This window comes from Ips typographus, linkage group LG6, assembly GCF_016097725.1.
Source record: "Ips typographus isolate SLU linkage group LG6, UJ_Ityp_2.0, whole genome shotgun sequence".
Lineage (NCBI taxonomy): Eukaryota > Metazoa > Arthropoda > Insecta > Coleoptera > Curculionidae > Ips > Ips typographus.
The window spans coordinates 3,075,259-3,360,119 of NC_138427.1; the positions used below are offsets into that span (position 1 = coordinate 3,075,259).

At 34.1% G+C, this 284,861-nt stretch overlaps 24 protein-coding genes, 2 long non-coding RNA genes and 1 pseudogene across 37 annotated transcripts; 11 read left to right on the forward strand and 16 right to left on the reverse strand.

Annotated features, from left to right (window-relative positions):
• Positions 1 to 3,287: 3,287 nt before the first annotated feature.
• LOC145730127 (cytochrome P450 4C1-like) lies at positions 3,288 to 5,634 on the reverse strand. Its single transcript, XM_081981145.1, has 10 exons — positions 5,251 to 5,634; positions 4,999 to 5,199; positions 4,769 to 4,948; positions 4,617 to 4,689; positions 4,340 to 4,503; positions 4,163 to 4,275; positions 4,042 to 4,110; positions 3,826 to 3,988; positions 3,593 to 3,772; positions 3,288 to 3,545 (listed from the first exon to the last, which is right to left on the reverse strand). The coding sequence occupies exons 1-10, from the start codon at positions 5,483 to 5,485 to the stop codon at positions 3,376 to 3,378; spliced, it is 1,548 nt and encodes a 515-aa protein (XP_081837271.1). The 5' UTR covers positions 5,486 to 5,634; the 3' UTR covers positions 3,288 to 3,375.
• Positions 5,635 to 6,124: 490 nt separating this feature from the next.
• Positions 6,125 to 8,966, reverse strand: LOC145730131 (putative cytochrome P450 4p3). The gene is given in 8 exon segments (XM_081981149.1): positions 6,125 to 6,863; positions 6,914 to 7,079; positions 7,081 to 7,263; positions 7,435 to 7,547; positions 7,601 to 7,764; positions 7,833 to 7,905; positions 7,954 to 8,136; positions 8,189 to 8,966. Coding segments are annotated over 8 exon segments (1,326 nt in total). The 5' UTR covers positions 8,463 to 8,966; the 3' UTR covers positions 6,125 to 6,693.
• Positions 8,967 to 9,100: 134 nt separating this feature from the next.
• Positions 9,101 to 11,306, reverse strand: LOC145730129 (putative cytochrome P450 4ac1). The gene is made up of 10 exons (XM_081981147.1): positions 11,062 to 11,306; positions 10,810 to 11,010; positions 10,580 to 10,759; positions 10,428 to 10,500; positions 10,153 to 10,316; positions 9,976 to 10,088; positions 9,855 to 9,923; positions 9,639 to 9,801; positions 9,406 to 9,585; positions 9,101 to 9,358 (listed from the first exon to the last, which is right to left on the reverse strand). Exons 1-10 carry the CDS (start codon positions 11,240 to 11,242, stop codon positions 9,189 to 9,191), a joined length of 1,494 nt encoding a protein of 497 aa, XP_081837273.1. The 5' UTR covers positions 11,243 to 11,306; the 3' UTR covers positions 9,101 to 9,188.
• Positions 11,307 to 19,473: 8,167 nt separating this feature from the next.
• On the forward strand, positions 19,474 to 20,054 carry LOC145730135 (uncharacterized). Its single transcript, XM_081981153.1, has 2 exons — positions 19,474 to 19,801; positions 19,871 to 20,054. The coding sequence occupies exons 1-2, from the start codon at positions 19,640 to 19,642 to the stop codon at positions 20,042 to 20,044; spliced, it is 336 nt and encodes a 111-aa protein (XP_081837279.1). The 5' UTR covers positions 19,474 to 19,639; the 3' UTR covers positions 20,045 to 20,054.
• LOC145730134 (putative cytochrome P450 4d20) lies at positions 20,019 to 21,033 on the reverse strand (annotated as a pseudogene). Its single transcript, XR_014178548.1, has 5 exons — positions 20,780 to 21,033; positions 20,611 to 20,726; positions 20,491 to 20,559; positions 20,276 to 20,438; positions 20,019 to 20,227 (listed from the first exon to the last, which is right to left on the reverse strand). The product of XR_014178548.1 is annotated as a putative cytochrome P450 4d20 (transcript).
• A 3,874-nt stretch (positions 21,034 to 24,907) lies between these two features.
• LOC145730133 (uncharacterized) lies at positions 24,908 to 27,738 on the reverse strand. Its single transcript, XM_081981152.1, has 3 exons — positions 27,147 to 27,738; positions 26,923 to 27,094; positions 24,908 to 26,874 (listed from the first exon to the last, which is right to left on the reverse strand). The coding sequence occupies exon 3, from the start codon at positions 26,018 to 26,020 to the stop codon at positions 24,929 to 24,931; it is 1,092 nt and encodes a 363-aa protein (XP_081837278.1). The 5' UTR covers positions 26,021 to 26,874; positions 26,923 to 27,094; positions 27,147 to 27,738; the 3' UTR covers positions 24,908 to 24,928.
• Positions 27,739 to 27,921: 183 nt separating this feature from the next.
• On the reverse strand, positions 27,922 to 30,436 carry LOC145730130 (cytochrome P450 4C1-like). The gene is made up of 10 exons (XM_081981148.1): positions 29,868 to 30,436; positions 29,616 to 29,816; positions 29,386 to 29,565; positions 29,234 to 29,306; positions 28,976 to 29,139; positions 28,799 to 28,911; positions 28,678 to 28,746; positions 28,462 to 28,624; positions 28,229 to 28,408; positions 27,922 to 28,179 (listed from the first exon to the last, which is right to left on the reverse strand). The coding sequence occupies exons 1-10, from the start codon at positions 30,046 to 30,048 to the stop codon at positions 28,010 to 28,012; spliced, it is 1,494 nt and encodes a 497-aa protein (XP_081837274.1). The 5' UTR covers positions 30,049 to 30,436; the 3' UTR covers positions 27,922 to 28,009.
• A 2,435-nt stretch (positions 30,437 to 32,871) lies between these two features.
• On the reverse strand, positions 32,872 to 35,049 carry LOC145730132 (cytochrome P450 4C1-like). Its single transcript, XM_081981151.1, has 10 exons — positions 34,762 to 35,049; positions 34,431 to 34,631; positions 34,199 to 34,378; positions 34,078 to 34,150; positions 33,846 to 34,009; positions 33,680 to 33,792; positions 33,560 to 33,628; positions 33,345 to 33,507; positions 33,117 to 33,296; positions 32,872 to 33,066 (listed from the first exon to the last, which is right to left on the reverse strand). The coding sequence occupies exons 2-10, from the start codon at positions 34,624 to 34,626 to the stop codon at positions 32,897 to 32,899; spliced, it is 1,308 nt and encodes a 435-aa protein (XP_081837277.1). The 5' UTR covers positions 34,627 to 34,631; positions 34,762 to 35,049; the 3' UTR covers positions 32,872 to 32,896.
• A 124-nt stretch (positions 35,050 to 35,173) lies between these two features.
• Positions 35,174 to 38,366, reverse strand: LOC145730128 (putative cytochrome P450 4d14). The gene is made up of 10 exons (XM_081981146.1): positions 38,153 to 38,366; positions 36,925 to 37,125; positions 36,698 to 36,877; positions 36,572 to 36,644; positions 36,348 to 36,511; positions 36,184 to 36,296; positions 36,064 to 36,132; positions 35,846 to 36,008; positions 35,613 to 35,792; positions 35,174 to 35,564 (listed from the first exon to the last, which is right to left on the reverse strand). Exons 1-10 carry the CDS (start codon positions 38,337 to 38,339, stop codon positions 35,395 to 35,397), a joined length of 1,500 nt encoding a protein of 499 aa, XP_081837272.1. The 5' UTR covers positions 38,340 to 38,366; the 3' UTR covers positions 35,174 to 35,394.
• A 2,908-nt stretch (positions 38,367 to 41,274) lies between these two features.
• LOC145730155 (UDP-glycosyltransferase UGT5-like) lies at positions 41,275 to 45,472 on the forward strand. Of its 2 annotated transcripts, none has more exons than XM_081981196.1 (7): positions 41,275 to 41,470; positions 42,837 to 43,109; positions 43,162 to 43,305; positions 43,355 to 43,566; positions 43,740 to 43,962; positions 44,889 to 45,105; positions 45,159 to 45,472. In XM_081981196.1, exons 1-7 carry the CDS (start codon positions 41,290 to 41,292, stop codon positions 45,433 to 45,435), a joined length of 1,527 nt encoding a protein of 508 aa, XP_081837322.1. In that variant the 5' UTR covers positions 41,275 to 41,289; the 3' UTR covers positions 45,436 to 45,472. The 2 variants fall into 2 exon arrangements, with proteins under 2 accessions (XP_081837322.1, XP_081837321.1); XM_081981195.1 differs by lacking the exon at positions 41,275 to 41,470 and adding an exon at positions 42,363 to 42,591.
• Positions 45,473 to 47,625: 2,153 nt separating this feature from the next.
• LOC145730154 (protein O-mannosyl-transferase tmtc2-like) lies at positions 47,626 to 141,643 on the reverse strand. The gene is made up of 12 exons (XM_081981194.1): positions 141,136 to 141,643; positions 126,910 to 127,247; positions 126,429 to 126,847; positions 107,721 to 108,090; positions 107,191 to 107,634; positions 104,957 to 105,071; positions 76,344 to 76,429; positions 66,353 to 66,597; positions 62,060 to 62,200; positions 58,988 to 59,072; positions 49,301 to 49,479; positions 47,626 to 48,858 (listed from the first exon to the last, which is right to left on the reverse strand). Exons 1-12 carry the CDS (start codon positions 141,258 to 141,260, stop codon positions 48,706 to 48,708), a joined length of 2,700 nt encoding a protein of 899 aa, XP_081837320.1. The 5' UTR covers positions 141,261 to 141,643; the 3' UTR covers positions 47,626 to 48,705.
• A 34,407-nt stretch (positions 141,644 to 176,050) lies between these two features.
• LOC145730491 (15-hydroxyprostaglandin dehydrogenase [NAD(+)]-like) lies at positions 176,051 to 178,155 on the forward strand. Its single transcript, XM_081981707.1, has 5 exons — positions 176,051 to 176,230; positions 176,730 to 176,853; positions 177,035 to 177,141; positions 177,413 to 177,747; positions 177,799 to 178,155. Exons 1-5 carry the CDS (start codon positions 176,126 to 176,128, stop codon positions 177,929 to 177,931), a joined length of 804 nt encoding a protein of 267 aa, XP_081837833.1. The 5' UTR covers positions 176,051 to 176,125; the 3' UTR covers positions 177,932 to 178,155.
• A 1,997-nt stretch (positions 178,156 to 180,152) lies between these two features.
• ec (ubiquitin specific peptidase echinus) lies at positions 180,153 to 200,592 on the forward strand. Of its 3 annotated transcripts, XM_081982883.1 has the most exons (7): positions 180,153 to 180,391; positions 181,903 to 182,071; positions 188,449 to 188,541; positions 195,145 to 195,268; positions 195,324 to 195,499; positions 195,709 to 195,840; positions 195,894 to 200,592. In XM_081982883.1, the coding sequence occupies exons 2-7, from the start codon at positions 181,937 to 181,939 to the stop codon at positions 200,199 to 200,201; spliced, it is 4,968 nt and encodes a 1,655-aa protein (XP_081839009.1). In that variant the 5' UTR covers positions 180,153 to 180,391; positions 181,903 to 181,936; the 3' UTR covers positions 200,202 to 200,592. The 3 variants fall into 3 exon arrangements, with proteins under 3 accessions (XP_081839009.1, XP_081839011.1, XP_081839010.1); XM_081982885.1 differs by lacking the exons at positions 180,153 to 180,391; positions 181,903 to 182,071 and adding an exon at positions 187,329 to 187,469; XM_081982884.1 differs by lacking the exons at positions 180,153 to 180,391; positions 181,903 to 182,071; positions 188,449 to 188,541 and adding an exon at positions 193,873 to 194,055.
• On the reverse strand, positions 182,174 to 203,870 carry LOC145731219 (uncharacterized). 6 transcript variants are annotated; one of them, XR_014178763.1, is made up of 6 exons: positions 203,730 to 203,870; positions 193,842 to 194,038; positions 193,469 to 193,786; positions 193,334 to 193,413; positions 190,667 to 191,170; positions 182,174 to 187,670 (listed from the first exon to the last, which is right to left on the reverse strand). It is a non-coding gene; the product is annotated as an uncharacterized LOC145731219 (long non-coding RNA). The 6 variants fall into 6 exon arrangements; XR_014178767.1 differs by having other exon boundaries at positions 193,469 to 193,574; positions 193,637 to 194,038; XR_014178765.1 differs by having other exon boundaries at positions 193,469 to 193,584; positions 193,637 to 194,038.
• Positions 201,406 to 204,442, forward strand: LOC145731217 (nose resistant to fluoxetine protein 6-like). 2 transcript variants are annotated; one of them, XM_081982888.1, is made up of 13 exons: positions 201,406 to 201,659; positions 201,725 to 201,900; positions 201,959 to 202,161; positions 202,218 to 202,420; positions 202,478 to 202,799; positions 202,852 to 203,015; positions 203,065 to 203,233; positions 203,283 to 203,476; positions 203,528 to 203,653; positions 203,712 to 203,917; positions 203,971 to 204,113; positions 204,164 to 204,275; positions 204,335 to 204,442. In XM_081982888.1, exons 1-13 carry the CDS (start codon positions 201,547 to 201,549, stop codon positions 204,400 to 204,402), a joined length of 2,199 nt encoding a protein of 732 aa, XP_081839014.1. In that variant the 5' UTR covers positions 201,406 to 201,546; the 3' UTR covers positions 204,403 to 204,442. The 2 variants fall into 2 exon arrangements, with proteins under 2 accessions (XP_081839014.1, XP_081839013.1); XM_081982887.1 differs by having other exon boundaries at positions 201,407 to 201,655; positions 201,712 to 201,900.
• On the reverse strand, positions 204,432 to 206,380 carry LOC145731218 ((3R)-3-hydroxyacyl-CoA dehydrogenase). Its single transcript, XM_081982889.1, has 5 exons — positions 206,169 to 206,380; positions 205,040 to 205,353; positions 204,834 to 204,972; positions 204,614 to 204,784; positions 204,432 to 204,564 (listed from the first exon to the last, which is right to left on the reverse strand). The coding sequence occupies exons 1-5, from the start codon at positions 206,200 to 206,202 to the stop codon at positions 204,479 to 204,481; spliced, it is 744 nt and encodes a 247-aa protein (XP_081839015.1). The 5' UTR covers positions 206,203 to 206,380; the 3' UTR covers positions 204,432 to 204,478.
• A 2,604-nt stretch (positions 206,381 to 208,984) lies between these two features.
• LOC145731216 (uncharacterized) lies at positions 208,985 to 217,410 on the forward strand. The gene is made up of 2 exons (XM_081982886.1): positions 208,985 to 209,354; positions 214,586 to 217,410. The coding sequence occupies exons 1-2, from the start codon at positions 209,262 to 209,264 to the stop codon at positions 217,097 to 217,099; spliced, it is 2,607 nt and encodes an 868-aa protein (XP_081839012.1). The 5' UTR covers positions 208,985 to 209,261; the 3' UTR covers positions 217,100 to 217,410.
• A 1,646-nt stretch (positions 217,411 to 219,056) lies between these two features.
• san (Probable N-acetyltransferase san) lies at positions 219,057 to 220,011 on the reverse strand. The gene is made up of 3 exons (XM_081982893.1): positions 219,840 to 220,011; positions 219,439 to 219,762; positions 219,057 to 219,386 (listed from the first exon to the last, which is right to left on the reverse strand). The coding sequence occupies exons 1-3, from the start codon at positions 219,845 to 219,847 to the stop codon at positions 219,221 to 219,223; spliced, it is 498 nt and encodes a 165-aa protein (XP_081839019.1). The 5' UTR covers positions 219,848 to 220,011; the 3' UTR covers positions 219,057 to 219,220.
• Positions 220,012 to 220,194: 183 nt separating this feature from the next.
• SrpRalpha (signal recognition particle receptor alpha) lies at positions 220,195 to 226,800 on the forward strand. The gene is made up of 12 exons (XM_081982891.1): positions 220,195 to 220,380; positions 220,447 to 220,846; positions 222,212 to 222,341; positions 222,548 to 222,704; positions 223,299 to 223,449; positions 223,514 to 223,654; positions 223,711 to 223,859; positions 223,920 to 224,017; positions 224,666 to 224,769; positions 224,823 to 224,923; positions 224,979 to 225,188; positions 226,051 to 226,800. Exons 1-12 carry the CDS (start codon positions 220,264 to 220,266, stop codon positions 226,174 to 226,176), a joined length of 1,884 nt encoding a protein of 627 aa, XP_081839017.1. The 5' UTR covers positions 220,195 to 220,263; the 3' UTR covers positions 226,177 to 226,800.
• Positions 226,801 to 227,572: 772 nt separating this feature from the next.
• On the reverse strand, positions 227,573 to 242,267 carry LOC145731220 (uncharacterized). Its single transcript, XM_081982890.1, has 16 exons — positions 242,146 to 242,267; positions 241,904 to 242,086; positions 240,684 to 240,856; positions 239,340 to 240,526; positions 238,806 to 238,910; positions 238,503 to 238,750; positions 238,309 to 238,450; positions 238,065 to 238,261; positions 236,690 to 236,830; positions 230,912 to 236,635; positions 230,051 to 230,376; positions 229,752 to 229,995; positions 229,473 to 229,698; positions 228,975 to 229,101; positions 228,755 to 228,921; positions 227,573 to 228,264 (listed from the first exon to the last, which is right to left on the reverse strand). The coding sequence occupies exons 2-16, from the start codon at positions 242,072 to 242,074 to the stop codon at positions 228,185 to 228,187; spliced, it is 9,258 nt and encodes a 3,085-aa protein (XP_081839016.1). The 5' UTR covers positions 242,075 to 242,086; positions 242,146 to 242,267; the 3' UTR covers positions 227,573 to 228,184.
• A 398-nt stretch (positions 242,268 to 242,665) lies between these two features.
• On the forward strand, positions 242,666 to 244,090 carry LOC145731222 (mitochondrial ornithine transporter 1). The gene is made up of 4 exons (XM_081982892.1): positions 242,666 to 243,051; positions 243,108 to 243,344; positions 243,394 to 243,690; positions 243,748 to 244,090. Exons 1-4 carry the CDS (start codon positions 242,955 to 242,957, stop codon positions 244,068 to 244,070), a joined length of 954 nt encoding a protein of 317 aa, XP_081839018.1. The 5' UTR covers positions 242,666 to 242,954; the 3' UTR covers positions 244,071 to 244,090.
• A 1,470-nt stretch (positions 244,091 to 245,560) lies between these two features.
• LOC145730336 (uncharacterized) lies at positions 245,561 to 248,920 on the reverse strand. Its single transcript, XM_081981509.1, has 3 exons — positions 248,314 to 248,920; positions 247,999 to 248,252; positions 245,561 to 245,905 (listed from the first exon to the last, which is right to left on the reverse strand). The coding sequence occupies exons 1-3, from the start codon at positions 248,655 to 248,657 to the stop codon at positions 245,772 to 245,774; spliced, it is 732 nt and encodes a 243-aa protein (XP_081837635.1). The 5' UTR covers positions 248,658 to 248,920; the 3' UTR covers positions 245,561 to 245,771.
• A 484-nt stretch (positions 248,921 to 249,404) lies between these two features.
• Positions 249,405 to 251,032, reverse strand: RpL10Ab (ribosomal protein L10Ab). The gene is made up of 4 exons (XM_081981510.1): positions 250,872 to 251,032; positions 250,563 to 250,718; positions 249,864 to 250,185; positions 249,405 to 249,625 (listed from the first exon to the last, which is right to left on the reverse strand). The coding sequence occupies exons 1-4, from the start codon at positions 250,874 to 250,876 to the stop codon at positions 249,455 to 249,457; spliced, it is 654 nt and encodes a 217-aa protein (XP_081837636.1). The 5' UTR covers positions 250,877 to 251,032; the 3' UTR covers positions 249,405 to 249,454.
• Positions 251,033 to 251,687: 655 nt separating this feature from the next.
• SMC2 (structural maintenance of chromosomes 2) lies at positions 251,688 to 260,813 on the forward strand. Of its 2 annotated transcripts, none has more exons than XM_081981057.1 (16): positions 251,688 to 251,825; positions 251,893 to 252,064; positions 252,122 to 252,433; positions 252,494 to 252,604; positions 254,247 to 254,525; positions 254,574 to 254,765; positions 254,822 to 254,991; positions 255,864 to 256,017; positions 256,075 to 256,332; positions 256,410 to 256,556; positions 256,608 to 256,797; positions 256,851 to 256,924; positions 256,987 to 257,526; positions 257,894 to 258,487; positions 260,364 to 260,573; positions 260,635 to 260,813. In XM_081981057.1, exons 2-16 carry the CDS (start codon positions 251,897 to 251,899, stop codon positions 260,746 to 260,748), a joined length of 3,513 nt encoding a protein of 1,170 aa, XP_081837183.1. In that variant the 5' UTR covers positions 251,688 to 251,825; positions 251,893 to 251,896; the 3' UTR covers positions 260,749 to 260,813. The 2 variants fall into 2 exon arrangements, with proteins under 2 accessions (XP_081837183.1, XP_081837184.1); XM_081981058.1 differs by having other exon boundaries at positions 251,697 to 251,803.
• Positions 260,745 to 265,904, reverse strand: LOC145730071 (uncharacterized). Its single transcript, XM_081981059.1, has 4 exons — positions 265,692 to 265,904; positions 261,453 to 261,839; positions 261,212 to 261,399; positions 260,745 to 261,158 (listed from the first exon to the last, which is right to left on the reverse strand). Exons 1-4 carry the CDS (start codon positions 265,833 to 265,835, stop codon positions 260,843 to 260,845), a joined length of 1,035 nt encoding a protein of 344 aa, XP_081837185.1. The 5' UTR covers positions 265,836 to 265,904; the 3' UTR covers positions 260,745 to 260,842.
• A 301-nt stretch (positions 265,905 to 266,205) lies between these two features.
• On the forward strand, positions 266,206 to 268,735 carry LOC145730072 (uncharacterized). Its single transcript, XM_081981062.1, has one exon. It carries the CDS (start codon positions 266,715 to 266,717, stop codon positions 267,120 to 267,122), a length of 408 nt encoding a protein of 135 aa, XP_081837188.1. The 5' UTR covers positions 266,206 to 266,714; the 3' UTR covers positions 267,123 to 268,735.
• Positions 268,736 to 271,892: 3,157 nt separating this feature from the next.
• LOC145730073 (uncharacterized) lies at positions 271,893 to 272,803 on the forward strand. The gene is made up of 2 exons (XR_014178533.1): positions 271,893 to 272,056; positions 272,133 to 272,803. It is a non-coding gene; the product is annotated as an uncharacterized LOC145730073 (long non-coding RNA).
• Positions 272,804 to 284,861: the final 12,058 nt, after the last annotated feature.

Genomic DNA, 284,861 nt, shown 5'->3' on the forward strand with positions numbered 1-284,861 from the left:
AAGGCAGATATAGGTTTTCGGCCTTTTCCTGCGATCTACATAACAAAAAGCCCGTTTGTCTTTTATGCTTTACATTACTCACTAAGAAAGGGGTTTTTGACGTTTCGACTCCATGATGATTTATGTGTTTACTCGAAATTAGGTTGTATTTACAAGTCTCAAAAGCACCGAAATGTTTGTCAAGTTGTTACGTGAGCAACTAAGGTTTTATCGGAATTAGTTTGGATTTAAAATTTAGAGCTTTCCACATTTATTTAGTTGTTTACTGGCAGACATCGGAACTTGTAAAGGCCCCATATGGTTGCCCTCTACTAATGTAATTGGATTTCTCATTACGTGTACACTGAAGAAGCAGTTGACAAAGAGCAGTAAAATATGGTCCAGACGGGCTAGAAAAATGACTCTAATGCGGAATTACTACGTTTTAGCGTTACGTAGGCATGACGTCGAGTTATTTAGTTAAAAGCTTCTGCTAGGTTCTACCTACTTGGCAGAGTTCTGTCATAATGTACCAGTAAATACGGGATAATACAAATTTAACTGCTGTTTTCGCAGCGAGCCCTTTGTCGAGTTCCAGAGAAAACACTGGAGCTTGGTCCTATTAATCTAAAAGCTTTCCATTGTAAACCGGAAAATGCATTTTATTACCATGGAGAAATGTCACATTTTTTGTAAATTCAAATTTTATAACATTAGATTAGGTCATGACTGTTAAGTATATTACCAGTCGTTTGTAAGGAAAGTAATATTACTGTAACTGAAATTACTTTTATTTCAGTAGAAAATCGAAAAACTAAAAATATGAGTTATTTAAATATTACTTTGGATCTCTCAACGCTTTCAACAAGAATAGATGCCTTGATCTGACAACACCGAGACTTTTGTCAAATCAATCTTAATCTTCAATAACTTTACATGACAAGTCGTTTGACTATAAAAATTACATTTTAATTTGCAAATGTTAATTTAGTGGCCCAAATTTACTAGAACATCTTTCCTGACAATATTCAAGAAGTTTTCCATTAAAATTTTGGCCTTAAAAAACTTGTTTCAGTGTTCTACCGATTTCAGAAATGTCATTCTAGTCGCTTAAGTTTATTGGAATATGGAATTTTTTTTATAATTTTTCTGAGAACGGTCCAGTATTCTACAGCTAATTCAGTGTTTTTGTTGTTAATTACAGGTCCGTAACTGTCAAATTTTTTACATAATTTGAATACAAGTTTACACAGTACTTTTTTGTGTTATTTTGTCAAAATTTAGGTAGTTTTACTCAGTAGCATCTTTAAGGATTTTTTGATAATTTTTCTGAGTATGGCCCTGTATTTTACAGCAAATTTGTGAAACAGTGTTTTTGTTGTTAATTACAGGTCCGTCAATTTTAATAGTTATTTACGTAACAAGTAGGATATGAATGTTATTAATGCACGCATGTGAAAATTTGCACGACGAGGCCGCAGGCCAAGTCATGTAATCACAGTGCGTTAATAACATATCCTACGTGTTATGTACAACATTTTATCTACAACGATTATTATTTTAATAATTAATTGAAAAAAAAAAAATAAAAAATATAAAAAAAAAAAAATAAAATAAAAATATTTCCAGCAACTTGTTAGGCATGACAACATCTGGCATTACTTTATCCAATTGCAAAGAGTTTACCATTAATATTTATCCTAATAATAATTGAATTTTCATGTAATTGTATGTCATGTTTTTTAATTAAAAAATATCTAACTAAAAGTTACTTTTAATATTAATATTAACAAGAAGCAAGATAGTGGAGGCAACAGAACTCCAGATGTACAAACAAATTGTTCACCGATTATTAACGCACTAGTGCGGTAATAAAGGTCATTATGACACTGAAAATAGTGCGAAATTACGATATTATGTAACTGTTGTAGATAAAAAGTTTTTATAGCATTTTTAGAAAATTTTCAGGAAGGTTATTCTAGTGAATTTAGGTTATTAAAATGACATTTGTTACATAATAGACTATTATATTTTTATTTTCATCTACAACAGAATTTTACAACTCTATACAATCATACATCAAATAAATTTGTAAGTAAAAACTTTGGGATAAGATAATTTACTTTTTTAGCAAGAAGCACCGTCAGTGTTTTAGCGACAAAAGCTTTATTTCCACTTCGGCGGAAAGTTGTAATTAAAAAAGTTTTTCGACAGTGACAATGGCGGTAACTTTTCCACCGGCTAAATGTTAGAACATCAGCTTATGAGAAAACTAATTTTTAAAGCCATTTGTTCTAATAGCTTCGCTCTACTAAGTGAAAAATGGGACCTTTATTAAACTGTAATTTTCAATGAGGGAATTTGTACGCACTCGATAGAATATTAAACTAGCCTTTGTATTAGATAAAAAAATCAGCACAATAGCAACTTGACATGGATATGGTTGTGCCTTTGTGGTTTCCTGACCTAACGTGATTTTATGTTCGTGACTTGACTGCCGTATTGCGTAGGGAATTCAGATAAAACTTTAGAGCAAATTGCAAAACATTTGTAGACGTGCCTAACATTTAGGTTCGTAATCTTTTGAGCGGCCTTTAAATAATAGACAAACTTGTTAAAAGTTTTGACTTTGTTTACCAGATTTCCAGCTTCTTTTGTTAAAATGGAAGACATTAAAGGGTCACCCTTACATCAGCCATAAATGACAACAGGCGGGCAAACCTAGCAAGGAAAAATTAAAAAGTTATGAGAATTTAATATATTTCCTCAGAAAAGTCATATTGTGTTACAGCATCGTAAAGGAATAATAAATTAAAGTGGAGAATTTATATTCTGTGTCAAAAATTTATAATTTTTGTGGCTGAATTTGATGTAATTTTTTTTGATGTATTTAAGAGTAATCGAGTTGATTTTAGACAGCCAGTAACTTTTTCACTACGGGAGTTCATTTGATTTGATCCCGAATGGCAAAGTGCTCAGCAAGGCTGTCAATTTTTCACGGTTGAGCCCGCAAAGTTGGAAAAGCACTTTTATTTCCCCGCGGAAAACTAGAGAGTTCTTTAAGAACACGACGACCTATGTGTCTCTGTCACATTAGATAAACTGTAATTTAGTTTTCACATTTTCTACTACCGACTACTGTTATTGACTAAACTGTTGTTCAGACTTTTGTCGATTGGAACAATTCACACTTGTTGCAGTGTGATTTCGGAGTCAAATTCACTGGAAATTTCTGTAACTGCTTCATTTAAAAAAAAAAACTATTATACTGGTTTAGTGGGAATTATTGATTTGTGTTTGCTAGCAGAAAAATTTCAGCTTCGGTTTATTTTACTTATACAACTTCAATGTCTTAGAGAAGGCTTATGAATTAAAATCACAGTAGCAACAGTTAAGTCAACTGTATTTTCTTGCCTCAAAGTGCAAATCTAGGTGGTTTCTCGTTTTCATTGATATAGAGGATGTCAGCTTGAATTCTTTTACTGACTTATGACTGGAAAAAATGCGGAAGTTTCTCACCACATTAGCCACCGTTATCTTCATTAAAACTTGCGCTATTCTCTGACCTGAAAATTTTACTGTAAAATGAATATCTTCAACCACAGTTACTCACCTATGCAATTTCTAGGTCCGCTAGAAAATGGTAAATACGATCCTGGAACAATTTTGTGCAGATTTTCAGGTAGGAACCTATCAGGATCAAATTTCAAAGGATCTTCCCAAAAGTCCGGATTGCGATGGATGTGAAAGATGCTTATAAATATGTTAGCACCTTTCGGTAAGACCTTATCACCTACAATTTATGTTTAAAACTAACTTTATTGAAAGTATCACAATTTTATTTACCCAGATTAATATCTTCACTGCAATATCTTCCAATGTGAGGTACTGATGGTAGAATTCTCATGGCTTCGGAAACTACTGCCTCAGTGTAAATCAGTTTTGGTAAATCCAGACTGTCAATTTCTTTGTCTCCTAATACTGACATTACTTCGTCATAAAGTTTTTGCTGTAAATTTGGTAGCATAATGGAAATTTCAATGAGCAATACAAAGCACTAACTTGAACCTCTGGGTGCATTCCGATCAATGTGAAAGTAAATGCAAGTGAGTGTCCTGTGGTATCTGTCGCCTAGAAAGATGTTTCAAAACCGATTTTGATATCAACCGGTGGAAAAACTTACAGCACCAGCAAATAATGTAAACTCTTCGTATACATTAGACTCTCCTCTAGCATCGTACTCGTCATTTAAAAGCAACTCAACCAAAGGAAGATCATTTTTCTGATCAACAAACTCTGAAATAATGAGAGTGACTTTAAAAGCATTTTCCTGGAGAATTTCAGATTGTTGGTGACTTACCAACAAGTTTGTCCATTTGTGCTTTCTTCTTAATTAAAATGTTTTTCAAAATTCTCTTCATCTCCCTATTGTAGAGTCGCAATTTTGCCCCGAGTGGAGTTCGAATCCACAAGTAAACTGGTACAGCTGGATTGGCAAGCAATTTTATAAATTCATCTTGAACTCTAAAATACACAAAAAAAGATTAGTCGACAACAATATGATTTCATTAACAGTAGAAATACTTCAAAAGGTTCTTATTCGAGAAGAATAAGTTAGTAAACTAAAATAAACTTACTTATCTACTAGATGTGCAAATTCAATCACTTCCGAGTACTGGATACCCTCTTCTACCCAACCAATTGATGTCACTACCAATAATCCGCATATATTTGATTGGTAGTTACTGCCAGTTATCCTCAAATGAGTGAAATGTAAAAATATACTTACAAAAAAAACTCATAAAAGTGTGAGTGTTGAAGAACCTAAAGTGATCGTCTTCTGCTCGTTTTGTTTTGATTCTTTCTAGTAGAAAACAACTTTGTTGATACAAACTTGGAATAAACTGGTTAATCATCCCAGTACTGTAAGCACTACGTAGATAACGACGACGAACTTTCCATTGCTCGGCTGCAGAAATTAAATATATTTCCATTCATCCAAATTGAATGACAACTCACCTGGTATGAGAAGAATAGAGTTTTGAAAAAGATATTGTATATCATCATAAGCTTGGGCTTTATTCAGACATTTGGAATGATTGAACACAATCTTAGCATCTTCTGCTCTATTACTCACGTAGTTGTATTTGTATCCAAGCCAGAAGCTAAATGGAAATCCAAAGAACCTTTCAGCAAGCAATGACGTGCTCAATAGATTTACTAAAAAATGTCTAAGCTCAGAATTGAAGTAAAATACTTATAAATACTTACCTCTTAGTCCAGTCAAAATAGAAATGTAAGCATTTCCAACAAACGGTATTAACGGTATAAATCCTCCATTTTGGACACACGCAAACTTGAAAACACGATAATTCTTCAAAATTAACCACAAGTAGTACGCTACGGTACTAAGCACGTATACAATCAAAATTTTCAAAGCTAATCTGAACATAGTCACTGCTTTGTTTAATAAGAATTTTGATGGACGTTTCCTTAAATAAGTCATATTTGACTCGATCCCACTCTCTGTGATTAATTAGTTAACCCTTCCTAATTTTAGTATAATTGTTGAGGAAATTACTAGAATTATTTTGATGGACATATTTAAGTAAATTACAGTAATGTTTAACGCACTTATTTTCGATATGAGTAAGTATCTGTTATAAAAACGTTTGTTGTTGAAAACATTTAATTAGTACTAGTCTACTGGAGAAAGTAATTAATTTTATTTTTAACCAGGTATGTAATAACGTTATTTCCTATGTGTAGACCAGGTGGAAAGATGAAAATTACCTGCTTTTACTTTCCACCCCGGGTGGAAAGTGAGTACTTTCCACCTGGTACTGGGTAAATGACACTTTCCACCAGCGTGAATGTCAATATGCGTTTTGTCATATCTGGGCTTACTTTTTATAGTTTAGAGAACTGTACCGCCACTTCTGCAACAGCTCGCAGCTCAAGTGATGATGAGTAACATCTGCGTCTTCAGAAATTTCCATGTTAAAAGCACTTTAAGAAAAGTTTCAGCTCAAAATATTAAAGACACAATAGCACAATAATGACGTTGTCAAGATTGTAAACAAAAGACCAGTCGTTTATTATGGTTGAAGTCATAACTACTCGTACTGTTAGAGACTACTTTATTGTTAGAGACTATTAGCAATCAATATTTCAACTGACTGATTTATTAAAAGTTCGATGAGATTTTGATAAATGGTTGAAAATAAAATAGTATACAAACCACGGTAGAAAGGTTAATTTCTGTCTCGAGATAAAGTTACTACTAATCTCTAGACAGAAATCAAACACTTTCCACCTGAGTATGTAATATACTATAACATTGGTCTTAAAGATTTGTTTTAATTTTTAAAACAGTTGTTTAAAATTTTTAGTTATTTTATGTAACTATTAATAAAACGTACTAACAAACTAAACTAACGATTATTTAAGCAGTAAATAATTGGGCGGGTATACACAGAGGTAACTAATATATTCCAGTATTAACAAAATTCCTTTGTTTATACTGTTATTACTGTACTACTGTAGCCATGTACAGCAATTACTGTAATGGGAAATGTAATACATTAGGCAACATTTTTTTTTCCAATTCTGTACTAACAATTTGAGCTGACACAAGCTCTTTAACTACTACGTGGGTAAAACAACGTAAAATATGAAACACAACTATATTTAATAAATTAATATATTCTTTCATTAGCTGACCATTCTTGGCACAAAATGTAGGTATAGGTGATTTGTAGTTTTCATTGAAAAACTTAAAGTCAACTTGAACTCCTCTACTGATTTATGTTTGGAAAAAATTCGAAAATTCCTCATTACATTAGCTACAGTGATTTTTATTAAAACTATTGTCATTCTTTGCCCTAAAAACTATTTTGTTAAAAGTTTTCTAAGCCGAAAACTTGTGACTCACCAATGCAGTTCCTGGCTCCGTCAGAGAATGGTAAATACGATCCTGGAACAATTTTGTGTAAATTTTCAGGTAGAAATCTGTTGGGATCGAATTTCAACGGATCTTTCCAGTAATCTGGATGTCGATGGATGTGGAAGATGCTTATGATAACGTTAGCACCTATTTATTATGAATAAAGTTAAATTACCAAAATCAATATCACCATCGCAGTATCTTCCAACTCCTGGAATCGCTGGTAAGATTCGCATTGTTTTGGAAATTACAGTGTCAGTGTAAATCAATTTTGGTAAGTGTAAGCTGTCTATGTCATGGTCTCCAATTACAGCCATTACCTCGTCAAATACCTTTTGCTATAAGTTTACAAAATGTAACTTTAAGTTGTAATGTCAATAAGGGAATTACTTCAATCTCTGGATACATGCCGAGTAAGATAAAACAGAATGAGAGAGTATGACCTGTTGGGTCTGTAGCTTATTGAAAGATTGACAATTAAGAGTTATGATGAAGTATTGAAAACTTACTGCAGCTGCAAATAACGTAAATTCTTCAAATATGTCTGATCCTCTTATAGCATTATATTTGTCATTTAATAAAAGCTCCACTAATGTGAGGTCAGTTTTCTGATCGACAAACTCTGCAACATACATTTTTAGAACACTTCCAACTTAATTTTGATTAATAACTAACCGGGTGGATTGGCCATTTGGTGTTTCTTCTTTATCAAAATGGTCCTTAAAATTCGCTTTATTTCTTTGGTATATTGTCTCAGTTTGGCACCTGGTAGTGATCGAATCCATACTGAAACTGGTATAATTGGGTTGGCCAACAGCTTGACAAACTCATCTTGCATTCTAGAAATAAATTATTTCTTTAATTATTATTCAGAATGTAATGTTTCACTGCAAAAGTGTTTCCTTACTTGTCTTCTAATTGTGCAAACTCACTCAATTCTGGTTTCTGTATATCTTCTTTCATCCATCCAATTGATGTCACTGTAATTCTGTAATATTTTCACTGATTTCACTGTTAAAAATACTTACAAAAAAAGCTCATAAAAGCAGGAACGTTGAAAAACTTAAAGTGATCATCTTCTGGTCGTTTAGTCGTCAATCGTTGTAGCAATAAGCAACTTTGTTGATACATTGTAGGAACAAACTGGTTGATCATTACAGTATTGAAAGCTGAACGAAGATAACGTCGTCGACCTCCAATCCATTGATCTCCTACCAATTTAATTTTATTTCACTAAACTAAATTCCACAACAAGGAACTTACCTGGTATAAGAAGAATGGAGTTTCGAAAAATGTAATGAATATCACCATAAATTTGTGCTTTATCCAGACATTTTGGGTGATTTAACACAATTTTAGCTTCGGATTGCGTAGGGAATTCAGATAAAATTTTAGAGCAAATTGCAAAACATTTGTAGACGTGCCTAACATTTAGGTTCGTAATCTTTTGAGCGGCCTTTAAATAATAGACAAACTTGTTAAAAGTTTTGACTTTGTTTACCAGTTTTCCAGCTTGTTTCATTAAACTGAAAGGCATTAAAAGGTCACCCTCACATCAGCCATAAATGACAACCGGCGGGCAAACCTAGCAAGGAAAAATTAAAAAGTTATGGGAATTTAATATCTTTCCTCAGAAAAGTCATATTGTGTTACAGCATCGTAAAGGAATAATAAATTAAAGTGGAGAATTTATATTCTGTGTCAAAAATTTATAATTTTTGTGGCTGAATTTGATGTAATTTTTTTTGATGTACCTATTTAAGAGTAATCGAGTTGATTTTAGACAGCCAGTAACTTTTTCACTACGGGAGTTCATTTGATTTGATCCCGAATGGCAAAGTGCTCAGCAAGGCTGTCAATTTTTCACGGTTGAGCCCGCAAAGTTGGAAAAGCACTTTTATTTCCCCGCGGAAAACCAGAGAGTTCTTTAAGAACACGACGACCTATGTGTCTCTGTCACATTAGATAAACTGTAATTTAGTTTTCACATTTTCTACTACCGACTACTGTTATTGACTAAACTGTTGTTCAGACTTTTGTCGATTGGAACAATTCACACTTGTTGCAGTGTGATTTCGGAGTCAAATTCACTGGAAATTTCTGTAACTGCATCATTTAAAAAAAAAACTATTATACTGGTTTAGTGGGAATTATTGATTTGTGTTTGCTAGCAGACAAGTTTCAGCTTCGGTTTATTTTACTTATACAACTTCAATGTCTTAGAGAAGGCTTATGAATTAAAATCACAGTAGCAACAGTTAAGTCAACTGGATTTTCTTGCCTCAAAGTGCAAATCTAGGTGGTTTCTAGTTTTCATTGATATAGAGGATGTCAGCTTGAATTCTTTTACTGACTTATGACTGGAAAAAATGCGGAAGTTTCTCACCACATTAGCCACCGTAATCTTCATTAAGACTTGCGCTATTCTCTGACCTGAAAATTTTACTGTAAAATGAATATCTTCAACCACAGTTACTCACCTATGCAATTTCTAGGTCCGCTAGAAAATGGTAAATACGATCCTGGAACAATTTTGTGCAGATTTTCAGGTAGGAACCTATCAGGATCAAACTTCAAAGGATCTTCCCAAAAGTCCGGATTGCGATGGATGTGAAAGATGCTTATAAATATGTTAGCACCTTTCGGTAAGACCTTCTCACCTACAATTTTTGTTTAAAACTAACTTTATTGAAAGTATCACAATTTTATTTACCCAAATTAATATCTTCACTGCAATATCTTCCAATGTGAGGTACTGATGGTAGAATTCTCATGGCTTCGGAAACTACTGCCTCAGTGTAAATCAGTTTTGGTAAATCCAGACTGTCAATTTCTTTGTCTCCTAATACTGACATTACTTCGTCATAAAGTTTTTGCTGTAAATTTGGTAGCATAATGGAAATTTCAATGAGCAATATAAAGCACTAACTTGAACCTCTGGGTGCATTCCGATCAATGTGAAAGTAAATGCAAGTGAGTGTCCTGTGGTATCTGTCGCCTAGAAAGATGTTTCAAAACAGATTTTTATATCAACTGGTGGAAAAACTTACAGCACCAGCAAAAAATGTAAACTCTTCGTATACATTAGACTCTCCTCTAGCATCGTACTGGTCATTTAATAGCAACTCAACCAAAGGAAGATCATTTTTCTGATCAACAAACTCTGAAATAATGAGAGTGACTTTAAAAGCATTTTCCTGGAGAATTTCAGATTGTTGGTGACTTACCAACAAGTTTGTCCATTTGTGCTTTCTTCTTAATTAAAATGTTTTTCAAAATTCTCTTCATCTCCCTATTGTAGAGTCGCAATTTTGCCCCGAATGGAGTTCGAATCCACAAGTAAACTGGTACAGCTGGATTGGCAAGCAATTTTATAAATTCATCTTGAAGTCTAAAATACACAAAAAAAGATTAGTCGACAACAATATGATTTCATTAACAGTAAATACTTCAAAAGGTTCTTATTCGAGAAGAATAAGTTAGTAAACTAAAATAAACTTACTTATCTACCAGATGTGCAAATTCAATCACTTCCGAGTCCTGGATATCCTCTTCTACCCAACCAATTGATGTCACTACCAATAATCCGCATATATTTGATTGGTAGTTACTGCCAGTTATCCACAAATGAGTGAAATATAAAAATATACTTACAAAAAAAACTCATAAAAGCATGAGTGTTGAAGAACCTAAAGTGATCGTCTTCTGCTCGTTTTGTTTTGATTCTTTCTAGTAGAAAACAACTTTGTTGATACAAATTTGGAATAAACTGGTTAATCATCCCAGTACTGTAAGCACTACGTAGATAACGACGACGAACTTTCCATTGCTCGGCTGCAGAAATTAAATATATTTCCATTCATGCAAATTGAATGACAACTCACCTGGCATGAGAACAATAGAGTTTCGAAAAAGATATTGCATATCAACATAAGCTTCGGCTTTATTCAGACATTTGGAATGATTGAACACAATCTTAGCATCTTCTGCACTGTTACTCACGTAGTTGTATTTGTATCCATACCAGAAGCTAAATGGAAATCCAAAGAACTTTTCAGCAAGCAATGACGTGCTCAATAGATTTACTAAAAAATGTCTAAGCTTAGAATTGAAGTAAAATACTTATAAATACTTACCTCTTAGTCCAGTCAAAATAGAAATGTAAGCATTTCCCACAAACGGTATTAACGGTATAAACCCTCCATTTTGGGCACAAGCAAACTTGAAAACACGATAATTCTTCAAAATTAACCACAAGTAGTACGCTACGGTACTAAGCACGTACACAATCAAAATTTTCAAAGCTAATCTGATCATAGTCACTGCTTTGTTTTAATAAGAATTTTGATGGACGTTTCCTTAAATAAGTCGTATTTGACTACATCCCACTCTCTGTGAATAATTAGTTAACCTATCCTAATTTTAGTATAATTGTTTAGGAAATTACTAAAATTATTTTGATGGAAATTTTTAAGTAAATTACAGTAATGTTTAATGCACTTATTTTCGATCTGTTATAAAAACGTTTGTTGTTGAAAACATTTTAGTAGTTTTCCTATTCAGTGTGCAAAGTTATGTTTTCCCACACGCGAAAGCAGTTAGACGAACGACGCTAAGCGGAGTTCGGATAAGCTTCAAGAGCGGGAAAACTTGTAGTGAAGTCGAAGTTGACAGATAACGAGGTTAAGTGTCAGTGTCAGTTTATTGTTTGTAAACAATATACAGTGTTGTTCAAGAAGTGTGTTATTAAGGAGTACGACGGTACATTTGGTGTCAGAAGTGGGATTGGAGAATCGAAGAAGAGTTCCAGAGGAAGACAGAATAAACCGACAAAAGCAGAAGGTGTGTTGAATGCCTGTGAGTACACGACAACAAAGCGCCAAAATGGATGAAGGAATGAAACAACTTATGGAGATGATTCAAGCAATAAAAGCAAGTCAGGACCAAAAGTTCGAAGAAATGAAAGCAAGCCAAATAAGTCAAGAGCAGTTCCAAGCAAGCCAAGACCAAATTAAAGACCAGTTTCAACGACAAGATGAAAAATTAGACCGAGTAATAAATGAAATAAAAGGAGAAATGGACAACAAGATGGAAATTTTGGAAGAAAAGGTAAATGAGAGGATAAGCGGTATGGAGGAGACCGTTCAGACCTTGCGAGAGGAATTTGACAAACTACAGGAAGAGTCTTCAAAGCCAACCGTAGTCGCCAGTTCTAGTGTCTGCTCAAATATTAAGCCACCAGTTTTCGACGGTAAGACCTCATGGCAGGTTTACAAAAAACAGTTTGAGGCTGCCGCAGAGGCCAACAATTGGACATCAAGTGACAAAGCCACTGCCTTGGTTTTGTCACTTCGAGAAGAAGCACTGGAGGTTTTGCAGACTTTGGACGAGAGCCAGTACAAAAACTACGCCGACTTAATCCAACATTTAGAGATGAGATTTGGAAATAAGCACCTAGAACAAGTATACGAAGCTCAGTTGTCTAGTAGGACCCAAAGAAGCACGGAAACACTTCAACAGTATGAAGCCGACATTGCTCGATTAGTTTGTTTGGCCTATCCAACGGACTCTCGTCAGAAGCCTTACACCGGAACCGAGAAACCGATCTTCCAATTCAGATCACACAATCACTCAGTCAGACTTGAATCGTCAGCTGGAGACATTTCGAAAAGAACTAATGGGAGCGTTAAATAGAAGAAGTCAGAACAACCGAAACGCTCAAACCACCACGTTTACTCGGTCATTGGAATGCTGGAACTGTGGAGAAAAGGGGCACATTCAATCGCAGTGCCGCAAACCTAGAAAAATGCAGAACCAGGAAAACGAAGAGTAGCCAGTTTTCCGGGTCACAAACTGGCTACGCAACATTGTCAAGCCCCACCAACCATAATTAAAGTAGCCCGTCTTCAGCACGAAAACACCAGCTTAATAGTGACCGGTAAGATTTGCGGCCGGGATTGCCAAATGGTTGTTGATACCGGTTCTTGCCATACTATCGTAAGGCCGGACATAGTGAAACACTGCAGGATTAGCGACACTGGTACAAAGTTTATATTGGAAACTGCCGCTGGTGAGTCAATGCCTGTTCTGGGAATCCATGAAGCTGAAGTGAAGCTTGGGCGACATGTCTTCAACCATACCGTTTTTGTGGCCAACATAACTGATGACGTCTTAATGGGCTTAGATCTTATGGAGCAACACAAGTTCCAGCTGGATTTGGAGAATAGACTGATCAAGACTGGACAAGACGAGATTGTTATGATGACACCCGAACAAGATATGCGTGTGAGGAAAGTCACGTTGCAAGAAGATGTCAACTTACCTGCAAGATCAGAGACCATCGTTAAAGTTAATTTGGATAGAAAACGGAATTGAGCAAACTTCAGCTGATAGAACCGAGTTATGAAGAGGAAGATGACGCTGTGAAGAAGGGAGTTCTTGTAGCCCGCACCCTAGTCCTGCAGGAAAACGGCCAAGCATACGTAAAAGTCGCCAATTTGAAAGAATGTGGTCAAAGATTAAAAAAAGGCGATATAATAGCCAAATCCGAACCAGTACTTATGGTGACTAAGGAGTCGCACGAAACAAAACCAAACCCCGACAGTGACCTTCCTGAGTGTTTGGTGCACTTAATGAAAAAGACGAGCTCAATTTTGACTGATCAAGAAAAACATCCACCAGCCCTTGGAGTTCTCCTGTGGTACTTGTTACTAAGAAAGATGGGTCGACAAGATTCTGCGTGGACTATAGAAGACTAAATGAAGTTACTAAGAAAGACAGTTATCCCTTGCCCAGAATAGATGACACCATAGACACTCTGGCTAACGCAAAGTGGTTTTCCACCTTGGATCTAAAAAGTGGATTCTGGCAAGTAGAGATGGATCAACGGGACAAAGAGAAAACTGCCTTCTCAACTGGAAATGGCTTGTGGCATTTTAACGTCATGCCTTTTGGACTTTGCAATGCTCCGGCAACCTTCGAAAGATTAATGGAAACTGTTCTACAAGGATTGACTTGGAAAACCTGTCTTGTTTATTTAGACGACATCATTATTATGGGCAAAACATTTGAAGAACACCTGCAAAACGTTGAAGAAATCTTCAAGAAGTTCAGAGGGGCAAACCTGAAATTAAATCCGAAGAAGTGCAGCTTTTTCCAAGAAGAAGTCGAATACTTGGGACACGTTAGATCGTCAAAGGAGTAAAAACCGACCCGAAGAAAACTGAAGCTGTAAAAAATTGGCCTGTTCCGAAAGACAAGCACGAATTAAGAAGTTTTCTGGGATTGTGTTCCTATTACAGAAGGTTTGTTCGTGGATTTGCTGATATAGCCAGACCCCTACACAAATTGACGGAGAATAACCAGCCCTTCGAATGGACTACAACATGTCAGGAAGCCATGGAAGAACTGAAAGTAACCCTTTGTTCTCCACCAGTTTTGGCTTTTCCACGACCTGGGGAAGAGTTTATTGTGGACGCAGATGCTAGTAATATTGGTTTAGGCGGAGTTTTATCTCAAATCCAAGATGGTGAAGAACGAGTGATCGCCTATTTCAGCAAATCACTATCAAAGCCAGAGAGAAATTATTGCGTAACCAGGAAGGAGCTGTTAGCCGTAGTGAAAACAGTCGAGCAGTTTCACAAATACCTGTACGGACAACGATTCAGACTAAGGACGGACCATGCCTCTCTGAAATGGCTATTTCAATTCAAAAATCCAGAAGGACAAATAGCTCGATGGTTGCAAGGACTTCAAGAATATGACTTCCAGATTGAGCACAGAAAGGGACGTTTGCACGGAAACGCGGACGCAGTGTCGCGAAGACCTTGTGTGGAAGGTTGCAATCACTGTAAACGCCTGGAGATAGCTGAATTTGGAAAGCCTTGTCGAAGGATCGCTCTGAAAAATGACATCGCATGGGATCGGGAAAACTTGGCTGCCGATCAACGAGAAGACCCCGATTTAGGACAGATAATTAACTGGAAAGAGCGTGGAGAAAGACCAAATTGGGAGGAGATTTCCGCTAAGTCTCCAACATTAAAGGGATATTGGGCATTATGGGAGTCCCTTATTATTGATGGAGATTTACTAAAAAGAAAATGGGAAAGTCCGGATGGGAAAGAAGAACGACTACAGGTAGTTCTGCCAAGAAACCGAGTTAGTGACGTACTGAAAGAAGCCCATAGTGGAATTGGTGGAGGGCACTTTGGCATCAACAAAACGTTAAATAAAGTTAGGGAAAGGTTCTATTGGCTACAAAGCCGCCCAGATGTAGAAGATTGGTGTCGGCGTTGCGCAGACTGTTTCAGTAGCAAGGGTCCCAAAACTCGGAGCCGAGGATGTATGAAGCAGTATAATGTCGGAGCTCCGTTTGAGAGGATTGCCGTTGATGTAGCTGGACCTTTTCCCAAAACTAATTCCGGAAATCGCTATGTCTTGGTCGCAATGGACTACTTCAGTAAATGGCCAGAAGTGTACGCAATACCAAACCAGGAAGCCGCTACTGTAGCAGAAGTTCTGGTTGGCAACTTCTTCTGCAGATTTGGAGTACCGAGGGAGCTGCATTCGGATCAAGGGCGTAATTTCGAATCGGCAGTATTCACGGAAGTGTGTGACCGATTGGGAATTAAGAAAACCAGGACTACTCCATTACACCCACAGTCAGACGGAATGGTGGAACGTTTCAACCGGACACTAGACAACTACCTAAGGACAGTCGTTGATAACAATCAGACAGATTGGGATCAGCACATTCCGTTGTTCCTGATGGCTTATCGATCGGCAGTACATGATTCCACTGGCAAAACACCAGCTAGTGTTGTCTTTGGAAGGGAGCTTCGTTTGCCAATGGATCTTCTTTTTGGACGACCGGAAGAACCCCCAGCCTCTTGTGATAGCTATTCAGAAAAATTGGCGCAACGCTTGCACGTGATCCATGAGGAAGTCCGGCAGAAGTTGAAATTTGCAAGCGACCGACTAAAGACAAGATATGACAAAAGGGCCAACAGCAGCGGATTCCAAGCCGGTGATCAGGTCTGGTTATACAATCCTGCTCGAAAGAAAGGGAAGTCGCCGAAGCTACAGAGGTCATGGGAGGGACCCTACGACGTTATAAAGCGTCTGAACGACGTCGTAGACAGAATACAGCGAGGACATCGGGCGAAAATGAAAATAGTTCACCTGGATCGACTTGCACCTTACCGACCACCCAAAGCTGGTGAAGTTGATGATCGGGACGATCAGCTCTAGGAGGGGGGCAGTGTTGCGAAGCGAACTTTTGGTAATTAGTTAGGATTTCTTTAGTTATTTGTTGTTACCCCTGTAGGTTACGTTGCTTTGTTTACGTTCTACATTCTTTTGTCGGTGTTCTAGAAAATCCTGGCTCCGTTGCTTATATAGAGAGAGATTTATGTTATAGGTTAATGAGTGTGAGAGAGAAAGTCAATTTCATGAATACTTGGGAACTTTCTAGAAACCATGGAAGCCTATATAAGCAGATGAACCAGGCCTAGTTAGTTAGTTGTTGAGTTGATGGTTGTAGTGAAGTCGAAGTTGACAGATAACGAGGTTAAGTGTCAGTGTCAGTTTATTGTTTGTAAACAATATACAGTGTTGTTCAAGAAGTGTGTTATTAAGGAGTACGACGGTACAATATTAAAAACAACAACTTATAACTATTTATTGTTATTAACAACATTAATGTTAAATGTACAGTTGGTCGCGTTTTTTAAATTGATCGCAGATTGAGCAACTGAAGGTAAAATACTGGTACTTGGAACTGCTTCACTTTCTTTAGGATTGAAGGTCAGAATTTTGTTACTTAATCCTTTTTTATAACTTGTGGATTCATCAATGTATTCTTCAGCTACCGTAGTCGATTTCCAACCCCCCAAGCGTTTTATGTCAGTGATTCCTTCTCCAGAATCGGCCAGGAACGTTGCCGATGATCGACGATAACTGTGCCCTGTGTAGAGTTCTGGATTTGGCAACTTCAAAAAAATAGCTATTTCAGAAGGCATTTTTCCAAAACTGTTTACTCCAATACTTTGCGAAAAACATTTACCCTTTCTGTAAACTAGGAAAAAACGATTGTTTGACTTTTTTGGACGTAGGCCGGTGTATCTTCTGTACAGTTGCAGGTAGGTTCCGTTATGAACTTCTTCTGATATTATAAAGTTTCTTGCTGTATGATTTTTGGAATCCCTAATTTTAACAATTATGACGTTTCCTTTGTCTTCAATATCTGTAGTGGTTAAATTGGCTAGCTCTTCCCTTCGACATGCACCAGCAAGTCCGAATATAGTGGCAACTTTAATTAACAGGTAAATTTTTAACTTAAATAAGTAAGAATAAACACTGCTGTAGACTTTAAATTGCATATAAATGCGTTGTTTGACAATGAGCTTTGGTTTCTAAGGAAACAAGCCTCATTTTCAAAGACAGAGACTAGGTGGTTTATTTACCTAAACTGTACGGAAGAATAATGTGAAAAAAGTCGTGTTTTTTATATGAAACCCCTGAATATTATTACATTTTTGAATTCTACGCAAAATTCTAAGCAGATTTTATGTATAATAGTCTATATAAAACTACTGTTGCAAGGTATAATCAGCATTTTAAAAAGTGTGCGGGAAAAAAAATTTCCCGCATAGTGTGCGGGAAAGTGCCACTTTGCACACACTTTTACGTATGCAAAGTAGCTTATTTGCAAACATTCGTAGAAAAAATTAGTACTAGTCTACTAGATAAAGTAATTAATTTTATTTTCAACCAGGTATATATGTAATAACGTTATTTCCTATGTGTAAACCAGGTGGAAAGATGAAAATGACCTGCTTTTATTTCCACCCCAAGTGAATGTCAATATGCGTTTTGTCATATCTGGGCTTACTTTTTATAGTTTAGAGAACTGTACCGCCACTTCTGCAACAGCTCGCAGCTCAGATGATGATGAGTAACATCTGCGTCTTCAGAAATCTCCATGTTAAAAGCACTTTAAGAAAAGTCTCAGCTCAAAATATTAAAGACACAATAGCACAATAATGACGTTGTCAAGATTGTAAACAAATCACCAGTCGTTTATTATGGTTGGTCATAACTACTCGTACCTATACTACCTTATTGTTAGAGACTATTAGCAATCAATATTTCAACAATGATTTATTAAAAGTTCGATGAGATTTTGATAAATGGTTGAAAATAAAATAGTATACAAACCACGGTAGAAAGTTTTTCTGTCTCGAGATAAATATCTAACCTAATCTCTCGACAGAAATCAAACACTTTCCACCTGAGTATGTAATATACTATAACATTGGTCTTAAAGATTTGTTTTAATTTTTAAAACAGTTGTTTAAAATTTTTAGTTATTTTATGTAACTATTAATAAAACGTACTAACAAACTAAACTAACGATTATTTAAGCAGTAAATAATTGGGCGGGTATACACAGAGGTAACTAAAATATTCCAGTATTAACAAAATTCCTTTGTTTATACTGTTATTACTCTACTACTGTAGCCATGTACAGCAATTACTGTAATGGGAAATGTAATACATTAGGCAACATTTTTTTTTCCAATTCTGTACTAACAATGTGAGCTGACACAAGCTCTTTAACTACTACGTGGGTAAAACAACGTAAAATATGAAACACAACTATATTTAATAAATTAATATATTCTTTCATTAGCTGACCATTCTTGGCACAAAATGTAGGTCTAGGTGATTTGTAGTTTTCATTGAAAGACTTGAAGTCAACTTGAACTCCTCTACTGATTTATGGTTGGAAAAAATTCGAAAATTCCTCACTACATTAGCTACAGTGATTTTCATTAAAACTATTGTCATTCTTTGCCCTAAAAACTATTTTGTTAAAAGTTTTCTAAGCCAAAAACTTGTGACTCACCAATGCAGTTTCTGGCTCCGTCAGAAAATGGTAAATACGATCCTGGAACAATTTTGTGTAAGAAAGGAAGGAAATGACAAACAGTCTTCTCCACAATACTTTATTATGACCTTAGATGGTAAGGTCTGCTCAACAAGTTTTGGTCACATAAATGACCATCTTCAGGAGCTACAAGAATAACCTACTTTACTTGGTGTACCAGAAGTTAAATGTTAAAAAACGAGATGTTAAAAAACGAGAAAACGTACCTCAAATCAGTCGACCAATGTGACTACTGTCTTTTTACAAGGGGAGAGACAGAGAGACCCATGTTATGACGAAATAGTGAAATTAACAAAGTTAAATAGGTGAACAAAGCTGTAAAATTTAACACATGTAACTATGAATTAAAAAGATTATGTGAAATTTAATAGTTACCTCATTATGGAGAAAAAATAACTATAGCACATTAAATCAAAAAATTAATTAAAATTAAACATAAAACTTAAACTAGACCCATTTAGGGCTGGGTGAGACCCTAGGGGGGAAAAAAGAGCTTAACACTTGTGCACCATCCACAGAAGAGGCGATGAAACAGGAAACAAAATGGAGGTGCAAACATTTTTAAAAAATTTCACATTGATAAGCCGTTAATTCGAAGGCAGAAGAGGAACCGTTAAGAGGGGGGTTACAATAAAATAAAATCAATAACTTAGCTGACAACAAGTAGATAGTTCTGCAACCCACAAAGCAATTGAGGATTAACAATAGAACGGTTAAAAACCCGCAACCATTCATACCGCAGGTAGTGAAGTTGAAAGTAAACAATGCACCAAACCAGCAAACAGGTGGACAACGTGTTAAGCCAGACGGGGGTGGCTAATAGGGGTTCATACAGGGTGGTAAAACTCGAAGAAGTGCCGACACCGACACAAACCACGGTGAGGGAGGGGATGGTGAAAGAGGAGGTGTTAGGGTTGTGTAAAAGGGTATGTGATGAATTAAAAGGTTAAGGACCTAAAAAAGGAGGTTGATGTATGGTTAAGCTGATCATTCAGGCAGGTGCACCCACCACAACCAGAAGCCTTGTTAATCTCAAGCACCTCAAGGTGGTTAAGGAGGCTGCCCTTACCACACACATGAAGAATCTTGAAACCCTGTTCGGTGTTGAAGGTATGATCATTCTGACGAAGATGTCGAGAGAAATTAGACTTCATGTAAGTGGTATTTAGGTTGGGGTTGTTGGTGAACTTCTACTTCTTGATGGACTACTACTTCTTTCTGAATTTTGTGTAAATTTTCAGGTAGAAATCTGTTGGGATCGAATTTCAACGAATCTTTCCAGTAATCTGCATGTCGATGGATGTGGAAGATGCTTATGATAACATTAGCACCTTTAGGTAGGACCTTATCTCCTAAAATATTGCATTACAAGAAGCTAGTTATGAATAAAGTTAAATTACCAAAATCAATATCACCATCGCAGTATCTCCCAACTCCTGGAATCGCTGGTAAGATTCGCATTGTTTTGGAAATTACAGTGTCAGTGTAAATCAATTTTGGTAAGTGTAAGCTGTCTATGTCATGGTCTCCAATTACAGCCATTACCTCGTCAAATACCTTTTGCTATAAGTTTACAAAATGTAACTTTAAGTTGTAATGTCAATAAGGGAATTACTTCAATCTCTGGATACATGCCGAGTAAGGTAAAACAGAATGAAAGAGTATGACCTGTTGTGTCCGTAGCCTATTAAAAGACTGACAATTAAGAGTTAATGATGAAGTATTAAAAACTTACTGCAGCTGCAAATAACGTAAATTCTTCAAATATATCTGATTCTCTTATAGCATTATATTATTTGTCATTTAATAAAAGCTCCACTAAAGTGAGGTCAGTTTGCTGATCAACAAACTCTGCAACATACATTTTTAGAACACTTCCAACTTAATTTTGATTAATAACTAACCGGGAAGATTGGCCATTTGGTGTTTCTTCTTTATCAAAATGGTCCTTAAAATTCGCTTTATTTCTTTGGTATATTGTCTCAGTTTGGCACCGGGTGGTGATCGAATCCATACTGAAACTGGTATAATTGGGTTGGCCAACAGCTTGACAAACTCATCTAGCATTCAAGAAATAAATTATTTCTTTAATTATTGTTACGATTTTCCCGTGGGTTCACACAAAGTCAGTTTAACTCAACAATTAATAAATTTATTACACTTCAAAACACTCCGTACAATAATTAACACAGCTACTAAAAACACTACTACAATTCCACAATTATTCCACTATTTAAACTTAACCGCGTTCCCAAATTCACTACTACTGCGGTCGAGACCGCGTCTTTTATATTCGCAAACCACGTTCTAGAATGACCGCGAAACGCTTCGCGGGTTGCCTTGATCATTCAAGAATCTTCCAGGTAGCGTTTCCTAACTGTGGCCTACTTTAATACGCGCCCGGCCAGATATTGCGGCGCATCGGTTTCATCCCGAGGCGAGCGCTCGTTAAGAAGTATCGAGCATAGTAGGCCCAGACCGTAACACTGCCCCCCTCTTAAAGCTGATCGTCCCGATCCGCTTCATCCAATCCCTGGTATTTCTTGAGTCTGTCCAGATGGACAATTTTCATCTTGCCTTTGGGGCTGCGTTGGACTCTGTACACGACGTCGTTTAACCTTTTTACCACATTGTAAGGTCCCTCCCAAACAGGTGTTAATTTCGGTGATTTGCCTTTCTTCCTCTGAGGGTTAAACAACCAAACTTTATCATCCTTCTGGAACCCTCCCGAATTGGCCCTCAGATCATAACGAGCTTTCATCTTGTCGCTAGTTAGATTCAAACTTTCCCTGACCAGATCATGGATGTTCAGTAATCTGTCTTGCAACTCGTCAACGTAGTTCTCAATGTTCGTGCTTTGGCCTGTTGGAGATCCGAACACCACATCGCATGGAAGTCGCAGTTCTCGACCAAACAGAACTTTAGATGGTGACTGTCCCGTTGAGTTGTGGACTGCTGCTCTATAAGCCATCAAGAAGAGCGGAATATGCTGGTCCCAATCTTTCTGATGCTGATCAACAACCTTTGAGAGATGTTGCTCTATGGTCTTATTAAATCTCTCGACCATGCCATCCGACTGAGGGTGAAGCGGCGTTGTTCGGGTCTTCCTAATGCCTAGCAGGTCACAGAGCCTCTGAAAGAGCTTGGACTCAAAGTTTCGTCCCTGATCAGAGTGTAACTCCAACGGCACACCAAATCTACTGAAGACATTTTCGACGAGAATATCAGCGACTGTGCTGGCTTCTTGATTTGGAATCGCAAACACCTCAGGCCATTTGCTAAAGTAATCCATGGCAACAAGAATGTACTTGTTGCCTCTGTTGGTCTCAAGAAAAGGCCCAGCGACGTCTATGGCTAAACGTTCGAACGGCAATCCTACGTTGTACTGCTTCATAGGTCCCCGGGATCTCGTCTGTGGTCCGTGACTAGCTGCACAAATGGAACATTGTCGACACCATGATTTCACGTCTTGGCAGTAGTTCACCCAGTAAAGGCGTTGCCGGATTTTGTCCAAAGTCTTATTTACTCCCAAATGAGCACCAGTCTTTCCATTGTGCATTTCCTCCAGTACGTGGTCGACCCTTCCTCTGGGAACTACCAGCTGCTTCCTTATCTCTTTTCCATCGGCACTCTCCCAAGCTCTTTTTAGCAAGCCGAGCCCAAAGTGCTTTGAACGTCAGGCCTTTGCTAGAGATTTCTTGCCATGTTGGTCTTGGCTCGCTTTGTTCCTTTCTCAACAACAATGGGCCTATGTCGCTGTCTTCTAGTTGATCCTTCCTAATCTCATCGGGACTCCATTCATCATCAGTCTTCAGCTGAACCATTCTGATGGACACAACTCCTTCACGTTGTTCCGCTTTCTGGCAATGTTTGCATTCTTCGGCGCAAGGTCTTCTTGATAGAGCATCTGCGTTATTATGCAGCTTTCCGGGTCGATGCTTGATGTTGAAATTATACTGCTGGAGTTTTTCAAGCCATCTTGCTACTTGTCCTTCCGGTTGTTTCATTCCGAGGAGCCACTTGAGTGCCGCATGGTCAGTCCTTATCAAAAATTCCTGTCCGTACAAGTACTTGTGAAAGTGATCGACTGATTTTACTATTGCCAGTAGCTCTTTTCTCGTTACACAGTAGTTCCGTTCTGCTTTGGTAAGTTTCCTACTGAAGTATTCTATGACATGTTCTTCTCCGTTTTGGACTTGAGACAATACAGCTCCAATACCAGAATTACTGGCATCTGTGTCTAAAATGAACTTTCCTTTTGGTTGTGGATAACTGAGGATGGGACTGGAGCAAAGTGATGCCTTTAATCTTCTGAACGCCTGATCACATTGGGTATTCCAACAGTAGGGTGTTTTGTCCTCAGTAAGTTGATGTAGCGGAGCTGCGATGTTGGCAAATCCTTCCACAAACCGTCTGTAGTAGGTGGCAAGTCCTAGAAAGCTTCTGAGTTCGTGTTTATCCTTTGGTACTGGCCATTCTCTAATTGCTTGGATCTTCTTGTCGTCCGTCTGGATTCCGTCGACCGTCACCACATGCCCAAGGAATTCGACTTGCTTTTGGAAGAACCAACACTTTTTGGCGTTCAATCGAAGATGGGCACCACCTATTCTAGCAAATACTTCTTGCAAGTTGTCCAGATGTTCTTCAAAAGTTTTTCCCATCACCATGATATCGTCCAGATAAACCAAGCAAGTCTTCCAGTTAAGGCCACGAAGCACAATTTCCATTAGTCTTTCAAACGTAGCAGGAGCATTACAAAGTCCGAAGGGCATCACATTGAATTGGTACAGCCCATTTCCAGCAGAAAAAAGCAGTCTTCTCCTTATCTTGCTCCTCAATGCCAACTTGCCAGTACCCACTCTTCAAATCTAAAGTAGAAAACCAACAGGATCCTGCCAAAGTCGTCAGTGTGTCGTCGATACGGGGAAGTGGATAGCTGTCCTTTTTGGTCACGTCATTCAGTTTTCGGTAATCTACACAAAATCTGCTTGATCCATCTTTCTTAGTGACCAGAACAACAGGTGATGACCAAGGGCTGCAGGATTCTTCTATAACTCCGTCGTCAAGCATCCTGTCCACTAATTCCTGCACTTCCTGTTGTTTGGCTATTGGTAGTCTCCTAGGTGGTTGTCGAATCGGTTGTGCATTGCCGGTGTTAATTCGGTGTTTTACAATGGTAGTTTTTCCCATATTGTTCGGTGTTCCAAATATGCTACCATGGTCCAAAATCAGTTTCCGAGCCTTCTTCAGTTGTGGTGTTGACAGATGTTTCCAGGTCTTTTCAAGTTCATTTAAGAGCTTGTTTTCCCCCAACTGCTCCTCCTGTTCTGGTAAACCATCGCAATTGGTTATTTTGACTACAGGCTCGAATACCGCAATAATTTCGCCTTTGTTGATTTTTACGTCGTCTGAAAAAATGTTTGCAACTCTTATTGGGACTTCACTTCCTCCATTTACAAGTGATTTCCCAATGAGGCATCTTCCTGGTCGGTCCGGGTTTCGTACAAGTCCAACACAGCTCCCAGAATTCTGCTCCAAATGTCCAATGATTATTTGCTCGGAATTGCCGCTTATTTTTACTGTCTGAGATGCCAAAACATTAATGGGTGACTCATAGCGGTGATTGGTTGACAGGATGAACTCTTCACTTCCAAACCTTAGGATATTTTGCTCGGGATTAAAAGAAAATCCATGTTGACGAATCAGGTCCATTCCCAGAATAAATTCATCTTCAATATCTGCTACTAGCACAGTGTGGTAAAACGTAATCCTTCCAAGGCAAATCTTGACTGTTATTTCTCCTAAAACTTTAGCCGATTCTCCAGTCACAGTGCGCAGGAGAATACTTCTTCGTAAAGGCTTAACTTGACTTTTATCCACAAGGTTTGACCGGATCAAAGATACTGCCGCACCGGTATCCAAAGTAAAAGTAACGTTCATCGCATCCACCTTTCCATCTACGTTCAGGCTTCCCATTGATCTACCCAGGCTTCTGATGGAGATAATTCTGAGGGCTTTGTCTTCGCTAGTCAACATTCGCCCCGTAATGTTGACTAGTGGGAGTTTTCCTGGTCCCTTCTGGATGGTTGTACGTCCCTCGTTGGAGAGCGGGACGGTATCCTTACTCGACAATCTCGTTTGATGTGTCCCGTACGTCCGCATCGATAACACTCCACTCTAGTGATCGGGCGTGACCGTTCTAACTGTGTGGACTGGCCATTTGCTAATGCTGCCATTTGTTGCACTATTTGGCCGAACATTGATTCAATTTTATTCATTGGTGTAGCAGCATGATCGGCTGGCGGTTCTCTCTCCTCTTGAATAGTCACGGCCCTGATCCTTGGCTTTAAGTCATTGCACGCAGCTTCAACTTCCAGCGCTCGAACTAGTAATTCGCTGCTGTTGCTTCCTTTGAACATCTTCAGCATTTTCTTTACTTCCAGATCTCGAATCCCATCTACAAAACACTGTGCCACAAGTTCTTCTTGGATTTCATCCGGGACGGCTGGGTAAGCCAGATGCACAAGGCGACGAATTTCGGCTTCAAACTCTTGTAAATTTTCACCAGTTTTCTGCAGTCTTGCCTTTAATTGTGTTTGGTACACTCCTTTCCTATGCTGATCCCCATAACGTCGTTCTAATGCAGCTACTAATGCGTCATAGTTGCTTTGTTGGGCGATAGGCAGAGTCTGTAACAGCTCCAATGCAGGTCCTCGTAATGCCACCACCAGTGCTACAGCCTTTTCCTCGTTACTCCATCTATTTGCATTTGAAGCGGCCTCAAATTGGAGTTGGTACGTTGCCCATGAAGTTTGACCGTCGTATGTGGGAGGCTTGAACTTGTTGAGCCCGTTTCCGGTGATCACTGTAGAGCTGGCTCCTCTGCTGTCAATTTTCTGCTCTAAGTCACGTAACTTTATCTCGACATCATTCTGGATTTTATTAATGTCGTCCCGAACATCATTAATGTCTTCCCGAACATCCTTTAATTTTTCCTCAACATCACACTCCATCTTTTTAAGACTATCGGATACATACTCTTGGATTTCTGTCTTGTTCCGTGCTAGAACGTTCAATATTTCTACGTTACGTTTTTCTTGCCGCTCTCTATCTTCTTGACGCATTTCTATATCTTGTTGTAGCATTCTTTCTTGTTGTTGTCGAATCCTTTCTTGTTCTTCCTTCTCTTGTTGTCGAATCTTTTCTGTTTATTGTCGAATCCTTTCTTGTTCTTCTTTGTCTTGTTGTCGAATCCTTTCTTGTTCTTCTTTGTCTTGCTGTCGAATCTCTTCTTGTTTTCCAAGCATTGCCATAATAGCTGCAAGTTGGGCCTCCATGTTTGCACTTTGACGTCTTGTTATTGGCATAAAATAAATTTAACACACCACTGTTCCGAAAATCTCTAGTCCGGTTCTGAACACAAGTCTTTAACCCGAAGTTTAGTTCAAATTCACGTCGCACTAAAGTCTGATCGCACTTCTGACACCAATTGTTACGATTTTCCCGTGGGTTCACACAAAGTCAGTTTAACTCAACAATTAATAAATTTATTACACTTCAAAACACTCCGTACAATAATTAACACAGCTACTAAAAACACTACTACAATTCCACAATTATTCCACTATTTCAACTTAACCGCGTTCCCAAATTCACTACTACTGCGGTCGAGACCGCGTCTTTTATATTCGCAAACCACGTTCTAGAATGACCGCGAAACGCTTCGCGGGTTGCCTTGATCATTCAAGAATCTTCCAGGTAGCGTTTCCTAACTGTGGCCTACTTTAATACGCGCCCGGCCAGATATTGCGGCGCATCGGTTTCATCCCGAGGCGAGCGCTCGTTAAGAAGTATCGAGCATAGTAGGCCCAGACCGTAACATTATTATTCAGAATGTAATGTTTCACTGCAAAAGTTTTTCCTTACTTGTCTTCTAATTGTGCAAACTCACTCAATTCTGATTCCTGTATATCTTCTTTCATCCATCCAATTGATGTCACTGTAATTCTGTAATATTTTCACTAATTTCACTGTTAAAAATACTTACAAAAAAAGCTCATAAAAGCAGGAACGTTAAAAAACTTAAAGTGATCATCTTCTGGTCGTCAATCGTTGTAGCAATAAGCAACTTTGTTGATACATTGTAGGACCAAACTGGTTGATCATTACAGTATTGAAAGCTGAACGAAGATAACGTCGTCGACCTTTCCATTGATCTCCTACCAATTTAGTTTTATTTCACTAAACTAAATTCCACAACAAAGAACTCACCTGGTATAAGAAGAATGGAGTTTCGAAAAATGTAATGAATATCACCATAAATATGTGCTTTATCCAGACATTTTGGGTGATTTAACACAATTTTAGCTTCGTATTGCGTAGGAAATTCAGATAAAATTTTAGAGCAAATTGCAAAACATTTGTAGACGTGCCTAACATTTAGGTTCGTAATCTTTTGAGCGGCCTTTAAATAATAGACAAACTTGTTAAAAGTTTTGACTTTGTTTACCAGATTTCCAGCTTCTTTTATTAAAATGGAAGGCATTAAAGGGTCACCCTTACATCAGCCATAAAGGACAACAGGCGGGCAAACCTAGCAAGGAAAAATTAAAAAGTGATGAGAATTTAATATCTTTCCTCAGGAAAGCCATATTGTGTTACAGCATCGTAACGGAATAATAAATTAAAGTGGAGAATTTATATTCTGTGTCAAAAATGTATAATTTTTGTGGCTGAATTTGATGTAATTTTTGTTTATGTATTTAAGAGTAATCGAGTTGATTTTAGATAGCCAGTAACTTTCTCAATACGGGAGTTCATTTGATTTGATCCCGAATGGCAAAACTGTAATTTAGTTTTCACATTTTCTACCGACTACTGTTATTGACTAAACTGTTGTTCAGACTTTTGTCGATTGGAACAATTCACACTTGTTGCAGTGTGATTTCGGAGTCAAATTCACTGGAAATTTCTGTAACTGCATCATTAAAAAAAAAAACTATTATACTGGTTTAGTGGGAATTATTGATTTGTGTTTGCAAGCAGAAAAATTTCATCTTCGGTTTATTTTACTTATACAACTTCAATGTCTTAGAGAAGGCTTATGAATTAAAATCACAGTAGCAACAGTTAAGTTAACTGGATTTTCTTGCCTCAAAGTGCAAATCTAGGTGGTTTCTCGTTTTCATTGATATAGAGGATGTCAGCTTGAATTCTTTTACTGACTTATGACTGGAAAAAATGCGGAAGTTTCTCACCACATTAGCCACCGTTATCTTCATTAAAATTTGCGCTATTCTTTGACCTGAAAATTTTACTGTAAAATGAATATCTTCAACCACAGTTGCAATCACCTATGCAATTTCTAGGTCCGCTAGAAAATGGTAAATACGATCCTGGAACAATTTTGTGCAGATTTTCAGGTAGGAACCTATCAGGATCAAATTTCAAAGGATCTTCCCAAAAGTCCGGATTGCGATGGATGTGAAAGATGCTTATAAATATGTTAGCACCTTTCGGTAAGACCTTATCACCTACAATTTTTGTTTAAAACTAACTTTATTGAAAGTGTCACAATTTTATTTACCCAAATTAATATCTTCACTGCAATATCTTCCAATGTGAGGTACTGATGGTAGAATTCTCATGGTTTCGGATACTACTGCATCAGTGTAAATCAGTTTTGGTAAATCCAAACTGTCAATTTCTTTGTCTCCTAATACTGACATTACTTCGTCATTAAGTTTTTGCTGTAAATTTGGTAGCATAATGGAAATTTCAATGAGCAATATAAAGCACTAACTTGAACCTCTGGGTGCATTCCGATCAATGTGAAAGTAAATGCAAGTGAGTGTCCTGTGGTATCTGTCGCCTAGCAAGATGTTTCAATACAGATTTTTATATCAACTGGTCGAAAAACTTACAGCACCAGCAAATAATGTATACTCTTCGTATACATCAGACTCTCCTCTAGCATCGTACTCGTCATTTAATAGCAACTCAACCAAAGTAAGTTCATTTTTCTGATCAACAAACTCTGAAATAATGAGAGTGCCTTTAAAAGCATTTTCCTGGAGAATTTCAGATTGTTGGTGACTTACCAACAAGTTTGTCCATTTGTGCTTTCTTCTTAATTAAAATGTTTTTCAAAATTCTCTTCATCTCCTTATTGTAGAGTCGCAATTTTGCCCCGAATGGAGTTCGAATCCACAAGTAAACTGGTACAGCTGGATTGGCAAGCAATTTTATAAATTCATCTTGAACTCTAAAATACACAAAAAAGATTAGTAGACAACAATATGATACTTCAAAAGGTTCTTATTCGAGAAGAATAAGTTAGTAAACTAAAATAAGCTTACTTATCTATCAGATGCGCAAATTCAACCATTTCCGAGTCCTGGATATCCTCTTCTAGCCAACCAATTGATGTCACTACCAATAATCCGCATATATTTAGTTGGTAGTTACTGCCAGTTATCCACAAATGAGTGAAACGTAAAAATATACTTACAAAAAAAACTCATAAAAGCGTGAGTGTTGAAGAACCTAAAGTGATCGTCTTCTGGCCGTTTTGTTTTGATTCTTTCTAGTAGAAGACAACTTTGTTGATACAAATTGGGAATAAACTGGTTAATCATCCCAGTACTGTAAGCACTACGTAGATAACGACGACGTACTTTCCATTGCTCGGCTGCAGAAATTACATATATTTCCATTCATCCAAATTGAATGACAACTCACCTGGTATGAGAAGAATAGAGTTTTGAAAAAGATATTGTATATCATCATAAGCTTGGGCTTTATTCAGACATTTGGAATGATTGAACACAATCTTAGCATCCTCTGCTCTATTACTCACGTAGTTGTATTTGTATCCTAACCAGAAGCTAAATGGCAATCCAAAGAACCTTTCAGCAAACAATGACGTGCTCAATATATTTACTAAAAAATGTCTAAGCTTAGAATTGAAGTAAAATACTTATAAATACTTACCTCTTATTCCAGTCAAAATAGAAATGTAAGCATTTCCGACAAACGGTATTAACGGTATAAATCCTCCATTTTGGGCACAAGCAAACTTGAAAACTCGATAATTCTTCAAAATTAACCACAAGTAGTACGCTACTGTACTAAGCACGTACACAATCAAAATTTTGAAAGCTAATCTGAACATAGTCACTGCTTTGTTTTAATAAGAATTTTGATGAACGTTTCCTTAAATAAGTGGTATTTGACTCCCACTCCCACATCTCACTCTATGTGATTAATTTGTTAACTCTTCTTAATTTTAGTTTAATGGTTTAGGAAGTTCCAAGAATTATTTTGATAGACCTTTTGAAGTAAATTATAATAAGGTTTGACGCAGTTATTGTTTGATATGAGGAAGTATCTGTTAAAAAAACGTTTGTTGTTGAAAACATTTAATTAGTACTAGTCTGTAGACTGTTTTCCTGTAGACAAGGTAATTAATTGTTTCTACGAATGTTTGCAAATAAGCTACTTTGCATACGTAAAAGTGTGTGCAAAGTGGCACTTTCCCGCACACTATGCGGGAAAATTTTTTTCCCGCACACTTTTTAAAATGCTGATTATACCTTGCAACAGTGGTTTTATACCAGGTGTCCAAGAGCACCCTGGACATAGGAGATTAACATGGGAAAACGGTTTTGATTTTTTTGCGCCTGTACGGTTGATTTGATTGAAAAATCGTAATAATGAAAGTTGTAGTACCTATCACGGAATAATTTTCTGTATTTTTTTCATATCTCTAACTTGAGCCCTTTCGTCGTAAAACACGAACAAAAATGCGAAAATTTGAACTTTTTACCTGCACTGTATAAGCGGTTGTCGAGCAACCGTACCAGCAACAATGAAATGTTTACCCGTTGCCCGACAACCGCCTATACAGTGCAGGCCAAAAGTTAAAATTTTCTCATTTTTGTTCGTGTTTTACGACGAAAGGGTTCAAGTTAGAGATCCGAAAAAATACAGAAAACTAGTCCGTGATAGGTACTACAACTTTCATTATTACGATTTTTCAATCAAATCAACCGTACAGGCGCAAAAAAATCAAAACCGTTTTCCCATGTTAATCTCCTATGTCCAGGGTGCTCTTGGACACCTGGTATAGACTATTATACATAAAATCTGCTTAGAATTTTGCGTAGAATTCAAAAATGTAATAATATTCAGGGGTTTCATATAAAAAACACGACTTTTTTCACATTATTCTTCCGTACAGTTTAGGTAAATAAACCACCTTGTCTCTGTCTTTGAAAATGAGGCTTGTTTCCTTAGAAACCAAAGCTCATTGTCAAACAACGCATTTATATGCAATTTAAAGTCTACAACAGTGTTTATTCTTACTTATTTAAGTTAAAAAAACTATTTTAATAATGGATATCACTGAAGATGAACTTCCGGAAGATGTTCTAAAAGCCGCCAACATGGCTAGTTTGCAATTGCGGCCTCTCAAATCGCGAGAAAAATACGAGAAATGGTGCGAACAAAAGGGGATAAAAACCTTAAAGGAAGAGGTACTTTTAGCGTATTTTGTTACTTTAAGCAAAGAATTCAAACCTAACACAATGTGGTCAAAGTATTCAATGCTCAAAAATGTAATAAAAATAAAAAGAGACATCGATATCGGTGAATTTTATCAGCTCACTGCATTTCTGAAAAAGCAGAATGTTGGTTTTAAACCTAAAAATGCGAAAATTTTTACAAAAGAAGAAATATTCAGTTTTATGAACTCCGCACCAGATGAAATTTACCTGTTAATTAAAGTTGCCACTATATTCGGACTTACTGGTGCATGTCGAAGCGAAGAGCTAGCCAATTTAACCACTACAGATATTGAAGACAAAGGAAACCTCATAATTATTAAAATTAGGGATTCCAAAAATCATACAGCAAGAAACTTTATAATATCAGAAGAAGTTCTAACGGAACCTACCTGCAACTGTACAGAAGATACACCGGCCTACGTCCAAAAAAGTCAAACAATCGTTTTTTCCTGGTTTACAGAAAGGGTAAATGTTTTTCGCAAAGTGTTGGAGTAAACAGTTTTGGAAAAATGCCTTCTGAAATAGCTATTTTTTTGAAGTTGCCAAATCCAGAACTCTACACAGGGCACAGTTATCGTCGATCATCGGCAACGTTCCTGGCCGATTCTGGAGAAGGAATCACTGACATAAAACGCTTGGGGGGTTGGAAATCGACTACGGTAGCTGAAGAATACATTGATGAATCCACAAGTTATAAAAAAGGGTTAAGTAACAACATTCTGACCTTCAATCCTAAAGAAAGTGAAGCAGTTCCAAGTACCAGTAGTTTTTTAAATTGATCGCAGATTGCCAACCTTCAGTTGCTCAATCTGCGATCAATTTAAAAAACGCGCCCAACTGTACATTTAACATTAATGTTGTTAATAACAATAAATAGTTATAAGTTGTTGTTTTTAATATCAATAAAAATTAAAAACAAAATGTATAGATATTTCATTCGTAGAAAAAATATTGTTCCTAACACGTGTGCAAAGTAGTTTTCCCGCACTTGAAGCTTATCCGAACTCCGCTTAGCGTCGTTCGTCTAACTGCTTTCGCGTGTGGGAAAACATAACTTTGCACACTGAATAGGAAAACTACTATAACATTCGTCTTAAATAATTGTTTTAATTTTTAAAACAGTTGTTTAAAATTTTTTGTTATTTTATGTAACTATTAATAAAACGTACTAACAAACTAAACTAACGTTTATTTAAGCAGTTTAAATAATTGGGAAGGTATTACTCACAGAGGTAACTAAAATATTCCAGTATTAACAAAATTCCTTTGTTTATTACTGTACTACTGTAGCCATGTACAGCAATTACTGCAATGGGAAATGCAATACATTAAGCAACATCTTTTTCCCAATTCTGTACTAATAATGTGAGCTGACACAAGCTCTTTGACTACTACATGGGTAAAACAACGTAAAATATGAAACAACTATATTTAATAAATTAATATATTCTTTCATTAGCTGACCATTCTTGGCACAAAATGTAGGTCTAGGTGATTTGTAGTTTTCATTGAAAGACTTGAAGTCAACTTGAACTCCTCTACTGATTTATGTTTGGAAAAAATTCGAAAATTCCTCACTACATTAGCTACGGTGATTTTCATTAAAACTATTGCCATTCTTTGCCCTAAAAACTATTTTGTTAAAAGTGTTCTAAACCGAGAACTTGTGACTCACCAATGCAGTTTCTGGCTCCGTCAGAAAATGGTAAATACGATCCTGGAACAATTTTATGTACATTTTCAGGTAGGAACCTGTTGGGATCGAATTTCAACGGATCTTTCCAGTAATCTGGATGTCGATGGATGTGGAAGATGCTTATGATAATGTTAGCACCTTTAGGTAGGACCTTATCTCCTAAAATATTGCATTACAAGAAGCTAGTTATGAATAAAGTTAAATTACCAAGATCAATATCATCATCACAGTATCTCCCAACTCCTGGAATCGCTGGTAAGATTCGCATTGTTTCGGAAATTACAGCTTCAGTGTAAATCAATTTTGGTAAGTGTAAGCTGTCTATGTCATGGTCTCCAATTACAGCCATTACCTCGTCAAATACCTTTTGCTATAAGTTTACAAAATGCAACTTTAAGTTGTAATGTCAATAAGGGACTTACTTCAATCTCTGGATACATGCCGAGTAAGGTAAAACAGAATGAAAGAGTATGACCTGTTGTGTCCGTAGCCTATTAAAAGACTGACAATTAAGAGTTAATGATGAAGTATTAAAAACTTACTGCAGCTGCAAATAACGTAAATTCTTCAAATATATCTGATTCTCTTATAGCATTATATCTGTCATTTAATAAAAGCTCCACTAATGTGAGGTCAGTTTTCTGATCGACAAACTCTGCAACATCCATTTTTAGAACACTTCGAACTTAATTTTGATTAATAACTAACCGGGTAGATTAGCCATTTGGTGTTTCTTCTTTATCAAAATGGTCCTTAAAATTCGCTTTATTTCTTTGGTATATTGTCTCAGTTTGGCACCTGGTGGTGATCGAATCCATACTGAAACTGGTATAATTGGGTTGGCCAACAGCTTGACAAACTCATCTTGCATTCTAGAAATAAATTATTTCTTTAATTATTATTCAGAATGTAATGTTTCACTGCAAAAGTTTTTCCTTACTTGTCTTCTAATTGTGCAAACTCACTCAATTCTGATTCCTGTATATCTTCTTTCATCCATCCAATTGAGGTCACTGTAATTCTGTAATATTTTCACTGATTTCACTGTTAAAAATACTTACAAAAAAAGCTCATAAAAGCAGGAACGTTGAAAAACTTAAAGTGATCATCTTCTGGTCGTTTAGTCGTCAATCGTTGTAGCAATAAGCAACTTTGTTGATACATTGTAGAAACAAACTGGTTGATCATTACAGTATTGAAAGCTGAACGAAGATAACGTCGTCGACCTTTCCATTGATCTCCTACCAATTTAATTTTATTTCACTAAACTAAATTCCACAACAAGGAACTCACCTGGTATAAGAAGAATGGAGTTTCGAAAAATGTAATGAATATCACCATAAATTTGTGCTTTATCCAGACATTTTGGGTGATTTAACACAATTTTAGCTTCGTCAGCACTGTCGGTTATATAGTGATATTTGTGTCCAAACCAAGCATTAAATGGGAATCCAAAACATTTTTTTACGTATATTCCGAAAGATATCATGTTTACTAAAAACAAGTTGCTTACATTATTGCTACAGTATAATACAAAATTTCATCCTATTCACACAATGAAGCTTATTTTGTCACTTAAACAACCATTTACTTTACTTACTAATAAGTAATAAAAAATACTGACCTTTTTGTCCTGTTAAAATAAACAAGTAGATATTTCCAATAAATGGAACTAACGGTAAAAATCTTCCATTTTGAGCACAGGCAAACTTGAAAACTCGATACGATCTTGAAATTATCCATAAATAGTAAGCTAATGTACTAAGAAGATACACGACAAAAAAAACGGTAAAGCAGCCACAACATATTCACATTCTTTGATTTATAGGGACAATTAGTTAATCAATCAGCATTATTTGAGACACTTTTTGGCTAGGTTTGATGTTTACTATTAACTGGCTAGATTAACAATGACTACAAAATGCAAACTCTAGTCCAGTTTAATAAAAAAATAATTAATCAGTAGTTGGAAAAAGATTAAGAAATTTTATGATTTGCATTTACGTTGCTGGGAAATTACAACAAAAAAACTAAACCGACTTGTAATTATTTATTAAATTGAAGGTTGATATATTGGTGCACAATTATTATATAATTCTATCAATGACAACTTGTGGTGTTAACCGCACATGCCAGTTGATCTGGTGATAATAATTATCATGGCTAAGCAAAAAAAAAAACGAACATTATACAAAAATGTTTCATTGTTAATAAATTCAATCACATATATAATCTGACATGTTACAATTTGCTTATATTAAGCCAACATTCTTGGTTCAAAACGCAGGTCCATGTGATTCCTTGTTTTCATTGAAATGCATGAAGTCAACTTGAACTCCTTTACTGACTTATGACTGGAATAAATTCGGAATTTTCTCACTACATTGGCTACTGTCATTTTCATCAAAACCATTGCCAGCCTTTGACCTACAATTTTCTTACGTAAACTCATTTTAAGGTGACCCACTGACTTACCTATGCAATTTCTAGGCCCACTGGAAAATGGTAAATACGATCCTGGAATGATTTCTGGCTGGTTTTCAGGTAAAAATCGATTAGGATCGAATTTCAACGGGTCTTTCCAATAGTCTGGATTGCGATGTATGTGAAAGATGCTGATGAAAACGTTAGTGCCTTTAGGTACGACTTTATCTTCTGCCATATTAAAACCATTACTTATGGAAAAACATTTTAAAATGATAAATTACCAAATTCAATATCATCACTGCAGTATCGACCAATTAAAGGAACTGAAGGTAGAATTCTCATGGCTTCAGAGATTACAGCTTCAGTGTAGATCAGCTTTGATAAATCTAAAGTGTCGATTTCGTTGTCTCCAATCGCGGACATTACCTCATCAAAAACTTTTTGCTGTTAATTTAAGTGAGGTTAAAACTAATCCACGTTCAATAAAAAAAAAACTAACTTGAACATCTGGATGCATGCCAATTAAAGTGAAAGTAAATGCTAATGTGTGTCCTGTTGTGTCTGTAGCCTAAAACGTAAAAAATTAACAATTTTAATCTAGCAGAACAGCTAAACTTACAGCAGCAGCAAATAAAGTAAATTCTTCAAATACATCAGATTCTTCCATCGCTTCGTAACCATCACTTAGGAGGAGTTCAACCAAGGGAAGATCGCTCTTCTTATCAACGAAAGCTGAAAAAACAACTTATTTAAAACTCGGTTAGATTTCAGCTTGTGACTTACAGGCAGCTTTATCAATTTCTTCTTTCTTTTTGATTAAAATGTCTTTCAAAATCCGTTTTAATTCCTTGTTACATTCCCGCAGTTTTGCACCTGGTGGTGTCTTAATCCATACTGAAGCAGGTATCACTGGATTGACTAGTAACTTTATAAATTCATCTTGAACTCTAAATAGTTTTAGGAAAATTTTAGTTTCAGTGAAAATTAGTTGAGTAAATGGTTCTTACATGTCCACCATATGAGCAAATCTGATCAGTTCTGAGTCTTGTATGTCTTCTTCCATCCATCCTATTGATGTCACTATAATTTTATTAGCATATAATAACAATACAACGGTATAGCTGAATGCTTACAGAAAAAGCTCATAAAAGCATGAGTGTTGAAGAATTTAAAGTGATCATCTTCCGGTCGTTTTGCCTTGATTCGATCAATTAATAGACAAGTTTGTTGATACAAGGTAGGAACAAATTGATTCATCATCTCAGTGTTGAAAGCAGTGCGTAAATAACGTCGACGACCTTTCCATTTCTCTCCTACAAATTGCAAGGTTAATTCATATTCACTATGTAAACAAACTCACCTGGTATAAGAAGAATGGAATTTTTAAATATGTATTGCACATCCCTGTAAAGTTGCGCTTTATCCAGACATTTAGGGTTATTCAATACAACTTTGGCGTCTTCAGCACTTTTACTCATATAGTGACATTTGTGGCCGAACCAGTAAATAACAGGCATTCCAAAAAATCTTTCAGCGAACAATAATGAACTTAACATATTCACTGGAAAAAAAATTAAATTATATACCTAATCTAAATAGTGTTTTCTTAGAAGTAAATTAAGTGAGACTTAAATACTAAAAAATAATTACGTATCTAGGACAGTAGATAACTTAGGGTTAAACTTCATTTAAATTCAGCTGGTTAAAGTAATTTGGTTTTTTTTGTGGTTTGGATTTAACACAGAATAGACATTAAAGAATTATTTGCAAAACATTGATAATTTCAACCAAACTAATACTAAATGGATAACAACCATTATTAGGCCAACTTTTTAAAAGGGTCAATTGTAAATTTAGACTCAAAATAATTAATGGAGTTAATGATTAGTATTAATGTTTCAAACAATTAAAAAATTAGCAGGATAAATTTAACAAATGAAAATTGCGTCGATAATGACGTCAAAGGTAAATGTGATCTAATTTGTCCATCCAATTGTTAATATTTCAAAATGTGTTTCAGTGTTCAAAATTAATTAACTGATTATTAATAGGGTGTATGCGCAAAAAACTCACTAAGGTTTACGTAACGTTAAACTGTCTGCAACAGGATTTATTTTCTTCGTCACCACTTTTCTTTCACTACGTTACTAGTTATGGGTTTAAAAAAAATACCCGATTTGCATTCGGTTTGCTACTAGAAAGGCTGGTAATTACTGATTTTAACCAAGGTTAATATTCTAGTGAACAATTATTATTATTGAATTTTTCTTATGTAATTTTGTTTAAGTTTAGCGTGTACCTTTGTCTGTCTGGCTGTTAATCTTTTGTTAATAACTTAATGGAAAAAATGTACCTAATACTGGTTAACCTCTTCTGTTTTAGTAAAATTGGTTTGACTGTAAAAAATATTGTCAAATTGTGATTTTGTTACTGTTACTGATTGCTTTCTTAAATTTTTACTATAAAAAATACTAGTAACTTTCTATGTAAAACTGGAAACTTGACATATCTATGTGGTAAAACAACTCTTTGAGCTTTGTTCTCTTTTGAATTAAAAAAACACTTTTTTAATGGTATTTTTTGCTCACCTTTGATTCCAGTAAATAATGCGATGTAGGCATTTCCAGTAAAGGGTAGAAGTGGCACCCATCGTGCTTTCTTATTAACACCCCAATAGAACCGATATATTTTAAAAAACTTTAGAAACACAAACAAATTATAAAAAAACGTTATGATAACTGCTAAGCAGGCTAGTTTGACTGCAAACACCCACATGTTTTCTACAAATCATGATAAGAACTAAATGGTCGTGTGCCATTTTAAATATACTTAAAACTGATACGTCATTATGCCTATTAACACCGCTGCCATCATCATTAGTAGACAACGATATGCTCATTAATTGGATTAATTATCCATTTCCTTTAATTTTTAGCTTCATTGACTGACATTGACGTAAAACCACTAAAATGGTTGCGCAACCTGTAGTTCATGGTAATTCGGTATTAAATTTATGCAATCAATATTGTACCTACGTTTTCGTGCAATATCCCTAAAACGCACCAAATGGTCTTGGCTTTTCCCCAGGGAGCAGTTGCTCCTTTCTTTTATTTCAATTAAATAGAAGCTCGAGGGCGATGCCATGGACGTGACTCAAAATACAAATTGGATCCGTATTGTTTTGCGGAAATAATTGGACAAAACTTTCGGTAATATCGGGGCACACCGGCTGAAAATCGCAATAAAAAGGTCGAACGAAACGATTTTAAGGGTTCCACGACATGTGCAACCCTAATTTCCAAGTTCGGATAAATTTTATTTGTATGGTACATCTGCTCATCCACAAATAGCAACGTATTGTTCAGTCCAATTATTTATATGTACAATATGTTTTTTAGTTCTCAACGAATAAGAGAATAAGACATATTTATACTAAAGAACCATAACCATATCAGCTGAAAAAAATAAGAGTTTTTGAGTTATCTAGCAAGAACTAGTTTGAAGCAACAAATGTTCAATTCAGTTGAAATTTGAACACTCTGTAACTCGGTTATTTTTGGGAGTTCAAGGAGGTGAAACCACTCAAATTAACAGTCTTGAGCTCGTTTTTTTAGGGGTGTTAAGAACAATGTTCTATCTGAAAAATTGCGTACCGGGTGACAAACAGCCACCTACCATATTTTTCATGCACACCCTGTATACTGGTAGTTTAAACGGTCCTGCAAACTTAGGGTGTTGGGTTAAGAGGTTGATTAGAAACATTTTTAGTCTCTTGACATTTTTTTGTAACTTTCACCGTTTTCCAGTTATTTAAGAAAAACCGGTTAAAATTTGAACACGGTTTAAAGGACAGTCAGGAACTAATCGCCTGTAAAACCTACTTGTAGTAAGAAAATGATTGTTTTCAGCACATTTTTGGAATCCTTATAAAATTTTCTATCCGATAACCTGAAACAACACTACAGAATTTGGTACAGTCAGCGAGAAAAACGGTATCAAAGTTTAAACTGCCAGAAAAACTGTTTGAAAAAACAGTTAGGGACAAAATAGTTTGTCAACCTTACTTAGAGTAAGAAAATGATTCTTTTAAGCATATTTTTAGAATCCTCATTAAATTTCCTATTCAATAACCTAAAAAAAAATCTACAAAATTTGGTACAGTCAGGGAGAAAAGTGGTGTATTTGTAATTACACGTCCCTAGTAGTAGGCAAAGTTATGGAAAGAGTTATAAGTTCGATATTTGTGAAGTTAGATTTTATCGACTTTATGTAAAATATTTCCTAACCTAACATAATATCAACATGAAAATTGAAGGAAAAAAATCATTTAAGGGACTAGAAAGAAAGTGTTGTGGCAAGTTATAATTTTTTCTAATGAAAACTCATATAAACTGACTATAACATAAAATTGTTCTTATCCTGTATCGTCAAAATGCAATAAAATCTCTGTAAATAAAGTGAAAGTAAAAACAAAATTGCAATATAAAATGAATGGGTTAAAAACTTAAGTAATCATTAATATTGCTATTACTTGTCACCAGTGTGTAACTCATTTTTACGTTGATTAACCTTGGTTAGGTTAGGTTAGGTTGATTAGCATTAATGCAAACCTCTTGGGTTATATGGAACGTTTCATTAAAGCCCTCATCAGGGTTTCATGTGTATGTAGACTAAATTTCCCTTGAGACACTGGCTTTTATGTAGTTCAGTTTTATTTCATTAGGTTCAAATGAACTTCAAATAATAATATAAAATATGTGAATTGTTAGACAGTAATGGAAGGAAAAAAAGGGATTATAACATATAATGTAAATGTGGCAAAGGGATAAAACAAACCGAGTTTTCCGCCTCTTGGGAAATTTACCTAATGATAAAACTTTACCTTGTTTACGTTGAGTGCTACTTTGAACTGAAGCTTTTTATGCCAAAAATGTGCTTTCAATCTTCAAGTAAATTGTGCTCTCAATAATCAGACTTTTAGACTGGTTTGGAGTATTAGAAACTTTTTGGAAGTAACCAAACGAGTGATAGCTTAAAATAGCATCCGGTAAAAGAAAACAAAAATGCCAACAACTGAAACTTTTAACAGCTCTGTCGCATTTGATTCTCTATAGAGGCTAAAACCCATTTTGTCTAGATTTACTTCAATCAAAATCGAGAAAACTTTTATGCCCCCGAGGCGTCAGTTCGACACACGCCCCGAAAGTGAAAAATGATGTTCTTCGGTTCTTTGCGCCGGATAAAGTTTCATTTTCAAAACTACTTTTAAGATTATGTTTAGCACATTTTACTGGTGACAAGTGATACTGTAAAACGGGATGTGATAATGCCTCTTCAATAAAAAATTAATGCTTTTTCTATGTTCATAGTTAACATAAGAATAATTTTACTCAATTTTGTTTCCATGGTGGTCTTGGACGTTATAATAAAAAAAAGTGTTTATTCAGCCAATATTTTTTAAAACTTATCAGTTTCTCCTTATCTCAGAAAATCTGAAACTTTTGCAATTTTCTCCTGGAAAAGTGCATAGCAAGATATTTAGTTTTTGTGTAAGCTCCAATTATTAAATTAAGAAAGCTAATACTTGTCTCTAGAAAATTAATCTTATCTCTAGCATTTTCACTGATTTATTAATGTGAATGATAACATATTTTTAAATCTGAAGGTGTGGAAAGTAAAAAAATATTCTGTTAATCAGTGCTAAACAGTTTTTGAACATATTAAGATGCTAACTGCCATAAAAGCAATACTACTGCTTGCATCCATACAAATAGTGCAGTGCTATGACATTTTAGTGTTGTTTGGTTCTAAAGGCAGAAGTCACTATGATGTGTTTAAGCCTTTGTTTCAAGAATTAGGAGAAAGGGGGCACCACCTTACCGTAATTAGTCATATAAACTCTGAAGGTATGTCATAATATTTAATGACAAAAATCACACAAAATTTTGGAATTCAAGTTTTAAGTTTTAGTTCAAGTTTAATATGATATTCTGAAGTTCACGTGACGTTAAGATCTAATAAGTGTCACGAACTATAATACGATACTTTAAAGGTCACGTGACAAAGTTTTGGTGCTAAAATCTTTTTTTTATTCACACTTGAAAACCCTGTATATCCGTAACGAAGCAACTTTGGAGTTTACATAGTAAACTTGAGTTATTTTTTTCAAAGCCTGAAATATGCCGCAATTATCGTGAAACACCCTGTACATGGAAATTCTAAACTAAGTTACAGTAACGTCACAAATATCAAAAGTTGATGTCATTTTGACAGTTGTTGAGTTGTAAAGTATCATTCACATAACTTTGACCATCCTCTAGACTTTGAGTATTTGTTTCAAAAAAGATAATTAGGTACAAACTGAACAGACATTGAACAGTTACTTGACAACAAAAATACGCATGTGTCAAACATCTGAAATGGCTCTCCTTATTGGTTGCTTGTATTAAGGTGGTAAAATTTAAGAGTAAAAGCTAAAAGCTATTAATTCCGCAGTATACAAGTGTGAACAGTACATTAATTTATAATGTATCTAACCTTTAGCAAGTTTATGTGAATGATGCTTAACACTGTCCAACGTAATTTTGGTGGATTTTTAGAAGCAATTTGATATTTCAGTCATTATTTCTGATCACCCTGTACATTAAATGACCCTCAGCTGCAGTTTTAGATTTACCTACTTTAGTCAACGAGATAATGATACAGTAATTAATCATTTATTGCACACAAGATTAAGTTTTATCATATGAGAAGGTCAGATAGTGGAATCCTACAACAATTCGGTCTAGGTTATTTATAATTCCGGTCTCGCAATAACAGTACCAAACATTTTATCGTCGGTGTAAGATGCACGCTATAAAAACCGTAGCATTTCTGCTTTTATTAGTGGAAATAGTAGGATGTATCAATATTTTAGTGATATTCGGACATCCAGGCAAAAGCCACTACGACGTGTTTAAGCCATTATTTCAAGAACTAGGCGAACGTGGACATCACATTACCATAATAAGCCATGTAAAAACTGAGGGTATGTTGTAATGCTATAACAGTAACTTAATTAATTAATTATACGCTATGAATGAAAGTATGCTTTCCGTCATGTGTTTAGATAACACTTATTTTCAAGGTAAGAGAACGTTAACCTTTGGTGCTGTCTGTATATTGAAACAGTTCGGTTAAAAGCGTAAAAAATAAAAAAAACTTGATTGTCATTACTTAACAGTTTAATTTGGAAACCAAATGATGGTCAATTAAATGATCATTTGTCTACAGGTGATATAAAAAATGGGAAGGACGTTTTACTAACTGACAAGCCTATGGTTAACATTTTGGACCTAAGCATGTTTCCTGGCAATCGACTTCAGAAATTTATGGAAACCAACCTTATCGCAGAATTTGCAACCCCCACATGTGAAACATCTTTGCAAAGCAAAGCTTTGCATAAGTTTTTGCGAGAGGATCATCATTTTGATATAATTTTAACTGAATTCTTTAACACAAACTGCTTTTTCGGTTTGATTGACAAGTACAAAGCTCCCTTCATTGGTGAGTTGCTTCCAACTAGGCCAAATTATAGTTTTAATAAGTTTTGTTAAAGGTTTATCGTCCTGCTACGTAATGCCCTGGCATTCTGATTGGTTCGGATCACCAGTGAATCCATCCTACATCCCATCATTGTACATGGCTCATCCAACCCCAATGACGTTTTTGCAAAGGGCTGAAAACACTTTAATGCATTTAGGTTGGTGGTGGATTAGTCAGTTCTTACTGAGCATCTGCACAAATTTCAGTTGGACTGGCTTGGTACAAGTTTTTTATGGAACGACCTGGAAGGGAAATGTCCCTAAAATATACCGGATTTGAACCTGTGGATCCTCACAACGCCAGTCTTTTTCTTATGAATACTCATCATTCTTTACACGGTGTACGGCCGCTAACACCTGCCATGGTTGAAGTTGGAGGAATTCATGTAGATGGGAGAACACCAAAACCATTACCAAAGGTAGAATTTACTGACCGAAGTAGACATTTTTAGAGGAAAACAGTAACTGTAAACTCTTTTTACATACAAAATCTTAAAAAAAATTAGCTCTCTCTTTCTTCTTTGATTTAAATTCGAGCGGTATGGCGGTTACTAATCAAGTTTGGAAAATATAATCGGATTAAAATTTTCAGGTTGTGGAGAAATGGACAAACGAGTCAACTTCAGGACTAATCTACTTTAGTTTAGGATCTCTAGTCAAAGGCCACACTTTTCCGGAGCGGCAACTTAAAGCTTTCCTGAAAGTATTTGCGAAACTTCCGCAAAAGGTTCTGTGGAAATGGGAAACCGAAACGATGGAGGGCAAACCCGATAACGTTATGTTGATCAAATGGGCTCCGCAGTTTGATATTTTGTGTAAGTTGGCATTTATGTTTTCATGTCATCAGTGTTCAAAATTTCAAAGACAAACAGAAGTAATTTTTTGTGACCTAAATTCAAACTAAAAAGAAATGAGAATAAAATTTTAAGTCAGGCTCGCAGTGATTAATCAGAGGTACCAATTAAGTACCTTTTGCTTCTAATACAGCTCAGCACCTGATAAATCGTTTACTTTGAATCTAGTTGAGCTTAAATAGTTACTTGTTTGCTTCAGTTTTGAGAAAATAACCGGTTTGATTGTTACGTGATGAACCGGATTGAAAATTACGTGATATTTTGAAGTTGCAAATGGTCACGTGACTATTTTCAATTATCAAAACGAACCTGAAGATCGCGTGACCGTTTCAGAGTCAAATAATTTTTGTTCAGTTTTTCAGTTTTTTATTTCAGTTTAAACCGATATTTTTAAAGTAACGTGACTCTTTTTACATTGAAAATGGTCACGTGACTATTTTTCAGACTCTTACAGATTAAAAATGTAATCCATAATGTCACGTGACAATTTTAATTGGCAAAATGTTATTTGAAGGGTCACCGACCGATTTTCAGTTTAAACTGATTTTTTTAAAGACACTTGGTTTTTACAGTGAAAATCTCGATGAAAATGGTCACGTAACGATTTTCAATAATCAAATTGATTTTTAAAGATCACGTGATTTTTTTTAACGTCAAAACAGAATCCTGAGTGTCACGTGACCGTTTTAAGTTTTAAAAAATACACTGAAGTACGTGACTATTTTTAAGGTCAAAATGTCATTATTAACGTCACGTGACTTTTTTAAGGTGGAAATGGTCACGTGACTATTTTGAATCATAAAATTTAATTTTAAAGGTTTTAAAGGGAATGAGCACTGATTAATTGATTGACATTTCCTGTATTGCTCGTCTCCTACCATATCTAGGTCATCCTAATACGGTTCTGTTCATTTCCCATGGTGGCCTTCTGGGTACCACAGAAGCGGTACATTGTGGGGTTCCAGTTTTGGTGATGCCCCAATTTGGTGACCAACCACTAAACGCTGAAGCGTTGAAACGTCACGGTTCCGGCGTTATTTTGAAGCTTCAAGAAGCTACTGAAACCAGTATTAGTGAAGCTATTAAACAGGCTATGAGGCCAGAGTAAGGGATAGAAACAAATGTAATTTCTGGTACTAATTTCTGGTGCTTTTTAGAACTAAATTGAATGCCAAAAAACTGTCTGAACGATTTAGAGACAGATTAGTGTCACCCATAGACACTGCAGTGTACTGGATTGAACATATTGGTAAAAATAGGGGTGGACAACATATGAGATCTTTGGCAATTGATATGCCATTTTATCAATATTTTCTTCTGGATGTGATAGCTTTCTACTTTTTTATTTTAATTAGTTTAGGTTATGTTTTGTGTAAAGGGTTTGCTGTGCTACGTAGGCTTTGTTCTAGAAAACAAAAAGAGAAATCTTCTTAATTTTGTACCTGAATAATAATTAAACCAATACAAAGTTTTTCCCTGACTAATAATACTACCAAAGTGAATTTTTACGTTTTAATAAACTGGAGCAAAGTGGGGGGTTTAATGTGGACGCTAATGGAGGCAAAACATAATGGAGAACAGTTGTAAAATTTTGTTTTGTAACTGTGGAAACATCCCGTAAGTTTTGAACCGCTTTCACAGAAACCCTCGAGTTCCAAACCGCTGGCAACCGAAATTTTATTAGGCTAAGTTAGAAATGAAATTATTAAACTTTTATTAAATTTTAGTAGGTGGACAAGAAAAAGCTTGTTTACTGCTTTTAAACAAAAATTTGAAATATGTTTTGGCAAATAATTATTTAATCTCAAAGGTTTTCGGTGTTAAATATTCCGTTTGAAATGCTAATTGTGATAATAAAAGTTTTGAAACTGCGGTATGCTTTGAACTAAAGTTGCCTGAATATTTTAACCGGCACTTTGTAGCAAAAGCTAACCAAAAATTAAATTTTTACGTGTTCACGATAAGAATGTAACAATGTGGAATCGTTAATGCCATAAAACACTGATTTAATTCCGGTCTGTCCAAAACGTATATAAATTGAGGCAAAGGAAATTTTCTCCAGCTTAAATTTACTTGCTGGATCCAAGAAAATACATTCTGGAACCAATCCAATAAAGATTTGTGGTCGCCGTTAAGACCCGCAATTATTTTTATATCAAAGTTGTGTTTTATAGTTGGACTTTATTTTATGTTTCCTGAGATTTACAGTGCAATTGGATAAGTATTGAGTCGTACGGACGTTTTATCCATGTTTTACGGTCTTATCCTCTAAGATTTAGCGAGTAGCCAGATTATTTTGGATTTGACGTTCTGCAATTTATAAGGATTGTCACATTCCACTAATTCCAAATTCTATTTAACGATCATAAAAGAGGGGGTGAATTAGGAGTACGGAAGTCTAATATTTAATCCCACCGCATATAGAGGGGCCTTTAAACTATATTTCCTGGCTCTGCCTGTATTACATTATTCGTTGGAAATCCCATGCTGACTATATGTGGTGTGGGTTGATATATAGCGTGTCGTATATCGGGAACAGTATAACCATAATTATAAATGGGTACGTTTCCCTTAGGACAGAAACGGGAGTGCGGAATTAGCGAATGAAGGTCGTTGCGGAAACCAGGTGAAATTATTTTAAATTAGAAAAGCAAGCACTGTATATTAAAATAGATTAAACACATCCATCTACTTGCACGGGGCCGTATTTAATTAAACTGCGGACAAGGAAATAATGGACGCAATTACTTAAATTTTCGCTGCCGAGAGTGAAGATAATTTCCTAAATTACCGGGCGGCAAATACTCGAAATAAGAACCGCGAAAGAAGAGGGATGGATGCGACAGACAAATGGACTAATTTTTTTCAAACTCCACCTCTTAGTTAAATTACGAAGGCCAAAAAAGTACAAAGTTCCACGCGGAAAAGCTGAAAAGCTTGGAAAAAACGACTACAAAAGACGACTTACAGAGGAGAAGCCTCAAAGACTGAAAAAGGTCACATTCACGTAAAAATTAATTGCAATTACTTATGTCTTAGTTTAGATTAGAAATATTCTGATCTTTTACAGTTTGGAACAGTTGTAAGAAGCATTTTACGCACGAATGGGAGGAATTGGTGTTGTGGGTAATACCATAAGTAAGTATGGATGTGCATTACGACACAATGTTACTTATACGGCCAACAAAATCTCTATTTTTACCAAAATCCTGTATGATTTGACATCTATATCTTTACAAACAATTGTTATGAGCTACTTACAATGATGGTCTTAGGTTAGAGTATTTTAAAACTTGTCAGCAAATAACGAACTAATCAAAATATGAAAACAACTCTTATTTATAAACTATTTTTAATATTTGTTATTCATATTAGGTTTCAGAGGTACCTACAATACTGACTTTATAATTTTGAGGTAAATTTTCGGCCAACTGCTAAACTTCCAACTTTATGCCGGTAATGAATGAATAATGAAACTACTTTTTAGCTTTCCTGCTCAATCTTATGCAATTTTTCTATTATGAAATCAAGTCAATGCATTTTGTAGCGTTTGATGGAGTTTAACAATTAAACTATCTCATTAAAAAGTAACTTTGGCACTTACTACTAAAAAATAAAACACCATTTATTACATAAAATAAGATAAGCTTTATTTTACAATTAAAATCAATACATTTGGTTTATGTATATAATATTTTCCATAGAAAGCTATTAAATATTATTTTAGATTAATCAAATTGCGAATTCAAAGCTGGTTGATCAAAACTGTTGTAAAAACGCCTAAATTCTCTAGTTATTATTATTGTTAATATTATTATTTATTGACAAAAGTGAAAAAGTTTTTACAAGAATTTTGTTAAGAGAACCAAAAAATTTACATTTCAGTCAAACTTGATATTTTATTGTTGTTAAACTGGAAAATATATCAAATTCAACTTGAAATTTATATGTTTTAATATGGAACATTATTAATTTACAATAATTAAACGATATGTGACAATTTTATATACTGCTGTTATCCAATGCAATAAATTTCTTATTTACAATATATCACCATGTAAAATTATTCTATTTTTACAAGTAGTAGTTAGCTTGGAAGTTATATATTTTGTAACTTAAGTTATAATATAAATTCCAAGCTGTAAAATCATAAAATTACTTTTATCACGATGGATCGTTATAAATATTGTCTTTGTAATTCTTTTACTCTGTTTATCAAATTTTTTAACACAAATTCTACTAAAATTTGTTTGTACCAAATCGTTCTATCCAGATTTTGGCTGACTAATGTACTTTTTGTGACTCATTCCTCATGATGACTTTAATAACTCTACAAGAGCGAGTGCACTAATTTTACAGAGCAATTGGCAAACTTCCTATCTTAATTAAACAACAGTCTTACTATTTGTTATAAAAAATATTGGAGAGTTTTCGCTTTACACGTTACTACACATATTCTGCTTAAAAATACTTACTAACTAGGGTGATAATCAATCGTTTTAGTATACAAAAAAATTCAGATAGTTTTACAAAATTTGATTTTTTAGAATTTTACAGGAAGTTTGGTGTTCTATCTGAATGTTTTTTGTCTCTCTGAGTTGGATTAGTCGGGTCATTTTCTCTATATACAATATACTCAGCTAACACCCTCTCTCCTGTTCTTTTGTTTATCACATAACCACGATACTTCGTTATCTCCTAGGGTCAGGTCATAATACCATACAATCTGTGCAGATTTGTTAAGGTTGTTTCGTCGTCTGGCTGAAGCTTTAGTGCCTTTTTATAGCTGCGTTCAGCTTCTTTGTACTTTCCGTTTAGGTGTAGCATAGCTCCAAGATTAGTGTGACCTCTGGGATCCTGAAAACATACACCATTACTAACACCACGAGAAACATACGTCAAATATCATAAATTCTAAACTTCCGGCTTGTTCTAAATGCAGGAATTTTGATAAAACGCTAAAACTGGTTTGCAGGTCATTTCAGTGAAATAATTGCAAAAGCCACGTAAGCAACAAAGTTATTTCGATTTGCAACGCCACTGCGACGTAAAAGTTATTTAGATGGTTTCATTTTAGCAAAAATGCAAGCGTAATAATTTAAAGTGCGAGAGGTAAATTGAAATGGAATAGGTTTCAGGGAAAATTATTCTGCGTAAAGAAATTACAGCGAGACTTTATGGTCTTACCATTTTAATTTGGGTGGTTTTTTTAAAACTAGTTTAAGTAAATATTTACTGTGGTTTTGAGGGACTGTCTTCTGAGACATTGTACATATTTAAGGTTAAAGAATACACTTACTGTTGGTTTCATTTTGACCGATTTTCTGTACCATCGTTCAGCAGCTTCCTGTCTTCCAGCTTTTCGCATGGCTGTAGCAGCAGCCACTGTCAATTCAAAATCATCGGGCAGTAATTCGGCAGCTTTTTCGTACATATTGGCAGCTTCATTGTAACGAAAATTGACGACCAAAAAGGCACCTGCAACAAAATTACCGTTCAAGCTGATTTTTTTTAATAAATAAACCTGCAAACAATCCAAAGTGTCGACATTTCAGAAGGAAATATAGTCTAAGCATTATTTAACCTGTGTTCCATGTCGGGTTCCAAAATCGTAGGTGGAATACGTAATTTCATTCGAAGTGAAAAGCTCGATCATTCGCGAGACTTGGAAATTTGTTGAATGTCGAACGAGGACCGTCGTATCACTATATCAGACGTATTCCATATGTAAATTCGATATTTTCGATGATACCAAATGAAGTTTTACGAGCGAAAATATTCACATTTTTGGTGTCAGATTTCCGAGTACTTTTTCTGCGCTTTTCGTCTTTTGCCATAACTCTTCATAACGGCAGCCCAAGAGCCGGAAAATATATCCCGTATTAACTTAATGAAAACGTATTTGGCTGCCTTCTTTTAGCAAAAATTTTATAACGACTCCTTATAGGTTTAGAAGCTTTCAGCTTGATTTTTGTTTACGTGGAGGAGCTTTCACATCAAAAATATGTAGCTAATTCGGAAAAAACTGGAAAAGAATACGTTAACTTGGAAGTTCAAAAAAAATTGGAAAAAATTTATAGGAAAAAATTTTAATAAATAAAATAATAATAATAATTTAAAACAGAAATAGTCACGTGACCTTTGTAGGTAAATTTGTTAATTATTGAAAAGAAGAAATTCCTTTCCATTTTTACTATTTGAACATTTTCAGATAATTTAAACATGTTTGAACCCTTTTTGGCAACCGACAACATGATAACTTACATTTTAAACATCTTAAGGCCTTTTTGGACATTTTGGAACATTTTGAGGCAGCTGCAAACTTGATTAACTATTTTTTGAACATTTTTATGCAACTTACCAATATTTGATCATTTTTAACAACTGGACAACATGATTACTTGTGTTTTGAACATTTTAAGGTATTTTTGATATGTCTGAATCTTTTTTTGATACCTGACGACATGATTTCTTATAATTTATAAAGAACATTCTGAAACAGCTGGAAAGATGAGCAATTGATGTTTTGAACATTTCCAGAAACTTAAACTTTGTTTGAACAGTTTAAGACAGTTGCATAAGCAGTTTTTCTAAAATAGTCCTTTACTCTTAAAAAAACATTTTGAACACTCAGAATTACGAGTAAAACAGACTATAGGAACTATCTACTATGATATTTAATCACTAACTTGATTTCTTTTTAATTAAAAATGATAGTTAAGTAGTGTCGTAATTACAACAGCAACAAATCCCTTAAAGTTATCGTCTGATACTGTCTACCACCTGAGTTCGTTACACGTCATATTGAGTTATTAATGCCGAGCCATTGCAGTTATTTATTCTTCCCTAGATAACAACGATGCTAGATTTTACAGAAAACAAATTTGTTTTGCTATTGTGTATGAAAGCTGTATGGCACTTATCGTTGAGTTATGATAATTAATATTCAGGTAGTGGCAAACAAACTCACCGCGTTTACACTAGAGAACAAAAACAACTCCGCTAATTAACGTGAAAGTTTCAATTTTGAAAGTCACATAGAAGCTTAATTAGAATTGATGGCGGAACCCTAACAAGGAAAAACCTACCGTAATACCTAATACAATAATCAACTTATAATCGTCGTGTAATCAACTCCTTTGTTCATGTATAAATTATTTGATTCGCCGAAACACGCAAACTTGCCACGCAAAAGACTTCGGTAGTTTGGTGGTGTACGGTTTTAATAATTAAAGCCAAAGTTTGAGCCCTTAAGGTGACTGGCAAAGGGCTTGAATACTAAATATTTAACTAATGTTTAGATAGTTTAAATTATTCTCTTTTGTGTGTCAATTTTATTAGTACAACCAACTCACGGACAGACCTGTCAAATTAAATGTAAATGCACAAGAATTGTACTGAATGAATTTCTAATTTTAGTTACTCAATAAAGACCTTATCTGTAATTAATTCCCAAGACTATCGAAAACTAAAATCGATCTTAGTCCCTCCAAGGGCTTGTCCGTAATAATTTACATAACTTCAGCGAGGTATTCGGAGAAGGAGTTGTCTCCGTGGGAATGTTTGTTATAGTGACATCCCCCCAAAAGCTGTTGAAATTCACCTGAGATTAGTTCAAAAGATCCTTTTCGTTCACTTAAAGACAAAGAGGCGGTAATTCGTCGAAACAAATCTGGAATAGCTTAAACGCATTCCCGCTAAATAGCTGCAACATGAAAGGAAGCTGCGGTAGTTATTCTAACAAACTAGAGACATGCCTGAAGAGATGGGAAAACCTTTTCTGTAGTCCTTTACAAATACCAGACTCAAGTTATGTAAATTAGTACGGACCAGGCCTTTGCGTGTTCGAGTGTTTCTCCGAACACTGGTTAAATTTCAGCGAAATGGGGGGGTTGATAAAACGTGATGAATTTTCTGGTGGTCTTGTTTAGCAGTAAGCAACATCAAACTGCGTAATGTGTTCCCATAACTTTTTGCCTCTGATGAGAGAGCGAAGGATCATGAATTATTAAAGCCTTAACGTTAGACGGGGATTAAATTTTGCTCAACGGGAAAATGTAATTCAAGCTGAACAAAAATGGTACACTTAATGAGCCTCACTTTATACAGCAAATTTAATTTATGCAAAGAAAACAAGAATTTCAGTGAACTTGGAATGTTGTGTAACGCCCTTTTCGAGCTTGCGTGCCTGAAACACCTAATTTTGCAACGTTTACACAAACGTTTTCACTTGACCTTATCCAATCTGGAAAGCTCTATGTTTTAGTCGATCCTTGACACTATACTTTAAGCCATAAAGTGCAGTTAAATTTATATGAAATTTGAAAACTGGCCACAAGTGTGGAAAGTGACACTTTCCGCACGCTGATTGCATAGTTGTTCAACTATTTCAAACTGTCCCTGTAGAATTCTGAGGTAATGTAGCCCTCTAGGCTTTAATTTATTGACATTTTTAAGCAATTTCAATTTTCTCCAAAAAGTTTTAATTACAGCAAAAATAACAAATATAATTATATGATTCAAATTTGCTTGATATAAGCGACTATTTTAATGGGATTTACAATAAGAATTGAGAATAGTTCTCTAAAAGAACAAAAATAATGTCATTTGGGTTCATTTTTGTATCAAACTATTTTCAACTTTTATGGCAAAATCCATTAAAATTTAGTGATTTTTTTCAAGTTTAAATTTATATCTCCTGTAGATGGGTCTTTTTGTCTGTTACTAACTTGGATAAAGTAGTTAAAAACAGGTACCCAGATATTGCAAAGAAGAGTAGCATTTTTGTACAAGCATTTTGCAAATTTCTATAGTGTTTTAGAAACTTTTCAAATCTTCTTGCACAGTTTAAAGAGCATATTGATGGTTCTGGACTAGTTTGAAAGCATTTGGAAACTCTTAGACGGTTCTAAAAGCTTTTGGAAGCGTCGAGGCTGCTTCAGGAGCATTTGGAAGGTTTTTCGACAGGTTAAATAGCATATTGAAGCATTTGAACTGCTTTAGACTCATAAGGATGTTCTCAAAGCTTTTGGAAGCCTCTAAGCTGGTTCAGGAGCATTTGGAAGCTTCCAGACACTGTTTTGAAAGCTTAAGAAATTTTTTGAGTTTGTTTTTAAATCTTTTGAGAGCTACTAGTGTAAATGAAGAGCATTTGGAAGCTCGACGACTGTTCTAAAAGCTTTTGGAAGCGTCAAGGCTGCTTTAGAAGCATTTGGAAGGTTTTTGGACAGTTTAAATAGCATATTGAAAGGTTTGAACTGCTTTAGAGACATTTGGAATGTTTTAGACGGTTCTGGAAATTGTTGGAAGTTTTTAAACTGCTCTAGAATCATACGGATGTTTTCAAAGATATTGGAAGCCTCTAAGCTGGTTCAGGAGCATTTGAAAGCTTCCAGACACTGTTTTGGAAACTTTCGAAATTTGTTAGACTATTTCAGGAACATTTGGATGGTTTCTGGACAGTTTCAAGAGCATTTTGAAGGTTCTGGACTTCTTTAGAGGTATTTGGAGATCTTGGATGGTTCTAGAAATTGTTGAAAGCTTTTAAACTGCTCCAGAAACATTTTGAAGCTTCTAGACAGTTTTTAAATCTTTTGAGAGCTCTTAATGTAATTGAAGAGCATTTGGAAGCTCGACGACTGTTCTAAAAGCTTTTGGAAGCGTCGAGGCTGCTTCAGGAGCATTTGGAAGGTTTTTGGACAGTTTAAATAGCATATTAAAGGGTTTGAAATGGTTTAAAGACATTTAGAAAGTTTTAGACGATTCTGGAAATTGTTGGAAGTTTTTAAATTGCTCTAGAATCATTCGGATGTTCTCAAAGCTTTTGGAAGCCTCTAAGCTGATTCAGGAGCATTTGGAAGCTTCCAGACATTGTTTTGGAAGCTTTTGAAATCTTTTTAGACTAGCACAGAAACATTTCGATAGTTTTTGGACAGTTTCAAGAGCATATTAAAGGGTTTGAACTGCTTTAGAGTCATTTGTAAAGTTTTAGACGGTTCTGGAAATTGTTGGAAGTTTTTAAATTGCTCTAGAATCATTCGGATGTTCTCAAAGCTTTTGGAAGCCTCTAAGCTGGTTCAGGAGCATTTGGAAGCTTCCAGCCACTGTTTTGGGAGCTTTTGAAATCTTTTTAGACTATTTCAGGAACATTTGGATGGTTTTTGGACAGTTTCAAGAGCATATTGAAGGTTCTGGACTCCTTTAGACGCGTTTGGAGATCTTGGATGGTTCTAGAAATTGTTGAAAGCTTTTAAACTGCTCTAGAAACATTCTGAAGCTTCTAGACAGTTTTTAAATCGTTTGAGAGCTACTAGTGTAAATGAAGAGCATTTGGAAACTCGACGACTGTTCTAAAAGCTTTTGTAAGCGTCGAAGCTGCTTCAGGAGCATTTGGAAAGTTTTTGGACAGTTTAAATAGCATATTGAGAGGTTTGAACTGCTTTAGAGACATTAGGAAAGTGGTTCTGGACGTTCTAAAAGCTTTTGGAAGCGTCGATGCTGCTTCAGGAGCCTTTGGAAGGTTTTTGGACAGTTTCAAGAACATATTGAAGATTCTGGACTGCTTTAGAAGTGCTTTTACTACAAAGGTTTAATTGGTTTTATGTTGAAGGGTGTGCTAATAAAAACTTAAATTCCTCATAAGACCGCTAACTAAAAAATGTTTATTTGTATATTTAACGTTCACGTCGTAGCCATTATTCATTAGCATCCAATTCAGTTGAGGTACTCTATTAATTCCAACACGAAATAACAACTCGATATTCCCATACTAAACATTGTCAAAGTAAATAACAGTGCGTGTGCCATGGGCATTCTTGCCTATTCATAATGACACGCAAGTGCCTTTTTGAATCATTACAAGTCAGCGTGGTAACAAATAACACCGATAAGTGAAAGCGACAAAATATAATGATTATGCTACGTTATTATTAGAAAGCCACTAAAAAATAACTAGAAAATACCTGCCAACGTTAGACTATAAAAATCCCATTACCAATTCCATTCAGGAAAGCCTAGTCCAAAAATCTCCCGTTAAATTGGTAAGGCAATACGTGCGGCAGGGATGTAATTCCGTTTTATTGCCCTAGGAATTGAGACGGAAACTGACCAGATGAAAATGGCTAACAAAATCACACAAGTTGGTATATATGGGAGTTTCATCCACTTTGTTGCCCGGATTTTTTCTTGCCATTGCATATCAAATTAAAAAAAAAAGATTTAAGCCAATAAAGTGTCTCCAAAACTCCGGAGGGGACAAAAAGAGAGAAAAACGTGACAATGTGCTGAAGTTATCCCGATGAACGATTGCAGAGGACAGGAACGACGTTTTTAAATGTAATGGACCAGCCTCGGGAAATCTGGAAAATATTTCATTAGAAAAGGTACCAGTTGATGAGGTTTATTAGGTTTTATAAGAGAGAAAGAGAGTCTGCGGTTGGAGCCGCAGGAAAACCCGTTTTAAAAACCCGTTAAGAGATTTTATTAAAAAAGGATTTTCTGTCGTCGATTTAATTAATTTTTTAATACGATTTAACTCTGATATTAAAAAGCGATTAGAAATGTTTGTAGCAAAGACGGTCAACAAAACCCACCGCAACTTGTTTGCAACAGAATATAATTTATATTCCAATTTTCACAGTTTAAATTAAATGCCCACCTAGTTTTATTTCCTCATTTCGAGCAATTTTGTTCGTCGCGTGAAATAATCACACAAGTGGAAATATAATCACTCAACCAAACTCACCGAGTTTAATTAAAATTATTGTTTTGTCTACTAATTCTAGAACGGTGCGTGGCCGGACCGTGACGTTTTTCAATTAAGTAAAAATCAAGCCCTTCTGATTGATTACCGCCCTAAAAAAAGCGACATTAAGCAAACTGGTAGGTGAAGACCGTATTACAAATAATTACTCGCTTAATTTCTGTTTGAAGTTCCCCCCTTAATAATGTTTATTGTGTTTCTTACAGCCTTACTCTAAATTTAGAACCGTTCATTTTGTGTACCTATCTTTAATTTACCCTTTTTAATCAAAATCCACCGAAGTGAGGGAAAAATGTTTCGTATTATGTGAACAATGTTAATATATTTACGCAAAACTGTGCTAAATACTTGTACGCATTTTATCTTAAATTGGGTTTGTCCCTTGTCTCTTCTGTTCTATTTAAGGAAACTAGATTAGATCCAAAAAGGGGAGATTCATGTTTTTGACACATCTGCAGAGCCAAAAAAAAGCCATCTTTAGAAGGTTTAAATATTACATTTCTTGCAAGTTCAAAGAAAATCTCACTGACTTAGTAAAGTGAGTTTTACTCTTTATGTTTATTTTACCTAATACAATATCCTTTGGTATCTTTAAAAGAAATTGCTTTTTGCTGTGCATTGGCACTGTTTTGTAGCAAATTTGATTTGTGTTTTACTTTTCTAACCTTTTGTAACATTTATTAGATACTTTAGAAATCCAAAAACGCTTTCTAGACACTTCAGACATCTTGAAACACTTTCTAGGCAGTTTAGACATTTTGAAATACTTTCTAGACAATTTAGACATGTTGAAATATTTTAATAATATAGTTCATTTACCCGAAATCTATATAAAAAAATTTGTAGACATTTTAGACATCTTGGAACATTTTTTAGACATTGCTGAGACACTTTCTAAGCAATTTAGACATTTTGGAACAATTTATACAAACTTTAAAGCATTTTCGAACATTTTCTAGACATCGCCGGGACACGTTCTAGACACTGTAGACATCTAGAAACGGTTTCTATACACTGCAGGCATTTTGGAACACTTTATAAACATTGCTGGGACACTTTCTAGGCAGTTTAGACATTTTTAAACACTTTCTAAACATTTTAGACATGTTTAAACATTTTGTAGACAGTTTAGACATCGCTGGGACACTTAATAGTCAGTTTAGACATATTGAAACACTTTCTCGTCACTTTAGACATGTTAAAAATTTTCTAGACATTTTAGATATTTTGTAACATTTCATACAAACTTTAGACATCTAGAAACGCTTTCTACACATTTCAGAAATTTTTCAGATATCTTTAACGCTTTCTAGACACTTCTCTCCAGTTCTTCATGTTACAGAGATATTGAATTTCAAAAAGTAGTAAAAAAACCCGTAATTCTTTCAATTTGTTTGAAAAATCAAAAATTTTAAAGTGCTTTTTTTGTACCTATTTTTCATTTAATTTAAGGTCCTTTGGCATTAATATACCCTTTGCTGAGCATTGGAACCCTCCTGGAGCAAAATAAAAAATTGCCAAAATTGCACGTTTTGCAAAAATTGCTTTTTTCAATTTTTTAATGATTGTAACTCTTTATTTGAACTCCAATCAATTTCGCTAAATCGGCATTAGAAAGAAGATAAAAAAATACAAAATGAGTCAAAATTGGCCTCTCTATCTCTTCATGTTACCGAGATATTGAGTTTCAAAAAGTAGTAAAAAAAGACCTTTGAAAAATTAAAAATTTTAAAGTGCTTTTCTTGTACTTATTTGACTTAATTTAAGGTCCTTTGGTAAAGCAAAATAAAAAATTGACAAAATTTTTCAAAAAACTTTTTTCACAAAAAATGGCATTTTTTTCAAATTTGTAAATATTTAATGTGCTTTTTTGGTGCTTATTTCATCTAAAGCCAGTCGAAGCTGTAGAAATCATTATTATATGGGTACAGTATTCAGGATGTATATGAAATCAAAATATCAAAAAAAAACAAAAACCAGTACAAATGATTATTGCGACCTAAACATAAAATTCAATCCACTTAATTTTATTAAATACAACTTCTAGAAAATAAACAATTAATTAGCGTAAAAAATTAAATAGCCATGTTGTAACTGTAACTTTCCTTAAATTTTTTTAGTTAAAAACGACATAAAAATAACATTTTTGACTTATCTAATCCACTTTAAAAGTACACACTTTCATGAATAAGTTAATTAAGTGCGAATGATTAATGGATCCGCTTACACAATTTCTGTATTTACCTTGTTGAAAGCAATATGAAAATTTAGTTTGCGTGTTCTAGGTAAATTCGAAACCGTATCGTGCGCTTCATATTTAATTTCCTAAAACTTGTTCCATGTCGAATTCGGATAAATGCATTGAAGGCTTTTAGTTGTCTCCTCCACATAATTTAATATTTTCCTTTTAGCCTGAAAATTGATCACCAAACTTTCGTTTACGCTTTAAAGTTGTTTTAGAAAAATTGAATGAGTTTCGTGATTTGGAGTGTTTCTAGTTCATTGGACTGTCAAACTAATAGCGGCACTTGTTCAAATTTTGTAGTATTGCGTGCAAAGGACAATAATTCCAAGCCGCTGTCGTGTCGTTTGTTAATTTGCTCGGCCCCGGTTTCATGCTAAATTTAGGCAAATTGAACCCAGTCTAAGGTGTCTCAAAATAATTTAATAATAAAGGATTTCCAACCAGTGAGGTCCGTCGTTATTGATTTAAACCCAACGTCGGTCCTTTGCAATTAACGTCATCGGTTTTCCTACCGTGTACATATAAATTTAACCGCATTTTCTCGTCTAGTCTGTCTTAAATCAGTTTTGTTATAGAGGTTTAAAGCAGCCAAAAATAAATCCTCTAGCATGCTATATAATTTTCTAAAATTTGTTATTCGTGCAGCATTTATTTACTTATAACAGAATTGTAATTTTAGTGCAATGAAACACCTTCATTGAATTTTATAGGGGTATCAAGTTACGGTTTTAATCTGGTCCGACCCCTAGTAAGTAATAAATTTAACCAAATTGTGCTCAGTTCAAAATAATTTAATAATAAAAGGTCTCCGACCAGAAGGGTCTTATCGATTCACCCACTCTACAATCCTTTGCAATTAGGAGGAAGAAAATTGACTTGTTACCTTGATCACGTAGTTTTAAATTAATTTAATTTGTCGGTGTTATTTAGGTTTTTCAGTTTACGAGTTTAAAATGATTAATAAACAATGTAAAACTTACCATAATGATGATAAACACTGGCGTCATTCGGAGCCAATCGTTGTGCTCTCCGAAACCATTGCTCTGCTTCAGCAGATCTGCTAACCTGAAAAATTAAATAACATAAACAAAGCAGTAAAATTTATAGCAAAAACGCTAACATTAATCTACATCAGTACCGCAAAATGTATTCAAAAATAAGCTTCCCTTTACCAAACAATGATTATAACTACATTATCAATATTATTGTGGAAATACGCGGAATTTTACGAGTAAAACAAATAACACTGTTCAGCAAATGCAAATTAATTAACCTATTACTGTTTACTTTTATGTTAATTCGAGTTTAAAAGTTTTCAAGTTTTATATAAAATTATTAGTTTTTTTGTTCATTGCGCAATGTTCTCTGATTGGTCAAATAAGCATTTAATGGCGTACAGGTAAAATGATTTAATTTTCGATCACATTAGTTAAAGAGCAAACAGTAATTGGAATTCTATATTTATATTAAATTTAATAACGTATATTTCAATGTCCGGATTTTAGGACCGGACCGTATCGAATTAAATTAAAATACAACGATGGTTTTATTAAAGCTAGCAGTATTTGTGAAGTGCTCATGCCATTTCACAGTTAATTATTTTCATTGGGGATGAAAATAAAATAGTAACGTATGTGCCTACTGGAAACGATGATTGTGTATGCAGAAAATCAAAACAAATTAGGATAACGTCACAAATTGCAGGAAAATCAAGTTGATTTGATGGCTGTAGCTTTGGTAATAATGAGCGATATTGCCAGTTTTATACAGCTATCTAAATTTCAATATAATCCGTAAGTAAAAAGACAAATACAAAGAAAAATGTGACGTAGTTTGATAGTTGGTATATACTAAACATTCTGATGAAAAATCATGTGTCAACTGTCAAGTTACGTAGTATCTAGCAAAATATGACGCATGTCAGTTAAGAAATTTTTCTTCATTTTGGCCCATTTCCAATAGATAGTTTTGAAATTTTTATACCTGCGTTTTGAGAGTTTTATGTCAGGTCTGGAAAAATACTAACTGGAAAAATACAACGTAACTCTCCATGTATCTTATTCATTAAAAACCAAAAATATTTGTTTATATACAAGGTTAGCAAAAGAAATTGAACAATGGCGACGTGTATCTGATTATTTTAATCAAATTTCAATTTAAACAGTGAAGTACCACTCTATTAAGCTATAAAGCTACAAAAAACTTGTTTAAAATATTAGTATGTACATATTAATATTTCTAATTATATTTTTATAGTTTCATGAGTAGTTTTTTGGCTGTGTGTCTATGACATATACTTTCAGACAAATTTGAAAAGACTTAAAAAGTTCCAAATCCAACTTTTTTCAAGATTTGTGACTTGATTTTGAACCTTTGAAAATAGAAAACTGATTTGAGGGCTTAAACTTTGACTTTCAAGACAGTTTTCATGATTTTCAGACATGTTTCAGGACCAATGTTGAAAATTTACCTGAAAGGCTTAAAATCCAACTTCGAGGGGTCTATTTTCTAAGTTAAAAAAAAATGTGTGGATGTATTTCAATCTGTCACAATCGTGGTAAGTATCAAATACAACTCCATGAAGCTATCAAACTATAAAACATTGCTTAAAAGCAGTACAATCAGAACAAATCATATTTAATGCTTCTTTCTAGGTCTAAGAACACAATTTTGTATATTGTGGACATTTGGACTTAAATCTGTCACAATGGTGGTAACTGTCAAATACAACAACTATAAAACTACAAAACCTACTTAACAGACGTGTTATAGTTAATACAGTTGTAAAACAGACATTTGTGACAATTGTCTGTTTGTGTCTATTTTGAGCATCTGTCATAAACTTGGAAACTATCAAATACTTCTGCATGAAGCTATAAAATGACTGAAAACTTTCTTAAAACTAGAACAATCAGTTAAAACTCATATTAAATGTTTGTTTGTAAGCAGAGTTTTTGACAGGTATAAGATGAAAGTATAACAAATCAGCAAAACTCCAAGAAACCTAACAAAACATCTGGAAAATTTTAGTAAAAGCTTTTTAAAACGTTTTTAGAGAAATTATATCATATTTTTTTATTTTTCGTATAACTTCAAGAGCTATTTTACAACAAAACCACAACAAAAGGGCTTGGAAATGAATTTTTCTTAGAAATCCAACTTCTAATTTAATAGTGATGCATTTTTTCCGACGTTTTCATTAGTTTTGTTTTTGTACGAAATTCGTTAATAATTTGAGTCTGTTCCGAGCTTTCCCATTAATCATTGTGTATTTTTCTCTATTATGTGTTTCTGATTGATGCATTTATATTAGGAGAATATATTGCTGAAGATATAAAGAGGAAATAAAAATGGCTAGAATATATTGTGTAATATTTCATGTTGATTGAAACGTTTATATATTCAGGGCGTTTTGTAAATATTTCCGCGCAATTTGTTCTTGTAAATGCCCATTACCCTTTAACAAGGGTTTTTTTTGCCTTTTTGCTATCCACAGTAATTAACATTAATGAACGGCCACAAATTAATTGTGCAACACAACAAAAAATTAACCTGATGGTATTAGGGCTAATGGGTTTCCCACTGTAGTTTGCATAAAATAAAGACCTAATTACAAAAATGAGAAAAAGTTGAAACGCAAAAAAACAACAAAAATCCCTTTTTTAGAACGTGGCTCATGCTGCATCATACCGCCTTGGATATTCATGAATATTCAAAACAACGGAGAAGGCGAAAGGGTATACAACACAAAGCTTTTTGTAAATTTAACGCATTCTTAATAGCCTACTTTACTAATTGAGGTACTAATTTATATGGATTAGTTTGAGCTTTATTTGCAAACGAATATTTCGGGTTATGCCAAGTTTTGTCAGTGAAACGCTTTTAGTGTTCAGTGTTTTAATGATATTCTGTGGAATTAATTTGGTATGACAGTGAATTTCTAAATTTTGATAATGCACTGTCAATTGAGTTAAGTGCTTTTAATGCTCAAAATAACACATCAATGAGGGAGAGGAGTTTACAAATATTTACTAACATGATTCCACACTTACGTTTTTAGCTAAAAGTTTCCCATAAGTAATATGAGCTGGAACGTGTTGGGGTTCAGCTTCTAGGGCAGCTCGGTACCATTTTTCAGCCTCTTCGTCCTGTTGCATTTTGGCTAAAGTCTCACCCAAAATGTTATACACTTTCTGGAAAAAAATTAGCACTGACAAAGTATCTTTAATATTCAAAGCTTTGAAGATTTCAACCCAATTGAAGCAGCTCGATAAATGTAAAAGAAGGCAAAACTGTTTATTTAATCCAGCGCAACTGCCTCATTTTTCGGAAATCCAATTTGCACTTAATTTCAATTCAATTGCTGTGTGCCATTCACCGCTATCCGAATCTATGTTTGGCGGATCGATTGAAAAATCTAGTTTGAATTTACAGTGTTTGTGAGATTTTATTGCAATTACTATCGTCAAGTTTACTGCAAATAATTGCAGAGCGGAGTTTGAGGTTTTCGAAAACATTTTAACGAGTAGAAAGAGGAGATTAACATGGAAAGGACGCTTTATCAAAAACCCAACGAGGCTTCTCAGCATACTATATAGTAATAAATTGGATTGTCAGGATAATAGCCGCGAAGCAATATTTCGGGCGCTTTCAAAAAGCCTCATAAACCAAAAGTTGATTAGGCCTTGATAAAACTTTATTTAGCGAGAAGAATGGCGATCGCAGGCAACACAAATAAGCAAAATATGTTTTCCGACGTGTTGAACGCCACTAGAAAACAAAGAGGGTAAACTACCATAAATCATACGGCCACTGACGTACGAAATAGAATGCTACTGTTTTCATCTGACAATAAAGTCGGCAGTAGCGGAGATTTTTATTGTTTTCAAAATATATGCACTGCGGATGTTATTTTGGGGACAAAAAAGAACTGTCCTGAATTGCGGTTTCTGTGACATTTATAATTTAAACTGATGGAGAATTTGAGTTTTTATTAAAGAATTCGTTTTATCAAATGAAGAGCCATAGGAAATAACAATTATGACCAAAATAGTGTGCCAAGAAAAACCCAAATTGAATTGTAAAACCGTATTCTGGAAACTTTATAATGTGGACATTTTTGAAAAATTCTATTTTTCTTTGTAAGTTGAAATTATACGATTAAAAACACTGTTCAGTTCATAGCAAGTAGTTAACAATAAACATTTAGTAACTTCCTCCCACATATTCATACTAACGTTTCAACGTTAAACAAAAGCAGGTAAGGGGATGGAAACAAAGAGAAATACAATAATTGGGATCTGCTGGCATACGGCTAAAATTAAACTTGCATCCAAGAAACAATAGTTGACTGCCGACAGGCACCGGAGAGTTAGACTTTATAACAAGATGTCTGTTTACCGCCCCTAAATTACAATAGAGAACTTCCAATTCTAAAGCTTTCAGTTTTCGATAAAAGATTAGTTAGAAATCACTTACTATGAATCCATTCCTACACGCTTCTACTGAGTTAAATACGGCATTATGTCGGTAAAGTTACAAAGTTTCACAATAACAGCGCCGCTCCGTGATGCAGTAACACTAACAGTGTGTCCCTTCTGTTGAAACTTTACTAATTTGTTCCCTACGAAGCAGTCCTTTTCTCTTTCGAGCCGCCAACTGGAGCGACTTCAAATTTACACTGTTCCAGATTTATTTGGGCCAGAATTAATATGCCCTGGCTTTAAGGTAAATGCAACTACTTAGCCCGCTTTTATTAAACCAGTTTCTACTTGCGGTTTAAAGAAATTCAAAAAGTTTCTACGACAAACTTTTTTGTATATTTGACATCACAGAGTAAAGTACAAAGTTGAATGTTTTTGAGTTGAAGATATTAGAAACTATACTGAATTGTCTTCTCTGGAGGATCAGGATTAATCTGATTCCAGTTATATCATGCAAGTTGAAGATGAAAAAGAATTTGGGTGAAACTTAGAAACCGTCAATCATCTAAAAACAAATAAGAACAAATTCATTGACTTCCAAAATACAAAGTACATAAAAATCCTTCTCGTAATGTATTCATACTATACCTATGAGTAAAGCGCGAACCCTTTTAAAGTCGAGAATGGGGCGTGAAAATAGGATGCGCTAATGAAAGTAAGGGTGAGCATTAGGCAGATAATGGGGTCAAAGTGGATCTAAAGTGCCCGTGTCAGCCCAAAAATGGCCAATAAATTTTAAAGTTTAAGGGTTTGTAGAGGCGCCAGGGAAAACCGGAGTAATTTTTACAGATTTCAGCGAAATATCTAAAAATATAATGGGATAATGGAAGAAGTTAGTTGCTTTATGCCCAATTTGGAAGTTGAAATGATAAGAATCGAATTCGGACAACTTTTCGCAAAAGGTAATTACCGAACCTCTATCTTTCTAAATGTAATTAGCAGTAAACCGAGGCATAGGTCGTGACAGAACTTACTCCCAATTTGTCAAAACCATTACCCACATGTCTCCATGTTGGCAATAACCACAGCCCCATCATGTTGGCGGTTTATTGAGGGTCATCACCTCAGATATTCCTCTATTTCTACTCCGTATGGTAAGGTTTTAACTAAATTATTTGTTTCCAAATTAAGCCGGTGTCGAAGGGCTCGTAGATCAATTAATACTTCTCTCATTACGGTCTAAATAAACTGTAACATTGCCAACACTAGGTTAGTTCCATTCGGCAATTTCGCTAACGAGGAATACTCCAGCAAACTAATTATGAAAGTTTCATAGGATGCTGACAGAAAGCCCACATTGTTATAGTTAGTAAATTGCGATTTGCGTCCATTATTACTACCCACGTTTCTGTTTACGAATCATTGCACATTTTCAGAAAAATTACCCTCTTCTGATTTGGCAAACTTTTTAAATACTAATTCCTAATTAAAATAAACAATAAACTAACCCGAGATTCGCCATGTTCAGAAACCATTCAGAGAGGAACACCCCAGGGATCTAATTAGTAAAGTTTCATGTTCGTTAACAGAATAGAAGGGACACACTGCTAGTGTGAACACAGTACGACGAAAGCACTTATTATAAAAGTTTTGCAACTCGGAGCGTTTGCGTTTAATTCAGATGTAGAGTACAAATGGATTCATAACACACTGAATTGCAACTGAAATTTAAATAATGAATATTGTACCCGTTCCTATACCTGCGGCATTGGGTATTACGCCGGCATGGAAAGGTGGTTTCCTGAATACTGAACTAGAGCAAAGTTACTCGAAGAAGGAAAACAGTTGCAAAACTACTGTAACATGCAAATTTTACTATTTTGTTTAGTTAAGTATTACCATAATTGTATTAGTTTTTTCTCAGTGTTTAGAAGTAAATTTAAAATTGATCATTGACATTGAAATGGTATTTAACAAAAAAAAAATATATGAAAAGGGCGGAAAATGTCTTGAAATCTAATAGTTTCTTGTTTTTGACATGCTTAATTGAAAACATTTTATTTTGCTCTGATGATATTCTCTTCTCATAATGATCAGTGACAAATCAACAAACGATTAATTGTGGGAAATCTAGGAAGAAGGAAAGTACCCGAAACGTTCTATAGGGCAGAACTATCAAGCTGGTTCACCGAGTATAAGCCTGAAATATGGCCCTATTGCCCTGGATGTCCAGCTTTGGATAGAAGTTTTCCAATCAGAATTAATATTTGAAGAGACCCTCAATTTGTCATCGTTAACCTAGATTTAATGTTTATTGATCGTTCCCACTGTCATAATGCAAGTGCATTTTTACATCTCCATATATGTCCGTTACCGTAATTGAGTGTGGAAACTGAATAGGAATGGAGTAAAGCAAAATTTGTGAAGAGAATATAAACTTGTTTTAGCAATGTTTGATAGGAAAAAATAGGTTAGTTTCTGCACCACAAGTCATTAGGTTACTATTCTATGATAGAACAGTCAGCATGATTAACTGAGGCTAAAATCCCGTGATATACTTTGGTGTGACACATTCTAAATAAGAGAAAAGCGATAAAGATAGGTTTGCCAATAGCCGTCAATGGCCATCGAATTCTCGGTGGCGTTCAATCAACGCGAACACGAAATCAAATTTTTTAAACATAACAACCGCATTTGTCGATCCTGACATTTTAATCTGGGAACAAAAGAGTGGATTTTCACTGACCGAATTTCGTTTTTATCCAGACTCATCATTTCCGACAGAAACAATTGACGCGTGAAGTGCAAATTGCGTCGGCTAAAATAGAATCGTCCGCTAATGTCCTCGGATTGATTTAATTGATGGTAGAAATTTACGTTCTGCATTTTTGATAGCACAATAGTCTCTGCTAACAAATTTACCTGCGGAGGATAGTATTTAGGAAGATTGGCTGCTGCTTCTCTGTATACAGCTAAAGCGTTGTGCAACCGTCCTTGATCACTGTATAGAGCACCCAGTTGTAATAGAGCAGACACTTTGGCGTTTTCATGTTCACGTCTGTCTTTTACCCCAGTTCCGTCTAATTTGGAGGCTTGCCGAAGAATTGCAATTGCTTCTTCACAACGTCCTGATGCTATTAGTGCTGTTCCCAAGTTCACATAAGCCACTGCAACAAAAATAATCATCAATCAGTACTACAAAAAAAAAACAGTTTTTGGTACACGCATACATACAAATGGAGAAATTAAATAGTAATCAAAAAATCAAAAACCGTAAAAACAATGCAAGCCTATCAGCGACACACAGTCGATGCATAAATTTAAAATCGAAGCTGACCGCGAACGAAACCCTGCGAATCATATAACCATTTGTATAACAAAAAGTCCTAATGTATGCAAAATCAACGCATTTAAATGCAAGCCACAGGCCTCACTCACTTTCGACAAAGCGGAATTTCGAACTGGAATATTTGTTGAACACCCTTTTTGAATCCCACATAGGCGCAGCATAGCCTGATAATGGACTAATCAAGGTATTTTTCTTTTAGATGCTTTTGGTGGAAAATCCACAAATTGACAGAATTTTTTAGTAGTAAACACCCTTTCAATAGTTTATTATATTTAGGATCACCATGTATACGAATTTATGAACTAAACCAGTATCAAATTAAATCTTAAATTAATCTAGATTAGTAAAGCAACCATTACCATTACTAGACTGATGAAGGTTGGGAGTATTACAATTTAAAATTATATAACATTTTTGTATCCAAACGTAACTGTCTGTTCTCTTCAAAATTAAAATTGGTTGTAAACTCTTTTTCCATGGTCACGTGATTGATTTTGCCAGTTGTCAACTGGTCTTTACAGTGTTGCAAGCTCAAAATTGGATTATCAAAGTCTAATGACGTGGCTTTTACAACTTCAGCTTTCACAACTGTCTCAATTTAGATTTACCGACTTTTTAACGTTTAAACTACATTTTAAACGTCACGTGACTGTTTTGACAGGTTTCAGCCGCCTTTTACAGTGTTGTAAACTCAAAATTGGATTATAATCAAGGTTTTTTTTCTTTCAGATGCTTTTAGAAAGATGATGCAATTTAGCATTTGCTGAAAAACCCTCAATTTTACGGAATTTTTTAGTATTAAAAGAGCAACATCCTTTCGGTAGTTTATTATATTTAGGAACACCATGTATACCAGTTTATGTGCAAAACCAGTTCCAAATTAAATTTCAAATTATTCAGATTAGTAAGCAACAATTACCATTATTAAACTGATATAGGTTAGAGTTTAACAATTCATAATTATTTTGTTTTTATATTAATTTTACTATTTTTAATAACCGAACTTGACTACATATTCTCTTGAAAATAAAGATTGGCTTTTAACATAAGCATTTGTGTAAAACCTGTGTAACAGAACTGAAAACAAAACTCTTCATAAATAGGAAATCAGGTTTTAACACGCAGTAACTAAAGCTGGTTTAAACGTAAATTCCAATATCAAAACGCAATTTTCCCAATTCTGTTTTATTTTAGTTTAATCGTAGCCGTGGTAAATGGCAGAGTTTGCACTCAAACGGGCAATATTTTTTGATTTAGTAGAAAAGTGCTTCGACTGGCAAAAACGATAGCAGCAGCACGTATAATCCCGTTACATAGCGCGACATTTTTTTTCAAAACTAGTCCCCTTTTGCCCCTGTTGCCTAAATAAATCCATTCAAAATAAAATTACTAAATATTCAGTTGGAGAGTCAAAAGCAGTCTTGCCGGCTAATGAAACAAAAACCGACCAAGAAATGCCGTTACTTTACATCACACAGAGAATACTAAATGACTGTAAATTTACTGTCGAGTAAGCGCAACCTTATCTCACAAAGGCAAAACTTATGAATACGTAATTTGTTAAAGAATAGAACTTCTTGTAATTAGCACTTTTAATATGAAAATCTTTCTAAATGGAAAAGTCCCTGAAATGGAAAATGGGCCTCTCTAAGAACAAGACTAATTTGCATTGAAAACTTTACAGATTTCTTGAGGCGTTTTATGATTTCAGACCCTCCTGCGATGCTACAAATTATTGTGTAACCATATTTGAGTCATATCTACAAAGTAGTCAGTCATAAAGCTGGCAAAATACACTCGGCAGAGTTATGTACGCGTCTTGCTATGAATTCCCTAAAGCTCCTGCAAATTTATTCCCCTGCTGAGGAACTCTTTTGTCATTTTTTTTCCTCCATGCGAGAGTGACATTGTCTGGATGCCTATGCTAAAATCCAGGGAAAAATGGCCTGGACCCTTATATTTTCGGCTCGATGTAGCCAGCTGGGTTAAATAAACTTCAAATAAAAATCCCCCACAGCTTACCAATGGCGTTCTAAAAAGTTTTTTTCTGTACTTAACTCACAAACTAATGTTTTAAGCAAAAACGTCATCAACCCTATCGTTTACATCTAAACCAGAACCCAACACTATAATTTAATAATCCGGATTTGAGGGGTTGAAACTTTGAGGGCGATAAATGATGAGTTTAAAGTTCCTTCGCTCCGATAGAGAGATGATTTTCGGAAAGTACGAAGAGATGAAATATTCAGCAGTTGGCAACTTCTCAAGTATAATTTGCCTTAAATCATTTCGCTCAACCGGTAATGTATTGCCGGAGAGAGTAATTGTGGTCTGTCAAGAGATCTTGACTTATTAATTTCCAAGTCGCCGAATTAGAGGAACAAACTGCGTTAAACTGAAACGAGATTGGTGCTTGACAAATATGGTGTAGACCGTGAGATGTCGTTACGCTAACGTTATCATCCAGGGAAATCTACCTTTTAAAATTTCTGGGACATTAATCAGGGAGTGTTCCCGTGGAGTCTATCTACGAAATTTCAACCGCTAATTTGCCGCACTCTCAAATGAATAACCGCAGTCGCTGCCACCGTCTGTAGGGATTCACTAGCCTGCTTCACCGCCTTTTTACTAATAATAAAAATTATATCGATATTTTTTTAATTCAGCATGATATTTGGTATAAACTAGGTGATTAAAGAAAATTAGATACAATTTTCGTGACACATGACATCAATCACAGCGGACTAAAACATAATGAATGTCGCAATCTAGTTACTAAATGCTAAACTAAACATTTTAAAGCAAATCGTTGTTCCTACACCTATTTTTAAATAAAATATTAATTATTATGCGTCTTTTAGTTAAACGCATTTAATCAAAATAAGTAATATGAAGTTAGCATGGTTGTTTTTGCAAACTTTACTTAAAACTTAAATTAATTTAGCAGATATATTTTGGAGGTATTTTTGGTTTGATGCTCTATTTGTATCCAATAATTTAAAATTTGTACTTTTGACTACCCCTTAAGGACCTTTGTGGCTTTTGCTACATTAGAGTTCGAGAACTACATTTAGTATTAGCTTTCTGGAATAATCTGTAATTTTATTCATTTTGTCAGTTTATTATGATTTTAATTGTTAAAAACCACTTGGCATGTGCTAAGAAATACAATTGTCTCCACCATTTCGTTTACAGTAGAAAGAGATACGGCTAGTCCGCTGGGGTATAGGACTTGATAGGAAATCTACACGGTCACAATTTTTAGTTCTAGTAGCAGTAGTGTCAAATCGATAACAACCAAAGTCGATATCAGGAACATCCTTACTTCAGTCCGCTTGGGCGCGTGGACCGTAACGAATCTCATTTATCAACGTTGTCATCCCTGCATAGGCGTGCTTAAATGAGGCCTTAAATTTTAAAAGTTTTTTTACCTAAATAATTTCATTAGGTTTTAGAAGCTTTGTTGTGTACCTAATGAAAAATGTCAAGAAAAATACAAAAAAGGGTTGTAAAGTGGCGAAAAAAGGGTCAATGCTTTCTACCTGGGTTGAGAAATACTTCGGGCAATCATTATCAAACATCGAGTAAAAATCAATAAAAAACATAGTAATAGTATATTATTAACCAAGGTTTAGACAGAAGCTTTTATTAACCGTATTTCAAGTTTGACTTAAAGTCAATAAAAGCTGTCTAAACCGTAGATAATATAGCGTTTTTTCCACAATGGTAATATGAAGAGACAACCTCATTCATCTGTCTCTGTCAAGTCAAGTATATTTCATATGTCATATAGCTTAATAGGCTATGACATTATTATTTACCTATGTCAATAATTTTTCCTTTTTTGTTGTGTTTGTGCCAGACTAGAACTAGATATTACTCTACTCTATTTTTAGACCAACAACGACCATTAAGGTAGAGAAATTAATTCTCAAGTTATTAATTGGTCAATGTTTATCATGTTAGTAATGAAAAAAACTTTAACTTAACATAAGCTTCAACGCCAATCTAAAGTTTTCCAACTTATACATACACAAGACAGTAACTTTGCAAGTTACGACTAAACTCAAGTTACCAGTTTGTTACTGCCGGTTTTGGTATGGCTTAAACTGCAAACTTATAGTAAACGAGTTACGGTAAGAATGTTTACTTTGGATTACTAACATAATATATTGTGTTGTGTATATCGGATGTTTCAAATCATTTTTATAACGCTGTTTTATTGCAATTTATTGAGCAGAACAAAGTGTCAAGTTCTAGTAGTTTCATGTAGTCCAATAGCTTTATATTTGTATTAACTTACATTTTAAAAGTTTCATAGACCTCTAAATGTTATTGAAAACCTTCTGAAAAGTGCCTCTACAAGTGTTTAAATCGTCCAAGAATTGTTTTCAATTGTTAGAGGTCTCTAGAACCATTTTGAAAGTCTCAGAGACCTTTAAATGCTACTGAGAATCTTATAAGTTCCACAGACTTCTAAATACTAGGTACTGAGAAGCTTCTAAAAAGAACCAGAGTCCTCTACAAGAGTTTTAAACCTTCCCATCACCGTTTTTGAATTGCCAGAGATTTCTAAAACCATCTGGAAAGTATCAGAGACCTTTAAGCGCTACTCAGAACCTTATAAAAAGTGCCAGTCCTCTACAACTGTCTTAATTCTTCCCATAACTGTTTTAAATTGTCAAAGGTCTCTAGAACTATTTTGAAAGTGTTAGAGACCTTTAAATGCTACTGACAATCTTCTAAAAAGTGTCAAAGGCGTCAAAACCATTTTTAAAGTGTCAGAGAGTTCTAAATGCTACTGAAAACTTTCTTAGAAGTAACAGAAGGTTTTACAAGTGTTCTAAACGGTCCTATAACTGTTTTAAATTGCTAGAGAACTCCAAAACCATTTTGAAAGTTCCATAGACCTCTAAATAGTACTTAGAGCCTTCTAAAAAGTGCCAGAAGCCTCTAAGACCATTTCTAAAGTTCCATACACCTCTAAATGCTATGGAAAACATTTTAAAAAGTTTCAGAGCCCTCTACAAGTATTTTAAATCGTCCTCGAATTGTTTTGAATTGCCAGAGACCTCCAAAACCATTTTGAAAGTTCCATAGACCTCTAAATGCTATTGACAACCTTCTAAAATCTGCTAGATTTCTCTACAAGTGTAAAAAAATTATAACTATAATTATTTTGACATTTAATTGCCAACATACGTTTTTTCCTGAAAAATTAATGAACAAATTTTTTGCAAACTAGAAATATAGTCTAGTCTGTCAAAAATGCAAAACAATCGAAATTGAACTGAAAGTTCGATACCGCCCTTAATATTCTATTACAAAACGAAGGCCATCCCGGCAAATTAATACCGAATCTATGGATAGTTTCGAAACTACACTTTGGAGTGCCATAATTGCCATTCGGCCGGTCCTACGGTCGCACATGTCGCCATTTGCCGAATTAAAAGCGAATCTCTGCAAGCTCATACATATTTAATTTAGCTGCTGCGTATTAAAACTGTTTTATGGGAAGCTGGGTGCGGTCGCGCTTAATTTATGACGACGGGCATGCTTTTGATTTATGATTTTTTGAGAAATTCGTATATAACCGAAGTTTATTGAACAATAACCTGATCACAAGTTTATACCTAATTTTACAGTGTCGTGAACCAATGCAATTATAAAGTCTTGAAGTAGGTCAGTATATAAAATAATAATAGTAAAACTTGGATGAGGAATATGTGGACTTAATAGCAACGTACACGAAACCTGAAAATTGACCTGATACATACCAGATGGTCTACAAACCAGCACTTTTCAGTAATTTTCAAACAATATTAAAATATGATAATTAATCCAGGCCACATATGTTGGTGTTTACCATATAAAAAAGCGAATCACTGAACTCATGCATATTTATTGTAATGTTTTCCATCTGGATAATTTTTGGCAACAAAAATTTAGCTCCATTCCTTATAAAAACACAACTTTAGGAGGATTCAATCATTTGAAAAAGCAAATATACACCTTTCAGATTTTCTGATAATATCGCTCAGAGATCCTATAAAACATCAATATTTAACGTTTCCTACTTGGCAGTTAAACTTTTATTACTTTCTCGACTCTTCAGACGATTTTGTTAATAATTTAATGTGTTTTATTTAGTTCGTGACTTAACAAGGTATTCTCTACAAACTTTCCCTCTTGATGCATTATTTATAAAATGCTTGATCTTTGCGTTGGTTAAGTTTCGGATTAATTTCTGAGCTTGGTATTTTAAGATTTAGTCGAATTATCTAATGGATTCTTGAGAGCTTGAAGTGTCGATAGAATGTGACAGGAGAAACTGACAATGGTAGGCTCCTGTCACAATCTACAGACTTTTCTCTTAATAACTTCTTATTTCACCTAATTTAAAGTTCTTTGATAGAAATATGCCCTTTTCTGTGCATTGGAACCTTTCTGGAGCAAAAAAAAATTGCTAAAATTGCACTTTTTAAACAAATTCGTCAATTTCTTTCACATCATTCCTTGTCAAATAGAGATGAGTACCGATTGTCACAATAATACACAGTCATCCAAACCAATTTTTTCTCTAACAATCCAAGCTTTATAATGTCAGGCTATTTATTCTAATGGAACGGAAATGAGACGGCAAACCCTATTAAACATTCACAAAAAAATTGGGTTGCGGATCAAAAAGCTTCCGATTACGAGGTAACAAAGAAATATCTGCCTATTCCCTGCTTCATTATAGTTTAGGGTTTGAAAATGCTTTTAGGGTTTCAACGTTAATAAAGTTGATAGTTACTTTGTCTTTTAAATTGAAGTTTTTTCACTTTGCGGCAAGTTATTTTCAACGATTTTATTAGGTTTAAAAAGCATTTCGACAAAATCTGGAGATGTTTAACTTTATGAGCGGCTCGGTCGTGAAAGTAAATTAGACCGGAGGAGTCCTGACCCGATTTCGAGATTTTATAACGAGATTCGCCCTCTCGTACTGCTTACGATGTATACTAAATTGAAAGTAATAAAAATATGCATACAAAGTGATACTTTTGTAAAACCCCAAAAGAGGGATCAGACCGGATATAAAGGGAGAAGAAATAACGCGTAAAATATTCGTCGCGAAACCATCAATAAAACCAAGTCTCAACTCATGAGAGTGCTGTTGGAATTGAGATATTCGGATTTCTTAATAACGCCAATTCATATCTCCGGACTGCTCGAATTTCGTCTTCGGTTGCTCCAACATATTTTTATGCAAAACCCGTTCCGGTGCCAGGGGTTTTATTGCCGACATAGCAAAATGAAGACGGGATCCATATTATACTTCTTGTTGTACAGTGGCGGGGATTACTCCAACCCTAGTACAAATAATTGCTATTTACTAGCAACTCTATATTTATGAAACTCTATACATGAAGCTATATGTACACTAATTTACATAATTATTATTCATTGACAATAGAGCCAGGCTAACTGCAGTCTTCATTAAACCTATAAGCTTCATTATGACCGCTACTAAACACGGGCTACGAACTTTATTCGATATGCATTTCAGGGAGGGGATAATAATCTATTTTACATTCATTTCGCCATATTGAGGAAGCAATTTGCGCTGCAAGGCCACACACAATACGCAAAATTAACGGAAATTTTGTTATTAAATATTGTCGTAATAGGATACACCGCATATTGCACTGCGGATAATGAAAGTTTAATATTGAGGTTGCAATTTTGATCAATACCGAAATTATCAATTATTAATGCTGTTGCGAACGTAGAATAGTTGGTTAATAATGCTATGATAGTTCTCATAAATGTCTATCCAAGACTAATTAATCTAGCAAATTTAGAAAGTTTATTCATTTGAAGATAGAGTTGGATCTGTGGTACTGGAAATCAGTTTGTGGTTTCAAAATGGTCTTAGAGGCTTCTTTAAGAAGCTACAGCTCTCTGACCCTTTCAAAAAAGTTTTTTAGACACCTCCAGCAAATTAAAACAATTCTAGGACGGCTTATAACACTTGTAGAGGCGTCTGGTACTTTTTAGTAGATTCTCAGTAGCATTTAGAAAGCTCTAACACTTTCAAAATAGTTCTAAAGACTTCTGGAAATATAAAACAGTTATGTAAAGGTTTAATACACTTGTAGAGGCACTTTTTAGAAGGCTCTCAGTAGCATTTAGAGGAACTTTCAAAATAGTTTTGGAATCATATGGCAATTTAAAGGTTTAAGACACTGGTTCTTAATAGCATTTAAAGGTTTCTTATCCTCTCAAAATGGTCTTACAGAACTCTGTCAATTTAAAACAGTTATGGGAAAGTTTAAGACACTTTTACAACCTTTTGCCACTTTCAAGAAAGTTCTCAATAGTATTTAAAGGTCTCTGACTGGAAAATTAATTTGTGATTGATCAAATTAGCAGCTTTTGGCTGGCTGCTTTTTTTGACCAATCACAAACTGATTTCATTACTTTAATCGATAGCTCCAATTAGACATTTTTATGTTGTTTGGTTTTCAAAATATTTTTACTAAAATTTAATTGGCCGGAAATTTAGTAATTTCTCAAATGATTTAAAAGTACAGAATTCAAAATTATTGTCAAATTTCCAAATTTGGAGTGGTTTTATGATAAACCAAAGTTTGAGCTGAAAGTTTTCGAAGTTCAGTAATTTTTCAAATGATTCCAAGATTTCTAATTATATGAAGATTTTCAGGCTTAAAATTGATGACATACTGAAGTGTCAAAAAGGTCGGTAATAATCACGTTATCTTGGACGATCACATTAAATGTATACAGTGAGTGGTATAAACATTTCAAAAATTATCCATAGAAATCCCATGAAAAGAAGAGAGAACTATTACCAAATCCTTTAGACAAGAATATAGCATAACTTTGTGACATGTGTCAGTGTGCCAAAATGGTTGTGACGTCATTCAATCAGGTGGTCACGTGACCAACTCATCCCAAAGTTTCTGTGTACATTTCTCATGTCACTTAAAAAGTTTATCTCCATCTTTATCTAGAACGTTGATTTGCAACAGTTCCCTTTTCAAATGATGGGATTTCTAAGTAAAATTTTGAATCTTCCGTTCTGGTATTTGAAAATATTAGCAAAAATTTGTAAAGCGATCACGTGATCTTAAGAGAGCTACTATAGCTACTCTATAATGGTCAATCTTACAACTGTAAGGTTGGTTGTTAAAATGTGATACAGAGTTGCATTATGGAACAGTTTTGGTGTTTTTTTTCACGTAAGCTGAAAGCAAAAAGTACTTTTTTCTGAAGAATGAATCAATAATTCAAATAGGGTGAATTAAATCACAAATTTTGCATTCACAACATACTACAATAATGAATCTTGAACTAGACTAGGAGCAAAACAGTAAATAAAACTGTTCATTTGAACAAAACACGTTGAATCAATTAATCCCTTTGGCAATCATCGATGCTAGAAATACAAGTAGTGCAAATGGACGCGAATCCAATTACGAGAACATGTTTGGACACGATTCGCCCACAAACATATCTAAATTAAATCTTACTTACTAAACCAACATAACGTGTACTTACGTGCCAGTGACGGTCGGAAATGGATAGCTCTCTGGTAGCTTTGGATAGCTTCGTCAAGCTTTTGTTTGCTCTGCAACAGGATGGCCCTGAAACAATGGTGCATTGTAGTCGATTGTTCTCGTTGCATGTCCGATTGGCGTTAAGGGGACGGTGTGATATTTGCGATAAACACTTTGACAAACAATAGACGTTCGCATGTCCTTATCGACTATAGGTATTGGCCTTAGGCACTTGATGATATTGTAATAGCACCACGCATCGGTGATCACGATGCGAATGGTAATTGCTGGTTTACATAAAGGACGCGTATCGATTAAAGGATTTCCTCAGGATTAATTTGCCATGTTTCCCCGAATTTAACTTTACCAGGGTAACGCCCACGGATTCATTAACTAGTCGTAGTTTTGCAATCAATACCGCCAAACACTGACACCACTAATTAAACATGTTTTTTTATAAGCTATATTTAACCCGGATATCTTTATTACAATCTGGAAAAACTGCAGATTCTTCTCTCTAATGTCAGCCGTTGGATATTGTTTGTGGGCGGCAGCGATAAGGATTAAACGCGCATTAGTATGTAAAGTGAACATCTTGCCTAAAGAGCAACTCAACTTTTTAACGACTAACAAAGTTTCAGGAAAAGCCGCATAATTTTGAAATTTACCAAATTTTTTTGGCTTCGGGACCTTTTCCTTCAAGCCACTTTTGAATTGTTAGTACCGAATTATGTATTCTCAATAGTTCAACAAAATTGAGTTCAAAATATTAATTTGTTTACGTTACAAAAGTTGGTTAAATTATTTGTCATAATTTCGGAGTTTAATAATTTGCCGTCTTGAAATTTCGATTACTTCCAGAGATACACAAACAAAGCGAAATTTTGGAAATTGGTTTTCATTTTTTTGTTAATTGACTTGATGAGATAATTGAAAAATAAATCCGACGTTTGGGTTTTTGGTTACCATCCTCCATAATTTGCTGCCCTATTGGATTTTTACATTTCTAAATAGAGCTTTTTTTCTTGATTACGGTGATACTCAATATGTAATGGTACAGTTTTGCAATTTTGCGGATGTTTTAATATTGATGTGAAAATTCAGATACATTTGATGTCCGAAATTTTTGTTAACTACATATCATCAACTTTAAAGCGGAATCTAAAAATAAAATTTGTCCTGATTTAATTAATGTGTAACAATTATTGTTTGTTACATTTTAGTTTTTAGTTTTGTTAGAATTCGGTAAATTATTAATTAATACTAAGAAGCAATGAAAGCAATACTTATTTTTTAATTGTATGTTCTATAAAACCTTTTTTAAAATTAAAGGGATATCAAGAGGTGTATTTCCGAAGATAGACGCAAAAAAATAAAAATTAAAATACTCTTATATGTACTTCCAAAAAATAATTTCTTACAGAAGAAAGAGATAGATCGAGAAAAGAAAGACATTTTTGAAAATGAAAAAACAATTCAAAAATTACAAACTAAAATTGCGAATTAATCTCTCTCTCTTAATCTTAATCTAAAAACTCCACAGAATTGATTTTCACGCAGAAAATCACACTTTTTTGAATGAGTTTTGCGAACGGGAAAACAAAGTGGAAATGGCAACTAGAAAATTGCAAATAATTGATATGAGATGACACTAGAAATTCCAACAAATCAGTTTGCATGAATAAAACTTTGAAATGTTTGTAAATTAATAAACAGGGCAAAAATGGACTCCAAAAAATTGATTTCTACGCAAGAAAAACACACTTTTTGTAAATTTTCAAAAGTTTTGATAACGGAAAAATAGGGTGAAAATCGCAACTGAAAATTCCAAATTGATGTTAGATAACTCTAGAAATTCCAAAAAATCAGTTTACATAAAAAAACCCACGCTTTGAAACTTTTGAAAAACAAGGCAAAAACGGTAAAATTACTCTAAAAATTCCAGGGAATCAATTTCCATGGAAAGAAACCACTATTTGAAAATTTAAAAAAATATATCTAACGAAAAAGAAGGGTGAAAATGGCAATTATAAAACTGCAAATTAATCTTGAATGGCTCTAGAAATTCTAAAGAATTAATTTCCGTCAAAAACACACTTTTTGAATTTAAGAAATTGTTTGAAAAACTGAGTAAAAATGACAAATTTGTAATTTTATTGTTCTCAATTAATAAAGTTAATTTTGTTGGAATAATTTGAAAACGATCACAGTTTTTTTCGAGTTCTAATCTAAAATTAAAGGATTAGGATCAATATTTAAATTAGCATCAATTGCCCTTTCAGAATATGCTAAAAAATAGGGTTCTATTGAAAAAATAATAAAGTTTATGATGACTGGCAAAAATCGAAAACGTCGGACTTTTAAATGGGATGTTGGTAATGGTAAAGTGTTATTTAATTACAATTATCTCATTAAACAATTTTGCCATAATTTAACATTTTTCTTTTACCGTTACATAAGTGCATAATAGTGTTTCTTACGGTTGGTTAGTGTATAATATTAAAACAAATATTAATAATAATAATTTCTATAACAAGTTCAAAGTGATCTAGGCTAGGAGTTGTCAAATAACTTACAAAAATTGGACAGTTTAATTAGTTTGGAAACTAAAAATGGCAAATAACCTTATTGGAAATAACCACAATTAATACAGTCAATAGTCCTTTATTACCGGAGTGAGGTAAATAGAATTAGCGTTTTCAAGAGGCATTACGTCAACCGGACGATAATAATAACCGTTCAAACAAGCAAAAAAGCAAACACGAAATAGCCAAACGCAAACAGTCAGGCATGTTCCTATAATAGAGCGAGCAATACAATGAAATGAGGCGATAGACCCTTAAAGTAGACTTAATGATAATGTGTTTGTTTTCCATCGAGCCATTAGAGAGAAAACCATTTATTATCGAAATAACTCAATTAATTTTACTGTTTCGTATAGACACTATTATTTTTACTGCTTTGCTATATGTCAAGTTATAACACATAACATTCCGGATGTAATGGTGTATTTTCCGGAAGTTCATATACTGCCATATAAAACAAATTACTTGAACGAACAAAACTTAAAAATGATTAAGAACTTTGATTCCAGCTTAGACGTTGCGGAATAAATAATTCAAAACAACTACAATTTTAGTGTTTGTGAATCAAAGTAAAGTAAACAACATCAAAGTGACGACCAAAATTCAATTATGTCCCTCTCTGAATTTCCAACAATGAAAATGACATGGAAATTCTTAAGTCGGTCAATTCAAAGACCACGAAGACACGAAACCTTGCAGTAAACCGGCAATATTGTTGATTAGATTTTAATAAATAATGATGCATTTCTTTATTAAAGAGCGTTTTAACGAAATATTTATATTGTATACGTGGACAATAACCGTCGCGGTTTTATTGAAAAATTTAAAATTTTTCCCTCCAGCTCTAATGGAAATTTCTTGGTTTTCTTTTCAGCTGGTTGAACTCAAGGCGTAATAGCGTGGAAAAAATAGAAAGAGCTGAAAACCACAACAAACAATACAAATTTGGCTTGGTTTATTGTGAAATGTAAATTCGGGGTGGTAAATTCAAAAGAGAGTTCGGGCGCGAATTTTGCACGGGCTTTAATACAAACGCCCTTTCCCCCCTTCTTCAAAAATTGCCCTGAAAGGATTGGAAGGGTCTTTTAAAATGGCTGATAATGGCATTGCCTTTAGTCCTAATTAAACGATGCGTTAAAGAGTTAACGACTTCTTGGAGCGTACAAATTATAAGCTCCCTAATTATAACCTGAAAATGTTCAGTTATTCAGAGCCGGCTTTGTGGATTTTACCACAAAACTAACATATGTATGTTACAATTTCAGGCTACTGGATTTACTCATACATATTTCAGAATGCTGAAAATATTGTACGATTTTAAATTTTAAAATGCAAATTATGGACCTCATACCTCTGTCAATTTTTAATAAACAATCCATCAAATATGAGGCTAACCAACCAGGTAAAAATTGCGCAATTTTACAGTTGTTGATTGGATTGCATTGCATATTAAATCGCTTTAATGTCTACATGTGCAGTATTGACCTACCCATATAAAAACAGTTCTCAGTGTGCTGTTTTTCTTAAATACTTCTGAAATTTACGTCTCATCAAACCCAGAAACTCCATCAAAAGTCTTAAAAATAGTGATGGACGTAAATTTACCAGTCACGGACAAAATCGTCTGTAAAACCCACTTGAAGTGAGAAAATCACAGTTTTAAGCAAACTTTTGGAATCGTCATTAAATTTCCTATATAATTACTTGAAAAAACATTACAAGATTTGCTACAGTCAGTAAGAAAAGCGGTGTCAAAGTTTAAACTGGTAGAAACACAGGACAGTCAGGGACAAATTCGCCTCTAAAACCCACTCGAAGTGAGAAAATGACGGTTCTAAGAACATTTTTGGAATCCTCCTTAAATTTCCTATCCAATAACTTGAAGAAACACTACAAAATTTGGTACAGGCAGCAGAAAAGCCATGTTAAAGTTGGAACTGCCAGAAACACAGATTGAGGATACAGTCAAGGCGAAAATCGCCTGTAAAACCCACTTGAAATGAGAAAATGACAGTTTTAAGCACATTTTTGGAATCCTCATTAAATTTCCTATTCAATAACTTCAAAAACATTACAAGATTGGGTGCAGTCAGGGAGAAAAACGGTGTCAAAGTTTGAACTGCCAGAAACACAGTTTGACATGACTGTCAGGGACAAAATCACCTATAACATTTACTTGGAGTGAGAAAATGACTGTTTTAGGCACATTATTGGAATTCGCATTAAATTTCCTATCCAATAACTTGAAAAAACACTACAAAATTTGGTACAGTCAGGGAGAAAAGCGGTGTCAAAGTTAGAACTGCCAGAAACACAGATTGAAGAGACAGTCACGGACAAATTCGCCTCTAAAACCCACTCGAAATGAGAAAATGACGGTTTTAAGAACATTTTTGGAATCCTCATTCAATTTCCTATTCAATAACTTGAAGAAACACTATAAAATTCGATACAGTCAGCAGAAAAGCGATGTTAAAGATGGAACTGCCAGAAACACAGATTGAGGCGACAGTTAAGGAGAAAATCGCCTGTAAAACCCACTTGGAATGAGAAAATGACAGTTTTAAGCACATTTTTGGAATCCTCATTAAATTTCCTATTTAATTACTTCTAAAACATTACAAGATTTGGTGCAGTCAGGGAGAAAAGCGGTGTCAAAGTTTGAACTGGCAGAAACACAGTTTTAAAGGACAGTCAGGGACAAAATTACCTATAACATTCACTTGGAGTGAGAAAATGACCGTTTTAAGCACATTTTTGGAATCCTCATTAAATTTCCTATCCAATACCTTGAAAAAGCACTACATCCGGTATAGTCAGGGAGAAAAGCGGTGTCAAAGTTTGATCTGCCAGAAACACAGATTGAAGCGACAGTCAAGGCGAAAATCGCTTGTAAAACCCACTTGGAGTGAGAAAATGACAGTTTTAAACACATTTTTGGAACCCTCATTAAATTTTATATCCAATAACCTAAAAAAAAACCACAAATTTATTATTTTTAATTTTTTACTTTACCTATAATTTACCCATTACTACTTAAAAACGTAAATCAAAAAACAACACAAACATAAAAGAGCAACATCAATCAAAAATCGCGTGCGTTGCGTGTAAAGGGATACAAGAAGCCATATTGTATGAACAGTAAATCATTTATTGAGCCAGTTAGTTTTCAGGAATCATCTAATATAATTTTCACTGATGCAAATAGGAATCGGTAAACTGACCTCGGTAATCACTGTGATTTTCCTGCAATGTAAAATAGAAAGTATAAAAGGGTTTAAAAGAAAATTGCTGTTCTGAAGTAGGCATTACTGAATGGCTCCTTTCTATTGAAAATTCAATTTAGCGTACAAATTTCCATTGCAATTTAACGGACGAACATTTGAATGAAGATCGCATATAATGGAAAGCAATGAATAATTCTGACAGTTTATACGTTGATGCTGTATTTTGTTATTTAAAATAAATGATGATTATTGACGATAGTGCATGTTCATAAATACTAGTTGGTGTTTTTTAATGGGAATTGGAACCAAGACTCTATATTTTCCCTGAAGATGCCAAAATAAAACTCTCTCTCACTAAACCTTGATCAACAATTTTCAATACTAGTTTAGATTTTACTTATTTATTTTAATTTAGGGTTTTAAAAATGTTTCTGACCGACTGAAAATATACGTTGTACCAAAACGCTGTGCATATGTTATTTTAAGATGTAGAGTTCTTGGCATATCAAAACAGGAAAACTGCCCAAGCTGGGTTCAATTCCCTACATCAAAGCAATCCCTATTATTTTTTTGCTAAAAGCTGTTCCCATCCACGAAAGGAAATTCGAACGGATCTCGGTGAGGGAAAAACATTCGTTGACAGAGAGCAAATAGTTTAAAATTTGATTTCACCTCGCGTTCATGGTTAAACCAATAAACTTTTGGTGTGACTGGAAATTTTAGAAACAGTTTCTTTTAAGAATGAATAACAAGCGGAATTACTTTCTGCACACTTGACGGGAAGCACTTAAATCTAAATAATCCCATCATTTATTTCCAGAAAAAGATATTAAACGCAGACCGCGAGAATAAAAAAATAAAGCTTAATTTTAATGGAGGTGTACTCCAGTTAATGACAAAATTTCCATTTTTGAGTGGCTCCGATTAGATCCTTAGCTTTTAAAGGAAAGAAGCACTTATTGAATTTATGATAATTTTCTAGGCTCGTTACTTACTGAAAAATAACGTAATAACTCAAATTGATTGAAAATGAAACAAACACAACTGGCGACACAAATCGAGTTATATTTCTCAGCTGCCACAATTCAAATTGAATTTACCCATTTAGAATGTATTGTTATTTAAATTGGCTATTACCGGTGGTACACTTTTATAAGTCTCACATTATAACGAAACAAAAAACCATCAATCTAGTTCCTCTTTATTTTCTCACCTTTTTGCAATGTCAGATTGGGGATTTAAAGAAGGGAACTTAATCAATGACATATAATCCGGGTCCGAAAAGGTTTTTTACCAACCTAAAGGTGTGTGTTAAAATCCACAATATTCAATTTTTAGAAGCATTGCGTTACAAGCCTGAAACAATAGCTTATTCGGAACAAAACAACAACAAACTCCATTTCAATGCCTCATTAATAAATTGCGCAAAATTCGGTTCGACTCATGTATAAAACATGAAAAAAATACCTTTCGTATTTTATCTATCGTTAAAAAATGTGAATAGCAAATTACTTCCTTTATCGTTCAATTCAGTAAATAACAATGGTAGCTGATGGCTCAAAGGAAAATTTAAATTACATTTTTGCGAGATAATGGCGCTGGGTAGAATAATATGAATTATGGAATAGCTCGTCGGTAGGCGTTATTTAAAAGAACCGATGTTATTATCTTTGTAATCAACATTTTCAGATTGCAAAGAAACTACATTTGAGGTACCTTTTGAACGCAAAATTGCAACAACTTTACAGCTTTAATGAGGCTATAAATTAATAACTCTGCTTTTTTGACGCTCTGTCTTTATAATCACCTGCAAACCAATTTTCTTAACTACGTTAAACCTTTGTACGCTTTATGCATTAAGGTCAAAGAATGAAAGAATATCCTGACTGTATTATAAGACTTTCAGGATGACTTGCACCCCATTGAAGCGAAGGCGTAAAAATAAGTCTCGCGAACAAAAAAGCGCCTTGATGTTTTGCTTTTATGATAGAGAAGAATAGGTTTTGGAAGGTTCTCAATAAATTATCAAAGGAAAATGTTATGTATAAAACATCAAGCATCTTTCATATATCGCGCCGCTTTTATGTAAGCCCGGTTCGTCTCAAATAAGAATCGCAAATTACTTTCTTTCAGCCAATCAATCCAGATTCTGAAGGCAAATCGAAAACCTGACTGGGATTTATGCAAGAATAACAAAGTGTTCTATTGTTGATGTTTCCGCTATTCATAATCTATCCAACTATGACAACCATCTTTATCAGAAAAATGTTTATTCTCGTTAATGATTTAATTAAATTATGAAATTTAAGTAAATTCCAATTTGACCAGTAAATATATGGGTCTAACTGAAATTTGCTTGAAAGATGTCATTTTCCTGTCATTAATTTCATTCAAGTCAATCATCATTCAATCTTGAAAAATAAAGATTGAATAGAAGGCTGTTTTTATTTATTATTTATTGTTTTAGAGATTTTGGTTTATCAATAAGTAACACTTTTCTGACAAATTGAATCTTGTACCAAATGAGTTCCAATCTAGAACTTTTTAATGAATAAGTAGCCTTTTCTTAAAAAAAATAGCTATTCGAGTCCAATAATATGGTTTTGAGATAAGAAAAATTACGTCAATTGTCAAAATAACTGTCATAAATCTCCAAAACACGTCTTGTTTCGAAAACTGTAAGAAAACTGTGTTCAACTATAATTCTTGCAAATTCTAGGCAAATTTTTACAGTTATGACATTAGTGACAGATATCACGTGATTTTTGGAAGATAATTTAGGTAGGCAGTCACGTGACCACTGTCAAAATAACTGTCATAAATCTCAGAAACACGTCTTAATTCGAAAACTGTAAGAAAATTGTGTTAAACCATAATTCTTGCAAATTCTAGGCAACTTTTTACAGTTATGACATTAGTGACAGATATCACGTGGTTTTTGTAAGATAATTTAGCTAGGCAGTGACGTGACCACCGTCAAAATAACTGTCATAAATCTCAGAAACACGTTTTGTATCGAATACTGCAAGAACACTTTTCTAAACCCTGATTTTTGCAACTTCAAAAAATTTCAAATCAAATCAAAATTTCTTGTCAAGCCTACTTGGAGTGAGATAATGACTGTTTTAGGCACATTTTTTGAATCCTCATTAAATTTCCTAACCAATAACATAAAAAAACAATACAAAAATTTGGTACAGTCAGGGAGAAAAGCGGTGTCAAAATTTTAACACTTAACACAGCTTGAAAGGACAGTCAGGGACAAAATCGTGTGTAAAACCAACTTGGAGTGAGAAAATTACTGTTTTAAGCACACTTTTAGAATCGTCATTAAATTTTCTATCCAATTATCTGAAAATATACTACAAGATTTAGTATACCCAGAGAGAAAAGCGGTGTCAAAGTTTGAACTGCCCAGAAACACAGTTTGAAAAGACAGTCAGGGACAAAATCGCCTGTAAAACCAATTTGAAGTGAGAAAATTACTTTTTTAAGCACACTTTTGAAATCCTCATTAAATTTACTATATACTGACCTAAAAAACACTACAAGATTTGGTACAGTCAGGGAGAAAAGCGGTGTCAAAATATGCACTGACAGACAAGCAGTTTGAAAGCACAGTCAGGGACAAAATCGAATGTAAGATCCTCTTGGACTAAAAAAATTACTGTTTTAAGCACACTTTTAGAATCTTTATTAAATTTCCTATACAATCATCTGAAAATACACTACAAGATTTGGTACAGTCAGGGAGAAAAGCGGTGTCAAAATTTGAACTAACAGACAAGCAGTTTGAAAGCACAGTCAGGGATAAAATCGAATGTAAAACCCTCTTGGACTAAAAAAAATACTGTTTTAAGCACACTTTTAAAATGCTCATTAAATTTTCTATCCAAAAACAAAAAAAAAAAACACTACAAAATTTAGTACAGTCAGCGAGAAAAGCGGTGTCAAAATTTGAACTGTCAGAAACACAGTATTTGTAATTTAGTGGTAATTTACCCATCACTAACTAGTGTGTTATTCTTGGACGACAATTTAGAGCAAAATTCTTCAACACATCTTCTTTTATCTCAATTTTCTGCTTTTTTGACAAACAAAAGAGGATGTTGTTTGAACGACAAAGTTCAATTTCAGAGCGATGGTATAATAATTTAATTAAAACCATGCTATTTTGTTCACAGAAAATTAATCCAACAAATTCCAATTAGATTTACGCATTGTAAAAACAACAATCCAATTTAAAAGCCAAAATAAAATATTTATATGAAACCCAGGTTCAAATTTTAGTTTTAATAAAATGAACACGAGGATTTTTGCAACAAAGCTACTAACAGTATTTAATGAATGAAACACAAGGATTTTGATACTTTGTTGTAAGTTGCTTTTTGGAACAATTAATAGATTTTTTTAGTTTGTTTATTAGAAATTTGTAATAAAGGTCTTAATGTTGATGATTCAGAAAAAGGTCTGCACCCTTATGTTGGCAGAAAAATCCACTTTGCACTGTCCGAAATTCGTTTCCTACTGGACCACATCACTAAATAGAAAGAGCGTCACGTTCAGAATTCGGAGGTGAATTTATTTTGGTTTCGCATACGTGGTAAAACACGTTTCCCCTCTCTAATTGCCAATAAACATGGCGAGGATCCTTTGTACCGGCAATTCTGTATAAAAGCGACATTTCCATGTAAAACAAATAACGGTTATGGTTGCGCTGAAAATTTTGTTGAAATTCGTGCTGTGTACTCAGGTTATTAAAATTAATGGTCTCCGCTTTTATTTTCCGCCCCCCGTTTCATAATTGGACGCTTTTCCCAATACGGGAAAACACGAAAAGGAAAGTTAAGGATGTCGAGTAGCCTGGTCCGGTTTCGGCTCGGAAAATTAACATTTCCCCGAATTGTTTAATTCCAGGTTTGAGAAACTTTTATGATGAATTGTACAAGTTATCTTTAGACGTGTCTTAATTTCGAAACTTAAAATATATTGCCCCGGAAGTTACTCATAACAATTTTCGCCTTCTCCTACTACGTACAAGTGTAGACTTACATTTTAGCAAATTAAATACATTGTCTTAAAGCGTCAGTCGAGTTCCGCTTGTAAATTACTCTTTTCACTAAGCGCGAGCTTTCCATTTTGATACTCTTCTTGGTGCGGTCTGAATAGGACTAAAATAACACAGCAAATTATACAACGCTAATTGAATTAAATTTCGAGGAAATACAATCGATGCGGGGAGACAAAAACCCTCATTTCCAGACAAGTCGAAAACACGTTATCTAATATCTGGAATGATTTATTGTGTTTGTAACACTATTATAATTTTCACTTGTTCAGTTAATTAACTCAGTTACATTAAAGCAGTTTACAATGTTCGGAACACAATATTAAATAATACAGATATGCAATAACTGTTCTCAGTTTTAGTAGAATAGTAAGAAAACTTATTACAGCTAATTATTCCTTGTTTCTGCGTTTAAAAATAGCTATTTATGTAACCAGTTACGAAAAGATCGATTTTGTGTAACGAATGAATGTTTGTAGGGCGAGCGCAGCGAGGTCCTACAATTTAAATGAGTTACACAATAAGACATTTTCGAAACGTGTTGCATACATAATTTTTTCTAATTTTGACCAAAAAGCGGAAAAACCATCTTTTAAAGTGATTTAACACAAATATTCACTTTCATAACACCTTGTATAAACAGTGACAACGACATGTCACTCTAATCAGTTTTGAAAAGTGTCACTTTATATGCCACTGTGACACTTTTCGAAACTGATTAGAGTGACAAAACGTTTTACTTTATGTAACTAGTTACATAAAGTATCACTTTATGTAACTAGTTATGAAAAGTTCATTTCGTCACTCCCTGTTTTTATGCATTTCCGTAGAAACATATGGGCGACATCCATCATAACATGTCGTTGTCACTGTTTATACAAGGTGCTATGAAAGTGAATATTTGTGTTAAATCACTTTAAAAGATGGTTTTTACCGCTTTTTGGTCAAAATTAGAAAAAATTATGTATGCAACACGTTTCGAAAATGTCTTATTGTGTAACTCATTTAAATTGTAGGACCTCGCTGCGCTCGCCCTACAAACATTCATTCGTTACACAAAATCGATCTTTTCGTAACTGGTTACATAAATAGCTATTTTTTTGGGAACGTTACTATGTATAATTTCAGAAAAACAGAGGCGTGCACGGCTTATTGGGACACCCGGTACAAAAAAACCTGTTTGAAATATTGTATTTTATGCATATATTTTTCCAATCTTCGACATCTTCTACAGCGCCCTTATTTCAACTCTCAACTTTGGACATACAACGCTGAAAATTCGATTCAAACGCTATTGGAAAGAACATGGAAAATTCACGTTTTTGAGATATTTTATTTTAAATACACAAAAAACAAAACAACATGAAACAGGTCTCAAAACACTGCCTAAACTTTCCAAGAACTTAAAATTTTGGATATGCTAGAGGTTTCTAAAAAACTACTTGAAACCTCCCAGAAATTAGCAGAGGCCTCTCGATAATTTTGGAAATGCCAAAAGCTTTATCAACCATAACTATATACTTTTGAAATTTTGACTAGCAATACTGGTTCTATTGATCACTGACAAAACTAGAACTAGATATAAATTTGGTAATAATTGTGTAATGAAAACTGAATGTCCAAGCTACATACTGGTCAAAAATTCACTCATGTAACTGTAAAAATAACGGAGTTAGGTCAAAGTTAACAGAGTAAAGTTCAGACAATTTAATTTTCAGACAAGCAGTCTACAAAACTAGCTGGGGCTGGTTATTTTTAATTCTTACTAGGCGCACTATACAAGATGATAAAAATAGAGTGTTAAGGCTACCATTTGGTAAAAAATTTTTTAAAATAACAGAGTTAAAAGCTGTTAAAAAATCTGTAGGTAAAATTAAAATGATTTGCCAATAGACTGAAATGTTATAAAACTCCAAGCCGTGATCACTGCACATAAAACGTATTTTCATTAATTTCAGTTTAACTTCCACTTAACTGTGTCTGAAATTTCCAGACCTTTTTTTAAAGCTATTTCAGCTAAAAGAGCTTTCACACTACCCGAATAACAATTATTCAGGACTGAATTTCATATCGATTGTATTTATCAAATTAATGTACGGTTGTCTTATTTTCTCAAATAGGGACGATTATGACATATCTCGTTGTGCTGCATTTGCGCCCCAAATAATGGCACGACACTAAATTTCCAATTGCGTGTACGTAACGTGTACAGGACAGATTCGACGTTTCAAATGTCTCGATCCATAAGTAAAATTTATATCACCCAGATGGGTCCGTTGAGTTTAATATAGGCCGCAACATTCCTGTAAACGGCAGTTCAATCGAATTAAAACCGGTCGTGTAATTGTTTTCACGCATTGCACCTGCACCTAAATTGATGACATCACATTAATTCGGATCTACTGAGCGAATGATCTGATAATGTCAATTTTGCACATTGTCGCTCATGCGAATATCAAATTCTTGAAATTCATACTCATTTGAGTTTGGGGAGTATGTAGTAAATTAGTTTACTAAAATTACACTCCTAAAGTTAAGCTAACCCAACTTTCCCTCAATATTAAGACTTATTAGGTTTCGATCCTTGAAGACGTCAACTGGTATTAGAAGATGGTGTTTATTTAGGATCATGCAAGGCAAAATGAAGCTGGGGGTCGAATTTGATTAAATGTGAAGACCAAAATTTCCTGTTGGAGCCCTTTATACAAACTGACGTGAACAGCACAGTCCAATCTTGTCGCCAAAAAACAAATTTATGGAAAGCAGTGAAATAATAATCTCCCAAGCAGAATAATAATTATCATGACTAGAAATTGTACTTCTATACCAAGTCATTGAAGTAATTCCCACAAGGAAAATTGCAAAATGAAGATATTATCACTCCTTCGTTCAAGTCGTCTAACTTCTATTAGAACCCGATATTGATTCGGGAATTTTGCCGATTGGGATTGAGAGACTAAATGAAAATCTTTGTTACAATTAAGAACTGTTTGTTTGAAGCGAGATTTATAACGGACTTGCCTCTGGGGGTGACTACGTGTCTGGGGAATTAATTGGAAACTTCACGTATTAAACTGGGAAAAGACTTTCTCAAACACATAAATTGGAAACTCCAAACCCATTTAGCCGTAATATAAAATCGTGAATTGTGACTGTTTGACTTTCTGCTCGTCAAAACTGCGTGTGTACTGCCAAATTAGACGAGAAGTCGTGTTGGCGGCTTGAAAATTAAATTAGAAATTTTGGTGGTCTCGTTTGAAAATAGCATTCTCATGGCTCAACTGTAATTGACGAAGGGAAAAGCTCCCTGGCTTAATTCAACTTTATTTAATCTTACCTTTATTACATGGCTCATTATTTATGAAACATAATGAAAATTGCTTTGGATCTCTCCTTGAGATGTTTAAACCAGTAAACTGGTTTTGAACATGTTATTTAAAGAGATGGACAAGGTTCGGAATTTCACGAGTGTTTCTAAATCGGTAATATTGTCTTGTTTTGAGTGTGTGTAAGTGACAGTAACAAACTGAACCTTAAAAGTGTTTTTTTTAAGCTTTGAAACAAATTTCTCTCTGTTTACTAATAGTTTTTAATTAATGGAGAATACATTCATACTAACAAAGGGGAGAACCATATAACCTTTTCTACAATAAATGTATAAATATCTAATAATAACATCTAATCACCAAAGGAGCTAGTTAACAGGTTTTGGGGACAAAACTACCCATCTTCAGGAGCTGGAAGCTTACAATGATCTACAAAGGTGAGTCTTAAAAATAAGGAGAAAATCTACCTCAAGCAATACTATAATTAGTATATACACATAGCATATACAGGGTGTTTAATCACTCTAAAGTCAGAATGTTAATGAGGCATTTTGGGAACCACTCACATGTTAGATTGGGTATGGCATAAAACATTGTGAATGCCACTAATATTAAGACTGTCAAAAGTATCAAGTTAGAGTAACTTTTTGAGCGTCACTGGCACTGCAAATAAGCTTAATTTTAGTTGGGTTAAGTCAGAATGTTAATGAGGCATTTTGGGAACCACTCACATGTTAGGTTAGGTTAACCATAAAGCATTTTGAGTGCCACTACTTTTATGACTGTCAAAAGTAGCAAATTAGAGTAACTTTTTGGGGGTCACTAGCACTGCAAATAAGCTTAATTTTAGTTGTCTTAAGTCAGAAGGTTAATGAAGCATTTTGGGAACCACTCACATGTTAGGTTGGGTTAGGCATAAAACATTTTGAGTGCCACTAATTTTAAGACTGTCAAAACTACAAAATAAGAGTAACATTTTGAGAACCTTTTTTTCTTTGCAAAAATATTGCTTTTCAATTTTACCAGTGGCGCCCATACAATACTAGGTAGGTACTGGATACTTTTTACAGAAAGGTGGTAAGCCACTGTTTTATTATAAAATACAGTCTCATACAGAGTCTCTTGTAACTTTTCGGAAAAATGTTTTTTGTGTAAAAAATAAATAATTATGTTAATATATCTGAAACTTACTAATTAAATCTTGAATCTGTTTATTGTTCCTAAAATTCATGACAAACTTTATTTATTTTTGTTTGTTGAAATTTTTGATCCATTTTTGTTATAAAATGTTGCAATTTTTTATTTTAGAAAGACAGCAGGTATCTTGTAGTATTTATTTCTTAAAATAGGTATTCTCTTTATTTTTAAAATTAATTTTTGTAGATTAATGCCCGATTAGAGGCTTAATCAACTAATTGTGCAGAAATTTGTGTTGTTTTTTTCCTCCATTGGTATTCATACACTTCCATTATAAAAATATGGACTTCTACCTTCACTTTTTTTACGATGTCATGGGACTAAAAAGTCCAATCAAAGACCAGAAAAATTCTTATTGACTTTGGCACAAAAGAAATACAAAAACCAATCTCGTTTCGACTTCCTGTATTAATATTCTCCCAGTTTCTAATATCCGCTTTCATGGCTTAAGCCTTGTTGATATTCAGATAGCAAACGCCTCTGGCTTCGACGCGAAGCTGACGATCAGAACATTGTGTGCAAAATTTGCGAGTCGTAAACACAAAATTGCCGGGTATTTTCAAGATTGAACTGAGATATTGTGACAATATCGTCCCTTCTTCCTGATATACTGCTAAACGATGTCATATTCTTGTTGTTTGGTTATTTCAGTTAAACAAAGACTAGAAAGTTTCAAATTGATTAACTTTCGACAACACTTTATTTACCTTAACATTGTGTTAGAGACCCTTATAGAAGGGTATACAAAAGACCCGACAAGAAGTAGTGATGTGAATAAGAATTAATGGTTATAAGGGGGTAAACGTCTGACGCTAACGAGAAGCAAAGCACTTTTATATAAGAAGGTCGGAGCTATTTTTTCCCAACCGAAAGCGATTATATTTCAGTTAGTTTCACACTACATTGGCTTCCATAATTAAGCAAATTAGATTTGATATGCATCTGGTGCTGGTATTTTGTTGCTTTTTAGATGATTTATGAGCGACAAAAGGCGCGGACAGGTTCTCGTTATCACAATTTTTTGATAAAGCAAATCTAGAATTTAAAACCTGTAAAAAAACCGGATGACAGCAGAAGACAGTAAATCAAATTATTGCCGTCTCTCGTCCGCCCACCTAGCTGCAGTAAATCAACAATAAAGATTTCAGTGGCAAAAAAATATTAAAAACCCTTCAGAAATTTACAGTCCTCGAAACGGTTATATAAGCACTTGACCCAAATCTCGTTTATTGCCTTAAGAAAGTTAAAGCCGCACCCTGTTTAATGTAGATTAAAAGATTGATTAAAACTCGTTAACACCTTGATTCGCTAAGTAAACTTTCCCCGAGAAAGTTGAAAGACAAAGAAAAGACCTGACAAGTGATGTGAATAGGAATTAATGACTCTAAAACTCAACACTAATGAATCAAAATGATTATAAGGCAGTTAAATTTGTTTCTTTAGTTTTGCAGTCGTTTATCGAAGCGGAAAACCGCCAATGCTTGAAAATGTTTCGTAATCCTTTCTGGTAGATGGGAACATTATTTCTTAATACCATGGGCGCTTTTTCGCAAACGATATCAAATAAAGTAGCCAGCTGTTGTAAGCGGATTTTTGCAAAAACGGATTTTAATTCAAATATTTTCCTTTTGAAGACAAATCGAGCGTGAGTTATTCTGTAAGGGCTGGTTCGGGTATTTATGGAAATCTAGACGGTTACATTTTATAATATGATTCGTGAGCAGTAGAATATTACATGAGAAATATGTATTTTTGAGGGAATTTATCGATGCAGTAAGAAAACCCTTCAAAAAATAATTGAAACCTGATTTATTATACAGTCTCTTTAATTCATGTAAGCTGGATTAATTGTAACAAATTATAAAATATTCATCACTCAATTAGTTTCCAGAAAAATAATTACCATAGTCTGGATGTACTCATCAAATATATATGTAATGAATCTCCCCAATCAATTAGTTGGAACAGTTATACTAATAAAATGTTGAATTTAGAATGAAAGAACCAAAAACAGTTAAAACAGCGGATTTTATTTAGTAAATTTCTACTTGTGTAAACACAGTTTGTATACCAGTGCTGGTTTACTTTTACATACAAATACCTCATGCATTAAAATCAACAGTGGATATTTAAATGAAATTGATATATGCTGGTTTTTCACGTATTGGACGATGACTAGAAATTTTATCATTTGGATTGTCGATATATTTATTTTGATTAGAAAAAATTTGAGCATTAGAATTATATTTGTCATCATTAGGATTTATTTCATTAGTTAAAGTTCTTTCATAAGTCACCCTAAATTTTCAACTAAAAAAAAACAGTACTTATTATACAGGATGGTCTATTGAAAACGAACCATTGACGTTCTTCATAAACCCTGCAGATTATTCCTTGGACACGTCAACTATATTTTCAAAGTGGCCACATTGTTTTATAAAACTCTATTATACAAAGGTGTTCCAAAGGCTTTTTTTAGAGTTGTCATTGAAATTCTAAACATTTTCCATGAAACATATCATATACTTAACTCTAACTTTAACTAAAACCCAGTCACTAACAACAACAACTTTGAAATTCCGTATCTCAGAAACTGGTTTGATTAGAACCATGCTTTATTATAAGTTTGTATCTTATAGGAAACTCAGTCACTGGCAACAACAACTTTTTTGTCACCATTCGATTTTTTCCTATGGGGACATCTAACCTAACCAATCTAAACCTAACCTAACCTAACCTCATTATACAGAAATTGATCAAATTACACCCCAGATTCTACAAAATGTTGTAAGTAACTTTTTATCAATTTGTTCTACTGCCAGTAAGTTAATGATGAACATTTTCAGCGTTTGATAATCTATAACATCTTGTTTGATTACTTTAATGAACTAATTCTACGTTTTTTTAACTTCAATAGCTTCATTCCTCAAAACGTCCCTAGTTTTGGACGAACCACCCTCTAACAGAAAGAAGAAGAAAGAAAAATTGTTTTCCTACGATTTTGATTGCATTGATAATTTAATGTCTTTCGTTAAATTATTATAGTTTAATTATACGTTATATTTAGTTATTTTTATACATATTTTGTTTAAGTGGCTAGGCTTTTGTTAATAACTACTTGTTAATGTATTACAATGCAAATGAACTGTTTTGCCTGAGTAGTATGGTATAGTCAAAATTTTACCCTTTGAGAATGACGTCAAGCAGGTGAAAAAACACGCATGTCTGGAATTATATCACAAATTTTAACCTACAAATGCTTTGAAAAATGAGATGAGATCATGAGAGTTTCAGTTGACATCTGGAAACTGTTTCTTTTCGTACTCGAAAAACAGCAGCACATTTAGAATTAGCATTTGGGCCTTCTAATTGTAGCGCAGCATTTTTATACCTTTGATATTCGTTTAAATCAAAGTGACAGTAAATGTCAACGTTTTTAATTTGACAGGACGACAAAATTAACAACGTGCCTTTTTTGCTAAAATTGTTTATTTCATATGTTTGATATGCGATAAACAAAGATGTAAAAAGATGACGTCATTCTCAAAAGGTAAAAATCCAACTATAGTAATCCAAAGAAAAATAGTTTGACAACGTCTAAAATCTCAACTGACAACCCACCTGCAAGAAATTTAATTGACTGGTTTTCTATTGTAACCCATTCATCTACAAATAGTATTACATAAACACTAATTGTAACATGCTAATGTTCTCATTGTAGTTTTCTGCAGGATTGTAGGAAAAATATTGTACCTAATACGTGCCGGAAGTGTCTTTTCCGCACTCGATAGTGGACCGAACTCCGCTTCGCGTCGTTCCGTCAACTGCAATCAGCGTGCGGAAAAGTGTCACTTCCCGCACTAGTTAATAACTATTACTTTGGGTGCTACAGTTTTTTGACTTTACTTCTTAATTACTGGTTGTGGTTGACTCCTTTAATTAATTAATGTAATACAAGTTACAAACGGTTCGATATTAATGCAACATTTTTAAACTTTGTGAATTAAAATTTGTTGAACCAAAAGTTATTTCAATATCCTCACGATTTTAGAAAGCCAAAAAAAGCTTACCATAAATCGATTGACTGTGACATTCTAAAATCGGTGACTTAAATATTGCCCCGGTTGGTAAAATCACTTCCAAAGTAAACCATTTGTAATCCGGATACTCAATTAAAATTTAACGAAGCGAGGTGGAGAGAGCGAAAGAAATCTATTGATTAAATGTCACATCAGGGAAATTGAAAAAGAATGGCCTCATATTAAGCCGAAAGTTTTAAATTCAATATTTGCGGAAAAATCGCAAAAGAAATGTTTTTTTTTATTTGTATCTTGTGCCATATTTCATCATATTGATGTTATTTTTTGACGGCAGTTTACTTTTCGATGGGGTAATATATCATTTTCTGCCGGATCTTTTTGGAAGACAATAAATTGGGTTTACGTGAACGGCATCCCCTAGTCTAACGAAATTGTTTCTTAATTTTCTTTCTCCAATTCTGAAAAAACAACTGCATTCACGTGCCACTTTAACTAAACTCTAAAATCAACTTTTCAGCTGAGTAATGGAGATATTGAAGTTATGATTCCCCAATTCAAACCGATTATAACTGAAAGTTTGCGAATTGCAGGAGATTAAATCGGCGCTGCTATGTTGGATTTCGCGATTATTGTTTAGCAGAAGCTGTATTATCCTCGAGTATTCAGCGCAATCGTTCCATGAATAAGGCGCAGTGATTTGGAGCTAAAGTTCGTCTTGAGAATGAGCACTTCCATTGAATGCTGGGACTTAAATCTTCCAGTTTAATTAATATTTTTGATAGCGGAATTTAGTCTTCAAAATTGAAAATTCTGATCTTTTTTTTGGGAGACAATGCATTATTCTAGTACAGTAAAGCGGTGTTTGGAGTACAGAATTAACCTTCGTCAGTATAAAATATTCAAGAGGTCGTCCGCATTATTAATCCAGCTTAATTGCGAAACCTTAATACACCGAGACAAAACGAAGTGTTGAGTGCCATTTTCTGATAAAGCAACAAACTGCGATTAAGCTTGATTAATCCCTGGAACTTTCCATCAATTAGTAGCGCGAGTTTGCCGAACTGTAATTCCTATACCGGAAACTTGATGGGCAGCCACCCTCGGATTACCGGAGGAGTTCTGCTCTTAGCTTGCTGATGTATTTTATGGTTTTATTATTGCCAAAGTTTGCCCAATTAAATTCACGTACACTCGGATATGCAACAATGGAAAACCTTGATCGTTTCAAATCTAATTTTAAACCTAATTATATACTATTAATTCTCTAAAAAGTAAGATGTAACAAAAACATAATTTAGGAGCAAAGTTTACGGAGGGGCGGTTTTAATTAAGGTCAAATTAGTTTAGCTTGATGGAAAAGTAAAGGTCGAGATTGGATATAACTTCTTAAACGATTTCAGGCAGCTATGTGAACTGAAAATTGTTATTATGACAGTGTGTAAAATACTTTTATCCACTACCACACCACTTTGGCGTGACTGTCGTGTATTCCACTCATAACACTACCCTTACCTACAAAGTCAGTACCTCACTGTCACTTTTCTATAATTGACCAGTTTAGGTTGTAGTCGGAAACACAATAAATACCACCCTTCGATTTTATAGTATTTTATTTGGATTTATTATTAACATTAACATGGTCCGCAGTTTTCGAATCCACTTGATTTAGAGTTTTTGAAGAACTGGAAAGGCCAACAACTTTGCGGTCTTTAGGTAATACTTGTGTAAATAAATGTAACGTTTTGTTCTTAGAAGCATGTTATATAACTATTAGTGTTGTTCTTATAATAATTATTAATGCTGACTTAACAATTATTAAAAACAAATGGCTATTTTAACTGTTTTCTTGCTTTTTGAGGCAAATGTTACATTACAGCTATTATAACCTCAGTTCAATTACTAGTACTGTAGGTACCAGATCTAATTTAATCTAATAAAGCAAGAAAACAAAACGTTTTCTACAGAATTAGTTCAGTTGGTTTATGGCTGGCTTTAAAATTATGCATTTATGGGTAACTATGGGTAATTGGCTCTTTACACTTACAGTCCTAGAGATTTTTTTTCCATTTTAGAGAAGATTTTAAAAAATGGCTAAAAACTGCATAATTGCCCTTTAATAATTTGTCGTATAAGCTTCGTGGCTTTTTCGAGTAGGTAAAAATGGTTTCAGGGAATTCCGAAAGTTATGAATACTAACTCGCAATGTGGGAAATAGCTGCATTAAAATTGAAAATAGCCGGTCATAAAGTTTCAGTTACTCCATAAAAGCTTTACCCGTTTTAATTCGTTTTTATTATTTGTTTTAAGTGGACAACCGGAACAATAATCCTCCGCAAAACTTTTATTATACGACAAGATCTATTTTAATCATAGTCACGTGTATAACCCGCAAAGTTAACTGGAACGTCCCTGAGTAATTTCATTAATATTGATGGTCCATGCATACAAGACGATAATTATCAAAACACTAGCACGTACACGAGCAATATTTGCATTTAAATATGCGACAGCATTAATCTAAATGTAATTGACAGCGATTGCAATAAATGAAAATTTCAGTTCTAGTTATAGTGTACATACTAATTAATTACATTAGTATAAACAGTTTTACCTACGACCCTAGTGTAAATAGCTAATTACGCATAGTTTTCCGTTACGTAATGACCCTCATATATAAAAAGCGCACAATTATTATCAAAAACTAACTGGTCTAATGCTGGAGAAAAGTGATTTTGTTTCTATTTCCTGCTTTTTGTGAATTTTTTTTATTACATAGTTATTTTTCTTTAGTAGCATTGAAAATATATTTTTTATGAAAAAAAAAAAATTCTAAATTATATGAATTGCGAAAGCAGGACTTTACACTTGGTCGTAGGTATACGTCACACGTGCTCTAAGGCATTTTACGCACTTATGGAATTACAGAAATGCTTCTTACAGCACTAGGTACGTAATATACTATTTTACACCACTGTAAAATAATTTCATTGCAGTTTGCGATTTAAGTATTGAAAGACATCCATCGAGATGTTGACCCTCTTCACGCCACCAAATAATGATTTAGTGACTTTCGCAAACGCCACAGACATCTAAGACCTCCTATTGATTATATATGAGGTTCGCACGTCTCAAGAGAGTGGTAAATTCATACATCTTCGGCCCCGGAGGCAGATAAATGTGAACGGAGAGTGAGAAAAGATGATACTAATGCCCGACGTCGACGCTTTTATTAGAACAGGATATTGATTTAGGGTTCCTCAGATGCCAATTGTAAATAGATTATATTTGACGATATCATTTCTTTGCACAGGTTTGCGGCCGATAATTAAATTCTGAAGTCGAAATTCAACCTCCCGTGAATAACGGCTCGGAGAGAATTTAAATTAGATTGGCACAGGTAGAATCGAAATCTAGATTATTGATTTTATTAAGCAATTTTGTTTGATCTGCATTGTAATTTTTATCAAGATTGAAATAATTAGTTAAATTTCCACGTTCAAACTTCAGTAGAGCTTTTGGTATCTCTAAAATTATCTAGAGACTTCTGGCAATTTCGGGAATGTTTTCAGTACTTTTTTATAAGCATCTAGCATATCCAAAATTTTCAAACTCATTGAAAAGTTTAGGTTTCTTGTACAACTTTCTGGCAATTTTTGAAAGATGTTCATTAGTATTTTGAGGCCTTTGGCAGTTTAAAAAAATCTGCTTTTTCTTGACCAACCACAAACTACAAGCTGTAAATGAAAATCATAATCTCATGTTCTCAAGTTTTTTAGAATATAAATTGAAAAAGCATTAACTAATCTATTATCATATTTGAATCCAAAACTTGCCAGTTGGCTTGAACTATATTTCCTTCTCGATCTTTTTGACATGTGATCGATAATTTTGGCTCGCTTTTCAGTTCGCTCCGTTTGATTTTAATTGAGCGTCCTCGTTACTAATGTTATACTTCCAAACTTAATTCATTTAATGGATATTTACTCGAAATACGACAAAGACGTCAGTACAAGCTCGAGCTATTGATTAATAGCCGATCCGTTGCACTAAATTTAAATTAAGTATTGTTTCAGTAGTGATTTAAGCTCGCTCGAAAGCTTTTATGCTCCGGGCTTTGCACCAGTTGCTCTCATACTCAATGTTACAATCAAAAGCTCTTCCAAAATAATTAAAATGCTATCCAACTTTTGACCAAGGCAACTCGTTCAAGGTTCTCGACTTCACCCCAGATTTTCTCCAATACGAAGCAATTAACTGTATATCCCGGGATAGAAACTGGATTTATACCCTTCTGCAAAACAAGAAACCGACGAACAGCACTAAACGTTGATCCTTAAGAGCAAGACGCAAAGTTTCTAGTAATTAGCAACGTGAGCTCCGAGTGCGATAATTCCGATATTCTGGATTACAGAAGGGAAACTTAGTGGAGAATCTGAAGTAGATTATCAAAGTTTGACCGCTGGATTGGCAAACTGTGGCTACTTTCCGAATTAACTCTAACTAAGGTGGTCTGTAAACTTTGTATTTACTTTATGTGACTTGTAACCTCTGTAATATTATTGTTAAGTATTGTTTAGGCAATTTTACTGGTCTAAACCTACTTTTAAAATTAAAAACTGCCAAAATTGAACTTTTTGCAAAAATGGCATTTTCTCAATTTTTGAATGACTGTAACTCTTATAGATTTCTCTAAAACGCCACTAGAAAAAGTATAAAAAATACTACAAAGTGGGCCAAAACTGGCCTCTCTAGCTCTTCATGTTACCGAGATATTGAATTTCAAAAAGGAATAAAAAAAGACCCCTAATACAATTCTTTTGATTTTTTTTGAAAAATTAAAAAATTTAAAATGCTTTTTTTGTACTTATTTTAACTAATTTAAGGTCCTTTGGAATAAATATGCCCTTTGCTGTGTCACATGAGTTGGTTGATCACCCCGTTTGGCCGCTAGAGGGCGTCAAAGTTCCTTCACCATAAAATCACATATTTTGTGACACTCGCTGCTTTGACCCTAAATTACTCCCTTATTTGACAAGTTACGTCAAAATGTCAATGAAAACAAAAGATAGAGCAGATTCCCTTCACCATAAAATCACATATAGAATTATTAACTACTTTATACAATCTCAAACAGAATGTGAGTACGTAACTTTGTGCACGACCGCCACAAACATGAAATTTAATACGTAACTTACCTACTAAAGCATAGTTTGAAGGCATTAGGGGAGATATCTATCTACTTTATGCTGAATTGTTCCCATTATTTCCTTTAATCAATTTGCGATTTAACTGATATATAGCAGATAATTAAACCGCACGTTTTGATTAAATTTTAGCGCACGAGTGAGTAAGGATTCTCATTGAATAGAGCTGTTCGCTTCAAAAATATTACCTGACTACACGCTAATGAAATTTCCTGATTAAATTAGAGGATTGAATGTAATCGATTAGAATTAGATGATGCTGGAAGTACTATTAGCATAATTAAAGAATTTCATTCGTTCACAAACTATTTATTCTAGACCTTGAAAAAAAAACATTGACCTACATTTTTCACCGGGATTTAATAAGAACGAAACACAAATTCAAATTGAGCTGGTCGCACCTGCAACTAAATTGAATAGATAATTGCGTTTCCGTGTATAGTTGGACAATAGAATTTTTCATTTGGAATTGGATTACCCTAGAAATTTAAAAATGTAAAAAAACTTCCATTTGTATACAGGCAGATTAATTAATAGAAATTGCCAATTTGTTTTTTAATTACAAAATTTATAGTTGTCCATTCACTGTACGTGAACAGTTATTACTGTTATATGTTCGTCTAACAAAATGTACTATCTTTAAATATGTATAACATACAAAATTACAGTATAGAATAACAATTACACACTAAAACCCATTTTAACTGACTTATATAGTATACTACGCCCTCATTTTCTCGGTAAACATCCACTATAGAAAATTAGGGCCATTAAATTCTTTTAAGGCTCTCCCGTAACAATTTACAGTGCATTTTAGCTTGCTAACCGGTCACTTGAAGGTAATTTAGAAATTTAATAGAGTTTAATAGTAGAAAACTCGCAACCTTCATCGATCTACATGTTTAAGAGGTTTCTATATTACGTGCTGAGTTGTTTATTAACCATTTTGAGATTACTTATAAATATTATTACATATAATTTCTACTCAGTTTTTAACTTAGTTATTTGGCTGAAATTTGAAAACTTTATAGTCCCACTAATTCAAAGCCATTAAGAGTCAAAACATAAATTAATTAATTTTGAAATTGACAGATTTATGTTTATTTCCAGCGGTTTAATTAGACTTTAATTAAATAGTAATACCGCTGAAACAACTAAGCGAAACAGTTAATTAGGGATGGTAAATTATGCAGTAACCCTTTTAAATACATGAATAAAATGGACTAAGTTGAGTTTGAAAACTAATAGACTTGTCCAAGAACAATGACTGGAATATTTTCGTCCAGTTTTTAATAGCGGAACTAAACCCACTGGCTTCCTGGATGTGCCCTGGCAATTTATTTCCGTGGGCAGTCAAGCGTCCCTTCGTTAGCTTTGCTGCTTTCAGCTGATAAAGTGGCAAGTAGGTCTCACGTATTGGGGCCCTTTTGACATGGACTCGCCTAGATAACCTTGCGTAACAGGTAACAAAAGTGATCCCTTTTCTTTGGCTTAATGTCAGTCAAGAAGATCGAGTAAGTCTACAAATATTAAAATTTAAAAGTTTCAATTTGACGGAAATACTGGAAAATCGACCGACTTTATTTTCTCGAAACCAGTCGACCGTTTATTAAGCTTTCTGGTTTTCCAAGATAAAAGGGTCAACGATTCCAACCTATTTTGATCCTTTTAAAAGGGAGTTATTTAGTTTACAGGATTGCCAGTAACGGAGAAAGCTTTCTGAAACCCATACAGTTTAAATGGTACGGCATTAGCACAACGGTTGATGTAATCCTGAAACATTTTTGTAATGGGAAAGGGAATTACCGTAGGGATTGTGAACTGGACATTGTATATGTGTTTACAAAAAAAAAACGTTTAATAACCACTAGATTAAGGCGAACAATGTTAAATTATACCACAATTTCCATGGAAATATCTACGTTTACACAGTCCCACACGACTTGATAGCCAAGGTGGCAAAATACCTTTCGCAGGGTAAACTACCCTTGAATATTTTGAGGGTAAATTATGGTTTAGGGTTTAATAGCAAACGCCGGCTAGCTTCGTTATTTACAGACAATTAATTTCATATGAGCACTGTTGATGCGGGTTTCAAGTTTAGCGTACTTGATATCAAAAGGGTTAGTTGATTATACAACCTAGTTCAGAAAATTTAATTATATTTTATGAGTAACTTGAGTTTGCTTAAATATTTTGTGGAGACCGAAATTTTTACACTTATGATTGATATCTACAACTAAACTCTTTAAGTTTACCTGTTAACGTTTGCTGTAGTTAACAAAACAAGCATTATATTAAACGAAATTTCTCAAAAAATATTCAGTCGATCGTCAGGATATCTGAAAAGAACTATCATTATGTTCAACGGTTTATTCAACGAACATGTAATGATAGCTATTCCTCACGAAGGTGAGATTTTCAACACAAGCCGAAGGCAAAAATCATCTAGTGAGTAATAGCCATTACATGCGAGTAGAATACTATACTTTTCCTACGACTCTCTTTGGTAGACGGCTACTGCAAAACACTAGGGACTTCTACGAAACTAGCGTTTCAAATACACTGTTACGTCACTCCATTTTACTTTGGTTTTTGCTATACAGGGTGTTTCACGATTTCAAGGCTCAATAGCGCATCAGAAAATAACCCAAGTTTGCTGTATAAACTACGGTGAAAAGTTGTTTCGTTACTGATATACAGGATGTTCGAGTTTGAATAAAAACACACGTGACTTTCAGGACAACATTTTTAACCTAAAACTGTCACGTGATCTTTAAAAATGTCATATTTAACCTTAAAAAAGTCACGTCAAAATATAGTTATAACTTTAAAAACAGTCACGTGACCATAACTATGTCATTTTTTACTTGAAAAATAATCAAGTGACTTTTAAAAGTGGATTTGATGATTGAGCAGGTAGTTAATGGACGTTATTATCTATTCAAAAGTAGTGAATAATAACCATATTATTAAGTAGTCGTAGGAAAAAAATTACATCCTGTTTTTAGTCTAATAACCATTTTTCCACTCTTTATCATACAAAAATACATATTTAATTTTATCTAAAGCTTTTAAAGACCAGGCGCATTAGTCATTTCAATCTAGTCGGAAATCCTGAAAATATGACTTTATAAAATGACGCTCGAGTGCGATTAAAATATTTTTCCATTCCAACTAATCCAAAATTTACGGGTTTCTCTACACGTTAATATGTGGTGGTTATAAATTTTCATTACACAAGAACGAATTATTGAAATAACTGGAAGGAGATTAGGCTCATTTATTTTGAGTGGATTTCTTTCTTGTTCGGAATGTTCGCGCTGATATTGGACAGAGGAAAACTTATTAGAAAATATTTCTCGTACTTTTTCTTAATCTTCCACAGTTCGGAAGGGTCCGCAGAACTTTAATTTGATTATCGAGACAAAAACCTAATTTTCTTTTATTTTTCCTGGTTCCATGTTAACTCGGCCTTTTATTACTGAGATAAAACGAAGGAAAAACTCTAATAAATTGCAACGGGATCCAAGCACTACTGATTTACGGCTCCTTATAGGAATTAAATAAGACGAAGAGGGAAACCGAGACGGCTAAAGACTTACTCATTAAATAGCAAAAATGAGATGCAAAGGTCGTTTAAAAATTTTCCTAATTAACAAAATAATTACATTCAGTAGGAACCTTGTTAATATTGCAAAAATTAATTGCGAAAGTCTGAAAGTAACAAGTTTGCTAGGGTAAACGACAAATCAAAATTAAATTAATTTACCTTAGTTAGCGTTAGTCGACATGGAGGCAATAAAATTCAATTCTGATTAGAACGGCAATTCTCCTGATTGGAAATCAATATAAAAGCGTGAAATTAACTTTGCTCCTCTAACGTGTTAGTACTTATTAGATTTAACGTGTTTTTCAACCCTTTCAGTGTTAATCATATTAAAACCAATATTTTGTAATTACTTACAGATTGTAGTGGACATCTGCCATGTTAGGTCGGAAGTACAAAGCTTTTCTGTAAGCATCTTCCGCTTCCTCACTTCGTCCTTTTGCATTGAGGATGCTTCCCAAATTTCCATAAGCTGAAAACCAAAACCAAAATGATTTACGTACTGTCTAATCACCCCTTAAATCTTTATAAATTCAGCCACAAAATGTTGGCTTTTCTTGTAAGTTAATTGAGAACTCCTTCCGGAATTAAATTGGCACAGGTGTAAGTAGTGAATAGCATCTGCCATTAACGAGCAGCAGGTAATAAAATTTCCTTTATAGTGTATGCCGGCTTCGGGATCATTTTATGGGTGAAATACAGCCGGCGACGATGGAAATGTAGATATTGGAATACAATCTGGCTCGAGGCCGCGATTCCGTCCAAAATCAAATAAATTGTCATTTTATTTTCCAGTCTGAATAGGAGAATTTGAAATTCGAATTTGCAATGCTAAATGTTTGATTGTGAATTAAGAATTCAGTGATTATGAATCAATTTAATGGTTTTATTATTCAAAAAGTTTACTTAACCAGTTAACACTAACCAGCAAATTTCTTTTCAATCTGCTTTTATTGTGAGTTTTAAACTATTTGACTAATAATGGATATTAGCATAGAAATTAAAAATTCGTTTTTCTGGTGAGTTTTCATGATTTTCAGGAAAGTCAAAACTCTCACTAATCCGACATTGCCATAAAAGCTCCCTGAAGATTAAAAATTCTATTTTCGAGTCACTTTTCAAGTTATTTCACTGAAATTCCAATACTAAAAATGAACTGAAAATCTACTTAAGCATCCACTAATTGATTTTGATATGATGAAACTTGACTTAGTGGCTTAAAAATAGCTTTCAAGTCAGTTCATGACTTTCAAGAATACTTCAATACTTGATTTTCATGAAGTGTTACAAAATTAACTCAAATTAGTTTTTCTGGTGCGATTTTATGATTTTCAGGTCAAAAGTTTCCCTGACCTGACATTGATACAAAACTCACGGAAGATTTAAAATACTACTTTTGAGTCACTTTTCACTTATTTGATTCGAATTTCAATACTAGAAGGTTGAAAATCTACTTAACCATTCACAAATTGACTTTGATACGATGAAAGTTTTCAAAATAGTTTTCGTTTTTTTGGTTGAATTTACATGATTTTCAGCAAGTCAAAAGTGTTGCTGACTTGGATACCAACACTTTTCAAGGTATTTAACTGAAATTCCCATTCTGACAGGTTGAAAATCAACTTTATTAGCAGCAAGATGACTACGATCTAAAATTTGATTTTCATGAAATGTTTCCAGTTTTTTGACTAAAATGCACATGATGATTAAAAATTAAATTAAACTACTAAAACATCAATTTCGTCGTCGAATTGCTGTGGAAACTCTAAGATTTCTTAAACGATAAAATCGTTATTTCATGAAAAATTGAAAAACTTTTTCAGTCCGCATTTCGCCACCTATTTATTATCCCCAAGTTCTCCGTATATTTATTGCCGGCAATCCTCAAATATACTGACAGCCGCAAGTTCTTTCCCGCTATATTAAAGTCGTCCAAAAGTGGATTTTTATTCTGACGCTAACTTGTTTTGGCTGTACATTTGTAAAATATAGAATTTAATCAAATATACTTTAACCGAAAAATTGCTTCTCTAAAAGTCCAGAAAGATGTCACTTTAAATCGATATCGGACTAACTGAAGATTGTTAACTAATGACTAGTATCGCCTCTGGCTTTCCTTAAAACTACCGACACAACTTTTAAGTAATTCTCTGAGCGAGACGTAAACGACAATACAAAAAGTTTTTCAATTTTTCATGAAAAACTTTTCGATAAAGTTTATTTCTAAAATATTCTCGGTAAGCTGAAGGGAATAGAAGTTTGTGCATAACTTTGTATATTACGGTGGAATAGCGATTAATTTCTAAAAGCCTAACCAAGGAAAAAGTCTTAACTTCACGTATAATGCGGCTTAAGATCTAATTTAAAAGTGAGATTGGCGTACCTTTAATATTATATTGAAATTTGTTTTAAATATGTCCTAAATGGGACTTTAATACCAATTTCTGATAAAAATATCGCAAATTAAAACATTCTATTTTTTTTTTTTTTTTTAACTGGGCTCGGAGAAAATTAGTTTTGATCTTCATTTTCTATACGGAAACTGCAAAATATTCAGGGAAAAATTTTAAATTAAACTAAAAAAAGCTTACCTTTCGGGGGATTGAAAGGAATGGCGCTCCTGTATAAATATTCCTCATTTTTCCAGTCCATGTTACGAAGCACCGTTTTAGCACTAAACCCGATCAGCACAAGAACAAATCCCGCACAAAGGTAATCTCGGATCCGCTTGTTTTTCCACAAACTCGCACTGCCGATCCCGATCAACATACAAAATCCCGCACTCGGTATATACAAGACACGTTCGGCAACTACAAAACCAACGTAGAAAAATAAATTCGAGGCGGGAAGAAATGGAAGAATCATCAGCGACAACGAAAACAACGTGGCATCCCTGGTAGTAATTTTTTGGGGGGATTTTTTCACCACCGGACATAAGCATAACAGGGGATGTTGATGGGTTATGTTGTTGTTATTTGCTATCCTGCAAGTGTGCGAATGCGAGTCTGAGTTGCGTCTATAACACACCGAACAACCTGAAAAACAATTTAAAAATTAGTTTAAAGTGACCGTCATATCCCAGCAAATTATGAAGAATTACTTTACATCTTCTGAAACTCACCTGTCTTGATTGTCGACTTAAATTGAAACCGTTTCCATCCTTTACGTTCGAGTACATGACAAACACCAGTCCAAACAACCACTCCCAGTAAAGCATAAAAACCCAAAGTAAACAAAACTCTTGGATCTCGAATGCTGGTTACTCTTGGTATGGCATCCATGCCCCAATCAAAGCTTAGAGCACTAGGAAAAAGCATCATCAGGAAGTTGACCAAGGGCAGATAACTGAAAGTCATAAATCGTGTTGAAGCACTCGGTTCTCTTGCTGAAGGATTGTCTGCAGAGGAAAATTGAGGAGTCCGGTGCTGGAGACGAGCTACCAGAATCAACATTATGGCTATGGAGAGAATGAGGAAGCTCTTTTTTTGTTTCTGAAAAAGAATAATTAGAATTATTCCTTTAAATTACAAGACAATTTCAGGGTTTAAAACTTCTCTAGAAAAACTTTCAGTAATAATATTTTACTTCAAATTTTAAAACCATCAAATTGGATACATACCAAGCGGTAAAATATTTCATTACAGTTCAACGTAACGGCATTCCTGTAATTAAGTTAATTTGAATGACCGGAATATCAAAAGTTAACTATAGAAATTTAATTGTATTTAGAGAAATGTATTTGTGTGCTTTGTAATTTGATAATGGCGAATTAATTGCAAGGTTTACACGAAAGCAAAATTCAATTTGGTGCGTTTAATCAACGACAAAACCAGGTTTTTAGATGTTTTATAGAGTGAAAACATTGTTGTTTGTGTGGTTTGTGGTTAGTTATTTCTGTTTTGCAGTGTTTATTTGATAGTTTTGAGAGTTTATACAATTACTTACAAATACTATTAATATTATATCTTTTAATTTTTGAGTATTTTTATTTCTTACTGCTCTCCTAGCAATTTTGTACGATTCAATTTTTAGCACGAAAGCTATAAGCTTTGTTTGGGTTATTGATTCTGAACTGTTTCGAATATGGGTTTGAACCATTTGTACATAGTCCTGTAAATTAAAACACAGCAAGTACTTATCACACATAAACAGTTGTTGAAACCTCTAACCTCTCTTTTCTTATAATCTATAAAAATACAATTTTAAACCTTAAATTATGAAGACTTTTCTTCTTTCCTTCTTGCTGTTTAATTTTTCTTCTTTTAATTTGTCAAAATAAATTTTTTGGCGCCTTTAAGTTAAAACCTCTAGTTTTGACAAAAATTCTTCTTCATTATATTTGTTTGACGACTTTTCTTCTTTTATTTCCTTTTCAATTATTTCTATTTTAATCTGTCGGTATAATTTAATTTTTATAAATATAACGCGCAATAACCTTTATTTTTGCTTTACTTCTGCTTTACTTCCCTCTCTTCAATTCTTCTTCTTATAATCTATAGTAGAGATAACAAGTTTTGGCGCGAAATACATATTGGGAAATTCAGACTGTTTCGTCTTCTTCCGTCTTTTTCTCCTTTTAACGCAAAACAAGCAAAAGTTATAACCTCTAGTTTTGGCTACTTTTCTTCTTCCAAAATCTCTAATTTCGGCAACTTTCCTTGTTTTCTTCTACTTTTATTCTGGTAGAATTCAATTTTTGGGTCAAAATTCATTCTTCTAAAATAAAAATATTACTTCTAGTCTTAATTTATGATTTCTTCTTCTTTGCTTTCCGTCAATTTCTTTTTTTAATCTAGTTTCTCTAGTAACCTCTAATTTTGACGACATTTCTTCTTTTTTTTTTAGCTCCTTTCATTTTTTTTATTTGGTAGAATACAATTTTTGGCTCAAAAATTATATTGCAAAATTTTAACGACTTCTTTTCTTTTCTCATTCTATTTATTTTTCCTTAAATTTGGAATACAATTTTGGTACTTTTTTATTATTTACTTTTCTCCGTCTTTTAATCTGGTGAAATACAATTTTTTGGCGCAAAAAATGATATCATAATGACATTTTTTAAATTTTCCTTCTTCTTTTCTACTTCCCTTTCAGTTCTTCTTCTTTTACTTTGGTTAAGTTATAACCTCAAATTTTATAATTTCTTCTGTTTCTATTTATCCCGATAACCTTTTCTTCTTCTTTTCAAATCTTAAAACAAAACTCTAAAGTTATTCGGATTTTATACTTTTGCCTAAACACTATTGGAGTAAATTAAAATACTCCAAAAAACATGGCTTTCAGCGTTTACATTTTAAATTCAAGCAAAATAACGCAAACTGGTCAAAATAAAAACAAACTCTGTAACTAAGCAATTTATCGAATTAACTGGCAGGATCTGCTGCAGTAATTTGATTTTCCTAAATCTGAAAATTAGCTCCGTGCCTCCGGAAAATTGATTTTCATAATTTATGCAGCAATTCAAAAATCGTTTATAAATTCCTCGAGCTGTTTTTATTGTTGAATTTTAATATTTCGTTCGACGTAGTTGGAGAATAAGGAACTACCGAGATTGACCTAGAAGTGACCGAGCATCATTAGTCATCGTAACCTCAAGTCCAAAGCATTAAAAGCTAAAAGTTGCGGAAAAACAAATGGTTTGCTTCTTTCCATTATTTTTTTTCTTTTGTAACAATGAAAATTGAATAAATTTGGGGCTTTTATAGTTACGACTTGAAGATCGATTGTTTTTAATTAGTGCCAGGCGGGTTTGGATGAATATTGTACGGTTGGTTTGTTAATTGTTCGCTTCCTATGACACTCAAATTAGCAGCTAATAAATTAGGGTCGTTTGAAAACTCCCCAGACGTTTTACAAATTGCTCATTACACTTAAAAAGTCCAACAATAGCTGTAAGACTATAAATAACTGGTACATAACCTTCTTACGTGTACTCTAGAATAATTTATTTGTTTTTAAAAGAAGTTTTTCAGTATTTACAGAGTAACTATAATTCGGGCGCCAATTAAAAGTAAATAATGACTCTTCAGCTTGGAAGCTTGAAAAGAATTTATTTGGCCATAAGTAATTTTAGTGGAAAAAGTCCGGAACAAAAGGCAGAAGAAACATTTGTGTTTAATTGGTCGTGCAACGCTGATACCGACAAAAAGCTGGATGTCGAGTACACTTTTGAGACATTGAGAAAAGACGTGCCGGTCATTAACTACCAAGAATGAGAAACACTCCGTCAACTTTGTTAAGGTGCACTTATGAGTGATGTTTTCAAGACTTTAACAAATTTACCCCTGATAGGTTAATAAAATAGCACACCATAGAGAAAATGTCTTTAGACCGAACCGTATAATTTTCAGCGAACGATTTGTGACAATATCAGATGCTCGTAAGTTATAGCCCATTTATATCTGCGCTTTCTGATATCTAACTTCTCCCTCGTTCTCCACTCACCTCTCCTTCTCCATCCGTTCTTGGGTAATATTAACTCGTCGGGGGTCAACACGTAAAATCAATTTATGGTGAAACGCCGCCGAGTTTCCAGATACGATCGTAGAGTTGCACATTAACACGGTCGGAGTTTTCGAGGTGAAAATCGGTTTTATTTTTATTTATTTATGCGGGGTTTATGGTCGGTATTTTGTATCTGCCAACGGAAAAGTCTTAATTCTTCCCGAAAATGGACTGGGTAACTCCGCTCGTAAATCTATCACGCTTTTACGGTGAATTGTAAAGCAGGCTCTGTCTTTATTGATTGGATTTAGTATTAGTAAAAGTAATTGGTTTACGGTGTGATCTTTAAATTTATTCAAACCAGACGGATTAAATGCAAATTAATTCATTTACATTTTTGTTAATTTTGTAGTGATAAAAGTAGTTCTGGTAGTTTAGATAACTCCTTCAGTACGTTGATCTAATGGTGGAAATTTGGAAATTTTGCAGGCATTTTTAACACTGTAACAAAAACCTCCAAGAATAAAGAAAGAAAATCAAAAGGAATCGATTAGCCTCTCAAAATTTGCTGACTTTAGGGCCCAAAAATGTTTAAAAAAGTTTAATGGTTTTCACAAATTTTTCTGTTTCCTTGCAAAGAACGTTTCTAGAGGTTGTTTATAATGAGTATGACCACAACTACACTATACAAAATTTGTATTTTCACTCTGCAAAATTTTCAAAATAAACCAAGAAAACAGTTTTTCTTCAAAATCGGTTTAACCAAATTTTCCGTTTAACTAAAGCAGGTTGAGTTAAATAAAGTTGTCGTTTTTGACGATAATAAAGCATTATTTTGACTTTGAAAGATATTTATGGTCGGAAATAACACCACTTTACAGTTTTTCTGACGATTCGACTTTCTTCTTCAGGAGTCTAGAAAAAGAAATACACTGATAAGTGTGGTCTAATTAGCTATTCGTTAACTTATTAATAATGTTTAAATTTAAGTGTAGTATTTTAAAATATTTTGTTAATGCTGGATATGTGATTTTATGTTACTGATTAATATATTTCCGCTTCCAGACCTCAGTAGAAGACAGTAAAAGTCGAAACGTCGGGAATATTGTAAAGTGGTGTTATTTCCGGCTCTAAACTCAATATTTTTCAGTATCCGCTTCAAAAAACTTCAAAAACGTCCTGTTCCTACAACGTAAGCGAATGCAAAGAAATAGTTGTAAAAACTGAAATTAAAACAGCCACGTTACTAGACGTTGATGATCAAAACTTGAGCTTGCAACACTGTAAAAGCCGGCTGACACTTGTCAAAAACAGTCACGTGACTTTTCAAATCTAGTCTAAACGTAAAAAAATGTGGTTAATCAAATTTGGATAGTTGTAGAAACTGAAATTGTAAAAGCCACGTCTCGTGACGTTGATAATGCAATTTTGAGCTTGCAACACGGTAAAAGCCAGCTGACACCTGTCAAAAACAGTCACGTGACTTTTCAAATCTAGTCTAAACGTAAAAAAATGTGGTTAATCAAATTTGGATAGTTGTATAAACTGAAATTGTGAAAGACACGTCTCGTGATGATGATAATGCAATTTTGACCTTGCAACACTGTAAAAGCCAGCTGATACTCAATTTTCTCGATTTTAATTTTTCAATATCAATTTTATACTGAAAATTGTGTTTTTTTTATAAATTTGTAATTTTCTCAAAAACTGAGAAATGACATTACACAAAGTTTCTTGAAACTTTTGAAAATTTTCAAAAAATTAAAAAAAAAAGGTTTTTTTTTTCTCGAATATAGGTCTAACCTAATTTTCTAAAGTGATGCGAATGCAGGATTTTGAAGCATTTGCACTTTTTTGTAACTTTAAATTTTTTCAAAAAACATTTAAAAATGTCGAATTTTTACGGCATATGGGGCAACGCTTATATTCTATGGGTTGTATATGTATTTCAATTTTACATTTGGCATAAATTCAATTAAATTTATCTACTCCTAGCATGGTAATCATTCATTACATAGCTCATTTTGAGTTACGTAATGAGCGATTTTACCGCACTAGTGCGATAATAATCGATTTTATCGCACTAGTGCGATAAAACAACTTTAAATGAAAATTTCTGCTGTAATTGTTTATTGAATTTAAACATAACTTTGATACATTTTTTCATATTTCTCCTTTGACTTGGCAGGCAACAAGCCAGATACCACGTTTGCGGCAGCTTCTTCAATATCTGACGGAAGTTCTTCAGACATGTTCATAACGAAATGCACTTTTAAAAATTTGTGACTGACACTGTTAAATTGTCGCTTAAGTGATATGTGGAAACAAATGGCCACCATAGCAACAACACCAAAACAGTACAGCGTAGATGACAAGATTTAAGGGTAACAAATAACTACCCGTAGCAAGCATATACGAGACGTTCCTAAATAGTTCACATTGCACAAACTATGAAATTTTTTTCTTACTTTACGCTGCTTCTGATGGTCGTAGATAAAATGTTGTACATCACCCGTGGGGTATGGCAAATTAACGTACTCGTGTGATCACCACAACTCGGTCTACGACCTCGTCGTGGCAACACTCCCACTCGTGACTATAAAAATGCTCATACCCCACTAGTAATGTAAATAACTATTACACCTGATAATGAAAAAGTTAAGTCAGGTTAGGACTGTCAAAGACAGCTTATATACAACTTAATTCACTCTGACATAAATGTAGAAAATTCCAAAAGTTTTGCCAGAATGGTCTAATCTTATACAATACAGCAAAAGCAACAACAACCTTAGATAGTGAGGAAAAATTTTTGAAGTTTTTTCTATTTTAAAGATACTCAGTTGGTAATTTGGTAAATCAGACTGAAAATTATTTGCATTTTTTATGCTAGAGAACGATAGTAATTACGGTAACTTAATCACAAAAACTTAACTATCCAGGCAAGAAAGTTGACTAATACACTAGGTTTGAACTATTCAAATTAATTCCTCACTGGCAATATGTTTCTTGAAGAAAAAACGAAAGCCACCTCTTTAATGCATTATTAATCTAATCTACTATAAGAAACTGCTTTAATTTGAACGTTGAACTACCTCTTGCTGCAACATAATTCAGACAATTAGTTCGGCACTGTCAGCTGATATGACCGATGATTTGCTGCTGCTATACTCCAGAGTGATTAATTATCATTTCTCTCTTAAAGACAGATGTGCACAATAGCGAATGAAGGAAATCGATTGATTTATTGGTTAGATATATTGTTATTTATTGCCTTAACGCCAGACTTTATACAGTTCCGTCCTTATCTCCAAACGAGAGCAAAAAAAATCAGGCTGAAATATATTTAATTTCGTGTTCCACTTTGAACTCGTTTCCAATTACAGGCAAACAAAAAGCTGTATTTCTCTCTCTCTACTATCAAGTGGGTACCGAGTACTTCTAATTAGTTTCAACAAAGGTGGATACAATCCATGCAGATAATTAAAAAACTCACGAATTGCAATTAACGTTCTTTGTTAGACCTGATAAACACCGACAATTAAAAAATAGGGGGGCTGTTTTTCGTTCTGTTCGCTGCTTTAGAAATGCTGAAAACTCTTTTAGTTAAGAGACTTTATCGTTCCTTTGCAGATTGTACGGTCGATCTTCATATTGGATTTAGAAGATAAAAGAATTTGTTACATGTTTTGTTTGGTGGGGATTAATTACAAGAATAATAGAGCAAACCAGAATCATTCAGGTTGTCTTTAACAAAACTTGGAGACAGAATTAACGCCATCAATCATGGATACTATTAGAGACTTCAAGCGTCATTAACTACTGTCAATAATTGATAGTATCATTTTCTAAGAGGTCCTCCGATAATTCATCAAAGTTCTGACATAATCGCAGTTAATGCGTGGGTATTGTAGCAAAGCTGCCACACAAAAAGTATGCAAATTTATGTGAATGTTTTTTTTTAATTATTGTTTTTAAAGCTATTTTCAGCCCGACTGCTTATAAACAAAAAACACATCCAGTTATTTTTTTGTGAAATATGTGGACAGGACATAAAAATATATTCAAATTTATACAATTTACTGAAGCAAACCATACTTGAAAATATATAGGACTTTTTGGAAAGGTAAAATTTAATAACTAGCTAAATATTTGTGATATAGAGACATGGTCGCATATTTCCGTTAGTTAATAGAGCAAAGTCGTCCCCAAAATGATACGGACGAGTTCCACGTCTGAATTCTAATTTGGAAACTCTGGTGAATCGAGGGTCCAATTTGCCCTTTACGAGCAGCCTTACAAAATAGAGTTAGTGCAAAATCTTTCCGACAAATATACGACGTCATTTGGGCTCTTGTGACCGGCAGGGCGATCATTTTCCGAATACACCAGTTTTCCGAAATCAATTCTAAAACTGGGATCCGACCGGTCGGATTGCTTTCTCTATTTTATGTTCCCCCGTTCAATATGTCTTATTTTCGCTGAAGATCCGGAATTGGGATCAGCTTGTAAATTTTACAGCGGAAGAGATCGATTGTTTTTAATTAAAAGTTATGAAGCTGGAATGGGAACACTCCAGTGTATAAAACAGGAAAATTTCAGTTTATAAGTGGCTTCCGGCATGTTTTTCATATGAGATTTTTTAGCCGCTCCAGGCGATTTTCGATAAGACTTAAATTAGTTAATTCTAAATATCATTTCGTGAATTTTTTTTTAAACTTGCTTTAATCTCTAGTTAATAAATACATAGAATAAAATAGGATTTCTCTCTTTTTTAATGGTTGTACAATTTACTTGAAATAATTAAACACAAACCACCTGACTAATAGCCGGAGAGAAATTTCCAAATGTTACCTCCAAACCGCAATAGTGTAGTGCTATTTTGTATCCTACTCCACAATTATGTGGATTTTTGTTCACAATAAATCGCATTAGACAGAACGACCTGGCTGAAAGCCTGATGTGGTATCCATTAAAACAAAGCAATGTCCATTAAAGTTCTACATAGCGGTGAACTGGCTAAAAGCTCTTTTGATGGTTTGTCAGAAAATCTAATTACTCTTAATCGAATACATGTATATCGTTAGGACCCTAAAATCCGTTTTAACTAATTCTTTTAAATCCCGAATTACTAACAGGATGAGCAGAAAAACATTTCCGAGTTTATCCTTTCGACTCATTCCGGGAAAGTCCATTAGAAAATCCTGTTTTTGGTGGTTGTGAAAGAAATAATTTAGGCCTCTAAAAATATTGCCTGGAAAGCAAACACGTAATTAAATTACTCTAAAAAGACTATTTGCATTCACAAAGAGTTTACGCGACTATTCGGCGGCCATCTTTTGAAATTTCCTTCTGTATAATTATTTTTAAGGAATTTAATTTCAAAGTTGGCAGTTTACTCGATCGTCCAAAGTTCTAAATTCGCAGCATGCAGTGTTGTTGCTATGCAATTCCTAATAAGCAGGAACATCCGGAGAAAGTTAGACGGGAATATGTACGTTTTGTCGGTGTAAGTTTCAACTTGTAAAGAAGTAAGCGAATGATACTTTTCCGAAAACTTGTATTCGGTAACGAGAGTGTTATTGTAGCAAAAAATTTTTTAAACGTATTTAACACAATAAATGACGTCATTAATCATAATTAGAATGAAAGTGCTGTATAAAATAACCTAAAATAAATTTTTACAGTTCAAATTTTAAATTTTAGTAAAGGAAAGAAAAAGTTAATTACCACTCATCTAAATAAGTATAGAATCCAACAAAAAGGTTTGGTTTTTCATCAATTGCTGCCTAAACTGGTAAGTAGTTGTTACAAAAGTAAGAATCTAAACTTCTTTAAGAAATTTTCAAAATCTAAGAGAATCTCTAAAATCATTTTAAAAATGCCAGAGGCCTCTCATCCAAGCCAATCTATTCTTTCAATTTTTTTGAAAAACGAAAAATTTTAAAGTGCTTTTTTTGTACTTATTTTACCTTAATTTAAGTTTTTATTTAAACACTTCATTAAAAAAAGGATAAAAAAAACTACAAAATGAGCCAAAAGCAATCTCTCTAGCTCTTTATGTTACCGAGATATTGAATTTCAAAAAGTAGTAAAAAATTACTCTTAAAAAAATTTTAATTTTATTCAAAACATTTTTAAATTGCTGAAATAATAATTTTAAACCCCTGGAATTTCAAACACTTTGCATACTTTCACATAATCATAACTATGTCAAATTTATTAAATCAAATACAATTTCTAATGTAAAACTTTTCAATTAGTAGAATTTTAGTAATAAACATTTCTGCAACAAATTTTGATTATCTGTGAGACGTACCCATTGCAATTACTGGAAATTTTCTTAAACAAAAATTGAAAAAGACAACACAAAGAGAAATAAGAATGTATAAGTGCCTTCCGAATAAAAAAGCCGGACTAAAATATGACAACAATAAAAACAAGACATAAAGCAAACTACATATCACCCTGAAAAGCAGGTTAACAAAAGGAGGTTTCTCGCACAGATCCCCACAAATAGGTACTTTGTCCGAAATAAGGTCAAGTGGATCCATTATAGGCATTCGCAAGAGGGTAAAAACGTATCCGCACGATACTTTTCCTGTTCCTTTTTGGAGTGCAAACATATTTTTAGGCAATGAAGTAGTACGTAGTTTTTAACGAGTTGACGACGAGACCCTTGAGTATATAAACAAAAGGCCTGGGGTTAGGTTCTCCCCTTGCTTTTCCCTTTCGTTCAAGAAACTACTTAATGTTGATAGTTAGGGGTGTCCAAATCTGGTTCCTAATATTTTATGACAAATATTCTTTAATAAACCGGGAGTAACAAAATTTCAAATTATGAAATACCCCAGAGGCACATTATCCGATAAACCACCCTACTTTATTCTTTCCCCCACTGAAACAAAGAACACCTGTTTTCCCTATACACGGCCAAATCCCCCCTTCTGTTAATAAATGGTCGTGCAAGCCGAATCCCGAATGCCACATTAAATTTCCTTAGCTCCCCCGTATCAACTCACCCCTAAAAATGCATCGGATGCTTTGCATAATTGCCACTCGCAACGTGACGTAAGGGGGCACGATTGCAACGCTTTTAAATGAATTATATTCTTGGCGGGGGCGTTTTTTTGGCATGTTTAATCTTGTAGACGCCGCAATCTGGTAAGATTGATAACGTTTTGTACGGGAAAGAAGGAAAACTCGTCTATTTTTTTTTCGGATCGTGCATTGCAAGAAGCTATACACAATTTAATATTTCAAAGATGACGTTTTGGAGAGCAGAGCACTTTGTGTGATAAATTAAGGATTGACTGTTAAATTCCTAATGTGCAATATCTTTTATTTGTAATCGAAAACACAACACTAAGAAAACACTGTGAAGAAAAACTTTCAAAAGAAACTAGTTTGATAACTGAAAAGAACTTAGCGAAGAAGAACTGATGGAATAACTAAAAATAAAAGAAATTTTATTTTGTTTTTGATCTATTATAACAGAAAAACAGTTTCTTTAAGTATTTTCACTTGACCTTTTCTAATCCCAAATCAAATATCATATCAGTCTCAAATAAATATCTCGTAAACGATTTATAGAGTGTTAAATCCAAAAATTCGCTACTTCAATTTATTTCCCTCTTTTAACTAGGGGGACGTACTAGAAAGTGATAATAGGGTGCACAAGCCATCTGGCATTCGTTCATAAAAACGAAGGGAGGATATTAAATTTTTGTAATAGCATAAGGGAAATGTGACACGACCAAAGATATCGGATTTTACATGGAAAATAATAGGCACTTTGGCTGGCTTCGTAAGAATCGTTTGAAAATCTGGTATTTTCGTGTAGTTTTTCGCTGGAAAATCAAAACTGATTGTATAGTCAGCCAACCCACAGCAATATCGGGAAATATTAAAACAAACAACTACCGAAACTGAAGCAGTAAATAACAAAGTTGAGAGACGCGACTTGACTTCCCAACTAGGATCCTTCGGGCTGACACTTTTCAAACGCAGACAATAAACTTAAAATGGAAATAAAAGAAGAGTCAGACCCAATTCAATTTTAAACAAGAACATAGCTCCGTTTTCAGGCTATTATGCAGACAACGCGTCGCTATTTAGGCATTTCCAGGGCATTGTGTGTTAGCTTCGACCAGCACCGTTCGAGTTTGATAAACATGTAAATAGAGGGGCTCGCTCTGGTGTCGAGAGTCACGCTAACTTTGCCGACATTTCAAATTTATGACTGTTTCAGATCACTATAATTCATGACTGATATGACTATAACGATTTTTCTTTTTCTGGATATTCGGTTGTCATTGCAATGTTAATAAAATAAGTTGAGAGACCTTAACGGTATACGAAGGCGTAAAAGAGCCACAGACGATATTTTTCTTAAATTCGGTACATTATTATAATTTTAAAAACAACCAACGATATCAGGCATGTTTTATGTAACAACATTATTCATGTTTCTATATTCAACTGTTTTTCTAGATATTGAAGTTTGAGTACTGTTTAGACACTCCAAAATCTGAAAATATCATTTTTAAAAGCTGAATATACCGAAAACAGGTGAATATTGTACCTACCTGTTATGGTACATAAGACATACAGGGTGTTTCACGATAAATACGTCATATTTCAGTGTTTGATAGTGCAACAAAGAATGTTGTTGGTTGTTTCGTTACAGATATAGAGGGTGTTTAAGTTTGAATTAGAAAATAGGTTTTTTTCACAACATTGACAACATTTCTAGCTTAAAATGGTCACGTGACTTTTAAAAGTGGATTTGATGATTGAAAACGGTCACGAGAACCTTAGGAATGTCATTTTAAGAGTAAGAGTAAGAGAGATTTATTTAGCATAATAGCTACATGTAAAAACAATATAAATAACTTAAGTAAATAACAAAGAACATAGAAAATAGCGCAAATAAAACAATATACCCTCAAATAGAATCACGTAATCTTTGAAATTTGGATTTGATACCATTAAACTAAAACTGGTTATAGAAAAACCGTGTAACTGACAGAGAAACACAGATAATTGCATGCGCGAGACAAAGACAGAAAATCTAATCAAAAATCTAGTAGGCGATGTAACGTTTTAATGTTAAAAATGGTCACGTGACCGCTAAATGTCATTTTGGCACTAAAAACAGTAACGTGACCCTCATTATTAAATCACCATATTAAATTGAAATCAGTCACGTCGCCTTCAGAATTCTATTTGAACCTTAAAATAGTCATGTGACATTAGGAATATCATTTTATCTTTAAAAACCGTCACGTAGCCGTTAGCATTTCATTGTGACCTTAAAAATAGTCACGTGATCATAAGAATATGTCATTCTAACCTTAATAATAATCACGTGACTTCTAAGTGGATTTAATAATTGAAAATAGTCACTCGACCTTTAGAATGTCATTTTAACTTCAAATTGAATCACGTGATCTTTGAATTTTGAATTGGATCATTGAAAACACGTCGCGTGACTTGAAGGACAATGTTTGAATCTTAAATATGGTCGCGTGACTATTAAAATGCTCAGTTAAACCGTGTAACTGACAAAGAAACACAAATTGCATGCGACAAAGACAGAAAACTTAATCAAAAATCTAGTAGGAGAAAACTTTAGCGCAATGTTGCATTTTGTTATTGGCCTATTGGAGAGACGTTTGACAACATTGCAAAGATTTATTTTTCTACAAAAAATAAAAACTGTTTTTGCATTTTTTCGACATTTTTAGGGTGTTTTTTAATAAGTGTTAAAATTAATATTAATTTTTGTTTTTTCTAAGTAATTTTTGAAATAATATCAATATTTGGACAAAACTCTGTATTTGGGAATTTTGTAATTAAAATTTATTTTTAATACCCTCTAGCTCAATAAGTAAGGCTGTGCAGACCCCATGCATCTATATAAACTTTCTTTGTCTGGTAATAATCCTTTTTTGTTGCATACTAGAATAACCATTAGCTAGACGTGTCTTTGAGCAGCCATAAGCCATAATATAACACTACTACGAACTGTGTCAAAATAAGTTAGCAAAACCAAATCCGCAAGTTGCAGTTTAGCATAATACCCGAAGCATATTGCAGCAAAAACAAACCGTGCCAGAAACGCTTATTAAAACTTTAAATGACGTGTTTCGGAATATCAGTTAATAGTTCTATATCCAATTACAAACTTTTAAGTATGCTAACTTTTGTCATCGGAAGCCAAAAGTTTAAATTATGCACGGGTTTTATTTAGTAATGCCAGGAACTTCAACTATAGGTCGGATCCACAACGCTTTAAACGTTTAATAGGAAAAGAGAAGCTGGATGTGCATATTTCTGGGTGCCATAAACTATGAACAACCACGTATTAATTGAGGTGCAATTTAGTTGTTGAAAGTTTAACTTAATTTCCTTTTATGCCGTTTCAAATGAATTTTAAACAGTCTCGTTGCGGTTGTATTTTATTCATAAAGCACTCTCAAGAGTTTCTCACTCAAATTTAACGTGAATTAGTCGGGTTAACGGGAAACGTTCTAACCGATCTCAATTTGTTATCTGCGAGCATTTTCTATAACGGAAACGGCCAACAATAAAAGACCCGCGAATAAATGAGGCTTTTATTGCATCCAGAAAGCCTGCCTGCAAACAAGGAGATCAACGGGAATTCCGTGAGCGAAATAGTCAAAAAATTGAACCTCAAATATTCTTGGCACACCGTCTCATATAATATCGACTATTATCGCCATGTGCCGAAAGAATATTATTCGGAACATTCTTCCGGTTTAGGAATTTTAAAATTTCTTTGACGTACCATCAAAGTTTTGATATAAAACTTAGATAAATTACGTCTGCTCCTGACAAACAAATAAAAAACCATCAGATCCACATTTCCTACCTATAAAGCAAACTAACTGAATTCTGTTGCGCGCTTATTCTCCCAGTTCAGTGCCTTTCGAAAATGAATACATTATTCAGACACCTTCTTGTTGAAAATCGCGTTAACGCTTACAACGCTCCCTTCTGTTTAATTTGCATACACTTATTGGTATCCAGAGGGTACGATAAGTGACAAAGTACACTTTCCAATTTTTTATATGCCTTTCGTGATACGTTTTAATATGTTTTCCCAGGAAATGAATTTTTTTTTGTGGCGGGTACTTGTTGAAAGTTGGAAGATTGTGTGCGTGTTTGCTAATAATTTTAATAGAATTTGTAGTTGTACGTGATTTTCGACGCCTTTTTTAACTGTTAAGGTTAGGTGTTTCCCAGCTTAACACGTCTCGGATGAGCGTGGATTATCACTAGCGTGTATTTTGTTCAGTTGATAAATTAGCCAATAAAATAGAGTCACCTAGTTAAATTGTAGCTAGCCACAAATCAGACGAGAACTCTCTAATTTTGTTCCCTGAATTTATGAAGACACATCAGAAGAAAAACCCTTTAGAGCTTTAATGGTGATTAGACAAGATAGATAACTGCAGGTCACGTTACGAATTACTTGCAAAATTTCCTATAATTATTCCATTATCCTAAAAGCTTCAGAAATATATTACATGCAAAAATAAGTGGAACAAAATTTTGACATGATGATGAATTAGCATAAACTAAACACGATACCAGGTGTAACGTGCATTTAATCCGTTAAAAGCTTGGTTCTATTTTGCCATCAACTTTTCATAAAAAAAAACATAAAATAAACGGGTCCCGATATAAAAAGGAAAATTATTTTGTCATTTAAAATCAATTTGCTAATGCACATCCTAAAATTTTCATTCACTTAAGGGACATCATTTTTAATTTAGTCACATTAACTAATTGGCTTTACAAATAAATAATTCTTCAACAGACTCAAAACGGAATAAAGCATCTAAATGTGTTTTTTGGAGGAAAATAAAAAAAATTAATGTTTTCCGAGCTTTTGCCTCTCCTGGAACAGGATTGCGGCCCAAAAGACGTTCCCTTGGGATATTCTATAATGTGTCACGTTTTCAAGATGGTATCTCTTCACCTCTCTTTACCCATCGGCAATAAACCCTCATAATATTCGGCCTTATTGGGGGATTTTGTCTATAATATTGTTATACAGTGTGTCCAGAATAAGGAGAGCGACTATATAGATCTTGAAGACGGTTAGAGGTACATTACACACATTATGCACATTAGACAAAAAATACAATAGCAAATTTAAAAAAAAAATCAAAATTTTAAAAATCAACTTAGACCTTAGACCCAAAGGCAATTGCTCCTTTGGGTTGACTAACGAAAAGTGGCGTAAGGTGTCAAAGGGTGAGATTAAAACAACATTTAAACCGTAAAATCAAAAAAATCACTTTTTTCAAAATATCTCAAAAACCAGAAAAATTTATATTTTCTAAATATCTTTTTATTAAGGCTATAAAAACGCAACTTGTTTCTCATTTAATCAAATCTGTATCTCTAACCGTTTTCAAGATACCCTTTATTATATATTTAAACAATTACAGTTGAAACTATCAATATGTCTTTTTAACTTTCAATAAACTTTCTATCCCTAAAATGACTAATATTCCCAATTTTTCCTTTGATATTCGTAGCCATGTCACAAGTTGAATACGCGTCTTAACTGTAAATTGAAGTCGGTAAAGCTGGAACGCATAATCAGCATCACAAAGGGTATTCATTTTGCCCACAGTCAAGAACTGATCATCCAGGTTTGGGCTGAATGTGCGTAATGAACTTGAAAGGGGTATGATTATATGAAAAGAAGGGGCCGGTTAAAGCGACTCAAAAGAATTCCGGGGGGCTGTGAAAAGTCCTGATTTATTCCGGACAATTTTCGACTTGGGGGGCTACTCTTTACAGGAATATGTTATTTTTTTCGAATTTCTGAAAACCTTAATCTACTTTAGTGGATACAGGAAGAAATAGCAAATATTTTTATGGCATCTCCACGACTAAAAGCACTAATATCAAATTCACAAAAGCGCTTATTCCACGCTGTTAAACTCGGTGTAGACACAATTGAGCGTACATTTCTGGTATATATGTATTCGATCTCCTCAATATCTTATCGTACAAAAGCGCGAAATATCTTTTCTCTGTAAACACGGTAGCGAAATTGTCTCCCTCGAGATAAACTTTGCCAGACTTTACCTTAGGTTTGCCATGCAATGGGATAAAGCCAGATAAGCTGAAGGCCTCGCAAATACGAAAGATATAAAGTTTACTCCACTATGAACCAGGTAATATACTTCGTTTAAAGATTCAGCTCGAGAAATAATGGATGCTCGCTACAAAAAGAGCATAAAGTAACTGAAAGTAAAACTTGGAGAGGCATCTAATTAAATCGGATCATTTGTCGGTAATAGCTGGAGCTCTTCAGTTCGGAGGAATGCATAAAACGATAAAAAACAACCTAACAATGGAGATAGAAGGTCTTTTGATCTGAAAGCCATTATTCGGGGATTTTTGTCAAAGAATAAGCAGCGCTTCTAACATCGATTTTCTCGACTCGCCTTGTTTTGAAAGACCGTAAAGCTTATCAGTCTTTATCCTGTTGCATGGCGGAACTAAGGTAAAGCTTATCGTCTGAGACAATTCCATTCGCATGTATACACAGAAAGGAGAGATATTTCCCAGTAGAAATAGCATTTTTTATTACCACTGCCTGACATGGATTTTATCTCTAGCAATTAACAGACTGTGGCACTGTAAATAATTGCGTATCATGTCTATTACACATGATGGTAGAAGCTTCTGGCAAATTCTAGAAAGTGCAGTATTATTTAGAGAGCTCTGGCAATTCCAAAATGGTTCTAGAGGCATCTGAACATTTAAAACAATTCTTGGAAGATTAAGACACTTGTGAAGGTCTCTGGCATTTTCTAGAAGGTTGTCAGTTGGCACTTTTTAGAAAGTTGTCAGTAGCACTTAGAGATATCTGACAGATTCAAAATGATCCTAGAGGCTTCTGACACTTTTTAGAAGGTTCTCATGGGCATTTGGACGTTTATGGAACTTTCAAAATTGTCTTGGAGGCTTATGGCAATTTAAAACAGTTCTGGGAAAATTGAAGACAGTTGTAGAAGGCCATGGAACTTTTCATAAAGTTCCCGGTAGCATTTAAATGTCTCCGACACCTGCAAAACTGTCCTAGAGGCCTCTGACAATTTCAAACAAGCCTGAGAAGGTTTAAGACACTTGTAGAACCTTCTGAGACTTTTTAGAAAGTTGTGAGTAGCACTTAGAAGTTTCTGACAAATTCAAAATGGTCCTAGAGGCCTCTGACAATTTCAAACAAGCCTGAGAAGGTTTAAGACCCTTGTAGAGGCCTCTGACACTTTTTAGAAGGTTCTCATGAGCATTTAGACGTTTATGGAACTTTCAAAATTGTCTTGGAGGCTTATGGCAATTTAAAACAGTTCTGGGAAAATTTAAGACAGTTGTAGAAGGCCATGTAACTTTTCATAAAGTGCCCGGTAGCATTTAAATGTCTCTGACACCTTCAAAACTGTCCTAGAGGCCTCTGACAATTTGAAACAACTCTGAGAAGGTTTAAGACACTGCACGTCAGTAGCACTTAGAGGTTTCTGGCAGATTCAAAATGGTCTTAGAGCACCTCTGGCACTTTTTAGAAGGCTTTCAATAGCATTTGAAAGTTTATAAATCTTTCAAAATTATCCTAGAGGTTTCTGGTAATTTAAATGAAAACTTGTAACTTAATTACATCAATACATTTCAGTGTGCTAATACTAATGCTGCTATGATGCTTTATCACACTAGTGTGATAAAATCACTCATTACGTAACACAAAGTGAGCTATGCAATGAATCATTATTATGTTCATCGTAGATCAAGTAAATATATGTAATTCTAACACTTGATAAAACAAGTATTTATTAATATGAAAGTTGCTTGTATGCAACATAAAAATATCAAATATCTCGAGAATCATATTTGCTTCGTTTTCGTAATACACCACATACACAATAATAATAACTATTTTAAACTTTGCGTTTAGTGTAATTTTTAATGCAGATGCGATAATAAACCAGCTATCGTTCATACATCCTATATACTTTCGTAGGAGAAAGTTTCAAACTGAATAGAGAATAAATTGAAACTAAAATAAATTTGGCCAGACTTGCACAGAAAGAGACATTTACAGACACTTCAACTTCTACACTTAAGTCAATCAATTCTTTAGGGATTTAGGAACTTCTTAAACTAAGTTTAACTTTTCCACATAAAGTTTAGTTTATTTTTTCACGGAGAAATTTCGTAAACCATAAATTGAAAAATTTCAAAGTTTCATGAGCTGGCAAATTTTAGGAGTTGGAAAGTTGCCGCAAAGTTGTAACTTATCCAATTGAGTTTTACTTGTCCGCTATTAAAATTAAATATTTACCTTTTTTTGGTTTTTTGAATATACAAAGTCGTACACGAAACTAACACCCAGTACAGTGATGCCAGTTTCCTTACTGAGCATCGCACACACTGCCAACACTAGACACACTAAAATGTACCACCATATTTTTGCCAAAGTCAGCCAGCAACACCACTTTGATGGTACCACCCCCAAACTTTTTACACAGTACAGTTGTGTCTCATGCAGAAAGTTGCTTTTCTTTTTAGGCCAATTGCAACTCGTTACACTTTTCTGTAAAGTTGTCGCGAATTTTTCGTAGCGTTTTTGATTACACTTGTCATAAAGGAGGTTATGATCGCAGTAGTTTGAGCAACAGCTCATTTCTCTGTAGTGAACGTGAGATGAATACGCTAACAGGGAAAGGAAGAAAAAGTTGCAGGCTAGAAGATCTGCTCTACCTGTAATTCAGACAAATAATATCAGTCACGAACACAAATTTCTCTAACAATCTTTAACTTACCTACTGCGCTGGCTACTGCTTCAGTATGAATAGGATGTGCAGCAAATAAAAGTCCAGTGACAATGGTTCCAACATTTTTTGCACTTTTAGGGAGAACCTGATTGGCAATTTTCATGAGCAAACAAGTGGCTGAGCAATGAAGGATCACATTGACCAAATGATAGCCCCATGGAGCAAATTCGCCAGCAATGTAGTTGAGACGAAATGTCAAGACTGTCAAAGGTCGATAAGAACCATGTGATCCACAATCTGTTAGAGGAGTGCCCCAGTAGTCGTTTTCTAGTAGTTTCAGCCATGGAGTTTTTGGAAGTAGGTCCGGGTTGGTTAATATTGCTCTCCTGTAACAAGCAGTTTTTCCGTTAGACTAATTGAAAAAAAAAACGGAAATTGTTAATACAAACAATCTGCATTTAGTACGGTAATCCTAAATAAAACCTGATCCCATATCAAACTCCACGTAAAACCGATGAATATTCAAGCGTCAGGAACACGCATTACCAGTCCCATTTCCAATAATGCATTTTAGTTATTACACAACGTTATTGTGCGTACACGTAACCGCAAATCCATAACATTTTTAACCTATCTGAGATTAATAGCTAATGGAGCACAAATGTTGATTGTATAGGGCGTAAAGCGAACGAAATAAAATTATTTCAATTTTGTATTTATCAAATTTTTGAATTAAACGGACAAATTGAATTCAAATTAAATTCTGTACGTTATTGATTACATCTGAACGCAATCAATTCCAGCTATATGTTAAAACTTTTATTTCCGGTGCAAAGGGACACAATAATCTTATTTACCCTGGCAATTTACACCTCCTCATTTCTAATTTGTAAAGCTCCTACGTTTTCCCCTTGACTCTGTTCCACCAGAACGTGCGGTCCATTTTAAAAAGCTCATCCCTTCACTGCAAAAAATGATCCCAACAAATCTTATTTACAGTTTCCACATTTGCATTTAAATTTGCTTCCAGACAAACGGGCAAAGAAGCGAGATATTTTATTTAAAAGTAAGAAATTTCATTCGAAAACTCTGGAAACAGGTTTGCGTGCAAGTGCACTGTTTTAAAACCTTTCTCAATAATGCTTTCCAATACTATTAGTTGCAGTCGTAAATTCACTGCAACAATAACAAGTTTAGAGTTTCCTCTTTGAAATGTATACTATAATTTAAACGTCACTAAACCCCCAATACGGCTCTGAATTTACTACTACAGGCCACTTGCCGGATACCGATATTGCTACTAGCTGATTACCAACTAAATGTCATACGCATGTATCGCAAAATTAAATGTCAATTTAATGCAAATAAATGTTCCAATATCGCTTTCATACAGCCATAAATCCTTCATCCCGGTTGGTCGGCAACGAAATTGTCAATATATTCTAGATTACTAGATTACCACAGAACATTTAAAATGAAAAATGTTTTTTTGGTATTTACGTTTCGAGTATTATCAGCTCGATGCGTTATTGCAATCGTTCAGATAAATGTATAAATTATATTACAATTTTTTAATATCCGCAGCAAAATTTTAAATTTTTTCAGTCAAATAATTTATTGCTTTGTCCTATTTGTAATTTAAATTTGTACTAAATCAAAATTGCATTTTTTATTAACTTTCATGTGTCATGATCATCAAATCTTGTCTGATATTCAAGTGATTAGAATTTTTTAAATTCCAAGCTAGATTTTTTGGCTAATTATTCAAAGAAACACCAAATGTTGTTGCATTTAAGTAAACAATTATCATTTGGTTGATGTATAACACTTAACAGTATTAAGAACAAATTTATTATGGATTGATTGAAAATTACTATTATGAAATATCAAATTTAGCATTAATTTGTGTGAAATTCAATCACAAATATGATAATAACAATTTTTGATTTTTTATGTGTTTTACATTTATTAGCTTTATCATATTGTATTCAATTTTGTTGTAAGACTTTATAAAAGAAAATAATGTTTGATTGCTTATGTATTTCAGGTTGGCGTTAATCAAAGAACCTTACAGGCTTCAATTTTATAGCATTGCAAGAGTAAATCAAATTAATTAAGTATAATTAATTCGCCCTTAAAAAACGATTTCTGTTATTAGTTAGCAACGTGGCTAAGACATTGAAATACATTATTGTCAAAAATATGTCAGAAACCATCTGACAATCGTCAGGAACAAGTTGGCGATGCTAGAAACTATCTGGCATTATCAGCAGCTATCTGTAATTGTCAGAAACTACCTGGACATGCCAGAAACTAGCTGGAATTGTTAGCAGCTATCAGTCATTGTTAGGAACTATTTGACAAATTCCAGGAACTACCTGGCTATTCTAGAAACTACCTGTCATTGTCAGGAACTGTCTGATCATGCCAGAAACTGTCAGGCAATGCTAGAAACTACCTGCAGCTATCTAACATTATCTAAAATTATCTGACAAATGTCATTAACTGTCTGGCCAAGCCAGAAACCATCTTAAAATACAAGAAACTATCTGACAAATGTTAGGAACTATCTGGTTATGTCAGAAGCTATCTGACAAATGTCAGGAACTGTCTGATCATGCCATAAACTATCAGGCAATGCTAGAAACTACCTGATAGTGCCAGCAGCTATCTAACATTATCAAAAACTATCTAACAAATGTCATTAACTGTCTGGCCAAGCCAGAAACTATCTGGCAATACAAGAAACTATCTGACAAATGTTAGGAACTGTCTGATCGTGCTAGAAACTATCAGGCAATGCTAGAAACTACCTGCAGCTATCTAACATTATCTAAAATTATCTGACAAATGTCATTAACTGTCTGGCCAAGCCAGAAACTATCTAGCAATACAAGAAGCTATCTGACAAATGTCAGGAACTACCTGGTCATGCCAGAAACTTTGGCATTATCAAAAACGATCTGCCAATGCTAGAAACTATCTAGCGTTGCAAGAAACTTCACATTTTGACGATTTTCAAAAAATGTATATGGTCTCTCAGCGCCACCGTAGAAATTAACCATCTAATTAATTCCTTCACCTAATCAACATTGAAATCACTCATTAAAAAAACAACTGATAATTTAACAATAATATTGAATTAAGATTTCGCACTAACCACAATTCCCGCCTCGGCCCACAGAAATTGAGTTTCGCATTAACCCCAAAACAACATTGTGTATAGGTATAAATTTCAAGCAACACACCGTTTCTGCGAATAATGGCGAGGCCACGGAATAACATTTATTTTGTTTCTCATGATTAAAACAGATCCCTCAGGACTTTCCTTGGTATCAGTTGTACTATAAAGGGCCTTGAACGATATTCCACGAATGTTGTTTATTATCTATCCCGACGATGCTCTTATATTACTGTTTTACTTTTTAATAAAATTTCCTGGTTGTTGTTTGTTTTATTAGTTAATTTGTAGTGTAAGGAGCTGCACAATCTTAATTAAATACAAAGGGTGAATAAAAAGGCAACCTGACGTTATCAAACATCATTTACTTAACAAAACGCCCTAAATTTACATACAAATTCGTAGAGCGGCGGCCATCTTAACTGGAGGGTAAGAAAAAAAGGTGAAAAGCGGTTCAAAGACACCCAAAGAGCTTAAATACAGGCCCAGCAAATTGAATTAAACCATCTGGGACCATTCACTATCACAAACACGTGAAATCCCAATGTTTAAACAGCATAAACCAAATTAGGTGTATCTCAGGATTTGGCATGTCGCGCACGTTCCTTCAGGATCGAAAAAGTCATATAGAGAAAATGGACTATTCAAACAAAGAATGGGATAGAAAATGAGATTTGTATATAAAGGGATGCGAGCCGGCTTTGCTTTGATTAAATCCTACATCGCTTCAAAATGATCACGTTCCATCTATGTAAATAAAATAGCGGAAGGGCGTTTGCATTGGGCATTCGAGGACAAAAACGTATCAGCTTCCACTGTTTTTTTCTATTATTTTTTGTCAAGGAGTTTATCATCCTAAATCCTTTGTAATCAAAAGCACAATTTTGTTAGTTTTTTTTTCACATTTAAATTGTGATTTATAATTTACTTCAATCTCCCTCTTTTAGAACTGAGTGTTATTGCCATTAGCCCTAAGTAGGCGAATGTTTAACGACCCTCTTCAGAACCTCCCCTGCTTTGCAGCTGGTGATCTTTGTCATGGAGTTGTCCTAATAAATGTCAGTATTCGTTTGTATTTATTTTTTTCTACAATTTCTCTTAAATTTATTAAGACTTGTACAGTAAAGTAAACTATCTTGCTAGCTTGGAATTTAAATATACAAAGTACAAAGGCTGTTACTGATTGAAAATAAATTTGGGACTAAAAATAGAGCCTTCACACCACAGATTAACGTAAAATCAATGTTCTTAATGTTAATTAGTTATGAGACCCTAAAACGGTTCACGGCTGGGAAGTTTCTCTACCCAACTGAACGCATTTGTTCAAATTAACAAACATTATTCCAAACTGCTGCCTTATTAGCAGCCTAGGGCACTGAAAGCTCTAAATCGTTTCTGAAACGGCCGACTTTTTCCGTTTAAAAAGATACTAAATCCTAATTTTATTCAATTACGCAGAATCCGTTCAACGTATTTTCTGACCGAAGAAAACGTCCTTAAGATGAACAATTAAAATTTAACGAGATTGTGTAATACAGCCTTGTCTTGGTTGCAAGCAACGCGATCTGAAAAACGGAAAAATAAAAGCGGTAACGTGCTAATTTGCTGGAATTCATCAAAAGATAAAAGCCAGAGACGGGGGAAGAGCTCTCAAGAAAAGGAAGGATTAAGGGAAGCTAAGACTTAATCTAGAGAAATGGCATCTAAAGTTAAACTCAAACAAAGAATTTTAATTACAACAGCTTCGAAATTCGGATTGCCACTTTTAAAGCTCCCTAGGTAGATTTGGCAAAAATGAGCTTTTATTGTCATTCCTGTGCTCTAAGAATCTTTAAAGTCTCACTAAATACAAATTTGAAACAATATTAGAAAGTTTAAAATGAGGGTAATCCAAACCAGAAATTTGTGTCAGTGTCTTACATTAATAAGTTAAAACATTATGATACTGATTTATTTATTGTTATTCCGTCGTGAAAAAAATCAATATTAAAACTAAGTCAATCAGTGGACAGAAATTTCAGTTGTTTCCAATCAATATCCATTCTGATTTCGCCCCTAGACCACATCACTAAACACATAACACAATTCTCCCGGAAGCTTGTAGCTGAAATTCAATAATTAATTTGCTCTCGTCTTCCATAAACGCCTGCAGTAAAACATTGATTTGGGTCACTTAATCTAATTTCTGCACTTACAACAATAGTGGTGGTCTCAAACCTCCAACTGCCCTAAACAGTCTTCCAGAAATATATTACCGTTTAAAGTGTTTATTTTTAAAAGTGCAGTTTAATGCCATACAATTTCCCAGTTGTAATGCGATATCTTTTGAAAATAACTTTCCTATTTTTAGCAAAGCAAAACAAACCAAATATCAATAAACATTTCTTCGGATCGACAGTCGAGACTCCTGTTCAGACAAAACCGATTTGTCTGGATGCGCCAGCAATTTCGGTTTTGATCAGTAAACCGATAATTTCTACAAATAAATCGTGCAGACAGGTCTCACGTCAAACAAGGCGCTTTGTTTGAATTAAAACGTATTTGAGATCTTGCCAGGCTATAAAGTTCAATTAGAAAATACCTTTGTGATAAATATTTTGTAATCCGTTTAAGAGGTTTTGAGACGAAGTTCTGGATAATGTACACAAAGAAATGTTCTTGTGGCTCTTAGTTTAATGAAAAATCAATATTTGTTTTCTTTATCTGTCAGATGAATTTTTGCAGTGTTAATGATTAGGAAGATTGTTGCAATTTGTTTCCCCCAACAAAGTTTTCTTTGAGACTCAACAAATATAAAAATACAAGGTTAAGCCTCACAAAACTGAACTTTCGGTATGAAAGTTTCTTCAGGCCAACAACATTTGCATTAAGCTCTTGAACAATTTACAAGTATACGGCTCATTGTAAGACGCTATTTAAATAAAAGTTAATTACCCCAGTTTGTAGGTTTATAAACTTTTCTAATAAACCAGTGAGACTGGAAAAGACGAAGGTGTCTTCCTTGAATATTTATACAGCGAAACGTAGCCTAGTTTACGCTGTTTTCAGTCTCAGCTACTTCAAAGAGGTTAAATCAGAATTTTGTAATTAAATTCCTTTGAATGGTTTTGTATTAATAAAAATTGCAACAAAAAAATACCCCGTTCATATTTCCTGACAATGAAACTCCCTTTAGGCCGTTTTCTTGTCGACACTCTTGTTAATTAAACATTCATTGTTTGTATTTGCGTTCTCTATCCAGTGTTTCTCAAGATAAAGCTCAGTCCTTTGTTTAATTCTCATTCGACCTGGTCCTCTTTTGTACATGACGGAAGGAAAACGCCAAGAGACAGCAAGAGATAGAGAACGAATCTTTTTGCTTTCTGATGCATTCATTGTTGGGCACGAGTTCAAGAGCTATTCAAATAATTGGACGCTCTGGATTTTAAAAAGTCTTCCTCAATAAGGCCAATTTGGAACGATTGTTATTGGAGCAGACTCGAATAAAGGAAACTATCAATCTTGACAAGTGTGCAAGAGCCAAGAATTACTCATTTAGTGAATAATTAGAGCTGAAAATTATTAACTTACGTATGGACAGTAGTTCCAGAAAATGTATAGTAATAACGATGGGTCCTAATAATGAAATTATCGACGATTAGTTATCCCGAAACACAATGCATTCACGCTTCAAGCGCTCCAAAACTGAGCGCCAGATATTTTGAGGGAGTTACGGAACATTATTAAAGTCTGCTGCCTCCTTCGCTTAGATAATCTTTTCATCTCGGAAAATGGCTTCTCGCTGACTATAGGGTCCTAATTTTAAGGTATTAACTTACAGACAATCGATTAACAAGTAACAAAGAGCGATTCTTCCATAATGATTATTAGTTTTTCGTTACTACAAAGCAATCTTCAGACAATTTAGTTAAAAGTAGTTCAAATTGTTTTTCCAAAAGTAACCAATAAGAAGAAAGAAGAAGATTTCTACCACCAAATACACAATTTCTATTTCTACCAAATGGATTTAAATTTGACACCGCTTTTCTCTCTGACTGTACGAAATTTTTTAGTGTTTTTTTAGGTTATTGGATAAGAAATTTAATGAGGATTTCAAAAATGTGTTTAAAACAGTAAATTTTCTCACTCGAAGTGGATTTTACAGACGATTTTGTCCTTTCAAACTGTGGGTCTGGCAGTTCAAACTTTAACACCAATTTTCTTACTAACTGAACCAAATTTTCTAGTGTTTTTTTGGTTATTGGATAGGAAATTTAATAAGAATTCTTAAAATGTGCTTAAAACAGTAATTTGCTCACTCAATGTGGGTTTTACAGACGATTTTGTCCTTGACTGTCCTTTTAAACTGTGTTTCTGGCAGTTTAAACTTTGACACCGCTTTTGTTACTAACTGTAGCAAATTTTGTGCTTTTTTTTCAGGTGGTTGGATAGAAAATTTAATGAGGATTCCAAAAATGTACTTAAAACTGTCATTTTCTCACTCCAAGTGGGTTTGACACGCAACTATATTCGTGATTGTCAAATTGTGCTTAAAAGTTTGTGTTTCTGAGATTTATGATAGTAATTTTTGCGTGACTGCCTCGGTGACTGCCTAGCAAAATTATACTCTAAAACCTGTCAAAATTTGAAAGAATTACAGTTTAACACAGTTTTCTTACAAATTTCGAAACAAGACGTGACGAAAAGCTGAAAATGCTATTTTTTAGGAAAGACGGACCTTTTCTGAACGTTTCCAAGTTTTACTTGAGTTTGACACGAACTGTCAAAGTTAAAATACTAAAGCTTGGTCACGTGACTGGTTAGAACAATAGGCAACTTTTACCAAGTTAGGTATTTTTCTTTAAAATGACAGGTTTGTGACATATTGATAGAATTTATTGAACGTAGATAAACGGACATCCAGTGACATTGGAAAATAGTTCGCTAGACGTTTTTGTGTTGTTTGGGTAGTTGCCAACTAAAAAATATGCAACATCCCAGATTTAGAACATTTGCAATTAATTATTAATGACACATTAAAGAAAATTAGTGAAACAACTTATAAGGACTCTTCTAACCAAGTTTTTATTATACTTTTACTATAGCTGCATAAGAAAGATAAAAGTCTTATAAGTCTTCTCTTTTATTATTATTTCTTGGTGAAGACGAGATGTTCAGCGAAATTATTCGAGGAACAGTAGAAAACAAAGTTAATCTAAAGTAAAAATCATTATTTTACCTTATTACAGTTCCTGGCTTCTTGTAGCTGAGCTAAAAGAACGTCTAGTTTTCTTGTATTTCCATTTCCTACTAAGTTTATTACAATAAAAGTCCGCAAAAAAAAAGGGAAAGTGAATATTGATCTCGAAGAATGCAAAGCAAAGACGAAAACAATTATCTGCCGAAAGTTGAACGAATTATATCAAACTTTACGTAACTTTTTAAAACAGGAGGTAATATAGAACCAAATTTAGCAGAGGTGATTATTATCGTTTCAAAGTTGTATTAAAAGTTTGCTGGGAGAGTCATTTCTTAATTTAAACTTCTGTTCCATGCTCGTTATAAATTTTCCTTAACTAACAAGATCTTTGCTAACAGGAAACTGATTGTTCGTATTTGTGCCAAAAAGTTCGTTTTTTTTTTCGAATAATTGATTTTTCGAGTTATGTCTGATTTTTCTGTGACTTCTCGAGTTTTAGAGTAGCTTTAACAGGCTATTTACAGTTTAACTTTCGATAAACTGAAAATCAGTTTTACTGAACACAAATATGAGAAACAAAGAGATCAAAAGTTGAAAGTTGTAGAAACAAAAAGAAGGAAAATAATTGAAAAAAGAATAGTGAAGTAGAAAGTAAAAGACACTAATAATCACATAGGTCAGATAATCGTCATGTTGGCTTTAGCATACAGAGTGTTGTAGAAAAAAAATAAGGCTAAAAATCGAAATGGTGTTAAACTGTGCCACTAGAGTGAGAGACTACTGTGACTGAGATTTGAAATGAATTGAAATACACTATGCTGATAGGGATAAAGTAATCGATTAAAAACCGGATTAAGCTCGTTAGTTTAATTAAACTGATCAGCTGTTTTAAAAAAGCCAACTTTCCATCCAATCATGAGTAAACGAATAATGAAACTCGACAAAACGTGGGGGTCGTTTGAACGTTAATTAAATATATCAACGGGGAGCTTACATGCAGGTCCTAATTGTTTGGTTTGAGTCATGACTTTAATTTACGTCTGAAGTATAATGGCTTGTTTGCCTTACCCCAGCATAAAGTGGGTAAAGTTAAGTTTAAAAGGGCTCGTCAGCAATATTGCACTCTCACATTTAGGAAGCATGCCGTTATTCCCACCGTTTTGCATTGATAAATGTACATGGAAATATCAAGAAGTGAATTTTTTTCTACCCCAAATAGTATAAAAGCAAACTACTTTATATGTCGGCGTATCAAGCCGCTTCCTTCGTGTCACATATCCCGCCTTTCAGAAAAGTGTGACATTTCTTGTTCCCTTGCCACGCTTTAAATTTGATTTAAAGCCTGTTGGAAAGCATACATTTCCCGGCCTCTCGTTCCTTTTATAGCGCCGTGCTTGAAACACTACAAGACGTTTTAGGGAAATTGATTCGGTTTTGCTCCAACCTCATTGATTAAAAACGCAAAGATATTCAAAACACAAAAAAGAAGAAGAATTGCTGAATAAGAAAAACAGTTTATCTAGATTAATAGATAAATTGACTGGAGGAAGAAGAGGAGTAGTAGTTATGATCAAAACCAGATAATACCTTGTGTAGAAAACTTGTCTACTTAATTTTCAGATGCAGTTTCTAGCTGGTTTCACCATACAAAGAGCTCGACAGTGTCAGGAATTTGTAGATTCTGACAATATAAAGTTCTCGGACGATCGGATGATCGCCAGTCTTCTTCACTTATTGCACAAAGATTATCCTACCGACTACGCCACTTTGTTGGGTTCGATAATGTTGATAGAAGTTGGTTTAATGTACTATACTTCTCTGGTAAATTTCTAAGATAACAATACTGATTGATGGTATCCTCTTCTCAGCCTCTTTCTACTCTCTACAAACGTTGTCAGTGAGCGTTTCAAAATGCAGATTTTCTATATGTTCCTGGGGCATCGCACCCAAGAACGTCTCGAACCGTGTTCCTATGGTCCTAGGTCATAACAAGACAAACAGCCATAACTCGGATATTTTTGGACTTTCAGAATATTTTAAAAGCTCAAAATGTTCTACTTTTCACCATCTTTCGAACCGTGTCAAGCCAAAAAAGCAGCAAAATGTTGATTCCCTATTAGGTTCCTTAGGCATAGAACTACAAATATCTGTCATTCAGTTATTTTTTTGACTTTCAGAAGGTTTTAAAAGCTCAAATTGTTCTTTCTCAACAATCTTTCCAATTATCAAAAGAAAAATAAGCGTTGTTGCCAAATGTATTAACGGCTCCTCACACAAATAGGTACTAACAAAAATTAGTAAGTCGTTAGTTTTATTTTGAATTTTTTTTTTTTGTGACTTGCCAAAGGACGTGACCTTAGTGACTGGAATTAAAATTCCATTGTTTGATTTAGTTAGGATATTTACGGATTTCATTGGATTCCTTCTCCAATATATTAGTCCTAGTGGTAAAATTCACATATTTTTTACTTTAAATGAAAGTCTTAAACTTAGTATCGATTTTTTATCCATTAAGGTAGAAACCTACATAATCAACCTTTTGCTTCCATTAACCTTAATGCACTGAATGAATCACATTGTTATGAAAAAACAACTATAACTAATATTAGGTCAGAATGTTTGTATTTTCGATGAGAATAGTACAAAACAAAAACTAGGAGAACTCCAGAGAAGCAATAAAATTGATATAACTTTCCGCATTGCAAATGGCAAGAACAGAATTTTGCCGAAGTGATTACTATCTAACCCGGAAGTTATAATAAAACTTCCCTTAAAGTTCATCCCCGAACGCCAACTTCTGTTTTTAATTTGTCAAAAAGTCCATGTAATTTTAGAAGATCCTTTGCCAAAAACGTTACCCAATCGAATAAATAAGAGGAAAGTTTTCGAGATCGTTACAAATTTTCTTGGATGTTTTTTTATTAATTTATTTCAAACAAAAATGAAATAAATAAGACCCTTTTTAACTGCCGACGCCCTAAACGGAAGCGAAAACGGAAAGCTCGTTCCTTTGCAGGGGTTTCACCGCGCTATCGTTCTTGGTACGGTTTTAATCTGGTTTGAACCTTATTTAAAATTATCCTCTTAGAATATCGAATCAAGATCATGCTAACGAGGTAGTTACCCTGTGAATGTCGCTGATAGGGGGATAAAAGTAAAACGAATTTCGTCGGTAACTTTCACGTCATTAACCCGAAGGAAGATCGCAAAGATGCGTACAAGAAGGAAATTTTGATGTAACGATGTTGACAACACCTTCTGAGATTACTTAATCTGGTTATGGTTGTTAGTGTGAATTTTAGTAGAACTTTTCTTATGCGATGTCAAATTGTATTTAAAATGGGATTCTGTGAGAGGAGGGTGCTTAAAATTCACTACAATGACAGTGAAAAAACAGTGCAAAACAAACCATTAATGCAATTTCACTTTGTTGTTAGGATGTCATTAAATTTAGTTACCGCAGAATTGAAATTATACATTAAAATCCGAGTAATGTATGTTTTTGCGTTATAGTTTTTACTTCAGTGTACCAATGCAATTATTTCTCATGTGCATATTTTATGCTTTAGAAGCCCATTTATATTAAAATTATAACTGGACATGCAATTGCTTCGATATGATTTAAATAATAATGCAGGTTTTGTTTACTTGCTTAAAACGTACAAATTTATGCAGTATACTGTTTTTAAAATAACACTCTTTACACTAGTCACGTGACCACTGTCAAAATAACTATAACTAATCATAAATCTCAAAAACACCGTTTGTATCGAATACTGCAAGAAAACTTTTCCAAACCCTGATTTTTGCAACTTTTGAGCACAGTTTGACAGGCAGAATGAAAATTGCTAGTCAAACACACATGGAGCCAGAAAATGACTGTTTTAAGCACATTTTTGTAATCCTCATTAAATGTCCTATCTAATAACCTGAAATATACATTACAAAATTTGGTACAGTCAAAGAGAAAAGCGGTGTCAAAGTTTAAACTGCCGGAAACACAGTTTGAAAGGACAATCAGGAACAAAATCGTCTGTAAAACCCACTTGGAGTGAGAAAATGACAGTTTTAATCACATTTTTGAAATCCCCATTAAATTTCCTATCCAATAACCTGAAAAAAACGCTACAAAATTTGGTGCATTCATGAGAAAAGCTGTTTCAAAATTTGAACTGCCCGAAATACAGTATTTGTAATTTACCAGTAATTTGATTTACTGATAATTTAATGATAAAATTTTCCTGGTAAAGTAAAATATTATACTTTCCCGGAAATTTACCCATCACTAGCAGCAATTATGAATAACATCATGTATAATTAAACTTTATCTAGAATATAGTATAAACATTCGTATCTAGAACTTTTCTTCTAAAACTTCTAAAAAGCTTTGGGTAAGTTTGGTTAGCCGCGTAATTTTGAGACACCATGTGTAATTAAAATTTGTCTGGAAATACAGGGTGTTTTATAATATATGCACAGGACTCAAGATGTGGTAGCTCGTCCAAAAATATGAAAAAAAGTTCCTATTAACTTACCCCTACTACAAATGTTGTTACTTTGTAGTAACGATTGACTTCACAGCTTATGACTATTCTTGTATAGAAAACATTGGCGGTTCAAATGGGCGTCTCAAAAGAGTAATTTTTTCAGTAGCATAGAAGTTAGGGAGAGAAACACCCACTACACCTTCAAAACCTTCACCAAAGCCACACTTTGCATACAAATAAAAATAATAAATAACCCATACTAAAATGCATACAAATGTTATTTTTGTACGATAAAAGATTTGGGAGATGTTTGCAAAAAAACTAATTAATTTTGTCAATTTCAACACCCTGTATCTCTAAAATAATAGAAACTTTTTGTTATTTTTTTAAATGTGCTAACATATCCTGAAGTCCTGCGCATATATTATGGAACAGTTTGTATATTAGACATTCGTATTTAAATTTGTCTTCTAAAACCAAAACAAAAGCTCCTAATATCGAGAAAAGAATTATTGAGTCTACATTTCCTTGTTAAGAATGGTAGTAACAGATTATTTTAATTAACTAATTTAGGCTATTTTTTGCATAATTTCTGATTAGCTTAAATCTCAGGAACGTCAAATCAAATGGTTATTTCACTTTTTTTAATTAAAAAATCATGTTTTCTGCTTTATTTTCGTGGTTGACTGTACTATTCTCATATCTCTATTTTTATGTTAGCCTTCATGTTTACCTAATATTGTCCGAGCTTAGGATATGGCACGCAATTAAAACTGTCATAAAAATGTTTGCTTTAAACGATACACAACCAGTCCCTAGAGGTAAATTCTTGTTAGATTTTTATCAATATCTGATAAGGGACATAAGCTCCCTTTATAAAAATTCAGACAGAGTAATTACGCTCGCATGTCAAGCGGTCTTTAATCCACCGACAGCATTTCATTATAGTTTAGCACGGTGCCGGCCACAAGGACGAACTAATTACACTTTCGATGACAAACTCAGTTAGGTTTTAACAAATCGTCTTCCGAACTAATCAAATTATGATTGATTATGCTGGATCTATTAACAAACCTATTGACGCAATGTTCTCTGTCACCTTTTGTCCGGCAATGCTTGTTTAACTACACGATTGCAGGTTAATGATGGTAGATTCTGGATATCAAATAATTAATCAATATTTGACTACATGACATTGTTATATTAGCTGCAAAATTTGTTTCCGTGTAACCCTCTTATTAGTCTTCAAATATTATGTAAAAAATTTGAAGAAGTTTGCCTCAATTACATATTTAATGTGAAACTGTCCATAAATCACTACAAAGCCTTTCAAAGCTCTGACAAGACATTGTGTATACATTATGGTCATTTTACCCCCATAAGACTACATTGTCCTTAAGTGGTAAGGCTGCAGTAGTGCAACTCACCGATCATCGTAGACAAAGTCAAAATCCAGAGTGTTGCAGTACAGCAGAAAGGCCAAAGTGCAGCAAGCCAAACTGCCGTAATCCATTCTCAAAATCCACTCCTTCCACTTAGCATTACCCAACATGCTGTAAACCACTGGACAAAACAGCGCAAAAAAACTTAAACTTGTTGCTGTCGGCTGTTAAGGGAAAATTCAAAGTTTGTCGAGCTTTTAGAAACTTTCCGCATTCTTATCCAGCTTTCTTCACTCACTCGAAAATGTGTTAGCATTTAACTTTCTTGTTGTTGCAAGATTTAATCTTTGGAAGACCTCAGGAGGTTTTGGTTTTTGTTTTTGGCTCTGGATGAGTTTGGGTCGTAAACGCCTGTCCACTGTTACGGTAACGACGCAATTGTCCGTAACAGGATAAATCCGACAAGAACCGCATTAATACAGCAGCAAAACTGGCGATCGTAAGCCTCAAAGAGGCCGTTATATATTCGCGGTCCCGCTCATTGCGCGTTTGAAACTGACTGGAAGGACACAATCGACCCCTCTACGCGCGAAATTTCCCGCCCCCAGGGGGCGCGCGCATCGTGTCCGTAGGGGTTAAACAACCCCCACGATTCTTCTCCAACACTACAGGTGGTGGCACAGAATACAATGCCGTCAAGTCAACTTTTGCTCTTGTGCGACCGGTTTCCTTTTTCCTTATGGGTTTCCTGCCATGCCAAATGCGTTTTTTTTTTCATCTTATAATTTCACAACAAAGTGAAAAATCAACCAAAAAAATGATGCTAATGTCACTTTAAAACGGAAACAGTTGTAGCTCAGATGCCTAAACGTAAATCAATTGATATAATCTGCCTGTTCGTGAGATAATGTAATAATTGGAATGAAGAAGAGAAAGGTTGTAGAGACTGTTAACTCAGATATGTGGTGGTAACGAGCTTTAGATACAATTAAAGCACATTTACAATGTAAACATCGATCTTAATAGGGTCATGTAACCCATAATAGTTCACATATCACCCCTTAGGCATCAACATCCCTGGGTAATATAATATTATGCATCCACATACCTAACATAATCCAAATATTACCATAACATGAAGTTAGTTAGTTATTAACGAAATATTAACAAACCATTCAAACGAAAGCTTGTCTATCAATACATTTAATTTAACCGTCATAGCTAAAAAGTGGATAAAATTTCATGTAGATCTTAAAAATAAAATAAAAAAGTATGGCTTTTCAACAATTCTGGCAATGGAATTTTGGATGAGTGACTTTTCCAGACTCTAAAACACCTTTTCTAGAAAAGTTTGAAAATTACATTCAAATCAACGTTGCCAAAGCCAAAACTCTTGATTCAGTCATTTTAGCAACGTTGAAAAGCTTAAGAAGCTCTTAATTTGTGTGGTTGCACAAACGTGGACCACTTTAACGAACTGAACTAGCTATGACGTTTAATGACAGCCTTATAGCCACCTGACAACTGTCAAAACTCGTTAAACAGTACCGTGAATCTGTAAAATGTTAAATAGTCGCGTCTCTATAATGAATCACCCCGCAAATTGTTATTCGTAACTCTGTGGAGTTAAATTTGGCAGTTGTGACAAATGACATTTTAAGACGTTATATTTGACAGTTATGACACTTAATGACACTTTACAGCGTGGTTTATAGTCAGGTAACACTTGTTATAACTATTAAAACTCATTCAGCAGTGAGATGAAACTATCAAATGCAAAACAGTTGTACCTTGTATTAACAGCTTAATGCAGCCCCAAATTTGACGCTTGTGAGGCTAAGTGAGACTTCAATTTGTTTTTTACGTCACTTGACAGCTGTCTAACAAGCAAACTACAATTGCACGTTGACTTTATAGCTCCATAGAGTTAAATTTAACAGTCGTGACATTCAGAGTAATATCAAAGTGTTTCTTAACGTAAGAACTGACAAATTTGGCTGCCATGTAGCTGTACAGACTACTTACAGTGCATTTCTTCGTTCAGGTCACTGGTGAATGAATTTTGACATATATTAAAGCTGTCACGTGACGACAAAAAATTATTATTGTGTTTCTTCTTAGGTTAGGTTAGTGTTATTATTTGGAGTTGGAGTTTCTAAGTGACTACTAAGACAATATGTTCTAAAGCATGCATTATGCATAGAAAAATGCAACAGACAAATACACGGTTTTGAATGTGACAAACAAAGAAGTGAACGTCACATTCAAAACCGTGTACCTGTCTATTGCAATGTTGCGGTAGTCTCTACAGATTATTATAGAAATTGCACATTCGAAAATAGTGACGAAATGTTCTCTTTTTTGGATTTTAAAAAACTTAGAAAATACAGTAAATTTTATTAATCTATTTTATTTGAAAAATATATTTTTAAATTTTAGGTCTGTTTTGGTGAAAAGTGCACTTTAACAAACCAAAATTTTCTTTGTTATAGTGTAAATTGATTTTCTATAAAACACAACAAATTTTCGGGTTTTTATAGGTTATTTCGACTACTCAACCACATTCATTCGTGCAACCAAATGTGGTTGACCAATGTGACTAGACAAACGGAATTATTGTTTTGTACTCAATGGTTTTAGTACAATTACAAAATTAAAACCACTCACCCCTAGTAAAATAATTGTGTTTTCCACCCTGAAATAATATGGAAAAACAATGTTTTTGATAAAAATACTTTACTGTGTCAGAAAACACAACGAGAATTGTTTGTGCCAGACAAAATAAAAAAAAAGCAGGGAATAGGAGCGATCGTGATGCGGATGTACGTTGGCGTTTTAAAAAAGAACAACTTGGAACTTGGAACATGCTTCTGGACTGAATCTTCATGCAAATAAAAATGTAACGAGAACAGACAAGGGCCACGTTGCCATGTCGATGGTGGTTTATGCAACATTAAAATCTCCAATTTTTAGTTTGCGTCAATGATGATCCAGAAGGGCCAGGTTGCGTTTGTTTCCAAATTAATACGTTCTATCCAGACTGGAGTTGAAATTGGTTCACCCGGTCTAATTACCATAAAATGGCAACATTGGATAGTACATCAAAGCAAAAAGCGTAATTGTAAAAAATCAGGCAATGTGTTTGCGAATTGTGCAAAAGCGACAAATGTGTCGTTAAGGGGAGTCCTGCATGACGCTCGGACCAACAAATAGGATAAACCGGAAGCCTAGTTCACACAGGTTTTTATGTTCGTTTTGGTTGTTGTTTCTTTCAAGTTCTGGATTTTATTAGGTTTACGGTCGTAAAATTTCGGTTTGTTATGGCCATTGTAAGAGTACGAAGGCCAATTGCATAAAAGAAGGCCAAACTCCTTGTTCGGATACTCAAAATTAAGTTTCATTCCGATCAATAAGGTTTGAACAACATGATGATATTTGATTAATTTAAAAAGAATTTTACACATTAGTTTGTGTTTGGCCTAATTTATTTAAAAATGTTCATCCCTTTTCAAAAAACCTTTACCCATTATGTCGAAGCTAAATACCGACATTCTTGAATCCATTGTTTTCACCCTTAAGTGAAATTTTAACATAACGCCATTTATCAACCACCCCCCTTCCGTCTATTTGTCAATAGGTCCACATACATTATTTTGAAGGAAATATTAAACTGACTAACCGTAGCATGCCTTTGTCAATGTTTTCGTAGAGTAGAAATTTTCAAAGATAAATGACTTGGGAACTCAATATTTTACGGACGGCTACTGACGGAAAGGTTTTAATAAAATATCAGAGTGAAGAAACACGCGACAAGGGCTGAAATCTCGAGTAATGAGAATGAATGCGCCACTGCAGGAGAATTAATCCTAAAACTAGTTATACCCAGCCTTGCCAAATCTACCCCAATTGGGGTAGATCTACCTCATTTCCAATAGCTTTACCCCGCTCGCTCCTCCCATCCAAATTCTACCCCTTTATTAAATGGAACAATTAAGAAACAAAAAAAAAACAAATAATATTGCCTTTTTGCATTCTTTAAAAATGCACCGATAAATATAATATGATGAACCACACTCCGGCTTCGACCAATAACCAATGTTGCCAAGTCTACCGTTAAAACGGTATATATACCGTTTTTGTAGTTATTCTAGCGTTCTCTTGTTTTTTGTATATAATCTACAGTTTTTAATTACGTTATTGCCATTATGTTGGTTGTGAAACTTTTCATATGTTTTTTTAAAATTGTTGAATAGGAAATTTAATAAGGATTCTAAAAATGCGCTTAAAACAATCATTTTCTTACTCCAAATTATTCTCTAAAACCACGTGATGTCTGTCACTATTGTCAAAATTTTACTAGAATTTCGCAGAATTACATTTTAACACAGTTTTTGAAACAAGACGATTTTCTGAGGTTTAACAGTTATTTTGACAATTGTCAGTTCATAGTCTAGCTAAATAGTCTTCTGAAATCACGTAACAACTGTCACTAACGTCAAAACTGTCAAACTATGCTCAAAAGTTACAAAAATTAGGATTTAAAAACGTTTTCCTGCAGTATATGATATAAAACGTGTTTCTGAAAATTATGACAGTTATTTTGAAAATTATCACGTTACCGTCTAGCTAAACAGTGTTCTATAATCACGTGACAACTGTCACTAACGTCAAAACTGTCAAACTATGCTCTAAAGTTGCAAAAATTAGGGTTTAACAAAGTTTTCTTGTAGAATTTGATATAAAACGTGTTGTTTAGATTTATGACAGTTATTTTGACAATTGTCACGTTACCGTCTAGCTAAATAGTGTTCTACAATTACGTGACAACTGTCACTAAGATCAAAACTGTCAAACTATGTTCTAAAGTTGTAAAAATCAAGGTTTAGCAACGTTTTCTTGTAGTATTTAATAAAAACGTGTTTTTGAGATTTATTGTTATATTACCGTTATTTTGACAATTGTCACGTGACCGTCTAGCTAAATAGTGTTTTACAATATAGAGCTCAGTTAAGTTCAAGATTTCAAGTTTGTCTTAGATTTGCAAAGAAAAAATGATGGAGAGAAGGTGGAAAGTTATGTATCTGACCAAACTGCTGTATATGTGTCAGGTCAACAATTCTCGTATTAGAGTGGTCGAGGTTCCAAAACTAACCGTATTAATTAGATATTAAACAGTAAATATGATTGGATTTGGAAAATATAAATAAACCAACAAGCTTAATCGTAGGATAGTAAAAAGTCGCTTAATCTGCGGCCGAGACCTGCAGGAGGAAGCAATTTAAGACCTTAAGGTGTTCTGCTACACCGGGGGTATTTATCACCGCCCTTCCGGCAAGGGTGCTGAGGTTAACATAATTCAGTCGGCAGTCTTGCGGTAATGTAGCTTACGTAAATCTTCGGAAATGCGACAAAGATTTGTTTGCTTAAAATATGAAGGCGCGATATTCCCTTTCGTCACTGCTTTTGTTTGAATTGATCATTCAAAATAACCGAACCATAAGTTATACCGTACCGTTCGTAACCGAACCCAGTTTATGTACTATTAGTAGTAGTAGTAGTATTCAAATCAGAAGATTCTTGCGTCATTAATCTAATAGAATCTTGTGTGGTTGTATTATTGGATTTTCATTAGTTTAGTATGTTTTATGGATGAAGATAAAAAACAAATAAAGGCGCAAAGCCAATATTTTGCCAGGTCGTAAAAAATAGCTTTTTGGAACACACCCACGATGGGATTTATGAAGGAAACGGGCATTAATAACTGACTTCAGACTCTACAGTAAACTCCCACAAGGAAGATGGTATCTGGTCCTAACTATTGTTTATTTTACAGTCTGTCTATGGTCCACGTGTAATTTAGTGGACTTTCACATGCACGGTTCCTTAACAATTATGTAATTCGCGTGTCGGTTATATAAAAGTTTATGTGGAATAAAGGGACAATTACCGATGGCCAGCGCAATGGCCTCTTGACACGGATTTGCACTTTTTTATATAGGAAATATTAAATTTTCCCTTTAATCCTCCTGTAGGAATTACAGTGGTAGGTTTGAAATTGGAACATTAGCATTTATACGAGACCTACTTGAGATTTAATTATGAGATATTGATATTAATAACCTATATCAAGCTTAAATTACCGATAATGAACAAATCAACACTACTTCTTCTAATAATAGACTGCAGGTGGGGTTATCAACCTGAACAAAGTTGCTATTACAGGAATTAACATTTAACAGAGAAGAATCACTAACAACGGTCCTTTCGTGGACGTCTTGCTTATCGCGTTTGCATTAACCCTATTAAATTTAAGGAACAACAAGTTGGCAGGCCGCAAATTGGCCCTCCCTCTCAGTAATTTGCTTAAAGAGCACTGACCTGTATAATTTCTAGTTAGTATTGGTTGGTACAGATCAACTCGAGCGTATAATATCTAAGGATTATGGCCTATTTAGGATGTTGCAAATTATTGAGAAACTCTCTGCCGAAGAGAAATTACCTGCTGAGCGGATTGCTCCAGGCTTGGCTCTAACTTTGTTTACTTCAGAGGATTAAGTGGTGCGTTCTGGCTCTAAAGCACAAAAGTCATTTTGAATTAAACACCAATGTTTAATTAATTCACATTCGACTGTGTGTTCCATTTTTTTTTTGTGCTGGTTAAAAGCTTCCCGAATTTGTGTGAGTATCCTCGAAAAGCTTTTAACGTGACGCAGGTTAATAGCGGATTATAGTGTTAATCGATGATTCATTATTGTTGCTTCCATTCCTATAATCTTGAAATTTGCGTGATTTTCAGTTTATTTCTGAAATCTTGAACTTCTGGTTATGGTTATAACGGGTTATGTTTCGAGTTTTAGGAGAATTGAAAAAAATTATGTATAAAAGACTAAGCAACAATTCGATGGAATTTGAACTATTTAAAAATTATTATTATAAAATGCCAACCAATAGGATGTTTCTTGGAGGAACCAAACAGTACACCTCCATGAAATTAAATTTGACACTTTTGATGTTAAGGAATTGTTATGCTTTTCTTTACGTCATGTGACAGCTGTCATAACTGTCAACTTGAAGAATTACACTGAAAGTTGTGTTTAATAAAAAAAATTATTGGACACTCCACTGATTTCTGACCGGAAACTTACCGTCGCCATATGCAACCACTACTTTTGTCTTTTTGCTCTTTCCTACTATGTTTACATTCTTCTTATTCACTGAATGAAACGAAATATGACTGACTTTCAAAACAGTGTTAAATAGAACAGTTTTGACAATTTGAAACAATATCCAACACAACAATATTTTATTCATAAACGTTCGTTTTAGTTTAATAAATGAAATAATGTAAAGCTTGTTCCATATCCAGTCGATATTAGCTAAAGCTTTCTAACAAATTGCTGTTATCTTCTAATATTATATTAATTTAACTAGATTTCCTTGTAAGTATCGTATATTGGTAATAATAAATCGTTCAAATATAAATAAGTGTGATGTCAAAAATTCAATATACTAACGTTATATTCCAATTTCCCATAATAGCATCTAATAGTGGGCATTTTGGACACGTGACATTGGTCACGTATGGGGCATTAATTGGTAGAGAATAGGTTTTGACTACTACAAATTCATATTTCTGGAATTTGGCGTCATTTTATGTTCTTCTTATTAATTACTGAAAAAATGACGTCAAAACATACAACTTAACTATGCAAAAACCACTAACCTAACGTAAGAAGAAGAATTGGTGCCACAATTAAAATCCTATAACGTCATTTTTTGTTTCTCTTATTAATAACTGGAATTTGGCGTCATTTTTCTTAACTTTAATTAGTGAAAAAATTACGCTCTTATTATAACCCAGTACTTTCCTGCAATTTTTGTTTCTTTTAAGTTACTGAAAGTTGCCAATACTCCCAACGTAACTTAAGAAATAAGGCTTTTTCCATATCCAGTCGATATTAGCTAAAACTATAACAAATTGCTATTAAACTTAATATTATACCAATGTAATATTAAATCCTTCAAACATAAAAAATCAATATAAGGTTATATTCCAATTTCCCTTAATAGCGTCTAATAGTGGGCATTTTGGACACGTGACATTGGTGACATATGGGGCATTAATTGGTAGGGGAGAGGTTATGAGTAAAGTCCCAAGGTTAAACCTTCTGGGGTGGATTTATTTACCCCACAATACTAACTTCCAGTTCCTTAACATGAATAATCAACTCAAACACTCTTGATTGCGTTTGCAATTTAAATAATTAAAAGCTTTTCCTGGCGAACGAAAAATCATATACGTTTGGAGCTCTTTTCAAATTAAATTTCCCTCCATTGAATACTTTTAATAAACCAACCGCGGTCTAACGTAAATCTAAAAGCAATATAAGAGGGGCAAATCCGCTACACGACCTTAATCTCGTAATCTCTCGCCCTTATATTAAAGCGCCATTTTTCACCACATCGGAGATGGCCTTCAATGATGTTTGCAGACACTCAATTGCATCTCCCCTTTTTTAATTTGCACCGGCTTCCCCCTTTTTTGCCTTTTAGCGAAACGCTGGCTTTTCGATGAACGTCATAATAATTTTTTGGGGAGAAAACCGGCAAATATGGGATCGCAATCCCTTGTAATGTGAAGAAATTTGTTACCTTAGGCTTTTTAAGAATATTCGATTTTTTTTGTATAGATTGAATTAAATTAGTTGTTAAGATTTGTGAACAAAACATGTCATTACTGTACTGTCCAATTTAAATAGATAGTGAGGATTGGATAAACTAGCAAATTTGCATTGTTTCATAAAAAAATCTCTGTAAGGGTTTAATATATTTTGAGACACTCTGTATCCGATTAAAGAGCATCAAATCTTATTACATAGAGTAACCAGGATGACAGGATATATTAGTAAATGGTAATTGTAAATTCAACTGCGTGAATATGCATGAATTCATACGAATTAAGCTAAACTTAATCGCTCCCTAGTGACAATAAATGAATATTAATATTCCTGATGGTACGTGGAAAATATAGTAGAGTATTAGTTGAGGATCTATAAAACATTATTGTAATAACACAATGAGTATTTAGGCTAATTTAGTTTTACACTATAGAACTAATTAAGGCTAATTAAAACGTCATGACCCCTATCTAAATTAGAACAACCTGGTTGTTATACGAGCAACCTAATTGCAAACCGCAAGAGATACCGGGATAAAAATCTACGTAAAAATGCAGATCGGCTATTTAAAATGCGATTTTTTAACTGGTATATTCACGATCTAGAGTTTATTTATCCTATTAATATTTATGAGACGTCGATATTAAAGCGCAGTTGTTGAGTAAAACTGTATGGAACACATTTTAGAAACGGGAGCAAAAAAAGCGGTTTGCAATTTATTAGACAAAGACTTGCAAATTGAAAAAGCGATCCGAAGATATCAAGTTCGCTTGGTAAAAATAATGAAGCCAGAAAAGCAAGAAAATGGTGTACGGTTACCATTAAGGAATAAATGAGGAGTCGGCCTAGCGCTAGCAATTTGTGGAACGATATCAAGTTATATTACTTTAAAGAAATTAAACGGAAAGTTTTATATTAAAAGGAAGCCTTGTTAACTTTCTGGTCTAATTTTTATCCTTATTTACTTACGCTTCAGGAACAGAAGGTTTTGTTACAAACTTGTATTACCTGCTGTGTCTCGTTAATCTTATTTAGATTTTTTAATAAAAAAAAACGCAGTTAGACACAAACAACGTGTGTAGGGTCGGTAAAGTCACTATTAAAGTCCCTTCAAAAAGGATCTTATTACCAGTTAATTGCTTTCTCGCTTCCCCGAGGAGAAACTTATTAAGTGTCTATTAAAGAAAATAGCTTCGGAATGCCTCCACGACCAAACCCAAGTAGCTTACAAATGGAAATTTAATTAACTTATAATTAAAAATGAGAACTTTTAAGGTTTATCCTTCAGAAGAAAAAAATTGAGCAACTGGAAATTGTGTGGGAAACGTTAATGGAAATAAAGCGTTTTGAATTAACAATTTTTTTCTGTTCTGACAAGAGCAACGCTTCTTTAAAGATGGTTTGTTTATTTTTATGATTATACTTTTCTTTTGATTTAATTACGTCATTTATTTTGTTGGTTTTTGTTTTCTTTTGCTCCTTTTCTGTTAAAGTATTGTATAATTTCTTTCACGCTTTACTAGACAATGGTGATTGAATGAAAGTCTAAAGCAATGAAAAATAGGAAAGTTCACTGTCCAAACGATCCTTCAGGTAGACTGACAAAAGACAAATTTTCATAAGTCTGTTGGCCATTGTCACTGGAAAAATTGTGTTTAAAGTGAGATTTTTCTTAAAAATATACGTTTTGTTCAATTACAGTAGTAATTTACAATATGTCTACTTTAGATGATATTTCAACTTAAAAACTCCAAATGCAGAAAACAGCTCTAACCTAACCTAAGAAGGAATAATGGTTACAAAAATATAACATTGGAATTTCAGTAATTAAATTATTTATGGTTATATTTTTGGCGCCATTTTTCCTTCTTCATGAGTATTAGCATCACTTTTTCAGTAACTAAAAAGAAGAAAAACTAGCAAAAAATACTGTGTCATAATTAGAGACTTTACGAAACTGCCATTGTCAGCTGTTGATAGGACAGAATTAGCCATTTTTTTGTTAATTTTTAAACTTTTTTTGTGGTTTTTTTGATAAAATAGTAATTTTAAGAAAATTGCGCCAAAAGTATAACTCAGTCATTTTTCGCCTATTTTTCTTCTTTTTAATTACTAAAAACGTGAATAAAAACATCAATACTACCAACTTTAGTAAAGAAAGCAAAATGGTGCCAAAAGTATTATTCTAGAATTTGGCAATTTTTTTTTTGTTTTAAGTACTGAAAAAATAGCCTCAAAGCCCTTACTATTAGGTTAGGTTAGATAAGGATTCTGGTACCATTTTTTCTTCTTTTTACTTACTGAAAAATGTATCTAACCCCAAAAGTTATAGTAAAAATTCTGATGCAAAAAAGTAGACTACTCTATTTAATAAATTTTTAATTTAATTGACAAATACTTTGTTTATTGCAAATCATTTTAGCTCACTAATTATAAATATAATCAACTAATTAGCTTATTTAAAGCTGTGTATGATTTTAAATTATTCCTAACGAAAGCTGACATAGCTTCATGATAACAGTATTGTTCCCAATATAATAAAGCTTGGGTAATTAATAATAATGCACCCTTGTACAGCGGATAATAACAGTTTTAATTATAGAATTCTGTGGGTTATTTAATAATGTGCAACCTTGCAGAGTTAAGCCAATTTGTTCAGATTGTAATCTGCAGTTAAACTACATTCATCAAGATTTACCTGGATGTTACTAATACCTTTTACGATTACCTTACAAACGTTAAACTCAGTCAGACCATATATGTTCATTAGAGCTGAGCCAGCTGCCTTTACCCAAAATGGGCAATAATTTTTGTTCGGCTTAGCTAAGGTGGCACCGGCTGGCTTGCCCAATAAACACCATTCGGTTTCATTAAGTAAGACAGTAGCCGCAATTTCCCAATTAAGTCCAATTGTGGGATAACCGGCTGATTAGAGATGTTGGAAGATAGATCGGTCAGACACGAGGGGAATAAATATAGAACAGACCGAATGGATTCGAGCCAACAAATTCCAGATTAAAACCACGGCTTTGTGCGACCCTTTGTCAATTATCATGTAAATATTACAAGCTTAAACACGTCACAGAATCATTAATGAGTAAAACGGCAAGATATTGTTATAAAACATGCCAAGTTGTAATATTGTATGTGGCTAGAGATGGTTCAAGGTAATTTTAAATACATTTTAATTAACAAACTAATCAAACGAAAGAAACTTGTCTAACCTAACCTAACAGCATAGCTAAATATTTAGTTGATATAAGTAATACTTCTTAAAATTTCATGTAGATTCAGAAAATGAAATGGAAAGTTTGCCTTTGCAACTTTTCAGGCAATGGAATTTAGGACAAAGGGTCTTGGAGTTTTAAACTCACGCCAAACCTTTAAAAATCGAAAAATATCAGTTTTTCAGACTGGTGACGTGAAAAATCATGAAAATTGCATTGAAATCAACGTTGTCAAAGCCAAAACTCTTTGATACTAACTGATTTGATATGTTTCTTACGTCACCTAACAGCTGTGGGCTGTAAAAACTCATTTTGCGCTACCACATACAAATGGAATACTCAGATCGCATCTCAAGTTGTATTTAGAGCTCCATAGAGTTCAATTTAACAATTGTGACAGTAACAGACACTTTGATATGTTTTTTACGTTACCGTGACGTAAGCTTCCTTAACGTCAAAACTGACAAATTTGGCTCCATGGAGCTGTAAACACCTTATAGTGCAATTCCTCAAAGAAACACATCTATTTGGCATTTTATACTTGACAGTTATGACAGCTGTCACGTGACGCAAGCAGAGTATTCCTGAACATCCCAATTGTTAAATTAAGTTTCACGAAGCTCTAAAGACTACTTACTGAGTGGTTCATCCAAGAAACACATCAAATAGTCTACTGCCTGAATTGTTAAATCATTCTCAAATTCTCCTAAAATTTCTTAAAATCAGTTGGCATTTTCTCCAAAAATGAGTTTCTAAAAATTTTCCATCTCTATCTGTGGCATTAAGTCCATTTTCAGTCTTGTTTACAAACCAATTGACTTTTATTATTATATTAATTGAAAATGACGAATTTAAATCCCAAAATTACCTGACGCTGCTGAGACACATCCTTTGATAAAATATACGTAGCTCTACGAATTCACGACAAAGGGTGAAGTGTAGAATAATGAGAGTGAATATGTCAAGTTGTAAAATTAACCGGAGGTAGTAAATAGCTGTTCTCAGAACTGAAGCGTGCTCCAATTTCTCTGTTGTTTCGGTTTACACAGGTCCCGAATGTTGAAGGGAGTAGTTCCTTGCCTCATCCAGGTAAAATTAGACATAATTTTAACGTTTTGGGACCGGCCACTCTCATTAAAGCTTAAAGTAGGGTACAATACTGATAAGCCCTTATAATTTTAAAGGGGAAAACTCAGGTTTCAGAGGAAAAAATTGGATAGAGGAGGATGTAACAATACCGAACAGGTCTCACTCACATTGAGGTCCAATGAACCGTATGGCCTGGAGCAAAAACTCAACGTTGAGTTTATTCCAGAGTCGTTTTATATTACGATTTCGACTTTATGCTGGTCCATTTTGCAGCGAATTAAAGTCAAAGAGCGCCGGAACGCTGATTTGTTTGCTATTGTTTCAGTAATGATCGTAGCTCATATCAAAATCCCTTTGTTCCGCCTTTGTATACGAGCAATTTTTCAGGGCAGAATGGCATGAGCCATTATTCGTGCAATGTAATGAGGTCTTCGCATTCATATCAGAATATTTGCATTAACTTGTTTTCGACGTGGGTTTTTGTTGGGCCTGAATACGGTTTTATGTGGAGAGTTAATGATTCCACTACAAAAATTTTGGTTACACGCCACTGGCGTACAGGTTATAAATTACATGAGGAAATAGGCGACAAGGGTGAAACTTAGAGTAATGAGAATGAACACATCTTGTCGCAAAATTAACTGCAGTTGTTCTCTGTCCTCAAAGCTTCTTTTGTTCCTGGATGCAACGAGTTCTCTTTGAAACCAAAAACCCTCAAGCTACAATATAATTAAATCCCAAACTCTCTTTTAAACTTTCAACAAAAATATTAATGCACTAGACTATAGTTTCCCATTTTCTAATTAAATGATGACACAAACTCGTTTAGATGATTACATTTTCACTTGAAACGAGCCATAACTTTTTCCTGTTAGCTAAATGGATATTATTTGCTGCTTCCATTTGCTAATAAGCTGTATATGTGGCGCTAATTAATTTAGGATGCCCAAATCTCATTTAGCTACATTCACCCTAGCCAAAAAAAGTTTTTGTTATCCAGATGTCCAAACTAAGAGGAAAAATAGGAATATTTCTATTTGTAGTGCTAAATTTTTTTTCTTACATTTTCAAATCAAACTAATTACATAATTATACTAAAAAACAATTTCTTTAAAAAAGTTTAACTTCTAAATCAGAAATTTTCTGTTTTCTGATTTCCTATAAAGCGTTTGATGAAATAATTAATTTAATCTAGTGATGGAAGGAAAATTTGACTGGTAAATTACTAATACTGTGTTTGTGAGAGATTTAATTTTGACACCGCTTTTCTTCCTGACTGTACCAAATTATGTAGTGTTTTTTAAGGTTATTTAATTGGAAATTTAATGAGAATTTCAAATATGTGCTTAAAACAGTCATTTTCTCACTCCAATTAAATTTTACAGGAGATTTTATCCCTGACTGTCCTTAAAAACTGTGTTTCTGGCAGTTCAAACTTTGATACCGCTTTTCTTCCTGACTGTATCAAAATTTTGAAGTGTTTCTTCATCCTATTGAATAGGAAATTTACTAAGGATTTCAAAAGTGTGCTTAAAATAGTTATTTTCTCACTCCATGTAGGTTTTACAAGCGTTTTGTCCTGTCCTTCCAAACTGTTCTTTTGTTTCAGGTTATTGTATAGAAAATTTAATGAGGATTTCGAAAATGTGCTTAAAACAGTTATTTTCTCACTCCAAGTGAGTTTTACAGGCGATTTTAAACCTGACTGTCAAACTGTGCTCAAAAGTTGCAAAAATCAGTGTTTAGAAAAGTTTTAGCAGTATTCGATACAAAACAGTTATTTTGACAGTGGTCACGTGACTCCCTAGCTAAATTTTCCTCTAAAAACCACGTTATACCTGTGGCTAATGTCAAAATTTGCCTTGACAGCTATGACAGGAAATTGATATCTTTCAAGCAAATTTCGATTATGTCTGTTTTCCCAACATTGGATAAGTTGATTAAGGACAGCTTAAATAAGTCAAATTGAAATTTCCTGGTAAAATTAGTAAATTTTCCTGTCACACTGAATTTTACTATTCCAATCTTTTCTAACTCACTGGGAAAAAAAAATCTCGTTATGCAGAGTTTATGAAATGATCTTAAACATAGCAGTTAATACTGGAACGACAAATAAGCGTCCAGTTTTATAGTTCACCCCTAAAATATCTCGTAAACTTTAATAGCTAATTAGTAGCGAGCATTCGGAATAATTCTGCACTGTTAAACTTGAAAATGTTTTAAGAGACAGAAGTATGCCAGGTCCTGAAAAGTAATGGCCATCTCGAGTGCAGTCCTAATGGGCCATTGCACTTATTATAGCACCCCATTGGCTTCATTTAACTCCCCGGCAAATTTCAAGACTTGTTTCTTCTGCTCTAATAAAAGCTGCGGGTTTTATTTGACTGCCGCAAAACCACATTTTGCCTACGAAAGAAATTAACAAAGCGGAAAAACTCTTTCAGTTGAATTTAAATGACAGTCACAGCTTTAAGTAATAATTTAAATATAACAACGGATGTTACATAACAGATTAAAGAGACAAAAACGCATTTACAACTAAACACGCTACACAAGGGCCTAAAGCCTTTTGTTCGGGAAATCCCTGCCTTTGTTGTTAAGTTAAATCTGAAACCTAAAAAAGAATTTTCATTTGCCGGCGGTCCAAATCAGATAGCGCAAAGCCCTAGTCACATAAAACGCTTTTGTCGAATCGACTCAAATTGAGGCTGAAATAAAAATTTTGCGGAGAGAGACGCTTGGGATTACTTTTTGGGAGGCTTGTTTTAAGTGTAAGCTTATTTTAAACTCGGGTTTTCGAAAAACAACATGTACAAACTGCAATACAGTCCCATAAAAGAGTTTGATATTTTAAACCTGGATTAACGTTGATTTAGTTAAATACAGACAGGTTAAAACCAGCTTATTAAATCTTTAATCAATGTTTATGTATTGGAAATTTTTCCTAATAAAAATTCCTTTTAGTGGAAATTCCCTCCCTCACATACAGTATTACATATCATCACATTTGCAGTTTTAAAGGCTGTGCCAAGTAACCGATCCTTGATATATTGTGGAAGTGTAACATAATTTTGATCCTTGGGGGTTCATAAAAGCTCGAAATACGTATCACCAAACACGCTATTCACTTTTTTTATTTGAAATCAGTAGTGATAGGTAAATTACCGGTAAAGTAAATATTTTACTTTAACAGGAAAATTACAAATACCTACTGTGTTTCTGGCAGTTTTAACACCACTTTTCTCTATGACGGTATCAAATTTGTAGTATCTTCTCAGGTTATTGGTTTTTTATATTATTGGATAGGAAATTTAATGGGGATTCCAAAAATGTGCTTTAAACAGTCATTTTCTCACTCCAAGTGAGTTTTACAGGCGATTTTGTTTCTAACTGCCAAAAAGTCAAAAAGTTGCAAAAATCTAAGTTTAGAAATGTTTCTGCAGTATTCGATACAAAAAGTGTTTTTGAGATTTATGACAGTAGTCACGTGACTGCCTAGCTAAATTATTCTCCAAAAACCACGTGATATCTGTCACTAATGTCATAACTATCAAACTTTGCCTAGAATTTGCAAGAGGTACAGTTTTTGAAACAAGATGTGTTTCTGATATTTATGACAGTTATTTTGCCAGTGGTGACGTGACTGTCTAGCTAAATTATCCTCCGAAAACCACGTTATACCTGTGGCTAATGTCAAAACTGTCAAAAGTTACTTAGAATTTGCAAAAATTACAGTTTTCGAAACAAGACGTGTTTCTGAGATTTACGACAGTTATTTTGACAATTGTCAGTATATTCCTGATTGTGATATTCCTGATTTTCAGATGTGCATCATTTTTCCTATTTCAAAAATATTATTTGTTATAATTTAAACATGAGATAATAAAGAAAAGTAACAAAAAGCTGAAAATGCTATTTTTTAGGAAAGGCTACTTGTTTATAAAAAAAATTATAAGCTTGGAACTGATTTGGTACAATAATAACTTTCTCAGAAAAGTTTTACTTCATTTACTTTATTATTGATAAATCAAAATCTCTAAAACAATAAATAACAAATCAAATGAGCCTTTTAAGGGAATACTTAATAAGGTGAAGACATAAATCAAATCTAAATTCTTTTGAGATTTCTTTGTGGTTAAAAATGCATAAGGTTAGGATGAAATTAAAGCGAAACGGTTCTTTTTAATTAATAAAATATTAAATAAACCAAGAGAGAATTAAAATGGAGAGTTTAAGGAAATTTCTTAATTAACTGTTAGGGAGATTTTTATGCATAAATTTATATATTTCTCGTTTAAATTTTTCTTAGTTTAATAAAAATAATTTAGTTGAACAGGAAAGTAAGATAAATTCAACCATCTCAGCACCAAATCCAATGTTACTTCCAAAAACAAAGCGACCATCAATCAATCATGCTGCGTGTCCCTAGTAGAAGACAAGACACATATTTAATTTTACCGACCTAAGCCACTTTCCTAAACTTAACGCTCGGTCATTTATTAAAGTCAGAGTAAACATTCGGGGACAAAAAAGCTGTTTTTCATCAAAACGAAATTTCCATTAGGTTCAACTTTCTTTTCATCTAAACAAATACCGGCCAAGAGTACTTCCTTAATTGATTTAGGAGAGCCAATACAAAGATTTTGCAAACCATTTTAGCTGAAAGTCTAATTGGCTTTTTTCATAGGAAAGTAGATTCATTTCTCTTTGACAAACATTAAAACAAATCACACTTAACAGGGTATTAGTCTTTGTTTAGTAAAATTTCGACAAATTCCCTCAAGATATATTTCTAACCGAGAGCTGTAATTATCCTTATCGCCCTTGGCAGACACAACAAAACCGAGATCCAGATACGACAACCGAGAAGACACTCTTTGTTTAACTTTACTTTATGTGTGCCTCCTTTGAGGCTGACATCAATTGTCTCCCCCATATTAAAATAATTGTCACATCCAGCAAACCCATTTAATTCAAAAAACACATCAAAGTCTGGATATGCGAGTAAGTCAGTGAGAATTTGTCTAGCAAAACGCGTATATGATAGCTAAATTTAATACTGTTTGCCCTATCCTAAAGTAAACGGGAAAGGCGAGTAACAGTATCGTAAAATTCAGCACTACTCGATGTTTGAGTTTCTACAAGTTTGCAGCTGAAAGGGGAACGAGGCAATATTCAAAACTTGTTTATCTTGCCGGCCTTCAAACGGATTATGCAATAACTCGTATGTTTTACTTTTAGTTGATATTAAAACGAGGAGTTTCAAGGAGTAAATAAACTTTGCTGGAATAGGAATGAAATTGTAATTTGATAAGATCCTAAAAGTGTTTATTTCAGTATTCAAAATTGGTTGGAGAAGAGAAAGGAAAAAATGTGGTTGAGTGAAAACACTTTGATAAGCTGATTGTTAATGGATGTTTGAACGATGATTTTGCAGCAACTCAAAAATATACAGGGTAATTTAAATTCCACCCTCACTATTGAGATAAAAACTAATTTTACCTTAGTTTCAAATGAAAAGCTTTATTACTCACTTTTATAACATTATTTTTATTAGAAATTTAATACGAGCACTTGAGAGCAAATTAACGTACCTACTTGTTATCAAGAAAAATGTCATTATTTTGAAAACTTAGGGCGTTTTTGACAGTTTTCAAGATATGGCACCCTTCAAAAATGACATTTTAAAAAATTACACTTTACATCACATTTCTACTATTAATCTAAACTAATTAAGGCAGGTGAAGACGTTTTTCAAATTTACAACAATTTCCAAAAAAATTCATGGGGTCAATGTCAAAAATCTAGTTTTTTTATTTTTCTTTTTGTGTCTCTTGTAGTTTCCGAGATCCCAATGGTGAGAATCGAATTTGAATTACCCTGAAAACAAATTATGTAGAGGGTGTTTATTAAGTACTAGATGGCTAACTAAGAATAGTACTGTATTTGGAAAACTAAACAATTAATCAACGCATTAATGGCAAACATGTTTTTAAAGTTAAGGACAAACTGGTAAAGTCAGAAAAAAATATCGTTAACAAAGTACGTTACTCAAAGATGCTTCCAGCTGTCACATCATATTCCTTCTTAAGTATGTAAATCTAATACATTATTCCTCTTATCAAAACTTTGTAAAGTTACATATTACAATAAAATTAAACACTACAATGTTTAAGGCTCCTAAAGTTTCCCAGCTTCCAGATATTATTTATAGTTAACTTACCCAACGTAGGTTCACTAGATCGCTCCAAAGTTTGCTTGAATGTGGTTCAGTTTGTTTTATTCACGTTGCTATAATTGCTTTTTAAAATGGTTGCAGACGACAAGGCTTCCTCAACTCGTTTAATTTATAAATAAATTTTAAACTTTACCGAGTTTCTCCAGCCATTAGAGCGTTTAAATATTAGATAACACCCCCGTTGACGGGCAATGTAATCAGGCATTTTATTGCTTTCTCGTAATTGAAATTGATTAGAACATATTTGTACCAATTGAGCTAGGAGAGACCAATTTATTTCCTCTACAGCCTAGTGCAGGTTCTAGTCAGAATTCCACTTTCTTGTTCCTTTCAATTACCGGATGAAAAATATCTTCATTTACTGCTCCCCATGTCGCCCTGGAATAGTTCCGTAATATGGAGCGTCTCGTTCCTCTACTTGAGTGTTAGTTACGTAACGGATTTATTGCTCGCATTTCTATAAATTTTGCAGACTTTGATTTACGCCCTCTGTCGGAGGCCTACAAAATTTGCTATTGTTAGGTTGGTATTAATGCAAACAATGGGAATGGTGATAAATTTTACAAATACGTTGTGTGTGGCAAATGCTTAAATTACTCTTCCTGTTTTAGTATAAGTGATTCGTAATGTTGTATCCACAATAAGCTACATTGAAAATTAACTTGTTAAAATAAACAATCTCACTCTACATTCTAATCCATTAAGTATGAGCAAGGCGTAAAATGCATTTATGACAATAAATCAAGAAACATATATGGAACAAAGTTGAGCGCCAACTTTAACTTTATCCCGGGAATATGGCGTCTTTGCCTATTTAGAGACAGTCGTGTTTTCCAACACATTTACAATTCCTTCACATTTTTCGCAGGGAGCCAGCCTATAAACCTTCGGCTTTGTCTCTCTCAAATTTAGCGAGATCCACCGAGATATTTATGGCCCACCGTCTGGAAAGCGGCGTTGTTCCGGGTATATTCCGGATTTTGATGCCAAATTGGAGACGATTTCACCCTGAAACTCCGTTCTGGAATAGTTATGACGTTGCATGTTTTGCACCGATGAGGTTTTGTTCTTCGACTGGAAACAATTCTTTAAATTTGCACATAAAGTGTCTCATTCGTGTGACACTCTTAAATTTCTATTCCGTTATAGCCAGTATTGGATGTTGTGTGATTGTATGTCATTTTGAAATTAATATTGTGCCCAGAGAGAATCTAGCAAAGCATAACGGAAAATTCAAGTCATTTAAAATTACACTGCACATTGTTACGGCCCTGCCATTGTTATATTGCCTGATGAGCATGCATTATGCACACGTGGCACTGTCGCACAGCGAAAAGATAACGAGGTACTTGTTGAATATAAAGGGTGATTATTTTGATAACCCTTTCATGTTGGCTGACGCAAACATCGAAGCTTTGCTTTTGCAAGTTTTTTGTTGTGTTTACAAGTTGATGCAAAGCAAAGTTCTGATAAAAATAACCCTAAAAATACAGCAAAAATTGTTCAAGGCACAAACAGTAACTTTCATAACTCTTGAGTATATGATACACACGGTTTTTTTAAAGCATTTTAAAAGTCCAAAAAAAATGGTAAAAGAAAACAGACAATTGTCACAAAGTTTAAATTCGGGGTCCAGAAAATATATTATTCCCTTTGTAAATAAAACTAGCATGTTAGGGCGCTAGTTTATGACCGCAAACACTGTTAGCACGACCAAAGCCGTTAGTGGGTGTGAACGCCACGTCGCTATCTTCTATTTATTTTCACAAAATAAAGAAAATAAAACTTGGTTCGTTTGTTGTCAGTGCAGAGACCACTGAGCGCGGTTTTAATAGCCTGCTGTGTTTGCAGGTTTGGAAATACTGCCACATTTATATCTTTTGTGTGTATGAAACAAGGATTTTTCTTCTCGAATTCTCATCAGTTTGGAAAAAAAGTTATTATTATTGTTTTAATTAGTTAAGTGAGTTTGCGGTGAAAGTTTTTAAGCTGAAATGAAGACCCCTCAGTTAAAGTTTAATTCCAAATCCCCCAAATTAGAATTTTATTACTTTCTAAAAATGCAAACTGGGAGACTTAGAGCGAATCTTTTAAAACCGCTTCTTTTCTCCGAAACTTAAACAAAAGCTGAATGATGCATTATGCAAAACACCTAAATCCTTTACACTGGAAAAGTTATTATGCCTCTTCTAGAGCGGGTCGGGGATTTGCGAATGAATACGGTCAAATGTTAACTCTGGGATCATTTTGGGGAACGAAATCCAAAGGCTCCAGCTTTCGAATTAAAACGTCAGTTTCCAGTCATTCTTAGCTGAATCCGAAATAGAAGGGATTTCTTTCTATCGCTAGGATTTCCATCCTTAAATCTCGGCAATGACATCGGATTTTACGTTAGTAGTACACTTCAAATTTTCTCTCAGTTTATGTATTTTGTTGTTTCCTTTTGCGTACACATATTTTGAACGATATTACACCAATAAGTCTCGACGAAACAACAACGAAAGAAAAAAAGGCAATTTTACCCGCAAATCTCTGCGATACACCAAAACACGTTCTTTTGTCTGTAGAGAAGGAAAATATTCTTGGCGTTTCATTCGAGACGAAAGATTTTCTGGTTTTATTTTAAATTGTAGTATACCCTTAAAGATATTTTTTTTTTCTTTGTTAGGCTGCCTAAATTTATTCTTACTTCAGTTTTAGGGTAACAGGGCATTGTTTTTGCCTTTATAATTAGATAACAAGAAAGTTTTGAAATTCTCGAAAAATGTTTATAATATACCTAGAAACAGACGAAATTGACCAAACTCCAAATACAAGGACTAGATTATGTTTTTTGAGTTTGACTTAAGACAAATTCTGATGTTTACTAGTATGTTCATCCTGTATCAGAAAATGTCAGCATTTGAGGACATATTCTTATATGCCAAACTTTCATGCTTTCAATTCTTATATCTTGATATAAGTTTCTCTGTCGAATTCCAGAGACTTCCTAATATAAACTTATTCTTCACAAGGTCAGTGAAATAACAATAATGATCATCCAAAGAAAAAATCATTATTTCTAGAACTTAACTTCAAATTCCAGTTTTCCAAAAGAAGAAAAACGTTTTAGGCTGTCAACTGGAGCCTGACCATTAAAAAAGTACCAACCAGTAGAATTTCAGAACATTTTAGTCCAGGGTAAGTATAATACGTTCATGTATTAGTCATAATTTTATACATGCAGAATATGTAAACTATAGAATGTTGTACATGAATATTATATATTTTTGAGTAGCTCTGTTATTGGAGGAGCTACAAAAAATTATAAATAACGAAAATTGTACGAAATTTCCTCGTATAGAAGATTGATGTATTAACGGTTTTTGCACTTAAATAATATAATTAAACCATTAAAGAATTATAACTGATAATAAACCAAAACAGCAGAACAACCTAACCTTAATCTTTTAATCAGACAAAAAATGACGGTATTGATGTATAATATGTCATACTTATCATGTCACTCTTAGGAAATATTATACACATTTTAAACCATCTTAAAAACTGTAAGAGCTGTATTAGAAATACAAAAAAAATATTCAATATTCCTGCTTTTATACAGGGTGGTCCTAGTGCATCAATAGATTATAAAAAATGTACAAAAAAATTAAGTTAAGAAAAAGATAAGTTTTGGGTTTACCGGAACACCCTGTAGCATAGAAATTCATTAATATAATAGGTTGATTTAAAACAAGTATTAATATTTTATATAAATAAAATCCTATACAAACTTGTCCCAATTTTAGATGGAGAAAATTTCAAAAAACTTAAGCTATCCAATATTTCAAATTTGTCTTATTATTTGTACTTTTTCCAAGACACACAACACACTGAACAATAACACTTGTTATGACATATTTTAATAAAACTTCATCATTTTGGAGTAGCTACATCGATAATAAATTTTATAAGAAATCTCGGCGTGTAAATAATGATTTTGTATGCTTTTCCTGATAAAGATATTGAACAATGTTACGTGATCGCTCTATTCGCCTTGGAGTATACTCGTATATTCCATACTCACCTGGGGTAGTCATCCCCTGCGGATTTCTCCCCTTGCATTTAGTGCGATACGGCGTTGTTCCCATTTTTGTCAGACCGATGATTTATGAATCGCTGTCGATAAGAAAATTACGTTTTTAGTTTATTTAGTCTGTTTGCCAAAGATAAGCACCAATCCATATTTATAGGCTGGCGAAATTGTATCCAGATAGAGCAAAGTTCTGATACATTAGTGTGGGTGCGGTTTTATTCCTTAGTCTATAATGGAGTAGAGATTAATGGCTCTTCCTCGACCGGATATTAATGTTGTTCATAACTATTTTTTGTAATCTAGTTTGTAGGTCTCAGACGATGAGTAAACAAGTAGAGGGTTTTCATTAGCCTGTAATAAGCACTAGGACTATTTGCATATGAATATCTCACCAGAACCGGTAAAATAACATATAATTTCGACTTGAGCTATGGCCAGTGATATCCGTAGACCTCGAGGTCTGGAGATATAAAGGAATGGAACAAACTTATCTTGGCAAGAATCTATGTGGTTGAGAGGGCACGGAAATTAATAACTAGTATTGCAGAATGCGAGTAGAGGCGGTTTGAATTTCAACTAGTTCCTCGGTTATTTGTATTTTGAGTATAAATTGCCTTGCTTATACTGGGCCTGGAATATAACGGGGAATTGTTGATTATGAACTGCTGTTATGTGCATCATTTTGAAACATGCCAGATAAAAACATTTTCAATTTCCGTCTCTCCCCGAGAAAAGGTTTGCTCAATAATAACATCGAAAACAAAACTCAAATAGTATATGTCGTGCAGCAAAAACCAATTCACATACCCCATTGGATCTGTTCTACATGGACCATTGCTTTTCCAGACCACGGTCGTAACAAATTATCAGCACTCTGCGGATTTTGTGCTTACTCTTTGTTTTTTTTGTGCGGTTGCTAATAGTTTTAGTCTGTGCTTTTCCAATACATTAAATTATTTAATCGACTCGAGATTTATGTCAAAAATTATGGTATAAAACGGGCGCAAATGCGGGGAAGCGTTGAAAATTGCCAGTTGATTTGTGAAACAAGGAAAAGAGGTCCGCCCATTACCGCAGAAAGGATGAGGCTCCGGTTCCGGCAAACGATGATAATATGTTGTCAGTGGAAACTAAAAAGCCAATGGTCCAGGCAAAGAGATACTACACGAAAAGTTGTTGCAGTTTTTATCGAATGATTAACTGGTTGCTTTTATTTCGCGTATTGCGCTTTGCTCTTAAAAATGGAGCGGAAGATAGAGCAATCGTGAATGTAACCGATTGTCTGCGAGTTAAATTTATGATTATATGATGGGCTATATTGTGTGAATCATGGCTGGTTTCGGTAGACGAAATGTTTATTACGTTTGCAGCAGTGGCAATTGCGTTATAAAGTAGTTTTTGCCCTAAATGGGAAAAATACCATTAGATATTTTATTTACAAAAAAACATGATATTTTAAGCTTACTAATACAAAAAACTGAAAATTTCAATAATATAAGACAATTATTCATTATAAGATAGGATTCGTTGCACTTACTGCACCTTAATAAGTAATTTTGAGAATTGAAAAACATTATTATCGTTAAACGCTATTTTCAAAAAAGTTTCAGAACCCTCTACAAGTGTCTTAAACTTTCCCAGAACTGTTGGTTTTAAATTGCCAGAGGCCTCTAGGACCATTTAAAAAGTTCCACAAACTTCTAAATGCTATTGAGAACTTTCCAAAAAGTTTTTCAGGGCCCTCTACAACTGTCTTCAATTTTCATAGAACTGTTTTGAAATATCAGTGACCTCTAGGACTATTTTGAAAGTTTAATAGACCTCTAAAGGATATTGAGAACCTTTTACAAAGTGCCAGAAGCTTTTACAAGTGTCTTAAATCTTTCCAGAGCTGTTTTAAATTGTCAGAGGCCTTTAGGGCCGTTATGAATTTGTCAAAGAATTTTAAATGTTACTGAGAACTTTCTGAAAAGTTTCAGAGCCCTATACAACTCTTAAATTTTCACAGAACTGTTTTGAAATATCAGTGACCTCTAGGACCATTTTGAAAGTTTCATAGACCTCTAAATGCTATTGAGAACCTTTTACAAAGTGCCAGAAGCTTTTACAAGTGTCTTAAATCTTCCCAGAGCTGTTTTAAATTGTCAGAAGCCTCTAGGACCGTTATAAATGTGTCAAAGGCCTTTAAATGCTACTAAGAACTGTCTGAAAAGTTCCAGAACCCTCTACAACTTTCTCAGAACTGTTTTTAATTGCCAAAAGCCTCTAGGACCATTTTAAAGTTCCATAGACCTCTAAATGCTATTGAGAACCTTTTAAAAAGTGTCAGAGACCTCTACAAGTGTCCTAAACCATACCAGACTTGTTTTAAATTGTCAGAGGCCTCTAGGACAGGTTTTAAATGTATCGAAGAACACTAAATGCTACTGAAAACTTTCTGAAAAGCTCCCGAGTTTTCTACAACTCTCTCAAGTTTTTTCCTGAACTGTTTTAAATTGCCAGAGGCCTCTAGAACCATTTTGAAAGTTCCATGGACCTATATACGCTATTGGGAACCTTCTAAAAAGTATCAGAAGCTTCTACAAGTGTCTTAAACCTTTACAGATTGTTTTAAATTGGGGAGGAGCGTTTTGAATCTGCCGAAGACCTCTAAATGTTATTGGGTTCCAGAGCCCTCTACAACTGTCTTAAACCAGTATGTACGAAATAACATTTTTCTAAAAATTATGAGAAATCTTTAGAAGGTAGTCGTTAACTAGCTAATACATGAAATATCTCTTAAAAATTCGTTAAGCCTGCTCAAATACTGTCATTTGATCTGATTTAGCAGAATGTTGTTAATCTCATAAATGTTAAGAGGTTTATACATTATTTCAGCTTGCTTTACTGTAGTAATTAAAAAAAGACTTGGAAAATCAATAATAAACCCAGAATTTTCCAAATACTCTCCATTTTCGTTTAAATTATTACCTCGGCCACAACATTCTTGTCCCCAGCGACACTATCGGACGGAATGGCAGCAAATAATGTCCAGAACGGGAGTTTCTCCGTATTTCCCCAAGGTACTGGCCACGTATACCCGGTTTGTCAATTTTTAATTGACCTTGTATTGTTGTCTGCAACTATGTTTTACCCAATTTATCCCCTAGTTTTATAATTTGGCGTGGAGGCAGTTAAATAGAAATAATATTTTCAACTTGCATTGTAGGTTTTCTCAAGTGTGGGGCTATCGAAAATTTCGGCCCAAAATTCGTTCCACTACATGAATTTTTCCAGATAAACGCTATTCGTGCATTTTTAAAACTTTTCCTACCCGTATACACCAGTGAAATTATCAAGCGCGGCGTAAATTTAAATATCCATGCATATCCGGACCGTAAATATCCCCGTTAATCACCACGCCATCATGAAGCCATTTTATTGTTTTTTTCCCTCCAAATAACTTAACGGAAAAAAGTAAACAACCAACTCACTTCGAAATTTTCATTGAACTTTTGTTTCTCTCCATTAATCCGGCTTTTTGGGGGAACTGAAATAAAAGACCTGGCCGGTCTATAAGTTAATTCTGATGTGGGGCAAATAGATCACTGAAATTCTCCAAAGGAAAGTAAATTTCCTAGTTTTACAGTCCCAGGTCAGCGTGAAATCGAAGCGTAATTTGGCACAGTGGAGAGACAAATTCGTCCCTCAAGTATTACATTTAGTTTTTTTTTTTCTTATTTGTCGGTTGGTAAAATCGGACAGAATTTGTCACACACTATGTTCCTGAAGTGATTATTTTTTTAAAAAGGACCAGACCAATAATCCCTACTTATATCAAAGGGTATAAAAGAATTTTGAGAAGATAAACAAGAAATAAAAGGGTCAGTCCGGCGACACAAGCAATATTCGTGTCCATTTCTAGATAAAATAATGGCAATGACAAGTGTAGCGCGGCATCAAGATAAAAACTTTGACGATCACAGACCTAGAAAACTTGTTAACAGAGAGACGATAAGCAGGCATATTGTTTGGATGCTTGCTCATCTAAAACTAGCCAGAGATCTCCATTTTAGATTTGGTTTTTTTTAGCAGAATTGGCCAGTTTTAATGTAGATTTGAATCGTTTTTGATTAGTCTACGGTCAACAAACATAACCATTAAAAAAGTTTTCTAATTTGCTGCAAACTGTACTATAAAGCATACGTGGCAACTTTCCATCCTCTTTAATGTGATTTGCCAAAACGTTTCACATATTGGAAATTTCTATACGGTGTCAAAGTGCCTTATTGTGTCGCGTAAAAGTATGGAGGGTAGGAGATATTGATTTTGGTTTCATTTTGACTTTTGATGCGTGAAAAATAGATGACACAATATTAAAATAGTCTCTATTCCCTTTCTCGAGCCATCGATATATCGTGACATTTTGTCATTTTTCTTTTATCGGTGCCTTCAAAGCTCTAAGTGCTCATACCTTTCAGCTTTAAGGTAGTTTTTTGTGTTTGATTTTACAGCACCATATATCAAACCTATACCGACAATTTTCAAAGAAAAATATAGCCAAAGCTGGTCGTACATTCAGTTTTCGAGTTTGAGCAAGTTTCTCAAAGTGCACCTTTTGAATAAAGTAAAGCCCTCCTTATAATCACCGAAGCAACTAAGTTTCTAATTACAACATCAAGCCGATTACCATATTTCACAAGTTCCATCTCCTTACGAAGTAATATAGCGTACATCCTATACGAATCTAATAAACTGAAAATTAACTCTATTTATGAATACAAATTCCCCGATTTTGAGGGTAACCTTAATTACTGCTGCAGCGCTATCTGCACGTCGGCAGACACTCGTGTTTTATCCCGTTAAGAGACGTTCCGGAACGAAACCGAATTCCGAGTGGAATTTATCTTTTTAAGTTATTAGTTTGCCCTTCCTCTTGTTTATGACCAAATACATCGATTTTTATATAACAATCTCTGAATGTAATTAAAAACCAATTTAAATTAGTTTTGTGCTTTTGCAGGAAACTTGTGAAGATTCCCATCACTCATTCTGGCAGACAATATTTACATGAAACCCCTAAAACAATTAAACAATATCTTATCTAAGCAATATTTGAATCTAAACTCAACTGTTCGAAAACCGTCCATCTTCATTCCATTTTGCTGATCCAATTTCCTGTTACGTTTTTCTAGCACCAAAAATCTTTTGTCTGCCAGTAGAAAAAGTGGAATTTAAAGACGGAAATGTGCTTTTTGCAGTGGCTCCCCGAATCCCTTGTCGACCATCACCGTGTTAGGCTAGATATTTTTATCGCTTTCCCAAGAAAGAATCCACCATTACTCCTAGACTGACCCCCCCAGATTTGCTTCCCTTTTTAAATCTTTAACATTTATATCTGTTTTTAGGGGCGATTATCGGCAATTTTTTCTCTTTCTGTATATAGGAAAAGTCCTTTTCTTCGGTTCGGTCTATTTCGATTTTCGCAAAATGGACCTTTTGTGTAGATAGTTCAAGTAATTGTTTTCGTTTTAGGCCATATTGTTGTAACTTTGATTTTCTGAATTGGTTGATTTAGTCCCATTTTAAAAGAGATTCAACTGAACCACCTAAAAAAGTCTATTTTCAACATAACAAGAGGTGTTTCGCATTATAGTTATTTTCCAGACAAGGGGGAAAGCAATACTTTTCTAAAGCGATTGCAGACCAAGCAGGCGAGTGTGGAAAAGATGCTTTTCAGCAGTTAGTTGCTAAATGCTACTGAAAACATTCTGAAAAGTTCCAGAGCCTCTACAACTGTCTTTTTCAGAACAGTTTTAAATTGCCAGAGGCCTCCAAAACCATTTTGAAAAGTGTATAGACCTCTAAATGCTATTGGAAACCTTCTAAAATTCTACAAGTGTACTACAACTTTCCCAGATTTGTTTTAAATTGCCAGAAGCCTCTAGGACCGATTTTAATGATTAAAAAACCTCCAAATGCTACTGAGAACATTCTGAAAAGTTTCAGAGTATTCTACAACTGTCTTAAACTTTTCAAGAACTGTTTTAAATTACTAGAAAACCTTTCCAGAGTTGTTTTAAATTGTCAAAGGCCCTTAAGACCGTTTTGAATATGCCAAAGACCTCTGAGGCTTAAAGGCATCCGTAAGTAACGCGTATTTGATAGTATGTTGCAAAAAACGAGTGCGGAAAAGGAGCAAATTCGCCAAGTAAGTAATTTAGCATTCGCAATTTTTTTTTCAATTTCAATTAAAAAACTAAATTAAATGATAAATGCGAATAATAACAATTTCAAGTAAAGAAAAAAATTCCATCTTAAAAGATACTTCAGCGGAGAGAAGATTAATTAAAACCCTAAATCACTTGATGGAAATGATGATCTACTCGATATATAATTAAAGTTCGACTCGTTCTTTTCCTCATTGCATTTTCCTATTACGTAAGTCGATAAAAAGCTCAAATAGACGCCAGCTCTATAATTACAACTTAGGAGGCTCCGAATTTCCGTAATTGCGATTTCATAATACGGCCGCTTCATTGCTTCCAATAATTACGGAACTCATTATCCCGGAGATACGCATTCGGATTGATTTGGAGGTGAAATAAGATGGGAATTGAGGAGAACGACATATTTCCAACCATTGATCGCGATAATTATCTCTAATTGGCTACGCGTTAAACGAGTGCTTTATATAGGTAACAGCCCAATTTACACCCTCACCTTTTAGAGCCATTATTACACAATGGAAATTGATGTTGGCACGAACTGATTTTTGCCAGGATATTAAAAATAACGTGGGCTATTCTGAAAGTGAACATTTGTGTTTGAGCAGACATTATCTATTCATATACTTGTTCTCGACTGTTAACCGGAAATTAACAAATATTGATTTTCATTTTGTCCTAGAATTTGCAGAGCTAGGCAGTGTTATAACATTTCACTCTTTCTCACTAATTTAGCTACTGTTTGCAAAAGGATGTTGACCATCTTACTGCAATGATACAATATTATATTAACTTGCCTAAACCGTAATGAAGCCTTTGACAATCACCTGTATTTACACAAAGTGCACGCTTGAAAGTGGATCTACATTGGACGCAATTTGAGGCGAGTTCAAAATGGGAATATTCATGTCCGCCTAGCCATTAACTCAATTCATGCTAAAGCAATTCAGGCTATCTACTTGTATCTTAGACTTCAAAGCTAAGCGAACTAGGTATGAAGACTTTTTGCTAAAGTTGCAAACAGAATACAAAGTAACTTCTTTGAAATGCATTGTTCACAAATATTGAACTTCTCTCTACTCACCGGAGAGCAAATAATAGCATTTCAAGGAAAAGCCATCTTTCTATAGGTTATAGCAAGAGCCTCTTATAAATCGACTTATCTACTTAGATTGGAGAGATCTATAAGGCCAGAGATCGTATATAAACCGTAAATGCAATCGAGTTTTCTACCAGGTTGGATGAAGCTTAATTTCAAAAGAGTCTAACAAAGTTGTAATTGAGGTTTTTCTCAAAAATTTACGTTGATTTTCTTAGGAACTGTATAAAGTCGAGTATATAAACTTAACTGATACTGGGAAAATGAAGTCATAAATACAAAGGAATCGATTCTCTAGATTTCCCAACGGCTTTCATTGCAGCACAATATAGAGAAGTCTGCAACAATCAAAAACTGCACTGTATTTACCTATTTACTTAGATGTAAAAAAAAACAGCTTTCAGCTTGTTGCTATTTTTTGACCAATCACAAACCACGTACAGTGAAAAACAAAAACATAAAATTCATCAGCCATCAGTAGCACAATATTCGCTTTAATATTTGATACAAGTGAAGGACGACACGACATAAATATTCATCACCCTAACAGTTTTGAACAAATTACAGCTTGAAGGGAAAATGTCATAATATCCCCCGAAACGTGACATTTTTAATTAACAATTTCTGTTTCTCCATTAACTCCGAATTCCAAGACAAATTGCGCGACATTTCCAAACCATTAAGTTCAACAATAATTTAGCCAAAGCCTCTTAAAGCCGAACGCTGGAAAGATGTAGTTGTCCTGTTACATACTTCTGCCATTAACTCGAAAACGGTTGGGTTCGGTCTATCTCTCCCTACAGCTAACAATAAGCCATAATACTAAAATGGCCATTTGCTGCCATATTCCGTTTGCGAATAACTTAATACATTCATACGTAAATGCTGAAAGCGTTTGTTCGTGTTCGATGTAAATGGATCTATTTTGCTTTGAGCAGATTGAGCTCGGCTCGAAACGATTTTCTTTTCAAAAATCCATTACAACTGTACGGGAAAAAATACACCTAACCCCAAAGATAATAGACTCATTTTCCGGATGTGACGAAAAGCACTAACTGCCTATCGTGAAGTTGTTAGTAATAAATCCGATGGTTTTGCCTGGAAAATAATGGTGTTGAATTTCCCGGCAAAGTTAGTAGCTTACACCTGAGACGGGAAACTTATGGCCTGTCTGAATTCAACTGTCTGAAACAGTGTCGTCTGTTTCCACGTTCCAAGACGGTTACTGGCAGGAAATAAACTAGTTACGTGGTCTTTATTACGTTAAATGATGTTATCTATTCTCTATTCTAGTAGATAGGGGAATGTCAAGCGAAAATTAGTATAGACACTGTATTTTCAGTAAAATCATGTGCTTTATGGTTGGACAAAATGGGTATACAAGCAAACCTTTGAAAAATGTTCTTCTTTATCATGGTTCGTATAGGTTGGGGGCTATATTATGCGCTATTCGTTACCCTACACTTGCTAGATAAAATATAAATTGCCCCAATTTATAAATTCGAGCCGGGGGCGCCTACCCCTATTTAGTTTATGTTGCCGGATTCACGCCTAAACTCGTTAAGGGTGTTTTACGTCACGTTTTGTAACTATCTCCGAAATAGATCGGTATATATTTTCCGAGGTGCAAAATTGATGTTTCGGTCAAGACGCGAAAATGAAATCGACTATAACAAATTGGTTTTCCACTCTCCCACACTTTTCCTAAGGTGTGAATAATTAGCTTTAAGGGTTTCTCGTTTTCTCTCCTAAGTTTTTGAGCTTACGTCAAGTAACTCCTAATCAATGTAGCAATAGCAGCAAACAACTCTTTCAGGCAGCATTCCTTTCGTTATTAAACCTTCACCAAGAAGTCAATACAAAGAGGAAAAACCACTCTCATTATTAAAAAATCAAGATTATCATCGTTATCGTTATTATACCTTAAACTAATTTTGGTGATATTCTAAGAACGTGCATAGAAAATATTGGCTTATTTACTATAATTTACTACTTGGGATAATTGCATAAGTGTATAAGACTCGAATTAAAACCACATGCTGGGATAATGAATACAGAAAGATTCATAATGAAACTAGGGCGTAATACCCTAAACGCAGGGGATGTTTGTGCTAGTAAACAAGAAGTTGCTGATTGGGAATTCGGAAATAATTTGAATGTCATACTAATGCTAATAAGTTGTATTATGTTATTTGAATTCAAATTCTTTGAACTCTAACTTGATGAGAGGGTTTTAGCAAGATTACATTACATACATTTTCCTGGATTACAAAACTAGCAAGGTGTCTGACATATCTTATTTTTTCATACAGTGCGTTTTTTTTTTAACGCGCAACATAGGATTTTACGTGTTAAATTTTTAAGCCCATGTTAGACCATTTTATTTTGGAACTGCAAGTCTATAACTTGACGGGTGGGTCTTTAGTACCCTGAAGCTTAAGTGCGTCTACCAATTTGGTCTAAAAAGTGATTAAAAACAGGAAAAAAATCACTTTTTTTCGAAAAGATTTTATCGTTTCATACTCCCTGTATGCATTGTTGTTCCTTGTTGTTTTCGATACTGGCAGGGCAGGTAGCAGGTAAAGTGACATATTTTGACTGCATCACGATCCGACATCTTTTGAACGTCAAAAGGGCATTTTATGATTGTTTGGAATACTGTTTGGCTTCAAACGGAGGTCACTTTCAACGGAGGAACAACAATGCATACAGGGAGTATGAAACGATAAAACCTATTCGAAAAAATATGATTTTTTGCAAGCTTTTTAACACTTTTTAGGCCGAATTGGTAAACTTACTTAAGCTTCAGGGTACGAAATAGCCACCCGTCAAGTTTTATACTTGTAGTTCCAAAATAACATGGTCTAACATGGGCTTAAAAATTTAACACGTGAAATCCTATGTTGCGCGTTAAAAAAAACGCACTGTATAATTCATTTGGAAGCATAACGGATGATTGCTGAAATACTGATACAGATACTGATATGATGTAGACAAAGTAATAAATACAAGTATTCCACTATTTTGGATAATGGCCAATTGGACACCTTGTATTACGAAAATTAAGTATTCATTCTCAACTTTCTTGGTTTCCTCGGAAACAATAGTTAATCTCAAAATATGTAATATATAAACAACATATTATTATTATATTATCTGACATTACTTGGCGTCAACAACCTAATCTGTTAAAAAACACAACATAAATCAATCCCAAAAAATTAAATTTAAAAACAATAACTGCATGTAAATAAATCGATATTATATAAATTCGTTAAAACTGTTTTTTGTATATTATCTTAACAACATTGTTGATAGTCCGGTTTATTAGTAAGAGTTTGTTGATACTGTCACTATAATGTTTCGTGACTTCAAAATTATATTTCTTTAAACTGCCAAATCATGAAAATGATTGTATAAGTACCAAAGTACAGAAAACTATATACTTGTGGCTAAGATAATGCTAAATTTGATAATGTCGGCAACTAGTAAACTAATTAAAAGAATCGCTGTTATATTTGTGGTTTAAATAAATGAAATAAAAACAAAGAGTGATTAACAGCAAACAACATTATACTATTTCTAGGAATCGCTTCGGGCTTCACTAAGGAAAGATAACGTCACATAAAAAAAAATGTTTTTACACGATTTCTATTTTGAATTAAGTTTAAATAAATCTTGATAATAAATAGACCTACAAGTTTGGCACTGGACGCGCCCACGTTTCTGAGATATTGACTTGGAGATTTATTTTAGAAAAAAAACAGAATTGATAATTGGGATATTAAACTTACTACATCAAACAGATAACTTTATATCAGATCCTGTTTAGGAGTTTCCAGTATGTGACTATTTGCATTATGCACATTAAGTTAGTAAATATTTAGGGAACGCGCTACATTATTGCATTATTGCAAGCGTAAAATGAATCTGTTTATCCAGATAATCACATACACACTAAATTTTTTGTTGACAGGCAGATTATCTCGATAAAACAATTTCAAAGTGCGTATTACTCAAGTGCAAAATAATTTTTCGCAAAATATATTTTTTTCTGTTTGTTGATCAAGCTGTTGCCAATTTTATTAATTTTAGACCAGTTTTATAATAATACAGTGACCTGTCAATTTGAAAAAAGCTCGTGCGCCTAAATTCTTGAATATCATCCAAGAAACTCCACGTTTTGGGATTTCTTGACGTTGTCGTCCGCAGACTTTGGAATTTGACGTAAATCAAGGGATTCGTTTAACTTAAACCGGAATCGGCATCGTTGCTTTCCCTTTTTCGTTGATCAATATTTACCGTCGAGCACGTGGTTCGGCGTCTATATATTCAGCCGGTTCTGAACAGATTTCAATCCGCTTGTAGTTGTCTGTACAGTCGGTTTGTATAACAAGTTCAGAAAATACCTACTTTTCGAAACATGGCTTCCAACTTTGACATTAAAGGGAAAATTGCTTTGGTTACTGGTGGAGCTAATGGTATTGGTCTGGCCTATGTGAAAGAATTGCTCAAAAACGGATTAAAGGTAATACATTTTTGATTATATTTAAATTTTCTGTTTTGTTCAAAAAATATTATTAAGGTCTTTTCACAGCGTAGCCAAATTTGTTTCTCATATTTTCTTTAATATTTCAGGCAGTTTTGAAGATATTACAATTTGTGTCTAAACATATGAAAATTCACTTTCTCTATAATTTAAATTCTGAATTTAACCAGCAAATCCTGCTAAATTATTCAGCTAAAATGCATACCAAATAACCTGCATGTGAATTTAAACAAACATAAAAAATTATCTGTTTATTACGTGTACCATAATAATTGATTATTATTACGTAAAAATGTTTTCGAGTGCCATAAACTGCACATTATTATCTCATATTCTACCTACTATTGAAACCAAGTAAACATCAGGAATGTATATTTTTAGGGTTACTGCACTTTACATTTTTCCTGGTTCTATAATTAAACTGTATTACGCGCTTACTGCTGTTTATACTTTCACTCCAAAAATGTGTTATTTTTAGGGAATTTCTATTGTGGATATCAGCCCTAATGGTGACCAAGTGGCCTTAGAAATCAACAAACAACACGGAGATGGCACTGCTTTATTCATTAAAGCCAATACAATCAACAAGGGTGAACTTGCAGGTATTTAACACAACTATATAACACACTAATTTATCATAAAATTGTTTACAGTCACTAATTAGAAAATTTAATTTGTTTACTAAAAGATAACTGGATGATTTGTCCAGTTTTGCCTTCAAAACGCGCCTAACAGTCTGGCACGTGGAATAGTCAACATGTTTTTAACATTTATTGTTTTCAGGTGCTTTTGAAAAAACAATTGCCCACTTCAAATCATTGGACATTGTTATTAACAATGCAGGAATAATGTTTGATGCTGATTGGGAAAAGGAAATTGCACTTAATTGTGTAAGTATGAGGTCCAGATCTATAAATTTCAACCACACAATGTATTTTATGTCCACCCACAATGGATACTGCATTAACAATTTTATTAGATAGCAGTAATGCATTCTGCATGCAAAACTAATATTGTTAATGTTTTATTAACTTGTTTTTCAAGGTTAACACTTATAATACATAATGTACTGTTTGGAAAACATCCATCAGTTTCATTGATTGAAATTAACAGTTAGTGTACGACCCAAAAATCACAATTAAAATACAAAAACTTTTCTAGAATGCTGTGGTAGAAGGAAGTCTTCTTGCTATCAAATACATAGGCAAAAACAATGGTGGTAAAGGTGGTGTAGTAGCAAACATTGCCTCCATCTTAGGTCTTCAGAAACTTTCTGGTTGCCCAATTTATGTGGGTACCAAACATTTCGTAGTCGGTCTTACCAGATCATTTGGTGAAGACTACTACTGGAATCTAACAGGAATCAAATTCGTGACAATGTGTCCTGGAGTTACGGACACTCCCCTTATTTCCGAAGCTGGAAGATTCGCCCTGCAAGGCTACCCCAAATTGGGAGAGGTTCTGGCTAAGGAACTTGGAGCTTTACCTCCCCAACCGTAAGTTAGCTGGCAAGTTTAGTTATGATTTTTAATGGGTTTCAATTGTAGGCCAGCAAATGTTGCCGCAGGAATGATCACTTTGATCACAAAGGGGGCAAACGGTAGTGTTTGGGTTTCAGAGGGTGGACAACCCGTGTATGAAGTTGAAATTCCAGACAGAAAAACCTTGCGCAAGCAGTAATGTGATAGTATCTAAAAAAATCACAATTATGGACCATATTTTTTAATCACAAAAACTTAACAATCCTATTTGTCTTGTTTCATGTTGAAATTGTATAAAAGTTAAATTTTATTAATCGTACATGTTTTTTCCTAGGAATATAAGTTCATAAAGTAACTTAAAAGAGTATCATATACAATTTTTTGTAATGTTTATTATTTACTAATATAAATATTAAAAATGTTCATAGTTGTTTTCATCTAACTTGGCAAAATAGAACTATATTCAGTCACCTCTAATTCGAGAAATCACTAGATTAAAGATCTAAGCACAAAATCGATTCCTTGGCAAAATGTAGACGATTAGGTGACTTTTCTATTACTTTTACTGATTCTGATAAAAATTTGTTTCAGCAGGACCGTATTAACGCATAAACTACATAGCCTGAGCCCGTGTACCACAAATTAAAAAATATTTCAGAGAATGTCTTGCAGCCAGTTAGTCTTCTTTTGCAATTTCCGAGCAAGTAGCCATTTCAATTATATCAACACAGTCTTCCACTCTTTTTTAATCAGTTTTTTTATCTTCTTTTCAAATTTCTGGACCATCAGGAAACTCAAATATTTCAACCCATGTTTTCGCTCTTATTTTATCAGTGCGTCTTTTTTGAAATTTTTGGGCAATTAGACAGCTTAATCATTTTATCACATTCGTCAGCTCTTCAGTTATCAATTGTCTTCTTTTGAATTTTTTAAGCAATTAGCTAAGTTCAATGATTTTAACAAATATTCTTCCGCCCTTCTTTTACAAGTACACATCATTCATTTTCTCTTCTTTTATCAATTAGTCTTGTTTTCAAATTTTTCGGCAATTAGCCAGCTCAGTCAATTTAACACATTTGGCCGCTCTTCTTTTATGTTCGTCCTTTTTTTATTTCAACACATTCTTCTACTCTTCTATTGAAAACAGTAGGCATTTAGCCAGCGCAATGATTTTAAATCATGCCTTTACTACTCCCTTAAACATTTTAGACAAACTAACGACCAGCATTACAAAACCTACTTCAATACTTTTCTTTTCAAAATGTTAGGCACTTGGTCAGTTCAATCAGGGTAACACATTCTTCTACTCTTCTCTTGACACTGTTAGGCAATTAGCCAGCACAATCAGTTCTACACATCCCTTTAACTCTTCTTTTGGAAATGGTGGATTAGGTACTTTAGGTAGGAATGGTCCCACAAAATTTAGACCTTACTTTAAATATGGGCCTGGGTTTCAGTATCACAGATACTCCGGTAAAGACACTCTAATTCTGCTCTAATGTTATTTCGAGGTTAAAAACGTTTGTCTATTTAGAGTTATATTTGGTTAATGTTCTGTAATTTTTTTTTCAAAGGTACTGGAGAGGGTTTTATTGGCCACCAAGACGTCAGAAGTTTTTTTAGAATCAAGACCGAGAAAGTCGGTGATTTTGTATTAGAATGACTATATTAATATTATTTTCAATTTAATTTTGGCAAAGTCCATACCGACAAAAATAAACTTTGTGCTAAAAACTAAAGACTAAAAATACGTTAATGAGAATAAGGACAGATATAAGTAAGATAATTTAATTAGGGCACCTATTCGATATCGCAGTAAATAATCTTTCTATACGAAGGCCTCGGTCCCATAAGTGCATTCGAGCTTAAAGTTGACCGTAGTGGAACCAAAAGGAAAAAGGTCGATGTGAAGGTAAATCTTGGTCTTAGGTTCCATGCGTATGATGTGGGTGAGGTCCCATGAAGAAAAATAGTAGGTAAAGGTATATTTAGTAGCCACACAATGTTGCCGTATGTTTAGTTTTTCATTTGTATTGGGAAAGCGTTAGTTTATTATTTAAATGCAACTAGTCAAATATTGACATGATGAACTGAAACTTTCTTTCCCACCGTTATTTTATGAATTTTATCTGCCCACATATTTCGTTTCTGGTGGTTTGTAAAAAAGCAGAAAATGAATATTTTATTGAATTTGTGAACTATAGAAAACTACGGCAAACAAAGTAACTGGTACCAACTGACTCCTGTTCTGCATAAGCTCATTTGAACGATTGCCTTTCTTCTCAAACTAATTACTCTAATTGCAAGTGAGCTTTTAACACTTCTTCAGCTACTGGCGGTACCACCTATAGGCATCCTCTAGTTTGTCAACCACAAAGAAGGAACCAAGCTTCGGTTACGCTGGCAATCGCGCCTTGTCTGCCTGGTTCGATACACACCGCTTCGTATACCTCGTTTTATACAGAGCTTTCGCTTTTTGGCGGGCCGCTAGTTGTTTTTTAAACTTCGTGTTGTGTTTTTGGTGTCGTGATTCGATTTTTACAAAATACGGTGGTGCCATGAGAACCTTAGACTGTCAAAGTTTGTGCACGATTATTGTGACTGTAAGGAGTTAGAATTTAAACCCTGAATAATCAGAGTGTTCTTTGTGTTTGCCATGGTAAGATACTTTTACAGAAAAATTGTATTTAAATTCTAGTGGCTACAATTTGACTCAACAATTAAACATCCTAAAGCATCTAATTGCAGATCACTGACATCTATCCTTCCGTATTTGTCTCTGAAACTATTAAACCCAAATAATGTGGGAATAAACGATGTCGTGTACCAAACAATATGCAGACGTTTTGTTTTTTGTTAATTTCTTCTGTCTTGATTTCGTGTGGGTGACAAAGGTTTTATAATCATCAGTGTAGGCTTTTATGCCTCTGAAATTACGACTTCATTAACGTCAAATCTTTTTCCGGTAAAACGTTTCCAAATGAAGGAAGTTACAGTGGGAGCTAATGACCCACCATATGAATATTCTAATCGACTGGGTAATTAAAGAAAAAAACACTTTAATAAGAGTTTATTGATCTGTCTGGAAAGTAATCATCATCTGAAAAAGTGTGTAATAACTCTGACATTATTAATTTCTTCTGTGTTGACTTTTAATGTGTATTATAACTGAGATTTACTTTCTGCGGGTACTTGCCGTGTAGGCTATTATCGTTTTTATTAGGTTTTGGTATTACCACGTTTGCTAACAGTCATTAATTGCTCAATTTTTAGTGTCCATTCCACGCATTTTTTTATGGTTATATGAAGGAAATAACTTATTTTAACAGTTAATTTATTTCAGATAATAACAAGTGTTCTCATTCTTGTAATATCTGAGGAAAAGACTTGACTTTCATTGGAGTTTTTATGAAATCCTCAGGTAGTTCTATAATAAGGGTGTATTTCTGTTAGCTCTTTGGTGGTCACCTTAAACTATATCTATACCATAAAAAACACCTAAACTCCATACAACATTCACGTAAAAGTAATTTTCAAAACCTCCCTATTTTATGGTTCGTTTGTTGAAAAAGGGCACACCTGCAAGCACCTGTTGTTACGACGACGTCCATTTTCTAGACCTTGTTTCTTCATTATGCCATCAAGAAGCGTATAAAATTCAAGCTCACGTTTCAAATTGGACGACTCGTTCTGCTTCTGTTTCTGGTTTACCTTATTTCGTACGTGACATGGATAACTGTTATATTTATCAGCTTCTTCAATATGCTACCGTGGTTTAGTTTTTCTAGGTAATTCAACAGCACCATAACCCAGACATAGAAAAAGTGTAATCTGTACTGAATTTAAATCAAATAATGTTTATTGAAGCAGATATGCATGAGATGATCATGTCACCAAAAAGCACCAAACTTAGTACCAATTTAATTATGATAATGACGAAATAATTATGTGATAATAGAAACAATAGTAATTTCTACAGGGTTGGGTGCTGAACAAATTGAAACAATCCAGAATTTTATAAAGATTGCTTTTCCGTTTGTATGCAAATCATTTCTTGCAACAGTTTCTTCCTGTAATTTTATTGAATTGTAATTACTTTCTTGCTATGAGGGGTTATGACCCCAATTAATTTAAAGTCAGAGTAGATGCTAATTTTGTTATTTTTTCCAGATTATCGATACCGATAATCGATAAACTTTGCACAATGGTAATGGACTTGAAGACGGAAAACATGATGTCGATTGCCACTCCCATGAGGGAATCGCAGTCGTTCGTGACGACCAAAGGACTGACAAATCATCCCGGTCAAAATAATTGTTTTTTGAACAGTTCGATACAAGTAAGTTGGCAGTGACTTGGCAAATTTGATAAAAAGTTGATAATTAAGGAACCAGGCAAAAAAGTAGCTAAAAGTGGGTTTTTGTTGGAATGACAAAGCTAGTTGGTAAAAATACAATTTCCTTTATTGAAAGAAATATGATGAGAAGAAATAGTTACAATCCTAAATATAGCAAATAAGCTGTTTGGAAATAATAATTATAAAAGTAACGGAAATCTGTAGCAAATTTTTCACACACTCTTCTCAAACTGTTAGGCATTTCCTGATACATCGCTCAATCTGTTTAGTTTGACCTATAAAACTCATATTTTAAAAATAATTGATGTCTTGACAATGGCTGTTATAATTCACAATAATGCAAATTCTTTCCGGTGTAACATTAAAAAACTTCTTTATAAAATTCTTATTAAAAACCACAAAATTTTACGATTTCTTGAGTACAAAATATAATATTCGAACACTTAAAGTCGTAACTGGTGTAGGAGGTAATAAACTTGAAACGTTTTTCTCACTTGGGAAAAAAGTTATTTCTTGCTGAAACATAAACCAATAAATTGGGAATGCGATGTCTGCATTAAAACCAGGTGATGACGCGATCTCCAAAAATTCCTCCGGGAATTATATTAGACCCGAATTCTAATTATAAACTTTTTAATAAACTGTGTGAAATTGGATGTCTAAGCAGAGAAAGGGTTTATTTTTTCTTCCCCACTTTTCCCCCCCTATGGTAAAATCAAAGTATAGTATTTGATTTGGATTTTAATTCGGTTAAGCATGATCTTCACGTTTTCCTTAAAGACATTGTACTCCGCCGACTTCCCACAGGTCAAAAGTGAAACAATAGAAGGAAATGCGCCATCTGTTTTTATTTTCGGTACACTGGAGCCACTTTACACACATCTTGGGAAAACGGAAACACTGACTCATGTCATTAATTACTGATAACGAAAATTGCCTATAGTTAATGTCACTGCTATATTAGACATTTGATAACGGGAATTACAGTAAATAAAATACACCTACATGAAAAAAATCGGTGTTAGAATAATATATGGTATCATATAAGATCCTCATAGAAAAAAGTCTTGATATACGTTCCCACTGCAAATTGATTTAATTAAAGGGGCTTATTCAATGAAATTGTGCTGGTGTGTGATTTAAAACGTCCGTGGGAAAGCTCTTGTTTTCTCAGTCATTAAATTATTCAGGCTAGACTATTAATGAGTGTAGTAAAATACAATACAACCCATGCTGATAATTACAAGCTTTTGTGCTAATAATTGCTGGTAAGCATGTAATATAAAAACGAAGAAGGTACAGTAAAAAGCAACAAACTGAACATTTAACAAAAAAATTCAATGACCAGTTCTCTTGGACAATACGCACTGACATTATAAAGGCGTAATGGAACACATTTTTGTCAAGATATACGTCCACTTATCCGCATTCTCGAAGGACAATTATCGTCATTAGGGAGCTGGGCAAAGAAAACAATTTTCATCTTTTCCGCTAGTTTAACCTATGATTAGGAATAAGCCGCAGCACACGCGGATATATCGGTTTAGGATAATTGATGTTGACGAGTTAGATTGACCGCTTGGGAGGCCTTTTACAAAAAATAGTGTTCTCACAATTATTGTTACCATAAATTATTTACTAAAGTAACAATTTCTGGGTTGAATTAGAAGCTAGTTTTACGTATTACACCTTTCTCCAATCAAAAATTTATATTTTATTAACCTCAGTAAAATCGTGTCAAATTTGTACGTTTATGAGTAGAGCATCGTATGAAAGGTAACTTCAAAACAGATCTAGTTATTACTATCTGATTTTTGTCTAGACAAACCTATTCGCTCTTTTCAATTTTTCAAGTTTTAAAGGGTCGTTAAAAGCAGCACTTTCAGATAAACAGGGAATTCAAAGTGGAACTAAACCATATTTTTCCCCTTCCAGATTTGAATTTTTTTAGATTATTTAAATGCTGCTTCCTCCACTTTTGTTTGACTGAGAAACCATTACCTAACCATTACATTCCTAACCGAAGCAATTACGTCTACACATCCTCAGTTTACTAACATTACCTCCAACATTCTTAACCATTAACTATTTTTTTTAGTTTATATAATATTTACAGCGATCATCCTTACCAATGATTTGACTCGCGTGCTACCTTCTTTTTTTCTATCAAGATAAATGATAGCTTTGGCTTCCTACCGAGTAAAACTGGTTTCAGAGAGTATTAAAAATTGGCAAAGCAGGATGAAAACCTGCTGCATATATTTACATATTGATAACAACATAATCACATTAAATTAAAAACTAACTGTAAACCATCAACAACCAAATCAAATGTATGTCGTGCTTTCTATCCGAGTATAAAACGGATATTGATTTCAACAGATTCGTGTGAATATCAAGATTTTTGTAACTTAATATACGTGAATTTATTCCCATGAGACCTGACACAGAAATATTTGTTAATCTCATGTTCGCTTTATCGCGTTCATGGAAGTGAAACTGAAAATTAACCGATGCAAATATTGTTCCGATAATGATATAACCGATCATATCGTATCCTCTTGTTTTGTATGTTTTATGCACCGATAACGACATTTCCTAATTTCCTCTTGCGAGTACAACATTCCGAGAATTAAAAAATCTAATCGTTTATTTGCACTTCCTTTTAAGGTGACTGACATGTTTCTTGTTGAAGCGACAAATTGCGCGTTTACTTAACAGATAATGCATTATTATGGCAACAATTTTAAATTATTACTGTTTGGTTCCTGCTAATTGGATATGTAAACATTGGCAAATATTTTTGAGTAATGGATTTAGTAATGTAGCCTAGAAAACTGTGTATGTTTGTTAAATGTATTTTAATACTGGAAAGCTTTCCCCCCAGCAATGTATATTTGTTATTTATATGGTGTAGCTTTTGTGTAAAAAAGTTTAAATCTCAGAATAACTGGTGATAAAATGATACAAAACCTCGAGGCAAGCTCATCTTAGACCTGATTGCTTATAACCGGTTCCTTTGCAGCTGCTGCTTATAAACATATCTGAAGAACTCGATGACCGGACCAAAATAACAAAAACAGAAACACCGAATTGTTATTTTGGTATTCGGTTTGGTTCCATATCCCAGAAACTATAGTTGTTACATTTTGATGATGCGCATCTTTTCTTGCTACCAAATTTTTGACTAGATATTTAGCAAAAGCTAAAAAAGTCATTAGTATAATGGATTTGGTTTTTAAAAGCCACTTGAAAGGTACAGCCAGTAAGTATAGTGTCTCTTATCCTGTGTAGATGTCAAATAAAACAAACCCTAAAACATCTTAATATCAACAACTTTAGTTGAAATTGATCACAAAAAATTGAAAGCAACAATAATTATTATAAAAAGTTCTTATTTCAATTTGGCTTGGCTAAAGTAGAGTAAAATTGAATTTGCAACCGGACACTATAACAATTTAATATTACCGTTGATCGGTTTGTGCAATATCCCATTTAACGCGAATTAACAATCAAATTGGTGTTATATCTCATGTGAATAAAACCAACAACAACATATTGCAACTAGAACGCTTACCCAGTAAAGAACCTTGACTTATACTTCTAATCTAGAATACCATTTTACTATTTTAAAGGGAAAACAAGTTACAAAATGTAAACAATTTAATTCCATTTTCTTATGTGCTTAAATTTATACGGGTTGATTGGCACTTGAAATTCTGTCTGATTAAAAACAGTGGTACCGTTTAATTGAAAAAGCATGCCGGTATGAGTCACGTAATTTTCAAACCAGAACTAGGTTAGTTGGCGTCACCAAAGACCCGCGTTTGCATAAAAAGTGAAGATGAAGAGCAATTAGAGAAGACGTAAGTCTCGCATTTAAGCTGACATAAGTGCTAATCGACTCATATTACTGCCGTTTAAGATTTTACTTTCAAGGAGCATTTCTATTATCCGTACCGAGAGCAGACAAAGCGAAATGGTGCGATTTATTTGCACTGAATTTATGGTACCAAGTCTGCGCGACTAAACTTGACCTTTCTAGGCGGGAAAAAGGTTCCCCGAAGGTATATTTACTACGATTTTACGTCTTTAAAGCGAGACACGCGCCAACAAGAACCAGTTTTACCACTTCGCGTTTGCTCTTTGGCCGGTTGTCCGATGAGGAACAGCTTTGGAGATTAAGCGGGTTTTCAGTAAGTTGTATAACCGGTCCTGTACAAAAAATAGAAACTTTTCCTAATAGGACTAGACTGGCTGAAGAGATTACTACGATGAGTTGTAAACAATGTTTAATTATAGTATTAAGTTCAGCAGAGTAAGGACTTTTATCAGAACAAGCGACTTTTTAGAATGATATATTTATAAATTTATAGTTGCATGACCTACTAAATTTTGTTGATTCTCTATATTTCTATTCTTCAAAAGCCTACTACCTAACTAGAAAGACGGAAATTTGCATCTATTGAACTGTTACCGACAAAAAATTGTACATTTTAGTAGTACCTACCTATAGTAGATTTACATATTTGTTATCAAATATTACACAATCAAAAATTATATTTATAAAGTATTTTTGTTAGAGAAAATTAAATGTGGTGTGAGTAATTACAAGATATATCTGCATGACAACTTGTTACACTGCCAAACACTTCCATAGGTTTGAGAGATATTTATATAATTGAACTTTAGAGCAAACAGAAGAAACTGCATTTGGTAATGTTTCTACAAATTAAGTAAAAAATAGAGATTATTAGTTATCTAGAAACTTAGAAACTAAATGGATTAGAGAAGATACAAACAAACTACAATGCTCATGTTATACTGCAGGAAACATTAATGATGGGTTAAGTACTTATTGCACCTTCCAACTAAATTAACTCTTTTTGTTACTATAGGCGTTACCACAGTTGACATTTCGGCACTGATGCTAAATTTTCTGGGTCATAATCTGGATCTTATCAACAAATGTCAACAACGATCATCATAAATAACACAAAACAGTGCAAGTATAAGCTGTACAAACATAGTAAAATCTAACGTAAGCGTTTGGCGCGTTCTTCTTCATGAGTACCTTCTTTCTTCGTTCCACCTCGATTCGCCTACCAAAATGGCCGCCACGGCCCCTCAGACCCCCTCCAAGTCGCACACACCTGTGTTGGTACCCGAGAGTTGGCAATCTGCAGGTAAAATAAAGGTATAATAGGTAAAAGTTGGTGCGCTCTGGTACCGCCGGGTTTTTCAACGGATTTTCGCAATTTTCTGACTGATATGTGCTTGATTTGACTACGTTTTGATGAGGTGTGGAAGGTGATCTGTGTGGGAGACAATGACCAAACCCAGAAGCCACAGGCCGAGGGCTTTGTTCCAAATTTCCAATGTAAGTTACGCTGCTGTTACTTAGCGTTACCGCTTTGGTGTCGGCTGTCATACAAAGAGGGCGCCTTATATGTTTAAGCGTCTTAATTATGGATTTAAAAGGCCTTATGTTTGTTGGCAAACATTTGCGCATATATTCCACTTAAGTATCCTAATTTTTGCACCATTTGCCAGTTCTGGCTCACATGCAAAATGTGTAAATCTATTTGCGGATTAAAGAAAATATTAGTATAAGCTTTTCATAAACATACGCAAAGTTTTTTCTTCGTTAATCGACGAGCCATAACAAAATTATTACCTCGAGAAAATAAACCGAAAATTCAGTTAATCATAGAGCAGAAAATAATCTCCCTAACAACCCACAGCTATGTCATTAAAAAATAATGAAAACGAGTAAACTCGTCCACCAAAACTATGATTAAATACTATAGTAGGGACTTCACTTCAACTGGATTTAACCCATCAGATACACAAAAAAAAATTATTGCTATTACCGATTTGAACGATTATCTAGAAAGCATGAAATGTAATATGTGTTAATTTTGTTGGTACCTAAAGTGAATAATCAACCTTCACGGTTATTAATTTTTTATACTACATCGAAATTAACACACTAAACTGTACAAATGAGTATCAAAAATCATCTTTTCATCTGCTTCAAATTCGGCAAGTCTAGAACGCTGATGAACAGATGTCCTGGTATTAAGACAGCTGCAAAATGCACCCTCGTGCACTTGCCCAACACTTGTTGTTGGCATGTGCCCCATGTTAACGACGGTTGAATGAAAAATCAAGTCACGTTAATAATTACCTACTTTATATTATAAAGGCAAAAAAGTTAATTTTGGGGTTTAGAATGCAGACTGAGCTATAATACCTAACATTCGATTCAAGGAGTTAATTGGAAGTTTAATAGCATTTTTGAAATTTAATAATAAAGATTCAAAGTGTGTTTGTTAGTAAAATGGTTTTATTTTCAGGTTTTGTGGCATTTGGACGCTTTTAGAAGAAGTTTTCGTGACCTCACTGGACATGCCTGCTTGGCCGAGTCTTGCATATTTTGTGCTCTTAAGGTAAGAATTTTCTGGTAGTTTTACTAAAAAATAATAAGTTAACCAAGTATGTGAGAAGAAAAAAAACCAACAAACTATACAACGCAACATCTTTCCTAGTTCCATATAGCTCTATGAAACAAGTTTTGACAAAATCCTACTCATAGAGCTACAAAATGCATTTAATATAATTAATTTAAATACGTTTTCCAGCTATATGGTTCAGATTTTAATAGATACCATGTACATGATAAACCATACTACATTTAGAGTTGCAGATACAATTTACAAATACTAAGCTCAATAGCTTAGTAGAAGATTGTATGATTAAAGCACTTGGTTTAATTACACATACTCACGTGAGTTACCATATTCATATCACAAATCACGTAAATAATTATCACAATTTCTCATGTTGTATAGCTTTTGAAATCATGATTTTTGACACACAAACCCAAACAAAAAGGCAGTAACCATTATATGTAGTTATAAAACGCAAAATATCTAATCTGCACTGAGTTAAAGACCTTTAAATTATGTTTTTTCCTTTATACTGTTGTGTGTGTTACCACCTTCATTGTAGACTACTACTAACTACGTCGAAAATAGACAAGTAAATACATAAAACAACTGTCAAATCTCCTATTCAAAACAAAATTCTGTAAACATTACAAAAATAATGATTTACGCAAAAATGTTAAATTTGTGAGTTGCCAGTTTATGTTACAACCTTGTCAATAGACAAAGAAAGTTGGCATTAGACACTTTCTGATTTTATTTGCTGCCAAGTGACGTTAAACCTCTTGCGATTGACAACTTGACATTAAAAGCATTTTGTGTTGCCTTAACATTTTGTCAAAAGAAAAACCACAACTTGTCAAAATTGACGCTCTTAGAGTTTTCACTATTTTCAATAATTTTTAAATTGGAGCTAGAAACCTTCTTACTGTCTTAAGGTTGTCAAAAGATGTTGAAAGTCACTTTCCGTCTTAAAATGGTCAAATAATCTTAGAAGTATTTTTTCTTGGGCATGATAAAATGGTTTAAATGCAGAACAGCACTCTAAATGGAATCAATTAGTTTATCTTTAATCTTCTTTCTGAAAAACTATTTTTAATTACCTGGAACATTTTTTCTTTCAAAAACAATTTTAACGAAAATGTGTTTGTAATGCATATGCTACTTACAAGTAGATACTTAGGTAATTAACCAAAAAAACAGAGAAAATGCTATGTATCCTGTATTGCTACAAGATAAAATAATAAAATCTTTTGGTAAATTCTTAGTATAAGGCGGAAAAAATAAAAATCTTTACGATGATCAAACCTTATGTATGTGTTCTGCTACTTGGCTTTCCAGTAATCTTATCCACATATATGATATTCCCCTTCAATCTGATTATGAATTTAATAGTAATTGTGCTTTTTCTCAGTATTTTGATCACCTTTTCTAGTTATAGCTAAACAACTGTAAAAAAATATGTGGGCACAAAAGTGAAACTAACATTAACCTCCTCCATATGCAAATTACTTAAACAGTAAATGCAATGTTTTTTATTATATTGTCTTGGGAGAATGATTGATAGATTAGCGTAATTCAGCTGACCCCCATGTACCACGATGGGAATTTAAAGTGTACTGTTTTTTGTGTTTTTAGCCAAGGTGTAGCTGAAAAATCCCGTTGAAAAATTTCACAAATCATGCTTACTGGAAAATCGGATTTTAATGCAGAACGGTTAAAAGTCAATGTGTCTAAAATTGGGTTGAAGGTTGTCTAGCAGTCCACATAAAATCGTGTTAGAATTATTTTTCGAATGTTAAGTAAAAAATATTGTACTCTCTCTTTTTTTGCTTTATATTATCTCTGATGTAACTTTTGCAATCTCGATAGTAATAACATATTATTAACATTCTTGTTTACATTTAGAGTATATGTTTAATTCATAATAGGTAACAAGAATGTTGATATGCAATATTTCTTAAGGCCGATGTTATCCTTGAGCAGCTTATTAATTAAAGTCTTCTATCGCAATTAGTATCTATAAATTTATCAACAGGTGTCTTCTTATACTATTTCATTGTAAATATGGTTCATCGATTACTAAACCAAATTTGTTCCCTTCAAGAAAACACACAAAAATGATTACCTATTGGGGAGTTAAAGCTTAATAACTTCCTGAGAACAAAGAAGCAGTTTTTTTGACTTCCGCATTGGCTGGAACATATTCCTTTGTTCCGTCGTGAAAACAATGCAATTCAGGGACGGCCACTGTAAAATTAGCGAACCTATTCTCGGTTACCCAGCCAGTATAATACGTTCAGTGTTGGGCAATGTCGTGACAAACCTATGGAGAAAGAACAAAAACCCCAAAAAATTCGTGCACATACACTACACGGCACGTGGCGCTCTCTGCGGCGGTTCTTAGAACCCATTGGTGAGGTCACCGGTGCTTTTTCTTCGCCTGAGGCTCAGCTCGGCCGGTTGACCTCGTTTGGTATTGGTCGAGAGTGTTACTCAAGATTCGTTGTGCCGTTGGTCTCTTTCCGTTGTTGTTTTTACCATACAGTGTTGCCGTGCTTCATCTTATATTTCAGAGAAACGTTTCTTCGAGATGACTGCAATCAATAGCACCACATCAGGAATGATTGCACTAAAACAAAACATTATACGTAATCTTTCTAACCAATTTGTTAACGCTTGAAGATGAAACAGTTTTAAAAAAACATTAATATGACAACATCGCATAAAGTCAACCAAGTGTGTACTGAACGTAAACCATGGTAGTCGCAAGCCTAACTCGTCTGGACCGTTGGTTTAAAGGTCTAGCGTCGAAAATGTTAATAACTCTTTATAGGAATAGAAATATTCTTGTTTATGATAATACCACTATTCAAGTGACATTTAAATGTCTCTGGTGATGGTTTCCAAAAATTGCGCCTGCGAGAATTTGGGTGCGTTTGGTTTCGGCAAATTATCATTTCCTCTGCTTCTAATTATCAGCACCATAATCCAACTTTCACGGTTAATGAACTAGAAATTTGGACATTTAAAAATCGTTATTAATTGATTTGAAGACCTAACGACAGAACGTTTAACTTAGATGGTCAAATTTAAATGACGGTTTGAAAGGAAGTAACTTTCGGATTTTTTTTTCTAGGGAAGATTATTACTGTTCACAATATTTTAATTTAAATGAGGTGTGTCCCGGAAATATTTTTACAAACCAATTTACTCCATAGACAATGTATAATTGTCATGTTCTCAAAAACAGGCACACTTTACCCCTATACACAAAGTATGGAATAACACTACAAATATAAACATTTTTCAAAAAAATGCTATTACAAACTGTACTAAAAAAGGTTCTATCTATCTATCTAAACAACCCTAATCACTCATCTTTGGATATAGGCCTCTACTTTCCTTCATGTCTCTTTACCGTCGTTTCAAAAAGCTTAAAATGTTAAAAACCTAAGAATCACTAGAAAACCTAAGATACGTTTTCGATAGTTCACTAAACTCCACTTCATAGTGAACAGTATCATTTGTGCCTCAAATTAATCGTCATAATTGCGACAAAACAATTTATTCTTTCTTTTACTCCTTTCGAGTAATCAACTACATATTGATATAGTCAAAATGGCTAAGACGCCATCCAGTTAATTACTAAAAACCACTTTGATTTGACTTGTGATTAAATCAACGTATTGATGCCCTTGTTACTCTAAACAATAGACAGTTTTGAAACTTTTGAGTATTTGCAGACGTTTTGTAATAATTATGCAGATGATGTAAATGTTATTAATTTAGAATGCAATGAACTGCTATAGTAATACCAAGAATACATTATTGTCATTAAGCATTCTGGTCAGCATATTATTGCAATTCTTATAACATTATAAGCAGTTATAGTATTTAAGTATTCAGATGTAATTAATGTTTACATCATTTGGGTAATAATTGACCAAATTAATCCACTATCGACTTTTTTTATCAATTTGTCAACTTTATCAAATCTGCAGGGACAACCAAAAGATATAATAATGTTTATTTTGTAATGGAGAATTAAGTACTATACTATACGTTCTTCCTAAAATAGAAATGCATCAATCATATACATTAAACAATCGGATGCTCAGCCATATATAAACGACCATTAAGTGGGGATCTTACAATCAATTATTACGATTACAATGTTTGTAGCAGGCGCCTACCTGAATTTAAACTACTAACATTCAGATTTTTAAAAACTATACCGTTTTTTAAAACATAAATTGTTTAAGACCAGAGAGTGACAAAACAAAATCTGTGTTTCTTAAGTAGATTTATTACAGGAAAACCGGAATTGCATCTAAATGAAACAAAAAATAAACACTAGCTTCCTACACCTACATCCCGACGGTTGTGCCGTAATAAATGTCCCTTCTGTTGAACTTAATCATATCGAATAAATTAATTAAAATACTCTGAAAAAAAAATATAAGAAAACGGAACAAGGCTGTCGGCCACTGAATGGATCCATATGTGTCCATTAATTATTAATGAATACGGATACATCCTACGGGTCTTCCAAAAAAAGCTGGTTTTATTTGCATTTAAATATACACTCCATTCACATATACACACTTGATCGAATGGGTTGTAATCGGGTGGGAGTTGTTGGTCAATTTAACGTTAAAACAGATGAGACACATTAACAGCAATTTGTAGTATGGCGCCGGTAAAGATAACGAAACGGAAACGCTACCGTAAATGGTTTCTTTCGAAAATTCTTTTACTTTCAAAATAAACGCTTATAGAGTCAGCAAGTTACCTGCTTTTTGTGTCCAGGTTAAGCCAATTACAGGACTCCTAGGGCTTTGGCAACGTTGCCACATTTAGCTAAATGATGAACTTAAATCAGAAAAAAAATTATTACCATATTCGTCCAACTACACATTAAACGTACCGCTTTATTCGAAACATCTTTTAACCCAGCTTCAGTGTCTGCTTGAACAATGTGTCCAATTTTGCTCAATCAAATGTAACGATGGCAACGTCGCCAACTTATAGATCTATACCAAACTAAACTACCTGTATACCTTGATGCCAATACGACCAAGCGGGTTTTACCTACAATCTTTTTGCTCTCCGCTCACCTACTATACCACGGTATACCCAGTTTGGTGTCTTTCTCTGTTTCTTCGCCGTCTTTTGTCCTCTTTCTTCTTACCCAGCTCAGTCTTCGCGTCCAAATCGTGGCGGATGGAATGTGTTGTTAACCCGCCTGTTATGAAACGGCATTTGTTTTTTTATTTTCCCGCTCGATTGTTCTTTGTTACATATATCGACGGTGTGTAGAAATTGGGTAATATGATTAACAAGTTTCGGTACAGAAAGCCCCCTCAGGCGCAGTCGAACGGGGCCAGTGATACTGTGTCGCGAAAAAATGGAACTAAAGTTGAATCCAAAAGTTTCACCATGAACCTGGCGGGTTCCAAAGAGGATACGGTGTTTTCCAGTGTTTTAGATGCTGAAACTAAAAAAAAACTTAAGGTAAAAGATGCAGTTGTGTGATTTAACATTTTGAATACAAAGGAACGCGTGCGAACCGATATATTGTTCGCAGAGTAATTTTGCAGTTTTAATTATTTAAGGACACATTTATTTATAATGATTATAATAGTATAAAACTATTGGCATTGACGTTCTATATGTTCGGCTCTTTAAATGATTATGCAACTTAAACCAGGAGTGTTATAACCTTCGCGTTCTTTTACGTATCTACATTGCAAATTTTCATCAACTTGGCATATGGTGATTGATACAGATTTTTTTTCACTAACCAGATAGAAGCCATTGTAACATTTTCTCAGAAAATAATATTGGTTCAGTTTGATACAGTTACCAAGCTGAAGAACTTTAACGCAAATATTGACTTTAGACAATGGCTTATCATGTTTTCCACCTGAATTGTATAGACAATTTCAATATAATAGAGATAATCCCTCAGGTTAAAATATTTCGTGACTTACTTTACATACAATATACTCGAAATTCCGTTACTCGAATTAATTCATATTTATGAATACTTCATAATATTATTTGCAAAAATAGCTAAAAGTATAGGAACTAATAATGCAGTCTACAAAAACCATTTCCTTAATTACCTTCTTACGACTCACTCTAAACTATCACCTGTCAAATTGACCCATAGCAAACTACCTTTAATAACACAGCAAAACCTAAGCCTATAACATATCCTGAAGGTAACGGATAATTCTCGTGAGTTTCAATCAACTTTAGTCATTTTATTGCAATAAATTTGCATTACATCAGCTTGTTGTTGTTTATTTTTTGAACTTAGCATGTTGTAATAAATCCGCGATTTCGCATAATAGTGTTGATGTTCTCCGTTGGTTTTTTAAAAGGGGCATGTAATTTTCAATTACATGCTTTAACACATTCTTTAGATTTTAAGATTTTAATGGCTTAAGGTCCGACGATGGTACCTGAATCACATTCCTTTTGAATGAATGAGTTTGGTGCTTAGGCCTGAGATGAGTAATCAACTGGGATTTCTGAAATATTTCACGTTAATAAAGTTACGCATGACGTGGAAGAAAACTTTTACTTTTTTTCCAGGAACTGTTCTCCGAGTTGCAACACAGCCGTGCTAAAGCTTTACCGCCCGATTCCCTACGAAAAGCGTTGGCAGACTCATTTTTGGACCAACAAAAATTTCAAATTGGTTTTATGGACGATGCAGGTATGATCAATATCCAATTCAAAAACAGACTTATTAGAAATGTTTCAATTTACAGCTGAATGTTTTGAAAACATGCTGCTTCGAATTCACGAACATATCGCTCATAGAGAACCCGAAGACGCCTGTTCAGCACCGCACTGTATATCTCATCAGAAATTTGCCATGACTTTAGTAGAGCAATTGGTGTGTGGTAGTTGTGGAGCTACAACAGAACCAATGAGTTTCACGCAGGTAAATCCTAGACACACAAACCGAATTACAATTATTATTACCAACATGTTCTGCAATCAATAAGCATTCACTTAGGAATGTACGCTTATGGTAATATGAGAAGGATAGGTTAATTAATATTTCACAGGCGAACGCCGGTTATGGTGTTTTTAACACACCGTATAGTTGTTGCTATCAGCAAGAAACTAACTAAATAATATGTTTTGTAGATGGTGCAGTATGTCTCCACATCTTCATTAGTACACCAACTGCGGTTTAGCTTAGATCAAACTGGACGTCCAGACACTTTCGGTCGACTCCTACAAAAAGCCAGTAACATGGGAGATACGAGGCAATGTCCGGTTAGTATAAAGCACCTCAAAACCCAAACAATGTTTAACCATATACCTCACAGGCCTCCTGCGGTTCAGTAACCCACATGTGCAGAATGCTGATGAACAGACCAGAAATCGTCTCAATCGGACTAGTCTGGAATTCAGAAAAACCCAGCCTGGAACACATTATGGAAGTGTTCTCTTGCATTGATATCACGTTAAACCTGAACCAAGTATTTAGTACGGTAACCGACTCCAGATGGGCTGAAACCACCACTCATAATTTAGTTGGAATGGTTACATACTACGGCAAACACTACTCCACATTTTTCTTTCACACTAAACTGATGGAATGGATCTTCCTTGATGATGCTACAGTCAGAGATGTGGGCCCCAGGTGGGAGCAAGTGGTGGATAAGTGCCGAAAAGGAAAGTTTCAACCACTTTTACTCTTGTACGCCACCCCAAATGGCACTCCTGTGAACTTGGAATACGCCCCCAAACTCAACACTCCCTTCCAACTAAACAAACCAACAATACCTCCAGGAAATCAGCAATTTCTTAGACGCTCAGTAACACCCAGTCCGGAAAAACCTAACATAGGAACAACGAGAAGAGCCATCACCCCCAATCCTGACAATAATTCTGCCTTAAACCAGAAACCACCACTCCCTAAACCTTACAATGACTATCAGAACTTATCAGTCATCCAGAAAAACATCAACTCCCTAACCCAACCTGAAAGTGTTGACCAAGTGGATTGTCGTTTCATGCCCAAACCTCAAGACTACAATAACATGAAACGAAAATCCCTAGATAATGGAAAACCTCAAGTTAACGTGCACAGAACGCTAAGTAATGGCTCGTCATCTGGTGTGGAATCTGGAACTAGCATCCCTGACCATCTCAACATTCCAAGAAGACGAGACAGTGGAAACTGGAGTGGTGACAGAAACAGTGCATCATCGGCTTCGTCTACCACAATGGAAAACCCTTACCTCTATTTAGTGGGAAAACTACCACCAGGAAGTCCAACCAAAATTTGTCCAGGAAGTTTAGCCTTCGATGCTGGATACGACTCTTACTCCTTATCATCCAACGACAGTAGCAACAATAACACGACAACGTTACAGCATATGATGAAAACTGGCCATCTGGCTCAAATTCCTGAAGACTACAACAGTCAAGCCAACTTAAACCATCAAAACTCCCAAAGTTGCGATGTTCTTTGCAACGAAGCTGACGAATTACTCATTAAATCCCGCCAACTGGAAGATGCTCATGATTTAGTGTTAGCTTTGGCTCTTTGCAATGCTGCAGCAACTAAAGCCAGAGCAGCAATGAACGCCCCTTACAACAATCCTCAGACGCTGACTTTAGCCAGAATGAAACATAACACTTGTATTATGAGAGCCAGAAGCCTACATCGCAGAATGATACAGCAAAGCCAACCACTTAATAAAGAGAACTCTTTAGAAATTAGGCATACACGAGAGGGCAGCAGTGGTAGTGGCCGACATTCTCGTCAAAACTCTAGAGAAAAAGGTCACCACTCCAGACAGAATAGTAGAGAGTTGTTGGTGCAACAGGAAAAAGAGAAAAACAAACCAATCAAAAGCATTGAGATTTATGCGACCCTTCCGAAAAAGAAGGATGCTCTTAAAGCTAAATTAAACGCCGTCAACATAGAAGATGAAGAATACATGCTTTATAATTCTAATAAACCACCTGAAAGAGAATCGAGGTCAATATTTTCACGCTCAAAAAAAGACAACAAAGAATTGAAATTAAAAGAGAAAAGATCCAGAAGTGAAGATCGGCATAAAATCAGCAAGAGTGAGTTGTCCGTACCCCCTGATCTGGGAACTGCCAAAGACACTTTGAAAAAAGTCAAAGATGGTAAAGAGAAGGAAGATAAAAAGGACAAAGATGGCAAAAGTAAGAAGCAGCACAAGATTAGGCGAAAGCTTCTGATGGGTGGTTTAATAAGGAGGAAAAACAGAAGCATGCCCGACTTAACCGATGCGAAAGCTGAAGATAATTGTAAATCCCCACAGTGTATCGATGACACTGTGGTAGGCCTGCCAGAAGCTACAACGCCAGGTATGACCGGATATTTATCTGAAGGTCACCTGGAGTTTTCGGGAGACACCACCAACCCGAACTTGGAAAGAAGTAAACTGATGAGAAAAAGCTTTCATGGCAGCGCCGGCAAAATATTGACGGCTGCCAAAGTTCCACCTCCACCCCCATTAAGAACCACTTCCCAACTTAGTAGGTCTAAGTCGAATGTGTCGGAAGTGAGTGGAAGTGACGGAGACAGAAGCCATCAGTTCAACATCTATGGAGATGTTGACATCTACCACAATCTGTCTGCGTTCAATCAGTCCAATGACGAACAATCTTCAATGTCTTTGCCATATTACGGAAACTCTAACAGTTCCTATGAAGATGAGTCATTTACATCTTCACACACAGTAGTAACTCAAGCAGACGTCCACCAAGAACCAACTAATGAAGGAGTAGATGAAGTGGATTGTATGCCTGTACGTTCTACAGGTTTACTGGACTTACCTCCATATCCTAGTCCAGCTGGATCAGCCATTCACTCACGTCAAGCCAGCCTTGAATTTCCACCTCCACCTCCACCTTTAGACCTGTCAGCTTTGGATGAGTACCTGCCAAAAACTGAACCAAAACCGATTCAACCAGAACCCAACAGTCTGTTAGCTCAACTTCAGGATAAGCGAAAACAAATCTTAACTCATGAAACTCCTCAACCAACAGCATTCAAGCAGAATCCAGTACGTTCTAGTGGAGATACATGGCTTAAAGAGCTGCAAGCTAAACAAGCCGCGTTGAGAAATAAAAAGAATGACTCAAACAGTAAAGAAAATGGAGTAGATGAAGTGAATACACAGAGATTCCTTCCAGGTGGAGAACAGGTTGTTGTAAAGTCTGTTAAAGACCTGGCTTCAAAGTTTGAACAACCACCTTCAATGAAAGTAAGTAATAGTCAGCAAAAAAGTGAAACTCCAACCATCGATCCTGAGCTAATCGCTGAGGAAATTAGAGAAGTTGAAATGATAACGTCAGCAGTAAACAGGGTATTCGCAACTAGCCAGGATAATAACAATAAAAATTGTGAAGACATTCAGAGAAATCGTCCTCAGAAAAAGAAAAGCGTGTCATTCTGCGATCAAGTTATTTTGGTTGCCACTGCTGAAGAACAAGAAGACGACACTTACATCCCCAATCCAATCTTGGAGAGAGTTTTACGGTCAGCTGTTAACACCCCTGAAGTAGGTGCCATAAAACAAGAGTTGATTGCCTTACGGGAAAATATGGCCCGTACTCAAGCAACTCCACCACCAGAAAATGTTCATCACGTTGAACAGCCATTGTACGTAAGACGTAACTCAGTTGAACACTTGTTAAATCAGAATGGTGGAAACTATTCAACGCCACCTGTAACTCATAATAGCCAATACCCAGTGATTAGCCATGAAATGAGACCAGATCAGCAGTATTATTCAACAGGGCCTAATCAACATCACACACAGTTTGCTCATCACTACAATCAAGGACCTCCAGAGCACTATACTCAAAATATGGAACCTCAAAGATATGAGGATGTCCAATACAGATATCAGCAGCAACAACAGCAAGCACCAGTGTACAAACAGTCTCCAGTACCGTATTACCCTGAAAACACGCAGCAATACCCTATTGCACCACATGTAGGAATGCAAAATGTCGCAAGACAATCCCCTTACCAGCAACTACCATACAACTCACCCATGCACCCGAACTACTACGGACAAGTACGCCAACCACCCGCAAATTATGGCTATCCACCAACATCATCAAATTCTCCTTATACGATACAAAGTATGCGTCACTTATCCAACTCTCCAGCTTATGGTCCTCCCACACTTAATCCATCACCAGTGCCATCAGTAAGTTCATGCAACAACTACTATCCTAGTGAAGGATACAGAAGCACCAATCAATCACCTTTTCAAAGACCGCAAACAAATTATTCAGCTGAAGAATACACTAGACAAGTAAATCCAGTATATCAAAGAGTACCGCCCCCACATGGCGACGAACAAATTCAGCAAACCCATAAAATGCCACAATATCAAAGAGTTCCTTCGCCGAAAAGTTTCGCCAAGAAAACGGTGAGTTTTCAACCTGGAACCAAAGGTTGCGAATCGCCAATACCTAAAGCCGTGATCACACCCATTGTGGTCAATAACGCAAACAATAGCATCCCAACAGACAAAACTAAATGCAATCTATGCCGGAAAAAGAACGTCGTAGCTCTTAACGTATATTGCAAAGATTGTGAATTTTACATGTCTAGGTTTAAACCCAAGAGCTGACAATAACGTTGAACATTTCCGAAATTTGGTCTTTAGTTGTGTAAAAATCTTAGAAGTAGGACCCAGTTTGGGAAATGACAAAAAAACGTACAAAATAGTTTGGTTCTCGTGTCAAATTGTGATATTTTGTTGTAGGTTGGTTGCCCACGCAGTTTAAATTTTGTTTCTGTGACTAATTTGTTAATAATTTAAAAATTTACGAAATTTTATTGTAGTTATAGCAGTAATGTCATTCAAACTTTTAATTAAGGCTTATGGATCTCATGTTAAGCATTTTGATGTGTAAGACTGTAATGTGCATGATAAATGAAAGTTGTGAATGTAAATATTTTTATACAAAAATTATATTGTCTGTTGAATGTAAGGTATGAAATAAAGAACTATACTATCACTTTGATGAGTTTTTTTTTAATATGCTTAGGAAAACTTTTCCATTCTGTAGATGGGGACAATCAACAATTTATCTGTGACCAATTCAAACAGCCAATCATTTTGCATTTTGACCTTAACATTCAAATCTTTATCATTAATTTTTTAAATGATCATTAACAATTCGTAACTTTCCCTACCTAAAATATAAATATTTTGCTACAAAAAAATGATGGAACAAATACGCACATTTACACTTACAAAGTTAATAAGTTTCCGAAACAAATAACTTAATTATTAAATAAATATAGTTTCAGACGCAATAGCTGCATTATATATTTTTAGAATATTAATTGGATCTATTTCAAGAAAGGCAATTTACGTATTTTCAACATGTTGTAAATTAATGATTCTTTTAAACAATTTTGGCAAAATAGAAAGAAATTATAATATTCAACCTAAACAGGTTAAATATTTGAATAAAAAACGTTACAAATAAAAATTAACGCGAAACTAATTTAGTTTTGTTTCGTTTAGTCGAACCTGTACATTTTAATATCCCAAAAGAAACACTTCTACTATTACATAGAATTGACTAGCAAAGTCGCAGTCACTAAAACCCATTATGCATAAAATCCCCATGAAAATCAAGGTATCTCATTTAAATACCAGTTGTCCAAGGTGCGAATATAAATTATACCCAAAAACCATGATAATAAAAAATAATGGAAATCCCCTGTATGGATTTTTACGAAAAATATCTAAATTTGACAAGAATCAAAAAACAACTGTTTATAGCCTACTTAAAATCATAACAAAATAATGCTTACGTTTTGCGGAACCCCACCTATGATAATAAAATTCACCTGTTAGTCGCGAAACTCTGTTCTTCCTCTTGGTTGCATTCTAAACTTGTTTTTGCTGACGGGATGGTTTTCGAAACCGCGTTATTAGTATTTGACCAACCGACACCATAATGGGTCAATACATATTGCTTATTGTTTTATGTTTTATTGTAATCAAAAGTTATAATGTGAGTGGTGCCAATGACGATGATACTGTCATTAAAACGGTTAAGGAAAATGGTGGGTAAGTTTGGAGATTTGCAATAATTTTTTAAAATATTTCCTATAAAACTCAGAAATTCCTGATAGTCTGCCGGAGAATATTTTCAACAAATCTAGCAGTCATCCAAGTTTATTACTGCATAACTTGGCCACAAAATTGGAAATCTCAAAGATTCTAAACCAGCTACACAATGAAGCGTGTATTAGTGATACGACGTCTTTTCTAACAGTTTTGCTACAACACAAAGACTGGGCGTTACAAAGTAACTAGTCTGGAAACAGCTTTTTAAACAAACTGTTAAGCACCGTATAAACTTGTAGTGTTAGATGCCACCCCCAAATTTCCTACAGACCTTCTTTTTGGTAACATGTACGAACTTGGAAACTTTGACGAGTGCATCTCAATCAAACACTTTAATAACCAGAGTAGAGAAGAATTCAGAGGACAGTATTGCTTATCAACAGTGACCCTCAAAATGCCCTCTTCTTACTCTACTCAAGAAGCTATAAAGGAAGTTACTAGTGTATTTTTGGCAAATTAACTCTGGTGAATTCTAGTGCAGTAATTCTGTATTTTTAGACTTTTAGAGGTAAATTCAACACCAGTATGATTCATTGGGCAATATGTATACCCTCAACCTGTCAACCTGATGATGCTGAGATCATTATGAGCGGATTATTGGATTTGTTTGTTGATTTTGGGGAATTACAAGTAGAGATTAAAGAAAAAAACTGCTATTTCGAGGTAGACTCAGGTTTCTCATCAGGGCAACTAATATATGGGTAATGCGCTAAATTATTTAAAAGTAGTGAATACTATAATATTACTAAAATTTACAGATGTCTGATTGGACTTTTCTTAGGATTCATCTTAATAGCAACCAGTTTTCATGTTTGGAACATCAATAAAAGGAAAAGACTCGTTAGCTGCAACATGTACAATGTTGACAAAATACGACAAAGTAACTCAGTTTGGATAGAAGTAATATTATCATTTTCGCTGATACGCTTGGTCTCAAAATTGCTACACACCAAACCATCTGAATTGAATTTGGAATGTTTGTGTGGCATCAAGCTGCTTTCAATGACTTGTATATTGGCTGGACATTCTTTGATATTTATTTTGGGCAGTCCAATAGCAAATACAGACTTTGCGAATCAGGTACTTATTGGCTTAATCAGACCATAAAAAATATTAATTACTGAATTTTCAGATGGCAGTACAAATCAGCAACAGCATATTTGTAAATAGCCCTTTACTTGTCGACAGTTTCCTGTTAGTTAGTGGCTTTTTAATGTCCAGACTGCTCCTAATTGAACTGGATAAAAGAAAAGGCAAAATCAACCCAATCTTGCTCTACTTCGCACGCTACATAAGGTATGTTAAATGAGTTTCATAGACTGCATTTAGTAAATCTGTATGATAGGTTAACTCCAGCGTATTTGGTAGTGTTAGGGTTCAACCTTACTTGGTTGCCCCATATTGGTAGTGGACCATTATGGAACACCACTGCACAACTTGAAAGTGATAGATGCCTAAAGTCTTGGTGGGCTAACTTGTTGTATGTTAATAACTACGTAAATACCGACAATTTGGTAAGTTTACATTTGTGAAACATTTTCAAGACTTTAATTCAAGTTTTAGTGCATGTTCCAAGCTTGGTACTTGGCCGCCGACTTTCACCTGTTTATTATAGCACCGATTTTGATTTACGTTCTGTGGAAATGGCCGAAAACTGGATTAGGCCTACTATTTGGTTCCACTGTATTAACGGCCATAATTCCTGGGTTGATAACTTATATTAACAATCTTGATCCTACTATGATAGCTTTTCAACCGTAAGCAAATTGATGACTTCAAGACAAAAATATGAATGAAATAACTTTCAGAGAAATTCAAGACCTAACTAAAAACTATTACTTTGTGAATGCCTATATAAAAACACACATGAGAGCAAATTCCTACTTTATCGGTCTTATTTTAGGATACTTAGTTAACTGGATGCAGAATAACAGGTGAGATTAGTTTATACCACACAAATGGACACAAGTAAACAGTTTCATCATATTTAAGTGTCAAAATATCACTTACCATATTATGGATTGGCTGGACTCTTGCAATAACTTGTGGTTTGGCTAGTGTGGGCACCATAGTTATATTTTTCGATCCAGACTACGTTTTTGACAGAGTTCAGTCAGCAATTTATGGTCCTATGCATCAAATGGCGTTTGCTTTAGCTGTTGGATGGGTTATTATGGTTTGTGTTACCGACAATGCCAGTAGGTTTCACCTGTTTAAAGAAAAACCAAAATAAAAACAATAATTTTTTTAGGTGTGGTGAATAAACTTCTTTCCTGGAAATTATTTGTGCCTTTAAGTAGATTGACTTACTGTGCTTACTTGGTAAACAGTGTGGTGTTAATATGCTATAAAGGCATGGTAAGGGAAGCAGTTTCATGGACTAAATTTGACATGGTAAGTATAACAAGTAGCATTTTCTTAAAAAAATAAATACATAATTTTAGGCTTGTGTACTACTTGGACATTGGGTTATGACCTTCTGTATTGCTTTTGTGCTTTGCATCTGTTTTGAATCACCAATTCACAGTTTAGAAAGGATACTGCTTCGAAAATCAGGTGTTTACTTATCAACTTAGTCACCCAAAATATGGTTAACATTGTATTAAATATTTCAGAAACTTTTGAAAACTCCAAACATCCAAATAGCACACCACTTGCAGAAAACTTGAAGACTCAAATATAATGTCACTTTTAGAAGAGTAAAATAAATGCAACCTTTAAAACATGTATTTTCCTTTAACAAACATAAAAATTCATATTTAAAATCCACCAGTCACCTCAATAGAAGTACCATTAATATAGGAGCTCTTATCGGACGCTAGGAATGCAATAACTTCAGCCACTTCTACAAAAAGAAGCTGTAATACTTCAAATTATACTTTTAATTAATTGACCTTCAGGTTGCCCAAAGCGTCCTACAGGAATTAATGACACAAATTTAGTTTTCAGCTTCTCAGGTACAGCATCAGTCATGGGAGTTTTAATAAATCCAGGAAGAACTGTATTCACTCTTATACCAAATTTGCCATATTCTTTAGAAGCTATCTTGGTCAGCAGTTCCACACCTACATAAAGTCTGAGCAATGCTAACAAAAATAGAGCCTCAAAACTAACCTGCCTTGCTGGCACAATAATTAGCTTGTCCAATATTTCCATACTTGGCAACAATACTGCCAATGTTAATTATAGATGCGCTGTTCACTTTATTTTCAACTAAACTGTTGGCAAAAGCTTTTAGAACCAAATAAGTACCCTGCAAACCAAACAGTATTGTTTACTGTCCCATTGGATCAAACATCAGTTTTACAGTATCAACAGACTTTCAAATTAACATCCAAAACTTCCATAAAATCCTCCTCTGATAATTTACTAATAAAATTATCTCTAGTAATCCCAGCAGCATTTACAATAATAGTTGGTGGTTTAGAGTAGGTTTTAAGGACAGTTTCAAGAGCATTTTCCACACTTTCCTTGTTTTCCACACTCAAGGGTATGGATATGTGTGGTGATGGAGTTTTTGGTAGTAACTCCACCATTTTGGCAACTAGTTGGGCATTTTTGTCTGCTGCTGATATGGTAACACCTTCTCTAGCTAAAAGCTGACAGACAGCTTTTCCAATTCCAGAGCCTGCACCTGCAACAAGCTTAACTATTCTAACATAATATCAATTGTGTTAAAAGGTATTAAAATCAACTAAATGATAAGTTAAAGGTTGATAAAGGTTGAGACTGACGCGAAAATTTTTTTAAATTACTATTTATAGTATAGATGACACTTTTATCAAAAAAGTTATTATGTTTTTTACACAAATTATATGCACTAATTATTCCTCATAGCTTTAGCAATCTCTGTTAGTTTTTTAATGAAAGGTTGGGCAACAAATTTATAACTTTTATTTTTGTCAATGTGTTTTTAGTCCCTTGACACCCAAATGTGGCCCAATTTGCTAAAAGATCACATCCATATTTATGGTAGATACATCAGTTTCATTGGGGATAAACTTTTTTTTATAAACTGATTTCCATCCCATCACTTGAATATCTGGGATCTTGGATCATTTATTGGTAAGAGGATCAAATGGTGTCATCTGCTGGTAGTTACACCTTAATAGTAGACTAAACATTGGTAGAAATTCTTCTGAACTAGTATTAGGTATGTACTGAATTATCAAGTTAGTTATGCTACTATTTGAGTCTTACAAGTTACAAGTAAATAGGGTGTAACTAATCATAAGACCTTACATGAACTTGTAAAATTGATTTATAACATAAAGTGAGTACTGAGTTCCATTGCAATCAGTCCTTAAAATCATCATTCTGGTCAAAGTTCAAACCTAATCTTAAAATTTATTTACACCCTTCTACACAATGAACCTAATTTATTATTACAAATATTACATATTTAATTTCAATAACAGTTTACCAAAAAATATATGTATTATTACATACCTGTTACAAAAGCAATTCGTCCCTGTAAACTCATTGTACACTTAAACCTGATTTGTTACTTAATAAAACGACTAAGCTTGATAATATAAAAACTACTACAATCCTAATAAGTAAGCAAACTTCTTATAAATACGTAATCGTAATAGTATATAGTATAAAAAGTGTAAACTGTAAAAACAAATTTTTCAAAACACTGGAACTGGAAATTTTAGGTTAGGTTAACGATCAACCTATCAAATAAAATGTCAAAGATGAAACAAAAGACAGTAAGTTTTGTATCACGTGATGGTGTTATAGATATGGGTGATGGACTCACGTGACAAATGTCAATATGCTCTGTATGAGCCTCGACAACGAGAATATCGTCATGAGATTGGTGTATTGCGGGTTGCCCTCTATACTTGAAACCCCAAAATGTCTCCCTTGATAGTTTCCTTTTATCACAGTTCTATACACAAACGTATGGAAATGCAGTAAGAAATATGTTACAATAATATACACATGGTACACAATTTTTGTTGTAAATAGCGCAAATCAGTTTTTAGTTACGTTAGTAGTAAAGTTCTGACTTGAATGAGGCAACCAGTAATACAACTTCCTAGATGTGATATCCTCATCAACGGTTTTTTTACCACGAAAAAAATTATCTTATCACTAATATCAATTTCTTATTTATGAGTTTTACCAACATTTTTGTCTTCTTGTATTGAAAGAGTCATCTTTTCCAATAAAGGATTCAACTTGATAGAAGCAAAATTTTGAAGACACTTAAGTTTAAACGGGGACTTCAACAATTCAAGTAAATCAAGCACAATTAATTAGCACTGTTATCTGCACATCATTCTCATAAAACCATTACTTTATCGAGGCGTATATGCCATATGTCCCTGATTATGTTTTATTACATTAAACTTAAACTTTTTGCAATAAAAAAAATCAGGTTCCAGTTATATCTGCACTGACCAACAGAGTGTGTCAGCAAGTAATAGGCATAACAGAACATATTAAAATAGGCCTTAAAACTAATTTAATATTATTTGCTTAGATTCTAATTAATTAATAAGTCTAATACCTATAACGGATGTCAATTGGCTTCAGTTATGCAGTATTATTAAAGAATATATTATTATGGCTGTTTTTTTTTAATTATGCGAATGGTTAGTGTTTTTGAGACTCACTTAGGTATAGTAGTATACTGAAGCGATAGTGAAAAAAATTTCCTCAATTTAGAGAACATTTTGTTCAACCGATAAGTATGCTCATTAGTGTCAGGAAAGCTGTTTACTTACAGGAACAGATAAGGATGAACATTAAACATATTCTCGGAAACCAGAAGCAAATTTGCATTGTACTTTTCGGTTAGTAATTTACATATTATTTGAAAAGATAAGCAGGTTTAAATAATATTCCACAAAGATTAGTCAATTTTACATTTTGAGAGTTTTTCTTAGTTATTTACAAATTATTTCAGGTGATACAGTGATACAATACTTCTTTAATTGGGTCATAACCAGAAGGTTTCTCTGAGTTATAACATAATAAAAAAATTATGGTCAGTTTTTTAAATGTTATGAAACTCCTCTATATAAGAATCCAAAGCATATAGGTATAAATTCATATGCATAGTCAAATATTGCTAGTAACCCTGAACCCTGTTAAAGTCATTAATTATCTAATAAACCACATTTAATTTACATACGTAATTTCCATGACAGAAGTATTCTAAAATATGAATGATGTCACATCAGTGACGTTTTCTGCTACGAGCATTATGTTGTTGATTTATGTGGTTAAAATGGAGGTTTGTGCTATTTTTAGGTATATCTCCTCTGTATAGAGTTGAAGAAAAACCCAACAGCTTACCAAATTGGTTTATGTATAATTAAACGGTGATAATCGATGTTTGTAACATGGAGGCCACATAATTGTTAAATAATGTTTTTGTTCTTTTTTAGTTTTAACTTTAAATCATTCCGTTAGCGTTAACGTACAACGTAAATCATTAGTTTTAACAGGAATAAGAACTTACAAATATATATTTTTTTAAACTTGTATTTGACAATTTATATTCTGGATTAACATATGAATTTAGATGGCACTTGACTATTGGAATTTTTTCCTAAAGATCCATGAAGGAAAATGGTTAATCAAGAAATGTTTGTGGGTTTAGAAAATCATTTTATCAATTTTTTTTCCAGATCACTATTAAATTACTGGGTTAATTTTATCAAGAAGCTAAATACATAAAGAAATTCTTCATTCAGTTTAATGATATCCTAGATCAATGGCATTCTTTATGACAAGTTTGCTAGTTGAATCTGATTATACGTTGCCCATCTTAACAAAACTAAATCGTTTATGATCAAATTTGTCTAAATAAACAATAAACGAGAAACTTCAGTATATGCCTTCAGCTTCAATGAGAACACAACAAGGAAAGTCAATTCGAGAAGTAATTTTCTCTGTCCCATTCACAACAGAATTGCATTCCATGTCGCAATATATCCACACTGGCTGTGATATTTAAAATTCCCCGATCAGAGACCCACTCTCGATTAAACCAATTTATCATAAAAAAATCGAGAAAACTTTCTTCAGCACACATACCAAAGATTTCTGCCTTATCATTTCAGAGGGAGGTGACCGGGGTTCCTGAACAATAGCTCGGTTCGCCACAAGACTTCGGTCCTCTTTCTTCAGGTAAACCGTGTGGGCCCCCATGCTTTTCGTATGGCTACTTGGCCGACTTAGGTAACTATACAGGTAAGAAATGGAGAGGGGTAAGAGGGACAAAGCACGGTAACCGTTCGAAACCGCTCCTCGTAAGACGACGCTCGAAATTCTTCACAACAAACGTTGTCTGCTTCGCGTATACGTGCCATGTTGAAGACCCTGTATAGTACGGGTTAACGTTTCTTTATCACGCTTTTATACGCGCGCAATTGTTTTTAGTCGATAATTGAGTCGGTTTTGTGTTTGTACTAAACCAGTTTCAATGTCCACACTCGCTAAGGGCGAGTTTGTAAAAGGGTTCACTTAAATTTAGTGTCAGAGTGACGGAATTACTTCTGTGGATTACTATCTTCTTCAACTATGAAGTACTACACGTTGGGTTCCACTACAACCGAGACCAAATCTTCTGGATTCACTTCCTATGCAGATATGGGATTATCCGAAAAAAACAAGGTAATTTGCCTGTTTCTTCATGTATAAAACACATTAAATAGGTATAAGTTATATGGGTAATTAGTAGCACACTTTCAATGGAAAACTTTACATGATTGGAACTAGTTATAGTTGATCATTAGTTTCCACACATCGAATATCAAATAATGTATCACTTGCCTGGTTAGTGTTTCGTGCGTGAGGTCTTTGATCTAAAAAGAATTTTAATTTTCATGGAAAACCTACATGCATACCCCTAAATACCATAAAATGAATTTCTGCATTTGGAGTCATATGGCTTTGCAGCTGTCCTTATATACCAACACCTGGATCATTTGAAGTTTGCTTATTATAAGTTGATAGTAATATAAGAGGTTTTGTTCAACGTTGCGCAAAATTATGAATCTGTTACGGATTACTGTCATGTCATGTTAAATTACCTTACCAAATGTTGTAATTTTAAAACTAAAAGAATAATTCCTGGAGTTAGAGACCAAAAAATTATATAATTAATAAATTACTTCTAAACAATCAAACTTATAAGGAAAAGTGAAATTCAGACATTAAGAAAGTTATCGAAGACATCCGCCATTCAAATCAGACCGTAATTTATGTAACCAACTTTTAAGGTCAATTTAGCAATTTTTTTGTATGAACTTGTACATCAAATATTCATGATGATCCATTCTTGATAAACAAGGTTGCCAGGTCCATCTACTCGATTTCCCCAGTCAAAACAAAAAATATTCATACATTATAATGTGTTATTCCTGGATTTGAATACATTTGTACGCATCTTTCTTCAGTTTCTTTAAAGATGACAACCTAAATACAATTTTCTTTAAAAAAATCACAAAACTGAGATATTGGCCGGAAAATAGACCAGTGCAGGTGATGCAGTAGCCCAAAACTTCTGCTTTGTTTTGACAAGACAGAGTTTTTATGAAAAAACACTAATAACCGAAAAAATGGCCAAGAGCATTGTTGTGCACGCCAAACAAATACAAAACTTTAGTATAATCCCTTCCACAACTTTGAAGGTATAGTGCATTCCTCATAAACTCAAACTGTCCCAGAAGGGGGTACAGTTCCTATCTATAGTCGATTTCACCGATTTTTAAATTACTTTGTGTTGTTACCTACTTCAAATCTCATTTTCTTTTATCTCTTCTCTCTCTTTTATTTTAAATTTGTCAGAAGCCTCTAGAATTACTTTGAAAATGTCAAAGGCTATAGAGGAACAAATAGTCAAAGGCTATAGAGGGATACTAGAGAGGAATTTTCTAAAATTGCCAGAATGTCCTACGTGTTTTAAACTTCCTATTTTTTTGAAATTACCTACCGAGATGTACTACAACGAAACTCTCAAAAATTGCCAAAGACTACTAAAGGTGTATTTTACCTTTGAAAATTGTCAGAGAGCCCTCGAAAATTATTTTGGATATACCAAAAACCAACACTTTCAAAAAATTTGCCAAAAGCTCTTACAAGCATCCTAAAGTTTTCAAGATTTTTTCAATTTGCCAGAAGCTTCTAGAATTATTGTAGAAATGCCAAACGCATTTATAAACTACAAAGAAACTCTCAAAAATTTCCAGAGACTACAAGCGTATTTAACCTTTGAAAATTGTGAGAGATCTCTAAAATAATTTTGAAAATGCAATAGGTCAAATAACTGAGATATTTGAAATGGAATACAACAAAACAACTGTACACGAAATATTAAAGGTGTCACAGTTTGTCACCTCCTAACTTGATTCCTATGACATTTAGTAGATTCGCTCAAACGTCAATATGTAGCCTGTAATTTTGGTTTTATTTCAACTAAACACAATTTTATTTCAAAAATTACAAATAACCGAGATATTTGATCGGAAATAGAGCAGCGCAAGTAACAAGTTTTATTGAAGATGTTATAATTGGACAGCTTCTAACTTGGTTCTAATGACAGCTGGGAGGTTCGTTCAAACGTTAAAATATGGCTGGTAATTTGGACTTTCATGTATCTAAATACAAACAGTCTCACAAATATAGATTGAGGCCGCATTTGTTTTCATCATCCATAGAGCAAGCAGGGCGTTTTTGACGTCACGATGACGTAATATGGTAAAACCATAATTTGCCCATCTGTCAAATTACCTCATTGTGACGTCAAAAACCCTCTGCTCGCTCCATGAAGCGTACTCCAGTCAAAATAAAAATATCCTTAAAAATAATTCCCAATTTTTTGGGAAAAACCATTTAATCCAGAAACCCTGTTTATGAAACATTTCATACACGCGGATTTTGATAAATTACAACAAATTTTATGCTGTAGTCAATTTTCAAAATTACCACGTCAACCAGTATAAAACAGAAAGATGCAACAAAAATTATAATAAAATATGTATATTTCTCCAAGCACACACAAGTGAAAGCATTAAAAACACGCAAAAGCATATTTTTGAAATCAATTTATTTAATTGACTATAATAATGTTAAATATTTCACACTTGCTTAATTTTATAAACAAATATTATACATAGTGTAGTAATATGATTTACCAATAATTTTTAGCTCAGATCAGATTATTTATCTGGTCACATTAAAAGGTAGAGTACTTTTTAGTAAAACTAGAATTAATAGATACATTTCTGACATTTAATCATCTGGGCCAGCAGGAAGTGTACTATATAATTGTTATATATTTGTATCGTTTTATGTTTAGGATATTGACCTTTTTAGACATGGCAGAATTATGTAAACTAACCGGTTTTAGTGATAAGCAAGGATAAATAAAAAATTTAAATACAATTATTTATTGGTAGTATATGCCGGTACATTGTCTACAGTCATAAGTCTATGTCGTGTTAGCATTCCTCGCATTCCAAAGCAAGAACTAGTTCCTTTCGTAGGCTCTCTTATAAGACTTAAGAGAGGTTACTTTTGCACAAATGTGATTTTCGTTTGAACTTCAAAAATACCTCAATTAGTGTTAACCACCAAATGCAGTGTTTTAAGTATAAAGAAAAACAATTAATATCTAGATCAATGTAAATGGAAGCAGTACAAAAACGTTTCATTGAGGTTGCACATTTTTCCAAGAACCGTTGCTTCGTCAACGACCTTGGTCATAAACCGAGCATTTTTTGTCAAAGCAAACTTGAAAATATAAGTCAATGCACTCATTGTGCTTCGGACCAAAGAAATTCTTTGCACACCTGGCTGTTGACGTCATTATTGATTTAGGCATACTGCCTATACTCGAAAATGAATAAATTTCATAAAAACCAAAACCATTTCCAAGATAAGTACATAAAATGCAACAAATTTAGCATGACTGTCCAGTTATGTCTTAGTCATAAACTATTAAAAGAGTTTTATTTGTATGCGGGTGATACAGACTTAATTACCAGACCATGTGGGTAAAGACAATAATTAAACCACTCTTAATTTTTAAGTAACGTTTACAGCTCATATTGTCATCATTAAGCAACTTTTTACTTTCATTAAGTTCCACAAATTTCATAATTTGCCGTATCATACCACTTTAGCGAGGAGAAACTGTATCAACATAAAACAATAGTGTGTTTTAATGTTGGAATGCGGCATAATTCAAAGTCATTAAATTTATTTATTAAGCGTGAAATTGCTGTAAAAGCTGCCGGTTTAGATACTATACCAACTAGCCATATTAACGTTTTTTAGTAAAATGTTTATTAATTATGTTGTTGTTTTGTTTAAGTGAATATCGTTTGATGTGGTCATTCATAACGATTGTTGTTGACCTCCTAAATGTAAATGTAAATTAAAAATGAGTTTTTTGAAGGAGAATAAGTTTCATTCAACAACTTTCTTACTTTAGCAAGAAAAAAAACTAATTAATAAGGTAGCTAAATATAATTTTTTAAGTAACCTTACTACTGTTTTTGAAATATTTTTCAGGGAAATCAATTTGGTTTATTTTAAAACTCAGTTCTTCCAGAAGTAGGTTAGGTTATTTAGTTTTTTATTTAATGTATTTAAACTTTTTCTACAGAACTAGTTTTTCTTCTTAAATTTTTAAATAATCTACTGTTCCACTGTTGCACATATTTACTAACACACTAGAATTATTTATAGTCCAAATCGTATTTTTTGTTTAATAATCACTTCCAATAACTAATCGATTATCGATTCTCTTGACGTTTCAGGAACCACATCCGTTTCAACGTTTTTTTTTAAATTAATCAACCTATTTGTATTCCATACAAGTTTCTCTTTATTCATATGCAATCAATAGGCCAGAAAAAAACGCTTTATTGTCCGGTGACGCAATTAAGAAAATCGCCTAAACATTCAATAATTTGTAAACTTTCAATTTTTAATGTCAATGGCTTTGTTCAAAAGACAATCTGGGGATGGTTCAAGGTTCTCCCTAGCCTTGATTGTCTTTTAGTTAGGTATTTTAAAACTGATTACCTTGGGGCCGCACCAACAACAAGGAAGATTCAAATACTGGTTGTATTATTGACTTTTTTCCAATCTGTATGTAATTATTGCGAAAATTTTGTAGCAATTGGGTGACCTGGATTTCTTCACTAATCAAGTTTCATTAATACGGTAATGTTATTAATAATAATTGTTATGAAAGTGTCAACTGGTTTACAGTAATACCGATTAACACGTTTTCTAGTCGTGGTTTTTGGTTCGAACTAAACATATAAAGGCTCAAGATCATGACCATGATAGTAAAGCCGACCCTGAATTGCTATTAATTCGCAGAAAACTGCATAATTTTTGTAAACATCGCAATAAAAATGCGCATCGGCTGTGCATGTTCGTGGTGCAAATGTAAAGTAGTTTTTTTTACATAGAAAGCAGTGTTTTTCTGCAATAATCAGGTCAATTGGGGGCTTTTTGCTATGTCTAATAATAATCAGTTTTTTGATTTTATTGATGTTTTTTATAGGAATGTCTCATAAAGTGAAAATTTTATTTACATGTGTATGCCTGAAACCAGCTTCATCCGCAATCTACTCTTAATTCCTGTCGGTTGTATGTGCAGGTCGAATAAATCTTAATGAACCGCTGAAAACTTTCGATACTTTTGTATTACCTACATTTCGAATCGGGGTCGGCATTTATCTTGATGGAAAGTAGACTTGTCTGTCTTTTGTATTATTATTATTTACAACCTTTACTCTCGATTTACTTCGCGTGACATTCTACACATACTGATTTACATTTTGTTACTTCTGGTAAAAATCTAATCTGGTTCTTTCCTTTTTCAGATATCCTATTCTGAACAAGAGATGAAGAAAGTACGAGAAGAGCTCGAGAACGTTCAAAGAGACCTCAAGCTGCAAACCAAACGTTGTCGCTATCTAGTCGCCGAATACACCAGAAAACTTCAAGAAAAAGAGCAGTTGTTTTTAAATGAAAAGTCTTTAAGAGACACACAGCTTGCTAAGGTTCTAAAGGCTTTGCTAATTTTTGAGGCCCGTTTGAAGCAAGAGCAGAAACTAATCAGCCATCAACTCAGCGAAAAAGATTACATCATCAAAGCTCAAACTAGCGACATTAAAAAACTGCTAGCGAACACCTACTGTAAAAATTGCAATCAGTATTATCCTACATCAGCATTAGAAAGTTTCGACAGTAGTTCTGAATATGTAGTGACTGAATCTTCCAATTTAGAATCGTTAGATAGCAGCAGTGACACATATCGAGACTACAGCACTAAGTCTGAAAACGAATCCTACGAGAAAGCCTCTAACAAAATAGCGGTTTTTCAAAAAAATAAGTACAACTCTCATTCAGGTCGCAGAAGAAAAAGTACAGGAACATATTTTGAAGTGCTTAAACTGCGAAATGAAAGTCCAATTTCCAATGAAGACAACACTAGTGCTGATTACGACCACCTGGATTCTTTACCCCCTGAAAGCATCAGTGACAAAATCAGCGTCGTTTCTGAAAGTATTGAAAGTATCCTCAGCAAAGATATGTCAGAGTCAAGCACAAACCTTTCATCCGACTGTAACAAGACTGTTATTAATACTTTAGAACCACAAAATCTAGAATCAGAAAACAATAAGCTCTCAGAAACTATTTGTGCGTTTGCTGGAGGGGAAGCCAACTCAGACAACAATTGGTATGCCAGTGCTAGCGACCAAGAAGACGAAGAACACAGCAACGTTTACCGTAACAATCCAGTTTTGGAGTGTATGAACCAAATTCTGTTGCAGAACATCAGTGATATCAACTCGCCACCTAAAACACCAAACATTGAAAGAAAAACCCATACAAAACGGGTTAAATTCAGTGATGAAGAGGAGAAAAATTGCTCTGAGACCAACGAAACTAGTAACAAAGAAGATTACTATGAAACACCAATACAAAAAACACCAAACTTCTATGAAACGCCTCAGAGTATTTATAGTAACGATTACGAGCAAATTCTCAGCAAAACAAGCGAATGTTCTTCAGAATGCTCTAAACCAACAGTTGTGCCTAGAAATAGTGGAGAGTTTAGTAATGAGAGTCACCACTACATCGAAATGGAAAAGTCTCCACACCCAGTTGATAACAGACGAAATAAAATCCACAGGACTCCACCAGCGTTACCACCAAAACCACCCAATTTAATTTCAAAAGGAAAAATCCATATCATACCCAAAAAACCACCAAGTGAGTTAAGTAGCAACGGTGATTTAGAGCCAGACTATTGCTCAATAAGCGAACTGAACTTACCCCCAACAAAAGTCACCTCAAACAAAATTAGTGTGGTAGCTGAAGTCCACAGTCCAACCACCAACGAAATTAAAACCAGAATCAATCAACCTACACCTTCAATACCAGAACCTCCACCAAACAAGGAGGAAGCGCCAACTCTTGTAGTAAAAAAATGTGTAGAAAAACTGAACGTTCAATTAGCCAAACAAACTCCAGTTAGTAAAGCACCAGAAGTCTCCCCCAATAAAAAGAAAGTTGAAATACCTAAACTACCACAAGTCTCAGAAATCATTATACCTGACGACCCAAACGAAACCGACGAACCAATCGTATCTCAAGACAACTACATCAAAAACAGCACCCAAATTATACAAGGCAAAAGTTCTCACCCGAGAAAACCCATCGTTATTGGTTCATCAGTGTCCACTCTAATCAACGGTTTCAACAACAACCAACTGATCAACGAAATCAAAAAGAGGCACGAAAGAATGAAAATTGAGCCTAAAAAGGTGTTTTCCAGTTTTGAAAACCATCAAAACTTGGATAAACCCAGTCCTAAAGTGAAACCGGCCTGTTTTGAAAATTTTGATTTAAGTCAAAATTTTGAGGAATTTAAACTGGACGATTGTGAAATCGAAGAATATGACGTGGAAGAGGAAATGGAATTGGAAGAGATCAAAGTGGAGGATCAGAAAAAGGAGGCTTTTGATAAAGTTTTTTCGAAGAGGGTTGACTACATCAGAGCTACGGAACAACCGCTACCCTCTCTAAATCCCACTTCTTTAGAACTACTTAAACAACAATTAGAGTTGAGACGTAGCCAGAACCCTAGCAAAGACAATATAGTTAGCAACAACCATTCTCCTAGTCAACCTACTTACGAACATTTTTTAGAATGCACCGGATTAAGTTCAAAATCGATTATAACGCCTTCTAGGGGCTTGACCAATCACAAACACATGCTGAAACCTAAAGATGTTAAGTTAAGGTCAAAGGTCCGATCTAGTAACAGTCACGTGTTTGAAAAACACAGCGGTAGTAAGATTAGGTATTGGTCTGAACCGTTTGTTTAAAAATCTGCTTATTTATAATAAAATAACGTTTATTTCTTGCCAGTTTCTGCTTTTTTTTAACTTAAATTTTTAAATTTGATACACAGTTCGTTTATGCTTTACTGGATCACCCTGTATTAGTCTATCTATTTATTATGTTTGCTTTAAGTTACTATATTCGCGATTTGTATATCTAGTTAAATTTCAATTTTTGTAAGTATTGTGCAAAATCTAGCTTACAAATAATGTATAAAAAACTTTTAAAAATGTTTTTTGTTAAATCTGTTTCCTGTATGTTTACGAGTGTTTTTAATAAACGAATATTTATATAATTTGCGTTGTTCTACTTTTTTATTGCTATAAGTACATTTTTGCTGCCTACGAGCTGTCTTAAAAAAATACGTAGGAGTTTATAGTTTATAGACGAGCAATGTTGCCAAGTCAAAATAGTTAATGGCGGTAGAATAATCAGTCAAAAAACGGTAGTATTATTAGAGTATTAGTATTATTATACAAAGTGTCTTTTAATAGTTGTCAATAATTTTAATCATTGATTCTTGCTATAAATATGAAAACCGTACTTCAAAAATTGAGATTTTTCAAAAGATTTTTGAAAAGTTTCACAAACAACATAATAACAATATAATTAAAAACGATAGATTATATATATAAAAAAACAGGAAAAAGGTACCACAAAAACGGTAGATATACCGTTTTAACGGTAGACCTGGCAACATTGTAGACGAGAACCAATCTCAGCATTCACTGTGACGTCACAATTGGTCACAGTTTTACAACAATTCAGGAGTCGTAGCGCCATCTAAAGGGCGTCAGAGGTAACTAACGCTGCTGGCCATAAGCTCTTGCTCTAGTAGTAGTCGAATGATTAGGTCTTCTCTGTGACAAAGTAAACTTTCATTCTACTATATTAGAGGGCGCTGTTGACGTTATTCTACAGCTCCATCTAATAAAAATAAAAGTTTTTAGTTTTTATACTTTATATTATTTTGAAAAATGAACCGGTGATACGGAATTTTCAAAAACCTGATGCAATTTGCAAAAAAGGTAAAGAAAGTCGAATATCTCGAAAACGGTTAGAGTAACGGAAATTTTGCAGAAGACCACAAATGTTTAGAACACTTTTTTTGAACCTAGTGGACTAAGTTAACAACCACTTAGAATTTGGTAAACGTGATGGACAAAACTAGCATAGCTTAGTTTGAAATTTAACTTTTTCTTTTTTAAACACCTAGTATATGCTCAATCGTATTATTGCTGTTAGCACGAGGTAAAAGAGCAGTCCGAGACAAACATCTTTTTCCAAGAGACCAAAAATGTTCAGATTGATTTTCTGCACCTAGTGAGCTAGGTTTACACTCTCCTAGAACAGGGTAAACGCAGTCACACCTGGCAAAATCTTACTTTTTTTTTCTTTTTTGAACACTCTCTAATTATTACAAAACAAAAGAGGAAAGAAAGATGAAAGTACTGATGGGCATTCATTGTTTTTTCTCAATGAATTTGAAGGGTAGTAATTAATATGCATTATTTATTAACTCTATTGATATAATACTCCCAATTTACAATTATTTTTTTCATTTAAGGGGGTCAATTAACATTCAAATTGATGTTTTCTTGGAAAGCACTTTTTTGGACATTAATGGTTATTCCTCCTGGCTCTTCATATGTAAAAATCCAATAGGAGGCCAATAAAAAAAAAATGTTAAGTTGAATCTCAAAAATGATATTGCCACATTGTGGAGGAGAAGTGGCAATAGTAAAATATATTTTATTTTTAGTTCTCATCAAATAAATTAACAAAAAAATTGAATTTTCAAAAACTTTTGGTTATTTCAGATATCTCTATAAGTACTCTATAGTATGTGCAAAGACTGTACAGTAAAATTGTAATCAAACTGTACAACTACAATGACAAAATATTAGGACATTATTAGGTTAGGTTAGGGAAAAAATGTAATTAGTCAACCTTGTTTTTTAATGAAATATACATTATCAAATTTCACCTTATCACTTAACACATGAAGTTAATTTTTATGAAAACCAAGTCAAGTTTGTGTATTTCAAACAAATACACATACAAAAATTAAACAGCATTTACAAATGTATGGCATTAACAATATTTCAATCAACACTACCATTCACTTGGTTATTTTTTCTTATTGTCTTCTGAAGAACATGTGCATCAGCTGGGTCAATTCGTTTATAATAATGTTCTTTGGTTTCAACTATTTCAAATCCAAATTTCTTGTAAAAATCAATGGCCCCTTCATTGTTTACTTGTACATGTCTATAACAAATTGCTTTAATATTTCAGTACATTAATGTGGGCATATACTTACAGGAATATACTATCAAAATTTCCATCTTGTTCCACATAGTTCAGAATGTGTTGCACCATCATAGTTCCAATTCCAAGTCTTCGATATGGATAGAGACATCCAAGAGTCATTATATACAATCGCCTACTTTTTTCTGATGTATCAATTCGACAACACACTGCTCCAACAACAATATCATTGTAATAGGCCAATTTTGCTAGTTCTCCTGCTTCTAATACATCTTTGTAAAATTTGTCATTGTACGACACGGGGAACACCACACTGTTTAACGTCTTAAGTTGTTTAATATTGTGTGGGGTAACGTTTCCCAGTTCTATGTTGGCTCTAAAATTTACAAAAGTTAGAAATCGCGGTAAAACATGAGGCGACACCATAATTAAATACACTGAGGCAACAAATACCTAGTCATTATGCTAAGAGTTAATTCCTAATTTATGCTTTCAGTTATACACTTTACTGTTGTAATAATTTCAATATTCTAATTAAACAAAACAGGATGCTAAAATTAATAGAATTTTTTAATTTTTATCACCATTTAACCAGCAAGCAAAATAGTGTAAGAAATGGCAAATGTCAGAAATAAGTGACAACTAAAAATGACACTGTTGACATTTTATTTAAAACAGATCTTCCGTCTCTCTTGTCTATTTTAATGTTTACGGACGCTAGAAGAAGATAGAAAATAAAGTGTGAAAACTTTGATCTGTCAGTAGTCAGTAATCAAAACAAATGTCAATATAAAGTTGACGTGTAAAAACTAAAAACATATGGAATAAGGTTAATGTTGCAAATTTTGAAAGCAAGAAGTTAGGAAAATTAGTGAAAATGTTAGATTTATTTACAATTTTTACCAAAGGAGGCATAGTTTTATGGTGCTTTCAGAGTACAAGTCAGCTATTGACGACTTCTGTAAATGCACTAATACAAAATGTCATTTTGCAAGTAAGTTGCCTTTTCAAATTGATAAATATGTTACCATATTCCCTCACATTTTGTGTCTTGTTTTAGGAAAGGCCTACAAACACGTTTGAGGACGGCGGCCTCTTGTTGCAATACAAATTAGATAATGAGTTTGATTTGGTGTTTGTGGTAGCTTATCAAAAAATTTTACAGTTGAACTATGTGGACCAGTTTCTAAACATTGTCCAATTGGAATTTCGGGACAAGTACAAAAATGAACTTGCTGACAAAGGGTTCTTCCAACAGTTCGATTTTGCACAATCCTTTCAAAGCATACTTGGGAAGGCAGAGGAATGGGGGAAAACACAATCCAAGCTCCCTAAACAGATGCGAACTTTCGATGAGTCTGCAAAATCCAAAAAAACAGTAGCTTCTATGATTGAAAGGAAGGGTGAAGAAAAGCCAGCCAAAAAGGAGAAAAAGAAGGAAGTTAATTTTGCTAATGAAGGTATGTTTTGTAAATTCTTACTGCTGTAAATTATTGGGAATTTTTAATTTAATTCTGTTGCTTACAAGCTCACAAATAGCAAATAACACAATGATTTTACCAAACATCTATGCTATAATCTGCTATTTTTCAATTTACTCAATCTGTTTTAAGTCTTTTGGAAGGAGTGACTTGGCTGTGGAAATATTAGTGATAATAATAATAACCTAATACTTTGTTTTTTTTTGTTGATTTCTAGGGTTGTTAGTGTTTGGAAATTTAAAATTGAAACAATCAGAAGTTTTATGAAATTTCTGAATCTTTTCGTGATCCCCTCTAAATTTTGGAAATATCTGAATTTTATAAATATCTGAAATTGCAAAATTTTTATGGTTTATAAAAGTTTTATGGACATTTTTTTAACCCCCAAACCTCATAAGTATTTGAATTTTATTAATTTGATTTTCAATCTCCAATTCTCTTGTCACAGAAAAAATAATTAAAATTGACATGTCGATTTAATGTTTAGCTCTAATTGCAATATTTGTGACTTGTTTTAAAAGCTTAAATAAAATGATGAATAAAACTATGCAAATGCAATGTCTTGACAAAAATCTCTCAAAAAGTCTCTTAACTATGTGACACCTAGAAAGTTCATGATTAGTATGAAATGTTATGAATATTTATAAGTTTATTTAATTTCAGGTGTTTGCTTGTTGTTCAGATGGCATCTGAAATCCCATGACTACTTTGGTAAAATTTCAACTCAGTTGTATATTTCATGAAATTAAACAACCCTCTTGATTTCAATATATATTTTTTGTTAATCCTGGTTTATACTGCAAATAAACTGAAATAATAAATAATAGCTATTTATGTATTAAGTGCACAATAGGAAACCTGCTGAGTGAGGCAAAAATTAAAACCTGTATTTAGATGTACTAAAATTCATATGGTGTTTATTGTCCATATTTTAATTTAATTTTTGAGCTAATTCCAAAAATAATTTCCTGATAACTTCTTTGTTGGCCAACTTTTATTCTATTTTATTTTGCTTCTAGTGGGGCAGCCAATGTTACTGTTATGTAACCAATGCAACAGTGGCTAGAATGTCATAAAAACCTAAAATGAAACATTTATTTTTATTATTATTTTTTGAATTTTGAATGGTATAAGCCTGGCTGATTCTTATTAAAATGTGAAATGTGTGATCTTTCTCAGCTTAATGGTATACATATTGAAATGAATGTGAGAAGAAGAAGAGAGAATACCCTACCATTGTAAACAAACGTGTATTAGGCAAAAAATGTTTTGTTTTAACTTTTTTTAACATTTTTCTAAAAATTTATTGGTAGTAATTATAGGACTCACTTTGTATAATTTTAGATGAGAGCCTCCAAACGCCACCATTATCACCAACCAAGGCAGATAATGGGACTCTGAGTAGTGATGTTTTGGCACTTAATAGAGCCAAGTTTGCGCAGAAAATGTCTCAGAAGAAAAAGCCAGAAAGCAAGTAAGAATTATCAATAAAATTAATTTGTACAAGTGTTGAAATATGTTTGTATATATGAGGAAAAACAAAAATAGGATCACGTAAAATATTGACTAATAAAGACACAAACGTCAAATTCAGAATATTTGCAGCAGGTATTTCAATGTCACGTCATCCTATTAGGGTTTGATTGTACTCATATAGTTATATGTTTGTGCATCTAATAGAAGAAGTCCGAAAACTCCAAAAAGTCCTACCCAAGAGAAAGCTGGTAAAAAACCTAGAGTTTGGGATTTAGGCGGGACCAATAAAGACTTGCAGAACTTGGAACGGACATCAGATCGTCCTGAAGATGCAAAGAGTCATTTCACTCCAGATACGGAAGTAAGTACGATTTTATAGTAATTATATACTAATATTTTGCGATTTACGATCCTCGGTTGAATAGGTGATGTTGGTGTTTTTGCGAGTTGGTTTTGTAGGTACTGGAAATCAAACTTTACAGTTTAGCTGACGTTTCGCAAAATGTATTTTTGCATTATCGGGATAGTCTGTTTTTTTTATTCCCTGTAATGTTTTTTTGTTAGGTTATTAAATAATAAACCACGCCACTGAAACTAAACTAATAATTTATTAATTAAATGGCAAAGTGACTGATTATTGGTAACAAGTGCTGAATGCCGGCTATTTTAGTTATTATGCCAGATCTAGAGATTACTCTATTTTTGACCTAGGTCAACAATGACCATTAAGGTAGAGAAAACTAATTTCTAAATTATTTAACTAATCGGTAAATAATGGTAACTGTATCATGTTAGTAGTGCCAATTAGTAGTGTCAACTTTGCCTCCATTTAACTAAAGCTCTATCAACTATAGTTTTTGAGATAGCAATGCTAATGCATCGAATTTGTAACGTATACAATTTTGCGGAAGAAGTTTTGCGATTTCCGTTGGTGAATGCTAAAATCTATTTTCAGATCGTTGGTCAGATGCAAGGTAGTATACCAGATTTGGAAGTTGAATCCTCTGACGAGGATTACGAGGAGGAAGAAGATGACGAAGTAATCGAAAAACCGGAAGCAAAAAAATCAAAAGGTGGAATGTTCTCTATTTTTAAAGGACTTGTCGGTAATGCAAACCAATCGCAGTGTCTCTAAAAGTTGTATATAACCATTATTATTCACACTGAAAGGCTCAAAAAATCTTACCATGAACGACATGAATCCCGTTCTTGAGAAAATGCGCGATCATTTAATTGCTAAAAACGTCGCAACTGACATCGCTGCTAAACTGTGCGATTCCGTAGCCGCAAAGTTGGAAGGAAAAGTTTTAGGTGCTACTAATCAAACTATAAATCATACAATATTTGTTTACCATAAATATTTCCAGGAACTTTTGACTCTGTGGCTACAATTGTTAAGAATACTCTTACGGATTCACTGGTACAAATTCTAAGCCCGAATAGGAGAGTTGACATATTAAGAGACTGTTTAGAAGCCAAACGGAACGGTAGACCGTTTGTCATGACTTTTTGTGGTGTAGGTTAGCGCAAATATTGGTTTATAAGTTGTTTTAATTGTTGTATTTGGGGGTTTTAGGTGAATGGTGTCGGCAAATCGACTAATTTATCGAAAATTTGTTTTTGGCTGATTGAGAATGACCTCCAAGTACTTATTGCGGCGTGTGATACTTTTAGGTAAGTAATTACAGTTGTTTTTTTGTTAACATTGATAGTTAAATGCTATAAGGTGTTAATTTTTTCTATTACTATACCAAACTTGTGACGCTATTTGTTCCCGATTCACGTTAATTTAAACTTAGTTTCTAATCTTAGAGTAATCCAGGAAAACACTCGCGTCTACCGTGGTAGCTTTTACACAGTCGAAGAAGGAATACATTTGTTCGGGTTTATAGTCTATTTACTCCTAATAGAGATGAAAATATGAAAGAAGTATAATGAAAAGATTATTTAGGTCATCAAAAAGAGAAAAAAATACCTTTTAATTGTCAAAAGAATTATTAAAATCGAGGAAATCAATTTGAAGATACAGTCGTTGAAAAAAGAGCTACAAATTTGCTGTCCCATTCTCTTTGAAGGCTTTGGGCACGATAGAAGCGACTGAGCGGCTGTGTATGTTTATACAAAATTAAATGCATACTTGGTCCAGAAGTACATTTAATTTTGTATAAACATTAGCGGCACCGCTCTTCCGCTTGTCGCTTGCCGCTTACCGCTTCTATCGTAGCCAAAGCCTAAAAAAAAGATGTAACTGTGCTCATCATTAATCCGTTAAATTCATTCATATTTACTCTTGATATTATTTAATTTTCTTATAAAACTTAGGGCTGGTGCAGTTGAGCAACTTAGAACTCATATGAGGCATTTAAACGCTTTACATCCCCCGGAAAGGCACAGGGGACGGCAAATGGTTCAACTGTACGAAAAAGGTTAACTGTTCATTGGTTATTTACAAAATAGACATATCAATTTTTTCATGTAGGATACGGTAAGGATGCTGCCGGAATTGCTATGGAAGCTATTAAATTTGCCCGTGATTCTAAGTTTGACGTTGTGCTAGTTGATACGGCTGGAAGGATGCAGGTATTTTTAATTTAGAATACTTTGAGGATAGTGGTTGATTTTTTTATAAATGCAGGATAACGAACCGTTGATGCGAGCCTTAACAAAGTTAATTAAGGTAAACGAACCGGACTTGGTTCTTTTTGTCGGTGAAGCCCTAGTAGGAAACGAAGCAGTGGACCAATTAGTGAAATTCAATCAAGCTTTGGCCGATTATTCATCAACAACCAGTCCGCACTTAATTGATGGAATCGTCTTAACTAAATTTGACACCATCGATGACAAGGTAATTTTAAATTTTTCTTTTTAATTGCAAGGTTTTTTAAATAGATTTACTACGTAACAAAATTGAGGTCATGTTTGGTCTCATCGACGCATTTTTTTTTTGAGGTACCAAATAGTGGAAAGCAGCCTTTGGAAGCTTTCGGAAAATTGGAATAAGTTCAGGAAAATCGGAAAATGGTGCTTTTTAAATTTTTTCCAAAATTTGCTCTATATTTTAACAAGTGAGGTTCTAGGAGCTAACCCAAGACTTTTGCAGGGTTAACTAACCCATAACCAACTTAAATTAGGCCAATTTTTACCCACGTGTTTTTTCGAAATTTCTTTAAGATAACTTAATAATTATATTTTTTAAAAGGGCGGAGGAAGGTGGGTATACTAAATAGAAAAAAATTGTCCGACATCAATGGACTTGGCTAGAATATAAAAAACTACCGCAAATTCAACTAAAAACATGCACATACAATTTATATTGATTTTGCGATTTTTGCTATAACAAATTGCGATGTTACGTGCGTCCCTCAATGATTGAGATGTCTCAATCTGAGAATTAAGGTGACGTGTGAGGTGTAAGACTTGTGCTGCCCTGCCTGTGTTGCGTCGCATGCGTCTCAATGTGCGTCTAGCCAAAGAAACGGAAAAGAATTAATAGTAAACAAATCAAATAAATTTCAATGGTTTTCAAACTGACAATGACTGAAATAGACATTCACTTAGATATTTACCCTTTCTGAAAGTTCACAATAGACAAGGATGTTCAATAATGCATGTCTACTTCTACATCACAGGGGGATGACGCACGGGTAAACTCACTCCGCGAGAACAGTATGTCTATATTTGTATCTTAATTACAATTTTTGTTACAGGTTGGAGCAGCAATATCGATGACCTATATTACGGGTCAGCCCATAGTTTTTGTGGGTACTGGGCAAACCTACACCGATTTAAAAGCATTAAATGTCAAGGCAGTTGTCCACGCTCTCATGAAATAACTTTTTGTTTATTATAACAAAAAAACCACAAAATGCGTATTAGTTCAAATTATACCCAACTCAGTTTTACCAAATTTTTTTTGATCAGCTTGATTTTTTTGTCTGAGAAAGTTTTAATTTTTGCAAGTAAATTAATGGCGTTTTTGATTAAATAATTGCTTTGAAATTGAAACCGCCATTAGATTTATTTATAGGAATTAAAATAACCGTTTCATGTTGATTCATTTTGACTGTTTTTTTGCTGGGCCATTTTTAGTAACATAGGGTAAAATCTGGTAAAGATAATGTTAGCAACAAATTGTTTAAATGGTTTATCAACACGAGGGTCGATCAATAAGTAGGTGAACATTTTTCACGTTTTTTTTTATATTCTCTTTTCCTCTAATATCGTTTTAGTGCGATGCTGTTCTTTCTCCTTCCTCCGTGGTTTAGTTCTATTCTTAATCTGTTTTTCCATATGGGAAATAAAAAGTCTTTAATTCCCAGTACATATACGTAAACTTGTTGCTCAACCGTCGTAGTTTCTGTCAAATGTAAACTAACTTTATTTAAATATTTGGTAAATGGTATTTATTTTTTATTCCTTTTGTTAACTATAGTTACTATTATACGAGATTTTAAGTTTTTGGTATATTTATTTGTAACCTGTCAAAACATTGAAAAATTGAAGCCAACACTGCAATAAACGCAATATTTTTTCCGTAGTAAAATGCCTTTTTACATCTGCGAATTGTCAATTGTGTTTCGTTCTTCCTGGTTAAAACCCAATTTTTACTTTACCAAGTGTAATCTATTAGAAATGCAGAAGCACAAGGAGGTACGTTTTAGTTACTCATAATATTTGCATTCGCCAATTTCCAGGAAAAACTACGTTACCTACGACCTCTAAATAGCTAATTACGCTTAGTTTTCCGTTACGTAATGACCCTCTTTACGCACAGTTTTTGTTTGCTATTGGATATGCAGGGTGATTCAGTGACTGGGAAGAGGATACTGGGAGATCCAGGACCCCGATTTTAAAACTGATAAGGACAGTTTTAAGACGGTTTGGCACTGGAAAAACTTTTCCTGTTTTTTTATTTTAAATTTAACTTCAATTTTGTTTTTAATTTTTCTTTAAATTCTTCAATAATTTGGATTGGCAACTTTCTAACTTTTGTGGTTTTTCCTATAATATACACTTGTACATAACATTAAGGTCGGTTTTGATTTCCTGCAGAATACCCAAGTGTGTTCATTTATAGCTAATTATGAACTCATGCAATTAATCCACGACCTTGAGCAATCTAATGAAAAGTGTTGGAATCTCATTAACGTGAGGTTTCATCATTCAAATCTTTATTAATTTAACTAATACCTACTTTACTGGACAAAGGAAAAGGAAAACGACCATCGATTAAAAATCATAACTTTATTTACCAATCGCAATGAAATAATAAACTTTAAACAAAAAAGAAATAAACAATGAAGGAACACTTAATAGCTTTTAGACCTATCTACAGTTATCACGGTAATTATATGATAGTCTTGAAGACTCATGGAGTGTTAATTTTTCTATATTAAACATTTAGCAATTGCATTTTAACAAAGTTACAAAAACATACATTATAAATATTTATAAAAATAAATCTATAATTGCAACGTTACAGGGTGATTTACTGTAAATTGTGTCAAATTATGATGATTGTTTTATGCATAACTTGCTATAAATAAACAATCTTTGCATAGTTTAAAAACACTATAACTCAAAGTCATTAAGAAGTAACAATTTAACAAAAAACCAATACACTCGATTATGTTAGTGTCTGACAATGTAAACAATTTCTTAAAAAAAATATTCTTTACTTTCAAAATGTAGTTCTCGTTCCTATGAGTTTTTTTAAAATTTAAGCAAGAAATTACAAAGATAACTTCCATCACCCTGTACAAACTTTTAAGAATAGACCAAACGGTCCCTACTCTTCTCCCTAATGACGGTTGGAACGTAAAACTTTACCTTAAGTGGATGCTATGAATCATTCGCTTTCGGTGGATTCTTCCCCCATAGCCAGTTTAGCAGTACTTTAGATGGGCTTTGAACATCACGAGCTGGAAAAAATTATTTAGGTCTGTTCATGCTCCAGTCAACCTTCAATTTGTACGTCATTTCAGTGGTTTTCGAATAAAAAAAAACATAAAAATAAAAAAAATAATAAAAAATAAAATAAAAATCTAACTAAACTTTCAAAAACACTCAGAATAAATAGAAAAGTTACTACTCTATAAAATCAAATATTAAAATAAGGAAAAATGGGGATATTTAAGCAGTAAATACTAAGGCGAATAATAATTTACTGGACAGTGACTTTGTCAAATATTGTAAAGTTTTAAAATATCTAGGTAGGTATTTTTTAGGTAATTTTTTTTTACGCTAAAAAACAACAAACTCACCAGATATTTAGTTGGCGATCGGTTATTTAGCTATCTGAAAGCTGAATTAGCTATCTCTCACCCTTGTCTAACTGGCATTTTTATAAAATTATTTGCCCTTCTTGGTGTACACTATTTTTTATCAGTTAGTAATAATTGTTAAACTTACACAGTGTATAAGTAGCATCGACTAGTTTAGCAGCTGCCTCAGGTGGCAATTTAGAGGCCTCATTAATATGCTGCTGCATGATAGCCAATTGCTGATGGCGCCTCGCCTCCTGCTCATCGACGAACGTTTTATCTTTCTTGTAACCCACATTCTTTAATTCCGAGAGCCTGTAAACACTTATTAGATACTTTTGTTACACTTTTGAATATCTTATACGTACTTTGTTGCCAAATCTGAGTTGTCAGGTGGTAAATGTTTGTGTAATTCTTGACTAGTTAAGGCAGGAGATGAAATACCTGGCGAAACTTCAGGATTGTTGGACACTGATGTGGAACTGGCACTTTGTCCTAAAAATTAAATGTTAATATTGCTTTAAAGATGTAAATAAACACATTGTCTTATTTATTTTTCTACTCCTACAGGAATATTGGTTCATTCCTTAACAGTTTAGAGAACGGATAAGTAGGCAATTGCCAATGGTTGAACGAAGACATAATTCTAGACTTTCCGCAACTGTGCGATATGAAATAGACCAATTACAGCTAATCTTGAACGTAAACAAAATGATTCTTCTAATTGTCATCCTCACTGACAGTTGGCATCAAAACATTGCATTTTGGCTTATGTTTTGAGGCATTTCAAAAGAACACGTGTGTTTTTGAACCACAATGACCTATTTACAATTTAAAAAAAAATTAAATAATACTTCTTCACTTACCAGCTGTGGATCGTCTAAGTTCCTCCTTCTCTCTTATGGCATTCGAAAGACGTAACTGTAAGGTGTCTCTTTCTTCCAACAATTGGGTCAACTCCACGGTAAGTTCCTCACACCGAACATCCCGTTGATGTAACATGTACAAGGCCAAATCTAATTCCGCTCTACTGACTGGTTCCGAAAGATCCTCGTCGTCGTAACTACGTTTTTGTGCTGATACTAACGGATCCTGTTTAATGTGAATTAGTATTAACGAATGCGAATATTGTTGTAAAAATTTACTAGTGTTGTGGCGCTCAAAGGTTGCGTGGTAACCGGAAGACGTCCAACGTCCATTTCCGCTATCAAACTATCGTACTGGTTACTTTTGTCAAACAATTCTTTTTTCAGTTGTTCAATCTTAGCAACTTGATCTTCGATAATTAATTTTAGCTCTTCAAGCTGTTTGGTGTCTTCATCAACCAATTGAGTCTGTTCATTTAGCTGTTGCTCCACCAGTTGCTTGGAAGCTATTTCTTCATTCAGTCTGTTATAAATAAAACACAATCAAAAGCAAGAACAGTAATCTGACATCCACTTACCTTTCAGCGTAACTTTGATTCGCATTGATAAGCTCTTGAATTTGACCTCGTAGCGTATTAAGGTCAAGATCTTTATTCGATAAGAGCTCATCATAATGCCTTTGCAACTCCGTAAGTTGATTGTTCTTTAATAGTTCTAACGAACTGTTATATTCGCGTTCTTTTTCTTGTAAATGTGCGGTCAATCTGCCAATTTCGTCACTGTAGTACATCTGACTATGTTGCCACTGGACAATGTTTTCATTTGCTTGCTGTAATTCTTGAGTTCGGACCAGGAGATTTTGTTCAGTTTCTGCAAGCTGTTTTTTGCATTCTGACAGGGAATTCTAAAAAAGAATAAGTAGAATTTTTTAGATGGTTTCGCACATAAATCGGTTTTGAAAGGAGACACAATACGAGATAATATGACAGACAGTTAGTAAATGAGGGAGAAACCAAAAACAAACTAGCCCAAGAATACAAATCACTTTAACACTGTCCTCTTCAAAAAGCATAGATTATGAGCGGTACACTTTTTTACACAAAAAAAAATTCTTTACAAATTCATTTTCGTATAATGGGATTTTCATCTCACCACTTCAAAAATTTGTACATAGAACATATTTTTTGAAAGTAAGTTAATGTTGAAAGTTGACTATACTCGGAAAATCTAAATTTTTAAACGGCTTTTGGTTCAGCTCTAAATAGCGTTTCTGACTTCTTTTGCATACTGCATGATAATCGAGACATAAAAATTACATATGAATACCATGAAACGTTGACATATGGCGACCCCTGTGACTAAAGAATTCAACATTGTTCCACTTTATTGGCAGGAAAATTAAGATTTCTCTAGTTAGTAAGTCTATGATTGAGACTTACCTGGAGAAGAAGACATTCTTCCTTTACTTTCGCTAGAGCACCATTCAACGCTTCAACTTCTTTATTACTGTCATTGCGAGCTTCATCTTCCAAATTTCTCAACTTAAAATTTAACTCACTAATTTGCTCATTTCTCTCGTGAAGTGATTGTTCCAAAGACTGTCGCACTAATTCTTGCTCCTGGATCTTCTTGGTGTTGCCTTCAAGAGTGAGTAAACAATTGGAATGTTCTTGGCTTAATTTAGTCAGTTCAGCTTCACTAAGACTATTCTGTTGCTGAAGCACACCAATCTCTTGTCGTAACTGATTCGCTTGCTCTTGAATTTTGTTCAAATCAGTGGTTAATCGGACTATTTCAGCTTCCTTCGCGTGCATCATTCCCACTTCTTTTTCAAGATCTTCAATAATCTGGTTCAATCCGGTTATTTCTCTACTTTTTTCTCCCGTCACCCTGGTTAGTTTTTCTTCCAGTTCTTGAACGAGCTGTTGAAGAATTGCGATTTCCTGACTGTTTTTTCCGGCGTTGTCTAACTGCCGCTGGAATTCTTGCAAAATATCATCTTTTTCATACGACACCGGAGCAAGCGATTGTTTCTCTAAAATTGTCACGAGTTCTTCAACTACAGCTCGTTTTTCGTCAAACTGTTTTTGAGTAGTTTCGATAATAACATTAACGCTGGCTAATTTTCTTGCTTTTTCTTCACAATCAGCTTTCAAAGACTCATATTCTTGTTCAAACGTTAAATACTTAGACAATTTGTTTTCAATTTCTTCTATGTTTTTATCCTTCTCCTGAATTGACTGGTTAAGAGAATTTACGGTTTGTTGCAGGGTCGTTATCTGTTGATGTAATCCCGACATTTTATCAACTTCATTACGTATCTCCTGATCTACGTTCTTCCTCAATTCGTTATTTTCGTTTACTAAAATATTGCATTTTTCCTCTAGTTCCTGAATATCATTCTGCATTTTTTGTTGTATTGAAGCAAAGTCTTTTTCCACCATTTCTAAATGGAGTTTCCAACTTTCTGCCACGTCCGCCCCGCGTTGGTCTACTTGGATCTGCCAAGTTTCATTTAATTCATTCGTTAAAGTGGAAATTCTATGTTGAAATTCGATTTCTTTGTTATTAATTTCAATAGTGAGGCGGTCAATTTCAGCTTGCTTGTCAGCTAACTGGGTTTTTAGTTGTTCATATTCTAATTCAGTGTTTCCTTGAACATTTAATCGATCATTCAATGTTTGGTTTTCAGCTGAAAGGATTTTAATTTGTTGAGAAAGTTCTTGTACTGTTGTTTCGTAGTCACGGCTTTCCAACATTAAACGATCAATTTCTTTGGTTTTTTCTGCAATTTCTTGAACTACTTCAACATATTCGTCATCTTTTTGCTTTTTCTCTCTTGTTAGATTGGTAACTTCTTCACACTTTAAATGGAAATTGTCTTCCAGTTGCTTCAAATTAGTTACTTCTGCTTGAAGCTGTTCTACTCTTTTGTTCAGATTAATAATAATGTTTTCTTTATCTTTCAACTGAACTTCAAATTGAGAACAAAGCCTTTCTAATTCCAGTATTTTATCGTTTAATTCCTTACGAATCTGTTCTGTGCATTCTTGCTGTTGTAGGGAATAATTTTGTTCCTCCTTTTCTTTAAAATTCTTTTCAAGGTCAGAAATAGCACGTTCGGCGTCACGAAGCGACTTTTCCAAAGTCATTTTCTCTGTCTGGAAATCAGTTTTTTCAGACAGAACCTGATTAAGTTTCAATCTGGTCTCTTCAAGCTCGCTACAAAGTGATTGGTTTGAAATTTCTCTACTTTCAAGGACAAGTTTCTGCTGTACTAACTCTTCTTTGTCTAACACTTCCTGAGCAAGTTGACATCGGATTTCTTCTAGTTGTTTATGCAGGTTTTCATTAATTTTTTGTAGTTCAAAAACTTCTTCAGCGTTGTGGCTTGATTTCTGTTTTTCTAGCTCAAGTCTTTTTGAGGTTTGCTCTTCCAACAAAGCTTGCAGTTCTTCGTTATCCAGGCTTAGTTCTTTAATAGTGTCTTCTAATTCTTTTATTTTTGCAGACTGATCTTCGGAACTGGAAGTGGTCGCCACTTTTTTTGCTTCACCAAATCCATCACTACCCCAGTCGTATTGTTGTAATTTTTCAGCGGCTTGTTCGTATTTTCTTTGCCATCTCAACACTTCTGAATCTTGAATCTCCTTCATTTCGGTTAGCCTATCGTTTGCAGCAACCAAAACGTCCACTCTCTTTAGCAAGTTACTCTTCTCCAATTTCTCTTTGTCATGTTCAGCAAGCAATTCTTTTAATTTCTTCTCTAGTTGTTGTACTTGGGCCTTTAGTTCGTCTTGTATAGTCTCGTTTAAATCGAAGAAGTCTTCTTCAGGTTTTTTACTGGCCTGTCCATCATATTTGGCTTTCAGCTCTTTATATTTCTTAATTAGTTTTCCCGATTTAACTTGCAACTGCTTAATTTCTTCCAAGTGATGCTCTCGTTCAACTTGGAACACTCTTATGTTGTCTTTTAACTGCTGCACTTCAAGAAGTAGATTTCTCACTTGTGGTGTACTTTCTACAGAGCTTAAGTGTTCAGCTTCGAGTCTGGCTTCTTCAGGTCCCCAACCCCAACCATCGTCGTTTTCCTCGAAAGCTTCTAAGCTTTGAGGTTTATCGTCTTTGGAGTAACAAAGGTATGCTTGCTTGGGTTGGATTAGAGGTTCAACTACTGGGAGTTGTTGTTCATTTGGTGGCACTTGTTGGTATTCAAGTTGCTGGAGAATGGGTTTATTTGAAGTTTGTTCCACTACTTCCTGTTGCGGTGATTCTTGATTTGCAGCACTTATAGAAGGTTGTTCTTCATCAAAACAAACATAAGCGTGTTTAGGTTGAATTGTTTCTTCTATTACTGGAATTGACTGCTGGCCGGATATTGGATTAGTTACTTCAAACTCCGTTGATTGTAAACTTTTTGTGTCAGTTGCTAAAGTTTTGGCAACATTCACCGGCACTATCTGCGATTCCAGATCTAAATTTGGCTGTTCCACTTTACTGTAAACTAACTGTGTTAGTTCGTTTATCATTTCTGTGCACTGATCCAACGCAATCTCTTTTTCCTTATCCATGTTATACAGTAGAAACTCTAAAGCTTTAATTTTCTTCAACAACGCTTCCCGTCCTTCTTCAATTACCGGTGAAAAACCAGGTTCGTTTTCTTGCTTACTGGCACCTTCACATTGGGACTGGAACCAGTCCTCTGATACTTCAGGTTGCGCAAAAGCGCTAAAAATTGGAACGGCTTCGTGACGTTCTACAACTTTCTCTGGTTCATTCTTTTTAGGCATCTTGGAAACTTCCTCCTTAAGGTTTGCGAGTTGCTGCAAAGTGGCCTGAAGTTCTGCTTTGGTACGATCTAATTCGTTTTGTAGAGTATCTAGCTCCGAGGAAGGTTGAGGAATAATTAAACTAAGATTTTGATGGGAAGAGGACTGTCCTTCTAAGCTGGTTGACGGTGGTTCGAACACAACTATGTCTTCCAGTTTTTGGTAAGATTCACAGGAAGCTTCTAAACTAGCTTTGGCGAATTCTAAAGCTTCCACTTGGAGCCTTAATTCCTGGGCTGCCGCGCGAGATTTTTCTGAATCAGCCAAAGATTCCTGTAGTTTTTTGTTTGCGTCGTTTAACGCTGAAACTAATTTCGAGTTATCAGTATTTAACTCCTGAAGCTGGTGTTCTAAATGCTCTGATTTATGATGACTTTCCTGTAGCTGTTGATTAACTTGATCTATTTGCACTGAAGCGTCACGCAGCCTTTCGTTTAATTGCTGAACTCTAGTATTTGCTGCTTCAAGATCTTCCAACAGCACCCTAATTTCTTCAACTTTACTCTCCTCGACTTCTTCAAGTTTCTTTTTAATTTCGGCCAGTTCGGTCACGGCTTCCTGTTCTCGGTCTTCCACTTCTTTGATTTTTTCAATTAGTTTCTCATTTTCTACGGTCAATTCGTTCTTAACCTTCAGTAAAGCATCCAACTGAACTTGATAGTCGGATTCAATTTTTTCGTAGTCTGACAAGTTCTTTCTATGCAATGACTCGTTTTCATTTTGAATATGTCTCTGATGATCTTCGAGAGTAATAATTTGTTTTCTTAGAGCTTCATTTGCAGCCTCCAAAGCTTGTAGTACCTCTTGGGTGGATTTCAGCTCATTAACTTTATCTTGGGACTTTTTCAGCTTGATTTTCAGTTTTTTTATGAGTTCCTCGTGGTCTTTGCTTTTTTTAAGCACTTCTGCGTGTTCTGTTTGAGTTTCTTCCAGCTTTTTTAACAAAATCTCGTCATTAGCTGTCAGCTCAGACAAGCGCAGCTCAAGCTGATGTTGTATCGCCAGCTTCTCATCAATTGTGTTTGATGCTAAGTTTAGCTTCTCTGATAAATCTAAATTGGATTGTTCTAGTTCAGATTTAGCTTTTTCTAGACGTCTAATATCTTCCTCGAGTTTGTTGACTCGATCTTTAAAGTTGCTTAAATCACTCTCAGAAGTTTCAACTAGCAACTCCAGCTCTCTGATTTTGTCGTCAGGAACAAACTTATTGGCATAAGCGGAGTCCACTTCTTCATGCAGGCTTGCGGACATTTCCTGCTGTAAGTTCGTTTCAACTTTTTCTTGTTTATTCTTCAAGTCTTGGATATATTTCTGCTGATCTGCGTTGGTTTGTTGCAGTGTCTGAATTTCTTCCTTTAGTTCTTCAATTTCTGCTCTTAAATTGGATTCGCGCCCCTTAAAATCTTCTGAAAGTGACGTCAATCGTTCCTGTAGGTTAGCAATAGATTGATCTTTGTATTTGGCTTCGTGTTCCCACCGTTCTTTTTCAACTTCCAATTCATTGTAAGCCTGAGTTTTCTTTTTTAAATTTGCCGCAATTTTCTTCATTTTCTCCAGTTGTTCTTTGTTTTTATTGCTTAACTCGGTTACTTGATGTTGTAAGCTACCGTCATTATTCTCTAACTGTTCTTGTAGTCTTAGATATTTCTCCTTGATATCTTCACTAACCACTTTGAAAGACTTATTCTTCTCTTCAATATCAACTTGCAAACTCTTAATTATAGAGTCCTTATTATTGATTTCTTTGGAAAGCTTTTCCAACTCGCCATCTTTCAACTCCAATTCGTTTTCCAGCTCCGAAATTCTGCGGTTGGTATTGAGAAGTTGCTCATTTAATTTCCTGATCACTTCATCGTTTTGAGCAATTTCAGCTTCATAATCACCAGCCTGTTCAATCTGTTTAAATAAATCGGATTTCAAGTCATTCAGCTCCGATTCCATGTTTTCAAAGCCGCTTTCTTTATTCTGCAACTCGCTGATTACACTGTTTAAGTCGCTGATGTTGATCTGAAGTTCTTTAATGTCATTTTCCCGTTCTTCAAGCTCGCTCTTCAACTTCGCAATAGTTTCCGAAGATCTAATAAGCTCCTCCTTGTTATCTTCAATTGTTAATTGATAATTGTTTATTTCATCTAAGTCTGAATTTAGTTTCGTATCGAGGCTGCTGTTATTCTCAACAGCGTCGCGCAGTCGCGATTCTAAGTCGTACTTTTCTTGTATTATCGAATCGAAATCTTTGAGTGTACGCTTCAGTTCTTCGTTTTCTGAAAGCAGAGCTTCGTATTTATGCTGCAGTTGTTTTAGTTCCACGACGGAAGCATGTTCCTCGTTTGGCTAAAAAAATTATAAAATTACAGTTCAGAACACAAATGGGCAAGTATAACTAACCTGTTGGGACTGTTCATCGACGTTCAAATTCTCTATTTTCACGGTTAAAAGTTGGTTTTCTTCTTCAAGTTTTTCCTTTTCATTCTGCAATTGTTCATAGGTCTCTTCTAAAATATCCTTGTTATTTTCAATTTCTTTAATCTGAAACAAGATAAGCAAAAACTAATAAATGTAGTTTGTTTTTGTTTCTGAATAACTCGAAAATACAAATATAAGAAACGCCAATGAAAACTGCATTCACGATCATTACGTCATTCCTTATTCTGAATTACGCATTTACATAGAAACGGTCAACGTTTCTGAATCTCACTTGGCCGTTTCTGAACTGCATTTGGAAATGGTGTAGACTAGCAAACAAAGTATACAAGCGAAAATTGATTGAAATTTTAGTTGTACTGTAATGTTCTGCTTTTCTCAGGCGTGTATGTACTTTTCATGACAGCCAGAGCTATTTACCAGTAACCTGACCTGCGCTTTGCACACATTCGTTCGTTCATTTTCGTATTTGTACTATACAAAAAATGAAATTTTGCCCCAAAATTTCAGTAATACTGAACAAGTTTATTTTTTACTTTAATAACAATATACTGATATGGTAGAATACTACAATTAAAAAAAAAACTATGGACCAAAGAAAAAGCAGCATAAAAACCTATTGAAACTAAACTTAATGTTCTTCGAGGCATAGCAACTTTAAGAGTGTTGCCAATTTGAAGAATTATTAATATAAACAATAGGAAAAAAATACGTTAAACACTAGCTGAAGAGAGAATTACTGCGGATGCATCTTTTCCATCAATATTACGAACTGAAGGAGATAATGTTTTCTTGTCAATATTTAAAAAGAAAGCATTAACAGCAACAAATAACCGACACGATGTGAACTCTAGCAGCTGTTCTACATTCATACTATAATTGTCTAATACTCATGTTTTGCTATCGAAATTGCAAAATTGAGAACCTTTTACTACGGTAAAACTAATCGAGGAAAGAAGTATCAAGATGTTTGTATAAGCAATACAAGAGATTATATCACTCATTTAAGAAATATAGCCATCAACTTCCATGTAAATGCGTAGTTTTGGCCAATCAGAACGAAATTATTAGAAAAATATCACAAGTGAGCTTACCGCAAAAATACTATTATTACCCTTCAATATCCCATTGTATTGAACTGAGGGTTTCACACTTCAGAATGAGCATAACAGCTTCTTTTAATTGAAACACTATTCAACAACTTTGGCTCGTAAATTGTCAAATAAGTTTGCATAAAAACTGTCAACAAATATTTAAAAAAATACTCACCACTTGTAATATAATTATTGACAATTTTAGAACAATTACAAGTAAAACTTTTTGACTAAAAAATGTTTACCTTTATATGTAGTGTATCATTCTCTTCTTTCAAACATTCCATTTTTTGCATAACCTCCTTCCTTTCTTGAGCGAAGATATCAATTTTCTGCAGCAATTCGGCAGTGTCTTCGCTCAACTGCAACACAGACTCGTTTAGTTCTGCTGCAGGTTCAATGTTGTCCTCCTCTCCGCACTTTAAAGATTCGGTGGTAGCGTCTGCAATAAAGTTCTTAAAATCTTGTCATTATTTAGTAACACACTACCTTCAGGATTCAAATGTTTCTGGTAAGCAGCCAATTCTAATTTTTCTTGTTGGGTCAAACCTTCTACGATTTCAATACTCTCGGCCGATGAAGCTTTCTCAGCACTTAATTTTTCAAGTTTATCTATAAGCTCCATATTTTCCTGCAAGTTTAAAATTAACATACATTTTAGCTGAATAAAAACAGTTTTGCACCTGAATGTATGACTCCAATTTGTTATTTAAATCCATTTTTTCGTTCTTAATCTCCTCCAAATTTTGTAACAAATCGACTTTTTCGGCGTTCAGTAAGTCAATTTGCTCATTCAGCTTTTTCTTCTCTTGCTCCAGCAGTTCTATTTGCTCCTCATAGTAAATTGACGACATTTCTGATGATACTTGACTGCTTACTTTAACCTCCTCTTCGCTTCTTACCTTTAAATCTTCTTTGAGAGAGAGAACCTCTAAAGAAACTTAAATATTAAACCCAAAAAAATTGTTAAATGTGGCGACAAGTACCTTCTTCAAGAATCATGATAATCTTGTCTTTTTCAGATAAATTATTTTCCGCTTTAGCAAGATCTTCCTTAAGTTGTTCAATTTCTTTCCTGGTTTCAGAATGTTCTGTAATGATAATTATACAATATTATATATTAGAATAAGCGAACAGGTTAAAAAAATACGCTCAAATGGCTCTGTAAGTGGGCTTTCACACCAAAGTAGCGTGCAACGTGCGACATGCTCATTTTCTACTAAATTCCGTGGCATAGTAATAAAAAATAGACATTTAATAACTCGTAAAACATTAGAATCAGGTCTCATTAAGAATACTAAATGTGATATCACTTCTTTGAAAACATTTTAGATCGATAGATCACGAATTATAACCTCAGTAACCAAATGTTCAAAATTTTCCATAAACATCTAGTAAGGTACCATCCATGTAATTCTCTACAAACAAAACGTACAAACCTATTTTCGTAAAAATAAAAGCCCCTTGTATTATCACACTCCTTACCTAAGTAAACCTTTATATTATTTGAAATAACTCACCATCTTTAATGCTGCTAGATGAGTCAACCATTTCCAACTGCAGATTTCCTTTCTCATCCTCCAGTTCGGCAATTTTTTCATTTAGTTTGCTTATTTCGTTTTGTAGTTGTCCAATAAGTGTATTTGCGTCATTCATTTTCCTGAATTGATCAAGCTTCTTGTTCAATTCTTTCACTTTACTTTTTTGAGTTGCTCTCATTTTAATCATGTTTTTATTGCTTTCATCAAGTTGTTTCTTCAGTTTGGCAATCTCCTCGCTTTCAGATTTTGTATCTTTTGAATCACTTCTACTAGCTTGTTTAAACTTATTTTCTAAATCGCCTATTTGTGTTAATAAATTTGAATTTTCGAGTGTGAGTTGAGAATTTTTTTCTGCGATTTTGTCCTTCTCTTGGTTCAGATTTTTTAGACTAAACAATGCATCTTCCAAGTCTTGTTTGAAGGAATTCAACTGTTCAAATTCTTCTAGGTTCTTTGTACTATCCTGTTGAGAAATTTGCAATACAAGCACATCCTTTTCTTCAGACATTTTTTGAAGTTTCTCATTCAGCTCTTCAACTAGTGTTGATTGGCTCAAATTTTCCCTTTTTAACTTTTGGATTTCATCATAGAGTTCAGTGATATTGGTATCAAAACCATCTGGCGTTGATACTCCAGCCGATGTTTTCTGTTGCAACTCTGCATTTTCACTTTGCAACAATCTGTTAGCTTCTTGCAACTCAGCGATCTCAAAGTTTTTAATTTTCAAGTCGTTAAGGAGCGTCAATTGTCGGGCTTTCATTTCACCCTCCAAAGTAACGAAATTTTCCTGCATTTTTCTCATCTGCTCTTTAGTTTCATCCAAAGCGTCTAAGGTGCTTTTTCCTTTTTTGCTTAAACTATCGGTCATTAACGTTATTGCTTTTGTTCTAGCGTCAATAACAGAATCTTTTTCTTTCAGGTTCTCTTGGAGATCCAATATAGAACCTTCTAGTTTTTGAGTTTTGGTCAAAAGCGCAGTAATTTTTCTTTCTTTAGTTAATAAAATATTGTAGAGTTCCTTTTGAGGAGTATTCTCGTTATAGGTTAGATTTTTGACATCAACAACAGAAGCAGCAATGTTTACAGAATCTTTAAATTGAGCTTGCATCTGAGATACCATTTCTTCTATGCCTTTTTGGCTTCTACCTCTTTGCGCTAATTTTGCTCTAAAATTAAATATCTTTTAAATTCACAATGATTTATATCAATCAGCTTTTGATATTTGAAAAGAGTAAAATTATACATTAGACTTCAACTAAAGTAAATATTTTGTCATTTTGTTTAGTGTTGACCAAAAATTAATGAAATGAATCAAAAACTTACTTGTTTTCTTCCATTTGTTGTCTGAGCAAATTAACCCTTTCTTTCTTATTTGCATCAATGCTTGCACCACTAGTGTTAAGGCTCATGCTTACACTAGTCACACTGGACTCACTCTCTCTTCGTTTTGACCTTTTTGCTCTAACCTTGTTCAAGGTGTTAACATATTCCTCTACCTAAATCAAGAACAGTATGTTCACTTTTGCACGCAATTCTTTCACACCCTGTATAAGACAGTTAGAGTGCATTAAAGCAAAAGTTTTTTACATCAGTAAAAAGCCAATAACCCAAACCCAATGACAGTCCCAACCGCATTAAAATCTGTTGGTTCGTTTCGAAATGGCGAGGTTTTGAAAATGACACAACAAAATCACTGTCCCAGTTGACATGGCGAGTAGTTTATCCAATCTGTATACAAAATTTTGTTTTTTCTAACCTGAAACACCCTGTATAGTCCTCAGCATTAATTCAGTGAGTTTGAGTAAAATTCCTTTTGCTAAGCAATTAGTTGTGGGCTGTTGCGCTCTCTTTCTCACAGGCAGCTATTTAGGGGACCCAGATTGGAAACAGAGGTGACCTAATTAATCTCGGTTTTTAAGTTGTGTGCATTGATTTCTAGTTAGCACAGTTTGCTGTTTGTTGCTGTTTAAAAAATACAGTCAAAATGAGGATAAAATAACTAATAAAACACAGGGTGTTCCATTTAAAATAATCAATATATGTGTCAAACATTTGACAAGTACCTAGTTAAAATAATACATCAATTTGGTAATCAGTTTTTGGCAATTCAGAAAAAATACTGCAACCACAGCTTATTAAACCAAGGCATTGCAACTTTGCTGTTTCTATGTTGTCAGAGCAAAATTAAGAGAGACTACTATTGAGTAAAATAGCAAAGCAAATATAATGATGTATAAAAAAAAAAGTTTAAAAGAATACACTCTAACAAGTGTTAGAAAAGGGACATGACATCCCAATAAATAAGCTTTAAGGGTTTGCCTTATGTATGCTCAGGAATAACTTCTTCTAAAAAGACACTACCTGAAATCTTACATCTTGTGTCACCACTGAGGTTACCACAATACTCTACAAAACTGTAATGGCTTTTTTTTAGGTAAATAAACTAAACCATCTTTTCCCAAAATGCTCTCTACACTTAACAATTGATATACCTACTTTTATAACAAACAAGTTTATACTTCCTTAACAACACTTTGACTAACCTTATCTTGAGATACACTGCTCTGTTCTTTCCTTAACATTTCCTTTAGTTGATTGATAAGCAGAAGCTGTTGCTCATTCTGGTCCTTTAAGTCCGACAACTCTAGGGGAGTTTGAGAAAAAGGGGGATTGGGATTGCTCCCCCCTGGATCAGGATTTTGATCCTCTGACATTATGCGGCTTAACTACAATACAATTTTAGTTTCAGTGTTTCAATGAACTGGAGATATATTTAGTAACTTACTTTGAAATTGGGCAACAATTCTTTTGATATATTTTTAATAAAAAAACTTTTTAATTATCAAAACATTGAAGAACAACCATCCAACCATACTTCACTTCCACGTACACATGACAGTGACAACTGACATTTCAAAGAAAACCTTTGACAGGTGATTTACGAAGGACAACCCGTTTGCATTAACAACATTCTGCGGCTTAAAACAACCAACTACGACACAAAAAACAGTCTTTGTGAATAAAGGTCTCACTTAATTACACGTAATAACTGTTATTTTAATCAAAAAGCTCTGCTAATAATCAAACAGAGATTATAACCTAGTTTTTTCTTAGGTCCTTTATATAAAACAGCTGATGATGACAGTTTGCTGAATACTGTGCTAGATCTAAAACCGCGGTTGAAAGTTGTGACGTCACCGCAAGCCTAACCCTAGGGAACAAGGAACATCACTGTCAACTGTCATCAAGACTTCTTACTCTTAATGCACATTCGCTTGATTGCAACTATACCCCCTACTGACCAATCACGAAGCGAAGCGGAGTAATAACAAAACAGCACGTGTCAAGCACGTGGTTTTTGCACTGCTTTCTTTTTAAATTATTGTTTATTTATTTCAAGGATTTCTTCTACATGTAAATGAAGAAATGATTTTCAGTAAAACTAGAACATTAACAACTGCGTTAATTATGTTGAAATGTAATTACTTCATAAGTTCCAAATGTTATCTAAAGTCTGGAGTGGGTTCCTAAAAGATAATGAAAAAGGATTAAAAGAAAGCTACTACTTAACTAGTTGTTTTGAAAAGTTGAACCATGGATAAACCAGATAAAGTGCAAGATACCAAAGCGGAAGTTCACAATCAAAACCATATGAAGGATGGACTTATTGACTTTACTTCAGGCTGTTTAGGTAACTTTTACCCTAATTTTTCTGTAACACATTTTTTTACTTGTGTGAGTTTCTAGGTGGGATTGCTTTAGTATATGTAGGCCAACCCCTTGATACAGTCAAAGTTAAAATGCAAACATACCCCTTACTATATACAAATATGATAGATTGTTTTAAAAAAACTTGGCTTCAGGATGGACTTGTCCGTGGCCTGTACGCTGGTACTATTCCAGCTTTAGCAACTAATGTAGTTGAAAATTCAGTGTTGTTTCTTTGCTATGGATTTTGTCAAAAAATTATACTTAGATCCACAGGTAATTTAAAGTTGTGACTTTACTGCATAACTTGACCACACTGTTGTAGGGGCAAAAAGCATTGATGAACTTAGTGTCCTCTCTAATGCAACTGCAGGCTTTTTGGCTTCGTTTTTTTCATCTATTGCCATTACACCTTCAGAACTAATAAAGTGCAAACTGCAAGCAATGCATGAAGTCCATAGTCAATCAGCTGCTAAGGGAAGGAAAACTAAATACATTGGAGCTACTTCTTTAACACAACAAATAGTGCAAACAGAAGGTTTCAGAGGATTGTTCCGAGGTTTAGTTCCTACTCTAGCCAGAGAAATGCCAGGATATTTTTTCTTTTTTGGGGGATATGAAGGTCAAAACCTAATTCATCCTCATTTTTTGCATTACTAATTAACTATTTTTGATTTAGGTACAAGGGAGTTGTTGCGCAAACCTAATCAAAAGAAAGAAGACTTGGGTCTTTTAAAGACTATGATTGCTGGGGCTGTTGGTGGTGGGATATTTTGGATCACAACTTTTCCAGTAGATGTCGCCAAATCTCGTATACAAGTAAATAATATCAGTGACAGTCTAGTAACTACTGTTACAAAAATAGCACAAAATGAAGGAGTAAGAGCTTTATATAAAGGACTTACTCCAACGTTGGTAAGGACTGTCCCGGCTACCGCAACTTTGTTTGTGACAGTAGAGTATTCTAAAAAGTTTTTTTATTTTATGTCCCAAGACTATTAAAGAAGGTTTATAAGAGCAAAGTTTTGTTTGTATTTTCTAACGTATAACTTGAACGTTAGTGACAGTTTTTGTGAAGTGTAACAGTAACTTTTCTCTGAATTCTCTGAAATTATTTCAAACCAAGAAACAATCTGTCTTTAACCATGATAATCCGGAACTAAAGCAATGTAAACGTCAACTGCACCTACTTCTAACACTCTCAAGTAGAACTAACCCTAATATTAAAACTGCATATATAGGGTGGTCCGATAGTCCATCAAAAAATAAGTTGACATGCGTTTTTTTTTAATTTTTGACAACCCTTTTCTCCCTGGCTGTATCAAATTTTGTAGTGTTTTTCAGGTTTTTGGATAGGAAATTTAATGAGGATTCCAAAAATGTGCTTAAAACAATCATTTTCCTACTCCAAGTCGGTTTTACAGGCGATTTTGGCTCTAACTGTCCTTTTAAGCTGAGTTTTGCCAATTCAAACTTTGACACCGCTTTTCTCCCTAACTTTACCAAATTTTGTAGTATTTTTCAGGTCATCGGACAGACAATTTAATGAGGATTTCAAAAATATGCTTAAAACTATAATTTTCTTACTCCAAGTGGGTTTTACAGGCGATTTTGTCCCTGACTGTCCTTTAAACTGTGTTCAAACTCGTATTTGTTGCACCATATCAGTTTTTCCTAAATAACTCGAAAACAGTGAAAATTACAAAGAAATTTTAAGAGACCAAAAATGTTTCTAATGGACTCGTTAAGCCAGCACCGTAAGTTTGCACTGCGGTTTTTGCTTCTAGTATACAGGGCGTGCAAGAAAAGTATGGTGGTTCAATATTTTTGTCACCCTGTACGCAGTTTTTTAGAATTTTTTACTCTACACCACTGCAAAGAGGAGCTCAAAACGGTTCTTTTAAATGGTTGAACCACCCTGAACTCTTTAAAATAACTGAGTTACAGGGTGTTTTCAATTTTCAAACCACAATTTTATCTGATTTGAAAATGTGTTGCATCAAACCAGTGTTTGCTAAATAGCTCGAAACCGGTGAAAGTTACAAAAAATTTGCAAAATGGAAGAAATATTCCTAATTAACTCAGTACCGTTTTTGCTTCCAGTATGCAGGGTGTGCATGGAAATTATGGTGATTGCCTGTTTTCGGTCACCCTGTACGCCATATTTCAGATAGAATTTGTTGCTCAACACCACTGGAAAAAGGAGCCAAAGACGGTTAATTTGAGTGGTTCAACCTCCCTGAACTACCAAAAATAACCGAATTACAGAGTTCTCAAATTTCAAACCACAATTTCAACTGATTTGAAAATTTGTTGCATCAAATCAGTCTTTGCGGAAGATACAGTCCTCCAAAATTTAGTTAAAAAAATCGTTTTTTTGCTATAACTGTCAGACCGTTGAAGCAATTTTAATCAATTTTTGATAAAGTAAAAACCAAACTGTGTCTAAATTTCTCTCTCTTTTTTTTTAGGTCTAATAATAATTAAAGGGGTAACAAAATAAAAGACTTTATTTTATAAAAAAATGTATAATTTAACACTTTTAACTAAATAATAAAAAATCAAGCAAAGATCACACGGAAACTAGTAAAAATGTGCCGCTTTTATGTTGGTAAAAAAAACATTAAAGCAGAGACGAGACATTTGATGTCCATTAGTTTTTCCCAAATCAGTCTTAGATTTAATCCTTACCAAACCTAATATTTAAAGATCTAAATCCATATCCCCACTAAGATCATTCCCTACATCAAAAGCCATATTTACACTAGAAGAAGGTTTCACTTCGTCTTTCACGTCTTCATTTTCCTCATCTTCGTTATTATTAGTGGAGGTGTTACCTAGAACACGTAAAATGGGTTGAATTTTCGGGGTTATATTTTAGTTTTAGTATAAAAATGTCAAAATTATCGATAGAAAATCAATATGTAGTAAGAAGAGGAGAGATGGAAAATTCTCAGCAAAACTTATTTAAAAAAAAATTATTGAAATTTATTTAAAATTCAGTCAATGATCATAAAAATAATTTTTTTTTTTTAATTGAAAGCCATACTTTTTATTTTATTTTTGGAATGTACAGTGTTGTATATTTAGACAGCTTGCAGCGACTTTATTTTTGCATATAGGGAAAAACTGTTAGTACAAAAGTTATAAGGCTTCTCCTAAATCATCAAAAATCATTAATGATTAAAATAATGGATTATGAGAAAAGTGAACAAAAATACAAGGTTGATAGATCTTTTCCTTCTGACTTAAAAAATATATATTAAGTTGACATTTGTTTTAGCCTTTTTCGAATTATTGGCATTTAAAGACTGATTTTATTGTGTTTTAAAGTCACAGTTGCCAATAAGATAAAAGAATAGTAAGGAACCAAACCTAACCGAATTTGACAGTTGGTCAATATATTGTTTTGTTAAATTACCTCATTGTGACCTCAAATTTCCTCTGCACACAAGATGGAGCATCAATTTGAATACTAATGACTAGAGTCGGGATGAAAAAACATTAGAATGGTGAAAAAAAGCGATAAAAAGCAAAATTATTTTTCACAAAAAAGCATAAAAATCTGTAAAAAAGCAAAAAGCACAAAACTCTTTCCAGTTATAGACATTTTTTGAAGCTTTTAAACTGCTTTAGAAGCATACACAATGATTAGACTGTTCTGAAAACTTGATGAGGAGCATCTGGATGGTTTTTGGACAGTTTAAAGAGCATATTGAAGATTCTGAAATGCTTTAGAAGCTCCTGGGGGGAGCTCCTAGGCTAGTTGAAGAGCATTTGGAATCTTTTCCAATCTCTAAAAGCTTTTGGTGTGTTTTCAAAGACTTCTGACTGCTTTAGAATTTTGAGTTTCTGTAGTGTTTTGAAATCTTTTTAGACTACTTTAAGAGCATTGAAGATTCTGGACTGCTTTTAAGACATTTGGATCTGGTCCTAGAAACTTTTGGAAGCTTTTAAACTGCTCTAAAAGCATAAGGAAACTCTTAGACTGTCTTAAAATATTTTAGAGTTTCTAGATGGTTCTAAAAGCTTTTGGAAGGCTTTTTACTGCTTTAGAAGCACTTTAGAGTTTCTGTAGTATTTTAAAATCTTTTTAGACTGCTTTAGGAGCATTTGCAAGGATTCTGGAAAGTTTAAAAGGCATTGAAAAATTTGAAAGCTTATGGATGGTTCTAGAAACTTTTAAACTGCTTTAGAATCATACAGAAGCTTTTAGACTCTCCTCTTGAAATGTTTTGAGAGCTTCTAGACTAGGTGAAGATCATTTGGAAGCCTTTAGAGTATTCTAAAAACTTTTGGAAGCTTCTAGATTGTTTTGAAAGGCTCTTTTGAAACTGCTTTAGAAGCATTTTGAGTTTCTGTAGTGTTTTAAAACCCTTTTAGACTACTTGAGGAGGATTTGTAAGGTATTTGGACAGTTATGTGCGACGTTACAGAATCAATAAGATTACGTCAAAACTCCTGTGGTTTTTTGTCAAATGAGTTATCTTACAAATATAACCGCCTTTACAATTAGGTACCCCTATTTACATTTACCCAACTTTACCCTAATATCTAATATTATTAAACTATTTATTCTAATTTAAAAAATTCTAGAAATCGGGATTCTACTAATGACGTTTAGTTTCTTTGATTAATCATGACCACTGTGATCTTGAAAACAAAAAAAATCAAAATTTTTAAATACCAATAATTTGAAAACAGCTAAACCAAATGTCATAATAATTTACAAATTTGTCAACATTTAAACTACATTTTTAAGGCACTGGCTTTTACAGTGTTGCAAGCTTAAAATTGTATTATTAATTGTATCTTGAATCTTGAGGCAGTTTAAACAATTTAGGCATTTTGATGTATTTCAAGGCAGTTTGGGACATTTTCGGCAGTATTAAAGGTTAATGGTAAATGTTAAAGTAGAAAAAATACTTACTTGAAACTTTAGGTATACTAGGATTGGGCTGCCATAAAACTAATGCAGTACAAGGTTTATTAAACTGCTTCAATAAGGAGGGTGGCAGCAAAGAATCTGTTTGCAGTTTTCTCAGTTCCTCACACATATACAATCTCTTGTTTTTCACCGAATCTGGTTCCAATGGTGATGAAGCTGTTTCAGAGCTGATATGAAGTTTGGACATATGTTCGGCCATTTTCTCTTCAGTTATATGTTGTTTGCAAGGCTGTGGCCTACAACAAGAAACTTTACTGTATTGCCTAGAGTAATGGAATAAAGATTGAGTGAACTTACGGTGGTGATGTTGATTTTCTCTTTCCTAGAATCAGCCTCATTCTTTGTTCTGAAGGAAAACCCATGTTAGCTGTTTGAAAAGCTAAACTTGGGCTACTTCCAAATGAAAACACTGAGGGAATTTGGGGCGCTATTGGTGTAGGGATTTGTGGCATTTGTACAGATGACAAAAAATTGGGCTGCAAACTAACAGAATTGGAGTATGGGTGTTCTTTATAATTATCGCACATGGGGTAAATACTACTCTGTCCTGGATAAGTGTCGTAACCAAACACTGAAGATTGGCCCCCTTGTGTTGGTGGGTTGTGATTTTGAATCATACTGTTGAATATATTGGATTCCATACAGAGAACTCAATGCTACCTTTCCACAAAAACTTTCACAAGACACTCCGAAACACTATTATTGACTACCTTTTCAGTGTTTGTAGTGTTAGACGATTTGAATCAAGACTTTCTAATAAATAACAACCACAAATAACAATCAGTCAATCACCATAAACAGACCTATACAAGGATTCCAAAGACTGTACCTATACAGTGTTGCCTTTCGACTTTTCACTAATTTTCTAGATTTTTCTCGTTCAACAGCTGTTTTTGACAATTGACAAGTTGTACGTTTGTCAGCTGTCCAAAAATGGTCTTGTTCAATGAATAAAAAAATATAAATCAAAGACAGGAACTAAAATGGGGGAGAGAAAATCAGTGACGATAATCAATCTGCTGTTGCCCAGTATTCACAAATCCACTCGTCAATAATAATAATTCAACTAATTTAAGTTTGCAAAAATTAACCTTTAATGGACCGAAAAGCAAAACAAACAAAAACAACACATCTTTGCGGTTTTTAGCTAACTTCACATATCACCAAATATAAACAAAACTGTTTTACGACTAACTTCGGAAGTTTAGTATTTGCTACCTCCTGATTCTTTTTACTCGAAGGTTCCATCACGACAACGTCGCAATGGTGATAACGGCAACAATGCAAAGTGAATGACGGACAACCGTCAAGCAACACTTTTAGTTTTATGACTTTATGAGCAGCAGTGGTCAGGAATTTCAAAAGTTAACAAAATATTAACCCAAAAGTATTTACTTAGTTCTTTATTAAAAAATGATACATACAATAATATGTAACATTAATATAAACGTTGGGGAGGTCCCATGGTTGATTTGACATGAAGAGACCTCACGTTTTGCCAATGTTTCTTCAACAAAGACACCAAGAAGTTGATAGACAAGTGAACATTCTGTACCAACTCATCAGGTGTCATGTCAACATGTCCTACTGCCACAGAGAGGCAAAGTACCTGTGAACAAAACATAACTCATCAAAAAACTATTCAAAGTAAACCAAACCAAATGCAACTATACTTTGAATTGTCAGCAATTTTAAAGCCACACTTGTATTGAATGCACAAGAGCGGTAGTTATAATTGCTCTTAATTTTGCATCAATCTTCCATACAAAATTAGTATTTAAAACTATAATTTGTTGGCTTGATGATGCAAAAATGTCACTAAAATCACATGACAAAATTAAACCAACCTTTTTCATTTGGAACTTAATGGTGGCCTTAACTTCATCAATTTTCTGGGTCATTGACTCTTGATGAGACAAGAGACCAGGAAATTTACCAGCTTTGTTCAGACCAGGTCCCAGCAAACGGGGAATCTGCTTGATCAGAGCCTCAGAAGCCAAAAAAGCATCATATTTCTTAGCCAACTTTTTCACAAGCTTTTTGTTTTTGTTTAACTTTTTCAAAGCTTCCACATCCATGAACGGTACATTGTTTGACTTAGCTTCATCACAATGCTGTTGATCTCCCAGAATGCATACTTGCATTTTTGGTCGTGGAATATGCTTCAATCTATAAATTTTATTGGATGAATATCAAAGTTTGTTAGGTTATGTTATAGTGTAGGAGTTCCTAAACTAAAATAAGTGTGAAAAATGTGATCAAACCAAGTTGATCAGACATTTTCACCAGACACTTTTTAGAACTTACCAAAACCACTTTGGGTCACATATTGTTAGTTTGCAATTTGATTACCAAACTACATATTAGGTCGATACAATTAGTTAATACTAAAATGTATCTGCCCAGTTATTTTAAGACCCTGGGTGCAGGTCCGCCTATGCAGGCTTCCTGATTTTTCAGACAACTTAAAGACCATTACAAAAGCGTTTTTGAGAGTGATAAACATCAATAAAAAGCTTTAAATTGCCTGTTTCAGGTCAACATACTTGACGGTGCCGCTGAAACGCTTGTCCTTCTGGGGATCATAATTCTTCAGACCGATTTGAATTTCCACTGTTTCCAGGAAGTTCCGCTTCTTTTCCTTGGAGTTATTCAACACTCCATTAACGCACTCGTAGAGAGTGTCTCTGGACACTTTTGACCTAAAATAATTTCCTTAATTATCACAAATTTGCCATAATTTCCACCAAGCCAGATTTAGATTAATCTCCAGATGAAGAAATAATTTTATTTTGCTGCATAGTGCAAAAGATGTTCTTGATAAAAGGGGATTATTATTAGACAAGAATACTTACGACATTTTGAATTAAAATAAACAGCCGCTAAAGGCGCTTAGGAACACGACTTTACCCACGCGGCTAAAAACCCGAAAGAAATAAAATACAAAACCCAAAACCCAAGGCAATTCCACCTAGACAATTGATAGTATTGACACTTTGGGAGTGTCGTTTTGACAGAATACAGATGTAGTATGTTCCGGAATGTCCCAAAAACGTCCGAGTTTTTTTTAGAAATTAAATAATATAATAAAATTGTAATTAATATCCATTAATATAATTATAAAATTGAATTGTTAAAGCATTTGCAATTGCATCCGTCGTATTTAAAGGCGGGTTTACACTTGTCAGTTTTGCTGACGCAATTGATTTGACAAAACACTAATATGTATAATGCTTCAAAATGACGATCTCTGCATACGGCCCTTACGCCCGTTTCCCTTACACCAACATCTTTAAGTTTTAAGAACAACCTAAGCTAAGTTGCGATTTGAATGTGACAGATTCTCTGCAATAGATCACAGTCTAAACAATACTTGTCTTAAGTTGCCCTAACGCAGCTTTTTAAGCCAAATAGCCAAGCTTAAGTAAGCGCAGTATCCTGTTATTTTTTTCACTTGTTCTATCATATTGATCACAACTTTTAAAATACGACGGTGCAAATGGGAGTGAATTGAAAGTTGGTCACAAACTCACAAAAGTCATGGAACGAAGTCTTTTACGACAACGCTCTTTCGAAGATTCGAAATTTCGAAGTGTTCAGCGGGGACTGATAGAATACTTGATTTGCTCTATAGAGTGCTAAAACGAACAGTCCTGTTTGATTCTGACGTTTGAAGTTTTAATCAATGACAGACAACAGACACAAGACAAAACCAAACAAAATTGACCAAAATACAAATTTTTAAAACGGTTGTTGTATTTAAAACTTTTAAAAGGGTTTTAAAAAGGTAAAAGTCTAGGCAATAACAGGTAAAATATTACACGGCAACTTAATAACATTTTCCTTTTTTTTTGACTAAAAAACATTCTTCCACAGTAAAATGTATATAAAATCTATAGTACTGGATGGATTTAAGTCCTATGGCCAAAGAACCGAAGTCACTGGATTTGATCCATTGTTTAATGCCATCACTGGTTTAAATGGCACCGGAAAGAGTAATATCCTAGACTCAATTTGTTTTGTTCTGGGAATTTCAAATCTAACTCATGTAAGTGAATGTTGTTTTGTACTACAATGAGCTTCAGCCCCAGTTTAACACTTACAGGTTAGAGCTAACAGTATGCAGGACCTTATTTATAAAAGCGGTCAAGGTGGGATAAACAAAGCTGTTGTTTCAATTGTCTTTGATAATACCAATCCAGCCCAAAGCCCCTCAGGCTTTGAACATGTTGAAGAAATCACTATCACTAGACAAATAGCACTGGGAGGAAAAAATAAATATTTAATTAATGGTGTTAATGTGACTGGCAAAAAAATCCAAGACTTATTCTGTTCCATACAACTTAATGTTAATAATCCACATTTTTTGATTATGCAAGGACGGATCACCAAAGTTTTAAATATGAAACCACCTGAAGTAAGACTTATATATGATAGTTTAACCATGAATTAGATAACAAATATACATTTTTTGCAGATTCTTTCTATGGTGGATGAAGCTGCTGGTACCAGAATGTATCAAGTGAAAAAGCAAGACACTCAAAAACTTATAGAGAAAAAGGATGCCAAGCTTGCAGAATTTCAAGCTGTAAGTGAATATTTGTTTCTAATATCCTCTCAATACAAAAACAGGCATCCATTGAACATCAAATTTTACAAGATTGGACCACTATCCAATCAACTTTTATATGTCAATAGAAAGCTCATTTGATTGGCTATACATTGACATATAAAAGTTTATACAAAGTGTTGCAAATAGTTTTTGACAATTGAACAAAAAAATGCAGAGATTGCACCACTGTAAAGGCCAGTTGATATCTGTCAAAATTAATCATGTGACCATTAAAATGTGGTTTAAACTTTAAAAACTTAAATTTAAATTAAATTTAGACTATTTTAGACAGTTGTAAAAGCTAAAGCTTTTTTTTTAAATTGCCCGACAGCCTCTACTGTCAGTCTGTTTGGAGATGTCAAAAGCTTACAAGCACTACTGGAAGTCCAAGAATTTGTTTAAATTACTAAGTTCCTCTAGAATCATTTTATAAATGCTACTGAAAAAACCCTCAAAATTGCCAGAGACCTCTACAAGTGTCCCAAATCTTCCAAGATTTTTTTTTAATTGCCTGATGCCTCTACAATCATGTTTTAAATGTCAGAAGCTTCTAAGTACTACTGAATGCCTCTCAAAAATTGCCAGAGGTTCCTAGAATCATTTTCGGCAATGCTAGAGGCCTCAACAATAGTCCTTAAAACCTTCTAAAAATTGCTTGAGGCCTCTACAAGTATCCTAAACCTTGCAAGACCTCTTAATACTACTGAGAACCTCCTAAAAATTGTCACAGGTTGCCACAAGTGTCCTAAACTCGATCCTAAATGCCTGAAGCCTCTACAGTCATTTCAGAGATGTCAGAACCTTCTAAGTACTACTAGAAGCCTTGCAAAAATTGCCAATTGCTTCTAGAATCACTTCTAGAAATGATAGAGGAGTCCTAATACTATACAAAACCTCCTAAAAATTGCCCAAGAACTCTACAAGTATCTTAATCCTTCCAAAAAAATTCTAAGAACCTTTTAAAATTTGTCAGGTCTCTACAAGTGCCCTAAACTCAATAAAAATTTTTCCAAAAATTGTTTAAAATTGCCAAGGGCATCTAAAATCCAGACATCTCATAAAAACAGGTTTGGCAAAAAAACAGCAATAAAATCTGGTGTCAACATCACAACTAAACAAGATTTCAGCTATACATGGTAATTCAAATTTAACCCTTACTATTGGAATTTCAAAAACTATAAAAGATACGAGAAAGTTTAAATTGAGGCAAAGTTGCGCAATTTAAATCTGAACCAAATGCCGCTTTAAAAATTTCTTATTAAGTTTTTATTTATTTTAATCTTATTTGAAGAGATATCCCAAAACGGAAAGCTCATTTTTTTATCATCAACTTTCTTTTTTCTTATTTGTTAGAATATTAGATTTTAAAATAGTTCTTAATCTATCAAAATTTGACTGACTTTTTCCTGTTATTTGCATTATATTTTATATTGAATGGAATATCAAAGTCTACCAAAGGATTTTTAGAGTCAAAAACGATAATCCAATTCTTTAGAGACATACTTCTGTTTGAACATGTATGCTGATGGCAAATAGCTGTATTTATTAAGCACATTGGCTATCTGCCTGTTTTTCTAATCCCAGCACTACTTTATACATAAAATCATACAATTTGAAGGTTATCAATGAGGAATTAACACCAAAGTTGAAAAAATTGAGAGAGGAACGCGAGCAATTTTTGGAATACCAGAGGACTGAACGCGATCTAACTCATTTAATGGGATTATTTCAAGCTTGGCAGTATTTTGAAGCCAAACGCAATTTTATGCGATCTGATGAGGCATTAAAGGAAGGACAAAAGAAAATCGTAGTCTTGGAGGAAAAAATTGACGCTAATAAAGCTGCGGTTGAACAACTCGATGCTGAAGTGGAACTTATTGCGGCAAATAATGAATCAGTAAGTGTTATAGCAAAAAGTGAAATGATGTTACTTGATATATTTTAGGAAGCTTCCAAAGAATTGCAGGAAGTTGAAGCCAAATTAAAAGGGAAAGAAAAGGAAGAAGCGAAAATACTTGCTTCAGCAAAATCCATACAAGACAACATATCTACAGAAAAGAAAAAATTTAGTCAACTAGAAAGAACATTGTCCAATGATTTGAAAGCTCTGGCAGCAAAGGAAACTGAGCTGAACAAGGTACTTTCACTTCAGTTTCTCATTGGAGTACATTTCTGAGTAGTGATGTCTTTTAGGTACAATCTTTATTTGAAAGCTTGAAGGAGAATGAACGGGTTGACAGTGAAGCGCTAACTTTGGCACAAAAGAAATACGAAGCGTTATGTGCGGGTATGGAACTTAATGATGATGGTGAAACCGAAACTTTGGCTGGACAATTGATGAACGCAAAAGAAGAGGTCGCAAGGTATAGTAGTAATTTGTGTTGTTTTGTGTTTAGCGTTGTTTTTCCATTTTCAAGAATTTAAAAAATTTGTTTTTCTGTGACTGTTTAATAATACTCTTATTACTTATCAGTTTTGAATAAACTAATGAGTAACACTCACGGCTGCTACTCACTGGTTGAGTCCACCTGTGGACAATACCAATATACAGTCTGTCCCAAATTCGATGCTCACCATTGGGATCTCAGTTATTATCAAAGGTACAAAAATGTTTCAACAACAAAAATTTTAAAGAATTACATGGCTAATTCAAATCTCTTTTGAAAAATAATGGCCTATTAGATGATAATAAAATGAGATATGGCTTCCATAAGTAAAACAAAAGTTAGTGTCTTAACCTCAAAAATAAATAAAGAGAACATTTTTGGGACAACCAATTATTCTTCAGAATGAAGTGTCAGTCAACAGTTTGCAAAAAATGTCGGCTTCTTCAAAATTGACAGTCACATATTTCTTTTGAAACATTTTCACTTCAATTTACACCAGTTACTACCGGATTTGATATAGAATCTCCAGAAGTCTTCACTCTAGAACACTAAGATGATACATGCCTAAATTCTTGACGCTTAATACCCTTTCGTTTATGTGAACACAATTATAACAGCTTAATGACGTCTTTCTAAGCTTTGGTTATTATTTCTTTTCCAGCGTTGATTACCTGATTTAAAATCTTTTCTTCCAAATTTGTCCTCTCCTTTTTTTTCACGTTTTATGTCTCTATGCTTCAACTTTTATTAAGTATAGAAGATAATACATTCAACAAAAGTAACAAGCTATAACTTATCGGATCTTACCTAATTTATGTCATCTAATAAAAAGTACTCTTTGTTTACAGAGCAAACACTGAAAGCAAACAAGCAGCAATGCAATTAACTCTTTGCGAAAACCAGCTTAAAGCTAAATCTAAAAATGCTACTGGCACTTCTTCCGATTATCAAAAAGATGAAACAAACTTGAAAAAATACGCACAAGATGTATCTCAACTTGAAGTAAGTTTTAATTACTTCATTAATATTTCACCGTTTCTTACTTCAGTTCTTTTTTAGAACTCTATTAAACAGCTAAAGTTTTCGGAAAACGAGATGTCAGAATTGAACAACAGATATCGAGTGCTTAATCAGGAATCGAGAAATTTAAGAGATGCGATTGAGGAATTCGAAAGTCGCAGACCTTACACGTCGTTCAGATATCGAGATCCTGAACCGAATTTCAATAGAGCATCGGTTAAAGGAGTGGTTTGCAAGTTGTTTAGTATGAAAGAGGATATTTTTGCTTCGGCGTTGGAAACTGCAGCTTCTGGAAAGGTATTTAGTATGAGACATTGTTTTTTGTTTTAATTTTTAATTTTTGACTCTTTTTATCTGAACTTTTATATTTTTAGCTGTATAACGTTGTCGTAGACACAGACGCAACTTCAAAAAAGCTCCTTCAAAGAGGCGATCTACAGACCCGAACCACTTTTATTCCTCTCAATAAAATATCTGGGCAGAAAATAAAGGATAACATCGTCAAGTACGCTCAAGATTTGGTACGTTTATTTTCTGCCTGTTTTTTTTTTATTAGTAATATGTGAGAATAGGTTGGAAAGGAAAACTGTCAACCGGCTCTCTCGTTAATAAACTATGATCGATCTGTAGAGGCTGCAATGGAATATGTCTTCGGTGATGTATTTGTTTGTAAAAACATCGATATTGCAAAACGCGTTACTTTTGACCAACGCATTTTAAAGCGCTGTGTAACGCTAGATGGTGATTCAACAGATCCGCGAGGTAAATTTCAGTTTGTTTATTTTTTTTTACTATTTTTAATTAAAATTATATAGGTATTCTTAGCGGTGGGGCCACCCAAAAAGGAGACTCAATCTTAAAGCTCCTAAAACGTGTTCAACAACTCGAGGTATTTAGTAACTTTCTGACGTTTATGAAACATTTTAATATGCGTTTGTTTTACGTTTATAGAGCGAACTAAAGCCTAAAGAAGAAGAGTTAAAGAGCATTGTGGCAAAATTGGATAAATTAAGTGGCGTACAGGAACAGTACAATGCACTAAAACATAAACTTGATGTTACCAAACACGAGTTGCAATTGATACAAGATCGTTTGAGAAATACTTCATTTGCCAGGCTGCAAGACGAGGTGGACGGTTTAAAAACACAAATAGTCGAACTGAAAGCGAAAATTGCCAAGTGCGAAGAACATGAGAAGAAATTTACTGCCAAAGTGAAAGATTTGGAATCGAAGCTGAAGGATTCGTCAGGCTATAAAGAGAGAAGGCTGAAAGAAGCCGAACGTGAAATGGAGCAGGCGAAAAAAAAAGCGGAGATGAGCGGCAAGGAATGGCGGAAAAGGGAGCAAGACTATGCTAATTTAACGCTAGAAATACAGGAGTTAAAAAAAGAGTTGGAGGAGACTAAGGAGCAGCTTAAGATCACGGAGGAAAATATCAAAAGTATGGAAGACGAATACCAACAAGCCACTGCAGGTTCTGATGAAATTAAGGTAATTAATAATATAATAATTTATCGATTGACTGATTAGCGCAACAGTTCAGCATGTGTCGAAAAACTACTCTCTTAACCTAATAAAGACCCTTCGCCTGGCGTAGAGTCTCGAACAAATTGCCAAAAGTGCCGTTGTATTTGAATTTTGGGAGATATACCACTTTTTTGAGTTAAACTTGTTAGTAGGACCTCTTGTGGACAAATATTTTCTAGCAATTCTTTGGGTCTCTTTTTATTTTTTGCCGAAGCTCTACGATTAGCCGTTTAGTCAAAAAAACCGAAAGCCACTCTTATTTGGACACCCTGATATACTCTATAGTTTTTTAAATAGAGTATAACAAACTATTGTTATGTTTTTGTTTCAGGAAGTTGTAAAGCAACTGCAAGCCGAAGCAAAGCAGATGAAAGAGATTATAGCGCAAAAAAATAAAGAAGTTCAATCCAAATTAAAGCGCAAAGATCAATTATTAGCTCAAAACATCGAATTCGAGCTTGAAATAAAAAAATTCAGTCACGAAATTAGTGCTCTAACAGCCGCCTGTAAAGCATCTAAACATCGGGAACAGGAGTACTCGAAAAAAATCGACAAAAACAACGCCTACATGAAACAAGGAGAAGAATTATCGTCGAAAGAAGGACAGAACTTGGAAAGAAAAATTAAAGTTGCTCAAGAAAAGAAGCATAAACTAGAGAGAGTGATAAATACGCAAGCGCAGGCCATGTTCGAGGTAGAGGAGAAAAAATTTCAAGAGATCGTGCGGAAACAAGAGATTGTGAGAATTGATAGGGCGAAACTGGTTGCAATGATTTCGGAACTAGACGAGAAGAAAGAACACGCTCTTAAATTGGCAATGGAGCAAGTGTCTAAAGATTTTGGATCAATTTTTGCTACACTGTTACCTGGCGCTAACGCCAAACTGGTACCGATGCAAGGGACCAAATTTCTCCAAGGTTTAGAGGTGAGTAAAAATACTCAATTAGTTTTTAAAATGTTACGTAATTTTATTTGGTAAAGTATAACAAATGCAAAGGAACATCAGATCTTACAATAGGTGGTAAATTAGAAAGTACAATATTCTGTAATTTTGGGGGTAACCTAGTTCGGATTCACCTTCTCTAAAATATTTCTCGATTTGGCGGCGTTGCAGGATCAACCAAAAATAAGTACCAACATTTGATTTTCAAATGCAGCAGTATTCAGAGTTTTATTCGATGTTTAGTGAAGGGAAGTCTGTTAAATTTAATGTTTTGTTTTTAATTATGATGATATTGTTATTCTCAGATAGTTGAATTTAAACGTCATCTGGGTAACATATTACATATCTTAAGTTACTGGTTTTCCATCTCTTATCCATTGTTTACCTTGCGGACTTGCTCTATTATTCTGTATGTAGCCTATTTAATTTGCTGAAACCAAACATCAATTTATACTTTCTTTTAAATCTAGTGTTTAGGTACATATATGAATATTGGAAACTGAGTTAACACATTCGATAAAATAAAATCGCCCTTGATTTCGGACATAGACTGCCTGATGTGGATTTTCATCGGACCAATAATGAGCATTATGCCTATTAAAAATTCCGGCACTGGTGATAAACTTTCATCTGTCCAAATTATATTTCGCGAAAAGTTTGTATTTTGACGAACTTTCTGAGAAAAGCACTGGCAGAACTCCAATCTTCTTTGAGAATCTGTTGGCTGAAGATGGTGTCGCTTCCTAATAACATATAAGGCATGAATTTATGCCTTTTAAGAATATTTTAGGGCGCGCCTTCTTGAAGTCCCACATTTGTCGCCACCATTCCTAATACATTTATTTCGGTTTCTTCTTTGTCTTCAATAGTGTATGTTTTCGGACGTGGCTTTTTGAATGATCTATAATTTATAAGGTTTTCCTTTAATCGGTTGAAAATAGACTTGTGCGGCAACACCGGTCTTCAAGCCTCTACTTTAGAAGAAACCGGAATTTTTAATTACTATTTTTTTATTTATCAAAAATGTAATATCAAAAATATTACATTACCAAAAACTGTATTTGATTTACAAAAGGAGGGGAATGACACGCAGTCGTCTCCACAAATCTTTATTACGACCTTCAAAGGCCTGCTCTACTAGTTTCGGACATATAAATGGCCATCTTCAGGAGCTCAACTCGACAATCAATGTGCGGGCTGTCTTTTTATAAAGGGGGAGACAGTGAGACCCATGTTGTAAAAGTTTTTTTTTTTTTTTTTTTTTTTTTTTTGTTTCCTGTTCGATCGCCCCTGCCGTGGATGGTGGATTGGTTTTACATTTATCTTTTTCACCCTATGGTCTAACCCAGCCCTTAAAATGGGTCTAATTTTAAGTATTTTTGTTTAAATAGGATGTAGTGTCAGTTTTTTCTTTTTTTCTCCATTCAGCTTTGTTCCCACCTTTAACAACCTTAAATTCACAAAACTTTTACAACATGGGTCTCACTGTCTCCCCCCTTTATAAAAAGACAGCCCGCACATTGATTGTCGAGTTGAGCTCCTGAAGATGGCCATTTATATGTCCGAAACTAGTAGAGCAGGCCTTTGAAGGTCGTAATAAAGATTTGTGGAGACGACTGCGTGTCATTTCCCTCCTTTTGTACTTGTACAACTCCACTGAAAGAAAATGGACTACTACTTCTTTTTGTATTTGATTTGTTTGTAACAGACTTCACAGCAGTTACGAACTTTAATTATTAATCCTTAGTAGATTTTAATTATCGTTGACTTAATTAAAGATTGATTAGTCTTATATAATTAGAATATTCTTGTCTTTAAGATGCATTTGAGAAATCCACCGATTTTACTTTTGCTGTAGATTAAGGTATCGTTGGACAATGTGTGGAAGGAAAGTTTGACAGAATTGAGCGGTGGTCAGCGATCTTTGGCCGCGTTGTCGTTGATTTTAGCCATGTTATTGTTCAAACCAGCGCCACTGTACATTTTGGACGAGGTGGACGCCGCTTTAGATTTGTCGCACACACAAAACATCGGACGTATGTTACGATCCCATTTCCAAAAATCTCAGGTAGATATCACATATTGTTTTTCTTTTATTAAATAAAATTAAACTAAATGGTAATTTTCAGTTTATAGTGGTGTCTTTGAAAGATGGTATGTTCAACAATGCCAATGTGTTGTTCAGGACAAGATTTATCGATGGTGTGTCTGCTATCCAAAGGACTGAAAACAGGCGCCATTAATTTTAAACTTGTTTATTTCATATTTTTTGATACAAAAATAATTAATAATATTTTTTCTTTCACAAGTTTGTTTTTTAAACCTTGAGTGAAGTGTTTACATAAAGCTTTGAGTTAATGTGTCATTAAACCACGTGGCGGTAACTTTCTCTATCTTAAATTTCCATATACTTCTGTGACAACCAAGTATATGTTTTAGGGGTTGTTCCAGTCCCAGAACATATCTGTCAAATGAGTTTACAACCCTGTATACAAATTTTCCATAACTATTATCAGCTCCGAATTCTGTGGCAGCAGATGCCAAACAAACGACCAATTGGAATAAAACGTCGTTTCCTACTTTTGCATTAAGGAGGGCATCAAGAATGGGTATGCAGTTTGGATGAAGTGTATTTAGTGTAAGTATCCATTTACTGAAATTATAAAATTAATTTATAGGCTCAGCACTCAGCATCCCAGTTCATACCATAACAAATCTGTTTTAAAGTTATTTCCCAGTGATGTAATATACTGCAGTACGACGGGTATTTCTTCTTCCTTCCATTTATCCAATTTATCAAACTCACTGAGCAATTTAGTTTTTAATATGTTTTCAAATTTGTTACTAATTTCCAGAAGCAGATTGAGCAGTTCAGCCACAAACTGCTGTTTAATCTAAAAAAAATCAATCAATCAACCTCTATATTAGTTATGAAAGTTTATTATACTTGAACTAAAACTAAACTGCCAATGTATGCTTCAATAATTGAATCTTTAATTCCAATTTGTTGAACGAAACACATCCCTAAATCTCGGACTTCCTCTATAGACAGATCTCGAGCAAAGTTTGAAAACACACATTCTAAATCTTCTTTTCCCAGCTGGGCTAAACCACTGATTGCGTCTGGTGATACGGTTTTTTCGGTGTGTAGATTGTCTTTCACTACTTCCTGAATATCACTGATTTGTGAGGATTTGTTGACGTTTAATTCTGCGAGACTGAGATTTTCTAAATTTTCAATTGGTTGATCTGCATGATCCTCCTCATCACTTTCAGTAATGTCAATACAAACGTCGATACTTTCACTCTCAACAGCCTTTTTTATATCATCAGGCTGAAAAACAGAGTTATTAGAGTTAACTAAAAAGTTAATAATGAATATAATATACAGGGTAATTCAAATTCGACCCTCACCATTGGGATCTCGGAAACTATAAGAGATACGAGAAAGTTTAAATTGGGGCAAAGTTGCGCAATGTAAAGCTCAACCAAATGCAGTTTTAAAAATTTCGATTTTCCGAGTACTTCCGAAGATATCCGAAAAAAACTGAAAATTTGATTTTTTGTTTTTATTTATTTCTAATCTTATTTGAAGAGATATTCCAAAACTAAAAGCACCTTTTCATTGCCACTTTTTCTCAGCTATTCGATGATGGATTCAAATTTGCCACACGACGTTTCGTTTTTTGGCAGCCATCATCAACTTTATTTTTTCTTATGGGCGCCATATTGGATTTTTAGCCCACCAAATAGTACGTTTTATTCTGATTTTAGTGATGTATAATAACTTATGATTTTCTTCATAAATAACAAAATAATTCAATAAAAACTATTTTTACTTTAGTTATTGGCTTTGAGTTAATGGGCCGTTTTATAAAATGTCATTATTTGACAGTACTTGTCAAACACGATAATTCGGACGATCATTAGAGCTTTTAGAGATTTTACCTTAGTTAGATTTGTTAATGAGACGTTTTATGAAGATTACTTGGTAGTACTTGTCACACGCAATTGGCCTGAACATACTTAGTCACAAAGGTGTACACGTGACTTGACTTAAACCGGTTTATTTACTCCAAGAGCTTAGGCCACTCGCTACGCTTGTGGACCTAGTTGTTCTTTTCGTGAATAAAAAATGGTTTAAGTCACTTGCTGTATAAATAACTATTAAATCACTCTGAATGACATTCGCCTATTTACAGATGTAAACAAACAAACATCAATCTTACATCTACGGGACGCGGTGCAAATTTAATAAAACTGTAATTTTAGATTTTTTTTTAATATAAGAAGTCGAAATTTAATAAAATACTCTATAAGACACGTGACTTAAACCGGTTTATTCACTCGAATAAATATGAATGAATAAAAAATGGTTTGTCACTTACTGTATAAATAACTATAAACTTGCACTTAACATTATACAAAATTGAAATTTGGCAAAAAATGAAGTTCTTAAAATGATGATCTTTCTCTTGGAAACATAAATAAGCCTTTTAAGTTAGAGATAATGCTAACAAATCTCTTTTTCTGATTAACCTAAATAGTTCAGCAATGCTTATATAATAATAATATTTTCTGCGGGGGTTTCTTTTCTAGATACATTTTTAACTATGATTGACGCTCTAATGATCATCCGAATTATCGTGTTTGACAAGTACTGTCAAATAATGACATTTTTTAAAACGGCCCATTAACTCAAAGCCAATAACTAAAGTAAAAATAGTTTTTATTGAATTATTTTGTTATTTATGAAGCAAATCATAAGTTATTATACATCACTAAAATCAGAATAAAACGTACTATTTGGTGGGCTAAAAATCCAATATGGCGCCCATAAGAAAAAAGAAAGTTGATGATGACTGACAGAAAACGAAACGTCGTGTGGCAAATTTGTATCCATCATCGAATAGCTAGGAAAAAGTGGCAATGAAAAGATGCTTTTAGTTTTGGGATATCTCTTCAAATAAGGTTAGAAATAAATAAAAACAAAAAATCAAATTTTCAGTTTTTTTCGGATATCTTCGGAAGTATTCGGAAAATCAAAAATTTTAAAACAGCATTTGGTTAAGCTTTAAATTTCGCAACTTTGCCCCAATTTAAACTTTCTCGTATCTCTTATGGTTTCTGAGATCCCAATGGTGAGGGTCGAATTTGAATTACCCTGTATACCAGGTGTCCAAGAGCACCCTGGACATAGGAGATTAACATGGGAAAATGGTTTTGATTTTTTTGCGCCTGTACGGTTGATTTGATTGAAAAATCAGCAATACACCGTATCAGCAACAATGACCTGTTTGCTCGATTTTCTCATTTTTTTTGTGTTTTACGACTTAAGGAACTGCAGGAGAAAAAACGCAAAAATAGTGTCTGCAGGCAGGTTGGCGAAAAGAGCGAAATGGGAGGCTGAAAGAGAAGTCGAATGGATATAGGTTGTGGGAGAGGAGAAAGTATAACACGGATGTGTGAGTGGATAATGAGTGATAGGCAGAACGAATAGGGAATGGGTGGCATAGGTAAAAGAACGGATAGTGTAGGATGTGTGTAAGGAGTGGGGATAGACAGGTTGCGGTTGTATCATTCAGGAAAAGTCTGTCCGCTTAACTGAAAAGAATGTGTTGAAAAAAAATGAAATGTGCGAAAGGCAAGAAGAAATGTAAGAGAAGAGAAATAATAGAAATAAGAAAGATTATGAGAGATAGTATAAAGTGGAGGGAGAGAATAGGTGGGAAAGTGAATGAAAGAGACGAGTGGACGGTAAATGACGGTTAGAAAGATAAACCTGTACAAGGAACTTTGTTCGTAGGGTAACTAGTTTTAAGTGTTCCAATCCTCTTTTTTCAGTTATTCTATATTTGCATTGCCTTGTGCCTGGTGATACCCAAAAGGCAAAATTAGTCAGACTACAACATTCAAACAACTTAAGACTTTTTGTTATTGACATTTATTATTATGGAACGAACTTTAACATGACCACTGTATTTGATACAAATAACGAACTTTATTTCTTAGATACTATCTCACGTGATGCCTCAAATTGAGTGATCGATTTTGCCAACTGACATTTCATCATTAACAATTCAAATTCCATGGATTCGAGTTTTCGTTCGCATCTAGCTAGGACATCAAACATATCCTTGTAACGTTGCAAATCTTCGCCGTTATCGGCCAGATTCAGTAGTATAAACTCCTTTTCCACTTGACTGTGTGTTTCGTTTTCGTATGGGGTTTCAGAAGTAGTCAACATTTTGAATCTAAAGTATTATGATTTATTAGTCTGTGTTGTATACTTCTTATCCTGACTATATCCCTCATCCATTGAAACTACAATGCAATTTTCACTTGATTCCAACGACAATTGCAGTCCTAAGTTGGACACCTTCAATATTTCTAGTACAGTTACACTGTACTATTTCATGTGAAGTATCTCAGTTATTTGTGATTTTTCAATGAATATTGCATTCAGGTTAAAGAATGCCAAAATTACTAGCTACATTTTGACGTGCGAATGAACTTTCTAAGTCTCACAGGGACCAAGTTATGAGCTGTCAAATTATGACATCTTTAAAACCACCTGTTTCCTTGCATTGCTCTATTTCCCGGTCAATATCTTTAGTTGTTTGTAATTTTTGAAAAAAATTGTGTTCAGTTAAAAGACAGCCAAAATTACGATCTACATTTTGACGTTTCAACGAACCTTCTAGCTGTCATAGTAACAAAGCTAGCAAGTGTCAAATAAGAATACCTGTTATCTTAAAAGAAACAGAAGAAAAGAAAAGACTGAGCAAAATTTAGCAAAACCCTTGTTTGACCAACTGTCAACGTGACGTCATTGTGACGTCAAAAAAGCTCTGCACACTCCATGGAGCCTGAAAACGAATGCAGTTTCTTTATGGTAACAGGTAGCCCCTGACCAAAAGCTTTGAATTATAATTTAGAAGAGAGAAACAATGGAAAAATAACCACATCTGTTGCCTGTCTTGCTGGTGGTTCCTTTCAGCAGCAAACTACACTACAGTATACTCAGTGTATAGCGCGGTGTAGCTTATTTTTTACCACTTTGTTATACCTACTGTTTAATCAATCTGTTTCGATTAATTCAAAAGTAGCACAAATAAGCAAACAAGGGTCTTAAGCGCTACTTAGATGTCAGTATAGGGTATAGGTATGTAATGTAAAAACTTACCAAGGGAAAGTACTGTTTCAGGCGGTTATACTCGTCAAAATTACAGAAAATATTAGAATCAGCTTGGCGAACTGTTTTTAAAAACGTAGCTAATTCAGATTTGATGTTTTTATCAAAGGAATAAGGAAAGCCGGAAAAATTCATTTTTAATCAAGTAAACATAGATCAAAACAAAACAAAACAGGTGGGTCTCAAATGTCAAATTAAATGACGTGGGGACTGGGGAGCGTTCGGTTCGGAAAGGACTTCATGGTGGATCTTTTCTTAGGTTAGTGTAACTTTTGTCACGTGTGCTTTACATAACTACTGGTCATACTAACACGTGTTCTGTGATCTGAGTTTAGTGCCTAACTACCATACTACCAAACTTGCAATATTGGTAAGTTCTTAGTTCAGCGCGTTTTGTAATTAATTTGGTTGTTTTTTTTGTAGTTTTTGGGATACGCTACAATGAATACCACCGGTCCAAGCCCAAGCCATGGAACAAGTTACCACGATTGCTCAAACCCGGTATTACTTTTCACGTCACAAGCGAGAATGACGTATGACGTTTCACGGTTTCGCCATCCCCAGCCTTTTTAACCGAGGACGAAAGCGTTTTTTGATCGATTAGATATGGAAGTGTTTAGGTGTGTAGAGCCAAGGTGATGTCTGATGTTGAATTTAAGTGAAATTTGCGTTCAAAAGCTATTTCGGACGAACTAGGGTGAGTGAACTTCATTATTTGTGCCATTCAGAATAGGAGAAGTGTTGCATTAGTCCTGATTTGCGAAGTCACATATGGCGAAGTTCAGCTGTTCTTTGTTGTGGATGTTGGAAAAGTCGTCCATTTTGTGAAAGCGGAATCTGCGTCGTACGCCCGTACCTGAGAAGGCAGTTTTTAAACGCAAAATTCATGATCTTGGCTTGTGATAATAGATTTTTAAGTCAATCTCACAGTAGTATAACAATAGACGTATATAAAGACTTTACTACTATTACCGATTCCGTCGACTTGTTTACGGTCATCTTTCTATATTCACAATGGCGATGACAAAGAGAACTGACGTCGACGGGAAAATTGTTGGCCATGGTAAATTGCGAGGGGCCAAGACCCTACCAAAGCAAAGTGTCAATGGTTCACCCACTAACAATAAACAGGCTGGACCTATATTACAACCAAAGCAGTCGCCAGTAAAAAGTTCCCCACCAAGGTCACCTGTACCCCAATCTAGTCCTAGATCATCACCAGGACTAGTAGCTGGCTATTATGCAGGGTGTAAGTTTACTGAGCCTCCATCTGCTTCAACACTTCCTTTGCCACCACAGCACTGGATGAAAAGTAATAGACTCGCCATGGTGTTACCTTTCCCTGCCATGAGTGTTCCCTCAGCTTTTGATCACCATGACTTTACTCAACAGCTTAAGTTGTTGCTCAAAGTGCAAGCCTGATCTGGGGGTGATTTTCATGTAACATTGGGTAACCCAAATACAAAAAGACATTTTATCTTTATATATTCTATATTTTTATGATTGGATATGTCCAAGACATGTCAATAGTAGCTTTACATTGGTAGCGAGTGAACACGACAATATTTAAACTATTAGGTTTAAGTGTGGGCCTAATTTCAACACAATAGTGTTTTTATATTGTAGGCAAACTTTGAAATGTGCAAAGTTTCTGAGATTATTTGTCCTGTTCAGCCGCCCTGTGATATGCAATCGCTCTACCAAGCTGTGATTGCTCTCTAGTTTTAGGTATTTGTAGAGGTAGTGATTGACGAAAAAAAAAAATCTAATCTGTTTCTGAATGTGATTTTTGTTTTACTGTTAAACAATCTTAAGAGTATAATTTTGAGTTGTAATGGGAGCAATGCTCAAATTTTTGTGTGATAAACCATTATGTGAGTAAGTAACATTAATGACAGCTTAATGAATGAGCATTCTGGCTGATGGCTCTAAACAATCCATGCCAATAAAAAAGAAACCAAACTTTTTCTTCAATATCTTCTCCTGCCTTTGGGCATGTACTGATTTTTAAGGAGAAAATACTGAAGATCTTGTTTGAGGCTAGAGATGATATTTGTCTAGTCATTTTTATAGTATTAATATATGTTAGTAGATGTTTTTTTTTAAAAAAAAAACATTATTTTATCTATCAACACAGTTTTGCTGCTTGAGTGCTCATCTGTTATGAATACTGAAAAATACGTCAATTATGGCGCATATTTTGTTATAAAAAGTACAAATTAGTATCACCTAAACTCACCCAGATTGTCTTATCAGTGTTTAAACATTTAGTAACTGTGAAGTAAAATATCCTTTAAAATTTTGTTAACATACAGTTGGCTTTAATTTAGTTAAGTAATTGTGCTATTAATGGAGTTCCTTAGCTATACACAATTATCTTCAATGTGTGAGGTGCAATATTGTACTATTTACACTCCAAATTAGAGTATATTATTTTGTTCAGTTGTTAGAAGTTCTAATTCATATGATTTTTCCTTTCATAGTATTCTATTTTTTATATGATTTAAAAAAACAGAAATTATTTTAATTTTTTAAATTGTTCATGGGGAATTAGAATTTGCTAATAGTTGGAACTTAAGTAATTTAAGTTTTAGAATCTCAGATCTCATAAGTTGACTTTGGTAATTCATTTCTAAATTTAAGTGTAATTTTTTTGCCTCATCTCCATCCCTTTATCTGTGATACCTTACCTGATTAACCTGTCCTGTTATCCAAAATTATAAATCCTTATTTCTTAAAGCCTGTAATTTTAAAGTCATAAATATGTTGTGAACAATAATGGTTTTAAATATCTATGACTTTAAAAAGAAAACCTATACTTATTAACTGTCCTGTAATTGAAACAATTATTATTTAATTATTCACATTATTTGCAAATTTTTAAGTTCTTAATGACAAATGTTGAATGAACTGATAGTGATTGTTTCAAATTAATTTGCATTTTGTTGATATTGTTGCATTTTTTATATCTCTCTCTGTTTCCCTATCCTATTCCTTTTTCCTTTCTTTTCCCGGGGTTTTAAAACCCCACCAAATTTATACAAAAAGAAATTCGTTGAACTATTGCGTTGAGCCTAGTTCCAAATAACTACTAACAGGTAAGTATACAAGGTGACCAGATTTTTTGGTTAATTACCAGATACATGGGGTAAGTTTTTTTTTATTATATCAAGTTGTTAACTTAACTTTAACTGTTTTGAAGTGCATGGTGACCATATTTTAGAGCACAACTAACTTGAATACAAGTTGTTCTGTGCCTTATAAATTTTTATATTTTCATGTTTTTCAATTTACAACTTAAATTCAAACCAGGATATTTTTTCCACAGATTTCAAAATTTAATAAAAACTTCCATAAATGTCATTTTGAATTAGTTTGTTAAAAAGTAAGGTAGAAATCATCCATGCCATGTTACTCAAAGACCAATACTTTGTTTTATGAATTTTAAAAATAGAAATTTTTTATGTATCATTCATATCACAAATCTTATAATCAATATGACTTAAACAATATAAAAATATACATGGTGTTCCATTGAAACAACCACTGAGAACTCCCTGTATTATAATAAAATAGCAGGGTTTCCTCACAATTAGTTCATTTATTTCTACATATACAAAGAAAAGAAAAACTAAACATTTTAGAAAATATTAAGAAGTAGAGTATAGTTTTAAATTATTCATTGATTTACAGGGCTTTTTTCGATTCGGTAGTATACAGAGTGTCTGAGTTTTTTGTATAATACAGGGTTTTAAAGACTCGAAAATGCTACATTGCTACCTAATTTTTTTTGTTGATTTTGCTTAATTTGTAAGTCAGGGTTTGTAGACAGTTTAAAGAAAAGTTGATTTCAGTAATAAAAAAGTAATTTAATAATTAAAAGATTTTAACAGTCTAATAATGAAATAACAAAGCATTTTTCGAGTATAGTTTATACAGTGTCCCAGGGCACTATGGGAATCTTGGAAGCAGTGTTAGAAATACAGATTTGGTTAAATACCACCTATGTACTTTAAACTTTTAGCTTATCAACAATAAAAACATAATTTTTGTTATTTCCTCAAAATTGCAAATTTGAACACCATAATAAGGAAAAATAGCTCTATTCGAAAATGAAGAAATGAAGTTGATGATGGTATCCAAAAATATTCTAGCCACGTTGTAGAGGTTAAAAATGAAAAAGTATCATTCTCACTTATTTTATCAAATAACAAAAAAACTAATTTTCATAATTGCGGTTTTCTGTGGATACTTCCGGAAATAATAACGGCATATTATTTATTAAACTTAAAATTGGGCAATTTTTCCATAATTTAACCAACACACGAATTTATGGCACCTTGTATATTCAAAAAAGCAGTCTGAATCATTAAATCCTTATACAAATGATCAAATCCTTCATATCGTAAACGTTTTTGTTAAGGGATGCACTGTTTTATTTTGTTAAGTCCTACATTTTAGCAGGTTCTCAATTTTTCCCAAGAAAAAAGTCTTAAAACTAATGATTTAACACTCGACTGTTCCTGACTATTTATTATCGTTTTGGGACTGACAAAGACAACTGTTTTGTTTCAATCTTCTCTGAACATGCTTTTATTCTTCTGTGACGCAACTTGGGAACAAAGAAATTCACACTAAAAGTGATATTTGAAATAGGCTAACTATGCTTAAAATAAGGTACAAAAGCTTTACAATAAACCATAAAACAACTTCCTGATGTAGGTTAATTAAAAGATATACAATAGTTTTGTAACGTCGGAGGATACTCATGAAGTTGTGAAAATAGTGATTCCTGGTACAAGATGGCGTCATCAATTTACTTAAAAGTTTCCTAATGAGAGCAAGAGCTGATGGTCTGTGATGGTACCATGCTCAGCTCAAAGCGCTGATCCTAAGAAAGGAGTAAAAAGATTTTCAGAGCTTTTTCAGCATATTTGAAAACAGCAACGTTCAATTTTGTATTTAATTTAAAACATTGATAACGATTCGCACACTACACTACTTTATTCATAACATTCTTGTTCGCAACACTTAATTTGATATATTTCTTTTTTATCAAGAATTTGATAATAATAATGTATATCCGTGTTTATGATATGGGTTTTGCTTACGTGACCTATCTGAACTCACACACATTAATTATTTTATCTACTTGTTCAAACAACTGTTCTAAACAATAACGACTAATTGTTTATTTTTTTGTTAAACTGATAACTGATAACGTATTTTATTTAATGCTAATGTAAATTTATTTTGTACAGTTTCACAAAAGGAAGTTATTCCAGAAAGAAAAAAATGTATCAAAGTTGTTTTTTTGCAAACGAAATACCTAGTAATTTACTTTATTTTCAAAATCTACATTGAAAATAAATAATAATTTTGTTAGGTTTAATACGTATAAACCTTACAGTTTCTCATTATTTTGTAAAAATCACTCAACCGTTGTTTGATTTTTATTATAACTTTAAATTGGCTTGTGCTAAAAGTTCAAGGTTTATGATTCACAACATTTTTACCTAATAACTGAAACATTTAAACTGTAATAACTCGTCATAATCAAACGAAGCACCCCTTAATTTATGGTCTTTTATCATCCATTAAAAGTCCATTAAACTTATGAAATGTCGACGTTTCAAAAATTTTTTGTTTTTTTAGTGAAGGATTTGACAGATATACAATGCTATCTTTAGAGACGTAATTTATTTTCAGGCTTTGTTTCAAGCTGTTTAACTGTGGTATTTAGACTCTTCATCACAAGTATTTTTAAGTAATTAGTATTTATTTTCAAATAATAATCAAGTGATGAACGTATCAACTGAAGAAAAATAAATAAAAGCAGAATTTGGTCGTATAACACGCTTTATTTATTTTCAAACCACTTCAATATTGGAATTTTACAATTTAAACTAAACAAACTTGACATGACTATGACGTAGGTAGTAGCAAAAGTGGTTTTATATCCATTCTTTTCCAGTTAGCATTGGTTGGCTAGTTGTTAGGTTTGATGTTGTTGAACAAGTAATACAATACAATAAAATTAAGAATATGACAAACATATAAAAATAATGATTAAAAATAATACCATAAAATAACATAATGTAGATAAGTAAGATAGATAGGTAACTAACCCACTAAAAATAGTGATTAAAAATAACAATAGCACAAATAAAGAATATAGGTAAGTAAAACTAGATGTCTCTGATCAAGGTGATTTTTGATTTTTGTAGTCCTGGCTGGTACTCTGGTCGAGATTGAAGTCATGGTGATCACTGGGAGGCTGGAGTTTAAGGGTAGTAGCTCACTGGGTTCTCCGTCTCGTCTAAACTGTTGCAACACTTCTTCTGGTGCATTTGAATGTATAAAAATGTTACTATTGAAGATAGAGGAATTGTGGGTTATGTGACGTCAACTGGTAGAGCACTTTCTTTTCAGGCAGGAATCTTCCAATAATCGGTATCCATTTACAACTGCAGCAATACTTGGAACAGCAACAGCATACGCCGGCAGCAATGACGATTATCATAGAGCCAGAAATGACTATAAGTTCCACAAGGTGTTATGTTCTCCAAAAAACGGTTTGTTGATTTCACTTTTGGAGGGTTTCTTCAAACATTTCCAATTTATGCCATTCATCAAGATTGATGTTATTTAATTGTAAATAAATGTTCATAGGGAATAAGCGTGGGAATATAACATAGCATAGAAAAGTAATGGACTTGTTTTTAAGTGACATAAATGCACTGTATATTTTTATTGCAATAATTTTATTTAACAGGTTAAAACGATGATCATAAAAAAAATAATCGTCATTCGTAATAAGCGGAAAAACTGGATATTACTACGCAGTGTTTATAAACTCTGCTATAATAACAGAAATATCGAGAAAGTCTAAACGGTAATTGTTTATTCCGCCGACGTAGCAAGCGAAGTTGAAAACATTGTAAAAACGGAAACAACGAAAACATCATTTATAATAATTCACAGGTCGTAGATAAGCGTCTTACTTAACTTGTAAACATCTCGTTTTAGCACTGGGCAAATGAAACGACGCATATTTTGTTATAATTAGATAAGACGTTTTTAATAATAAACTTTCGTTGTGTAACGATGTGTTTTCGAGAGAATTTCTGGCAACGTTCTGTTTATATTATCTACCATATGGAATGAGTTTAGGTGCATCACAAAACGTTCGGTTTTATTGTAGTTAATTTCTGTTCCAAAAAAAAACAGTTTATTTGAATTGTTCCTTCCACTCAACTATGGTATGGAGCAAAATTGTATTAATAAACGGTAATTCGATAATTTTTGAAAAAATTACAGCAATAATTTTACGTCGTTAGTTATGAATCATCACAAAGGAAATCGTAATATTAGTTTAATATGAGAGATGTTTGATTGTCGCTTTGTTTATTTTTTGTGGATAAGTACGATTTTTTTAGATGATGTGTGATTACGATACATATTTTAATGTGTGTGTTCCCAAAACCCAGAAGTATCAGTTAACGAACAGAAACTTATTGGAGAAAGTTATAGGAGTAGAACCCTTTGAACATCAAGACGCCCAGTTTGGCAGTTTATCAAAACTGCCGCAGATTTTTCAATATGAATACATTTAGCTACGCAGTTCTTTTTACTAGCTACTATCTCTTCTGTCGTTCCATTTGAAGGACGCCTCATTTCCATCCATTAGCATATTTGTTAAGGTTTTGATTTGGCCAATGAATGAACCGGAGTGGTACTTCGTAATTCTTCTTCCTTCGACTTTGCCCTGAATGACTAGCTTCTCCATTCCATCCTTTCTTACAACATAATCAAAATATTTGAGAATACGTCTTTGTATAATTGACAGAATTTTGTCTTCAGGATTTATTTTTAGCTACTATAGGATTGACTTATTTGTTCTAAGGGTATTCTAAGCATTCTTCTTCTTCCTCAGCCACTTCTCGTCCATTCCTGAACATATAACCATTCTAATTTCTTCCACTAGTTCCGGACTTGAGCTTTCTGACACCATCTTCACCTGCTATTTTCTTTACATACATTATTTTACTGACTTCAAATCTGCCTCGTTTTCTACTCCCGTTGACCTTTTCCTGCACCAAAGACTATTTAAAAGAAAGAGTTTAAAGCGTCACATATAGCATTATTTTGCTCCTATAGTTGATCAGAGCTATGGTTCGGTAATTGGAGTAGTTCTCTTTATCTCCAATCAACTATACCTACTAGCAACTAGACTAGCTAATGTACTGCACAGCAAACTAAAGTATCATATTGTCATTGTCTTAGTAACTACCCGTTTACTTTGAAAAAAGAAAACTACAGACAGTAACGACTATAGTTTATATAAACCAACCTGTTGAAAACAACAAACAATCAGATCAAAAAATAAATACAATTAATGCAAAATATCAGGATATGAGATCTGAGTTGCTGGTTAATTTTAGCTTATTTTAAAAATGTTTAATCAATTGCGGTGTTAAGTAGTTAATGGTGAATGTGACGTGTAATGTATCTAACAATTTTAGCCTAAGTTTCTCTCTACAAAACCTGTGGATGGAGTTTTGGGTCCATGCGATGTGGTCTCTTAGATTTGACAGATTTAGATGCTGAAGATGACCTGGTAGGCCAAAACTGGCTCACCAAAACGGATTTTAATATACTGCACGCAGTATACACAGTGTTTCTGTTGAATTTTGGATTTTACAGCCATCCCATCACTCAGTGTCACCAAACAAAACATTTCACAGTCTTAAATTACAATTTTCTTTCTAAAATAGGTAAATATAGTTCATTTACATTGTATATGTACATTTTATTCAGTCAGTTTAAACTGGATGAGATGTTGCACCAGGATGTTCGCAAGTCTGGACGAGAATGCGTACAATGCAAGGTTTGTATTGTTATGCTTTTGTTAATGTGAACAGGTTGAAGAAAACTTGTAGTATTTCGATTAAAACTTTGGCTAGAAGGACCTGTTTTGCTTCAAGCTTCACTAGAAACACATTGTCCACAAGTTTTGTTCCGCTAGTAATTTATTGCTTCTTTCTTTCTCGCAAAGTGGAAGAGTATAAGTTCTAATAAATCTAATAAAGAAAAAACACGGTCCTTTATAAATCTCCATTTACCCTTGCAGCTATCTCCACAGTTTTTATAGGGGAGCAAAGTCAGCTAAGTGCGTCCAAGGATGACAGCCTTAGGTGTAATTTCAACGAAGTTCTACCAGTTTTTAGTTATCAGGTGTAGGAAACTTTAAATTGAAATACTTACACTGAATGGATGTTTTTTTGAGAAAACTTTCAGTAAATAAGTATCTTGAAAAAGAGTTTTTAATTAAAAGCACAAAAGTCTTAGAAACTTGTCTACAACATTTACAAATAACGTGATTTATTGATATCAAGCATATTTCATTAAAATTTGTATTTTTATTTGATGTTTTCCACCGAATTGCTGTATACACGGATGTCTGTATGCATGTTTGTATGCACCATTATTTAAGCACACTAAAATTGAAAAATAATAATAAGTATAGATATTCTACTAAAAACATTAGTTAATAAAAGGAAGTTTAGAAATTATGTATGTAATTCAAGTTCAATAATGCTTTACTTCATGAACAATTTTAATTATGTAATTATAGTTTTTAAATGTTTTCCATTACGTATTATTTTTCTTGTTTAGTTCGGACTGAATATTTATGGAAGAAACGTTCTTTTCTCCAACAGAGTACAAACGGTCTTCACCCTAACAGCCAGAATAAGCTTGTAATATCAACATTTTCTTTCTCTTTGTTACTTAATAAATTAGGTATAGTTATGAAAAAACATTACAAAATCAATGTTGAAGAATGATGAGCTGCAGTGGTTTGAGAATGTTATAACTTTCTAATGTATTTATATTTGCTCTAAAATAGTAAAACTTCTGTTCACCATAGCCACAAGAATATATATTATATCTATTAAATATTTTACTTTAAAACATAAAAATTACATTCATTAGCAAGGAATCTAAAAGATTTTGGTCTAGGAAGAGGCGATCACTCTAATAATTTGCCCCATGAGTAATTATGTTGTAGTAATTATTATGTGTTGACAAAAACAAAAAATTACATTTACATATTACATTTTTTGTTTTTGATTTGATATTTTTGTCGCAGTTTTTTTTTTGGCATTAAAAAATAAGTTTTCTTCAGGTTCAGGTTACTTATGTCCGTTTCCCTTACCTTCACTAAGTTTCGTTTAAAGGCAACTTAGACAAGTTAAAAAGTAGGGGAAATTGGAATTAAAACTTATAGGTATATAAAATAGTATACAAACCACGGTAGAAAGTTTAATTTCTGTCTCGAGATAAAGTTCAACTACCTAATTTCTCGACAGAAATCAAATACTTTCCACCTGAGTATGTAATATACTATTTTATGATAACAAAAAATCAGTTTAGTTCTCAAAGGCTTTGAAATTATTCAGTTTAAGTAACAATAAGCGGTTTAAAAGTAATTTGGATTTATTTTCTAAACGTTTTTATGCGTTTTTTACACGTTTCATGACATATATGATTAATTACCGGTCCGTAAACTGTGTAAACAAGTTTTCCATTTTATTGTTCGCAAAATAAAATAAAATACGAATATCATTTTCATTATTTTACAACCGTGCTCAGGACCACTTCAATTAGAGATGGATTTGACAACATTTGAATTATATTTATATTTCTTCGCTTATTTTTAGTAGGAAAATTTTATTTAATAATTGGAAATCCAGAACTGATGCATATATGGATTATTTAAATTTTATTTTAAAGGTTTATTTGTCGTAAAAGCCACAAATATGAAAGTGTCGATTATTTTCCATTTATTTATTTTTAAACGATCAGAGTATGGATGACGCGTTTTAATAATAAATTAATTGAGTTCGGAGTTTTACGATTTAGGCAAAATTAATTGATTTATACAGGTTGTCCAAAACAAAAACGGGGTCTTTATTAAAAAACTTAAAGCCTAGAAAGTAGTTGTTCTGAATGCCAACAGTGACAACCTTCTAAAGAAATAATTATTTCTACTTTTTTCAAAATCACTTCTCATATTTTGTACATGTACGTAAAACAGAAAATATAAACATAGACTTTCGAACGCATTTTAGTATTTGTCAAGAAATCCCCGACAAGGCGTTCTATTATATGCTTGACCGAGTTTGGTTCGAAATTTTATGACCTAGTGTACGCTGAAAAATATTCGAACTCCGGTAATAGCTGAACCAGACTTTATACCGTCATCTGTCTTCATTTTCTGTCTGAAAACTAGCAATAAAATTCAAGGCGAAAACTTGAGATCCCGTAGGAAAGTCCTCCCTAGATATCTGTAACTTAACCTAACGAAAGATGGTGAACTATAAATCAAATTCCTTTGCTGCGCCGCAGCTATTATTTTCTGTTCCATCCTTTTAAGTGTTTTGCTATAAGTTATATCCTTTCATTTATTTCGGAACTATGGAGCCCGAAACTTCGACCTCAGCTTTATGGTAGCTACTAACCACCATATCGTAAAAACTTATCAATAAAGAAATACGCGGATACTTTTCACTTTAGAAAATTATGGTTTGTTCCATAATAGGTGATATAATGCTTATAAGGCATATTGAGGTTAGTCTGAAAACTCAGATATGGGTATTAAATACTTGATTTGTCGTGTCCTAGATATTCTTTTTGGTGTGCCTAGGGGTAAAAATGGGAAAAGATTCGAGTGATCATACTGGGGAGGCATTCATCAAATAGATCAAATCATTAGATGAATCAGTGGACTGTGGGCTGTTGAAGAACACGAATTGAGCAAATTCAATTTCTATTTCTTTATGAGTTCAAGTGGGGAATAAATAGCATTACAATCAAGCAATTGAAGAAAGCTCGTCGTTTTTCGAACGAAGAAGTTTAAATCATTTACAATCCAAGTAGATTACATGAGTGTAGTGATGAATGATGTTCTCGAAATAGTCGAACTGTCGTATATGGCCACCTTTCCACACAATAGAAATAACACATCCAAACGATTTTCACGGAAAGTCAAAGTTTGAAGAAAAAGAAAATCCTATACGATTTAGTATCATTAAGTCTTCGTTCAGGTCCATTTAACGTTGACTATCAAGTTACTTCGAAAACAGGAAATGTCGAAAAAAGAATCGGACCCTTTTAATTTGATTTATTCCTGGGAAGGCAAGCCGCTCCCTACGAATGATTTGTAACAAATGCGGGTCAGGACACGCGAATAGTTTGTTTTTCTGGATAAACTGAAAAGAAAAATCTTATACAAAGCAATAAGCTTGAAGGATGGTGTTCAGGATTAACTGCTATCGGTTCACTGTTTACCGTCTGATAAAGTTGAATTTTATTTCGCTCCTCGTTATTACTTTATAAGGCGCTGAACAAGACTTTGCCATTATTCTTTCGAAGTTCTAACCCTTGTAGCTAGAAGGCTAATTTTAAAGGAAGCTCGCGACGTAAACTTGATTTAATTTTCTTCCCATCTAACCGCCAGAATTTGACTCCGTCCCGCCCGCCATACGAAAGTTAATTCAAAAAGTTTCTGTGACCCGTATAAGGAACAGCGACAAAGCAGCTAAGCTAATTTCGAAATATGGGGCAATAAAAGCCACCTGGTAATGTATTTGACCTAAAACGATAAATTTCGATACACAACTTTAGCAGTTTATAGTTTAGGATATACTATGTTTCTTGGCATTTTTGTTGGTTTGCCCTGGCAAAACAAGGATTTGGTGCCTTTTGAATGATACATTTTGACAATCGACGCTATACAGTGTGGCTTGCTTGAAACTAGTTATGAATTTTGTAAGTGACAACCAATTTAGATAACCAGTTGTGAAGATGGTAAAATTCACATTTGGGCAAATATTCTCTTCTAAGTTACAGGTTAGTATTCACCAAGAAAAGTTTTATTTAAGTCTTCCATAACTTCTCCTACAAAAGAAAATATAGTGAAAGTGTCGGTTTATCCATTTATCACAAAAATTGGGAATTCGTAAATTTGTAACGTATGAACTCGAGAGTTACTAGCCAAAATCAGATATTCTTATACAGTTCTCATGATGATCCTGATAAATAACGAAAACTTGCCAATTAAAAGACGGGAGCATAATCTAAAACTATTGAAATGAAGTGTTATCCAAACGCCCCTCTTTTTCATTGAAGATTTTAGAAGTGATTCGCTCCATGCTCAAGGGTCTGAAGATAAAATCATAAGTAGGGACATAAAAATTGCTGCTAAAAAAATTTAAAATTTTTCCCTCAAAAATCATTTTCCGTGTCATAGCAATTTTACCTATTTAATGAGATACATCTCAACACTAATAAAAATTTTCGTTTTTCTTATTTCTACGCTATGACAATAAAGCAATTTACAAGACACTTTTAATATTGCGAGATGAGACTAGATTTATTTTCAAAATGCTATGACTGTGAAAATGTCAGACTTTGAAAATGCCACAAAGGCTATTTGAACCACTACAAAAATTGTCCAAAGCCTCTAAAATGTCCAAGCCGTCTGACCCCTTTGGAAAACTTTACAAGAAACTTATAATCTTGTCAGGTGAAACTACAGTCATTTTGAAAATCTTAGAGGACTATGGAAATATCAGAGACCTCTAAAATCACTTTAAAAATGTCAGAGAGTATTTTTGGGTAACTACAGAAATTGTCCAAAGCCTCTAAAATTATTTTCAAAGTGCCAAAGCCTTCTGATCACTTTGAAAATTTTACAAGAAACTTTTAATGTTGCTCGATGAAACTGGAATAGTTTTGAAAATGCTATATGTAAGAACCAATTCCAAAACCCGGCCTAAACGTAACATAGTAGGCCGCACCACTTGCTGTTGAAGGTCGCAGCAACCTAAATGCGGCCAATCAGAAGAGCAGCCTGGCAGACGGTCCATATTTGGAAATCTTACAACAAAACACCAGTGCGCGTGCAGATTATGTTAGTTACGCACGGCTCTCGGGCATTCTGTTTACGACTACGCCGCGAAAAGCTTTATACACAATATATAATACAATACGTTGTTTTCTACTTGTTTGCAAGAACCTATTTTAAAATATATTAGTTAAGGGAAAGGTGTGTTTAATTGACTCATCGTCAACGCTCCTCTCTTACAAATTGGCGTCCAACTTGTGGCTTGCAGCAGTTTTAAAGAAAACTTCAGGAATTAACGGTGTTTTTGTCGAGTTCAATCGGACATTTTGTGACTCTCGAACGTTCGTCGCGAAAATCTGGTTACTCTTCGTTTTCCGTGTGTACGTCCCGTGAACGTGAATGTACATTTCCAAGAACATTTCGTTGCTACCTCGCGAAAATTCTTAGAAAAAAACTCATCCACGGCTTCATTGAACTTTTACGTGCTTTATTTGCTAATGAATAGTGAAGCATTTGTGTACAACTAGAGGCAGTTACTGCGGTAAGTTTTGTCATTGAATTGTTCTTCAAAATTCGACAATCTGCCACCGCCAACCGTAAAGTATTGGCTTCGAAGCCGAGAAGAGACTAGTGAAGATAATTTTCCTCCGAGTGACCTTGACATGGATCACGTGACATTATCCAACGAACAGTTTCAAGAACTTATTGCACGAATTGGTGCAGTTCCTTTACCAACCGCGAGTGATGGCAATTTTTCAACATGTTCATCTCGGTTTAACGGTAATAAAAACAGTGACGTAAACGCTTTCATCGATGCTGTTGAAACTTTCAAAGATTGCTCAAAAGTGTCCGATTCAAACGCGTTACGCGGACTGTCTATGTTGTTAGATGACTTTGCTGCTACGTGGTGGCAAGGCGTGAAAGACTCTGTAGATTCTTGGGATGATGCAATTAATCTATTGAAAATCACGTTTGGTCCAAGAAAACCCGCGTATCTAGTGTATCGTGAACTTTTTGCTAATGAACAAGATTCAAAGACTCCTTCAGACGTTTTTATTTGTAAAGCTAGGTCACTTCTGGCTCAGCTTCCAACCGGTACTCTTAATGAGTCAGTTCAACTAGACATGGTGTACGGACTTTTACAAAAACGTATTCGCGAACGGGTTCCGCGTGATAAAGTTTTGACTTTTAATGACCTGCTCAAGCATTGTCGAGGAATTGAAGAGACTTACAGTGAACACTTCTCGGAACACTTTGAAGTCAAACGAGATAGTGACCGAGTTAACGACAAACGACCTAAATGTAAATTTTGCAAATACTTAGGACACACAGAGGACGAGTGCCGCAAGAAACGAACTGCCAAAGCCAGTGCAATTTCTTCATCCACTGCGCCGCAGGAACATTTAAATATGGTTTCTTCTCCTAGCCCCTCTCAACCAAGTAGCTTTCAAAATTCTGTTAGAACTAATAGACCAAATCAGCTTACTTGTTTTGGTTGTCAGCGACCTGGATACATCAAGTCAAACTGTCCCACGTGTTCTGGTGGTGCCTCTTCACTTGATTTTTGCTGCTTAGAGGGCGACGTTGCGAAACTGTCACCACAGCCTCGACCATTATTCAACATCTCTATCATGGGCTGTCTCTATCAATGGCTCAGGAATCATTGATACGGCCGCAAAACAGAGTGTTGCAAGTAGCTCTTTGTATAAAGCGCTACATCAAAAAGGAGCAACATTTACTGCATCTAGGGCTAATATTAAATTAGCAGATGGCAGTGTTAAGACTCTTGACACCAAGATTGTTACAGTGGACATACTTCTACAAGGCCGTACCATACCCACTACGCTAGTATGCTTGCCTGATGCCAATAAGACTCTACTTGGAATTGATTTCCTTCAAGCCGGAAATATAGCAATCAACCTTGGACAGTGTTGCTGGTACTTTGCAGAAGACGACTTCAATCAACATGAACTACGATTTGAAGATCAACACAATGTGGAATTTAACGACGCCACCATCGAAGCTTTGGCCATAACCATGTTGAGAGAGAACGAAGGAACTATGCTATCTTATGAGCAAAAGAAAATTCTTTCTGACACAATCACTGTAAATCAAGATGTTTTTGCTCTAGGGGGAGATCCCACTCCCTTTGCAGAACATAGAATAGATACTGGAAATAATCCTCCTATATCTGTTCCACCTTGTCGTATGACACCTGCAAAAAAAGCTCAACTTGAAATTGAACTTAACAAACTCTTGGAAGCTGGGATTATTGAAGAGTGTGAATCAGCATGGTTCGCACCTGTCGTCCTTGTGCCCAAAAAGGATGGAGGCACAAGACTGTGTGTAGATTATCGGGCATTAAACGCTATCACGGTGCCTGTGAGTTATCCGCTTCCCAGAATGGATGATTTACTCCATTGCACTAAAAAAACATTCTATATGTCAACACTTGACTTGAGGGCGGGTTATCATCAAGTCCGAGTTCGGCAGGAAGATCAAGATAAGACCTCGTTTGTGACCCCCTTTGGAACGTTCCGCTACTTAGTGATGCCCTTCGGCTTGCGAAATGCGCCAGCCACGTTCCAGCGGCTCATTGATCGATTTAGAGGCGGACTTCCACATGTTTTAATTCTTGCTTACCTGGACGATATTTTCATATTGTCAGAGACCTTTGAACAGCACGTTAAAGATCTCCTAAGTGTATTTGAACGAACTATTCACAGAATATCAAGACTTTATTATTTTCCCGGTATGAGACAATTCATCCAGAATTATGTCAAAAATTGCCCTGATTGTCAAAGATATAAGGCAACCAATCAAAAACCAGCTGGATTAGTTCAGACGCCAGCTTACAATCAAAGATTTGAGGTTCTAGCAATTGATTTATTTGGGCCATTACCCGAAACACCAAAAGGTGAACAATGGATATTTATAGTGGAAGATACTTCTACCAAATGGGTCGAGCTCTTCCCACTTATCAAAGCAACCGCCCAAGAATGCTCCACAAAACTAATTGACGAAGTGTTCCTTAGATTCGGATTTCCTCGCCGAATCATATCGGACAATGGTGTTCAATTTGTCTCACATGTCATGCAACTAGTGTGCCAAGCAATGAACATTAAACAGAGTTTAACACCATTATACCATCCACAAGCTAATATGGTCGAACGGAAGAACCGCGACATGAAGCAGAGACTTGCAACTTTGGTAGGCAAAGACCACACAACTTGGGCTGAACAGCTTCCGAGTATACGATTTGCCATGAATAGTGCTAATTGTCAATCAACTGGATTTTGTGCTTACTTGAAGCAAGTTTACATGACATTGATAGAAGCACAAACAACTAATGAGAAAAGACAAGATTATCAAAAGCAGTATGCTGATCTAAAGCGAGCAGAGACACCTGATTACGCTATAGGTGATAAAGTACTGGTTACTACACACACCCGAAGCAGTCAAGACAAGCATGTAACCGCCAAGCTGGATCCTAAAAGAGATGGACCTTATACAATCATCCGCCGTGTATCACCGGTATCTTATGAAATCGCCAGCTCCGACCAACTTGATGAACCACTGGGAGTATATCATTGCAGCGCCTTACGAATGTACCATGGTGGTCAGTCTGGAAGTCCTATAGTGCCTATACGGAAAAGGGGACGCCCTCGAAAGAACCCATAACCTATAAAAGCTGGTTCCTCGACGTCACCGTCTTCACAACCAGAGGGGGAGACTGTAAGAACCAATTCCAAAACCCGGCCTAAACGTAACATAGTAGGCCGCACCACTTGCTGTTGAAGGTCGCAGCAACCTAAATGCGGCCAATCAGAAGAGCAGCCTGGCAGACGGTCCATATTTGGAAATCTTACAACAAAACACCAGTGCGCGTGCAGATTATGTTAGTTACGCACGGCTCTCGGGCATTCTGTTTACGACTACGCCGCGAAAAGCTTTATACACAATATATAATACAATACGTTGTTTTCTACTTGTTGCAAGAACCTATTTTAAAATATATTAGTTAAGGGAAAGGTGTGTTTAATTGACTCATCGTCAACGCTCCTCTCTTACATATAGGACTATACAAATATAAGAAGCCTTTAGAATCACTTTGAAAATGCCAGCCAGAGAGTACTTATTGTCTAATCATTTTCACAGTTGCATTATGACCACTTTGAAAACTTTACAAGAAACTTTTGCCAGATGAAACTATAATCGTTTTGAAAGTGCCAAAGGACTATAGAAATTTCAGAGGTTTTTAGAATCACTTTGAAATTACTATGGAAATATGAAAGGCTTTTAGCATCACTTGGAGAATGTTAGAGAGATATTTTGAATTACTACAAAATTTGTCTCTAAAATCATTTTCAGAATGACAAAGCTTTCTGACCACGTAGAAAAGTTTACAGACAATTTTTTATTTTGCCAGATGAAACTAGAATTATTTTGCAATTGCTAGAGAACTATGGAATGTCAGATGTCAGAGACCTTTATACTGACTGTGGAAAAGCCAGAGACGCTTTTTGAATCATTTTAAAACCTCTTCCAAAGTCGCTAAAATTTTCAATATTTTCAAAATACCAAAGGTTTCTGACCACTTTGGTGCTTTACAAGATACTTTTAATTTTTCCAGGTGGAATTAGAATCATTTTGAAAATGCCAGAGAGGACAACAAACTTTGGTTGTGATGTCATTCTAGACAAACAATTTTATTGCCTGGGGAACTTTTTGAGTTTTCCGTCGATAAACTTTGTACTTTGAGAGGCAATAAATAATTGGAAATATCTAATGGAACCGGTCGAAAGATTTGGCAAATGAAAACTTGCACCACTTAACATAAGACTGCCGCCATAACTAATGGTTGCAGTGGAAACAGGGCAACGCCGCGTCACTGTGTCAGTATGAAAGTGTTACCATTAATTATCAAGTTTCTGGGGTGTCAAGCGTTCAAACTAAGGCTTAATCAGAGGCGGGGAAACGGCAAATTAGCAGGAACTTGGCTGTGGGACACCAAGGGAATACTGGCACGTCTTTCCGCCAAATGTGGAACGGGGATTTCTAGATTTAACGTTGTTGCGTGACAAATTATTTAACCCTGCTTTTATTTTTTCTTTTCGGGCATTTAGTGGGGCGGTTTTTAAATTGCAGACTTCCGGACATGTTCTTTTTTTTATTTTGGCAATGGTTATTGATTTTACTTTCGGAAATAAAGTATAGTATTAATTTTGGAACTGTGAAGTAAACTCTTT

What these genes read in the sequence shown, in the direction of transcription:
- LOC145730128 (XM_081981146.1), bottom strand. Translation starts at nt 38,339, where the DNA reads ATGTGGGTGTTTGCAGTCAAACTAGCCTGCTTAGCAGTTATCATAACG. An exon ending in TTACTTTATTTGCTGCTGCT is followed by an intron (nt 36,133 to 36,183) that starts GTAAGTTTAGCT and finishes TTTACGTTTTAG; the next exon opens with GCTACAGACACAACAGGACA. An exon ending in GCATGCATCCAGATGTTCAA is followed by an intron (nt 36,009 to 36,063) that starts GTTAGTTTTTTT and finishes TTAAATTAACAG; the next exon opens with CAAAAAGTTTTTGATGAGGT.
- san (XM_081982893.1), bottom strand. An exon ending in AATTTTGATAGTATATTCCT is followed by an intron (nt 219,387 to 219,438) that starts GTAAGTATATGC and finishes AATTTGTTATAG; the next exon opens with ACATGTACAAGTAAACAATG.
- LOC145730154 (XM_081981194.1), bottom strand. Translation starts at nt 141,260, where the DNA reads ATGTTGGGTAATGCTAAGTGGAAGGAGTGGATTTTGAGAATGGATTAC. An exon ending in TAAGTCGACAATCAAGACAG is followed by an intron (nt 107,635 to 107,720) that starts GTGAGTTTCAGA and finishes ATTGTTTTTCAG; the next exon opens with GTTGTTCGGTGTGTTATAGA. An exon ending in GGAAACTTTTAGCTAAAAAC is followed by an intron (nt 59,073 to 62,059) that starts GTAAGTGTGGAA and finishes TTAATTTTTCAG; the next exon opens with GTTAGCAGATCTGCTGAAGC.
- SMC2 (XM_081981057.1), top strand. Translation starts at nt 251,897, where the DNA reads ATGTATATAAAATCTATAGTACTGGATGGATTTAAGTCCTATGGCCAA. An exon ending in TTGCGGCAAATAATGAATCA is followed by an intron (nt 254,526 to 254,573) that starts GTAAGTGTTATA and finishes GATATATTTTAG; the next exon opens with GAAGCTTCCAAAGAATTGCA. An exon ending in GCAAAAGAAGAGGTCGCAAG is followed by an intron (nt 254,992 to 255,863) that starts GTATAGTAGTAA and finishes CTTTGTTTACAG; the next exon opens with AGCAAACACTGAAAGCAAAC.
- LOC145730129 (XM_081981147.1), bottom strand. Translation starts at nt 11,242, where the DNA reads ATGATCAGATTAGCTTTGAAAATTTTGATTGTGTACGTGCTTAGTACC. An exon ending in GAATGCACCCAGAGGTTCAA is followed by an intron (nt 9,802 to 9,854) that starts GTTAGTGCTTTA and finishes CCAAATTTACAG; the next exon opens with CAAAAACTTTATGACGAAGT. An exon ending in CGGACCTAGAAATTGCATAG is followed by an intron (nt 9,359 to 9,405) that starts GTGAGTAACTGT and finishes TAAAATTTTCAG; the next exon opens with GTCAGAGAATAGCGCAAGTC.
- LOC145731222 (XM_081982892.1), top strand. Translation starts at nt 242,955, where the DNA reads ATGGATAAACCAGATAAAGTGCAAGATACCAAAGCGGAAGTTCACAAT. An exon ending in CTTTACTTCAGGCTGTTTAG is followed by an intron (nt 243,052 to 243,107) that starts GTAACTTTTACC and finishes GTGAGTTTCTAG; the next exon opens with GTGGGATTGCTTTAGTATAT. An exon ending in CTTTTTTGGGGGATATGAAG is followed by an intron (nt 243,691 to 243,747) that starts GTCAAAACCTAA and finishes TTTTTGATTTAG; the next exon opens with GTACAAGGGAGTTGTTGCGC.
- LOC145731220 (XM_081982890.1), bottom strand. Translation starts at nt 242,074, where the DNA reads ATGTCAGAGGATCAAAATCCTGATCCAGGGGGGAGCAATCCCAATCCC. An exon ending in TCGATGAACAGTCCCAACAG is followed by an intron (nt 236,636 to 236,689) that starts GTTAGTTATACT and finishes TAATTTTTTTAG; the next exon opens with CCAAACGAGGAACATGCTTC. An exon ending in AAGAATGTCTTCTTCTCCAG is followed by an intron (nt 230,377 to 230,911) that starts GTAAGTCTCAAT and finishes ATTCTTTTTTAG; the next exon opens with AATTCCCTGTCAGAATGCAA.
- ec (XM_081982883.1), top strand. Translation starts at nt 181,937, where the DNA reads ATGGTAATGGACTTGAAGACGGAAAACATGATGTCGATTGCCACTCCC. An exon ending in TTTTGAACAGTTCGATACAA is followed by an intron (nt 182,072 to 188,448) that starts GTAAGTTGGCAG and finishes TTTTATTTTCAG; the next exon opens with GTTTTGTGGCATTTGGACGC. An exon ending in GAGATACGAGGCAATGTCCG is followed by an intron (nt 195,841 to 195,893) that starts GTTAGTATAAAG and finishes TATACCTCACAG; the next exon opens with GCCTCCTGCGGTTCAGTAAC.
- LOC145730155 (XM_081981196.1), top strand. Translation starts at nt 41,290, where the DNA reads ATGCTAACTGCCATAAAAGCAATACTACTGCTTGCATCCATACAAATA. An exon ending in AAACACTTTAATGCATTTAG is followed by an intron (nt 43,306 to 43,354) that starts GTTGGTGGTGGA and finishes CACAAATTTCAG; the next exon opens with TTGGACTGGCTTGGTACAAG. An exon ending in CACCAAAACCATTACCAAAG is followed by an intron (nt 43,567 to 43,739) that starts GTAGAATTTACT and finishes TAAAATTTTCAG; the next exon opens with GTTGTGGAGAAATGGACAAA.
- LOC145730132 (XM_081981151.1), bottom strand. Translation starts at nt 34,626, where the DNA reads ATGATATCTTTCGGAATATACGTAAAAAAATGTTTTGGATTCCCATTT. An exon ending in TGCTTTTATGAGCTTTTTTT is followed by an intron (nt 34,151 to 34,198) that starts GTAAGTATTTTT and finishes ACAGAATTACAG; the next exon opens with TGACCTCAATTGGATGGATG. An exon ending in GCATGTATCCAGAGATTGAA is followed by an intron (nt 33,508 to 33,559) that starts GTAAGTCCCTTA and finishes GTAAACTTATAG; the next exon opens with CAAAAGGTATTTGACGAGGT.
- RpL10Ab (XM_081981510.1), bottom strand. An exon ending in CGTTTCAGCGGCACCGTCAA is followed by an intron (nt 250,186 to 250,562) that starts GTATGTTGACCT and finishes TAAAATTTATAG; the next exon opens with ATTGAAGCATATTCCACGAC. An exon ending in TTAAGTTCCAAATGAAAAAG is followed by an intron (nt 249,626 to 249,863) that starts GTTGGTTTAATT and finishes TTTTGTTCACAG; the next exon opens with GTACTTTGCCTCTCTGTGGC.
- LOC145730336 (XM_081981509.1), bottom strand. Translation starts at nt 248,657, where the DNA reads ATGGAATCCAATATATTCAACAGTATGATTCAAAATCACAACCCACCA. An exon ending in AGAAAATCAACATCACCACC is followed by an intron (nt 248,253 to 248,313) that starts GTAAGTTCACTC and finishes TTCTTGTTGTAG; the next exon opens with GCCACAGCCTTGCAAACAAC. An exon ending in TAGTATACCTAAAGTTTCAA is followed by an intron (nt 245,906 to 247,998) that starts GTAAGTATTTTT and finishes TACGTGTTCTAG; the next exon opens with GTAACACCTCCACTAATAAT.
- LOC145730133 (XM_081981152.1), bottom strand. Translation starts at nt 26,020, where the DNA reads ATGCTACAACAAGATATAGAAATGCGTCAAGAAGATAGAGAGCGGCAA.
- LOC145730135 (XM_081981153.1), top strand. Translation starts at nt 19,640, where the DNA reads ATGCACCAAACCAGCAAACAGGTGGACAACGTGTTAAGCCAGACGGGG. An exon ending in TGTTAGGGTTGTGTAAAAGG is followed by an intron (nt 19,802 to 19,870) that starts GTATGTGATGAA and finishes CTGATCATTCAG; the next exon opens with GCAGGTGCACCCACCACAAC.
- LOC145731217 (XM_081982887.1), top strand. Translation starts at nt 201,547, where the DNA reads ATGGGTCAATACATATTGCTTATTGTTTTATGTTTTATTGTAATCAAA. An exon ending in CTATAAAGGAAGTTACTAGT is followed by an intron (nt 202,162 to 202,217) that starts GTATTTTTGGCA and finishes CTGTATTTTTAG; the next exon opens with ACTTTTAGAGGTAAATTCAA. An exon ending in ATACAGACTTTGCGAATCAG is followed by an intron (nt 202,800 to 202,851) that starts GTACTTATTGGC and finishes CTGAATTTTCAG; the next exon opens with ATGGCAGTACAAATCAGCAA.
- LOC145731218 (XM_081982889.1), bottom strand. Translation starts at nt 206,202, where the DNA reads ATGAGTTTACAGGGACGAATTGCTTTTGTAACAG. An exon ending in TTTTGGATGTTAATTTGAAA is followed by an intron (nt 204,973 to 205,039) that starts GTCTGTTGATAC and finishes TTTGGTTTGCAG; the next exon opens with GGTACTTATTTGGTTCTAAA. An exon ending in ACGCTTTGGGCAACCTGAAG is followed by an intron (nt 204,565 to 204,613) that starts GTCAATTAATTA and finishes TTCTTTTTGTAG; the next exon opens with AAGTGGCTGAAGTTATTGCA.
- LOC145730127 (XM_081981145.1), bottom strand. Translation starts at nt 5,485, where the DNA reads ATGACTTATTTAAGGAAACGTCCATCAAAATTCTTATTAAACAAAGCA. An exon ending in TATTTTGACTGGACTAAGAG is followed by an intron (nt 5,200 to 5,250) that starts GTAAGTATTTAT and finishes GACATTTTTTAG; the next exon opens with TAAATCTATTGAGCACGTCA. An exon ending in CAGTGAAGATATTAATCTGG is followed by an intron (nt 3,773 to 3,825) that starts GTAAATAAAATT and finishes CATAAATTGTAG; the next exon opens with GTGATAAGGTCTTACCGAAA.
- LOC145730071 (XM_081981059.1), bottom strand. Translation starts at nt 265,835, where the DNA reads ATGAATTTTTCCGGCTTTCCTTATTCCTTTGATAAAAACATCAAATCT. An exon ending in TGAAACAGTACTTTCCCTTG is followed by an intron (nt 261,840 to 265,691) that starts GTAAGTTTTTAC and finishes TCTGTTTTTCAG; the next exon opens with CCTGATGATATAAAAAAGGC. An exon ending in GCAGTTTAGTTTTAGTTCAA is followed by an intron (nt 261,400 to 261,452) that starts GTATAATAAACT and finishes GATTTTTTTTAG; the next exon opens with ATTAAACAGCAGTTTGTGGC.
- LOC145731216 (XM_081982886.1), top strand. Translation starts at nt 209,262, where the DNA reads ATGAAGTACTACACGTTGGGTTCCACTACAACCGAGACCAAATCTTCT. An exon ending in GATTATCCGAAAAAAACAAG is followed by an intron (nt 209,355 to 214,585) that starts GTAATTTGCCTG and finishes TTCCTTTTTCAG; the next exon opens with ATATCCTATTCTGAACAAGA.
- LOC145730072 (XM_081981062.1), top strand. Translation starts at nt 266,715, where the DNA reads ATGGCGATGACAAAGAGAACTGACGTCGACGGGAAAATTGTTGGCCAT.
- LOC145730130 (XM_081981148.1), bottom strand. Translation starts at nt 30,048, where the DNA reads ATGTTCAGATTAGCTTTCAAAATTTTGATTGTGTACGTGCTTAGTACA. An exon ending in ATACATTATTTGCTGGTGCT is followed by an intron (nt 28,747 to 28,798) that starts GTAAGTTTTTCG and finishes ACATCTTGCTAG; the next exon opens with GCGACAGATACCACAGGACA. An exon ending in CAGTGAAGATATTAATTTGG is followed by an intron (nt 28,409 to 28,461) that starts GTAAATAAAATT and finishes CAAAAATTGTAG; the next exon opens with GTGATAAGGTCTTACCGAAA.
- SrpRalpha (XM_081982891.1), top strand. Translation starts at nt 220,264, where the DNA reads ATGTTAGATTTATTTACAATTTTTACCAAAGGAGGCATAGTTTTATGG. An exon ending in TACAAAATGTCATTTTGCAA is followed by an intron (nt 220,381 to 220,446) that starts GTAAGTTGCCTT and finishes GTCTTGTTTTAG; the next exon opens with GAAAGGCCTACAAACACGTT. An exon ending in ATACGGCTGGAAGGATGCAG is followed by an intron (nt 224,924 to 224,978) that starts GTATTTTTAATT and finishes TTATAAATGCAG; the next exon opens with GATAACGAACCGTTGATGCG.
- LOC145730491 (XM_081981707.1), top strand. Translation starts at nt 176,126, where the DNA reads ATGGCTTCCAACTTTGACATTAAAGGGAAAATTGCTTTGGTTACTGGT. An exon ending in TGCTCAAAAACGGATTAAAG is followed by an intron (nt 176,231 to 176,729) that starts GTAATACATTTT and finishes TGTTATTTTTAG; the next exon opens with GGAATTTCTATTGTGGATAT. An exon ending in AGGAAATTGCACTTAATTGT is followed by an intron (nt 177,142 to 177,412) that starts GTAAGTATGAGG and finishes AAACTTTTCTAG; the next exon opens with AATGCTGTGGTAGAAGGAAG.